The sequence below is a fragment of the Xiphophorus maculatus genome, chromosome 17 (assembly GCF_002775205.1).
Source record: "Xiphophorus maculatus strain JP 163 A chromosome 17, X_maculatus-5.0-male, whole genome shotgun sequence".
Lineage (NCBI taxonomy): Eukaryota > Metazoa > Chordata > Actinopteri > Cyprinodontiformes > Poeciliidae > Xiphophorus > Xiphophorus maculatus.
The window spans coordinates 9001565-9208108 of record NC_036459.1 but is presented as its reverse complement, the minus strand read 5'-3'; the positions used below and the strand labels follow the sequence as shown (position 1 = coordinate 9208108).

The following is a 206544-nucleotide window of genomic DNA, read 5'->3' as shown; positions in this document are numbered from 1 at the left end:
CCCCAAACAACAAGGTGAAAATTAAGCAGTCATTCAGTGATTACATTGTGTCACCTTGCTGGACTTTTAACACCTGTCTAACAGATGGTGGGAAAAGGTCGAACACAGGCCGACTGCTGACAGTTCAATTATAGCGCTCTGTTGCCCGTTTCTTTGATTGCTGTCTGTTGCAGCTCTGCATAAAATTCTGTCAACAAATCATTAGAACAATAAACTTTTCTGGAGAGGAAAGCCAGCTGTATTGTCAGCAGATTGGAGTGCTTTTCACTAGAGAGAAAAATATCTTTTCTCTTCTCTCTCCACAAAATTTGATTCAGAATAAACATTTTCTCTGCTCTTTGCAAAATTTCTTCTCTTATTATTCTTTAAAGGTGAACACATTAATTTGGACCCTAGTTTGCCACAAACCACAAATACTTTAAAATCTCTTATAATAACGTTTATAACTTCACATTTTGATACTTCATTGATCAAATAGATGTCAATAAGCATTAAAATACAAAATGGAGACCGCATTAATGCAGAAGCTAACATCCACTGTCTTCCTTATTTCTGCTTTTTTAATTCAGCCAATAAGCACCAAGGAAAATAAACGCTGCTCCCTGATTGGCTGCTTTGTAAATGCCAGCCAATGGCTTGTCAAGTAGCATTAAATCCAAATGTTTAATCTTCCAAAGCTGTATTTTCTTTCAAGTATTTCAGACTTTTAGATGGATAAGTAATTTGTTGTTACTTTCTGAGTGGCTTCATTGTAATGGTAAATGTATTCTTGATTCTTTTAGTCATTCTAATCTTTTCATTTTATTTAAAATGTTTGTTTATCCTTGCCTGACTCTTCAAATACAGAAATTTTCTGATTCTTCCTCTTATGATGCTTAACAGAAAAGTAAAGATCTAATCTTTCAGATTTATTTTGATGGACTGTGAAGCTGAGTATAAGTTTGCATATCAGTATAATGTTAAAATTTCAAATAATCCCTCGTTTTCCAGTTTGCATTTCATTTAAGTCATGATTAGGGAACATTTTTTTTTGCCTTCTCCAGCTCACCTTCTGTGTTGACCATCTGTCCTCTTATCTGCGCTGTCGTAGCCATCGTCCTCATCTCTGAAGTTTACCGAGGTCACGCTGCGTCCTTGAACCTCTGCTAACAGCCAGAAAATGATAAATATTAGAACCACTCTGGGTTTGGCCTTTGATCATCTTTTTGATGAAGAGATATTCAGAGGACATTTTGATCATTTGCTCCATAATTTCCTTTTGATCGATAGCACAAGATAAACAGAAAGAGGAGGGAATTGCATTAGTTTCCTTGGTGATGAAGGCTGCCCAGTTGTTGTGTGCTAAGCCCGTATTTAGAGTGGAGTTGTATCTTTAGTTAGAGTCTAATAGCTCCACATGGTGATGGGTGTAATTAAAGCTTTGCTGTTTCCTGACTGGTTATTTGTGTTTGGTATTTAAAGCTGTGGAAACACGGAGGGGGTAATCGTCCTTCTCGACATCAAACAAAAAAGTGGATTCTGGAGAAGAAGAGAAATTGATTCGTTGTTGTAGAAATTGATTTAGGTTCTGTGAGTTTGAAGATTTGCACACTGTGTTGGACAGAAAGGGTAAAGAGTCAATTCATAACCTGCAAACTAGATGAAACTGCTTTTAATATGAGAACAATTATATTTAAAGGGGGAAGATGCCAGACTATTACACAACGCCTCACAAACACTGCAGCCTCATGACTATTTTTATGGCTTCTGGCGCCTCAGTTTGTCGCTGCATGACATAAGCCCTCAAATCAAATTTAAATTCATGATTTAAAATATAAAAAGCTCCAAGAGATATGCAAATTTCCTATGGTTATGATAAAAGGCTTCATTTTGGGGATCCAAAACAAGAGCAGACATATAATCTACAGAACATCAGATGGAAATGGCACATATTAGGATTTTCTGTCGACACATTTCTCCGTCTGGTGGAAAATCAAAACCTCGCCCACATTTTTTTCACTCCTCTTTTGTCTAAGTTTCCATGAAAACTGTTTCAGAAAACACAATCAATAACAACTGAACACAATATTGCAAGATAATAGCATGGGGAATATGCAAACATTTTCCATGCAATAAATAAATACCACGAAGAAAGCACAAAAAAAAGGAATATACCAGAGATCTGCAAATTTTGCACAGTGGTATGAAGAAGTCTCTAGCATTTTCTTAATCAGCTCAAACAAAAAGCTATCTGAACCAGTCTGGAAATGGTTGAATGCCTTCATAAATGAATAAATAATTGGAATAAACCACGAAAGTTGAATTTCATAGCCACATTATGCCTTCAACACCATCCTAGCAACATGAAGTAAGCACTACAGACCATTTTTTCCTCAATGAAGGTCAGTTTTCAATATTTGGCAATAATAAATGAGTTACAAGGTCAAAACAAACCACTTTAATCACATTTACTAAAACGTTTCTTGAAGATTCAAAGACATTTGTGGATGTTGTGTGGATCCTGATGGAGAATGTCCATCTGCTTCCTGAGATTAAGCAGCAGGTTCACCTCTGAATGAGAGGGGTTTGGACTTTTTTGTGGCCTAGTCAAAGTCCTATTTAAGATGCTGTTTCATAACCTTTAACAGGTCATTTAATAATCAAAAATCATTCAACTTGGCTAAATCAAAAGAAGACAGGATGTAAATTAGTGACATAAAACACTCAAACGTTTGGATATGGGGTTAAATACTAAGCTAATGCGTCGGTTACTTTTCCACAATGAATGTAATAAATAAAATCATTTGCACTACTAATGTTGAAACAAATGCGTACAAGTTTTAAAACCAGGTAGTTACATAATCACACGTCTCATGTCAATTTATTTTGTTTATAATTTGAAATAAAATAACGTGATTAATAGTATGCAATTGCTTTGCATATAAGGCTTAATTTATTTCGAATGTAACTTGAACTAAGGTATAAAAATGCATCTTCTGGACCACCGGTTATCTGTATTACTGGCTTAGAGATAAACTGTTATGAAGCACGATTTATAAATTAGAAAGAGGAAACCCAGAGGGGATGTATGGATAAAAGTGGCTAGGAATAGACGTTTCCCCGTTGGGTGAAACCAAAGGAATCCTCTTTCACTCTTCAACTGATTCGTCTTGACAGAGAAACTCCGCTCCCTTCAAACATGATTTCAATTCATCCTGAAAGCAAGAATGGAAAAACTCGAATTACTACCGTTCATGTTTCTTTATTTTATGATGTGAGGTGGACGTAAACCAGAAGATGACATACAAAAAAACAAAAAGATGCAGTTTCTTTTTCTGCTTCACTGTCTGAAGTTAAATCAGACCAAATGTCTCTTTTAGGTCAGTCAGAAATATCAAAAATATTTCTATTTGCTAAATGGCACAATAATGAGAGAATATTATTTATTAATGTCTTAACAAACAGAAATTAACATAACTAGGGAAAAGCCCAGATGAAGATGTGTGTGTGTATTTTAAGGCCAAACCTGAAACTCTGCTTTCACTGCAAAAACACAATCTTATCAAGTATTTTTTGTTTAATATCTAGCACAAATATCTTAGTTCACTTGAATTAAGACAAAACTTAGCATGATGTGGGAGCTTGTTTTAAGTAAATAATTATTTAATATTGATAAAAAAAAGTTATAGTTCCACTGACAGATTATTTTACTTACAACATGGGGAAATTGTCTTATTTACTTAAAACATGCTCCTATATTTTGCTGTATCGATCACGGACTATAACTTGCAGAAGTCAATGTTTTTGACCAATTTTGAGAAAATATTGCAGTAAAATCAGAAAAAATGTGGGAATTTGTTGATTTTGTTTGACTTTTGAGAAAAACTGGAAGGACTTATTGATGTAACTTGGAGCCTAAAGGGCCACATGAAAAGCTACGGCGGGCCAGATTTGGCCCCCGGGCCTCTAGTTTGACACATGGTAATGCTACCAACTGAGGAAGTGTGCGCAAACCTCACATATTCTGTGTTTTATTATTGTGGCATTTAGAAAATTGAAATAATTTGAGTAATTCTGACTGATCTAAAAGAAGAGAAGTTTTGTCTGATTTAACTTCAAGCAGTGAGGAAAAAAACAAGTGCATCTTTTTACTCAGTGTAAGTAAATATCTGGTTTTAACTGTAAGTAAAAATATGAGAAATATAAACAATTTGCTTCCAATCAGTTCTTGGAGGTACAGATTAAAAGCAGAATCATTTGTTACTTTTGCTAATTGCCTAAAGATTTGTTCTCCAGCATCGTGATCCTTTTTGTTCTGCTTGTCTGCAATAAAAAACTGACACAGATTTTAATGTAGCTCAGTTTCACATTAAGTTTCAGGATATTTATAAACGGCATTGTGAGCTTTCTGGAGAAAGAAAGGCTCCTCTCTGGATCTAACAGGTGTGTGCAGCAGCCCTATCATCAGCGCCAGCGGTGACGAGAAGAACACGCTGTAATAACAGGTTAGCGGGAGAAGCGCCACTGAGATCAGGCCTCTCTCCAGCTGCTCTGCTGATTTACATGGCAAGCAGAGGTGGAGGAGTCGTCATGAATCAGCCGAGAGAGAGCGCCCAGCGGAGGACGTGTGCGTGAATGCAAATGCGGCCGTTTGGCCAAGGCTGCTCATTCCGACACAGGTATGGCTCATCCAGCGCTACAGTGATTCATAGCTGGAGACAAATCCAGAGTCCAAATGAAACAGGTGGGAACATTTGCCAGACCAGAGAGGAAGCATGAAAAAAAAGAAGATGCATATCTCCAACTGACTACGAGCACAGTAGTGCAAACAAATTTCCTGACATATTGTCCTCAAGCATGCAGTTTGGCATTGCCAATCAAGTAAACAGACACAAAACTTGGACCAGACACACTAGTTGACTCAAAGAAGGAGAAGAATGGATAAAAGTAAATTCAGAAAATAAATATGCTGCAGCATTCAACTAATCTGGTAGAGAGACAACTGGACAAACATTTCTTAAATTATATTTAAAAAAAGTTTTTTCAAGATGCACATCCTTAACATCTTTGTTAAATCTGTCACTATGCCAAAACCCTTTCTTCGCCATCACTAATTGCCAACAAAGCTACTTTATTAAGGTGGAAAGATCCAGTTCCCCCTTCACATTCATTGTAAGCAGGGTGTCTGTGTGTTAAATGTAGGTGAATAAACACCCAGTGGGTCTGCACCCTTTCTCTGCCTCAAGACTCCTATTTAATCCAGCTGCTAAAGGCCATTCTAACAATGAGCATCTTGTCATTCTTTTAATTCATTTAAATTTACTTAAAATGATCTGTTTCTCTGATTTTACGTTTTATAGGTTTATGTTTGAGTAAAATGAACATTGTTCTTTTATTTTATGAACTACTGACAACATGTCTCCAAATTCCAAGCAAAAATTTATCATTTATTTGGAGAAAATGAGAAGAAGCAATGAAGATGTCAGAAAAGTTTACTTTATTTCAAGCTAATCAGATTTATTGTAAATGACATCAGATGTGAACTTAAGAACATTAAATTATTTCAATAGATTTATTTTAAAAAAGGCATTTCAATAATGTTTTTTTTAGAGGTGTGCTCACTTATACAACCAGGCTGTTCAACCACTTTTTAGTTGAATTGTACAGGAAATGTTCCATTAAAAATGTTTTATGATTTATCATCTCAGTTGTAAGTCAGTGGAACTTTTCTTTTTATTCGTTGTGCGTACTCTTTTCACATCTACTATATAATCAAACCGGAGGAGGTTTTTCAGGTACTATTGAGTCCTGCTCCAGTCATAAAGAGAAAAATCTTTATTTCCACTCTGAATGTACGAACAGCAACCAGCTCCTGTTGGGCGTTTGTACTGCATCAGCGCTGGCTTTTGGTGAATGAAAAGCTCCCACACACCACAGAGTGAGTCACAGTTTAACCTGTTTAATGCCAAGTTTAATCTTTGCACTATTGTGGTGGGAACTGCCTATATTTGTCATGCAGCCCCACAACGTGTGACGACAAACAAACACGCAAGCCAGATATGACTCAGACAGTCCAATAAATATTAATGCTCCACTCTTTTTCTAATAATGGGTTTCAGACAACATGATCCCAGAAAATCAACTTTTCATTCTGGTTTACTTGGACAGAAATTATCTTTATATCATGAAGCTTAATGCTAGACAGCATGGTGCTTGTACGCAATAAGCAATAAATCCATTAACCGCATTAAACAAACTAAATTTCCGCTAAAATAATTTTTCTTTCTCTTTCCACCACAAATTGTATGAATAAAATCAAATATCTCACTTAAACATTCACAATTAAAAGTATTTTAATATTAGGACTGTGATGGCTGCAGTTACAGCCACACAAATGTGGTAATATTCACTCTCACCACACGCAATAAGTTCATCTCACTTATATTTGGATTTCTTTAAGTTTAGGATTTAATTTACAGAATAACTGGTTTTGTTTAGAAAGCAACACATCACAGTGTATTCTAGAATAAGTGCGCACATTTTAGTTTATATTGTTGTGTTTTGCTTGATTTAATCTTTGTTTTGTTTCTGAGTTTAAGTGCTGGCTGCCCAATCCTTAGGAGAGGTGGAGAAGGGGTGGAGCAAGCCAGCTGAGACTGCAAATTGGTTCACACCATTACTCATCATCCAGAGGGGGGGAATGGGATTTGCTATGTTAGTTTCAGTTAGGTTTCTGTGTATTTTCCCCTTTGTGTTTTGTATGTGGCCTGATCAGCCAGTATTTAAGTCCCCTTTTGTCTCTGTTTGGAAGGTCTGTTTTTTGAGTTAGTCTGAGTGGATGTCTGTTACTTTGACCTCTTTTATGGGCCCAAATTTTGTCATTTTTTCTATTATTTACCCAGGTTTTGTTTTGGGTTAAATAAAACAATTATTTTTGACTTTGAACCGGTGCCTGGCTGTTCCTTAACTGCTCGGTCCATCACAACGACATTTCAGGAATGAAGGTTGTTTTAAAACAACAGAAACTGATCTCAAACTCTGTACATTACAATCCCTCCTTGGGGTTTACAATACAGCACTGATAAGATACATGACAACATTAAATCTTTATATGGCCAGAGGGATTGTGGCTTGAACATTTGCCTAGATGGCATACAGAGATTAATGCCCTGCCGGATTGGCTAAATCTCCTTTATACCCCTCAGTGTTACCAACTCCCACCTCAATTTGAAGCAGACTGCAGATAAACCCAAACGGCTCCATCTCTGGGGAGAGATAATTTATCCTCAGGCCAAAGGTAGCAAGAGACACTGGGCTCAGGAATCCCAAAATGGTTTCCCTCAAAAGACGTTTTGTGTGATTGTGTGTTTAGAATAAGACGGCACAGAAATCTGCTCCAGAAACAAACAACTATAGATAGAAAAACTGCCAAATAACCAAAATCTCACCAGCATTACTGTTTCATTCTGATCCTTTATGTCAAAATTTTTTCCCCAAAGTGTCCAAAGGTGGGGGATGGGGAAATTGCAACAAAAAAGTTTTTTTAGGATTTTTTTCTAAGTGATCAGTTGTAATTTTCTCCAAGCACAAAGTTGTTATTTGTAAAATAAATTAGCAGTATTAGTCTTTAGAGGTTACTTGAGGTCACAATATTTTTTTTTTACCTGCAAAAGTCCTCTGTAGTAGAAGGAGAGACTGGATATTCCTGAGTAGCTTTTTCGTCTGTCGGCCATATTGGATTTAACAAAAAATTTCTTGCACTTGCAGTGAATGACCAGTAGTTGGCAGTGTATTGGATGACACACTAATGTCCACTTCAGTGGTCTGTGTGCATTTAAAGCATAAAAATCCACAAGAAACCCAAGAAAATGGCTTTTAGATAGTTATATAGATGTCCACTAGTATAGTATTTTTACTCCCAATAGAACCAAAATAATTTGGAAAAGTGTAATACAGACGGCATAAAAATCTAAAAACAAGGCCAAATCGACAGGGAGAAAAAGAAAAAACATGTTCAATCTCAGTCCTAAAAATAAATCGCATAGAAATACATCCACTTGATTGTCCAAAGAGAAATAGTCGAGGATTATTCTCTCAGTGCTCCTACCTTGTTAGACATTACATGGAGAAGACTAGCTACATTTCTTCTGTAAACAGAGTGACTTATGTTTTTGTCACCTCTAAGTTAATGTATTCAAAATAAAGCTAAACTTTTGAAAAAAAAAACAAAAAACAACAACAAACAAAAAAACAAAAAAACCTACATATACTTTGGGAGTTTTGCACATCTTAATGATGTAAACACGATATATTTTCCAGAACCGTGTGGAATAAATCAAATTATCTCAACACACGAAACCTCATAAGTAATCAGAGTGCATCTCTTCCTCCTAATTAAAACAGAAATCCAGTCTGAACTGAACCAGACAACAAGAGTCTTGTCAGAGTAGAAAGTCTGGCTCAAGAAGTGTCAATCATACAGCAAACGCATTATCTGCCAGTCTGTGCTGAGTGCTTAATTAAACAACAGCCTTCCTCATCCATCCCCTGATGACCCTACACACACACAGGGTGTGTAGGGTGGGCAAACACAAAACCCACTTCACATGTTTTATAATAAACCCCATCCTTCACATCCAGAAACGAGAAGTTCTGGGAACATCTTGTTCTTCAGCGAGACATGAGGAAGCTGCTCATGTTCTGCTCTTCAGTTTTAACCTAGCATGAGAGAAACCTGGATGCAAACGCAGCCTCTCCCCTTCTCCATGGCAACCGGTGGGCATACCGTCACATCTGGCAGAGTTTAATGGCTCGTTACAGCCATGAGGGCACAGCAACAGCTAGGAGAACAGAAACTGCAGGCATGGAGAGATGTCCACTCATTTATCTGAGCTGGGCTTCGCTGCAGCTACTTCTGGTGGAAAGAGTGCATTTTCCTAAAAAATCTGCAAAAATATATATATTTTTAAGAACTTCTTACACAGAGTTGCTGTGTTATTTGTTTACAAATGTTGCTATTCTGGACAGTTTTGATTAAATTTATGTTAACTGAAAAAACATAAAAATGGCTTCATGCGCTATATTTTAAGGTTATTTCTACATAAATGTAAATTACTTAATACGTATTGAATTGTATAGTTTACAATTTAAATGCTCACAAAGTGGGTTTGTAGTGCCATCTAGTGGACAAAACATTTAGTTACTGTAATGGAGAGATGACGTAGAGATTATTGTTCTGTGGTCCAAAATGCTTCGATATTCAGTTTCTAAAATTTCACCTCTACCTTTAGAAGCACTGGTTCATCGTTGGACACCATTTTGCCTTAAAAGTGACCAAAGTTCATCATGGCAACAATCTAACAAGGATCAGAACCGTTCCTCAGACTTTGGTCCATGTTGCTGCAGTTTAAATGTACTGTTAAACTAAAATTTATGTAATGTTTAAAACATATATATTTGATCCAGAAAAAAAATATATACTTGTAATAAATGGTTGGTTTTTTGTCAATGACTTGTGAAAGCAAAATGAAATGAAAAGCTGTTCAATCCTTTTGTTTAAACTGATTTTTGCTGTAATGTTCTATTATAAAGATAGAAACTATTTTTACTTTTAGGTACAGAACACTCAATTTCAAAAATATAACTTCTGTTGAGAAAAACCATTTACTTGCTCGGTTTAGTACTAAAGTGATCCAAAATTGTTTTTAATAAGATGGTAAATCTAAATTCTATTGTTTTATCATATTAACATTATGTTTTAAATTGTTGTCATGGTATTAGAAATCAGTGTTTGACAAAACAGCAAAGAAAGATGAACAACTAGGATAAACATTTGTGAAAAGCAGCTTGAAGAAAACAATACTGAAAGCCAAGAGACTAAGAAAATCTGGCTGCTTGGAGCAAAAGATGAGGAAGCCAAAGGTGTTTTTGAAATGTTTAAGTGTGTGATAAAAGATGGAGTAATACTTGGTGTATTAGGTAAATAATGCTTGAAAGATTTGAGGTCATGAAATCAAATGATTCAATTTGTGTGGACTTTCAGAACGTTTTTGTTGCTCTGATTAAATATGAGTAAACACAACTTTCCCATATTAAAACTTTGACTATACAACTTAGAACAATGTGCAGAAACATTGACGTTTGCATCTAATAAAGTTGACATTTCTTCTTGTTTCACAGAGGAATAATGAGGAGACATTGAATGCTGCTCCTCGGTCTGTAAACCAAAATTAGCTTGTAAAAATAAAAATAAAAAAAGCCAGCCAACTCGCAGCTGTTTGACTTTTTGGACTTTTAACTTGACCTGTCCCAAATTTGGGGAAATGTTTCAACGGGTTTCCAAGACCAAGAACCAGTCAGTCAGTCATAAATTAAAAATAGACAGAAAAGCTTTAATGAGAAGTATACAAGTCTTAGCGCATCAACAATAAACAGAAATATTCTTTAGGAAGGTTTGTAGAAAAATGTAAAGCTTTACCAAAACATTTTATAGTTGTATTGTTTATTTAAAGACTGAATTTATACTAAACTTAGTTAATTAATTCTTATGACTCCCTTCAGTCCTCTGAGCGTTAAGTAGGAAGGAATCTGCACCAAAAAGTCCAAACGGACCTCTGTTTCTCAGTTGTTGTGGACCCTGAGCTTTACTTCCTGGAACCAGCTTTCCCTTTGGCCCCGCGGGAGCTCTTGGATGTTTTGGAGCCTCTCTGGTGGTCGCTGACTCGGTTCCGGAGAACGTGGATTTCATATTTTTGCAACTTCAACTTCTCAGCCAGCTCAAACTTCTCGGCATGCAGCTGGTGGAGCCACTGCCACAGGTCCTGTGCCTTCTCCACCAGCTTCTCCTGGCTCAGGTGGTCGATGTTGAGCGGCTTCCTGCGCTCCATCAGGGCTTTCTTCTTCTCCTCGCGGGCTGTTAGTTTCTTGCCCTTCTTCTGGTCTACCTTCTGCAGGTAACCCCCGAAGGACTTGTTGGAGAATATCTTCTTCTTCTTGGCTTCCTCCTCAGCCCGCAGCTTGGCGGCCTCCTCTTCGCGCCTCGACCTCTCCTCTACCACCCGAGCTTGGCGCTCTCGCTCCTGTTCTGCTCGGACTCGCTGCTGCTCGGCCCGATCAGCGCGGCGCTGTTCAATGCGGCTGCGCAGGGCAATCAGCTCTTCCTCCTCCTTCTGGCGGCTGGAGAAATGCTGCTCGATGAGAGTTTGGAGGTCGTTGTAATCCTTTTCCACTCTCTTCCGGTGGAGATCATCAAAGTTGACCTTCTCTCCATCAGGGAGCTTTGGAGGAGCCATGTTTGGTATATAGGTGGTTTTAAACCATGGTTTGGACCCTTTGTCGTGCATGTTCTCATCTTCTTCCTTCTCTTCATATTCCTCCACAATCTCCTCAGTGTCTGACATGTTGGATCCTCTGAGCAGAACAGACCAACAGGAGTGGTGAGCACAGGAAATAACTGGAAGTCCAGGCCTGCAGGTTGGAGGTTTTAAAGGTTTCCTTCATCATGTGACCCTACGCAACAGTCTCCAGGGATCAGGTCAGCAACAGGGTTGATTTGGAGACAGATGGAGGGGTCTATTTTCTCCTCCACCAAGTCGTGTCATAAACACTCCCATACTTTATCCTCTGAAGAGCCTCCTGCTGCCTACACTGACCCCAAGAGCCTCCTCATTCCTTTGTAAGGACAAAATGAGGGACTATTTCAGAGACGCAACAGATGCACGCATACTTGTGTTCTCAGATCTCCCACAAAGCAGCGCTGAGATTATTCCAGCACAAATAGCATGCATACTCTGAAAGATGTAGAAAAGCAGCTGGTAATGAGCAAAGGAAAAGTAGCAAAACAAACTTTTGCAGTGATTCTCTTACAAAAATCACTAATCCTCCACTTAAGGTGAAAAGTCAGTGTTAATCCAAGCAGTGCTTAAAACCTCCTTAACCAGAGTGTGCTGCAAGGGTTTTAGTAAGCCGCAACGTAGCAGGATTTTAATAATAGGGAAATTAAACAATTCGCAATTTCCAACATCAACATTTCCCTCTAATTACATTTTCACCATAATTTAGTTAGAAAAATATAGCTAAAATGTGATTTTTGAGTGTTTTGATCAGTTTTTATCCCTAAGACATGCTGAATGTGCAGCTGAGTGCATATTTGGACATATGGATATTTGACATCATGTAAGAAAGAAAAAAATTCAAGACCTTTTGAAATTCTGGTGAGGAATAAATTAAGAGTTTGCTTTGTTTAAAACTCAGTTTGTTGGGATTGAAAGTGGGATAGAAAGATGTCTCTGAGACCCTCAGGGAGCTGACTGTAGATTTCCATGAGTCTGGTAAAGGGTTTACAAAGGACAACTGTCCAAAAGATTATTTGTAATGGGCATTCAAAACAACTGTCAACCTGTAAGAAGCCCACAAGATGCTAAAACAAGTTTTCAAAACCCTCCAGGAGGTTCTTATCATTGATATGAAGGCACCAGTTTAACGTTGACGGCAGGTTTAAAAGAAGTAAACATTTGCTTCTTAAGACCTTAATGACCATAGAGAACATAGACAAGGACTTCTGGAATATTGTTGTTTAAAGGGATATGTCTAAAAGTACACTATTTGTGCATTTAAACAAGCAAAATGTCAGCATTATCCAAAAATAGCATTTCATGAAATTAACATCATACCAGCTGTGAAGCATGGAGGTGAAGGAGTCATGATTTGGGAATGCTTTCCAGCTCACCGTCACGCTAACGTGAAACCATCGGGTGTAAACGTGAGACCATCTGTGAAAAAAATAAATGAAATTGATTAAAATATAACTCTATCCTGCAACATGACAATGAGCCCCAACAAACTAATAAATCCACCAATGACTGGCTGAGTTTTAACCTTTTAAGGTCGACGCCCGCCCTGTGGCGGGCATGACGTCATGTTTCTGTGTGTGTTTTTTGCTCCAATGTGATAATAAATTTTGTCAAAATGAAACAAACACTGTAAAATCACAAAGTTTAGGATGTTCTGAAAATAATGATACCAAACAAGGTAAGGTAAATAGTTTTTATGGTGAAAATATAAGGGTAAATTCAAAATTAGACCAAAACGGCCATTTAGACCCAAGACTCCAAAGGGTTAAGAAATCAAAAGTCTTGGGTTGAGACAATGGTTGATCTTGATCTGACCTATGATCTCGCTGCAGGACCAAAAAGCAGAGAAAAGAGACGGTCCAAATAAATCTGGGGAAGGATCATAACCCTAACTCCATCTCTCTTAAGCAGCAAAAGCCAATGAGGTGCATTAGCAGACAGCTAGATAACACCATCCATTGTATAAAGATGCAGGTTTCTGTAAGAACAATATGATGCAGTTTGGGCTTCACTTTTAGGGGTTTAATTAAAGGCATTCAATACACAGAGGATTAAAGCATAATTACTTGCATTCTGACATCTAAAAACGTCAACAATTTAGTGTTCCCAAGTCTTGAGTTATCCCTGGAAAAGGACAGAGCTGAGTGCCAGCAACAGGTGCTCCTCCGCGTCTGGGAAACCTAATTAACTCTATCTGTGTGCCTCCTTGGGATAAAGCTCTTGATGTTATTCTACTGTAAATGTCAACGATAGACACGCTTTTATCTTCGGGGGATAACATTTCAGGCTCAGTAAAACTTGTGAGGCTCTGTCTGAGTGAAGACAGGCTAATTACAGCCTGAGAGGATAACAAAGAAAATTTTTAATGTCTTTCCAGTCTCGTCCCAGAGAGGACTGGTAAAACATGACGACAACAGGTGGTCAACTATATTCTAGGCCCTGCTTGCTGCTGGCAAGGGACAACTGTGTCTATCACTAGAAACAGGCAGCAAATGATCAGAGCTATGTATATCCACAACTGTTCTGCTTTTACTCATTTGTAGCCAGGTCTTTGAAGAATAGGAAACGTTAAAATGTCACTTATTTAGCTTAAAATCCGTACGTTCAGAGTAATATTATTATTATTGTTATTAATTACCGCCATTGTATGTGCTTGGTAATACAGCGACCTCATGTGGTTCAGGGATGCAGAGTAGCTTGTTGAATTTTTAGCTAAATTTTGACACTACAAGGTTCACTTTGAAATAAATGTTCTGTTGTTGCTTAACGGTAAAAATATGAAGTATTAAAGCACTTGAGATTTAGATTAAATACATATTAAATGAATCGTGTTTACTATAACCACGTTTTCTGATGAATATCAACTTATCACACAAAGAACTACGATTTCAAATTGGAAGCGATAATTAGCTTCGAACAAAATGGAGGAGCCTGGCATGATTACCGTTGTTAACTTCCGAGGGCCTTTCAAATGACGCAGGCTAACTTTTAGCTAGCTTGCAAACATCTCCACGTTAAAGCCTGGGAAAGAAAACAATGTCTCTGGTTAACGTTACATTTGTTCTGATAAATAATCTAAAACTGAGCCACAAAGGCAGAAAGAGGTTTGTTCGTTTGTTTCCTAACAACCAGCTAACAAACCTAGCTAGTTCTAGCTAGCTTACGCTAGCCGAAACCTAGCGAACAATTAAAGAAAAATAAGAATTGAGTGTTTGTTTATTTATTTATATAAGGTGTGTTATTCTACCTTCCTGTAAGCCAGGTGTCTCCATTTGGTTGACAGGAAGTTGCCAAAGGAGATGGGAAGAGTTCCTTCAATGAAGGAATGCACGTTTATTTAAACGCATGAAATCAATAAAAAATAAACTGAAGACAAGAGCACAAATGTCATCATTGGAGGTCTAAAAGGCATAAATTCAAGCTTTTTTATATAATGTCATGCCTTTTCAAAATTATTCTATGACCACAAACTTCAGCTGACTTTACTAATTCCTGGTTTTTGCAGCTATTTCATTGGTGCCTCGTATATTATTTATTATAATAAATAATATATTTATTTATTATAGCCCGCTCACACAGTTTAGCAAATTTATATGCACATATCAAACCTTCCATTCTATGTAATCACATTTCTAATGGTGCAACTACAAATACTCACAGTAACAAGCCATCCAATCCATACATTTAGAAAAATCCAATAATTAATTATCCATAAATTATGTGTAATAATAATGATATGGGGAAACAAGTATTGGACACGTGAAGAAAAAACTACGCAGAAAGACAGGCACCAGGTGAAATCGATTAGTAATTAGACAGCATTCCTGCCAGTTCCAATTAATACCAGCTGGTACAGTTCTTGATGAAACCTGGAAAATGTTCTGTTCAGTAAAGAAACACAAACGAGGGGGTTATGTATGGAAAATGACACTTTCAACCATTTTATTGTCTTGCTACGCTTTCAAAATTTTTTCTGTAAAATAGAAAACATAGATGATCATTTTCTGTTTTAATGGTATAATCAATAAAGTATCCAGGGTAACTTTGCTAATTGAAAACTATTCAATGTGTCCTATGTTGCTTTTAGGTCGTTTTCTTTATTATTTATGAAATCGAGTATTATTTTTCTTCCCACGCATCCCTATAATTTATTTTAATATATTTCTTCTCTACTTCAGCTGCTCTCCTATTTACCAGCCGGATCATTTATGTAAACCCTGCAAAAAGATTCGCCTCTTTTGGCTTTAAAATAACTCTTCACTTACTCCTCCTACCTTCTAGCTTATGTGATTATTCTCAGCATACATATTGATCAAAGTAATCTCTAAAATTTATTATTTTTTGTTGTATACAGCCTCATCTCAAACGGGAACCCGCTCCCATAGGTCACCTAAAAGAACCGGCACATTAAATCGGCTCGACCGCGAACGACCAAACGCGAGTGTGCTTCCCGGTCACGTACCTTTCACTTGCCTCACTAGCTCCGCCCACAAGGTTGTGTAGCGTTATGAAAGCAGAGCGGTGGGAATGACAACGGAGTCACAGCAAAGAACCCCCCTTAAAACCGGTAAAATAATCCACATTATTGTTCATTTTATGTCAAATAAACTGTAGCGATGAATGTTTTTGGCTGCTGTCGTTACAATCACTCCCTTCCGCGTCGTGGCTTTGCAGCTGTGGCCTGACGCAGTCATTGGTTTATAATACATACATAACAGGCACATGCAGCATCACATGTGAAAGACTGCAGTCATAACTGTAATCAGTGGAAATCATTTTCTCTATATCCTTTTAGATAAAACAATAATAAGTGTCCCCCCCCCCCTCCCTAAATTATACACAATCCTTGATTTGTTCCCACATTTGGTTGTTTTTATAATACCCAAAGTATTCCACAATTATAAAGTGGAAAGAAAATAATGTCAAGTTTTCTCCATTTTTTAAACTAATAAAAATCTGTTGATCCCCAACAAAATAGAAAACAACTGAAATTTAAACAAGCAACAAAATAGAACCACAAAAATGTGTATATTTTTTTGTTTTTGTTTTTTAAAAGAAGCAACAGTCTGAAATATTTTTTTAATGCTTTGGATCTTTACATATTAATAGATTCCATATAAATTTTGTTTATTATTGAGCAGGTAAAAGTAAAAAAAATAAAAATTATGATGTAATAATTTTTGCATTTTAAATTCAACAACATTTGAGGCCCGTGGATAGTTTTAATTTGCTAGTTTTGGCCTAGAGGGCAAAAAGTTTTGATAGCACTGAATTAAGAGAATCATCTTCCCATCAATTCTTGCTGTTATCTGGTAGAAATAGGGAATAAATACAAGAGCAATATATAAAAAATGCTGAAAAAATACCCCCACAGCATGATGCTCCCACCACCACGTTTCTCCATGGAGATAGTGGTTTTTGCATGTAGGCCTAAATATTCAGTGATTATGAGACTTGTGGAAATAGTTGCAGTAATTCAAGGACTAGCTGAATGCTAGCTGTCACAACTCTTTACAGATTGAGGGAATGAATGCTGTTCTTCTTCTTCAGAGATCCGCTGCGATGCTTCGTGTCACCACTACGTCTCTGTGTGCCTCCTGCCAGAAGATGAGGCTGTTCCTGCCTCCCTTCGCCTCCCTCACATCCCACAGCAAACGGGAGGAGAATCAACGCACGGTTGACTCTCTGTACGAATTGTCAGTGGACATCAGAAAAGTCCGCAAACTCAAGGGTTGGGTTTTGTCTGAGAAGACCGCATATGTGGCTGAGACAGCCGGTCTTCTGAGAGACATGGGCGCTGACACGGTGGTGATCGCCTACATCCTTGAGACCCACCCCGAGGCCATCTTGTGCCCGCCAGAGAACGTGGATGCCCAGCGGGACCTCTGGGGGTCGGTATGTTCCGGCCAACGCTCCCTTCTGAGCATCATCAAAAAGTTCCCAGCTTCCTTTTTCACCGTAAGCCACCACAGCAACCAGCGGGCCAACATCCTCTACCTCCAGAGACTTCGCCTCAACAAGAAGATCATCAGCAAGCTGATGGCCAGCGCGCCGCAGAGCTTCAGTCGACCCGTGGAGAGCAACCAGGAGGTGATCCACACCCTCAGAGAGACCTACTTGGACCTGGGTGGGGATGAGGGTAATCTCCGGGTTTGGCTGCAGAAGCTCCTCAGCCAGAACCCGTACATCCTCCTGCGTCCAGCGGAGACCTGGAGGGACAGTTTGGGCTACCTGAGGGAGTGGGGCTTCACCACGGAGGAGCTGCTCAGCCTGGTGTTCAGCCTCCGAACCTCCATCTCCGAGCTGCAGCCTGAAGCCATGCAGCAGGCGCTGGCCTACGTCCAGGATGCTCTCAGCTGCTCTGAGGACGAACTGAAGCAGGTCGTGATCTGCTGCCCGGCCGTTTTGTACTACTCACTGGCCACGTTGGCGGGACGCTTTCAGGGACTGATGGACGCCGGGGTGAGCGTCGAGCAGGTGAAGGAATCCCCGAACGTCCTGGAGCTCACCACTCAGATAGTGCTGTATCGGATCCAGAAGCTAGCATCCTACGGGTACGACGTTCACTCCGGCAGCTTGGACGTAATCGTAGGAACCAAGAAGGACTTTGAGATGAGCTACGCCAAGCTGAACCTCCGGCAGCAGAGGCCGCTCTTTAACCCTGTGGCTCCACTCAGGACTGCTGAGGAGTGAAGAAAGAAACTCTAATGCTAATAAACTGGAGTTTGGTAGATGTTGACGTAGTACAGCACATTACTTTAAAAATCTTTCAAATGTGGATACTGGCTTAAAAATGTATATGCTCAACCCTCAATGTATGGTTCTGATATTTCTCATTGGCCTCTTGAATTTTGGGACAACAGACATTTTTCAAAATGGCCACTGTTTTTAAGTTTTAAATTTTTCAGTGGCTAATTTTTGATTCATTTATTTTTCTAAAATGCAAGCCCCTTGGAACATTGTGCCAAGTTAGGGTCTTGTATCCGTATTTGAAAGATTTTGATGAAATATTCAATTATCTGCAGCACCAATCTGTAAGTTATTCAAATCTTACAAACATCGGGAAATACCCAACATAAGAGCTTCTTCTTGTTGCCTTAATGACTGTTTATACTTTTGCCTGACAGCTGATTATGTTTGTGGGAATCTACTCACTTTGCTGTGACCTTACTTTATTAATTTGTTTAAAAATATAGCTTTTGTGGGAAGAGAAGCAGCCTTTAGTTTTAATACTCCTCTAATCTGGAATAAACGTTGTTTAAATCAAGGTTAAAACCATATTTGGTTAGGATTGCCTTCAATTAATAACTGGGACATCATTAGTTTTAGTCTAGATTGCAACTCTTTATTATTTTCCTTTAATTTGCCACTGCAATGTTCTATTATCTCGATCTTATAAAGCTTTATGAGCTACCTTGTTGCTGAAATATGACCAGGTGCAGAAGCAACATAATGATCAAATGGTAAACTATATAAACTCCTCATATGTTCAAGATAAAACCCACAATTTGATTCAAATGAATACACTACAGTCTTGTTTGTGGTACACTTCTTTATTAAGGATTTTACAGGGAAGTCACTGTGATGCAAAGACTCTTTAGTCCTTTTTTATTCTCCAAAACTACTAAAAAAGGGCAACATCAAGATGGTTAATGTTATTTTGCCTCCACACTGGAAAGGAATGAGACACGTCTACAATTACCGAGATCAACCAAAACACTTCGTCTTTGTCAGTTTACGATAGATGGATCAAGAAAGAACAAAGTTTGGGGAAAACAATGGTTAGCAAACACAGAAGCTCTCTCAGTGTTTTTTTTTTTTTTTGTCAAAAAGTCTTTAAATGTTTTTATTTATTGAGAACTATCAAAACAAAAAAAGATCTATGCATGATCTCATATCAAAAATATATCAGTGGGTTTATGGCTACACAAGAAGAGAAAACATACATAAAATATCCAAATATATACAAGTTGTGTGAGCTGCAGTTAGCAAATTCATTATATACACAAGGATGTTTGTCAATATTAAGCCAAAGAAGCGCTCAGTGAGAGAGCCGCCGTGGCCTCACTGGCGCTGATATGCAGTCCTCATCAGAGTCCACAGTCTGTTCAATCGGGGGACGTGTGTGTGTGCATTTTATCATCCCTAAGGTGCGTTCATGCAACACCGTGGTGATGGAGGTAAACCTTTAGTCCTTTAGTGTCTGCTTTGATTTGGCTGATAATATGAAGGACGATGTGCAGAAACACCTGGAAGAAAGGAAAGAAAAATAAGATTGTTTTCTGTTGTGTTTGTGTGAACCAATGAAAATTTGTACCTTCAGTGTTTATTTCATATATTATGGATGACAGGGTTAGGTGTTAGTGAGAAATCATCATCATTGATAGAAATTAATCTATAAAATGTGATTCACTGGGTGAATCGTATTAACCCTTTCAGACTGAACATGTTGGCGACGATTCAGTCAAATTTGCAGTACCGTAACTCCACCACACTTTGCGCTATCTGAAAAATCCCAACGGTTTCTAGAAGGGGAGACGTTGAGCTTTCCAGCCAATATTGGGTTATTACTGTAATTTCACTCTCTCTGTAGCAAGGAGTGAAATTAATCTGATGAAACACTCTTAATAGATGGTAAATTGTGAGAATAACCTACTAGATAATGAAAGTTCCAGTTGTTATGGATAAATGGGCAAATATATTTACTCACAGGACATTTAAAGAACTTTGTACAATTAAAATAAACAAAAATATCCAGGTGAATATTTGAAAGTTAGGCTTAAAAGGGTTAAATACATAAAGTTTTAAATAAAATATTAGATTCTTGCTATAGACGCACTCGTTTACACAAAAGACTAGATAGTATAACATGTTTGGAGTTCATAATAAGAAACCTGAAGCTGATTTTTGTCATAAAACATCAAATTTCATCCCAGTACAGCCAGTTAGTCTGAGTGTGTAAAATAAATGTGTCACTAACTCTTCAGTGGTTGCTCTGCCTCTGGACTTTAGAGCCTCTGCCGTGGCCAGAATCCTCATGGGGTCGTTTTCCGCTGGTCTGTGTGACGGGATGATGCTCGAATCCTTGAAACAAACACAAAAAAAAGACAAAGTGATATTTAGAAAGTTTTCACAGAAACTACTCCACATCATGGATTTAAATAGATTTATTTTGCACCTTTTTGCAGTGCAGGACCTGGAATCTGTGGGCTGCTTTGAGTGTAGCGCATCATGCTGGTAGCTGGAGTGTAACTGGGAACTTCAGGAAGATGAAACAATCATCAGAGTTGATTAAAACAAACAGATTAACATGAAAATATGAATAATTCATAAGTGATAAATGTGCTATGTAATCCCTACCCTGCTTGTGTGTGCTGGTGCTGTTCTGTGGATCCCCCTGCAGGTAAGCCATCATACCACTGCGCCAGTCTGTCTCTGAATGAACTGGCATCTGATAGGCTGAAAAATCAAAGAAAGACAAAACACATTTACACTGGATTTTAATGAGAAATGTAAAAATAAGGAGGTGCAGCTGTGCAATTTTATTTAAGCAGAATAACATTTGTTTTGTTTTTCTTACCTGCTGGAGCAGAAGCCTGGGGTGAAGCCTCGACGGGGAACGCCATAGCATCTGAGGATGTCTCATTGTTTCCGTTAGTGTTGGATGGAACTGTAGCCAAAAGGCCTGAGGATGTAAACAATAAAGAGTCAATCAATGTGGAAAGATACCTTACATATGAACAAGAGAGAAATAAAGTAACGGGTCAGTATACCAAGGCCTCTGTAGCAGGAAAGCTGCTGGTAGATCTGCTTCATTCGCTCGATGTTAATGCAGCTGGCCTCAGCGTGGTTCACCATGGGCTTGGGGTAATGCACGCCGATGATGCATTTGGCAGCCTTCTGCACAGACTCCGGAGCGTTCCAGGGATCGTAGATGTACTTCGCTGGAAATCCTCTCAGAATGGGCAGGTAGCGCCTGAGCAGAGGGATGGAAACAGAGAGGGAATGTGGCGGATTATTCAACTATCCAAGGAGGTAAGACAGTGTTCCTGCAAGTTTCACCAACTCAAATTTAAGAAAATCATATATTTTGCAATGCTCTCCACAGCTTTAACTCTGGCAGTGCAAAGGTTTTTGCACAGAAAGCATCTAGCCTCACATCTTTGGCTACAGAAGTGAGCCAATGGCGAAGACAAACATCGTCAAGTCAACTGGCGATACATTTGAACTTAACCAGGACAGATGCAAAAAAACTTATCAAGTTAGCTAGCTAGCAAGGCTAGAACACAGTTAAGACAAAGACCACATAGAATATGAAAGGACAACATTTTAGACCTGTGATTACACTGGGTTACAAAAAAATATTTTTTTAGAAGTTGTTTATTTTTTCAACTGAATTAGGTCTATTTTGCACCACTGAATCCAAAAATGACATTAATTTTTCTCAATCAAGTCAGGTTTTTATTAGAAATCCGATCTACTGACTAAACGGATTATATTTCTGTGACATTATCAGTTCATTTCCGTTAATATTTCTCAACCAAAAAAGGTTTTAGGAGGAAAAAATTGTTAACGTCTTCATTCTGTAAAATTCTCCAACTCTTTTCTGTTCTGATGGAATCGCTCCTCCTGCTCATCACTCATTGATCCCAGATTCTCAGGAAAACGATCCAGATGTGAGAACAAGAAACACATTTCAATGCTCATGTTGCACCCATAGTTCAGAACGTTGACCTGATTGAGCAAAACCAATGTGATTTTTGGATTCAGCACATTAAAATGACCCTAAAACGGTTGAAAAACCCCAGACAATTTTATGGCTGTTGACCTTCTAAAGATACACAGCCACCAGAATCGACCTAAAAGTAAAACGTTAAATTCAGAGTGAGACTCAGTGACGGTACCGTATGTAATCTCCGTTGGGGTCGGTGCGTCGGCCGAAACCGACTGGGCAGTAGCAGTGGAAGAACTGCTGGAAGAAAGAGCTGCACGAGAGCCACATCCAGCTGCCGGCGTTGACACTCCAGTCTGCGTCCAGCAGCAGCTCCTCGAATACCTGAAGACAAAACCAAAACGGTTTGATGCGTCCTGCAAAACCTGACAGTAACTCAAGAGTCGGCGTCCTCTACCTTCATGCCCTCCTCCCAGCTGATCCACAGGTCTCCCCGGGTGAGGAAGCAGGCCACGGCATGCCGGGCCAGGTGGTGGATCCAGCCCTCCTGCCTCAGCTGCGTCATGATGGCATCGATCCAGGGGAAGCCCGTCCGGCCCTCGGCCCACTTCGCCAGCGCCTCGGGGTTGCGATCCCAGGGGATCTGGACGCAGATTGGGTTGCTCTCCATCTTGTCGAAACAGGGGTTGTTGGTGGCCGCTGTGTAGAAGAATTCGCGCCACAACAGCTGGCCGTACAGCGACAGAGGAGGGGAGCTGTTCTTCTTTACCTGGAATCAGACGTTAGAGAAGATTTAAATGGGCGGTCGCTTTATGTTATCACGGGGTAGACAGCAAAATAGAAATGTTGTGTTTTCTACATTTCTTAACATCAAGCAACATTCAGAGTCTGAATCCTGGATGGAGTCACGGGCAAAACTTCTGCTGTCTCTTACTTTAAATCTACTCCAAGCTCAGTTATTCTGTGTTTATCCGGAAAAAGAAGATTGATGGACATGTTTCTGAAATTTACTACGTACTCTACTGGACACAATTGCTGGTCCAGTGACTCGGTGTTTAGCTGTCACTTTTATGATTTGTGATTTGGTTCCACACAAAGATGTAGATGGAGCTATTTCCCAGCATTTTTCCTAATTAAAGTTAATGCTACTCTTCCTGCAGCTGACTTTGTCTTCTCTTCTGTATTTTTGTTGTTTCTTTCAAGGATGAGCTCGTTAATGGAGATTTTGCTTGGTGCTATTTTTGTTTTGTATTTCTTTTCCATGGATCCTATGCTCAGCTGTTTTTTTCTTCTTTTTTTTGACGACTGAACCACTTTTTTCTTTGGTTTTATTTTCATATAAGGTCCTTGTGTTTAGCTGCATTTCCCAAGATGAAGATGGAAATAGTTTATTTCTTTTTTATAGAAAGTACTCCAAGTCCAAGTTGACCGCTCAAACTAAACCTGATTTTCTTCAGCGTTTATTCCTGCTAAAAATAAGTCCTCCCTTCCCACTGTCGCCACATGCTTGCTCAGGATGAGGGATTCATATAAAAGTCAGCTGAACTGTCTGAGACCAATAACCTTTTATCATTTGGCTTTAATTATTCAATTTAATGTCAAACTGGACTACATATAAAGCTAATGGAAATGAAAATAACTCCTAAACTTGCACCATCAGAGCAAAAAGCATCATGGTGTTGGTAAAAACACTCACCTTCCTGAAGAGGTCAGTGAGTTTGAAGTAGAAGAGGCGGCAGGAGAGGCAGCCGAAGCGCAGGTAGGGGCTGAGGCCGGTCGGACTCGCCAGCAGCGAGTTGGCGTTCATTCTGGGACGCTCGAAGTTCGCCACCCACGCCTGATGGCAAAACCAGTCGCATTATCAAAACTGCAAGATAATGAGGCGATTTACGGAAAAAAAATTGGACTGACCTTCCTCTCCAGGTGCCTCTCCAGTCGAGTGAGCGCTTCGGTTTCTCCTCCAGGCCACACAGCCGAAGACAAACCTTCGGTGTCAAAACCTGCAAGTTCATGATAAAAGCACACAATTTAAAGCCAGCTTCATATCTCAGAACATCATCAGATTTCCTTCTATGCTGTTTCAGAATGGCTGAACTAGGAATTCAAGTTAATCTGAAGTTGGTATAAGTTATTGATCGACAAATGATTAATTGATAAGTGGCCACTTTCTTAAAAACTGGAGTTTTGTCTTTCCATAAAGGGCAAATTTCTTCTCACATTATTAAACTCAGACAGCCCTCAAAATCAACTGTGGTTACTGACATGTCTTTTTCCATCATGTTACAATTTTCTGCGCTTTTCCCTCCGCCTTTCTCTCATTACATCCTCGCCTTCATAGCAAATCAGTAATTTTTGGTTGAGAAGTGAATGCTGCTCCATCATTGTCAATGTTAATGTGAAATTTCAGGAGTTTGTCGAGTGTTTATATTTCAAAACAAATCCACATAAAGACTCAGTTTGGACTGTTTCTCTTTCCTGTTCTGTTATAGCTCCCCCATTTTTAATTCTGCATCAGCTTGCTCTGCTTACGGATGACCAGTGGCGCCCTCTGCTAGATGGAGGCCAAACTACAACACCAAAATAATGTCTAAGCGGGTGTTATATTAACCTAATAAACCATTACTTGAATATTAACCGTAATTTGATTAATTGTTTGCATCTTTAGGCTGAACTCACCCAGTTCCTCCAGAGAGGGAACCCCAAACTTATCATCATGGTCTTCAGACAGTGGCGTAGTGCATTTTCCCATGATCTCAGCCGTTATGGACTCTGCAGGCAGCTCCACTGCGTCCATCCGGCTGATGAGAGTCTGGAACCGCTTATAGGTGAGGGGAGACTGGCCCCCGTTTAGCTCTATGATCCTGATAAACACAAAAAACAAACATTTGGTTTTAAATCGACACAGTTAATAATAGCAGCAGGACTGTTTGGTGTGTGATAACTCACTTGTCCAGGTCATAGAGCGTGTGGGAGATGCGAACTGTCACCTCCACTCCGGCCTCAGAGGCAAGCTTCTTAATGGCAGCATCTCGCTCTTTCCCAAAAGGCTCAGAGTCGTACTCGTAAGAGAGCCGAGTGATCTTCCATTCCTGCAAAACAGATTTAAAACGATTATTCAGGACTTCCACCAGAGTCCCACAGCAACCCGAGTTTGCAGAATATAGTGGGTCAAATCACCTTGAAGAGTCTGGGAAAGACATCTGTGGGTTGGCCCCGGATCACGAACAGACGGGAGTTGAGCTTCCTTAGGCTGGAGTCCAAATCCTCGAGACTCTGCAACAGGAACCTGCAGAGAGGCAGGAAGAGGAGCTGCATCAAACTTTTAAACTTTTATTTATTCAAACTGGTGTAAAACAAGAACACTCTGTTTGAGGAAATGGAGAAAATAAAAAAATAAACAGAATAGAAGAAACAATTTAAGATCAGTAATCAAATTAAACTCATTTTCATTAGATATTTTATGATACTAATGCAGGACGGAGAGTAGGATCAATTTAGTTTTATTTTCAAAGTTCAAACATCAATTTAATATAAACCAGTTTTCCTTCTGAAGCAGCATGTGGCGCTCTAGTAACTGCTTCCTGGATGCCCTGAAGACCTCCAAATAATTCAGATGTCATCCACAAAATTTACAACAATAAGAGTGTTTGTCTACGTTTGAATGTCCAAAACAGGACCTTTTCTTTGAGATGACCTACATTTGAACAATGTCTCCCATCTGAGGTGAACCAGATCTAAAAGCCGTGATTTTGAGAAGTGAAAGAAGTAATTTGATCTAATGTTGCTGCAACTCAGACGGCTGAAAAGATGAGTAATCAGAAACATCAGTAAGCCAGGACAAAACTGACAAACCTCGACGGTGAAGCAGAGGTAAGTGTGTCACAGGTGATAATGGGAGTAGGCAGAAGAAGCTGGTGTTTGTACACAAAGAACTGGGCAAGAAATAGAAGATAAATCAAAAAAAGTTCAATGAACGTGATTTTAATCAAGAAACAGGCTCAGATATTTTCAACTTGAATGTTCTTTCCTTTTAAACAACTTCTCAGCTATAAGTTGTTCTTTTCAGCACTTTTTGTTTACAACACAGCAGGGCGTTTTACATCACACCTACACACAGGTAAAAACAAGCAGAGCAGCAGTAATGTGGAGCTTCCCATGCTGTTGCTATGGATACAGGAAGCAGTAGGCGGAGGCATCCTGCAGCAAACCCACCAAACAGTTTTTACACCAACATAACAACAATGTGGACATCATAATTAGTTCACTAGTGTGTAAGTTAATCTCAGTTTTAGTTTTTCTGTTTCAGTCAACAGCAAGCATCGCAAAAAATAAGAAACATAGCAGCCATGTTCATTTTTAAGCTGCTAAAACACAGGGAAAAAATTTGATTTTTTAATAGATATATGTTTGAGTAAAATTAACATTGTTCTTTTATTCTGTGAACTACTGACAACATTCAGTGTATTATGAGCCTGGCAGGCCACCAGGCTTTACTTGTGCCCTAACCAGGCTAAGTATTGCTTATTTTTAAAGTCTTTTTAAAATGTTAAAAGTCAGAAAAGTTTATATTTGTTGTTCAGGTATTAATCTTTCAATCTTTTAATAACACATAATTATCAAGTGATAATTTCAAATTTCTTGTCAACTTTAAACATTTTTTAACTCAAAAACACAATGGCCGCTGGATGAATGACTGCCAAGCCCAACCACCAGACTTAATGAGTTTTCTGGGGGAAACCTTGACATGTCTCTGAAATCCCAAATAAATTTTGTATTTATTTGCAGAAAATGAGACATGGTCAAAATCACAAAAAAGATGCAGAGCTTTCAGACCTCAAATAATGCAAAGAAAACAAGTTAATATTTATTTAGAAACAATAATACTAATGGTTTAACTCAGGAAGAGTTCAGAAATTAATATCTGGTGGAAAAACCATGTGGTTTCAGTGGGGTTCAGTGCAGTGGGCTCTTCATTTTTTCCAGAGTTGGACATTTCATAAAACATTTTAGAGAATACATGGAGAGAGGATATCTATTATTATTTTTTAGCTTTTCTATAAAAATAAAGTGTTTTTTTAGCTTTAGAGTTAAGCTTTTATTTAAAGAGTATCTCATGTTAAAATGGTAGTTTTTCCTGCCTGTCAACAACACTGAGCAACAAACCAAATGACTCCCCTTTAATTTGGGTATTTTTTGTTATTCACCATAAACAATCTTCCATGACCTGAGGATGGAAAGTTTTCATGTTGAAACTTTTCACCTTCTCCTTTTGGCTAAATTAGTTGAGATTTATTGAGTCCCCATCAGACGTCCTTACCCGAAATCTACGCACCTCTTCAGGGACAAAGATGGAGGTTTAAGCTGACAGTTGTTCTGATCCAATGTCAGCTTAACAACGTGAGACTGACCCAGAAAGAAAACCACTACACAGGTCAATTATAATCCCATCTGTATCCAACTTTTACTGTTTCTCCCTCTTATCTTTAACTACTTCATAGAACCATTCTACACCAACATGATCACTAAGAAGGAGTCTGTAATCATGATGTGAAAATAGATATCAGACGACATTAGCTTTTGTGGGGATTAGAGCTCATTGTGGACCAAGCTGGGGTCTTTTAGTCTGGCAGGACAGCAGAAATAGGTCAGAAAAACCACAGAGTTGAATGGTTTGCTGTTGACACACTGACCTACTTGTTCCACACCAGGGAATGTCAGCAAGAAGCGAGAAGTTACCGTGATTAAGTTATCTGGAGCGACCATATTCGAGGAAAGTCTCAGAGTGATGTGATTTTAATAGTGTTTTGACGCAAAAACTGCATGGAAATGTTCAATATGTGCACAGTAAACGGAACGAAGGAAGGAATCAGGGCATTGTGCATTTGCGCTGCGTCACAGCCAACTGCTGTTGCGTAACACCGAAAGAAAAACATGGATGCTCATCAGAACTGAAACTCCAATCTCAGAGATGACATTAGACTGTGGACTGATGAATGAACAACGCGCGGAGGTTTGCACATGCAGCAGCAGCTGGAGTAGAGACTGACATGGAGAAATGATTGGGTCAGAGGGAATCCATGTTTTGGCTGGCCAAAGCATCAATGCAACACCGAAGGGCAACTCTGCAGGGACAAACTTTCCCCCAAAATCAGAACCTGGGAAAAGTATTCAAACCCCTACAACTGCAAACGTCAATGTGCTACATCAACATTTTATGCGGTTAGAGCAACACGACGAGGTTCTACAATAATTTGTACAACCACATTTTACTGGATCTGCTGCAAATGTTTGACAATGATTTTCTCAGCGGCAAAAGCAAATGAGGTGGATTGGCAGTGCTGGTTAACAACTGATGGTGTAATTTAAAATGTTACTGTGTAATATCGCTTCTGCTGCCTGGAAACTGAGCTATTAGCATGTCAGGATAGTCTTGAGTCAGAGGCATTTTTAGACTGAATGCATGACTGACTGCTACAGGATATCCTTTCTGCACACAGCATCACAATTCCCGATGACTCTCTGAAAATACGTGGATTATACAAGTTACAACAACATTTAAAAATACTTTCAAAAATGTATTTTTGAAATGAATTAGCTTTAGCATAAGCTTTAATCTGCTAGCTTTACACAAATACAGACTGATTTTTTTTTCAGCCATTCAAAAATATCTCAAACATAATCAGTGGGTGATGATCTACACTGCTTGTGGTACTAACTGTAAACAAGACTTCTTGCTCTTCCAAAACAGCTAAAATTTGCCGAATGCATGACAGCAGTCGACATATTCTGAATGTTAAGAAGTGAGTCTTTCCAGCTGCTGGAAACTTCTCCACAATGTTGTCCCTGGCCTCCCTGCTGTGTTCCTTGGACTTCATGGTACTGGATGTTCACTGATGCTCTCCAACAAATGTCTGAGGCCTTCACAGAACAGCTGGATTAATATAATGAGGTCACTTCTGATGGCAATCACTTGGAATATACTTAGAAGAATGTAGGATCTGATTCTAAATTAATCCTACATTTATGGGTGTTTTTTAAGAATAAAAACATGAGTCTGTTATTCCACTTCAGGGTTATATGCTACTTTGTGTATGCTATTTTGAGTAAGTTTGTCTCATAAAACTTCAATGATACAAATATTAATTCAAAAATAACATCCTACAAACCCTAAAAAACATACAAGAGACTTCTCAGATGTCCTGGAAATTGTCAACAGTTAGAAGATCAGTTGAAACAACAACAGAGTAAAGTCATCGCTTCTATGAGTAATCAGGCTTATATATCAGTCCGATTATTGAAACTTTGACCTTTGCTTATTTATATAATAATGAACTAGCTGTATTTTTTTTATTTGTAAGCCACTCTTTAGTAGACATAAACTAACTTTACAAATAATAATCTATATGCTTGAAAAGGAAAACAATGTGGGTGAAACTTGTTTGATTCTGCAGGGTCAAGCCATGTTTTCTACGTGCGAAAGTTTTTTTTAATCTGGGACTCATTTCTTCATACAAAAACCTCTAAGTTTAATTGAACTAAGTATTCTGGGTGAAACCTTGAAAATACTACATCATTTTTAACATTTCTGATAAGAAAAGATGGAAATCGTCTGCAGACAATTTTTTTTAGCTCTTTACAATTCCAGCGGAACAATTGGATCAACCATTATGTAGCTCCATCCATCACACTTGTCCATGCTGAAGAAAAGCAACCCAGCATCATGCTGCCACCATTGTGTTCTGTGCAGTGATAGCTTTCTGCCGTTTTAGCATCTTTTTAGCGCTCTGTTCTATATGTCTCACATGTCCCCTACATATTGCGTTACAAACAGGATGTCTTGTGGTTTTCCATTATCAATCCTCTGTAAAGGTCATGTTTGCTGGTAGGTGGCATATGAATTTAACTGTTTGCACAGGATTTTCTTTAAGGGCATCAAAGTAATGAACGTTAAGTTTTCTTGCTGTATAATAACTGTTCTAGGTTTAAGATGAGAAACGTTTTCTTGCATCACCACACACTGAATTTCTCCACAGCAGCTCCTAATTTGATTTGCATCACCTGATGTTCACTTATTCCCCTAGTAGATGCTGCTCAATTCATAAGGCAGAATCCTGCATTTTACTTCATTTTGTCCCAAATATTGATATAATCTGATGTTGTATTAACCTAATTTTAATCCTGGTAAAAACGTGTAGATATGAATGCATTATGAGGTGTGTGTTAATGGGTTGGTGTTCTCACCTCCACCTGTTGATCCCGACGTTGGAAGACCCAGCGAACCAGGGGTCGAGGATGTAAACGCAGCGGACGGTATCAGCCCCCAGCAGAGAGTCCTTCAGCGACGGGTTGTCGTGGAGCCGCAAGCCCTTCCGGAACCAGTGGACCGTATTAATGACCATTACTCAACTGGACGAGCCCTTTTGTTATTCCTTTCGTGAATGATATCAGCAGTCTTCTTCTTTTCCTTTTTAACGGAGCTCACTTGATTATTATTCCAATTTGCAGGTAGTTATTAGTCCAAGGAGAAAAATATAGAAGAAAAAAATAGAACGTCACTTCAGATAAAAAAAAAAAAAAACTTAAGCCCGGATTTTTTTTGATTAGCCTTGCTCTAACAGAACTTTTTCCATAATGTGGAAGAATTGATAAACAGCTGATTCCTGAAGCATTTGGGCGCAGAAAAGTGAGTTTTTCCAAGGAACTGTAACGACGTGAACCCGGCGAGCTTTAGGACCCTGGTCGCTGCAGCGCTCTAGCCTGGTTTGTTGTATAACTTGTTTTTGTGAATAATGAAAAACCCGTAAATATTGAAAAAACACTCAACTTTTCGACTTGTCTCTTACTCCAATGACACAATAGGACTGTTAAAGACGGAATATTTAACTAGCCTGTTATTTTAGGAGGTGAATGACCAGAACACTCCGTAGCAGGACCGGTGAACACCAGGAAAGCCTGTTATGTAAACTCGAAACCACGAAATTCGTCGCTTTAATGTCGTCCAAAGAAATATCCAGTTGTCAAAATACCTCCTCGAGCTCTTCCAAACGGGTCTCCACGCTAGAAAGCAGACGTCTGAGTGGGGATATGTGGTGATTTTTTCCCCTTATCGCCAGAAGACCGCCGATTCTCCTCTATAGCCGCACCTACTGCCGTTCCTCCGCCAACTGGCGACGTCGTCTGGCTCAGAGCTGCGCTGTGATTGGTCCAAACCGATTCGTGCGTGTTACAGCGTGGTCACGTTTTAGCAGCGTGCTCTCTCCTAAGAGGCGAGGCAGCCAGCGTGTGCAGTGGACTCTTGTTTTAGTATCAAGTTATGACCTCTTATGGTGGCTTGGTTACCATGTTACCAGGTTAATTTACTTATCTCTGGTAAACCAAGGAAAACGAATGATTATACAACTGGTTCTTTTTGAGGACCTAAAGCAAACAATAAATATAATTCAATGAATGGTAAATAAACCCCATTGTTTGCATAACACTATACAATATATAGTATACATGAATTGTACATGTATACTATAATTTTGGGGGTGTAAATGGGATCGACCCATAAATATTAAAACAGCGTTGTCAGAAAAAGACCCGGATCAGCACACGAGGTCGTACGTGTGTTACGTGTGGATGTTTACAGCCGTTCCGGTGCAACTTTACCATATTTAATCCCTTTTTGTTATTAGTCAAACCGTTTCTCTACAGTGCTTCACATTTACAGACACAAATCTTTCGACTTACTCGATTAGGTAGTTTAAAATTGCATTTTTAACTATTCATATCATATACCGCCACTCTGCATGTGAATCTGCACACATTTTCCTCTACAAATACATTACTTTACTCTTCCATGACAAATAAAGATGATTTAGTTTTATCCAAAATAGTCTGTTTATTGTCTGCATGTTTGGTTTCTTTTTAAAGATCAAAATAGAAAAATGCGTCATACACCTATTACAAAATGGCTTAGCAATTATGCAAGTTTAAAAGATTTCTGCATTGGGAGGATGTTGTAATAAACCATTTTCACCAGAGAGGGGCGGTATAAAATCCTGCCTTCAAACTAACTTTCTTGGAAAGGGAAAGTTTGTAACAGACATGGATTTCAAAATCAAACAAACAAAAAAAAAGAGAAAAAAAACATCCAATCATATATAAAATGATCAAACATTAAGACTTTTTGGTTATATTTTGCTGCTTTTTTCACAGAAACCTCCTAAAAGTAAAGGCTAAGTAAAAACTAAGCATATTTTCTATTTAATTTTTTACCAACATAAAAACTGCACACTGTAAAGATGCACTCTGACCCAATTTATATTTCTGTCAACTCTCATTAGAGTTAGGTCTGGACTTTAACTAGGCTTTTCTGAAACAATAACAATATTTCCTTTGTATGTTTAGAGTCATAATCCTGGAAGAAGGTGAACCTCTGACCAGACTCAAGTCTTTTGCAGACCTCAAATAGGTGTAGTAATAAACATTTTAGTTTATGCACCATGACAAGATGTTTGCCATTCTTTTATTCCGTTCGTCCCCATGGCTTGGTGTTGTTCCTCTTTTAGTTGACTGCTTAGTAAGAACGCCTAAACACAGAACTGGATTGTACCAGGATTAGCAACTTGCGGTCACAAAGTCAGACCAGATCAGATCCACTTGTGCACAGATTCAGTTTTTGTTTTCCTTCTGCAAAAGCCTTAATAAACTTGTGTTTGATCTTCTCATGGAGACTCCTTCATAATATCAGTTTCCTTATTTAGCCGCTTCCATCTTTCCCTTAACTTCTTTGACCAACTTCTTTGTTTCTCCTGTAAAAAAGAATCCTCACTGCCCAGAGTTTGGTGAATATAATGTTATTTTACTAGGGAAATTTCAAATGAACCGTGGATCTCTGCTACTCCTCCAGAGTTAATGCTCTTCTTGACAGATAGTTGAGGTGGACGGCCATTTAGATTTGCGGTATTTTCCCATTTTCACTGTTTAGAGGTGACAAACTGAACGATGGACCTCATTTGGCCACTAAATGACTCCTGTAGCTTTCTGGCTGGACCAGATTTTATTTGGGATAATCAGAGCAAAGGGGCAACATCTTTCAGATTTTTGTTTATAAAGAGATATACTTTTTCATGGAGGTGGTTGGATTTTTTTTTCCAGTAGATGGCAGTGTTGGTCTTTTTAATACACTGCGTGGAGTTTGGTGGATGTAAGACTTCCATCCATCGTCTATGCCTGCTTGTTCTTGTGAGGTCACTGGGGGTTAGTGGCTATCTTCAGTGGTCATTGGAAAAGGAAGAACCTGGAAAGAACCCATGCATGCAGAGAGGACAAGCAAATTCCACGCAAGATTCGAACCCTGGACCTTCCTGCTGCAAGGCAATACTTCTAAAAATTTGGCCAACATGCACCACACATATAACAAAGAAAAAACATTTTTGCTTTTCAGTTGTGGAGCACTGCAATAAAAACACGCCATGAGACGCATCAACAGGAAATAAAACATTTTTATTGATCATTTGTGTATATGAAGTTATATAACAACAGTCAGAAAACTCCACAGAGTGAATCACTACACAAAGTGAAACGAAACTGTAAAACACCTCATCAGAAAATGAAGGTATACACAGCAAATATAACCGTCAGCGGCCCGCTCTGGCTGCGAGCAACATGGCAGGAAAAAACACCCCAAACAGTTCTACGAGATTACAGAGAAAACTTCCACACACAAAATACTCAAGCAGGCAGTTGATATACACAAAGGCAACTAGGATCTTTCTACAGCATCAGATTCTAATACTTTACACAGCTTTGCTTCTGAAAGGTCAGTGTGGCTTTGTCGCTGGAGAGAATCTTGTCACACAGAGAGCTTGATCAGCTTTTTCCAGGGGAGATTTTTTTATTGTGTTGATTATACTTGCACGCTTTGGTAGGAAACCGTATTACGGGGGCGGGGGAGGGCGTGGCGCTGCAGTGCAGGTAATAATGGCTTTTTGTTTAGTGGGTTTCTTTTTTTTCCACCTCACGATCTGATGGGTTCTGCAACGCTGCCCTCCGTTACTGAATTCCCTGATGTGTCTCTGTTTGATCGGATAATTTCTTCAGCATGGCCTGAATTCGCCGAGGCCTCGGAGTTTAATCCTTTTATAGTTTTTGTTGAAATCTGAAGCTGTTGTTGGTTTAATGGATCTAACGTGAAAAGTGTCAAAAAAAATTTTTCTCTCAAGTCCAAGAGAGGAGATGTATTGATGGCCAAAAGTGAGACAATTCAATATTAATTTGTTCATTGTTGTGTGATTATTAAAGTAAAATTAGAAGCACAAGTTAAGAAATAAAAGTACTTTCTTACATGTAATTTATTCAACTTGTGTTGATTTTCTTTAATCTTATGAATTACATAAAATTTTAATCAAATTATCTCATGATGGACTGTGGCACAGGAAATATGAAATAATTAAAGAGTAATATAATACATAATTTTAAGAGAAGATAATTGAAAGTTTTACTTAATAATTTCCATATTTAGAAATTTAATTGTGTATTTAACAAATTGACATGTTTTTGCTGTTTTATTTCTCAAAAAATAAACATTGTTGCAGTTTTCAACTTGGTCAAAAATAACTAACCGATGCGTGTGATAATTCAAATAAAATAGAAAATACATGTATTAAAAAATATTAAACGGTTTCAGTAATTCAATAAATACACAACATTTAATGTATCACTAAAATTTCAGTTGTATGCTGAAGATCTATTTTGATTAATGTCATTCCAATCGGTGGGCGGGGCTAATACAGCTATACACAATGTGATTGGGTAAGAGTTGAGTTGCGGCGAAGATTATTCATTTCATGATTGATTGTTGCTCAGAATATAAATTAATACTCACATTGATTTTATTGTGTATTTAGTCATGCATTTAAATAACATTTTTGATTTTTTTTAAATCTATTAATCACAAATGTAAATTATTTTGGTTTTAATGAATTGTGACACTTTTAGCCCTCAACATGGGTGAAGCTGTGTGGATGTTTATAGACAGGAAAGTTACACAAATTATGAATGTAGAGTTTAAAAATCTTTTAAGTTACTATGTTTACTTTTTTTTATTACAACAAAAAGTGCAAAGTACATCTAATAATCTCACGATTAAAGAAATCTACACCAACACAGTTTGTACTGTACATTCAGAGTTTCTTCTCAAATATAAAAAAGGGATTTTGACTCAATAAGGCAGAAAATTAATAATGATGAGATTTAAAATGTTGAATGACACTAGTTGCTAAATGGATATATTTATATCACTGTTTTATTTACTTCTGACATGATGTGGATATATACATGGCATTTTTAGGGATATTTATCTTGTTTGGTTTTGAACTGAGACTCCCTGAAGCGTCTGATGCTGGAATTGTGTGCAAGAGGAGAAAAACAAACCTGCGAAAAAAAAAAGAAGAAAAGAGGGAGGAAAACCCTAAAAGGAGGTGAACAAGCTGGATCTACGGTCCGTACCGCCTCGCCGGGAAGGACAAACGCCATCCTTGCTGATTTTTACACTATGGGATGAACATACAAGTATTGCACAGTGCTCAACAAAATGCTGTGTGAAAGCGACCCGCTCAGATAAAAACTCGTGACGTCAGGCGGCGTGCACGCTCACTCTGTCTCTCTGTTTGCGTGTAGAAGGGGAGGAGGGATGGCGTTAAACGCTACGACATCACTACAGAACGAACTCGCTACCTACTGATAAATCTACATCTCTAAGCACACACGGCAGTCACAGTGATACACAAAGCAGTCCTCAGAGACTCCTATGGAATGACAAGTAGCTTTTTCATAATAGTGCTATCAACTACACAATAACATTGAAAACATTTAGAAAGTCCTCCTGAAATATAAGCATTGAGTATATGCAAGAGGTTCCTCCAAGATAAGAGACTTCATGGTTTTTATGGATTATTCTGCTCCTAATTGGACCCGTAAGTAAAGGACACGATGGACAACAGCAGACCATTAACTTTTACGGTTGTTTACCTGCTCTCCAGGTTAGCGACAAAAGTAATCTGAAGCTGTTGGCCTAATGGTGCGGAGCCCAACACAGGCAAGGAGGTGGAATAAAAAAATGTAGGTGGGGGAAATACGTTTTGTTGGTTCAGGAAACTGTACGAAGTTTGAAATCTGTTCCCTCAGTTTATAAAAGTTATGCATGGACTGCAAATGTGTGCTCTAGGTTAGGAAACCTACGCAACTCATCTCCTCTGTGCATAATTATTGTACCTTTCTTTAGTTTATAAAAAATATACACAGATTACCATGTGTTCCTTCAGTTTAGAAAACTGTACAGAGGAATTTGCAGTCAGTTTCTTCACAGTTTAGAAAACCAGATGCACTGAATGTAATCAGATTTCAAACCTACTCAGAAACTACAATTTGAAATTCAAACATTCACTTTGGAAAACTAAACACATACAACAATCTACTCATTAAAATAAAATTGGGAAACTATATGTGTGGATTACAGTCAGTTTCATCAGTATAAGAGACTCCATAAACAACTGCTATCTGTTCCTGCACTTTTGAAAGTGGTACGATTGCAATCAGTTGTGTTTAGTTGAGGAAACCTAACCATGGAATGCAAATATTCTCCACAGCTTAGGAAGCACAGATTGGAATCTATTCCAGCAGTTTGAAAACCAAACAGTAGGGTTGAAATTCATTCCTTCAGATTAGATGGGAATGAAACCTGTCAGCTTGGGAACTTGTATGCATGGATTAGAATCTGCAGGTTTGAAAACCATTTGTACCGGCTGCGGTCTGTTCCCCAGTTTAGGGAATTTTCTGTACAAATTGCAACCTGTTACTGTAGTTATACAAACTGTATGCACACAATCTGCTGTCTCAGCTTAGGAAACTGTATGCATACACTAGATTCTTATCCTTCATACTAAGGAATTAATGAATCTTTTCTTCAAATTGTACCCTTGGAATATGGATTAAAGCCCATTGTTTCTATTTTGAGCACTCTTGGAGTGGTTTACACTCCATTGTGAGAGCAGTTTAGGAGAAAAGTATAATTTCTTGTTTTAGAACAAGCAAAACAGCATAATTTTTTGAAAACTGGAGTTGAAATGTTCACTTAAACCTTTCAGCAGCATAAAACTGAAAAAAACAAAACAAACATAATCTGAAATTATATTCTGTGCATAAAAAGTCTACAAATGTCTCCTAAAAACAAACCAATACTACTAATGTACAGTTTACTAAATTGATGGGCCAATTTCCCCACACCTCTATTTTTAATTCCTTGCCTGCTTAAAAAGAAAACGCAATTTTTGTCCTTGTGAGGATCTCTGGCTCCCTCTGCAGGTGTCCCAACACAAAGCAAACACGCTCTCTGGAGAAGTCAACGAGCGAGTTTCAAAGACGTCCAGTGCAAAAACAGCAGCCACATAAAAGTTAAAATTGGCAGTAAAACATGGCTAGCTCTATTGTCACTGTGAGAAGGCAACGCAAAGCAAAGTCTGCGATTTAGGGCACCACTGCAGAGACATTGTTCCCAAAAAACCGAAGCTACGACCACTAACGAGTGGGAGTGTGCATGAAGAGAGGGTCTTAAGTCAAGCCGCCTCCCTGAATGGCAGTGTTTAGAAGCTCAACATCCTGTTGAGGAAAAGATTGATTTTTTTGTCTTTATTTTAGGCCACTCCACTGTTAGAAGGCAAGGGAATCATAACAGGAGAGCTCCCCCTGGTGTTTGCCGGCCTTAAGTAAAAGATCGTAAAAATAAAAAGTATCATGCACTTTACTAAAAATAGTCAACACGCTGATTTGCGCTAAAAAATAGTCCTCTTAAGTCCAGATCTGCTTTTTTCTTTTTTAATCTTCTTAAAAGGTGACACTTCCAAGTACAACAAGGCTGTTCAAACAAAATATTGTCAAACAAGATTAAGGGCACAATGGCTACAGCTTGGTGCTTTTTTTCTACCCCCCCCCAAACATCAGGTCTGTTTCTCAACAAATTTTGACAAAAAACAAAAATATCTGGCCAAATATGAAAAGAAGACAGACTGAACTGTGATCTGTTCAACCCAAACAAATACTGCAGATCCTGGTAGAGAACTAAGTACGTCATTTGGAGTCATGTGCTTGTAAAATATCCAGCATAATTTCCCCAACAGAACCATAGCAGATAATGGCCTTGTATTGGTTTATATTCATCTGTTTTTCTATGCTTGATGCTGAACTTAAAACCAGACGCCGTCCTTTACAATCTGAACATTTTCCTCACTCGTAGGTTGGAGTTAATTGTCTTTTTACTCTGGAATGCAATAAAGCAATAAGGTAGCATTTTTAAATCCTGGGATATATAATATTAGCTTTCCTCTATATCTGCATTTACATAATTTAAAATAGAACATCTTATTAAAAACATCGAGATATACACAGATTAGGAAACGGGTAACAACATACAAACACAGAAACTAGAAATCATTTTTGTCTGCATACTTATATATACAACTGTGGTACAATAAACTCTTTCAGTCATGCGCTATCTATACAGATCATATTGCTTAAAAGAAGGGGACTTTTGGTCGTGGTGGTTAAGGGCTCAGAGGAGGAAACCAATCAAATCAGAGAAACAGAGAACCTAACAGAAAAAGAAAAGCGGGACGTTTGATTGATTTACTCTGTAATCAGAAGGTAAAGGGAGGGCTTAGATGGATGGACCCATATATCACTGAGGTATTTACACATACTGGCTAAAGAGTACTACAAGGCAAGGAGCTGAAAGTGGCCCTGCCTATTTCTTGGTGGCGAGCTGCGCGTCCACCTCCTCCTCGGGCTTCAGCACGTGCCACTGGGCGATTGGTCTCCGCGGGTTGGCCAGCATGTCGGACCAGTGGCGCAACTCTGTGCCCGTGCTGTTCAGGCCCACGAACACCTTGCCAATGGCGTCGTTCTTGCCGATCTTGTCATAGTCCAGAACAGTTATAACAACTTGGACTTTCTGCAGTGGGAGGAAGAGATGGGAGGCGGGGAAGACAGCAGACGTACAGTTTGTTTTAGAAACGCTCAAGTTTCTGTTTCAGCTGCTTTAGGAATCCCTAACAGCACATTTTTGTTGCAGGACCACTAACTATGACACCTTGGTTTTAAAGGGGCATGATTATGTATTTTCCAGCTACTGTATCATTTTATACCACAATCAAGTAACTATGCTACCCCCTGTTGTCATAGAAATGCTGTATATATCAAATATGACAAAAGGAATTTGATTTTCTAATTTAATGCCTTGATATTAGGCCTCTCTCTCCTTAAGAAAGTCAAGCTCTTTCTAAATCTCTGCCTTCAGGAACTCAACACAACATCACTCCTCTATTAACTCTAAACATTTTTACCAGTGTTGCACTGAGAAGTAGCTTGTATAATGAGCTCAGCACATGCAGAGTTTCACCAGGTGTTTGCTAATTCCTGCTGGCTAGTCTGAAGGAGTCATGAGGGAGGGGTTTTCTCACACTCATAAAACATGCATGAAAGAATCAAGGCAACACTTCAGGTATGTTTTGGATGAGGGAACAACAACATAAATGGATGTAAGATCAAAAAAGTAAATTTTACATAATAATGCCCATTTAAAGATAAATTAAAAACACCAACGTCATTGAAATGTCTTTCTTCACACAATCCCTGCTGCTGTTTTTCCACTTTGCATGCATCATTCTGGTTTGTAGAACAAGTTTACAGTGTTTACTACATATGCTTCTCTTTATTCCACAGAAACCATAAAGTTTCCTCTGAGAGAAGCAGAGGCGTTTTATTGACTGCTATTTGATTGTTTGATTCCTCGGACTCCAGCCCTCAGCTTCAGTGTGTGTTTATTCAAAATGAAGCTGCAAAGAACAGTGACCTGAGCATCAATCCACAGCTCAGAATATGAATTAGTGCATGAAGCAGCCTGATTAAGTTTCGATCCACCGGCACACTGAGATGGAGCCGCTGCTGTGCGATCCAAGCCACTGCTTTAAAAGAGTGTGGCTAATACAGCATGTAATGAAACACTGAATAAGGTTCCCTCAAGGCCAGTTGGGGTTAGCTTGGCTTTATAGCTGCAGTTCACCTCCAGTTTGCTTATTGAAATAAGGCTTCCTTTGATTCTGAATCAGCAGACACCTTGATTCATTAATATGGAAAATCAGCAGGTTTCTTCCTCAGACTAAATCTATGTAGTGGTTTCATCTGGAAAGTCAAAATCTTCTGCTTTGACTCTTCATCTCAATCAGAGATAAACTAGCTACTCTCATTAGAAGGGTTCTTATATGTTTGCTCTATGATTTGTAAATCTGTATTATTTCCCGTTTAGATTAACCAAGTGTTCCTTAGGGGCTGTTGAGTTCAGGAGACAGGTTCCTGTCTTAAAAGTAAATTTTAAGCAAGAAAATTAAATATGTGGGGCTTAATAAAATCAAACTGTTTGTTGTATTTACTGTGGTTAATCATAGGAACCATTTAGGTGTAAATAAAATAAAAAAATAAAAAAGAAGAAATACATAACAAAACAGAAACATTTCTCAGAGTTAAACCAGAACTAAAATGAATTCAACACTTTTTATTAAGTGTAACTTGATGGAAAAGTAAACAAGTTGAAGTAAAAAAGAGAGAGAGAGATCGATCAAAAGTTTAAACTGTCTTCCTCAAAGACATCGATAATATGTGGGTGTGAGAACGTAATTAAAGTCAGCAGATTTCATAGTGTTCAGGAGCCATCGGTGATGGAGAAGATATTTAAACAGCTCATTAGTTTAACGTTTACAGCCAGCTCAGAGTGTTTGACTGATTTGTCCAAGACAAATTAGGTCTTTAAAGTCTGCTTAGTGCCATCCGAAAAGTGTTCAATAAATTCAATCAATGACACGCTTCTGATTCAATCGATTCAATCCACCTTGGTGATAAACAGGTAGCCGGCACACAAGTACTGATTGGGATCAGATCTGATTACATTGATTGTGGGGTATCAAACTCGTAATTGGTGAGCTGTGACAGGTTTAATTAATTTCACTCAATTACCACCCTGCCAGAGAAGATCATCTTGTTTGTTTTTTCATACTTTCCGAGTCAATGGATTTACCTATTTTGAATAAAAGACTCAATTTTTTCCTTCCTCCTGTAGCCCAAAGAACATCATCGCTGCTGTAACAATTGGTTAAAATCAGCTTGATGTTGATAGGTTTGATGATCATTACGCTGTAAGAAATTCTACAAACAGATAAATGAGATAAATGCCGCACACAATAACAGACTGCAGAGAATCACAACCACTCAGCAACTGGCTCATCTAATTGGAGAACCGAGGCCGATTTAAACTGAATTGCCTTTGATTAAACTGTTGTGATGAAAAAGATGCTAAATTAATTATTTGCTAAATGAAGTCCTATTTATTACAGCTAATATACAAAGATTATTTTTCCCTCTAACTTGTTGGCAACTTGCCGATTAGAAGACAGGATTTTTAAGACAGAAGAAACGTACCTGGATTTGTTCAAACGGAACTTCAAAGCTAAAGGACTCGTTGTAGTAAGGGTTGAGGGTGTTCTTCTTGATTGTCGTTTTCTTCTTCTTCAGCCTCTTTCCATTTTGCATGAGGTGGATCTTCACGTATGGATCTAGAAAACAGGAGCAAACAAATTTGATATTTAAAATGAAACCTTCTGCAAAACAATTTCAGTGTGCAATTGAAACCATACTTATACATACACAGGATGTCACTTTTCACAAGACACTTTCTGTCCTCATTGTCTGAAGTTAAATCAAACCAAACTTCTCTTGTTTAAGGTCTGAGGCAAGTGTGGATGTATTTTAAAGCAACACCTAAATCACACTACTTTCTTGTTCGATTCGATGGAAAAGTCAAAAGAATAAGAGAACAGAGAACTAAACTCTGAGGAACACCGCAAAAACAAGGGTCAGGTCAGGTGGACAGAAAATTTATAATATTAACATTTATCTTTTCTGCCAATTTCTTTTTAAAAATAATACATGTAAATAAAGCATCACCCACTGACTTTGAAAGTAGTGGTTTATAGGTGAACCAGTTTGATAACTGCTACTTTTCTAACTTCCTGTACCAACCAGCTGTGTTGTTTTACAGAAGGCTAATATTGCACAGTTAGAATGGCTTCCAAAAGCCATTAAATATATAAGCTAAAAGGAGCAAAATCCTTAGAAATTATATGCTACAATAGATCGACAGCTCTGTATGAGGTTACAAATGATGGCTATCAGCCTCTTGTGTTTGCATCAGTCAGTTAACCTTCTTTTCTCAAGAGCCTCATTGTCATCTGTCCGAACGCCACCTGAAGTGGCGCCCAATTGGTCTGCTTTGTTCGTCCTCTCCCGCTCTCTGGCAATCATGCTGAGTGTCCTCCTGAAAACCGCAAGCCACCTATTGCTTTCATTTATCCATCCAATTTGTTTATATTCTCCAAACTGTAACCAAAATTGTACTTAAGAGGGGAGCTCGGCAAATGAGATTGAATTCCTAAAGACGGGAACAATCATCTTTTCAAATTATGAAATAAAGGCTTTTTATTTTATATTTTGGCTTTAATCGAGCCATTAAGAGGGACAAGGTGAGGTAGTTAATTTGCACATTCATAGGGAGCCTAATGAGACTAAACTATGGGCAGGAGAAGAATGTAACAAGGTCCACTGCAATTTCTACAGACACACAAAGGGATAAAAAGATGAAAAAGGATTCAGTATTGGGTATAATATGCACCGCTCCTGTCAATTTATATTCCTCTCCATCTCAAACACAGCATAGCTGCTAGTCTCTTTTATAAAAATTAGGAAAATGAAGGAATATTTATTCTTCGGAGAGAAAATTATCCCAAAAGTTGTTTGATTATCCAACAAATATAATCTCAGAATGTCAGTATTATACTTATTATGGATCAAATTTCTTTATTTACTTCAAATCTATTCCCTGTAATCACTAATATACCCCCATAAGTTCTTTTAACACTAGAAATACTGTAAACATTATTACAGTAATGTTTACTGTTAGCATTGCTGTCAGTCTAATGGTGTTTGAATTAGGAGGATTTATGGATTTACAGTGTAATTAATGAGTTTTGAACTCCTGCGGTCATTTCAGCATTTGCTAAAGCTGTTACTGGTTTAATCTCAGATTATAATATTAAACTTGAACTACTGAAAACGTTTCTAGTTGACTCATATGTTTCATTCTGGATAATTCTAACATGTCTTCTTTTTTATTGGTCTAAGAGTTTGTAAAAAAAAACTTTGCTACTCATTTTCTTCTCAACATTTAGGAAAGGGAAAATATACTTTATCAAATTTGAAGTTCTTCTAACTGTAAGGAAGAAACAGGGAAAAAATAAGCAAAATGCTTCAGAAAAGCTGGGTATTTACTGCTAAAATCACTTTAAAAAGATTAAAACAAACTCAGACTACTTTGAAAAACAGGTTTGTAAAATTCCCCAATCCAACAGAAACTCTGGTTTTTAACTTAAAGGAAAAGCAGAACTTCTCAGATAGTTTTAAATTATTTTCATAAAAAAAAGTTTTTTTCTCCCCCAGTAAATTTTAAGTTTGACATAAGCTTGATGGAACTGTCTGACATATTAAACATTTTATATTTTTCAGTTCAAACAATTTTGTATCCAACATAGCAGGCAACTCCAACCAAACGTTTAATAAGTTTAAAAAAAAACAAAAAAACCCAAAGTAGGCGAGGACTTCGTGAGCTTTTGCCCCTCACATTTGTGGATCTGGTTTCAAAACATTTATTTATTCAAATGAATGTCCTTAAATGTCCCAACAGAAAAAAACCGAAAAAGCAAAAACAAAAAAAAAGTTTTTCTCTGAATTATGGCAATATTTTCTTTGTAATTCACTAATTAGTAAAACTTGAAGCATGTGAGGAAGGAACAAATACTCACAATGATATTAGTGATCAAATAAGATCTAGAGCTAACAATATCCTCCACCAAGGCTCAGAACGTCAGAATGGATAAGCACCAAAACTGAATCAGATCTCATAATTAGTCGATGACACACCACTGACTTGGATAATCTGGATTTATCTCTGGATTCAATATGCACAAAGTCTTTATAAAGTTTGAGAGAGGCCATGTTTGGATGGTAGAGAAAATATTCTTAGAAGAGAACGCATGATTTCCAGTAGCAGCAACAACTGAATGAGCTTAGCTCCTTTAATCTTTCATCCAATTTAGAGGGATAAGGGCCTGACTGCAGAGTGGCGGACTGGAGCAAGGCATCTGACATGAAAATAGAGAGAAAACGGCGTAAACAGAATTGGGGATGGAGAAAAGCAGCAGAATAAATAGATGACAGAGAGTGAAAAGGTAACAGGCCTCTAATGGAGTGGGTGTCCATTATTACTCTCCTGCTGAGAGGAGCTGAAGCGCTGGGAAGATGAAAACAGTGAAGGAGGGCTGAGTGCATGGGAGTGGAAGTGACTGTTATTGTCGCAGGAAACGAATGCATCCAAAAGTATTCACATGTACAGCTTATCCAACACAAACACGTACTATATTAAACAGCAACATGGAGCCTGGACAGTGGATTTAACAAATTAAACACTGAACTATGGTGGAGGTTTATAAAATGTGTTATACAGCAACAAGCATAGTTGAAATAAATATTTAACTTACAAAATTCTAATATTTTTGTTATTATCAGAAACTAAGATAAAGTATGCAAAATACATAAAACAAACAGTGTAGTCTAATCCTCATCCCAAAATATAACAAGACCTGATATCACCAACACAGTTTTTAATAACAAACAGTATTTTTGGCCTAATTGTTCCAAGAGACAAAAACAAACATTATAAAGCAATAAAAGCACAATTAAGGTTGCCAGGATAGTTTATGTTCACTGTTTTAAAATGGAAAACAGTGTTAATTTAGATATTTAAGGCTTACATAATATAAAGGAGAAATCATCTTGGTTCTTTCTTTTACTGCGCTCCCTCTAATAACATTTTAAACATTTGGCAAGAATGGATTATGATGGTTTTGTTTAAATAGTTTTTTTTTTTTTTGCTGTCATCAAGTTTTGCACCTGGTTTTTTCCTTAGTTGCATAAAAGAAAGTAAAGAATGGTATTCTATTGTTTTTATTTTGAAAGCCTGATTCCCTGATTCACACTTTTAAATCTAAAAATAAAGCAAAGCTACAATAGTCATTTCTACCGTTTCTTTATGCCCAAAAAATACAATGAAGCAGCTGAATGGGATTACACATGATAACACATGTGATGCCACATCAGGGCCATCCAGATGCTCTTATCTTTGCAGCCAGCAGATGACTGTTTGGCATTATTGGGTTTCGGGAGGCTCGTTGTACCTCATATCCGGCCCATTTTTCCGTCTCCTCCCAGACGAATGTAATCGCTCCTATTTTATGGTTGAATGGGAGCTCTTGTGATGCAAGAGTGCTTCCTCACATATGCTTACAGCGGGGACTTGTCTTCTCTGCCCAGAGGGTTACTCATCTGCGCCCTGGATCTGGGCCCAGGTCTTTTTTTTTGGGAGGGGAGTGCATCATTAGTGATCCATACATCTTCCTCTGTAAGCTAGACACAGGACTGTGGATAAGCTCCGACCCAAATCCATGACAGAGTGGAGTCAAGTTCCTAAAACTGTCTAATTTTTTGAATTTCAAGCTGGGAAGTGCTTAAAGTGGTGACTCCTTTTCTCCCTCATCGGAGTGGAGATGCCTGAAATCGATTCTGCAGTACAGGTTTTGTACAGATACAGAACATCTTCAGATATTTCCTGGAGTGTGGCCACTGTGGGCGCCTGCAGAGTTGTGCCAAATGAACACCAATACTGCTCAGTTAAATATAGCTCGCCTGTCATCTTAGCTTTCCTCCCATCATTTAGGATTTGCCATGGTGGGTGCACCCAGGGGTGGCTGTCGGTTCAGTTTTACACACTCAGCTCAGTGGTGAGTCCTATGTCTTCAACAGACACACAAGCATTTACAGTAAAAACTCTTCTCTGTGGTCCACATCCACATTAACAAGCTCTTTCCTATCTAGTAGAGGCCTTTAGTGTCATAGTGTACATGACTGGAACAAGCCTCACCCAGAGTAGAAGCTTTTAAAGTGTTTAGCTCACCTGATTTAATCACAGCCTTCATACCAAATGTTTTAAAAACATTTGATCTATTAACTTTTATTAGCGTATGCAAGAGGAGGAAACACAAACATTACTCTTCACACCAGCATTCCCTGGCTCATTCAGGGAGATCCTGCGGTTTCTTTTTGACTGAGGTAGCCTGGGAAATCTTAGGCACCCAGGAGGCATCTTGATCAGAAGCCTGAGCAACTCAGCAAACTTCTTTTGATGGCTTTACTTCATTGATGGAGCTTCTTATTTCTAAAGCAGAGCCTTTCCAACCAACAGGAAAAGCTAATTTCAGCTGCTGTGATCTCTTTCTTTCAGTCATGAGACACATTATGAGGGTCTGAATGTAGACAAACCTGTGAATCCAAAGCTTCACTTTTTTGGTCAGATCTTCCCTCACAGCACACTGGAGCATTACCCACATCTCCAGCTCAGTCCTTTTATTTTAACAAATTTCCACTAACGGGAGAGACTGAAGAAGAAGAACCACCACCTTTTTTCCTGTTGAGAACTTTCTGTTACTTTAAAAATGGGTTAGAAATTGACCAGAAATCTTAAAATCTGCGTGTTTTCTAAGCATTTAGGTCAAAATAAGGGGAGGTAGAGGGAAAATTGAAGCATGAGAATCAAACCTCGAAGAACCCCTCATGTAATCTTTGTTCAGTAAGATTTAGAAATGTTAAACAACCCAATGACATCTGCCAAGTAAGATTTGAACCAATAATGTCAGAAAAGAAAGTACACACACATTAAAATTACATTAAAAGTATGTCCAGAAGGTGAAAGTCAACAGGCATGTAAAGCAAAAAACTCCCAGCTGATGATCTATAACTCAATAAACAACTTTTCCAATACATTTGAATGTTGATCAGCAGTGAAATGTATAATTTGCCATAAGGGTTCAAACTATTTTGTCAATAAGAGATCATAGCCTAATTATATACCCCAAAAGCTTCAATGGTAAAACATTGCTTTAATTGAAATCAGCATAGTTCATCAGAGCCAAAGATAAGTAGTCAGACAAATTACTCAGATCTATTAATGGCAGCTTTAAAGTTAGAAGCTTGAGTTCAACCTGGTAATTAAGCTTTTAGGTAAACATTCAAGTGTCACAGTTTGAAGCTTAAATAATTCTCAGAAATAAAAAGACATTTAAATTTAAAAGTGTTCTCTAATCACTTCTAAATTGCTTTTACATCAACCTAATGATCCCTTAAACTCGCTGGCTTACATAGAAACTTGGAGGAAGCCTCCATGTGGGACCAGTCAGACGCACAAGACAAATAAACCTTCCAGCAGAAAGACGTGATGTGGAGATAGCGCCTCGGGTTCAGGGCAGTGCAGCTTCATTACCGTCCAAACAGCACCTGTGTGCTTTGATAACCCCACTTTTTGCAGGCCATTACTTGGTTTTATGCTGCCTCTCCGAGACACTTCGAGAAGTACAAAACGAGGCAAAGAAAACACTTTCTTAGTCTTAACATCATCATACTGAGTTAGTCTCAGGAAGTTAGCCCTTCACTAAACCTCTGAATCATTTCTGATGTCGCTAATACCAGTATTACAGTGCATTAGCTTGAAAAATGTAGATGTTCCATTTTGCACTGCAATTAGATAAACTGCACAAAATAGAATGACACATCCGTGGGAGACTGAAAGAGTTTTAGAGGTTATGAGGGTGAATAAGTCATTTTCCTGGCTGTTGGACAAAAAATGCCCCCTGGAGTTAAGCAATTCAGTGATATCTGATTGCCTACAAGTCCACATAATGGCTTTGTATTGTCGCTATAAACTGTGCAGCCTGCAAAGTGCAGAAAGGAGTAAGTTGTCTGTAATGAGGGTGGGATTATTTTAAGACGACAGCTAAAGAACATGGTGCTTTGAACATCACGGCGGTTAAGAAGCACAAACAGGAAAAGTAACCGAGAACTTTTAAAAACAAAATTTTGCAGCCTTCTTTTTAAGTAACCCAGTAGGCCAGTCGGCTCACAGTCTGCTTCATGAGGAGCAAATCAAAAGAATAATGTCTGATTATACATTGGTTAATGATAATTCCCACATCTTCCACTGTGAGCCATAATTAGGCATGGTAAACAGGATGACAAAAGCGGAGAAGGCTGATCCCAGGCCATCAATTACATGTCCTCCTTCTTAAGCTCTGGCTGTGCATCGAAGTTAATTATTGTTGTTGAAGACCTGCCCGTTATTTCATCCCTCTGCTACACGCTGTTTTGTTTTGTTTTTTTAACAGAGAAAAAGCACTATAGGCAGCAAAAACCTTAAGAATTAAAGTGAAATTTGACCGTAAGAAACAAGCTGTACAGAGGCAAAGCTAAATGTGACAAACAAACCGGTTCTCAAGCTATTTGGTCAAAAAATGGCGGCATTTTTCCTTAGCTTATTGATGTGCTGAAAGTTCAAAATGTTCACAATCTCAGGATGCAAAAAAGGCAGTGGTGAGAGCTAATGCTGCTGTCATAAAATGGCAGCAGGGGATGGTTTCCCTCACCCATTGTGGCCAAATGGCTGCTCACATTGGTGTCGAAGATGAAAGAGAACCCTGAGCTTTTAATGTGCACTGTGTTACTGTCCTGCATGTTGTTTAGGCACATAGTGAGACTGGCCTGTCAAGCATAAGGCAAGTGGACCCAGGTGTGTGGTAATTGTGCCGGAAAGAGTCGAGGCAAGAGGGAAATGCACAATGGGGAATGTGCAGGGAAAAAAATCCAAGGAGGAACAGACAAATTACAGTGTGATTTTGTGCTTTTAGAGTATGTGCATGGAGGGATCTTTAAATATATCTGACCAAAAAGATGCTCGAATCAAACATTAGAAATAGACCTAATTTGATTAGAGAACATGCCGATTCCTAAAAGTGAATTCAAATGATGAATATGAGAGCAGATGTCTTGATTTTCTGAACGACTGCACATTAAACTGCACAATCCATCAATAAGAAGGAGAAATATCCAAACAGGAAAATAGATACCCACGCTATTTTTGAGAGGATGTATCTAAAATTCAATACAAACATTTTATGCTACCTCCAATGTAGTCCTTATTACTTACTTGTAATCTAGCACTCTACATAAAACATGCAGTAGCATACAGGGGTAACCAGGTGATTTATTATTCTACTCCAGTGCAGTTAAGTGTCGCAAAACCAGTGAAATTTACGAATCATTTTTTTCCAAGTCTCAAATCCAACGTATGAAACAGTCCATGACATCTATGAACATCCTCACTTTCTTAGAACCAGGAAAAGGTTTTCAGAGCTTAAAAGCTTTAAAGGCTCCAGGTAATAACTAGTAATTTTAAAATATATCACCTTATTCTAGTGATGAATCATGTAAAAACGGAAATATGTTTCACTTAATTTTCAAAATGTAAATAAATAACCATTACAAGCTAGACTTGCATCCCATGGACATTATCGAAAACCAGAAGACAAATTTATTCATGTGAAATTCAAGCAGAGTTTGTGTGAAGATGGAGAAACAATAGTGTTGTGGAAAAGGCAAAGAGAATACTGCTGTGCCCATATAATTACAGACAAAAGACCTGTTACTGAAATAGTCACTGGGTTCATATTAACATCATTTAAGCTCCTCACCTGACAAGCCGCCCACGTCCATTTTTTTCAGGTTTTTGGCCTCCAGGATGACCACGGTCAGCTTGCCCGCAGTGGGAACGTATCGGAGAGAGAAGCAGATATCGCCCAGCTTCTCTTGCTGTTGGAGAGCACAAATAGTGATACACTTGATCCATTTTATGTCATAATCCCATGCTTTTCCAATTGAGTCCATTTTTTAATCATAAATACAAACCATTCTAAATTTGTGTCAGATGTTACAACAGCTATCAGGTTTTGAATATGGAACCTGAGAAAAACCAGAGAATGGATGGCATATTTTGACATAAAACCATTAAACAGGATTCCAAACTTTTACAGAATGATTACAAAAACAGAACAACTAAATCGAAATGTACTATCTCAGTGGATTGTCGATAGGCGAGATTACAAAGAAACAATTCAGATGAGCAAACACAAAGCTGTCACTTCCCTTTACACTTCGCAATACAGCAGACATGTTTATGCCTGTTTATTTCAGCTCCTCACCAGCCGAAGAAATGAGATTGGATGCTCAGAAGCATCAGTGCATCTGTATCAAAGATTAATGTACCGAACACTGGCAGAGTTATTAAACAATGCTCAACTCAAATCAGCACGAATGAAGGCATAAAAGTCTACAGACATTTTCTATTTTTGCTTTAAAAGCATCAAGGGGGATTTTTACAGAAATTGTTTTAGATCAGATTGATTTTTCTTCCATATTTGGAAACTGTTAAAGAGAAATCTACAGCACAACTAATGAACACAATAACATATGAACACAAAAAACAATTATGTTTTAAATGTTTAATATATTTAAAATCGTTTGAAATCAAAAAAGTTGTGTCAATCACCATGTGTGAAAAGCTGTTAAAAGACAATATGTCAACAGTCAAGTAAAAATATGTGAAACAAAGCTATTTAGTTTGCTAAACTTAAGTCTATTCGAGATTAAACTGCAACTCTCAAGTGTTCTCTGCTTAATACGGCTTCTAAAATCAGCTTTTTTGCACTTACGTCTGGGGGAAAAGTGCTGCAGTCACTTCATCTCTTCTCACAAATCAGCATCATAACACTGCTTCGTTATGATGGGCTTAAAGAGTTAGTCATATTCTGGATTTCTCCTTCATCGAACTAAGAAATGCAGCACACACCTGTTTAATGTGTAGCAATTTTAAGAAAAGGTTTTCAAAATCAACAAACTTGTCCTGAATATTGACCTTTCAGAAGGTTTTCATCAGGATTTAAGATCAGATGCAAGATCAGATCGCTAAAATGTCCAAAATCCTCAACTTTTACTTTGTTCTACCCAGCAATCTTTGATTGTATCTGATATAAAAGCTTTAAAATAATAAATAATATTACTCTTATTTAACACAAGGCACCAGAGGCTGCAAAATGTAAAAACACATGTAATTGAAGCATTTGGGAATAGTGAAGACCTAGGTTCTCTATTCTTCCTTATAAACAACAAAAAAGACCAACTGATGATTCGATACTTGAAAAAAGTTTTGTTCAAATGCATGGACATTAAAAACCATGAATATCAAGCACAGGAACATGCAAGAAAGTATTGTTTAATGTGTAGGAAACCCCAGATAACTTGGCTTAGCTGGAAAATAGATGGTCAGCATGAGAAATATAAAGTTACACTCTGGTGCAGCATGTCAATATAAGTAGTAGTGCAGCCACACCAAAACACGGCCAAGTGATGCCCTTCAACTAAATAACTCCACCAACCACTCCATGGTGTGATAATTAACCTTCAAATCAACTCACTGTAATGCTAAAAATAAGGTTGCCAACATGTGCTATATGCCATGACATTTACCATGAAAATTGAATTTCCTGAGCTGGAGACTGGAAACTCACACTTCTATTAATTGAACGGAAAGTGTGGACATATGATTAAGTGACATTTCGAGGAGAAATGGATTTCATCAGCCACGCCAGCGTGTTTGAGGAACAAGCAGCAGCAAAGTAATGACTGCAATATCACTTATGCAATAAAAACACTTCTATTATGGAAACAACAGGTACAATGTCAAATTTGAGCCTTGTTGCGTGATATAACATAAGCGAGACAATGGCGGACATGTCTGCGTAATATTTTTCTATAATTGCGGCATGAATGTGAAGTTTTACCTCCTCCTTCTCAGCACTCTGTAGATCTCTCCACTCCTCTGTTACGCGGCTGAAGTCCACCTTGTTCATGGGCACCTTGATGTCGCCAATGGCATCGTGCTTGGAAAAGCGGTCAAAGTCGTACACCGTCATTACCAGCGTCTTGCCACCAAGCTCTACGTAGGGCACCTAGGGAGAAAACAGGGCCTTTAAAACAAACAGTTTAACCAAACTAACATTTAAATCAGATTTTGCCCCATTTTGAAGATATCATGGGTGCAGAAAAAGGCTAAAAATGGCTCCCTTCGCAATGGTTGAAGATGACCTTAATGTCTCAGGAACCTGGCTGCAAAATCAAATGTCAAATCAAACCTCAAAAATCCTGTTTCAGTGTAAAGCCAATCCCTACTTCTCCCTTTGTATTCACAAATTGTTGCGTACTTATTCTTTTTCACCATTTTTCCTTGCTATCCATTTCCATGTTTCTGCATGTCCACAGTCAGTTTCAGCCTCGCTTTGGAGGCGGAAACACCATCAGTAGGTTTCAGTACATCCTGCCTGATGTGTAGGTGCAAAAGCTATCAAGATTTTCACCACAGCAGTATGAGAAGATGTGGCTGAGATTGCTTTTCTGTATAAATACTGCACAATAGACAGTGTGCCCTCCATCCCAAACAAGAAACTTGTGCTGTGATCTGCATATATTTCAGAATAATAAGGCATTATGCATGCAAAGCCCAATCTTCCACCTTCTTGGCGAAATAAATTTGAAGTCTTCCATCTAATAACTCGCCAGGTATATCTGGCATTTGAAAGGTGGTTTGGAAAAACTCCCAATTTTCTGTTGTCTATCAGCTATTGGTCCATATGTGCAATTTCTTCTTAGAGACCATCCACATTTTTAAATTCATGGACTACGCACTTAAATAAATCTGTCAATGTTAAGCTGATTTCTAGGATAACTTGATAAACTGAAAAATGTTGTCAAATTGTAAGAAAGATGTAATGGAAAACAAGGACATTCATAATACATTCCTATTTAAATATGGTTTTATAAAGTTAGATTCATTCATGATTTCTAATTATAAAAAAAAAACAATGTATCAAAATCTGAATTTTCTGTCATTGTATGGCCGATTTCAGCTGCCAGGATTATTTTGAGACACGTGGAAGTGGTAAATCTCCAGTGTCTCAAAATAATCACAGCAGCTGTGATGGTTCAGACATTACTACCTCCTAGGATCTTTTTTGGACTTGTGGAAAGCCTGACAGATGCTGACGTTCCTCCTTTCATATGGGCAGCTTGATTTTTTCATGTTTCAGTTTTCTTATGCAAGTCACATCTTTGCCAAGAGCAAGGACAGTTTGAATGGTTGTCTTTCGTTTTAGGAGCTTTCTTGCCATCTGCTTTGATTTTATTCACATTAGTGTAGAATTGTTTGAAACTCATTAATTTTATTGAGATATTAAGTTTAAAAGGACTTGACATGCAGATCTAGGTTCAGGTAGACAAACAAGAATCTTTCTTTGTCTGTCATGTATTATTATTTCCAATATATATACATATATTGCTATATTTTGTAGTGGTCTATATTAATAACCATCCAGGCGTTCAGAGGGTTGTTTAAACATTTCCTTAGGATTATCTTCAGCTCAGCTGCTCTAGCTGATTATGACAAAGCCTAAATAGTGGACAAAAACAATCTCAAAAAGGATTGTTTCACAGATTTAATCAAAGAAAGAATCATCTTTGAATCAATATATAATAAAATCCTGTCTAAGCAATGTGAAATCTAAAATCAGAAGCAGATAATGTATCTTTGGAGACAACTACATTATGCCTAAATGTGGTCTAAAGGTGACTGATTTAGGTCAAATAAGCAACAAGCCAGACTTTCAAGGTCTTTGTTTAGGCTAAAAATTAAACAGGACTGAATGGGTTAAAAAAGTCCCATTTTAAACATTTTCTGGATTGAATAAAGACAAGGACCTGGCTACATTTAAAAAAAGCTATAATAAGGATGCCCAATCAGATTCTGTATTTGAATGAAAAGTGGCCAAAAGTCAAATTTAAATGGGCTCCTTGCAATTTGTCTCATGTCCTGACGCCTCAAGCCTTGAGTTTAGGAGCCGTTTTACGCCTGAATAATTTCATAAATTGTCAGAACTGGACTTTTTCTTCTTTGTGTTTCCTAACGGAAGTTTCTTAATGAGATTTAGGTGCTTTTGGATTTAACTTTCTGATCTAAGTCTAGATATTACCCCGTTAAAAGTAAAAACTTGCTCATAGAAAGTTACATGAATATCTCATTGCATTATGCTCAACGTACATCAAACGCCTGAGCCACTGTCAAACAAATGACAAAACTTTCTCCACTGCTAAGCAGCAGCCATTCATCCATTACGGCTGTGTGGAGGCCTGGGTGCACATTGCATCTGCCTGTGTTAATCCCAATCATACTGAGCCTGAGTGTTAGTGTGTGTGAGAGATATTCTGTCAGGAGCTTGTTAATGCACCAGCTGGTTGCTGTCTGCACACCTTCCCAGATTTCAAGGCTGCATGCAAATCAGATTGTCAACAGAAGTGAAAGATTTCCAGCTACAAAACTGTGCAAATGTGTTGGAGCACTGAGCCAAAGCTCAAACCACTAATGCAAGACGTACCTTGAAGGTGAACTGTTCATTAAAGACTGGGTTTAGGGTCTTCCTGTGGACCTTGGTCTCAAATTTCTTCTTCTTGTCAGGCAGAAGGTAGACCTTCACATAAGGGTCAGATGTGCCTCCCATATCCATGGCAGGCAGCTCTGCAGCCTGGATGATCCCCACTATGAGCTGAAAGAGGAAGGAAGAGAGTACACAAATTATAACTCTGCCTGTCGACTGACACAAATCATATGTTAGATAAAGAAATACCACCAAAGTATGGCTCTGGACCTAAAGGAAACTTTCTGCAAATGTCAGCATCAATTATTAGGTAATAATGGTATCCTAAAGATAATTTGGTGTCATTTTAACTGGGAGATGGCTCCAATATTAGAAGGTTACAAAGGCAGAACATGACGGCTCCTGAAGAGTCGGTAAAGGTCACGGCGTGTCACACCAGGAATGAGACGTGTGTTTTTTTTTCCTCATACGGTTGACAATTGATAACCACAGCAGGGGTCCTGGGTGGCTGATTGACCCGTCAGTCAGAGGCTCGACTCAAAGGCCTCTCAGGAGGTCCTGCTAGTCAGTCAATCAACTTCCTATCAGGCAGCCATCAAGCCGCAATCTGGAGGCTGACCAGGGCGCTCAGCCATTTAGCTCCGCAGCTGACAGGAGCTGCATCAGCTTCCTGTGTGGAGCTCCACCAGTGATGATGCAGCAAATAAAAAAGTGGAGAACAAAAACAACCACCAAGACATGTAAAGGAAAAGTTGATGGACTATTTCTGTGGCTTTGCATATTTATTTTTTTTGGAAATAACCCATCTACTAAAACTTCTTTACAGTATATATAATAACTTATAATTCATTATATAAAAATTTTATACTATAATCAGTTGAAATTTCAGTTGGAAAGGAGCTACCTGAACTAACTTATGCTGTCATGATTAATTATAAATACTGCAAGTTTTTCATTTCCTGCTGACCAGGTTTAGGAAAATGTTTCCATCGTAGACAGATAAATACATTTGAGTTCTTAAAGTTTGATGACTTAACATATCAGAAACCTCCTTGAGGAAATATTTGCATATCTTATAAGACAAAAAGGAGCCAATCTAGCTGTCATTTACTTTAACCTTCACCGAAGTACGTTTAGCACTGGAGACAGGAAGTGGCACTTAGACTTTATGTGTAACAATTGCTCAATGCATGATGCTGTCCTCCTGATTTTCATCCATCCGTCCATCCATCAGCACCGTCAGCAGGAGACACATCATGTCACACCTTCTTTACTGTGGAAGGCATTGATGCCTGAGGAAATATTGGAGCAGGAAAGGCTGATTTCCAGTTTGCTGCTTCTGCTAATTGGCTTTGTTGTGTTTCATCATTTAAAATGGCAAAAAACTGCATTTAACCATCTGGCTGACACCAGACCTCAGAGTCAGAACTGGAACAACAGTGGCTCTGTGTTTGCACATCTGTGGGGATTTTCCTGTTTAGCTACTTACAGCAGAGGACTGCTGGTGTAACCTTTGTTTGCGAGTTGAGCTGCAGTCCTATGTACAGCCTGCTGACCAGAATGAGCACACACACACCAGGGCATCTTACACTGAGGACTTTCTCTCCCTAATGCATCGATAAACATTTCCACAGAATAAAAACTGGCCGTCCGGGGTAATATTATCACAATGGCTTTGAGAGTTAGTATGGAAATTAGCTGACTGTTTGATAATAAAACGAATATGATTGTTTTTTTAAATTAATTTCTTATAAATATTGAGTTTCCATTCCACTTGTTCTGACTGGACACAATGCTGTATGTCTGTGCCTGACCTGCGATAAGAACAATGAATACGGTAATGATGTTGAAAGTGGTTCTTCCTGCTGTGCTGAGATGACCCTTTGTGGTTCATTTGCTGTCTTTGCCTCATGTAGCCTCCTCGCTGCTCCCCGAACGATTTGGATCTTTTACAGAACCTTTTTTCCTCTCAGTGTATAAATCCAGCATCGGGCAGCAGCTATTTGCAGTGCTTAAACAATGCTTTGCTGTGTGGACCTGACATTAATCTCCAAGTGCTTCTGCAACCTGAACCCCCTGATTTAGTATTTGCACACAAGGAAACTGGTGTTTACAGCTTCTCCTCGGAAGGACTTGACATTTGCTAAGTTTGGGGCCTTCATGAGACAACAGTCCCATTAAACACACTGACATCAATTAGCGGGGAGATCTTAAAGTGAGGGTCTTAAAGGTGAAGCAAAGACAAAACAGTATGCTTGCATGGCATGTCTATGAAGCATAGTTGTGACATTTTGATTATTGATGGTATTTATTTTTTACAACAAAAAATACATTTCATGAGTAAAGACAGTTTTTAGAAGGATTTATAACTCACTCTTATTTGACACATCCAAGGCTACTTTTTCAGGAATGTTTTAACTATTTGAGCATATAGCAAATTATTACTGCAACATTTTACAGCATAGTTGTTTAGGTTTTATATTCATACCTTATTCTTGAAGGAATCAAGGTTTTAAAAGGCATCTAAATTAATCCAGTGTCTTCCTGAGTTTTTTGTTTGGCCTGTTTCTTAACTTCCAAGATCTCCACTGAGCTCAGCCTGTAGCTTCTTTGGGGTCCGTGTCACAAATGTGAAAACTGTCATCCATTCATTACACTTTAGAGCCATGGTGGAGCTCATTACCTTTGTAATCAAGAACCTCATAGAGACCTGTCACCGCCTTTCTGTACAAGACAGATCAGCACTGTGAAATGTAATATCGTCCATAAAATATCTCTTTTATGAAAGGCTGTCTCCTCCGAAAGAAATAAGGGTATGGGTGACTGATCAGCTACGATGTGTGCACTGTGTAATTTAATTAGCAGCATCACTGTCAGGAATAATTCACAGGTGAAGCTGTAAAACATTGATATTGACCAGGGAGAGGGTGTTGTTTGCATTATAGAGTGCAGGTAAAGGACTGTGTAGTATAGTTTAAAAATATACATACATTGTTTATTGGAGGGGCTGATTTTACAGATCTGAACTCTATCGTTCTCATACAAGGTGTCCAAATGCATTTAGTGCTTTGATTACATGTAAAACTGTAGTATGTGTTAGATCAAAGGAAAAAGAATGGCCACAGAAAATACAATTTGTGCCAAACTCCCTTCCCCCAGATATTTCAAGACTATTTCCTCATATTTACAAGAAAAACCTTGGAGATTCTTTGATGTCAGAAGTAAAATTATCCCCCAAAAATTTATAATTTTTCACAGATAAAAATATGATTTGACATTTTAACGTCAGCAATTCGCACAGAAAAGTATTTGAAGTTTAATGAGATTATAAAGTCAGACGTTTGTGACAAAATGCTAAAAGTCCTTTTTGAGATGCACATCTAGATTGAGAGAATTCACTGAGAAAATTATACAACTCAAAAAACTCAACAATAAAAACTTGTAATAAGATTTAAGCTCCTCCTGCTGTCTTCATATCCATTGCTATTCTTAAGAAAGTTCTGCCAGCCATTGCATCTGATCTGATTCAAATAGAAATTTCATCGTTCTTATCAAGTTTTTAACCCAAACACAGATAATAAAAGCACAATATGGAGAAGGTGATGTGCCAAAAATACAGGCCAACCTCCAACCTTCCACTCATCATCAAAGTGACTGAAAAATCTGTTTCAACTAGTAAATAACTTAAGAACGATCAATACAAATCAACACATGGGTGTCTTTCTACTTTTTAAAGCTATTTCAAGCTGATTATTGTGTAATTGTTTCACCTGGAAAAACAAGCAAACTGAAAATTGTCTTTGTAGGCTCTAAACAATCAGGCTTGAATTCATGTAAAGAGGCATGCTTGGTGCACAGACGCCTAATCACAAGCTGTCATATCTGTTTATAACAGGGAGTAAGGTATCCCAGCGAGGGACGGGGTGTTCATGCACCGCTTCCATTATCTGTCGCACAACATCTGGTAAAAGGAAGTTGATTTAATCCCTTATTCTGCTTTTTCAAAACTCACTCACTGGAAAAACTGTAAAGACGACAGATATCTGCAGGGGTCACAATTGATTAGGCAGAAATAAAATAGAGAAACAGATAAACCACAAACTAAATCCTGGCAGGGTAATGTGTCGCTCATTTAGAAGTTTCAGTTGGAAACATAGAAAGTTAACCATTAACTCCAGACAAGGGTTTACAGTGGAAGTATTTCAAAAAGAGCAAAAATGCTCTGCTGAGTTAAGATTCTTTACGGATCTTAAAGCAGGATTTCAATGCGACTCCTCACAGCGTGCCAACTTTTCAGTGCAACAAAATTGAAGGGCACAAGCTAACTGTTTATATTTAAAACAGAAACTATTCAAACTACTGACAAATAACTGTCACATTATGAAAAGCTTAAACTATTTTGAGACAGCATTTGTTAAATACAAACAGCTTGTATTTTATGCCTAATGTATCCATATTACATAAAATTTCCTTCATAGTAGGAGTTGAATAATTTTTCAATTGCATTAAAAAACCCTGATGAGAATAAAGGTTTTCAAGCTTTTATTGTGCAGAATGTTCTTTTTGTTGTTTTGCTATTTATAGAGTAAACCTGGGAATACAACAAGTTCATTTAAGTTAGCTATTTAGTGAGGGTATTATGTTAATTATTATAATATTAGTTATTAGGTTAACCCTAAGCCCTTAACAGATAAGATGCTCATAGCTTTCAAAATGTCGTTTTAGAACAGTGTTAGTTTAATGAGAGTGATGGCTGGAGCTCCTTTTCTTTCTATGCTACCACTGTCAATTATTTATTTTTTGCAAACAGAATTATTTCATACATTTTAATTTTGTCTGTCTTTTGAACATAAGTATGTGTAGTAGCCCCTTTTCAGTGCAAAGCAACAAGTAATGGAGGAGCCATGCTCCTATCGTTACACTAGCACTGTCTGTGTTTCTTTACTAATGGTGTAACGGAAACTTTTTAAAGTTTTTATAGCTTTTTAAAACCTTGGTATACAGTGATGCTGTCAAACAGCCAGCCTTAAAGTTATATGTGACAATACTTACGAGAAGAGGGTCTTTTGCAAAGTCTACACACACTGAGTGATTTGGAGAACGGATCCTTACCGTATTCTCTGTGAAATTGTAATCCAGGGAGTATTGTAATTTGCCCAGTTTCTCGTCCTCCTTTGGCTCGGGATCTTTCTGCGTTTCAGTCAGCCCTGTCTCCGCATCCTCCTCATCCTTCAAGGCCTGAAGGAGACACCCACCAAGAGTCAGTGCCGCCTGTTTGTAGCGGGGCGCTAGCACCCAGCCAGCCGTTCCCCCGCCCACCCAGGTCCTGCCTGCGAAAACCTACTCCTGCAAAAGCCCCCACTTGTTTCAAACTGTAAAAGGGGGAAAACGAGGAGGGGATAACGGGGAGCAAGCACTAAAACATGGCAGTTAACATCAGGACATGCTCTGTGATGCACTAAAGCCCCAGGCCTGGTCCCTTTTGGTGCTTTTATGTCAGTCTCTGAGTGTTTGAGTCTGGGGGTCGGAAAGATCAAATAATGGCACCAGAAATGAGAGCAATGAGAGGAAATAGAGATACATAGGGAGGACAGAAAGACTGAGAGAGAGATGCTTTCAGAAAATATAGCAGTAGGATAATTTCCTTTGATGGCAGATTAAGTCTTTGGTAAGAAAAAACTAAACTGGGAAATGTGAGAAGTGGCAGTGGATGAGAGGTGAACGTGGCCTTTCTTTAGGCTGGCACTGAGGTGAGGGTGGCAGGTGGTGGCACAGGTGGGGGGAGGAGAGGTAGGGTGGTAGGAGAGAGGGAGTTCCCCATAAGAAAAAAAACATGCGATTAAAGAGGCAAAGACTAGTTCTCAGTCATTCAGAGTCAAGAGTTGCCTTTCCGAGGTGCCTCTCATCGTTTGGCATGCAGAGCATTCTCTGTCATACAAACAGTGCTCTTCAGTGATTCCTCATTCCCATGTCTGGTTACAACCTCAGACATACAGTCACATTGTCATCATAGCCCTAAAGCTGTACCCCCTTCTATGCCGATGTAGCTAGAAGCATCATGCCAGCGGTGGGTGGAAGGTGTTGGTAAAAAAGGGGGGTTGTAATGTACTGTACATTGGGGCCTGCTTCTATTAGTTAAATTAATCATGTGAAAGCAGGAGGCTGAACAACACAGACTGGATCAGGAAGCTGCTGTTGGGATTGGTCTCTGCCTTCAGCAGAAAAATTGTCCAATTAGAGCGATTTGATATTATAGACAAAGAGAGAAAAATGCAGCAGGTAAAATGATTGAGGAAAAAATAATCTCTGAGAAAGGTGTGATCAGTTTTATCGGAGCTGACAGGAAAAAAAATTATGCTAAGCTACATCTAAACCAGCTTCAAAACGTGCACTGCAAAATACGAGTACAATCAAATGTGAGAAACAAAGTAGTACATAATTATGCAGAGGAAGTACAAAGAACTGTAGTTTTCTGAAGCAAAAATCTACAAAGTGTAGCATGAATGTTTTCCTCATTATTCTTTGCTGAACAGCTAGTGTCCACTTTCATGTCATGGCTTAGATTCTCAATTGGATTTTGGGCTGGACTTTGACTGCATCAACCTAAAACATAAATATATGCTTTGATCTACATTTTATTGTAGCTCTGTCTGTGTACTTAGGGCCATTGTGCTGCTGGAAGTCAAACCTCTGCCTCTGAGGACCGTATGTTAGAGCTGGACTCAAATGACGACTTAAACACGGCTCAGTAGTTCCGTTTCCATTACAAATGTGTGCAATGTTTTGTTGATATACTGCTAATGCAGAAAAAATAAAAATGTTGTAATTGCATTGTTTCCAAAAACCCACCTCATCCTGGTGCAAGAACTTTTCAAATTTGGCACGTTTCCAATAAGCACATTTATTTTCGTAATTCCAATTTGCGCAGTTTTAAGGTCAATGGACACTCAGCTTGTGAGATATTTTCTAACCAAACAACTTCTTTATGATTTCATCCATGACCTGTCTGCTGTGCTAGTTGTTCTTCCTGTCGTTTATTCAATATTAAACTTTAATGAAGCCCGGAGGCCTTTACAGAGTAGCAGGATTCATGCCAAATTAAACACAAGTGGACTCTATTTACTAAATCTAAAGGCAATCTGGGTTTAATTTTGGCATATCAAGGTGGGTGAATACAAATGCACACCATGCTTTTCACAATTTAATATTAAAAAAAATTGAATTTCTTTTCTTTCACCTCATAATTATGCACTGCTCCGTGTATGTCTATCACAAACAGTTTCATAAAGCTCTGTACTTGTAAAGCCTCTCAATCATTTTACTTTTGCTTTCATTTGAAATATAAATGATTCAAAAGGCTGGAGACCTTGGCAGCTTGGCACAAAAAAGTCTGTGTGGGTCAACCTCATCAATGCGCACCCAGTGTTTCTTTCATACATATATATGTGCATATGCAGGTTGTAGGCACATATATATAGTAGATATACATGTACAGTATGCATAGTTACATATATTTGGTTCTATGGGAGCAGTAGTTGTTGTCAAGAGGCTATTAAAAAAGAACCCAAACATCAGAGCAGCAGGCTTAAGAAGATCCAACAGCAATTGGGAACCTACCGCCAGTGACCATCCCGAACAGTCATCAGACACAACACAGATAAGGAGGACATAGAAGGAAGAAACACAAATTAAAACAACCACACACAGGAGTTAACACACTAGAGTCTGGGCACACCATGAGAAATGACTGCTTGCCTCTGAAGAAGCAGAGATATGCTCTTTAAAAAAAGAGAGTTCACATCTATTTATTGTAAATAATTGCAGTTTAAATATGAATTCTTGGTTGTGGAAGGGCAGCGGGGATATCAGGAAAACAGTCGATGAGCAATGCAATCACAATACTACTACTTCCACGCTTTTTACTCAACCATTGCATCAAGACACTTCCTCACAATCTATAGTATTTCTTTCTTTAAGCTGGAATTTTTACACATCTACCATCAGTTTCAACCTTACTAAAAAGGCAGAAACACCAATAGTGCCCTCAGCTTGCTTGAAATGTGTTTTGAACCCATGTTTCTAAACCAAGTGTAATTTCATGTCCAGCAGGAGATCATTTTGTACTCAAATCCAGTCCTGAAGCGGTATTATTCTACAATATTTAGCTGCATAAACCCTGCAACACACCTGAATCAAATGAATGGCTGCTTACAAGTCATCTGCAGAGCTCAATGACATGCAGATGAGGGAATTTAGCTATTTAACAGAGGTGTGTCAAATCAGGGATGCATCTAAAAATTGCAGAATAGTAACTCTGACTTACAGGGACAAACTGGAAATAAGTTTATTGATTTTAAAGTTGTGGTACAGTTCTCAGTCGACTGATATTTCTAAAAACATATTTGTTACTTTCTGCCTGTGACTCTGAGCCACCTCTGATGGCAGAGGTGTTGTTGCCGCTTATTAAACACATTTTCATTTGGGAACCGCTGAAGATGGCACCTTTAATGAAGCCATATAGGCATAATTCATTGTCTGCACATCACAACTTCCCCTTCTGCACTGCTAAAAAATTGTTTCAAGTTCGGTAATGTCATTTCTCTGGGTGGATACCACTTCATTACACAGCTACTCACACTCTTCAACAAGTGAGCAGGTCCACATATGACAAAAAAGAAGCAATCACAGCAGGAGATGACAGAGATTTAAGTCAAGTCATCTAAGTAACCAAAACTTTAATGTTTTATCTATATTCAGGGAATTGTTAAGTTAATTTGGGGGTAATAATTAAGGAGTGAATTCACACAAAATAAAGCAGTGTAAGTATTTGATTATTAAATTCACTATTCTAGTGCAACTTTGTCATCATGTGCAAAAGAAAACAAGCATGAAATAATGCCAAACAGAAGCAAAAACAACATATCAAGACTCATTTCAAGAGAAATACCTTCAATGTCTTGTATGTGGTCACATGAACAAGTTTTAGCATAATCTTAGCCTCTTCAAATGATTCAGAGTTAATTTATAAGAGATAAAAGCGGATTAAAGTTTGTACCTCGGTTTTGGTTCCATCCATGACGTCCTTCATGTTGATGGCATTTTTGCCCTTGTCTTTGCCCTTCTTTTTGTTTTTCTTTTTGAAAATCCACTTTTTGCAGACGCAAAAGCAGCAAGCTAACGCCAGAATGATGGCCACAAAGGCAATCGAGACGATGGCCCATGACGGCACTGCGGAAAAAAAAAAAAAGAACTCGGGTTAGACGTTGCACATGAAGGGACGTTTTTGAAAAGTGGTGATTACGCACACAAAGAGGTGAGATAAAAGCAAGAAATTGTGTGGATCTTCACTTCAGCTCTCGCCTGGGCCCATCAAGAAGTGGCAGACTCCAAGCGACGGGGAGAAAACCTGACCGAACACCTTCAGCCAATTTAGTGGAAGTAACAGATGTTGGCATTTTCCACTTGCCATTTAAACAAAAGACTCCGAGTCAAGCTGACACTTTCATGGCAATCAGCGTCAGCACAGAGTGCACAGGGAGTCAAGGTGGTGGTGATTTTGCGGGTGTGTCTGATGGGCATTAATTCAGGTGTGACCATGACAATCCAATGATGCACTCAACCTGGACGGGTTTAAATGGGGTTTTCTTTCTTCCTGACACCTGCCACAGCCTCTATTATATACTGGGTTTCTGTGCAGTGTTGAAAACCTTTGAACTAGATTTCAGTTTCTTATCACCTTTTTGCTTTTTTGTCACATCTAAATGTTAATTTAATTAATTAAAATGACAGAGAGGCAGCCAGACTAAACATAAAAAGCAGTTTATGCATGTAGTTTTTATCTGTCTATTTCTTTAGGATTCCAGAAATATGGGGAAAACATGGAACAGGAGCTCACCAAAATTACTCCAAGAATGCAGTGATGAGTACCAGGAAGTTGCAAAACACCTCAGTAATTGAAGTCGGGACAAAAGTCACATGGAAACAACAAGCAAAAATAAAAAAATACAAAAAAATCCAACATGGCTGATCTAAAAGAATTCAGCAAAGAAAAGTGGATAAAATTTCCTCCACGAGTATAAGTTATCAGAGCCTTGATGTTACATGTTGCTGCTAATGAGTGTCACAAGTAATTATTAAGTTTAGGAGGCAAATAATTATTCAAATGAGAAAATAAATTATCGTCTATGTCTTTTTCCCCCCTTAATCTTCACAAACCAATGTAAATCACAATAAAGTGAATCAGAGAAAACATTTCCATTTGCTAGTCTTATGTTTGAAAAAAATAATGCATGAACAGCTTAAAAATACGTCCAAAGGTTAAAATCTGGTCTGAAACCTTTCTTAGCATTTCTGGATTTCACAACAATCAAAAAATACACCACTGGCTGGCATATTTAAATATCTTTATAAAAAGACATAACTATGTCCAACATTTAAAACTAACGTCACCTACTCATTTATATTCATGTCTTTTCATTATTAACCTGAACTATTTTTTAATTTAAATTTTTATGTTAAATCTTTAAAAACTACAACACATTCAATGTCATCAGAATGCTTTTCTGTTCTGAAAAAGGTTGATTCGCTGTTTGTTCCCTCTAGCATATGCTGTTGGCCTCCTTCGTGGCCTTGACTGGAAAAACTGGGACAAGCAGCAGTCAGCCTCCTGTCACATATGAACTGTCAGAGCCGCAGCTCAACCAACACAATGACAGCCAGCTGCAAACACAGTGACACCTATCTGTGCTGCAGTCAGCCGTCAGCCTGAGCTTCCTGCTTCCTGTTGACACATAGGAACACCATGTCTCCAACACAACAACGTGAGGGTTGGAGGAAAATCGGGAGGTTGAAAATAGTAAGAGACATCACGAGATGGCTTCTTCCAGCAGCCAAGGTCGTCCAACAAACCATCAAAATGCCTAGAAAAACGAAGGTATTCACACCACAAAATGTGTGATAGAACAACATAAAGTAGAAAATAATTAGGAAGCAAAAATAAAAAAGACAACTTTATCACAATGATTGTAATTACTTTTTAAAGTAGGGGTTTGTCCTGTGACCAGTGGGTTCCTGCTCCATTTGTCTTAGTCATTGTGAGAGTAAAATGGGGTGAAATATAAATCCACACCCCAATTTTTTGATTAAAAGTTAAGTGAAACAGTTTATTATCTAAAAGCCCAATAATATACTTACAAGTTTATGTTTAGATTGTGGCAAAATGTGGAAACACTGAAAAGGTGAATACTTTTATAATACGTTGTATGAGAAGCAAAAAACAATATGAAGCGAATATCTACTAAAAAAATTTAACTGGTTGGTATTTTTTAAGGGATATAGTCATTCTGATAAATAAAACAGTCAGAGAAAATGAAAATAGCTTGAATTTAGCTGATATATTTCCTTAGAGACAAATAAATCAACTCTAACAAAGCCCATATAAAACTCGACACAATCCATACTTCAGAAAATAATCCAAACATCCTCATAAACTCAACATGCCAATTGAAAACACGAGCCAGGTTAAGCTCCAGTCCTCTGAAGACTATCTTGTAAAAACCCCAGAAGTTTCCATCAGATCAGAAAGAAAATCTTTTAAATTACAGCAGTTCACTCTGCGGCTGTGCCTTCAGTTGTGGTTCTTTTGCTGAGGTGAGAGAGAAAGAAGACAAATCGATTCCCTGTTGACAAAATCAATAAGCACTCTCCTCCAAGGAAAAACAGTGAGTGATGCTCTGAAATAACTTTAGGACCTACAGCTCCGGCCTTGCCTCGGAGCGCCACGGTAATGGAGGTGACACTGGATAGGCCTCGTTCGCCATCAGCCTCCTAAAACTTTATATGGAACAAACTGCAGCTCAGGCATTGTTCATAATTTCCGATTTATACTCTTGATACTGGAATTTCTACTGGGGATATTTCTCTTCTTATTACAGTGATAAAACATTAGCAACTCAGGCAAACTTTAGATTTTATATGCATGAATATATGTTTTCATATTTTATCTTGTAGTCACAAAATGCAAACACAAGTGAAAGGGAGGAGACAGGCTTTGAAGCAAAGTGTCACAGATCTGACAGGTCTTGAGTTGGCAAAGCGCTCTGAAAAAGCAATCAGCTTTCTTTGGAAACTGTAGAATAGTGATTTTATTTTTTTTCCCAAATGAAAGCATTCATTAACAGGAATCTCATAAATACTTATGTCACTGTTGGAATCTTTCATCAATGCTCAAAGAGCCTGATGAAATGCAATTTAAACTGAAATCCATGCAAAAACTCCCTGGCTTTTTCTTATTCATCAAGCCCACATCTTCCAGTGAAAGGCACTTCTGTGTTCCTTAATTAAAGGAACCTGAGTCCCAGAAAGCAATAAAAGCATTCCCTAATTAACTACATTGTCTGAGTCTTTTCTCGTGACAGAAATGGAGCGAGAAAGTGAAAAAGGGGGTGAGCGGGAGCGCACACTGAACTCTAACTCCCGACGCTTATCTCTTGTTCCACTGGGAGACGTGGCATGGAAAATAGAGTTTCTCTGATGGGCTGGACATGCATGGTGGAATCCAAGTCTGCTGTCCCTTGGGGCTCAAGACACTTTTTGGGTTTCAAAATGATGAAAGAAGAAAACTCCAACTACCTACAGATGTCTTCATATAAGTCAATGTGAAAAATTAATTTGTAGTTTCTTCGCATTTTGTTTGCATTCATGTAGTTTGCTACCAAATTTATTAATTTCTGTCCTTGAACATTTCCAAAGAAATGAGTTGCTTTGTGTGATTAAAGCACTTTACTGTTCTGATATATTGATTACAACCCAACTATTTTGACATCACTTAAAGGAAAAATGTATGATAACTGCATATTGAACAAGTTTTCTATCACCTTCAAGTCCAAACAATCTTGTGCTTTAATTTTAAAGCACATAAAAATGAGATTGCAGAAATTATGCACTGATCAGGATCACTTTAAAATATTACAACAAAGTCTGACTACTACAAAGGAAAGTATAAAGAAATGAGAAGAAATCAGCTTTATATCCATTTTTCATACTTTTCATTATATTCTTAGTGCAAAAGAAATGCTATATTTAAAGGGTTGAAGAATTGCAAAATTATTTTCTGCTCTTAAAAATTACAGTAAAATGAATTACACTTGCCAATGCCATTAAAGTCTTTAAATGTCAGCTGTGTACATAAAGTTTATTTGAGGAGGACACTGTTAGCTTCACAATATCAAAGCCAGTTAGCCTCGGTTGTTACCGTGACAACAGAACTGGGTTTGGTTTTTGCTGGTTGGTTATCAGTGTTCAGCAGCGAACAGAGGCGAAACACTATTACCTTCAAATACAGTAAATGTCAGCTTTCACTCAGGGACATTTTTGGTCTCTTAAGGTGCTGTGGGCGATTCTATAGGGACTTTATTCAGACTGGGAGAAAAAATAGTGACTCATGAAATACTGAGCAGTGACTGAAACCATTCTGAGCTTGTTTCTTAGGAAACATCCACTTACTACGTGTATATTATTTCCTCTTAATAAATTAAATTTTAATTCCTTGGGTTACTTACATTCAAATTTACTTGATTACTTGGAATATTTCAGTGTGAAAGAGTATATTAGATAAATAGATTTCACACATGCTCTGTGTAAAACTGTGAATATTTTGCAACTGATTTTGTAATCTGTCATTTCATGTGTTTTGTAATTTTTACAAGCAGTATTGGAGCTGTATGCTCTGTCTCAATGTAATCACCGTAAGGAGTCACATTCTTATTCATCCTCTCTCTTGTAATACTGAGCACTTTACATCAGAAGGAGAGGTTCATGCTGGACACATTAACAAGTGTCTGGGTATATTTGTGTGCTTATTTATGTGCTATATTGCATCTGGGTTATATCCACTTTCCAGAGCGCACTAATTCAGTGTGACAGGACTTTGTTGGTCAATTAACCTTCACATTATATCTTGTTATGTCTATGAGATCAACACTGCCCATGGCTTTACCCCACTGTGGTTTGGCTAAGCTGGCAATATAGCAGCAGCAGACTCAGCAATGAGGGCTGAAAGCAGATGATAATGAGATTTTGCTCTGTAAATCTTATGTTTACACCAAACATTGAGCTGCAGCGGAAGCACCATGAAGTAATATTATTTCCTGTTTAGCTGAAAAAAGTTAATTGAAAATGAAAATTGAGGTGTCCATGTTTCATTTATTTTTAGAGATACAGTCAGAGTGCAAAGGTCACTATGTGAACATTGTTAGGCTACTCCTGCTTTCACCAATCCCTGAGGGTCTCAGAGCTTTACATTAGTTCCTAAAATGACAGTGGATGATGAGGCCTGCCACCAGCAGGCAGGAAGACCCAACGGGTCCTGCTGATCCTCCACCATAATCCTCTTTAATAAACCCTGCTGTCTGTTGACTGGGAGTAGTCACAGTGTAAAATCAGTCCAGACACTTTCAAAAACAAAAACAACTTTGTGCTGGGATTTTTTTTTTTAGCTCTGCAGGATAATATTTTTTCTCCTCTAACAGATTATAGTTTTATATTTCAACTGGAGAAAGATTTTCTCTTTATGTACCATTTATTCTTCCAGTACTCTCTCTGTTATTTGGAGAAATGGTTTGTATGTTTGTAGTTATAACTCAAACAGTTTGCGTTTATTGATTAATTCTTATCTGCAATGGATTTTTAGAAATAAGAAGTTTAGCAATCTGGTTTTCTTAGCAGCAGCTGCTGTGTTTCAGTAACTGCATGTTTTAGTGTGATTACAGCTGGACTTCAGGTCTGGCTGTCAAAGTGTTTATAATTATGGAGAAGAAAACAATCTGAGCATTAAATAATTGATAATAGAGAAAGTTGTTGCTGGATACTAAATTTTAACAGCAGAAACAAGTAAAGTTTTCAACTAATTTTCAATTTTGTTATTTGATCATGTTTATGAAAAGGATCTGTTTGTTTCTTATTTTACAAATCTTTGTAGTGATTTAGTGTAAATAAATAATGCTGGGATAAAGAAAACATCGCAAATTCAGATGCATAACTGTCATTAATTTGTCTATTAAATTTTTTAATCTGTTCTGTTTTTCAGGCAGAGCAATATACATCATACAACTTCAGTGAAGTTGCTGCACAAATTAGAATGTATTATTTTTTTTAAAATTCTAAATTAATGATATAAACTCTCATAGAGAATATATTTGTAACCTCTGCCAGAAGTAGGAGCGTCTCACCAATTGTCAAATGGAAAAAGGTAATTTTGTCATGATTTATATAGGTTTAGTTTTTGCTGTGCAGGAGGTGAGGGCTGACAAAAATCCCCGGCTCAGAAGCGTGATGACTGACAGAAATTGAGTAGCGAGTTAGGCCTTTGTGACAGCTTCATGCCACCACAGATTCAAAGCCTGTGGAGCTTAAATTGGGTTATAAGCCTGAAAGAAGATCTTCTGCAGCTGCGGTGGAAAGGCGGTGCCGAGCATGCAGCTTCACCTCTTCACATTTCCTTGTTAAATTTGCTGCATAACTTTCCCCCAAACCCCATCGATATTCCACAAGGTAAACAAGTCTTTTGGGTATTCATCATCCGCTTGGCAGCACTGCAGAGCAAAGTCCCCTGCTTTTGATAGAGGGGATGGAGTGATAGAAAACAGTAATATGTATGACCCAGCAGTGACAACCTGCATAATGGTCAGTAGGTTTTTTTGGATGATTTTAGAAAACTTTTTCTGCCAGAGGTGTGGTAAAGATAAGTTAAAAAATGATAGAAAATAAAATAAATTGAAAACTCAACCTGCCACCAAAAGGGACGTGAAACATATGTTGGATTTCTGTGGACTGTCTTTTGTGATAGAATTTTATTGTTAAGCCAGAGGGGAGATAAACTCGTCAGGTCTTGGTTGTAAATCCTCTGAAATCAAATATCCTCAAAGATATTCAAACATGTTTCTATTTTAAATGAATGCACACAGCTAAAGCTCTTCAGCTGCAGCCATGAGAGGTTTTTTCAATATAAATAATGGATTTTATTTAAGCTAAATTACTTCCTAGCATGGATAGCTGTGTATGAAACTCTGCAATGGTGACTTTCGTGGCATTGGGGAAAAAAGGAAGTCATTTTGTGAGATGATATTACTTACACACAAACCTGTTATATACAATTCTAATTTAGGATACTGATGAAAACAAAACCTTCAGACTTCCGTGGAGAGATTTGTACTGATAGGCAAAGAACGTCACACACTCATGCACAGATGAGGATGTGTTTTGTCAGGAGATTTGATCATAAAAGTGCAGAAGTTTTGATTTAAGAAAGATGTTCTTGATGTAAAAAAAATATGTACAAAGCCTTAAAATAACAGCATTTTACATTACAGAAGTCTCACAGTGAAAAATAAGAACATTCAGCCTTTAGTTTAAACAAAGAATTAAAAAAATAGATACAAGCTAGAAAAATACATTCAACCCTTCTGCTAAGAAATACTCCTAACCCTTACTTTTCTCCAGTAATTTTGACGAGGTAGGGCCATACAGAGAGGAAATTTTCAATAATTGTAGGACATGAATGCATTCATTTGAACACAATCGTGAGTTATAATCCTGTTTTGTTTTTAGACAATGAACTAGAAGACTTGATTTAAAGGAGCTCTACTTAGAGTTGTATTTATGTTTTTAACTGTGTTTTGGCTGCTAATTTGCCACCTGGTCGTGCAGAGTTGTTAGAACGGCGATAAGGGCAAAAAGTCTGCAACGCTCAGCATCCAAGAGCAGCAAAGGGCAGGAAGTCTGAGCAGGTAGACAGACACCATGCCCCCCCCCACAGAGCAGCCATATGTGCAGCACAGAGGTAGTTCGGCACAGAAGCAGCAGCCCTTCGGCACACAGAGACACTGAGATGCACTGCACCAAAATCTTGACCCCAACGTACAGCCACCTCAACCCACAGCAAGTCAGGCACTTGAACAAACCTGCTAGTGAGTTTGCAACAGTGATTTTTAAAAACATTTATTTCTCCAGAATTACTGAATTAATATGAAGGGTTGGATTTCCTTTTAAAACTGTTAGGTTTTCTATTCTGCTTTTGCACTAAACTAAACATGAAAAATAAAAATTACTTTTTACCTTTTTATCAAGTATAAACTGAGATATTCAGTGAAGAAAGCTTTTTTTTCTTCTATTGTTTCCTAAGAAACAGCTGAACAGAAGATGAGAAGTTGATGATTTTTCAGTTCGATTGTTTAACGTTTTCATCAAAGGTCAAGTCAGACCTTGACTGCTTATTGAGCTACAAAAAATAACGCGCATCTATGGCTGAATCATCCCTGACTCATGGGGTATACAATCAGGATCACATTGAAAGGTTTCAGATAAACAGCTTTAAAATCACAAGGAGTCAAATTACACACATTTTGCATCTGTGAAACCATTTGAAAGCCGAGTCAGTGACTCACACTCTTTTCAGAAACTTGGTTTCTGTGGAGAATGAAGAGAAATTCTTACAAGATTCTCAATGATTTGCTGTTTGAATCACAGACCCTGGAGAAAATCTGTCTTGGAGAGTCGTAGGTACGACTGAATGTTAGTAAAGATACTGCTTAAAAACATCTGCTTTATTCATTAGTAGATTTAAGCAAAGAAAGCAGAGAGGTTTGCATATCAGCCCATACAGTTATATGGTAACTAGCTGCTTAAATTCTAAGCTCTAATGTGGAAAAATACAAGGGATTTCCCACTATCATTTAGTAAAAAACATGATCACATGATGGAAGTTCAACAAAGGCATATTAATTGAAATCAGGTGTGCTGAAGCAGGTCAGTGTGAGGCTTAGGAAGTACTGTGATAGTCTGATAAAGTCAGACAGAAAACTCAGTTCTGGTAGTTTTTGCTGCCAAAAGAGATTTTAGTTTTTAGGAATCTTTTGATGTGGTCGTAAATACTTAGACCCAACAAAAAACACGCACGAGTTAATAAAGAAAAAAAAACTCACATGGGATTTTGTTCAGCTCATTCATGAACTTGTTCTTCAGCTTGGAGAAGGCTTCATCCTTCTCCCCTGTGCCCGGTCCGGCCATGCTGGTGGTGTTGGAGCCAGCTGTTGAGGAGGAGGCAGTGGTGAGCGAAGGGGCCGCAGCCGCCAGCGCTTCCCTTCGACTCTCATTCATGGTGGCAATGCTGGGCAGCCAGGCAGTAGCTGCAGAAGGAAAATAAATACAGTTCGGATAGATGAGATTGGATTCTTTCAGTTCCTCAGTCTCTGTGACAGATGCATGTCGGAGGCAGGGAGCCTGCCTCGTCAGATGACGGAGCTGACGGAGAATGTGTGAGCAGCTGTAGGCTCAGCCTTAGTAAACATCAGCTGGAGTCCACAGAAAACTGGCCAGCTCTAAAATCAGAATAAGGATCCTCACTCAATGTCAAAATGTAATATTAAGATCACAAGGTAGCAATAAAATGATGATGAAGTGCAACTCTACATCTGGTTTAACTATGATCCTGCGCTCCCAGTAGTGACATATGCTGCAGTGCACAACACAAAGCTCTTCACACACACCAGGTGTATTTACTTTATTTTAAGGTCTGGTTGCAGAGGAAACAGAGTGACTCATATGTTATCCACTGCTCTTTGTGCAGAGGCGCTCATGCGGTGACACATGTGGTCTGCTGCTTAATGTTCATTGTTTACCAGCTAAATCATCTCCAAGCACGTCATCACAATGGGCTGTCCCGTCTGTATGGGGTTTCTACATCGTCTCTGTTCTACTCCAGGGCAACAGAGCATGACTGTGATACTACAGTTTGACCAAATATTACACAACTTCCACTACAAACTTTATTTCAATAGTTGCGTAACACTAATATCTGAAGTATTTTACCAGAATTCAAATACTTTAACTGACTACTGCAGTCAAATTATTGGCTTCATTGGAGCACACGTTAGCAAATCAAGCAACCAAACAGGAGGAGGCCTCCATCATCAGCTACATCAGGTTGGTTGTAACTGCAAGTTAAAATATGGCAAGTTAAGAGAAATGGGTGAGAAAACTTAGGCAACCTTACAACAGGACAGCAATCTCAAACATATTTTTCATCCAACAAAGCCCAGTTTCGCAATAAGTCTTGGAAGATACTAGACTGGCCATCGAAGTCACACTACCTGACCTGAAAAAGGAACTGCGATGAGGAAGGGGCTAAAATTTCTCATTATGTTGCATAAATCTTATTCTGGCTATAAAATATGTTTGCACAGGTCATAGCAACAAAAGGATGCTCTATTAAGTGCAAAAGGGATGTTATAAATGTTGAAACTAGTCAACATTACAAATATATTTCATGTTTATATCACTTGTAGCTTTAAGTTATGAGCTGATAAAATTTTAGAATAATTGCCAGTGTTTTTTAACTAAATATGTGGTAGTCAGTGGTTCAGCATGTTGCTGTTGTAAAGATGTCTTCATTAAGAGTCAACATGTGTCTACTTTAAAAATAACAGCAGGACAGAAGGTGAGTGACAAGATATAGGGAAAATTAAGAGTGGCTTAAAATTTGTGTAGAGCAATGTATCTTACAATGGATGCATTTACTTCCCAGATAAAATGTTTTAATGTGTTTAAGTGAAATTCAATAATTATACAAAGCAGCTACATGCAGCAGTTCTGCAGCAGATAGGAACTATTTGTGTGCCGTTGGTGCGCAGGTTGTAATTTGCTCTGTCACCATAGCAATTCAAGAGGATAATGGCGTGCTAAAGAAAACCAGTACACAGCGAAGATTGATGGCCTAATTTTCCTTCCTTCCCACAGCTGGTGCTCACTAAACTCATATTTCCACATTTATTTCACTGTTAACATACCCAGGCATAACACTGGATGTGACTCTAAGATTCACCGAATGTTCCTCTGTAAAGTAATTTGAAAGCCTAAACGCAACCTCGAAAATTGACTCAAATTATATTTATTTTTGAGCTTCAGAGTGGAGAACAAGACGCCAGCATAATACTCCCCAACAGAAACCATGATAAAGAGAAACAGGTCAGAGTTGATGTGGAAAGTTTCCTTCATTGAATAAATTGAGGTTTTAAAACGTCAGTGAAGCAGATTGGATATCAGAGAAATGACAACACTGCTTTTATTTTCTACACTTTCATAACCTCACTGGCAGCACATTAAGATAATTTATTCTGTATATGAAGGGATGTTCAAACTAATTTGAACATTAATTTAAACTAAACTGAGTCACTGGTTATGCAGAAAAGCAATAACATTTTAAAATAAACCTGTAATATTTGAGGATTAATACTTTGAATCACTTATACTTCTTAAAAAAAAAGAGGGAAAACAGGCTGAAAAGCCAATTTGTGTTTGTAAACTTAGAATTTTGTCATTTAAATATTAGTATTATTGCTCATGTGATTCAGTTAGGACTTCCATTATGTAATCTATCCTTTCATTAGAAATAATTATAATTTTGCTTACCACTGTCTCAGATAATTAGCAAAATTTGATTGCCAGAAGATGTTGTTATATTTGAAAAATGATATTATTCTGAAAAGATATGGACTCACCTGCAAGAGTAATTTTGCCAAAAAGCAGCTAAATTGTTTTGAAAAAAAAAGAGGTTGGTTTAAAAAATGTTCCTGCATAAACCATGCCTTTTATGAAAGATACATGTCAAACTGACCCAGTAATGATCCAAATACATTTTAAGCTTGGAAGACTGTCAGGACATTCTGACCGAAAAGGAAAACATTTTTGACAACAAATGAACTTTTTTGGACTGGATTGCAACCAACATAAATGTATAGAAGAAATGACTTCTCCACTTTCTTGACCAGTGACAAATCATCACAACTAATAAGAACAAATTTTTCAGACACAAATGCACACAGTCTGAATTAAAATAGGGAAACAACAGCAAAATAAAGCATTTTCCAGTAATGATTAACTGCATTGACTTTAAATATTGTTTGCTATAAATTATATCAGTTGAGGGATCCTTTTAGATATTTAAATACGGAGTTGAGTTGCTTTTTCAGAAGAAACAGTGACTAAGACTAACTACTGAAGGTCTTATCTTCCTACCTTCAGTTGGTTCAAATATTTCATTGATTTCTTTCTTTTTCATTCACGGTTAAATAAGAAAGTCCTTGGAACAGAACTGTTTCCTAAAGGTTTTTAGCTGCACTTCTGTAAAAATGTCCCTTAAAATATACACAATTTAAGTCTCTACACACCTATTATTAGTTGGCTGCTGAGATAGGATTGATCCTCAACATGCTAAACATATTTCAGCAGGCATGAAAAACAAAGAATTGATTTGTAAGCAAAGGGATTCTCTTAATTTTAGCTGCATAATTTGTCTTCATCAGCCTTTTATTATCCATGAAAACACAAAATCTATTGAGCAAAACAGGTTTTCTTTCCAAGATACTTTGGTTCTAGCTTCACGACCACTGCTGCTCTTTCACAACTCGGAGAAAGTTTCATATCACGCTGTGATATTAACACTAAACTAACACTTCTTTCACAGCATCTTTCACCATCATCAACAGAGACTTTTTAAGACAAGGGTGTTGAAAATGTAAAAAAAAAAAAAAAGAAGCAACAAATAAAACAGCCTGTGATCAAACAACAAGATGATGCATCAGAAGTGATTTAGGTTTGAAAAATGAGCTTTAAGAAACCTTCTCTTCTTTTCTCATGGTTGCATGAACACCTACGCATGTACCTGTTAGCTCAGCCGCCCTTTGAATGCTGCAAGGTTAGTGTGGGGGCCGATTCATTCGGCAGTGACAGAGATACTTCAACATGGGGCGAGGACTTTAAGGGAGCACAATGATGCTCTGCAGAGTGCATGTGGGAGGCTTCTTACGTGGAAAAAAGAATCGATCATCCCCTCCGTGTGCGTGTAAACATGAAGTACAATTTTGAGTTATTTTCTGAATTAGTTCTGCACAATGTAAGAAAGAAAAGAGTATTTATGTAAATTAGTCTATTCCAGTGAATTAGCTACTTTTTAGATATACCAAATGAAGCAAGCATCTACAGTACATTCAAGGACATTACATTACTTTAAAAATAGACAACTGAATACTAAACTGTGCATAGAGGACCACCCATTGTGTCTGTTGTGCTTCTCGTGGAGGCCCTCATATTACTGACAAAAATTGAAACAATAATTCAGCTCACATTTGTGCCTTAATGACCACTTGCCCAGTCAAGCATAAGATGACAATTTCCATGTTGTCTTCATTGTCTACAGTGGCAGACAGCAGGCAGTCCACTTGAACCCCAGTGTCATTTACTGCTGGAGTGGATTGAGGCTTATTTATCTTCATGGAAGACCAGAGAGTATTGACCTTTTTCCCTCTCGTAGGACTGCCTTCACAGGATAATCACGCTGTATGTGTAATGCGACTCAATATTTACCCGGTCACTACCACATCCCCGCCACTTTAAATAATGCTTTCGCTCTATTTTTAAAGGTTTTTCCAATTTAATTTTGGTGGGTTTTTTAACCTGCGTCACTCACAGAAAGTGATTCAAGCCCAAATGAAACAAATCTGAAATGTGTGGACTGTCTTTATTTACCCCCCTTTGTTGTGAAATCCTTAACTGCATCTGTTCTGTGAAAGTTTCAGTGCTACATTAGACAACATCAATCAATAAATAGTACCGTGAATAGCACACAAAGTCGAGGAGAAGATAAAGGTGGGGTTAGGTTACAATATTTTTGTAACCTTTGCCCATTTTAAGAGTACAAATCTGAAAATAGCAAGAATGTGGCACAACTGTAAACCACCTAAACTGACATACTGGCATTAATCTGACAAGCAGAAGAAAAAGTAAAGACGAAAAAAGCCGCCATGGAATCAATGGTGACTCTGGATGAGCTGCAGAGATGCACAGCTCAAGTACTTCAATTCAGTTTATTTATGTAGCACCAATTCACAACAAGTTCACAGAGAAATTCATAAGAAGTCCTGTTTGTTTTGCCATAAACGAGGAACGCAATGTACATGTGGAAAAAGGTGGTTCAAAGTGAGTTTTTTGACATACAAACAAAATGCTTTGCGACAGACAACTAATCGTACATTACCCTAAATACATAACTCTAAAGATGGCGGTGGCAGTATCATGCTGTGGGTCAAACCTGATTAGAAAATAAATGGAGATAAATACAGGGCAATCCTGGAAGAAAGTCTGTTTGAAGCTACGTGTAACTTGGTGCTGGGGCAGAGGTTGGTCTTCCAGAAGCATAAATGCAACCAGAGCTACAATAGATTGGTACATTCAGGTGTTAGAGAGGGCTTAGTCAAAGTCCAGATAAAAATCCAAGTGAGAATCTGTTACAGCAGACCAACATTAATGTTCACAGATCTTCATCCAATCTGAGTAAGCTTTAGTTTTTTTCCTCCCAAAAGAAAATCACTAATAGAGACAGACACCAAAAAGGAAATTTCAGTAAATATTACAAGTTGACAATATAATTTATGCACTAATTAGAAACTATGAGTACTTTGCCATCTACTTCACAATTAGTTTTGTTGCTTTGCCACATCTAATCCAAAATTTGTGGCTAAAATGTAAGAAAGAAAAAAAAAACAACATATTACAAGACAAGAGGATCAGCTGATCTAACCCAGTCGACGCTTGCTGTCATTCTGGTTTTGCTTCACTGCAGGATGTGACACACTGCTGCTTCCAGCTTCCTTTTTTCTGCACCAGCCATCTTTTTGGAGGCGTGCCGCTCAGGTGTAAAATCCCAACCCAATTAAAGGGCCGCCAGATGGCCCAGCAGGTCCCCTATCACGGTGGAAAAGCTGGCTCACAGCTCCCACCCATCACCTCTCTCTTTCCTTCACAAACTGGGTCAGCTTGCTCGCTCTCCTCCTCCTCTCCCTCTATCATTCGTTCCATTTCCTTCATCATCCTTTCATGTTTATTTTTTTCCCCACCAGCTCCCTGGTTTCCCGCACCAACAGATTCCCATCTCACCAGTGTGGATCAGAATGCTGTTAACATCATTATTTTGATAATGGACCACATAATGGAATAAATCAAGAGCAAATGATGTGATTAAAACCATTTTTTAGCTCACATTTGGAGCACGAGTCGGTGTCACGTGGAATCCTCTGCTTTCTGACAAGTTCAGCTCCCAGTGGGGTTGGTTTTACACCTCAAGATTTTGGACAAGAATAGAGCAGGTCTTAATTTTGTTAAATAATATGATCACAACTGTGTGGTTTGCAAACAAAGGCTCTGCTTCGTTTAATTCCAGGGGTATTCATCTAATTAAAGCTATCTGAAACAACCTCGTGAAAAATTATCCGCTAAATTTCACTCGGTTATTTAGTACCAACATAATACAGTCCAACCTGGTTCAGTGGAGTTATAGAGCCAAAATAAGAGTTAGTTTTCTCTATTTGAGAGGATACAGTACGTATTTCAAGTGAACACTTTTAGCTGAAGCTGAAAATAGAAATACAGAAACAGATTTTAAAGTAATTTCATTGGATTTCAGGCATTAATGTCCTCTAGCCTTTAAAGGTTGCACAGTTTGAACCACAAAAAACATAAAATCTGCTTACTGAATTAGCTTCAGAAGTTTATTGTGATGGCTTCTGCAGCTTAAGAAGATAAAAAACAAAAACAATTTCCACCAGTCACTATATGACACATTTAGGACTGTCAAACACTTAATCCTGCAAAATTATCTGTGGACCCATTTTGAATGTGTTAGATCTGTTTAACAAGATTCACAATGCATTTGGAAGAAAAGCCCACACTATTACAGACTCTCTACTATTTTTAGCAGCGGAGGTGAACTGCTTTTTCCACATTATCAACCTTAGTTTCATGTCAGACCTGGAGAATTTGTTTTTTAAAAAGCTCAATCTTAGTCAAACTGAACTAAAGCACATTGTTCCAGAATGCATCTTCATCATTTTTATTTTAGGTTTGTGATGGCAGGAAAGAAGAAGCATGTCCCTTGCATCCATCCTAAACAAACTTATTCACTTGTTAACCCTGAGATGGGCTTTTGTGTTACATCATATGTAAGCCTTAGGGAAACAGAAAGTCAGGGACTACCAGACATGTAACCTAAAAAGGTGTAAAAGATACTAATTAGTGATATTTATTTCACAGAAATGACAGGGTTCCAAAATTTATTTCCCTCAACTCAACTTAAAGGGTGGATTTCTCAAAAAAATGTTTTAGTGAAAATCTTCCTGTAATGAAAGATCAATTTATTGAGACTTTTTACAAATCCATACCGAGGGTCCTAATAATCAGATAACCTTTATGTATCTGAAGGATACATAAATAGCATTTATGTTAACTAATATTTATGATAAACTAAAGAGTGCTTTTATGAAATGAACTCCACCAGTGAAGCATCTCAGTCAGATACAGTAGTTGTAAACAAAATGAGTGCCTTTAATTTGAATCTCGAGTCGTTAACTGAATTTTCTTTCAGAACAATTAAAATCTAATGAAGTCGTATTATGTGCCTTCCTGAGCGTAAGTGAGACCGTGTTGATTATTTAACAGTCAACAGTTGCTTGGAGGTTTAAAACCAGACTTGATTACACTTCAAAAGTGTGGGAGCTCCTGTGGTTTTTGCATAATCCTCTGACAGACACTCAGACGGCGCTTTGCAGATTTGGATAAACTAATAATCATTCCAAGGACACTTGCTTAAATCCAAAGGGAGTACTAACAGAGTAATGACAATGAATGACAAATTAAAAATATTAAGCAAATTAGACCTCATGTTGCATGCATAATAATACAATGATGCATCAAACAGATATCAACAGAATGCTTAACTGGGTTGTTAATGTGATTTCTTCCTCTATTTGTTCTGTTATTTTGTAGTCGGCTAGTTTTAAAGGTTATATGTAATCTCCTAAAATACTGATCGGATGGACAGACGGGCCAACTGACTTTTTGAACAATGGAGCAGAATATAATGTAGGAAAAACAGACATATTTCTGGACAATACTAGGGTAAATTTCCACCTTTAGGACATGATTGTATCAGCTCTACAACAAATGCTAGAAAAGTTTTCTCCAGGTTGGTTACTTAAAACAACTCCAAGTGGGACAATAACTACAAAATATTTTTTTTTAATTGGGGATTTCAAAATATATATGACTTTTTAACTAATTTATTGCATTAAAAAGACAAAAAAAAAACAACTGAATAAAATAAACAATCTGAGAAAAACAGCTCTGTGCCCTGGAAAAACTCTTTCTTTTATTTCTCTACGCAAAGAAAAACAGTTGGGATGTCAGTGCTGCTTCGCTGGAGCAGCTACGACATGCGTCAATATCAAAGCCATTCATTTGATAAACCACCATGGACTTCAAGGAGAAAAGCCCAAAACACCTCTGCACTCTGGTTTGAAAGTAGTAATCCCAGCAGTCCTTCGTAACTTGAGGAAAATGACAAACTGACACATTGATTACATCCCGTCAGTTAAGTGTCCACCAAAATTTGCCTGCTGCTCATTTGTTTAAAGACCTCTCACATGCATGCACACAAGGGGAGTCCTTTCTGTATATAATGTGTGACATAAATGATTGTTAGGTGAGCTGCTTGCAGTGAGCAGAGATAAGAGGAGGCTGAGAAGCCCTGAGGCCACTTCTCCTTGTCCAGTGAAGCCTCTTAACTCACCTGAAGCCAATCTCAGGGGGTAATAGAACTGCAAAAAGTTATTAACCCTGCTTTCCAGCGAGGCCAGAACAGCTCTATTAAGTCAAAGCACAAAGATTCCCCCATTTTCAATTACTGCTTCCAAAGCACTGAGGAAAGTTAGAAAAATCCGGCTTGTAGTCTGTCAGAGAAAACGACTCCAGAGCCCCCCATCTGAACAGCTCTTATCAGCTCCTCTTGTTCCTCGCAGTGCGCAGTTCTGATACTCCACCTGAGTTGTTGCAGGACGTGTTCAGTCTATTTATATGTCAAACATCACAAGGAGGAACTCAACGGAGTAAACAGGGCTGTCTGTATTAAAGGCCCAACACGTGAAACTGAAACAGATCCACCATTTAGATGCTGACCTGGATAATTTGCAAGGATTGAAATCTAAGCTTTGACTTTTATGAAGTTGATACAAAAGGTATTTTTTCACCACTGCTGAAGGAGTTTAAGCTTCTGTCATGAACTGGAAGTATTTTATCAGTAGGAAGTGATTTGGTATTGAACTCATACCAGCTTGTTTGGTTTCCTCTGGTTTACTGTGTCTCAGGCTGCTGATTTACTTGATCAAACATCCATTTGTTGCTCTTATCAGACTGACAGAATGATCTTCAAATCCCACCTCCTGCCTTTGGTGCCTCTCACCTTTGGCTTGTGCTTTGAGGGGGGTTAAAGCACAGAGGTGGGTGAGGGCCAGGGCTAATACAGCAGCGCCTGGGGAGTTATGTCTGCTGGAATCAGAATGATGTAGGAGACAAGGCCAGGGGCCGCAGTGCAAACACTGGCAGGTGAGTCATACAGATGAAAGGAGGCTGTTTGTGCAGCCAGTATGTACATTCAGGGTCACCCTGCAGGGAAAAACTGCCTGGCAACCACTGAGAGCACGACAGAGTGAGAGAGACAACAATTTAGCGACAAGGCTTTTATGTTAAAAAGGTAAGCTGAACCCGGAAGACTCCAGAAAGATAGTAGGTAAGCAGTACATAAAATCCACTAAGTTGTGACTGCTGGCTTTAAAAAATACAAAAGTGAATAAAGACATGGATTCTTAATCGTCTTAGTCATGTTTTTTTTCTTTTATCATTTTATCTTGGTGTCGTAAAAATAGTTTAAAAAACTGTTCAATTATTTTCTCACTTGTGATTAATTGGCACTGCTGATGTCATGTAAAAAAAAACCCACTTTTTTTGTTACTCTAGTTGCATAATCTTGTAATTAAAATTCTAAATGTCCCAACTTAATATTTGAGCACATTCATTTACCATTTGTAAAACGTTTGAATAGAAGAAAATGAGAAAGACAAGAAAATACATAATTCAATAAGAAGATATAGCCAGGAGAAAGTAGCTGCTCGCCTGGTGTTACCCACATCTCCAATCACTAATTAAAAACGTTAAAACAACTGGGACTGTGACAAACAAGGCTGGATGAGAACCAAAAACTAACATGCCACTTTGCACAGCAAGGATGATCGTGAAAACAGTTTCCAGAGGGAGCTGGTGTAAAAAGTAGCATCTTGTAGTCACCAAGTCTTCATTACAACTGTTAGATGTGGTGTACATGTCAACTCATTTGGGAAGCATGCCAGAAAAACACACTCTAGTTGGTTCTGGAATGAAATGAAGATGCGGAAATTAGCAGAGGTATTCCTGGAATGGTGGAGGATCTGTGATACTGTGAGGAACTCTTTTAAATATAAATATTAGGAAAACTTAAAATGGTTACCAGGTCTTTCGACAAGATTAGCATCCAAAACTTGCAGCTAAATCAACACAGAATCCTGTGGAAAACTTGGAAGTTAAACAGAAAAAGCAGGAGAGAAAAAAAAGAATGATCTCTTTCTCTTCATGCTCTAAGCCTTCTGAAATGTTAGGAGAAGGCTAACTGCTGTCCTACTGGCAAACAGGATTGTGAAAAGCAATAACCACAGGGATGCCAGTAATAGCAGAGGGTGCTGTATTAATGCAAGATTATAAAAGTAATGTGATTAATGGATGACTCTCCTGTCAGTCCGACCTACTGTGAAGCTCTATTAGTGTCTGTCTCTGAGAAATTGATCCATTGAGTTGATGTAGTTTGCTGTCAGTCAGCCAACAGTAACGATTTATCTCTTTACAGCTGTAAAAATTCGGAAGAATATGCTCACAAATTTATATTTTCAGTAGAAAATATTTTTTACCAGCTGTAGAGTTATCATTAACCATCTGCTAATCCTGCAGGAATAAAATTAAAACAACTTCAGGAGTTTGGGCAGCTGGTGGATGTTGATTTAAGATTTCTAATATCACAAACAACAATTTTCCTTGTTCTATTTTCTATGCAGGTGCATCCCAATACATTAGACATGATAAAAGAAAGCCATTTTCAGTAACTTAATTCCAGAATTATAATAAATAAAACATCTGCATACATAGTGATATGTTTAAAGTTATAAGTAGACAGCAAAAAACACAATAAACCAACTAACTGACAACATGGCTCTCCAAATCGTCACCAAAAAAAATAAAAATAAAATAAAATCATTCAACTCAGTTTTAAGCATTATTCCTTTAGACTCTGGGATTTTTAGTTTTGTCTCAAAATGCAAAATATACTTTCATCTGAGCAACAGTCCAGTATTTTTTTCTCCTTTTTCTTCCAAGCTCAGATAAAATGTTCAAGACATCTTTGGTTTAAATGTAGCTTAACTCAAAGAACAAGACAGTTGTAACATAACCTGGAGAGATCTGTTTTCCTTCCACTTAACTTTCCATTTATATTCTAAAGTGCAGCATTCTGAACAACCAGGTTCCTAAGCCTTAGCGTTTTTTTATGTCTTGCCGTTGTTGTGGATGTTATTAGTGAATTTCTGCTGACCAGATGTCCAAACATGTTTTCTATTCAAAATCTTCCTAGATTACCTAATATTCACATTTTTTAAAGGAAAACTGAATTTTTGTTTAAAAATGTTACTAAAAAAACTAGCTTTTAAACATGATAGTTGAGAAAACTGTTTAAAAGTATTTCACCTTGGCGAAAGGATGCATAATGAGAAACCGCATTTAACTTTGACTTTATTTAGCCCTGCCCCCTCTAGGTTTGTTTCTTCCTCCACCCACTCTTTCTCACCTCCCTCTGCTACATCCTGCTCTCCGCAGGGTTCAGTCACAGATATCCCAACTGACATGGTCTAATCAAAGTATAACATCTCCACAGAGACGAGTTCACCAAAAAGCAGCATATTCCACATTTTAAAATATTCATTAGGATGAATTAGAACTGACTTGTCTTCCCCGATTGTTCGGTAGCAGACAATGTTTTTCCGTCTCTTTATTTGTCTTTATTTGCCGCCTTCCATCATCTTGAGAACAAGAAAACATTCCCGGAGCTCTTAATATTCTCTTCAAGCAGACGGTGTTTCAAGTGCTCTCTCCAGGCTCTTGGCAGCTGACCTTTTAGCTGTGTTTAGAGTGTGTGGTTTGCTGATGTGGATTAGCTCAAACAAGAAAATGGCTAAACACTCAGTGACTAAGAGATGAGCAGGAGCTAGATCATCTAAGACATCTTAAAAAAAAGTTTTAAGTAGGGGGGATGAGGTACTTTAGTGGTGGTATTTTCTGCGACAGCAAACCCTTTTTTGCTCAGCAACAGTGCGTGTCCACAACAAATTCTAACATGAGATGACATTTTTGGAGGGAATACGAGCCCTGCCTTATCAGATTTGCTCTCCAATGAAGATGAGAGACGAGTGACTTTTCGACTTTGAAAGTTTATGCCGACAGGCTAAATTACACAGTTTGAAAACCTCCCGCATGCTTGCTGACTGGGGTGAACTCTGGGTCACTAAACATCAGCCGACGTCTAAGTGATGGAATAACTCGGCTTCGTTTTGGGACATCTTCACCACATGCACCCACATCTTGAATCTAATTGACACTTCCAACAGATCGGTGGTTTGATTTCGCATTTCAGTCGCTGAGATTCCACACGCAGCTCAAAATACGCACACCCACACGAAGCTGACAGGTTTCTAATCTGATGAAGGTGCCGCAGAGTGGATGTGAAAGTGTGATTAGAGGCAACAAATACTTCACCAGAAATAACGGTCCAACCGTCATCAATCTGCCGTTGCAAACAGATGTGAATGAATTATGGCAGAGCACTGGAGGAAAAATGAAACTGGTAAAGGATGATTATCATATTAACTCTTTGTAGCCACCTTATCATCTTAATTGGATACAGAATTAATAAAGTGACCAGTTCTGTTAAAAGTATATGCATTTCCTCTGATTTGTTTATTTATGTTTGGCCTCTGTAACCCATCCTGCTTTCATCTTTTTGAGTCAGAGGGGATCTTCACAGTGTGCTTTGGATCATTGTCCAACTGCATAACCTAAAGGCCACAAACTGATGGATAAAAAATTAAAAAATTAATTATCATTAGAAAACTACTTATAGTATTTACACTCATTATCTTTGTTAGCTATAAAAGTACGTGCAATGAGTTGAAAATTGCAGCAAGACAAAAAGCTAACAGAATAAATATGTAAGGGAACAAATACTTTATCACAACACTGTGGTTAGCTAGTCCCACATAGCTAACTACTAGCTAGCCCTCTTGTAGCATGCCACTCAAACTATGTAGGAATCACTTCAGTTTGAGAAATATTGTAGGAGAATCTTTTCACTAACTAGGTCAAACATATTTTCTGACATTATGACCGTCTGCAAAATAGGTTGTTCATTCCTGATTTGCTATGCTAGTTATGAACTCAGTTAGATGCCGGAAGATGTGATGTGTTTCTTAGCACCAAGATGGCAGTAGTAGATCTGTAAGTTGTTAAATTTCTAACTAATTTAGAGTTTTGTCTTAACTCCATATCTTAAGGTCTTGTTATAAAATTACCACATAATCATTTTATTATTTCAGATAGAAAACTGTCTCAGAAGTCCTTCATAATCCACTAAATTGTAATTCAAAGCATTTAAAGGTGTAGAAAATAACTAACTAGAAAATGTCATTTTACATAATCTATTCAATTGAACTTGTCCTCAAGTGTCAGACTGATTCATTAACACAACCTCCTTCCCAAAGCAGGCTGTCTCGAGGTGAGAGAATTTATTGACGGTGCTGATAGCCAATGCAGATAACACTGTGGATGATACATTGGAAAAAAGCCCCTCCAGTGTTCAGAGCTCTTTAGGCTTATCGTTTGTCATCAGGCATGGCTGACAATGCATTCGCATGAGTTTTGATTTTCTCATTTAGAGGAGGCTCACTCATTTGCAAGCTCGTCGTAATCAGCCTGACCGCAGGTGGAGCAAAAGCTCCAGAGATACAGAGCATCGGGTAGAAAAAACATAACACTGAAGTATTTGTTGCAGATATAATTCTCTGCACTGCTTTGATATACAATCTTCATAACTGGGAGGTAAATAAAACACATGGGTTATTAGGTTTTGGCAATAGACTCTTACATGTGGCAGACAGTTTACATGCCATTAAAGAGATTTGTGCTCAGTATGGACAGTAGGACGAGATGGAGCAATATCAGGAGGTAAAAATTGAACTGAAAATTGCTCTGGAACGATGCAGACTAAAATCACAACAATTCATGCATAGATGAAACCCAGAGATGGGGTTCGCAGGGCAAACAGTGGATGAAGATGGGGTATAATGCCTTTGTATGAGGATTCTGCAAGATGCCCTCACCAGATAGGAGATTCTGGTTCACTCCAATGATCAATAAATAAAAAGGCAAATTATTACACTGCACATCTACAATAGAAAATCGTCCCTTAAAATTTAAACTTGGATCTCTAGCAGTGAATATGTGGCTTCAAACACATTACTAAGCAGCAAACCAAATTACCGTTAATCAATTAAGTGATTAATGACTCTATTTAGCACCAGCTGTGATTTTTCCCTGTTCTCTTCCTTCCATCTTCTTCAATCCGCAGACACAAGCTTCACATTATTTGCACACAAAATTTAAATGCACAAAGATTAATCACTGCACAACGGCGAGCTGCTAACCTCTAACCCTTAGCAGCTCCACGACAACAGGCTCACTGGTTTGGACAATTAGAGACACCATCATAATTACGATGAGCCCAGTATAACCATAACATAAACAGCCGTTGTAACGGTACCTCCAGGCAACAGCAGACACCTCCCCTCTTGAAGCCCTCCTGTGATAATAATTGTTGCTTGTTGAAGCCAAGCCAGCGGTGCAGCTTCCATGTTACCATGTTCAAGTTATGCATCACTGGAGCTTGGGTACTGTGTGGACCTGTGATTAAAATAAATGAGGTCTGTAGGGTGTATCTGAAAGCAAGCATGTCCCTATTACTAATAATTTAGTTGCTGCAGTTTCAACTAAACTCATAATTGAAATCACTATGAGTGATTAGTGTGATCCCACTACAGACAAATCCCACTAGCCTGTAGTGGGATTTGTCAAAAGGGACAAGATGTATAAAATGTCTTGGTTGTGCAAAGAAAGAAGACTATTGAGAAAGAAGATCCTTGGATGATTCAACACCAAATAATCAGCAACGATCTGATTTTTATTTCTGGAAATTAGTGAGAAGTCAGAGCCAAGGTACAAAACAGTGAAGTTTGTAGCTTTTTAGGAAGCAGATTAAAACTTTTTTTTAAATTAACACTAGTTGATACCTTCTTTTTTCCAAACATTACTGATTATTTATGAGTTTTTATTAAAACTAACTTAATCAAAGAAAATTATACCTTTGAAAAAGGAAATGCTGCTCTGTGATTGTTCCCCTGTTTTACAATCAACACACAATTTTCAGTAAGGTTCCTCTTTTAATATTTTTTATAAAAAGCTGTGTGTACATCTTTGGCACAAAGTCAAGTTTGTGGCCATGTTCCTTTTGTTTTGCCAGCTCGGTTTCACAACAATTGAAGTTATTTTGGCCTCCTAAAAAGCTTAGTGACAGAATTTGTCTGAGTAAACTTCAATCTGTGTACTTTTCAGAGAACCACATCTGACACACCAATCTGTCAGAGTAGATCACTCCAATTCCACACACCAAAAACATCCAGTTTCACCACAAAGTGTTAATTCCACGTGGGCTGATGAAATTTCCACCTGAATAAACCTCTACTTCAGAGTCAGAGTCTACCACCTTCACCAGATTCTCATCCACAGCTGCGTCTTCTCAGGAGAGCAAACATGGAGAGTCCACATGGACTCTGCCTGTTCAGATGCAGAACAAAAGCGTTCATAGATGACTGGCTGAAGCAGAGAGATGACAAACAGACACTGAAAACTCTCAAGTCTTTTGTCTATGTTGTTATTTATTTTACCCGACAATCAGCATGGGACTTATGAATCCTAGGATTACCTACATTTCTATTTCAGTCGTGTTTGGTGCATTTACTGCATATGCAATAACTGACATTGACTTTAACAGAGTCTAATATCCTAGTTAAAAACCTATGCTGTGGAGATATAGCTGATAAAACTAACTAAGTGACAAAGTAAATAAAAACAAAACATCAGTTAGAATGGATAAAGGTGTGCCTGAACTGTGCAAAGGTTGCCATGAACTCATCGGGGTGTTGTGTTTATAGCTCATCAAATAAAACATTTTCTATCTTCAGCCGGTATTTTCTCTGTAATTACATGCCAGGCTGGCTAAGAGGCACCAAGAGGAGGCCAGGAGGTTATCACCATCAAGACTGTTCACTGAGAAGATTACCAAGCTCATTTTTGTATTTGTGTGTGAAAGTCTGAACTCCAAGTCTTCCCATTATGTCTTTATAATTCATAATTTGGACAAATCGAGCAAAACAGCATCTAAAAGTTCAAGTAATAAAACAACTGCTGCTTTCTGGGGGATGAACAAATGTTCCTGGATGACAGTCAGTTGCTGGACATACCCAGCTCCTCTGGGTACCAGATCAATCAGCAAACAAAGCAAACACATGCGGCCCAGAAGCCACGTCTGATATGAGAGGCCTAGGAGTTACGTTTGAGTCCTTATGAGGCTTTGGAACATAAGTCATCTCTATCTCATTTCTGTTTCTTTCATTTGTGAAACTACAAATATCCACAGCTCAGGTGTTAGAATCTCACGAAACAACTGATAAACATGAACCCAACAAATATTGCATTTGGAAGAAAGTAAGATTATTGTTATGCTGGAAGAAAACCATAAGAAGTATTGTTTTTTAAAATTCCACATAGAAGGAAATGCAAGGAGGTGATCTGATCAGATGGGACCAAAACCTAATTTTTAAAAGATGAGGAAAATTTAATTAATCCCACAACACAGCTGTGCACCATGTAGCATTGGTCTATTACAAAAAATATAAATAAATTGAAACTTGTGGTTGTAACATGACAAAAAATGACAAAAACATTTTGCAATGCTTTCTAAGTAATCAAAGAAAGTGTGTTATTCTATGTGACATGTCATGTTGTTGGGATCAGTGTAATAACAGCTCATCAAATGGGATAGTTGGCTGGGGAAGCAAGCGCCCCCCTGAGGCCAATAAACAGAGCTGCTCCCCCCGTCAGGAGAAGAAAGAGATCCTTTTCGCCTCTCGTCTTTCTTGGGTTCAGGGCAGATCACACAGTCTGACACCGGACTTGTACCAAGGCTTAAGCCAGGGCCGAGAACTAGCTGGGGCAGTGATACATGCCTCTGAGAGCAATTAGGGAGCCAATTATGTTCTTTTTATGGAGCGTAGTATGTCAGGAGCTCGCCTGTTCCTATTGTGGAATCTTTTCTGACATCCATCCCCAGTAACAACCCTGATGCCTTTCATTTCTCCTGACAGAGCAGTTCAGCCAGCCAGCAAAACAAACACGAGTAAGAAGCCTTAACGGCGCTGAAGGAGACGTCGCTGTTTAGAAGTGAGAAAGCATGAGGAGTAAATAAATTAAATGAAAGGCAGAACAAACTGTAGTTGGCTGATGCACCAAATTAGCTAATTTTGGCTTGATTTCTTGAATATTCCTACTGAGATTACTGCTAATTTAAATGAGCTTTTAAAATTAACTTTGCGTGGATCCAATTTGGTAATTTGGATAATGAAAGGTAGCAATCTGGAGAATGGGTTGGTGTGATAATTCTTGGTTTTTGTAAACAGCAGGAGATTTGGGAGGTGGAGTTGGACTGGTGGGACATCTTAGCAGAGGGCCAGTTTGGCACGAGCAGAATGCCAGTCGGTCCCCACTGGGCACCGATGAACAGTTGTGTCTCTCTAAAGCGGCCCAATCCGATCAGACAGAGAAGAGGCCGACTGACTGGCTCCGTCCAGAGCCAAACTCTGGAGTCCGGTTGAGGTCAAAGCACACAACAGCCTGCTGTCCAAATCCTCATGACTGCTCCCTATCTACGGCACTCAGGAAGCCGCTACACGGAGCTGACAGGTGCCACTTTTAAAGGAAATTTTAATAAATATAACTATGTAATTTTTTGAGAGCTTCATCGTTTTTTTTTTTTTTTAAGTTTAATGTGGAAGAGATGAAGACAATTTAAGACGGGCTCCCGTTTTCCTGAGTTTTGTGCTTTGCCAAATTCTCACAGATGCACTTAAAAAGAAAAAAAAGTTTCTATAATCCATTTTTGTCATTTTCAAGCTCTCTGATCAATGATAATTCACGCCACCTAACTGATTTTTAGTAGATGAGCCAGATAAGTGAATTTTTAATAGCTAAAATTAAGAACCCTTCTCAATTGCTATATTTTTTATCCAAAGTCAAAAGTAGAAACTGGGGACCCCAACTGTTATAAGTAGTAAATACATGTTACTACCTGTCAGTGTTGTAGTACTCGAAAACGGTCTTGGTCTCGAGACCGGTCTTAAGACCATTTTTTGATAGTCTCGGTCTTGTCTCGGACTCGACCACATTTGGTCTCGGTCTTGTCTCGGTCTCGGACATTGAGGACTCGGTATTTTATTTCAAGACCGGTCAAGACCACAACTGTGAAAATAACGCTAAATCATCAGTATCAATTTCTTTAAGATCCTTCTTTTTATTGGATGCACTCCTGATTCAAATTAAAGCAATAACCCGTCTCATTGGTAAAAGCATGTTGTTGTTTTTTTAACTGCTGTCGCCCCACCCCCTTTCACCTTGAGCGCGGACTGCAGCACTTCGATTGAAAGTTACAAGTGGTTGTCTGAGAAGGGGATAAGATGTCGGCCAAATCATCGGTTATAAAATTTGGCTATTTAAATCACAAACAATACATTTGTAAAGCAACATTGAGAAAAAAGCATACAGCGCAATGTAAGTTCTGCAGTGCTTCACTATCAGAGACGGTGGGGACTACGTCCAACTTTTATCGACACCTTGAAAGAAAGCACAAAGAAAGGTAAGCTGTGTGTAAAAGTGATATTAGGAAAGCTAGCAAGTTAACGTAAGCAATTTCCTCGGTATCAAAATTATTCTACCCGGCCATCACACAGTTTTTATTTCAATATTAGCTACACATATTAAGTTAGCTAAAGTTATATATGTATGCTTTATCTTTTAGGGTGAATGTTCTCCTTTCTTATCCGCTATTTGCCACCTAGCTTGATGCACAAGTTGTCACCTAGTAGTGTTTGTGAAAACATGTCGGACATTACTGATTTAATTTAAAGAAGTGTTTGGACAACGCTGTTTCAATTACAGCTTTCCTGAACATGTCTCCGTATTTCTGTCGGCTTCATGAGTGGATTGCAGCACATAGGTGGAAGCAGAGCAAAAATAAAAGTCTGAATAGATAATCGTAATATATTTTGGTTCTTGTTCAATACTTCTCATGAAGGAGAAGACTGATGTGGAAGTCTCTACCTATGTTTATTAATAACCATAATAAGGTGACGTACGTAACCATGACAGAACAATGGTTCGTAATGGTTCTGTCAATAAGTAACCATGACAGAACGTAATGGTTCGTAATGGTTACGTTCTGTAACGTAACCATGACAGAACGTAATGGTTCTGTCAGCATGTGCTGGCTTGTGCTGGTGGGTAACCCCAATGTCTCCAAAGCCATCATATATAATTTATTAATGTGCCAAACCTGATATGCTTAACCTTAAATAAGTTGTATTTTCTTGCATTGGTCCTACAATTAACATTATTAAGGGAAGTAAGCAAATGCAGTTAACCTTGAGAGACTGAGTCGACTGGACATATAATAACATCCTGTTCCTAAGTTAGATTTTTTCTTTCTCATGAAAAACAATTATGAGACAGTGAATGAATTCATTCACTGTCTCATAATTATGAACTAAGGTCAATGTAAGTTACATTGACCTTAGGAGCTGGATATAGCTCCTGACATTGAAGATAAGACGTGGAGGTGATGCTCTGTTGTTTGGCTGTGGGAACTAGTCTATAGATATAAGCAGAGAATGAAGAGACTAATATGCCTCACCTTATGAAAAATTAATAAATTAGTTGCTTTGTATGGATATAGGCAAATTACTTTTAGAAACCACATTGTTATGTTGCCATTTACAATTTCAGGTCAATAAGTAACTTTTTACCAGTTCACTCTCTATGGTTCATACCATATCAGTCATTTAACTTACTTGTTTATCCATTTCAAAAATGTGATGGCCAAAATACCATTGATTTGCATTTTGTTTATCTACATGCGTTTCTAGTAACATTACATTACACATATTTGACATGTATTTGTAAACAAACCATCTGATCCAGCAAAAGGGTCTTAGAACTGATAAAAGTCAGTCATGTTTTTGTGCACGTATTTCAATGGGGTTTGTATTTCTGCAGATGGCAGTAGTCGCTCAGGGAGGAAGTGAAGGAGATCAATCTTTTTTTCAACAAATTATCTGTCTCATAACATATTGTCACAACTTGGTGATAGATATAGATTTATTTAAGAAAAGTTATATAATGTAGCTATAATCTGTATACGAGAGAGAAACGAGAGAAATGATTGGCATTTTTTCAGTTTTACATATTTGCACATGGTTTTGAAATAGCACATTTAAAAACAACATAAATGTATGTACTGTTCATGAAAGGCAGAGAAAATACTATTTTGATCGACTTTGATTGTTTGAAATTCTGTGATTACAACATAGAAGTACTAAATAAAGATGTTTATGTTTATTCCAGTTCTCTGTGTAAAATATCTAGGTGGTTTTACGTGAATGTGGGTCTTTTAGATCAATTTTAGTGATTTTGATCATGTTTCACATTTTATTGTCACATACTGGCGCTGGTCTTGGTCTTGACTCGGTCTCGACTTCCCTCGGTCTTGGTCTTGACTTGGTATCGGACCCTAAAAGTCTTGGTCTTGTCTCGGTCTCGATACACTCTGGTCTTGGTCTTGTCTTGGTCTCGGGTTAGGTGGTCTTGAACACAACACTGCTACCTGTCATTTTTGTTTTGTTTTGTCAGATTTTTAAATATATTATTATTATATTATTTTAACATCCTGTCTTTGCCACCACTGGTTTATGCCGATTAATGTCAGACGCTGCCTGACTTTGCTATAGTTACTTTGCTCCACTCGCCGATGGCATCTCTGGCCATGTGGCTTTTGCGTATGTCATATCTCATACAGCAGATGTGCCTCTGCTGCCTTCTGCTACGTGCAGCCCCTTTGGGCTTTATTGTGCTTTATGCTGACTCCCTCATATCTGATTTAAATCAAACAGGAGCAGCGTCAGAGGGCGATCTGTTTCTTAATATAAGCTAAAATCTTACTCAACGTATGCCTTATAGACGGAAACATGTTAGCCTAGAGCTTCAACTGCCTCTGGCAGTATGCAAGAGCTGTAACATTAATCCAATGCCTCAAATTATTCCTATAGGCACATAAGCACAAAACCGTGACAGACTTGGTTTTATAGAGCCATGACAGCAATAACAAGACCAGTAAAACTGTTAATAACTAGGCTGAATGTGTGCCAGAGGGTTGTGAAATCACTGACTCAAAACAACTGTTCTAAAAAAAAAAAAAAGACCTATTCTATGTAAAAAATTTCCTGTAGTTCAAGGAAAAGGAATTGGGGAAAAATAGATGATATCAACATGCCCCGAAGCCCAAAATATAGTCAGTTTGGTTGTTCTCAGTGTGCAGCTGGATGAGTTTAGCTACATTGTGATTGGACCTCGAGTACTCCACCAGGGGGACCCATATACTGTAAGTGTGTGCCAGGTCTTTCTTCAGCAAAGCCACTGTCACCTTGGAGCACAAGGTCCAGCACCTTGGGAGCCCGCAGAACGAACAATACATATAAATGCAGCAGTAACGTCCTTAATGTGGGCTCTGTTTCTGTCCCTGCTGTGCCTCCCTGTATGGCTTACAGCTCAACCACCCTCTTCCATTTTATAGGGGGTGAGGGGTGGAGGGGCTGGGGGCAATCTAGCCAAAGAGGAAGAGACCAGAGAATGTGAATAAAGGGACTAGTTTGCTCCAGGCAGAGCTGAAATTGCTCTATTACACCGCTCCATTTGAGATCAGTGTGGAAGGGGGTGGCTTTTTCTTTTTTTTCTGCTTTTCTTCCATCTCCTCCATCTCTTCCATTTCTAGTCCACTATTAGAAGCGCTGTGATCTTCAGGTATTAAGTAAAAGTGGAGGGAAACTTTAAAGCAAGATGAGTTTCCCCTGTTGCAACAAACTCTACAAGAGCTCATAAAATTTTCACATTCAACCATGTAGAACATAATCAACTTTACTCGCTCAAATTGAGTACGTGGGACTGCTGGTGGTATTACACCCAGCTCTAACAAAGATAAAGAGATGTATCACCTCCCATACCGAGCTAAAATTTATTTCATTACTGCTTGATAAGTGTTGCAGCCACAGAATTATCTGCAATCCATTTTCATTTGTTTTTGCACTCACTACATCCAGAGAAACGTTTATCCAACCGAGCTAAACAGCACCAGAGAGCACAGATTTGTTTCAGCCATTTATCTACCTGTGAGAAAAAGGCTATTAGTAGTAAAACGACAAAGTGAACACAAAATGAGGCATCATATATGACCTGATGGGGGGGACGGTAAGCCCACTGCAAATGCTATCTCTGCTAATGCTGAGGACCATACAATCAGGCAGCATTGTAGCTGGAGTGGGACCCTCTCCTGCATGATCATTAGGGAAATAGAGACGCAAAGATGGAGAGCAGGCAGAGCCATTTGCCATGATTTTTATTCATGTCTCAGACTTAGGGGAAAGTGGCATGCTGTGTCATCTTTGCTGTAATCAGCATGTTAAAAGAAATCTTCCTCCTCAAATTATAACGGCACATCGCAACTAAAATCCACCTGGTAACATACAGTAATTTATACTGTATTGTAAAAGAAACTGATCAATACAAAGCTGAACATATCTTTAAAGTGGAAGGAAAATTATGATGTTCAAAATCTCTAAAGTGTGGTGTGCAACTGTATTTGGTCCCTTGGAGTCAATGCTGCGTAAAATCACTTTTCACTGCAATCACAGCTGTGACTACTAGCTTTTTACACAACAGGCTGAAATTTTTGTCCATTTTCAGCTCAAGCTGTGTCAGATTGGAGAAAAAATGTCTATGAATTTATTTTTTCAAGTCCAGCCATAGATCTAATCTTTTCCAATAAAGGTTTAGGGTTGTTGTGCTTCTAGAAGGTGAACCCTAAGCTCCTCCCAAAGACTGCTGTTTTTTCATTTTCATCCATTTTCCTATCAATTGTAATCAGCTTCAAATTCTCTTCTGAAGAAAGACCAATCGAACAATTAATAATTGCGATAGTTTTTGGCTGTCCTGTTTGTACTTAGTTCAAGCTTGTCTGTCTCTGCTGAATAAAAAGCATTCCCACAGTGTCAAACGGCTGCTATGTTTCACCATAGGAATGCTGTGTTTATTTTCTGTCTCACAAAATGTTCTGGACACAAGCCAAACTGTTGAAGTTACAGAAACACAGGTTACTGCCTACTTTTACGCTGGATATAGTGTTGATTTAATAAAGTCAATCAAGCAATTAAGATGCATCTTTCTTCTTGTAGATATGCATGTAAGCAACCATCTTCTCTACATACCTAAAATGCCAAGATGCAAACTTGCAACCTCCAAATAGTTTTTTTTCCCAACAATGTCTTTCTTCTTGCTCCATTTCCACAATGATCACATATATAAAAACAGTTAACATTTATGCTACCAAAAGATTATTCTACCAGAGCTGCAAGTCTCTGCAGTTCCTCCAAAGTTACCGGTGATGATGAAGGTTATTAAAATTCAAAAATAATTTACTAATCCCAAAGGGAAATAAGCCAAATATACGAATGCAGCCACTATTTCTCCTTTGACACCTTTGCTAACCATGCAAACTGCTTTTTTTCAGTTTGCATGGTTTTGCTAACATTGTGGTCATACCATATAGAATTGCTCTCTTTTAGGAGTTCAAAGCTTGGGATATTGTTTTATAACTAAATCCTACTGTCCAAACCCTTCATTTATTACTTGTCTGATGTATTTCTTGATATTCATGACGCTTATTCACCAGTGTTCCTCAACAAACATCTCAGATCTTCACAGAACAGCTGGATTTAGATAGATAAGACAAAAAAGTACCTTGATCATCAACTGTGCAACATCTGAAGGCAAAATGGTTGCTCTGGATTTTATTCAGGGGCTAAATATAAACAAAGGAAATACTTATATGATGTAACTGTCGTGCCAAAATGTTAAAAAGAGGCACTGTATGCAACGCTGTTTGTGGTGCAGATGAGAATCCAACAAATGCACAGAAAGCCAATGTTTTTACTCCGTTTCAAATCGACAAAAGCCTGTAACCTTGGGGGAAAATGAGGAGCCAAACAACGTCGAGGTCAACTTCCAACCTACAAAACAAGAAGTCTGCTGAAATCATAGGAGCCATTCTCTATAATGACTGCTCCAAGGTAAACAGAATTAATCAAGATTACAGGACGGGATGGCTTGAAGGTGGCTCGCTGCTGGGAGAGGGAAGTGCTGAGACTCAGCACCACTCGTCAGCTCAGATAAATAGGTGATTTATTGAAGCCATTAATATTGAGGGGCAGCCCACACATCCCATTACACAACTTAGATTGTTTATGGTTGGAAAGGAAGTTATGAATCAGGACATTTAATCATACGCTGAAATGAAAGGTCACATTGATGTAAAAGTTTTGAAGATCCTTTTGGGAAGAATATAAGAAAATAGAGCAAAAAAAAAGAGCCAGATTACATTATCTTTAAGCAATAGGCCTCAAAATACCAGCCTCCATGTTTGATCATGTTTATTGTCTTCAGCCATCTGCAGCTGATAGCCCTTGACTGAACAAGCTGCTTATTTTTCCATGTGGGAATGTGAAGAAACATCCCTACTTATTCAGGGGAGACATTTTTTCCACAGCACAAGCAGTTCAGAAAGTGAGAAATGTCAGCTCAGATGTAAAAATTGGAAACTGGAAACTTTTCAAAATTAGACATAGCAGCTGTTTCACAAAGAGTTTGCTGCTGAGGCTCAGGAAGCTTCAGGAAAATAAGTTTTCCATGACATTTTACAAGCACTGGTTAAATTTTCCAAAGTTATTTGCTTCAACTACTCACTTTTTGTAGCCATCAAGAAGCTTCAGTCATTGTTCTAACAGGATATTTATGACAGAATTGCTTAAGCTCATTTAAATTGGCATAAAGGTTCAAATTGTTGGAGTCTTTGGGAAGAATCCAGAAGTTTTATGTTGAATCTTATCTGTTACTTTCCAATTATTCTCTTTGTTGTTCTATTCTGTAGTTTTTATGCAAGCATAGGGAAACTCCTTGCAGTTTTCAATCATGATTATCAAAAGAAAGTCAACAGGCCTTGTAAAGTTAACAGATGTTTAAAACATTTAGCACCACAAATATTTAGATGAATCTTTGCATATATTTGAGAATTTAAGTTAAATTCAAATTTTCAGAAGCATCTCAATTAAACTACTATAAAACCACTTCAGCTCCTTGAAATTCCTTCAGTTTCTACTTTGTCACACTGAAATGTTTCAAATAAAATATATTTTAATATTAGATAACGATACTTGAAGATTTTGTTTCTTAAGGAAAAAAAGAGTAATTTCCCCTAAAACTTTAATAACTGGCCGTGTCACTCTTTGCAGCAGCAGTCAGCAGATCATTAAACATAAACTCTCTCAAATGAGCTTTGACTTCAAGCTTAAAGTCATGATTTGGATCAGGCCCTGGGTGTGTTGAAGTGAAATGAAACAAAATAAAATGTGGTTAATCACAGTTAGAAATACTTTCACATGAAGATAGTTTAGTTTTGATATGATCTGAAAAAAGATTTTTATATTTTTGGGGTAATGGAAAAAAGCAAATGCAAACATTTAAATGGGTAAAAATCTTTTTTGTGAAACTGGATGATTTAATGAAACTGAAGCTGAAACTGCAGCTTTCTAAAAAGACACCACTCATTACTGCGTTTGATTGCGTCAGAAAAAATAGTGAATTTTTGACCTTGGATAGACAAACTTGGCCTTCTGGTTTTATCTTCTGGAAAAAATCTACAGAAGCAATGTGGAGATATTGATTTTCAAAAGGAGAATAGCCGGGAGGAAAGCAGAATCACAACATTTGACAGTGTTTGCTCTCCGTTTAGCTCCAGATGAATGCATTTCCGTGGCATTTAAAGAAAATATGAGTTGTTAGTGGGAAATGACAACCATTTGGTCCTTGATCAAGAGATAAAACAGCTGTGTAGTCTGTGAGCTGAGAAAAGAACTGATGTGGGGAAAATCCTTCAAAGAATTTCCTGCAGCCCATCAAAAACAACCTAAAATGGCAGATTTCTAGGAAAAAGACTAGAAAAAGTTCAATTTTATATTAATATTATTATATAAAAACTTAAAACAAAAAATGAAAGCTAATAAAAAATCCTTATACTTCTTATTCAGTGATAAATTTTGCTCTCAAATGGACAATGTTTCATGCATCTCAGGGTGCTGCGGTGTTTGTGTGTGCCCTATTCTGACCTTCAGCTGTGGGCCAACGGTCCACACTGATCAGGCGAAGGGGAAACCAACTGCCAGCCCTGTTTCGTCCGCTGTCAAATGTTGACAACCTGCATAAACATCGAGTGAGGAACGCAGCTCACCTGAGGGGCAAAGAGCCAGGATGAATGATTCGACAAGTCACTCAGGCGGGAACAAGTTCAGTTAGGCTAAACCTGTGGTATCAACAACCTGTGCTGAAGATGCTTGCATGCACAGAGTTTCCATTTTGCTTGTTCTTTACAGAATTTGCACTTTGCACCCAGAATAGCACAGGCAGTGCCAAGATGGAAAAAACATAAAGGCGGTTCTGGGAAAAAGTGCAACATTTTCTCTGCACCGTTATTTTACTTTCATATTTTTCAGCCACTTTCGAGCATTCAGTCTTCAATGTTGGCTCAAAAATTGCAGCAATCATCACAAGAGTTTCACTTTTAAATCAGAAGTGTTGAAAAGAAATGTGCCAAGAAAATCAAGTTCTGACTGAGGTAATTAAAGAGAGGCACGTTGAACGCTGTAGACAAATTGTACATCTGAAATTTCAGAAATTCGTGGCAGGTTTTCTAAATCATTTTAGCATCAGTTTTCTTTACAATTCAGCAAAGAGTTGATGTAGCTATTACAAGTAATCTGAATTTTTGTCCTCCAAAAATGTAAAAAAGAAAAGCTTAAAATTTCTTGTTTGGGTCCAAATAAAATTATCAGCATCTGTAGGAAATACAGATTATTGCCCAAAACTATAAACCATTGTCTAGCTGGTACACCAATTAGAATGCACTCTAATCAAATAAAACCACAAAAACCAGTTGGAGTGGAAAATGAACACTGAACAAATTATCTCTATGGTATCACACATGATGCCAGTTCCCAATCAGTAGAGATTAGGAACTGGCATAAAGGGCATTTCTAAACAAAAAAAAACAAAAACTGTTAGTGGCTGCAAAGAGTTTGGTGGTGGCAGCATCATGCTGTGGGAATGCTTCTCTTCACCTGAGAGGGATAAGCTCATTATAGTTGATGGAAAGTTTCTTACAGCCTAATCATACAGTCAGAGCTACAGTGAAATGGTTTAGATCAAACCATGATGAGTTAGAATGGCCCAGTCAAAGTTCAAACTGACATCCAAATGAGAAAAAATATGAAAACAGATCCATCTAATCTGACTGATCTCGAGCTGTTTTGTAAAGAATGAGCAAAGATGTATTTCAATCTCTAAATGTAAAAGGCTAGTAAAGAAATGCCTTTAGGATCTTTAGAAACCATTTTAAAATTCCTTTTTTGTTGTTTAATGAAAGCCATCTTTCTAATTTTCTAATAAGGGGTAAATTGATTAGGTTTACAGAAACTAGTAAATATCTAAAATGTGTTTGGTAATAGGTGATCTGTGTGGGAATACTGAATTTATGCAAATCCTGTGAAGCCTACACTGACCACTTTGAGGACAGGGAGCCCATTCTGTATGACTGACACAAATGTGATAGATTTATTAGCCCATCCGTCATGCTTTTAATATCTGCCATCATGGTTTAGCCTTGATGGTTTGTGATTGGACACTTACACACAGTGGCCTTGTTTATCTCCCGCTCATCTCTAAAGAAAAAAAAACAATCATACGGGAACAGCTCTGGAATGATAGCATGGCGTCTTTTGTTTGACTTGCTTGAACTCACCTGGTTTCTAACTGTTGCACAAACAGCTGTGAGCATGAATTATTCAGCAAAGAAAGTTCCTCACAGTGATGTGTAGATAATGTATCAGAGCTTCAGGGCTATATGTACACAACTGAGGAAAATGCATCCTGCCTCTGCTATCTTATCCTGCAATTATGCATGAGGACGCTAATTTCCCACAAGGGAGAACATTGCGTGCCTGGCCTATCTTTCTGGCCCTCAGTGCTATGACAACATATGGAGGGGGAAGAGTGCATGCAAACACATTGAAAACTACACACAAAGTGAAGGGCAAGGCAAGTACCTATGTTTGTCAGTAAACCAAAAACTTCATTATGGTAAAACAATTGTGTTCTGCTGAAGGTAGTCTTTTAGAAATGTCTGGACAGTATTGGATTATATAGAGAAAGAGCCTGCTGTCTACTTTAGTGCTGGTTCTGGATGAGCCTCTTGATGCGAGCTGAAAGCCCAAACAAGCTCTAAAAACTCGTTTGGTCTGTAAAACGGCCTTTTGATGGTTTCCCAGAGAAACAGCGCACGGAGCTGCTCTGTACGTTCTCAAAAGCATTTCGCCATGCCTGACATGATCCTATTTTGAATGGTCCTCCTTGGTAATAAGGTCATTTGTCTTGTGCAAAGGAGAGAGGATCTATAGTTGTCATACGCTGAGCTGGAGATAAATGTGAAAGGCGAAAACTGTGCCAGTGAAAAGAATTAATGGAGTCAGCCCCTTTGCTCTCAGATATAATGCAAGACAGAAAAAATGACAAAACAAAACCCAGAGACTGGAGATGGAGAATGCAATTAAACCTGGGTGGATGTCTCTTACAGAGTCTCTTCTTCACACTCTGAAGGATGCCCTATTTTCATTATCTGCAATATATTTACTGTCATGACACTATTCCTCTACAAATGTGTTCAGGTGCTTTCATATTTAATATCCTAGGTTAAAAACAACTCAAGTAAGCACCATTACCCTGAGGCACAACAGGGAGGTACAGCTGGATGTGAACACAATATGCAGAACAAGTCACGTATTTCTGTCAAATTTCAAATCATATTTAAAAGAAACATGTAAAAAAAAAAAAAAAAACTGATGCAGCCCAAGGATTTAGGCAGGAATTTCATTTGGTGCCCCGTTTCCAGCAATACCCATTACAGGGAGGAGGAGCAACGTTTTATGTTTTGTTCATAAAAATATTTAAAAAGGTTATTTCTTATTTTTTTATCCATTTACTTATTAACAGCTACAGTTTGTGTAAAAAACCAGAATATTAATAACAACAATGACATGCTGGTGGGAAATGTAAAATTTCCACTTGTTCCAATTAGTAAATACTGATACTTAACAACTCTCCTCAGTGTGGAAGTTTTCACTGATAGAAAATTTCTCAAAATTAACTATTTTTAGCATTAGTTGCATGTTACAAAAAGTCAGAGAAGGCACAAAAGACTCATTGTGTTATTTCAAACTAAACTACTTTCCACTGGATTGTGTTGGTTTTTCATTCAGGCTGTTGCTTTTAAACACACTATCCAGCAAAATTATGCTGCTGCCTCTTTTTGACATTAGCAGAGGATTAGCAGTGCTTGGCAACAACTTACAGTGTCACTTATGGAATATTGTCTCTGTTGCCCTTCCTTATAATTATGAAGCTATTATGTGACAGTCTTCAGTCAGAGGTCTCTTCAGATTTACTGCAAGACTGACTGCTACCACAGATCCTTTCTGTCCACAGAATCACCATGCACAACAAATCATTGATACGATGATGATATGACTTACAACTTGTGATAAAGTATTTTTGAATTTGAATTGAAAGAAAAAAGGAGCTGAATCCAGGGATAAATAAATGTCAAAAATTACGCTTTAAATGTTTTAAATGTAAATTTGCTAAATGCCGTCTTCATTTTCTCCCTCTGTTCCTCTTAAATATAAATGCACATCTGAAATCTTTCTTTTTATTCAAAACCATAGCCTTGCTGTGGTTATGAATAGATGTGTTGAGGTCTGACCCGTCACGCTGGCCCCAACATCCAAAAATAAGCAGATCTTCACAGGATTGTTTACCAGAACAGTCAAGATTCCTCATCACAGTTTTTCTTGTTGTAATTTGCCTAGATTGAGCAGGAATGAGTGTTTTCACAGCTATGGTGGGAATCCGATTATTATACAGGGATCACGGTCGTCATGGAAACCGAAGATGGTGCACGGTGTTAAGCCGTCTCTTACACATTTCAGAACATTGGGAATTAGTGAGAAAATTTAGCCACCCTTAAAATAGAGATGTGACAGGATCCATTCTTAAGACGGAGCTTGTTCTTCTGCAAAGAGAAGCACATTTAGTTTTGATTGACTATCTGAGCAGCAGGAACACAACCTGTGCTCTGTTTTAGCTCACTTTTGAATAGTTTGTATATTTAAATACTTGCAGCCTTACACAATTTCTCCTCATATACAGTTACCCTAATCTCTTTTCCCATGTTGAACTGAACTTATAGGCGCCTGTTTAGAGTAACGGGCCATAACAGATGTTCCAGCCCACAAACACTGCAGGGACAGATTTCTAAACAGATTTGTGTCAGGATACCTTTTTCTTAGCTTGTCACATATTTAAGCCACATGTTAGGTTAATAAATAAAAACAGGAAAAATAAACTGCTTCCAACTGAGCAGATTTTGCTCAAATTAGAGAAAAAAATAAACAGCTGCAAACACAGGATGGCTTATATTAGTCATACAGCCACACAGGTTTTTTTTTAATGGGCCATTTCTATTACAATGTCTCAACGGAGAACATATCATGAACAGAGATTGTGTGGAGTGGCAAGGTTAAGTATTAAAAAAAAAATTCTCTTCTTGTATGACGCCAGTCCTTTTTAGAGAAAAAAATGTCTGTAAAATGCTCAAAAATGATAATTTAAAGTGAAGTATGTTGTTTTTATGACATAAGTACCAATCAGATGTTTGGGAGGCATGCCAGAGAGATGCTTTTTCTGTCCTACCATCACAAACATTAATGAAAAATGCTTGCCAAATGTTACTGAGATCTTAAGTGAAACCAAATACTTTGGTCAGGTGAGAATGAACCTTTTAATACCAGACCAATTATATATAAAAATCTGGTGGTACCTCCTGGGAAACATAACCAACATGGTAATGGTTCATAAGAAACGCATCCTGCCTCAAGTCGAAATGTTAATTTTAAACTCTTAATACAAACACCCATAAAAGTATCCCATATATCCAATAAGCCAGGTCAAGTTTTGGTCCAGTTGGTGTTCTTGTTTGCTTAACTTTATGTTAAACCTAAGTAAACCACAGTAGTCCTGACTTTTGACTTGCTTTTTGCTATAGTTGTAGCAAAAAAACAAAATGTAGTAAAATGTTGGTATCATGATGCAAATGGTCAGAGAGATAACACCAAATCTAAAAAGCTGCTTGGTAGCAGAATGTATAACAGCAAACATGGATCCAATTCTCTTGAAGGTAGTCCTGATAGATCCAGCAAAAGCTGTAGAAAATGTAGAACCAGATTTGTTATAAACAAGAACCTATTCTGTAAGAATTAAGAGGAAAGATAGAGGCCAGGTGCCTCTAATCAAATCCACTTGGTTAATTAGTCATCATAAAGTCTGAGATGCTCTTAAAAGCCTAAGTTTTTTTGTCAGATTGCTGTACTAAAGCCTGTAAGGGTGCTTGAAGGAATTACCAAAAAGCAGAGACATCAGCAGTGATTTAGAAAATCAGCAGCTGTCCATCAATATGAGGAGGCTTAGAAGGCCACTTCCAAAGTTACTCAGTCTATAATTCTTTCAGCAAAGTGGAAATTATTGCATCTGAAAAAGTATGGCACTACAACTTAAATTTGCCAAGGCAATATATTAAAGCAGCATATTGGCAGTGCTGTCCAGCACGGTGGTGGAGGGGTGATTATTTTTGCTTCTTCTGCAGACAAGAGGAATAGGAAATTAAGTATGGAAATGTTCCTTTTTCTATCATCATCCTGACCTGGAAAACAAATCAAATCGAATTCTGTACCTTTCCACACTGTGTAGGGAGCCTGTTAGTGGAAAGGTGCTTGATGTCTTGAAATTACTCTCTGTGAGGCACAAGCAGGCGAACCGGAGTGCAGGTGGGTGGGGAGTCATCCAGAAAGACTGAACAAACTCTGTGAAAGCAGGATAAAAGAAGCCAAAGCATCTTTCTTGGCCAGAACAGGAGCAGATGGGCCATCTGCTCCCTCTGTAAAAAACCTTCATCCTATTCCCACCTCCTCTGAAGAATGAAAACTTTAAATTTCAACCTCCCTGCTGAACTTTGTCTTCATCCTGTCGTGTGTCACTCCAATTACATCTCCTTATTTCTGTCCTTGCCTTCCGCATTTCCATGACAAAACAGCAAAATAATCATTGCCTCTGACTTGAGACTTAATTAGAGGCTGTCACAGCTCTAATTTACTCTGGTTTATAAATGTGGACGGCCATGCTGTTCATTACCCTCTCAAGACATTCCTGGCTCATAAATTAAAATTAACAGTCTAGGCCTGAAATGATCTAGTTTGGATTTCCACAACATTTTAATTATCATTTTAGTTAAAAAACATCCATTACTGCCTCGTTATCAATCAGCCATGAGCAGGAAGGAGAAAATGCACGATGCGTTTAATGATTTTAGAGGGAGTGTGCCTTTCTGGGTCATTGATTCAAAGAAAAAAAAAAGTGTGCCATGTGGTGTGAGGAAGAAGGAGAAGAAAAAAAACATTGGGTCAGCACTCAACCTTGGACCTAACTCGGCTTTACAGCTCAGCTTTTGGTTCGCAAACAGCTCCCAGTTCATTCCAGTAAACACAACAAAAGGACATGACTCGGAGTGCTGTCACTGCTCATCGTGCTGACACAAAGAAGGACGCCGCTCAGATGCTGTAATGAGCAGAGCGACATGATGGGATGTTTTCCGAGTCTGAGATGCACATTCAGGCCTGCCTGAAAGGGATCAGCGCTGGAATCAATAAACGGATACGGAGTGAGCACTAAAGCCACAAAGGAGACGGGCAGTTTATACACCAAATGACCTGACAAGGACGGTCCTTGACCAGCTGATGTGACCAGCCTCTTGGCCTTTATAAGGAGCAAGAGCAGATAAAGATCAGGATAGGAGGACGAGATAAATCTACAAGAATCAAAGAGCTGCTCTGATCTACAATTTTAAAGTAATCCTGAGTAGTTTGCTTCCTTTCAGAACATCTCCGGGAGGAAAACAGAAATATGAGGATGTAAACAGCCCCACACATCCAGCGTCGGCAAAGCCAGATTCACTCCTTAGTGCCAGTCAAGCTTACTAGAGCGTGATGCAGGCCGGCGTGATTGATGGGCCAAAAGGGAGAAGCTGGGTGGGGTAAGGGACGGGTGCAGTGGAGAGCCTGAGGTTAGACGCTGTCACAGATCTGACTGGTGTGTTTGGATAAAAAAAAAAGAAAAAAAGAAGTGCCCCGAAGGTGCAATTCAGCTCACTGAAAAAGCTCTTAACCCTCAAGCTCCAGCAACAAACTCCAGCTTCATTTCCAGTGAAAATCAGACAAAGTACAGCGAGAATAATGTGACTGACATGAGATTGTGTCCAATTACAGAGGTGTTGTGAACACGGATCTCTGGTTGTTTCTCTTGTGATAATTTTTTCCTCATCTCAAATCTTTACTGACTGTTTGCAAGACAAATTTGCAGAATGTGATTAATTAGATGTCATCTGGTTGAGAAAGCTTGAAGACATTTTTATCAAGTGAGCTGGATTCAATTCTGCCTGTCACACACAAAACATTTTTATATTATAATTCATCACATAAAATAATCTAATAAGTAAAGTCATTTTAAACAGTGACTTCAAGTTATGATAGCAAGGATGACAATATTCAACTGAGAATTTAAAGATCTGAGAACATAACTTTGCTAGCCGACCCTTCATCAGGGTCGTTGGGACCACAAGTCAAAAATACGACACACTAATCTGGTTGGATTCTCAAATAAGAGACATTGTTGGAGTCTTCTGTCATCAGCTTTGTGTTCCCTCTCTTTGCACGATGGAAGTAGCTGAAGTAGTGCCAGAAAAAAACACTGCAAACACCCTAAATGCAGAATCCTCAATATCCTCCATCCTGAATTATGTTGGCAGAAGGATCATCCAGTGGAGATGATTAAATGCCGGGACAGGGAACCTGGTCAGAGTTGAGGGGGAAACGGATACAAATACAAAGCAGGCCAGACAGAGGCTGCAAAAAACTAATCTCAAGGTTTAACTTTAATAAAATTCTGGTTAAATTAGTTTTCTATTTGGAAAATGTTTTGTCTTTATGTCATTTTCTCTGAGCAAATTTCATATTTTGTTAAATTTTTGTGTCAATGGGAAGACTTGTTCCTTTTGATGTTCCTTTAGATGTACTGAATACAAAAATCTAAATGACAAAGATATTCCAGAAACAAAATTTTGGGATTCGGTCGCCAATTCTGTTTATTACAAGCGGCTTTGGGCTTGTTTTGTTCTTTCTAAAGTCGCTTGCAAATTTAATGAGTTGCAGGATGCACTTTTTGGGCTTGGGAATAAGCAGACAAGAACCCCAGAATCTGTCTGACATCCAGTTAGTTTTAGTCCACCATTTCCCGGATGATCCGTCCCGCTGTGTCTTTGTTAATGTCAAGTCAATATATTACCTGTGACTGACGTCGAGCTTCGCGTTGCGCTCCAGAAAACTGCAAACATCGAGACTAATATTGTTAGAGATTTTTTGGTATTATCATTTTATTCTTACTTTAGTTCACATTCAGCCTGTAGATCATTGTGATTTTCTGTTTAAAGTGTTCTCTTCCGTATGTGTGTATGGAGGTCACTACTGTCTGTTCAACTTTACGAGAAATAGATAACACTAAGTTTCTCAGACCTTAAATCCTTTTGCAAGAACACCTCCTAATTTAGTAACTACCTGTGAGCAGTCGTATTTTGTTTTATTGACGGTACTGACCGAGATTTGAACCGGGCTCAGACCTTTGACCAGATATCACATCTGGAACTGGGTTGTTAGATGCTTTACGACCTCTGTTGTTTTTCCTGACTGCCCCCTTGCCTGTTCTTCTTTGACAATAAAGACAGGAGCTCATGTGAGAGCAGATCAGAATGCTCTGTGGATTGTTCGGAGGAAAAGTTGGCAGAGCGTTCTCCTTTTGCAAAAGCTCAATGTAAAATTCATATACGTTGTCTGTGGTTCTTTCTTTTATTTAGGTTCGAAAGGAAAATACCTATCAAATATGAACAGTGCAATAAACGTGAAAACAGCTACGAATGAACGAGTCCGTAAAGTTGTGCAACTAAACGCTATTATAGTCATTAATATTAAGATAAGTGTCACAAATCTGTGTAGCGGGACATCTGAGTTGTGGAGCGGCAGGAGGAGCTCTGTGCGCTGCGCTGACTGCAAACGAGGAGGAAGGGTATAAAATCCTATTTATAGTTTTCCAGACAACACTGGAACACCAAAACATGCACAAACTACTAAAGTTTTTTTTGTACTGTTGTAACCATTAAACAATCTCCCCTTCAGGTTAACCTTATACGTGGATATATAAGTGGCCATAATAATAATAATGTTACCTTTATAAAATAACTTGCAATTAAGTATTGGCAAAGATCAGTGTAATTTTCACAGGTGGCAGAGTGTTGTTGGTTAGCAGCTGCTGAAAGTAACTAAAAAAGTTATTTTTAATGTAACTTAGTTACTTTCCAAATCAAGTAATCGGTAATCTAACTAAGTTACTTTTTCAAGGAGTAATCAGTAATCCGATTAAAGTTACTTTTTCAAAGTAACTATGCCATTACGGCTTACTAATGTTTTTCCAGTTTTCCAAAGGAGTGAAATAGGTCAGTTCTGGCTGAATTCCCACCCTGGAGACGTTTTAGTGCAGAGAACGAACTGTGACCATGCAGCTCATTCTCCTCCTGAACTCCGCTCTCTCTATGTGTGCATCCTGGATCATTTTTATCTCTGGGGGATTTATCATATCAGGACCCAGAGAGGTTATTTATGCTGACAGTTATGGCTCAGAGAGAGACTGGCGAGGGTTTGAGTGGAGGGAGCTTCTCGATTTTTTATAAATTTTAAAGATTATGGTCCTAATTACATAGTTTGTGTTGAAACTTGGCTGGATTAGTCTGCAAAAATTCTGTCAATTAGCTTCATGTGATGTTTGCTTCACACTGCAGATAAGCAGACTAGAAGTAAGAAGCTGTTTATCACAATGTGTCACCATTTTTCACACACAGGTGGTCTCAGGTAATTGATTTAAATGCAGAAGGGCAAATCTGGTTCACATGGCTTCAGATTTTCTCATCCCTTTCCAAAAGTCAGTCACGACTTTTGGCAGGAGGTGAAGGTGGAGGGAATGAATAATGCATGAGCTCGACGTGTTGCAGTTAACGACAGGGGTGGGGAGTGTTTCTGTGAACGCAGACACTTTCACCTTCTTTAGCTGATCTAAGAACAGGTGAGGAGAAGTCAGATGCAGCTAAATGAATAAAAAAGTGAGAACTATTCTGCACTAGTTCCATATTTCACTTTCATCTTCTCACTTCATCTCAACACACAGACATGCATTAAATCAGAGGTGGGGGGAGAAGGGGAGCGGGAGGATTGTCATGAGAAAAAGCAAAAGCACTGATTGCATTTTACCTGACTAGTTTGCAGATTTTCACCCCCAAAAAATTATTTATTCTTCCTCATTGCCTTGTCTATGACCCACTTATGCGTTTGTGGTAAAAACCCAAGAACCTTGAACTCCATCTGCATAAAAATCCAAACTTTGCACACAAATACAATGTTTACTCATGTAATCCTGTAGTTGTGTGTGTGTGCTTTAAGCCTCATCTGTAATGGGATCTGTTTCTCCTACAGTGAGCCTCCTCGATGGGGCAGCTGGGGAAAAAAAAACATCTACAATCAGTGATCATCCTCCATTTAACAGCCTGCTCTGCTTCAGGGTGCGTCAGTGCATTAAAGGGCCGAGGTGGGAGAACATGTCTGATTTGTAGATAACCCTGTGACTTTCTTCTTTCTGTGATTTGGCCTCCTAACAGAACACATCTTCTCAATGACGAAAAGCAGACCCTATTGTAAGGTCGCAGATAGAAGATGAGACCAGTAACCCCAATGAACGTACAGAAAACAATGCTACTGAAACAAAGACGTCTGTTTGTTGCTTAAATGCTGAGTAGGACTTGGGAGAAAACATTTCTGTTTGCAGGATGAACAGGACAAATTTCAGCTTTTTTTAGGATGCAAGTTCTGTGTAGCTGCTGATCTTTTAGCCTCCCAGGCCATTTAAATAACAGACTGAAAGTAAAAACAACATGATTGAAAACCTGAATATGACAAAATACATGAAGCATGGATGTCCTATTTACTAGCTACATCCACAACACTCTAAGGGTTTCTTCAGATTTTACTACAATAAATGATACAGTGGACCCCAGTGGACATGGCGGTTAGGGACCACAGCTACTTAGAAATAGCTAAAATCCAAAGAAACTTGAGATCCTCTTTAAATCTCAAGGGGGATCTCTTGAGAGATTCCCCACACCAAATCCCAAGAAAAAAAACAACCACATTATAGCAAAATCTTTCATGTGACTGAGGTCAAACTGTTAAACTATTAAAACTGCTTATTTTAATAGGTCAAACACCAAATATATCTTACTATCCTCAGTGGAAACCATCTCAGCACAACACAAGCCAATATCTACAGCAGGGGTCTCAAACTCCAGTCCTTGAGGGCTGCAGTCCTGCAACTTTTAGATGTGTCTGTTCTGCACCACACCTGTATAGAATAATTATGTCATTAGCAAGGTTCTGGAGAACTGATCTACACAAGGAGGAGGTAATTAAGGCATTTTATTCCAGTGTTTTGTACCTGTCGCACATCTAAAAACTGCAGGACAACGGTAGCAATTTGCCAAACTATTTCAGATTCCGAAGCTCATTTTCTTTTGAGTATTTGAGATATGCTCCATGGAAAAATGTGCCTCCTAAGATTATAATGCAGCCAATACCTCTACCTTGCTCTTGATTTATTTTAGTCTACTCTTTTTTTAATGTTTTTATGGCATTGGTAGCCTGGAATCAAACCAGGGACAAATGCATTGAGGACTAACTCTGTATACGATGCGCCTGCTCCACTACTGAGCCATGTGGCACCGCAATATTTGTTCTAATGTCAGCAACCTTCAAAGGTTTACAGGCCTGACTGGTCTGTCAAACTTACTTTGTTTTTTTAACATTCAGGTTAAAAAAACAACCTGAATGTTGTTTTTTTAAACAACATTCAGGTTGTTGAATGTTGTACTTTGGATTATTTTTCTGCTGCACAGCTCAAGGGCACTTGACCTTAAGACCACAAACTAATTGCTGGACATTCTCCTCCAGAATTTTCTGGTACAGAGCATAATTCCTCAATCCATCAATGAGGCAAGTCATCCAGAGGTTGAAGAAGCAAAGCTACCCCAGAACACCACACCACATTTCTTTGTCTGGAATGTTAATTTTATGTCTGATGTAACAGAATGTAAACTTATAAACAACTCAGATTTTGTCTGGCAGATTTTAAAACAATATTAACCACTTGTGTACTGATCAATTTACAGCACACATCTCTAGACTTGCTATCGGCAGACAGAAGATCTGTAGAGACGCATTTTTCCCTTCACATCCATGACTAACATCAGTGATCTTCTTTCTACCATCGATGTGGTAGAAAACAGACCAAAAATGTTGCTTTTCGGCCTCAAAATTATATTTGCATTATTTCTAATCGATCAGGCACAAATGAAAATCATTGAGTGAAATATATTTATATTCCAACAAGCTTTTTATGTTTATGTCAGAGAAATGGTCCAGTAGTATTCCCCCCATTGGATCCTGCTGTTCTGCACCTGGCTGCAGGGAGCTTTCCTTTCTAATTAAACAGCATACCAAATGAGGATAAAGATAATAAATGCAGTTAAAGTAGATGTCTTCCTGCACAGCTTTTTTCCCGCTTTTCATTACCCATTATTCCACATTCTGTCAAACACAAAACAAGCTTTGCTTGGTGCTATATCTGCTGAAAAGCTCAGAGTTGTTGCTATGCAACTATTAAATACATCTGAGGTGAGCTTCTCTCGAGTTTACTTCTACCTTTCAGTAACCTGTGCACTCAATGCTGCAGAAACTGCACTTTTGCTGATGCTGTCAGCTTTGCCCTCTTCCCTCTCTGTAAACAGGGGTCTCTGGTGAATACTTTGCATACCGTGGAGTCAGAGATATGTGATAAAACGTACCTCTCAGATCACATTTGTAGCAGACAGCACATAGATTTAAGCAGTGGAGCGACAGAGACAGTCCCAGCAGACCAAGTCGGGAAAAATATCCAGTTTCTTCTTCAAAAACAAAACTCAATCAACTATATTTCATATGCTCAACTCCTGCCATCACTCTTTTTACTGTTCTCTTGCAGTCAGCATGTCCAGTCTAGTCTGTTTGACACATGAAAATTACCTGCAGCCCAGAAGCTGTCTAACCTGCCACACATGAGATCTCAACATTAGATCCACAGATACACATCCTAGAGAAACAAGAACAGAACAAGACTGGCATTATTTATGGCACAAATGGAAAAAAAGAAAAAGAAAATTATCTCAGGTAGAAAGGTACAGATAGACAAATCTGACGACAGCAATGAGCCATGAAACACACCGCACACGTTAGCAGACAGTATTATTAACACACTAGTGGAAAACATTTAACTCATGCCTATTCGATTATGCAAATGGGTACATATACAAATGGCCCTGGTTGGTTATTAGCCCTCTCAATTACAGTACATGCTGAATGGCTGGTTCGCTGTCCACTGTTGAAAACAAAAGCTCAGGGGCCAGACTGGTTTCACTTTCCTGTTGTGCAAATGTGTGCAGAGTCCTGTGGATGTGGGCAAATAGAAATGATCAAGTTTAAGAGCCCCTTTCAGTTGTAAGATGTATGATAATATTTAACCAAATAGTGATTAACAGAAATTATTTTATTTTTGCACTTAGTTAAATTGATTCTTTGTGATGTATCATTACACTAATAAAGATTCTCCAACACTAGAGCTAATGGTTCAACAAAGCAGTAAACAAATTCAGTAATTTAGCAATAGTGATTTAGGAGAGAATAGAGTTAACATTTCTTTTTTACACAAGACAACTTGCACTATATTCCAAAGTATTTTCGAAAAAAATTATCTGAAATAGATAACATTTGTATCCAACTTAGCATTTAAGATGAAAACGCACTAACTTTTAACTTCTTCACATTGTGTTATTTAACATATTCTATTGAAATTTATGACAAAGTTCCATTTACCATTATCCTCTTTTTAGGATTTGACAATGATGTTATGTCAAGTTCTCAACACACAAGTGTAAACATTTTGAGAACCATATAAAAAAAATAAATAAATAAAAAATGCCACAAATAGTCAACCGTCTGCTTTCAATTTTGATTGATTATCTAAAAGAGAATATTTTAGTTCTTGGCAACCTGAAATTTATTTTAATTTAACTATTAGTGCATTTTAAATAATACTTCTATGTGAACCGCCATATTATAACTAGATTGCCACATTTTGCATAAACGTATGCTATTATTCTGCTGGGGTTTAATGGCACCTGAGTGGTCTTTTTACTGACAACATAATTAAACGCTATAGTCAAACACACACTCACCCAAAACATTGCTAAGAGCACAAAGTGGTTTTGATTCAAGGAAAATGCAACCAAATATCTCACAGGAAGCAAGTAGTTGATTTTGCAGCGTAAGGATTAGCGACAATGGAAACAAGCGCATCTAAAAATAACATTAAGATTTTTTTTGTATACAAAGTTATCACTAACTTTACACAGTTAGTTTAGCATTCAATGATTAAAAACATAACAGAAAATTTAATCAAAATAACTACAAAAAACAAGAAAGAAAGGACAAAAATGTCTAATTTAAGCCGTTTCCTTTGTTCTTTAACGGTATGTGTTAAAATAAATTAAGCACAGAGCAACTACAATGTAATGCTCCAATGAACTACACGAAATGCTCTAAGGATTCAGCTGCACTACAGTAGTAGGCCAGCCAACCTGGTCAAAAGCACTTTTTCTATTTTCCCAGGATATAATCTGCACTTTAGAAACAAACTGCTCCCTACGTAACCAAATGGTGAACCTGCCACCTCTGCACATTACGTAATCCAATCACCACATCACTGCTTTTTAAAAAAAGAAATATTTTGCATCCCATTCATGTCATTTTATGTGGTGTTCTTTATAAAAGGAGGTGCTGATTCCCAGCATCGTCTCTCCTGCTCTGCTGTGCAGCAGCGCTGTCCGTGGTTCTGAACCAGCGCTCCAGAAGCTCTTCTCACTGATATGAGACGATCATTTTGTCGGCTGCCTGGCTGGGTGGAGCGGCCCGGACCTCGGCTCAGCTGGGTCCGTCTGAAAGTGCCAACCAAGCTAGAGTCTCAGCAGGCGGGAAGCTCCACGCCCTGTTTGCTCTCTGAGCTGCCACACGTGTCACAGCGTCTTGCACTGATGGAGAGGAGTTCAGTGGGAGGAGGGGTGCACGTCGTGAAAGGATGCAAAACCTCCTAACCCTTACTTTGTTGTGCTTTCTCATGTTTTAATGAACTGTAAAAGAAAAGGCTGATCCCACCTCATCCTGTCTTTCCTTGGAGTAGAAAGGACAGCCAATCATAGCGGATGAGGCAATGAGTCACGGAGAGAGTGGTCTGCATCCAGTGGACCGAGAGAAGCCGTATGCCGCTCTGGGCAGAGATGCTTTCACCTCCAGGGAAGCTTTAATGTCCTGAACTGATCTGGAGGTCCACACATAGGTCTGCTCAGCAAAAAAGGCAGCATCTCTGCATCTCATTGCTTGCTGCTGCTTACCTTTAAACTTCTCATGAGAAAATATGTGATTTGTAAAAGATGCCATCCTTTATTTAGTGTCTAAACACCCACTGTTGCTCTGCAAGGTTAGGTGAAGGTCAGCATGTTGCTGCACGCTGCTGTAGTACAGTGTATCATTCAAACAGCTGTTCAATAAAAACACTCTGTTCTTTAACTATTAATGCTGCTGGATACACACCGCACAGACTAAGGAGACATGGAGATATTCTAATGTGTGCAACTGTAGTTAAAGATGAAAGGAAAAAGAAAGAATGATCGTACCGACTTCAGTTTCACAATGAATGCTGAAAACGCAATCAGGTATTTCTAAGGACCTGCAAAGCACAGAAGTAAGGATTTAGACGATGTAAGAAAAGTGGACTTGACACCAAACTAGTTTGAAGTCTGAAAACTTCACAGTGGATTTTACCTCACTTGTGTTTCTAAGTGAGCGAAAGTGCAAACAATAACAGAGGCTGGGAAGCTTTGTTCAGCTCCAGACACTTTGATAAAACATCTATGGCACCTCAGCATGCATGGATGGAGGAAGGCAGAGAGACTGACTCGTTCATTTCAGGCGAATCAGGGATAATGAGGCCAAAGAGAGAGGGGGAAGCGATAAGGGATGACAGAGGGGGGAAATGACAAACAGCGGGGAAGTCAGTGCAGTGATTCGATTACACTGTTAACTTCTCATTACATGACAAAGAAAGCAAACACAGGCAAACGGGAAGCAGCAACACCAGATCCAAACTGGATACAAGTGGTAAATATGTCACATCTGTTGGCTTCTCTAGAGCTCAGTTATTGTCTCCGCTGAGGAGCTGAGCCCAACCCTCATCCTAACCACCATGTAGAGCCAAATTCAGCCAGGTCCCACTCAGAATGGAAACCAAAAACTAATTATTAATGAAGTAACTACAAAATAAAAAACGTGTGCAGAAATGTGGACATGTAAAGGGGAGAGACAAGAAAAAACCTTCAATGTTTTTCCTAAGTTAACCTTGTCTTAGGAAATTTTTTAAGCACTTTTCAGGAATAAATGGGAAACCCTTTGACATCCGTCACCTATGATCAGAGCCTCCTTTTTCCTACAAAATCCAACCTGACTTCTCTAGACACAGTTACAATACAGTGTCCAGTGAGCCATGTTTAAGGACGCGCTCACACATATGAGAAAAAAAATCTCCATTTCAAGCAGCCAGCCATGGCATGCATTCATTTCAAAGCAGCAACACAAACAAAAGCTCTGCCTTCATGTAAATGTTTGCCTGAATGATTTTTGGTTTGATCTCCTACCTGGCAGCTCGCTGTGTTTCTTTGGGTTCTCTTCAAAATACCAGGAAGGGCTTCAGACAAGTTCTGCTTGATGTTGCACTTTGAGAAGAAGGAAAAAGGGGAAAAACAAACATCAGTGGCTTGAAAAGAAACGTCCTTTTATTCACACGACGGCTCAGGAAGCACTCACGATCACACACTTGAACACCCAGTCAGCAGCTCCAGCAAGCGAGCGAGCGGCTCGCTGTTCCTTCCCTCTCTTACTGTCCGTGACACTTGCCTCCTCTCTTCCCGCCCACCTACTCCAGCCCCCTCCCCCTTCTGACGCTCCGACTCCTTTCTCTTCCCTACCGCTCCCTCTCTTGCTCCTCTGCTGTCAGACAAAATGCACATAGCCCCTCGATCTCTCAGCTCACTATTTTCTGACATTTTTCCCCCACCCACTCACAACTTCTGCTCTATGAAAACAAATATCAGTCGGTGGTACTATTAGATGTGCATTTCCACACATCATTTACAAACTTGTTCTTGGTTTATGGACCATTTCTGTGGATATTATGTGAAACAAAGCCCTTGTGTAAGCTCAATAACACTAGATGGTGGGATTAATGAATACTCTTAATGAGGCATTCACAGTGTATATGATTACTGTTTGAGGTTGCTCGCTCCCGCTTATTCTTCTTGATTTCTCCCCCCTCCGTACCTCATTCTATTTATTTCTGTCTCTCCTAGGAAGTCGCTGGTGTATCTGATGCTGCTCACGTCCCATTCTACAGACAGCTAGTCAAGGGCATTCCCAGAGTAAGTGTATGCTAATGGTCTGCCTCGAGGAGCTGCCTAGCATCCTCCAGACACTCAGCCTGACCGGATGTGGCACTCGGATCTCCCAAAGAGGGGACGGCAATGACGAAGGAGGTCCAGCAGTGAAAACCTGACAAACCGTCGTTCTTTCACTTCATCTGACAAAGCTAGGCCAACGATACCAGCAGTGTTTTCAAGCATAATTCTTACACGATTTTCTGAACTAGACAGGTAAATATGATCAAAATAAAAACAGTAAACTTAGGGATGACATAAAAAATTACTTCAAATACAAAAACCTCATATTTGATATTCATGCACAAACTGAAGTAGCTATTTCTTTCAGTCTTGCTGAAAAGGAACCACGTTTTTCTGCACATCTCAGACTTTCAGAAAGTTTGTGAGAGTTTGTTTCAGAGCAGAGGAGCATAAAAAAATAAATGCTGGTTCACCTTTTTCAGTTCAGGTCCTGGAAACACTGACTGAGTGGCTGAGTGGCCCTCTGATGACCTAAGAGGTCAAGATGGAAACCTAATGAAAAACTCTAAAAAGTATTTGAGCCCAGATCTATAACATGGATATAGAATTGGTCATTTTACAAACTGGGAGCCAGTTTAGTGACTTTAGCACCAGTGTAATATGGTTCATCTTCTTTAGGTTTAGCAACAGCATTTCGGATGAGCTGCAGCCGACTAATTTGAAAACGATACCCATCAGTAATAAAAGCACACTAGGTACATTTTAAAGAAAATAATAAGTTAATGTGGTAGTATGGATTATGTTGGTGATAAAATGTATATTGTTAGGTATTTGCACTCTGTGATCTTTGACCTCATCTGGTGTTTTGTTGCATTTATCAATCCAAAAATTATGACTTATATCTTCTCCAAATTAATCTGGAGAAAATTCATACTGTCTTATTGTTTTGTGTACAACTCTTTGACTGAACTGGACTGTGGTCAAGTGTTAAAGCAATGCCAAGTACTGGGAGTGATAGATATCCATAATGGAGTGTTGAGTGTGCTTCATGTGTAAATTTTGCCTGCTCAGAATTTTTACTGTTAATTGATAAATTATCAATGTTGATCAAGAAATATCTAAACCAGCACTGTACCAGACGATCCTATTATCAATCATTGCTAATTTTAGATGCATTAATGCTGATATGATATGATATAAGAATATAAATAAAGTGTCCAGGTTGTTATTGCATACTGAGCCACAGGGTCATTTTGACTACGGAAACACACACACAGAGACAAACACTAACAGACACACAGAGAGTCAGAACAGAGGCAAAACAAACAGCGAGTCTCTGTTAATGATTGCCAACCAGCACTTTGCCTGGACTCCACACAGCTTGCTCTTCTTTAAATAAGCCTTGCCTCCCTGCTGCTGTGTGTGGTATAGGTGCTGTGCTCTGTAGATGTTTGGGATAGCTCCATTACTCAGTCAAGTGATGCGCCCACTGCAAATTTGTGGCTCTGTAGTCTTATAGCTAGACCCTAAGGAGAGCAGGAAGGAGTGCAACCATGTAAAGAAAATATCTGAGTCAGTTCAACACATATCCCAGCGCTTTACTGCTGTAACTAGGGCTCAATATAGTGAGTCGTATATTTGGTCCTCCTGACTAAGAGTAACTTTTGGTATGGGAATCTGAGCAAGTGTGATGCTTTAGCAATTCAGTAACACAGAATTGAGCTTTAAAATTAATGTAAGAGGAATTTTAATAGTCAGTGCTATGATGGTAACATAGGAGTGATGCAAGCTCCTTTAATAAGGTTCAATCAAAAACTATCAACAAAATAAGCAACATTTTCGGTTTTGCTGCTAAATAAAGGAATAAATAGACAGAACCTTGTCTACCACTGGTCATTTTTTACAACCTTCTTGAAGCATTATTACGCACAATATTCAAAAGTAGAGGAGGCTTCTAAAATAAGACCATGTCATTTTAGTCAACAAATGCTAACAGCAACTGGCCAGTGCTTCTCAGGAACAGGAAATGTTTTCAATGCTGAATTTATTTTAATCCCTTCAAGTATGGCTTTATGTTTCATAGTTTTATGGTTCCATAAATATGCAGAACTTATTATTGTACAAGTAACTAAACCAGTGCAATGTGGCCTTTGTGAAAATATTTTCTACCCCTCAAAAGTACTGCATCAGGGGCCACATTTCTTTATGTTATGAAAACTGAAAACTTTCTAAGAGTGTTTTTGCCATGTGATGGGAGACACACTTAGTTTCGAAAGAAATGGACAGGAAATGTGAACCCAACAAAGGTTGGAAACCTGTCAATGGTCGACTTCCATTGAAGAAGAAAGGAAGATGAAAATGGATAGATTAACAGAGTAGAACGGGACTGAACAGGTTGAAATGGCATTTAGAAGGAAAAAAACACCAGCAGAATAAAAGGAGAAAGGTGAACAAAAGGACAATTTTCCAAATGTCAGGAGCATTGCAGAGGTCACCTTTGGACACAGCAAATTACTGGTCTTATTCAACCTATAATAGAAAACATTCAACAGTCAGCAGTAATCTTTTCAAGCAGTTTCACAGAATAAGTTAACTGATTACTAATTTTTTAAAACTGTACATGCTAAATGGCTGAAAAATGAAATATGATGCATTATATATCAAATTTGTCTTAATATTTTAAAAGAGCACAAGTACAGTTTAATGTGCATGATTATGTGTACAATGAATAAGATTTCTTGCTATATTATTTTTGTGGAAGGAACATCTTCTCACACTGGTAAACTTCTCACATGTCCATTTCAAGACTTGATTAATAGCAAGTTAAATTGTGTACAGAAAAGTCTCCTTAGTTAGAAAGAAGTTGCAATTATTTGTAAGTCTGCTTCTCCACTTTTCTATTCTGGCTCGATTAGTTAAGGTGACAAAATCCACCTTAAATCACATGGCGTACCTATTCATAAGAGGAAGCCAAAAAGAACAGCCAAATCAGTGATCAGCATGTCTTGACAAGATGACCTGTGATGCATTAAATGAGAGACTGGTCTAATGATACAAAATGAAGGGTTGGTGCAATCTGCTCAATTGCCAAGACAGACTCTTTAAAACAGATATTGTAGATGTGATTGTGGCACCTTTAGTCATAAATAATATATAAATGTTGTACTTCTTTAGAAGCAACACTGTTCTTGATTCATGGCACAATAACGCTGCTTTGACCCACCCAGAGTATCCAGAACTAATTCTCTTGGAAACAGAGAAATGCACTTTCAAATGGAAAAAAGAAGCAGTAATTACAGCTAATGCTCTCATTTCATCTCTTTTTTCTCAGTCTTTTTCTGATTCCCTCCTTCACATGGCCCCCGCACCCCCAACCGCAGGCAGGAAGCTGTCACGAATCACTTACAGCTTTATCTGTAGACAAGTGGCTGTTCAAATATGGAGCTATTCAGAGAACTCTTCTCAATCCATGCAGGTGCAGCTTTTCACCACCAGCCGGCTTCTCTCACTCGCATGCATGTGGTTTAAACTGCACACAAAGTCCCCACCCCCACACACACAAACAAACAGGCTGCAACGATGCACGCAGAACACCTGCTGGGGTCAGTGATACTTTCCAATGACACGGACGTCTCACAGATGTTTGGGTAAAATCCAAAATTCATTCTGAAGTGGCAAATAGGAAGCCCAGGGGAGGGTTGTTTTCCACCCATTTTTATCTTTTTTAGCAGCTGACTTTTTAGAGACTCAATGCTTATTATATTAACCTTTGTCAGAAGATTTCACCTGCAAACACTGTAAATGCTACCATTTGTCTTTCTAAGAACCTCCAGCAACCATTGTTCTTCATATATTGGAAGATTTTTCTTTGGTTTAATGACATTCAAAGGATATTACAAACCTTTACACATTTCTGAATATTTTCTAGGTGAAATGAGCAACTAAATAATCTAAATGATCTTTTATGGTACCAAGAGGAGTACATACACTCACAGTACACCCTTCTTGAGCTGCTTGGACACCCTTTTGTTTTCAATCCTACCTTAAGTTGTAATAGATTCAACAAGATGTCCAAAACAATTCTCAGAATTTGGTTCATATTGACATACCAGCATCATACAGTTGCATTAGATTTCTCCACTCCACATCCATTAAGCAAATCTTCCACTTAATATCTCAAATTAACTGTTTTTGATTTAGCAATGATGACTGGAAAGTCGATTGGAGTGCAGCAAGTGAACTTATTTTCATGTTTGAGATTATGTCAGAGGATAGGTGCACCTTTCTACTCACAAAGACTTCTTGGCTAAAGAAAATTAAAAAAACACGACTGATACAAAAAGTTCCAAAGTGTGCCAAGAAATAAATTCAGCAGAGGAGAGGGATCAAACTAACTGCAAAATGTTGTCTACTATTTGATGTTTTTTCATCGCTTAGAACAGGGATGTCAAACTCATTTTCATTTTGGGCCAAATCAAGATCATGAATGCTATTAAAGGGCCGGTTGTGCCAGAATGTATTGATAAACTTTTAAAGTATCAATCAATTCTTAAAATTAAATAATATTGTTGAACATCTTTTCAGTCCCTCCAGGATTTTGTGATTGTTTTTGTGATTTTTTTGCACTAAAAATCAAAGATTTTACAAAGTAGCGTGGGAACTTTGTGACGGAGGAGCCGTCACGAGCTGGGACTTAGAGTCCGTGTCAGCATGCCCGCACAACCGTGCACACACGCCGACAAACACATACATAATCACTAACTTACTTTTGTTGCAGCTTGGACTGGGGCGGTTCATCGTGGGTGCACACGCGGTGTTCCTGCTTCAGTTAAACATTCATTCTAACCTATTTTTAGCTGTAATACGTTTTCCCGGTTCTTCTTTTCAAGTAGGGTGTTTCCGGATTGTGGCGTGCCGGGAGGGAGTCACATGAGGAGGTGATGTCATCAGAGCACACTGGGTGTTGTCTATTAAATTGAGTATTGTATTTTGTTTACAAGTTTATTTTATTTATTTATTTTTTCTATTATTATTATTTTGTATACTTTACAAACTTCAAACTGATTTGAAGTTTGATTCAAATCAGAATCAAGCTTCTGATTTGAGTTAGAAGTAATTAGTATTTTTGCTAGTTTGGATTGTCTGTGGGCGGAGCCTGTGGCTTTAAAAGCAGGGCTCTGCTCCACAGGAGGCAGTCTGTGGTTAGACTCCTGAAGAAGTGATGGACTATTGCAAGTGAAGGTACTAATGATTATTTAACCTGCTCTGGATGTCCTTTTTGTGTGATCTGCACCTGCCATCTTTGTGAGAGCTGAATAAATCCTCTTAAACGATCTCCGACTTGGAACAGTCATTTTTTTTTGACTAAATCATAATAGAACCCCGTCACAAACTTCAAAAACAAAATTTAATTGAATGAGGTAGCTTCAGTACTTTCAGACATACTTTAATAAATCCAGGTGTTTTTGGTGGAAGGTCCAATTAACGTAATCTTCTCTCTTCTTATCCTCCTCCTCATTTTCTAACTTCAGTCACTCACAGGTCACATCCGAGTCATGTCTGCAGGGATAATTATGACCTCCTTATGGAGAGAAGAGAAGCACCTTTGACCTTAGATCCCCATTGATTCACACACATAAGAGTGAGGGGAAATTACCAGAACTGATGACTGTTGAGATTTGGACAACAAATATATGAGGCAGGGTGGAAACAAAAGCACATACACACCTGATGGATTTGGAGATTTGTGTGCAGATAGAAACTGCGTGTCTTCTGGATGGCTCCTGTTTGGGACAGAGTTGAGGAGTCAGCGTTGCATGTTAGAGTGCCTTGGGTTGAGTGTTTGAAAGGAGCTTCAGAGGGGAGATTAGTGTGGATTTAGTGAGTAGTAATTACCATTGCCCATTGAGGGTTTGTTAATTGAATTACCTTAGCAACCCTGTTACTGTCCAGCCATAAAGAACATCCAAGGTCAGATAGATGGAAATGCCAGATTATGCAAAATTTGTTTTGCACCATCATCACAAAACAAGAAAGAAGTTCTGCTTCACTCTTGACTGACCCCAACACTTTTTATAACTCTGCAAACCACATTCATCATACTATCTGTTTGGTGGGGTATCATTTTATGTGTTGTATTATAGTTTAAACATTCTGAGTAAACTTTAAGTATGCGACTTTGAAACAAACTTTTGTTTCTGCATATGGAAAAGAGTCACAATATTTCCTCTTAAAGATGGACTGTAGTATGTAGACTGTATGGTCATGATTTTTGTGACACACTACTATCCCTTGCAGCAAACCTAATAATAAAAACTAATGTCTGATCCCTCAGCTAAGGCTGTTTTCACACCTGATAGTGTGGTAGACTCAGTTGGATTGGGGACCAAAATTGCAACATCTGTTATATTTTCAGCTGGTGTGGTTCATATTCACACTGCACTGTCAGTGGTTCTCAAACTTTCTAGTTTCTGATTTAAAAAAAATAAAAATATGAGAGAGCCATGACTAACTCTTGGTTGAGGACACAAGAATTGTCACTGAGAAACATAAAAGGTGATACAATGGCAACAAAATCAGAATCAATGTTGCTTTTATTTTTATCTGGTCTAGTCCTACTTTGTTTTTTTTCCACTTTTACTTTATTTTTTAAAAACATACATGCTTCTATTTCACTTTTTTTCTTATTTAAGATGTTTTTACTTTATCAAAAAGATCTTGAGAACCCACTCTTACATGTCGGGTCCTCACCCCAACTTCAGAAGGTGGACCATCTCACTCATTAACCTACTTTTTTATCAAACAATTGCTGATGAAGTATCACACAGTTTTTCTTAAAAAAAAAACAAAACAAACTCTAATGGCCTTCTGCTAAGCTGTTATTCAAGCAAAGCTCTTCAAGAGGGACATTCAGGATTGTGTCATTCTTTGACAATCTCATACAGAATTAGGCATTGGCCTCGACGAGACTCAATGAGCCAGTCATAGCATAACTCTATCACAGTAATTACAAAAAATTACATAAAGCTTTTTTTTTTAACTAAAACAGTAAAGAGACTGATAGCCAGCCTCAAGTTATGGCATTTTAGTTTCTAACTAACAGCGATTAAATGTAACATATTTATTCTAGTTTTGGTATGTTATGCAAGTGAAATTATTCCTGTCAACTTTGATTTCCTTGGAAGCGATGGAAAGTGTAGCAGACTTCTTTCAGCCAGCTGACCAGCAGTAAATAAAACATTTTATACCTTAGTAAAATTGATATCAATAACTGATGCAAGTCTATTAATCACTGCACTATATCCACTGAATAAAGTCGTATGCATTCACACAAGCATGACAGAGAAAAGCTGAAAGAGGAAACACGTTGATATAATGCTTGATTACTATGATCTTATAACCCAATGATCTCCATCTCATTCAGCATCCACTCAAACAATAAGACTGTTTAATGCTCAACCAAGTGTTCAACCAAAGATCTTTAATTTACATGTTATAGTTGAGACAGCAGGTTAAGAGAGAAATGAGGTGAAGTTAAAGAGAATTTGGAGTGAGATAAAAGAGCGACAGGAAGGGAGGAGGTTGAGTGGGAGTAGCAGCATCTCCCACACAGGATTGAAAGTCACGATCCACCGCTGAGCTGCTCTCATGTTTCTGCCTAAACTGACATATAGCCAATAACAAATCCCATGCAAAAATGCAATCATGTGCTCACTAAACACAATATGAACTCTGTAACCACTATTTTAACACACAATTTATTTCTTTACGGCTTTGGTAGATCCATAAGCTGCAGCAGGAAGATAAAATCCCAAACCCACTATCCTGTATAAGCTGCACAAGCATGTGTGCATCACCCTGACATTTCAATGTTGCCTCAAACATGTGGAAACAACATGTAGACACTAAGCAAAATCAAAACATGCAAAACAAGACGTTGACTCCCCAAAGAAAATAGCATAATGTCTGAAAAGTAATAATCTGCTTTTCCCAAACACACTAGAAGATTTCTATTTTTATCAGACTCTTTCACACAATGTCACAGTTTGCTGCTTGAACCTTTATGATAAATTTCTGCTTGTTCTTATCAAAACACCTGCCATTGTTTTAGTAAACCTTATGAGAGTTGACCATAACCAATTATCCAGTCACCCTGCCAAGAAAAGCCACTAAATCAAAGTGAATGAATTTATTCGCTCGGGGAAAAGCTTCTGGTGAAAACAAAGTATAATCCCTCTGTGGATCACGACTGTGCAGATGCAATTCTGTTTTTGTTGCAGCAAATTACATTATAATACTAAGATTTTTTTTTTTTTAAATACCATACCTGCCTCGGTTTCAGTTACAGTGAAAGAGTGATTTGATTATGAAACAGTGTGAATAGGAGGCACCAGATTTGATTTATGAAACTAATCATAATTTCATCTGAGATAAATACAAATTCATGAAGTTTGTGGTTCCTAGACCAGAAATAAGGTTGCCTGTCCACTGGTACAAGAGATTATATGCTATATTCCACTTCTATCTCCAGTTTCTGCTGCCAATTCAAACAAAATTTCCCCTGACACTCTGCAGGTTATTATAATATTCAAAAAAAGTGGCTAAAGAATTGAAATGCAGACAGTTGTGCATTTTTTTAATGTGTCCATTGTAAGCATAGGTTTTTGTGCATAACTGCAATATCAGATTAAGACAATCATTTGTGATAGTTTTTGTCTTGAATAGATCAAAAATGATTGATATCAACAAACAGACGAGACTTTTGAAAACGTTTTCCTTTGCGCTGCCCGAAAAGTTTTGTTATTAATTTGATTAATTACTGGAAGAAATATTGAATCACACTGTGAGTGCATATGTCATTTAAACTACTGAATATTACAGCTTATTGATGCATAGAAAACACGTCTTGCCGTGTAATGTTACATTTTAAGCTATGGAGTTCTCCAAGGCTCACTGTTTAGGTCCCACACTTTGTGACACCAAGCCCTACATCTTTATGTTTAGTGATGACCCAACACCAGTTCTTTGTTTTTCAAATTGAATTTTAGATATTAAGTAATGGATGGAAAAGAGTATTTCTTATTTTAATTCTTAGAAAACACTAATTTAGGTTACTGGCAGTTAAAGAACAGGTAATGAACACTTCAGTAATAGATGAAACCCATATTTCTAAAACAAATACTTTAAGTCAAGAAAGTGTACAGGGTTTAAATGTTAGCAAATCCATCCTTTATATGTAAAAAATCTATAAAAAAATTTATCAGTATAATATTCATTAAAGTTCATTAACCTAACACGGATGATTAGATGTGAATACATGATTTGGTCAATTACCTTGAATACATTACTGATTGCAGTCTGAAATACTAAAAATGCCATTTTAGGCTGAAACCAGGTTATACCTTCCAGGCTTTACTGACAGCCCCTCGAGTAGAGCATGTTTGTGTGCTAATGGACACAGTCTGCTTATTTCCACACTTTGCTATGCGGTACATAACAATTGCTCATTAAGCAGAATTGACTGTCTGTCAAGCACCTGTGTTTGGGGAGGCTGACAGCCATATGTTTCTTGGGACTGCAAAGGTTCAATGATGCCCTTATTGTACAGCTGGAGCTGTAAAAATCCCCAATACCCAAGGGGATTACTTTTGTTTTTCTTTTGCTCAGTTTTGATTTTCTTTTTTTTCCCTTCACTCCCAGGGGAGGGGCTGGGGCAAAGGAAAAAGTGAAGGCGCTGGCAGTTTTCCAGGAACTAGTCGATCATCGAGCACATATCACATAACCGTGCCTTTCACTGCTGCCCACTAAAACATGCAAAGGACATGAACAGCTGGTGGCAGAAACCCTCCGCCGCACCTGATCGTGTGATACCATCATGTTGGCAGAATTAGGCTGCTTCACAAAGCAATAATTACAACAAGAGATCCTAATCTTAGCTACGTGAATGAAAGTGAAAGAAAAGTGAGAGGGGAAATCTCTCTGTGAGGAAAATTTCCCAGCTGTGTGATGTCCCAGCTATTCAAGGAAAGCACATCCCCCACAGGTAACCTTGATGATGCCCTTGGCGACTATAACTGTTCTGCCTGCATGTGTCAGTCTGAAAGGTTGTTATTAAGATAGCAAAACATGTCAGATAGGGATTTTATAATTGCAAATTGCCACCCAACAACAACTGAATCACATATAATTAAAATAACAAATGGTTTTGACATAGATGACATGAATTAATGGAGCTCAACGCTGCACACCTACACAACAAGCCCAGAGGCAGTGTACGTTACGGAATAGCAGCACTAACTTCATCTCCCCTAATAGACACAGGTGAGCTGCATTGTTCTTAGCCAAGGCAATTGGAGCCCTGCTCAGAAGTGTAGAGACGGAAATGGAAATCCACTCCCCTCAATCCATCTGAGCTGCACACTTCCACGTTTTCCTCCCTTTTGCCCATCTTTTGTATCTCCGTGGACGGCACTCTGCCACTTTGGATATGTCACGGGCAATAAGGATGAAAAATTGGACTGCTCTCTGGCTCACGCAGTCAGTGTGCCGGCCTCAGCCTACACCTTCACATGCCTGGAGGAGGCCAACCTCCACACTGCACAAAACAAAATGGGATTTAACAAGGCCAGAATCACTCACAATACCCCAGTAAATAGGCACTGAACCCTTCCTGAACCAGAACTGGTGGCTGAATACAGATTTGACTACAGGAGGGTGGAGTCAATGGATTTACTTTAAAAGCACAATGTGTCAAGCTGAGGTTGGCGTACATAATGATATATTAATGTAGGAGTGTGTTAAAATCTTTACATACAAATTTTGTATAAAACAAGATAAATTACAAGGCAACAATGTGTATTTTACAGATCTAAGGATATTCTTCAGAGCAGTACACATAAGTCTTCACTCATTTGCTTTACATTCTCTCCAATGGTGGTATAATTTTAAATCAACCTAGTAGAGCTACTAGATCTATCCAACAGCAGGAATGGGCATTTATCATAAAAAATGCATTAGATTTACCATACTAAAACTTCTTAAAATCTTAATGATGTACATGTAGGAACAGACTTTCAAGCAAATAGTTCATATAATCTTCCTCTTTAGGTAGAATGGTTCATACAATCACAGGCAGATCTATTCTGCAGTAAAAGATGATCCCATTCCCCTTAGAGAAAATGCGGATCAGTTTTCCAGGCACATATTGTATGAATAAACAATCTATCTATAGATCTGCATACATTTTCCAGACACTGCGTCTAAAAATTGTGTTTCTATAAGTTCAAGCAGAGGAGCACCTTCAAAAGTCAAAGCAGAATTTCACATTTCCATTTGTATATTTGTGTTCGAAATGTTTTTGTTTGAGTTTTGTGACTGTTCTTTTCAAACAATATTTTACATCTTAATTTGGCAAGCAACAAATATTTCTGTTTAACTAGGCTTTTCTAAACAGGTTTCTATTTACTACTAACATTTAAAATTACAAATGAGATTTTAAGACAGATTATTTACCTTGCAAAATATAGTGCTTTAACAAACAGCAGTTATCTTCAAGTCTTTAAAAGAAAACAAAATATCTCTTATACTTTTCTTCACCATCTCAGCACCAGAACAAAGCATTAAAAAGACCTAAACGACTACATATTAACTATTGTCGAGATACTGTCATTGTACATCAAAAGGAGGAAGAAATGCTAATAGGTAATCTCCTTTTTATTATCAGCTCTAGTGCAGCTTTGCTTCCCAGCAAACTGAGGCAATTTTTTTGTGTCAGTGGCAGGTATTCGTTGTACGTAGGGTTCGTTCAGGCTGCTAAATCTGCACAGACTTTCACAGCCTTTGCAGCTGTCCTCACTTGTAAATCACATCTCGAGTTTGCAGCCTGTGGTGACAGCAAGTGCCATCACAATCATGTGCACAAATGAACGATGCATCATCGTTTGAAAATGCACTGCGAAATATGAATGTTTAAACAAATAACATGATCAGAACTCAATGTGCAAGTCATCGTGATATTAGCCGCTTGAAGACGAGCATTTGCCTTTGTGGGTCTTGGCAGCCATCTGCGCAAGTTCCTTTGTGAAGCTTCAAAGAACTAGGCACTGGTTTCCTGCTGTGTTTTCACATTTTCTCCTCCAATACTTCTGCTCATCAGCTTTCACCGCAAAATACTGTGATTCATAGTAACTATTTTCCTTCATTCCTCTCTTTTTGTGTGGAGATTTTTCTCTTTCTCTTTGTCCAACAATCATTTTCCATGCGGCTGTCTGCATAGATAGTTTCCATCTTCATCATTCACACTTAAAGTGGAGATTTGTGGAGACATTTACAACCCAGGAAGCATCTTTCATTTTACGCAAAAATAAATCTAGTCCGAAGCCCAACATAAAAACAGTTCACATGAAGAAAGTCTGTCTATATCACCAGGAACACTTCTCTTTACCCCTTGATAAACATACAGGGAAACAATCATGATGCTCAACAAATTATGCAGGCGCTTATTTAGGAACCAGACGACAAGGCAAGGACACAATCTTTTGATCTGAGAATCAGTCAAGAGGAGGACGGAGACACACAACAGGAGATATTACCACAGTAATCTATAGTGAGAGGCAGAGGAAGAGAGCGAATTGACCTTGAAGAGTTTAACCTGCCAATCAAGAAAAGAGTGGTTTCTCTTGTTTTTGAAAGGAGATGAGGCTAAAAGCAGAGCCAAAGATATGGCAGCCGGAAGCAGATGCTCCAATGATGAAGTCCCACAAAAGCATGCACACATGTACCTCCTTTCATATGCAACCTGGATGACACTGCGTTTTTTACGTACACGCTATGTTGCCAGGAATTTTCAATTAGCTATTGAATTTCCACCGTTACAGATTGGTTCAAAAAACCAAGCAGGTTTCTCTCTGGAGTTCGGGTAGGATGTCATCTGTACAATAAGTCCAGTCTTGAAACATCTCTGCTATAAAATAGTCCACAACTGTTGGTGGTATTATGACAAAATGGAAATGACAGCAAATCAGCCACACATGAGGCACATATGTGGCTGATTTGCTGTCATTTCCATTTTGTCATACATACAGGTACATGTGTACCTATATGTGTACCTATATGACCTGAGCGAGGTCAGTGGATGCTATGGAGAATAAGTGCACAGAATTCACCGGCTGGACTTTAGAGAAGTGCAGATGAATCATGACTGTTTCCGATAATCCAGTGTCTGGGTTTGACTGACACCAAGGGGATGCAACTTGTGCATAAGGTTATATGTTAGACAAGTTGAAGCCTTGATATCTAACTTAGTGATACGGAGGGAGAATGACAAAACTAGAGGAACATCAATAAGGTAGGTGTTCAAAAACGTTTTAAGCCATGTCCCTCTTTAGGTGAGTTTCTTGTTTTTCTTTTTTCTGTTTTCATGAAAACAATTTTTTTTTATTTTGTCCTATCAAAAATAAATAAAATAGGATGTGGAGCTTCATAAAAACCATTAAACTATTTCTTTGTTTTGTTAAAAATGTGAACTATGTCTTTTGTCTCGTTTTTTATCTTCATATTTTTATAAAGAAGTAAATCAATATTTGCTATGTTTTAAAAACTATGAACATAAATACAGTTAATTTAGTGAAACACCACTTCTCTACAAAAAAACAAACAAAAAAACCCTGTTTCAATTCTTTGACAGAAACACTGGGTCCCTGTGTATTTCTAGCTATTCATTAAAACAGCAAGTGTCCATTCTTATGTCTCACTTATCCGTCTGTTTTTTCAGTGTGTTTACAACATTTATACTGTGTCAAACAGAGAAACACCATTATCATTATTCAAACAGGTTCTCTACCTCTTTCTTTTCTGAGGAAAAGCATTTTTTGCTCCAAAACTACTCAAATAAACTTCTCCAGATAGCCTACTCACTTAGATTATATTTGCCTGGCTTTAGGAGTCCAAACCTCAGCTCATAGTGAATATCTATGTGTGTGTGCATGAAGAAATGGTGCAAGGTCAAAATAAGACACAAAATGGCATGCTTTGCATTGTGCTTCATTTGCATAAAAATGTCCCATATCCACAGAAAGCAGCTACAGAGAACTAAAAGTAAGTTCACACTTGGCCATCAAAGTTTCCCCCAATTTGGAAAGGTTGGATCTTTCGTAGAGTTTGTTTGGGAAACGCAGGTGGCTTAGTTTATTTACAGCTGATACCTACAGAAAATCAGTTCATAGTTGGTTATAATTCACTTGAGAGCTTTTTCTTTCTTTAGCTGAACAAGATGAGGTGTCAGTGCTCTCTTGTATGTCTCTTTTCATCTTTCAAATCCTCAAAGTAACATTCTTTAGTCACAGGTGTGCTTAGAGACCTAGATATGAAGCGCCCAATTATATCAATCTATAAATAGATAAGTCAGAGCTCTTTGCTCTCATCCTCTATTTACTGCCTGACTGATCAAGATGGTAGAAATTTTGAATCGGCAGTAGAGTAATGATGCATTCAAAGATTATTGCTGTTGTGTATTTGCAAGTTAAAAAAATGAAGCCCTCCTTGGAAGCCAGCTTGTTGCCTCTTTCTAACGCTATACCTGCTATAGTTCTACATAAGGCAGATCTCTATGTGCATAGGTCTCCACTACGAACACCATCTGCCTCCCACTAGTCCAACAGTGAAGATATTTTAAGCTTCCCATTTCACTGTAAATGTGCAGTATGTTTCTCTGCATCATTACTTCAATTCCTCTGCTGTTTTTGCTCAACAAATTGCAACAAAAATGGTGTAGGATGCTATTGACTGGCCACTGAGCTTTTAAAAAACCTCACTGGATTTATTCAGGATTGTGAAATAAGATGTCTGACACTTGTATGATCTCGAAACACTTCACACTGTTCCATTTCTACCCAATTCCATCTAGTTGCCATATTCTGTCTTTCACCCTTTGCTGTCACCCCGAAGCATTGTTCTGTTGTACATAATAAGGTTTTACTCCTCACTGCACTCAGTTGCTCAAAATATTGACTGACGGTGAACTTTGAATCATATAAGGCACAAAAACTGCCATGCAAGAATGGAACAAATATAAACTAAAAAGCAGGCAGCACTTGGAAAAGCTGAAACTTGAAACTGAGGATTGTTTCATATTTTTTGTCAGTTCTGTTTTGTGACAACAGCTCAATAATTTTCATATTCCTTCCTACCTTACCGTCTACTGCAACAGTCTGTCTATTGTTCATCACAATAAAAGGTTTAAATCAAATTCTGAGGGGGTAAAACAGACTTCAGCAACTGTGGTGATGGTGGATATGGTACCATGTTTTGACACAAATGAAAATCTCACCCCCTGCATTTCATGGCTGCTCACTGTGAGAGTAATTATGAATCACAGAGATGACTGCGAATGGTAATCTCCCCTCATGAGGAGGCAGTCATTTACAAATTACAACAGTGAGGGGGTAGTTTCTACAGAGTGCTAAAGTAATTAGAACACATATATTTTTCTCTAAGTATCACCAAGCAAGAGGAAATTTACTAAATCATGTTCACCATACAGGCATGCACAATGTTGTAGGATCAAATGTTGAGTTTCTAAATCAATATGTCGCCACTAGTTGCTCCTGAAGAACCTTTTCTACAAGTTCAACATTTAGAAGGCAATGTCAGGTTTTAATACATTCAGAAATGTTTAGGTTTTAGTGAAAGAGACTCTTAAAATATGTCATTAAATTTCTTCAGAGATTTTACTAGATGTCCTGGAATCACAGTTTGATGATTGATTTATTGGTTTAAATGTTGTTCTTGGTTATTTTATGTCTTCCTGGATCAGTCAGCAGGCCAGCTACTTCTGAGTACAATCACTGCTTCATGTATTTCTAATTAATGCAAAGAAGCTCTTAAAGGTTTTATAATCCCAAAACATTAGATTTTGTTTTTTCAAAACGCTCAAAACATATCAGTGTAAAAATGTATCTTGTTTCTGAATTTCTTTAGATCAGAATGTGAGGTGTTGCTGTTTGACATTTTGTCAGAGATGTTCAATTTAAGTTATTTCTTTATTCTGCAGGTTTAGCAGTAACCAGGCTTGGGTGAAGGTAGGAGAAAATAAACTTAGTTTTCACAAAACATTAGGTAATCAAAAACGTATTATTTCATTTGCAGCCAGGTTGGTTTGGACAGCTTTTCTCCCTTAACAAAATGATCATTTATTTAATAATAAATTACCTTCAAGATCTGCAACAGTTCAATGTGGCAAAAAAGCAGAAACTGAAGAAGTCTATAAGTGGGAAAAATAATTTAAAACAGCACTAGCATCTTGTATTGAAAGAATGTCCTCAAAAGTTTTCTGTCCAGCTATTTGACACTAAAAGGTCTTTTTGCACTGCAAAGCCGGGCCCAGTCTGGGTTCTGGGTCCTTTAAAGTCTAAAAGGAGTCAATGTACAGTAAATGATTTTACAATTTAAATACAGAATAAATAAATGTATGCATCAGAGTTTTAAGATCATACTTGATTAAAATGAGATACTTGATATTTAATACCTCCATGTTCAATGAGATGATAAACTGCCATTCAAAATGACAGAAAATAATAACAAGCTTGTTATATCTACTTTAAAGAGATGAGAGCAGGGATCACAGTATCTGGCTCATAGGCCTTTATCCCTGTGGTAGTATGCTGTCCAACAAGCAAACAAGATTACCTTGATGAACAGAGGCAGGCTTGTTTACTCCCTCTGTCAAGGTACTTTAGGGGTGACTCAGCTCGAGGCCCGAAGAATTTTTAGAGATGCAAATATCACTAGCAGTGACTAAAGCAAAACAACAAAAACAGGAATCTATAAGCTCTCTATTTAAACGAGAGCTTCTTGGAGTATTTTGGGGAAATTATGTTATTTACCTGGCTTTGGAAATGATCACAATCTAATTTCCTCTCTTTAAACCATGTTACGATAGAACTTTGCCTTCTGCTTTAAGTTAATCTAAATCTGGTGAATTTTCAGCTTTAAAAACAGTTTTGAAATGCTTCTTTTATGTCTGCACAGATGCATACGAGTGTTTTTTAAATGCATGCTGTCTGACTTCTCCATCCAATCTGTCTTAATGTTAATGCAAAATAAGTTAATTTAAGATGTGGGACATAAAATTTTCCTAGCAATATAAAATTTGGCAATATTCAGCATTGTACCAAGGTGTGCCTATATGCAGAAGAACTGCTAATATAGCAGTCATATGTGAATCTGTAGTTTATCTAGTTTAACTGATAATTACCTTCCTTTAAAACCTTTCACAATAAGAACTACAAACATAAATATTGCATCCTGAGCTAAGATTCAAGGCTTATTGTGTGCTTAACAGTGTGTTTGTGCTACAGACTCCAAACAATCTATAACTTAATTTGTGTTTGATTGATTAATTTTCTAATTCACAAATAAAGTCACTGATATAATTGAGATTTATAATGAAAAACTAATTTCAGAGTGCGATCTGTTTGGTTCAATGAAGCTACATTTTAACAGGTTTCATTTTGCTCTCACAGCACCTGTGTAAAAGGTTTTTAATGGTAAAAACAAACTCCTGTTTAAAAATTGCATGCATTGATTTTCATTTTGAGTTTGCTAAGGCAACAAAAACATGTTTTTTAATTATTATTGATAGGGAGTAAAGGTGTGACAGTGAAAAAAGTTTTAAATATATTAATCCAAATGAGAAAAACCTTGTGGAAAGAAAAAAACATATTAAAATAATTTGTCCCTTTGGTTACATTACTATAAAACTGGACTACTAACACTGGTGTATTAGGTCTGATCTCAAGCATATGATGAACCTTTATCCATTAGTGTGTGTGTGACCCTGAGTGACTGCATGGATTAGCAGCATCTGTTTAATGCTTTTAGGATATCAGTGAAGCTCACTAGCAAGGATAAAACTACATCATCATCAGTTCAATCAGTTCATGTTATTTTGTTCCATTGTAACATCTCGATGTGCACAGTTCATAGGACAGAACGGATTTTGTGATAAGATGATGTGTGTTTGGTCTTCTGTGTAATTTCCAAAGTAAAAAAATAAGTGATGCAGCTGTATGCTCGGTTGGCAGACTTCCATTTGAGAGTGGCCTGTATCTCAACTAAGGATGACTGATTCCCAGCTCATCCTCCGTCACTGCCACAATGTTGTATCCATCTACTAGAGGTAAAACTCTTAGAGCCAGCTTAGCTGATGATATGGTTATTTATATGCATGTCTGAGGATTTTTTAACAGTCTGAGCAGTCCTTTAACAGTCCTTTTTCTGTTCTGAAAAAGGACTGTTTTCATGTTGAGATATCGGGAAAACCAGTAAAAAATAGAAAACCAGTAAAAAATAAACTTGGCCAAATGAGTGTTGGGTATTCATCCTCCACCCCCATAAATTTATCTAATTACTAAAAGAAACCTTTAGTGTTTGTGCTATTCTAGTGTTTTCAAGACAAATAAGGAAAACAGAGAACTCATGCTAGCTGCAATTGAAACAACAAAACTTTGCAAACAGAAACAAGCCCAGCATTTAAATCCTATCTCCCATTTCCATGCGTCAGCAATCGAAAAGTATTATCGCATTGCACAGGCTTGTGGTTCCTGTAATCAACCTCAGCAAGCTTATATGACACAATAAAAGCTATAATAGAATGTCCTTTCTTGCAACAGAGAAAATGATCCCAGACAACAATCCATTTCCATAAGACTTTTTTTTAGAAAGAAAAAGGTCACAAGTTAACTTTTTTTGTAAAATGTAAAATTCAAAGGTTATTTGAAAAACATGCAAGATAGTTGACATTCGATTACAAAATCCTCCAGAATTATTTGTTCCCTTTTAAAAAGTTTAGAAAAAGCATTAAAACAAATTTATCCTTGACTGCAGTAATTTAATCTGTTGCTTCAGAAAATTGTAGAAAAATAACACCTTTAAGTTGAGTATATTATTCAGAAGGTAAAATAACTTCATGTTCAAGTATTTTAACACAAATTCTGGAAATGAGAGAAAGAACAGGAAAAACTGTGCAAGTAATGCACATGAATATTCATCTTTAAGTCAAAATATGGCTGCAAGAAATTAGCTACTTCTGTAAAGTTGTTTCTATGTGTAGTCAGAACGACAACAAAATAAGACAGCTTAATCTTTGGCATACAAGACTGGACCAAGATCAAAAATCATCTTGACAACACCTAAAGAAGGACAGACCTCACAAGAACTCACAAGACTCAGTCCAAACTCTAGGAGGTTGTTTGATAGAAATGTGCAAAGTAGCTTTTTGGTAACAGAAGTTAATGTTTGGTGAAGTCTACTCAGACCTGAACTGGAATCATTTGGTTAGATGGCAAAATAATTAAGATTTTCATCAAACACTCCAGTTGTGTTTATTATTTTTACTCAAAAAAGTTAGGGATATTCAGCTTACTGAATATATTCAGGATGTATATACACTATGATCAAACCTAACATGGTTTTTTCTATATTTTTGAATGTAAATGTCCAATGTCCTTTTTATCTTTTGCACAACCAGGTGTTCTCCAAGGAGAGATCTGACCAAAATAAGTGTTTGATCGAACAGCAAATCTTTAATTGACCAATATATTTCCTGGTTTAATTCCTGAAGGCTTTCAGCAAGACAATGAGCCAAAATATGGTCAAATCATCATAGAAATGGTTCAGAAAACAGAAGTAGAGTCAAATCAAAATAACAAACATGAAATTGGATCTAATTTAGAGGTTTCTTATCTAGTGTGCTTTTTGTGCTCTTCAATTTCTTTTTAAGAGATGTGAGACTCCCAAATTTGTAATTGAGAAAGAGCTTTTAATTAATTTGAAGGGTGTCGATAATTATCAATGGAATATTATCCATGCCCTTTTTTATTTGTTGCTTCCTGTCAACTTCAAAACAGGTTCATTTGTATATCTGAAAACATGCTTACTTCTGCTCTGACAATGCACAAATGCAAATAAGTCAGACTTTTCATCTTCAGCCTCAAAATAAAGCCTAATAAATTAAAATGACAAAATAGAGTGGTCTTAATGCACCTCTCCAGCTTGGTCCTGATGATCAAAGCTGCTCCAGGCCTACAAAAAAGCTTGACTCCAGGACTGAAATCGCCCGTTGACTCCAGCTTGCCTTTAAGAGGGGAAACGGTTCTTTTAATCACTTTCCTGGTTCAAAGCAGTAACAGAGAGTGGTTACTTTGAAAGAAGCTTCGGTAATAGATATGTGAATCTCAGCAAGATAACAGTTAAAATGAAACAAAAAATAAAAAGACTAAAAACACTTGTGATGCTGTCCATTTCAAAATGTCTGCCAAAAAGAGTAGAAATAACTTAATTCTCATGCTGACCACTGTTGCTGCAATTACAGCTGTGATGTTTTTATGCTTTAAAGGTAAAAGCACTCTGCAGTTTATATAAACTATTGCTCAGATGTTTATGATAAATAATTGTTGCAATCTGAAACCTCTGTTTTACAGTTTAGTTTTCAATATTTTATGTTTGTTCTCAAAATTAGATATTTTGAGAACAAACATAAAATATTGAAAATATGAGATATTTCCCTGTATTTATGGATGCTTTGTTTATTTCATGATGACAACAAAACTCTTTTAAGCTCAAAGTGGGATTTAAAGAATTTATTTTCTTATTTTTCACTAAAATGTATAAAGTGAATTATTTTACTGCTTGTTGGTCTAACGAAGCAGCCTCAGAGCAGAGAACATATTCTTGGAAGTGTGAAAATCTTGACGTAGTTTTCAGAAATAACAGCAATCTTAGGAGGTGTTTTGTTGCTTAGAAACACACCAAGTTTGACGCAGTGCACATGACCAGTTTGCACACTAGCTAAACAGAAATTGTAAATGTGCTGAGCTGAGGGTGGAGCAAACATCCCTTCACCTCAATTGCTATGAAAGAAAAGTGGCAGGACAACTTGCTGCCATTCTTTGAACGCAGACGAATAAAATCAGAGAAATAGAGCAACTATTGATGAGAAAATGCAATCAGAAGGCTTAATTGTAATAAACAAAACAAACAGATTCTGAAAATAACATTTTTAATCATGACATAAAAGAAGCCACATTCCAAAAATAAATTAAAACTATTTTTTTCTTTTGGTCCTAGGATCAAGCAAACATTGGCCAGTTATTTTATTACATACTGTAGGTCTACGAGTCAAAATCAAAACAACTCTGAATATCATTGATCCAACTGATGAATATGTTAATTTAGCTACAGTAGGAATAATTTCGCTTTATGCATTAACTTTGGATTTTATACTAAATATTATTTTAATATACAGAAACAACATTCCTACCAATTACCAAGTCAAAAGCAATCATTAAGCATTGTGTAATTCAGAATATTTTAAATAATTAACATCTTAGACTTTAAGTGCCACAAAGAATTTAAGCTTGTATAAGTTCTATTTTTTAAATGGTTACATTTTCTCAGTAAAAATGTATCATACAGCAACAGAAAGATTAGTTTGTACCTTTATTCAACTTTTTATTCAGGGTATGTCGATTCCTACACAACAAGGATGTTGTTTTGTGTTCTACAATTTCTTTTTTCTTGATTAGCAAATAATTGATTCCTTAGAAACTAATAGGGACAAGGTCCAAATCACTGTCTCAGAATCCAGGACTAAAACTGCCAGCAGGACCATTTAGCAAAAGAACACAGTAATTAAGCAATTATGCATCTTTAACAAATCAATGCACAATAAGAAGAACCAGAGCATTAAAGGACCATGTGCAGCCTGAACAGAAGAGAATATCCTTTAAGGACTGTGGGATGAAATTACAGTTGAAATTGCAAATCCATGCCAGATTCTGACAGCCAGTCAATGACAACTTCACCTTCGTCTCACTAATCGTTCTGAGTATTTTCAACCACAACCTATGCTGAGCCTTGTCATGAGCTGAGCAACCATCATCAGCGTGACTGAGTTCACCCCCACGGTTTGTTTAAATATTACTCTGCCAGATTAAGTTTGCTAAATACACAGTTTACCACAATTAGGTTACCCTTTGCGCTTCTCATTACAGAGCTGCAGTACAAAAACGGGCATGGACGATGAGAAGCATCTAAAAAAAGGCCCATAAATCTGTTCACAGTTCAATTCAAAGCTCATTGAAGACAGAAAAAAGAGAAGGACAAATCTCTGCAGCAATTAAATTTTGGTTGTCGTTCTTTGTAAAAACAGGAAGATACCAATATTTTCTAAGCTTTAGGTTTAGCATTAAAAACAATGACTTTTCTTTGGACACATTACTGTGTTTTTCGTACGTAAATCTGCACAAGATGTACTGTAACTCCCCATAGAGGAATCTCAAACTCTGTTCAAATGTTCAGTCATTTATTCCTATAATCTTTATAGAGAGGACTATGGAGCACCAAAGTGTTTTTTGCAATTCTAAAACTATGTGAGTACAAGAGTACTTTGTTATGAACCAAATATTTCCAGTGACATGTCACATAAAAACTAGTAAAATATAACATGTTCCAGGCCCAAGTTAGGGCTGATGGACATCATAATTGTACTGTTTCTAGAAGACATTGTAGTTAAATCTGCCTCCATAACTCTGACTACAAACGAACATTTTTGTTCACATTGCTTTATATTTCTAAAGTGCTGGTATGAAATATTCTTATACCTTCTACTAAAAATTATTAATATGCACAGGTCACTTGACTCCACTGATGCCCTTTAAATGTTGATGATTTATGAAGTGTTTGCGGGATTATTAACTAGTTCCTGGACTGCTTATTAGTTATTCATAAGGGGAGTTTTATTACTCAGTGATACAAAAACCTCTGAAATATCTCTTATCAAACGTGTTTTGAATTGTAACATTTTTAAAGTGAGCATCCTGTTAAAAAGTCCTGACTTTTTAGATAGCTTACAACTTGTTATTTGGCTAATATTGTCCTTGGGCATCTTTATGTGGTGAGTAAATCTACATTTATATAAGTTAGCTTTGTGTATTAGTTCCTGCTGCAAACAGGCACTGACAGGCCAATGCTTTCCTCCTTTTTTGCCATAATTTGTATTGGCTTGATTAGCTAAATAATGTTATTCTTTTACTCAAGCTAAAGACATTTATTTATGTCTGTGAGAAAAAACAATGTGTTAGGTCAATGTCTCACAAAAATTTGCACTTTTTAATGGGTTCACCAACTCCTACTGCATGTGTTTCATGAATAACAAACACCTATATGTTAGACTCGGCGTGCTTGGTTTGGATCTAGATTGGTCAGTATGACTTGTAGAAGAGAAACTCAAGGCGCAACACAACCAGCTTTCAATTTAACGCACACTAGGAGTTTTTAGCACATAGCCATGCTGACACTTCACTGCTCCTGTCTACACTTGAAAAGAAAGTGAAGAAAAAAATCTGAAGGTGAATACTGAGAAGGACGTGTTTGAGCCAGAACAAATCCACAAAATACACACAGATTCATTTTTGTGACATTGAAACAGATGTTTAGAAAATTGAGGCGGATGATCCAAAAAGAAAGATATGACTTAAAATTCAAAACAATGTCTTCTGTTTAAAACACGTAATATGTTTATTTCTGGCTCAAAACCCATTTAGAATTGCATAAAGTGAAGTGCATAAAATATATTCTGGGAAATTTCATCTACTCTAAAATGTCTCTTTGTCCTGAAACACAATAGCTTGAAAATATCCTCAGATTAACTGTATTAACTTCAAATGTTCCTACTTGTGGTATTTAAAATAATCAGAGTAACACTTACTGCACTCCAAAGACAGCAGATGTTTAAAATGGATTTCAATTCATAAGCATGAAGCCTTTTATGACCACAGATATAAAACTTAAGTGGCAAACTTGACAGCCCTTCAAGGAGACCAGAAGAGTCTTCGACAGCTAAGCTCCTGCCGTATCAATGAGTCGCACGTTCTTCTCTCGTGGGAAGAAGCAAACAGGGTCTGGCTTTTGTATTTGTCATATCTCCTCCAGCCCATGGTGACCGCAATGTGTCTCAGTCACTTTGGCTCACAAAGGACAGGCTGGCACTGCGGAGCCAGGGGAATTGGAGCTCTGTGGGAAATGGCGTCCCTGTGGCCATTTTGAACATAGCAGACCTTCCTCCCTCATGTGTTGTCTTCTCTTAAGCTTTTCCAGGAGGGACTTTATGCTCTCACTATGTGAGGATCATGAAATTTCACCCACAGAGAAAAGAACTGCTCTCTGATGGCTACTGAACAGTATGTGTCAGCTTTAAGCACACACTATGACATAAATGGAACATAAAGGGCACTCGCTTGCAAATGTAGGCTCTTTATGCATTTATTAGTATGGATTTTGTTACTTTATATTTGGAAATAGTATAATAAAAAACATGTTATAATGCAAATGATCTCCCTGCTTTGGCGTACTGATTACTTTTACACAATTATGCATATTTTATACAAAAACTACACACTGATATGAGGATTCTTTCCAGTGAGTCTCAGGAGAATGTATTTTAAGCATGGCTACCCAGGAACTCTGGTTTCTTTCTACTTTAAAAACTGAGAAGAAACATTAGTTTTAAGCAAAGAGGTTCCTCTACATTGATCATAAGTACAAGTCTGGGTGTTTGCATCGTTTTTAGTTCTGTGTCACCCTGTGATGGAAAGGTAAGCGGTTCAGGGTGTTTCCCATCTCTTGTCCTTCCCTCCCTGCAAAGATAAGCTGAAATAAGGAATGGACAAATGGATGTTTTTGAGCAATTTTCTGGTTATGTTTAGGATATCTAGGTGGGAGAAATATACTGATAATAATATACAACAAACAGAGTCATGTTGAGTGCTTGAACATTGAACCTGTAACATTCTGGTTCTTGTACTTAAATGCATAGAAATGATTCATATTACTTTCATAGAAGCCTAAAATACAAAATATAGTTTTTGTTGTTGTTTAAATTAACAAATTTTGATGTTTAAAAGTATACAAATATTTTCCAGAAAGTAAATTAATATGTATCAATTAAGGAACAGTGTTTTTCATTACCACATGAAATTGTTAGAGTAACACAAAATTGTCTCTGCCTGATGTCACTGCACTATTATCAAATGACAGGCGCCGATTTGATTTAATGAACAAGGCAGGAAATGAAATAGCAGCTCAGTGAGAATGAAATGGGGAAAGAGTAATTCTGTCTGCTCCTCCTGAAACGGAAACATTGCTGAATACGAAGCTTAATTTTGCACCAACAATGAAAAGGTGACCACTGAAAGAGAATGTGGCTGAGAGGTCCAAAACGGAGCAGAGAATATTAGACTGAAGAATATGGACTGAAAATATTCTTTTTGCATCCAATTGTGTTAAGATATAATTATGCTTAATTTTACAACAGATTTTTAAGATTTACTTTTATAAAATTTAACCTAAGCAAGACTGCGCCAGTAAAGAGTTTTCTAATTAACATGACAGAATTTAGTGTGTGGAATAATTCATTAGATGAGATCAAAAGGCACATGGCTGCAAATGTATGTAAAACCCACATATTATAAATAGTTAAAGTGTGGGGTCAAATCATTACTGTGGGTCAAACTCCTTCAAAGAAGATAGAAATGATGCAATGTGGTTTCCCTCTGATTGCAAATATGACTCCCCTTGTCATCACATCACAGATACAGTGATCTGACAATGAAGTATGTGAAACAAAAGCAAACAGAACAATAAAATTATTTAATCTTGATTAAGTACAGGCAAAGTTTGCAGTTTACATATTTTTTTGTGTCATGAAACATTCATTAATTTAAAGGAAGAATCTCTGCTGAAAAGGTTGTAAGCATTTTGTTGAAGGTTGGACACAACCTCATGCACCTCAAAGCAGAAAAAGCCAAAAGCATTAACACACATGACCGGGTTTGGGTTCTGTCATCATCATCAGGGGAAATTACAGACGCCTGGTTGCTCATATGCTGAAGAGCTGGAGGAGATCTTGCAACCTCAGGTCTGGCATTTTTCATGCTTTTAAATCTTTTGGGCCCACATTGTGTATTTCACTATTTTGGAACTATTTGGAGGTTTGTTTAGAAATATAAAGATGCCATGCACTGTTCACAAAAATGTCACAAAAGAATATCATTACTTATGTCATAAACCTAAAAATGCTCTGTGAATCTTTTTCAAAAGTGAATGCTTTTTGTTCTGGTTGTTGGTCGCAGTCCAACCACAATGTGGAATAAATATTTTCAACTCTGGATTTCTGTTGATCAAGTCAAAGCATCCAGCATATATAATTTTTACATATAAATTACCCACCAAAAGAAATCCCTTCATGATAACGTCCACTATTAGGTAATCGGCTGATAAGGCTGGATGGTTCCACAACTTTATTTTCTCGTTGTAATACTTAATTTTCTTAAAAATATTTAACTGAATCATTTTGGATATAGTGAAAGTTGTTTTCTTTAACATGACAATTGCTTTTATGTGACCAATAAATTAATTTAAAATATTAACCTGCTTCTGCAGGGACTACGTTGTGCAGTAAATTAATCACACAGCCCTGCCTGGAAGTAAAATGTAATTGAGAATGAAATTATGATTGCTGAAGTTGTACATATTATTGTATTTTGTGGAACTGTTTTCTAAAGAGAAAAAGAGCAAAGAATGCAGCAGCCAAACAACAGCAGTGTTTACAACCCATCTGAGTTTAGAAAACGTTTTCACCAGTAAACAGCACTGTGGTAAAACTGGATGCATTAACAGCCGTAAAACACAAATCAGAGAGCTGCAAAACCACTACAACCAATTATACAACTTTCCATGGAACATCTTAATGGCTTAGAAAAGTAATGTACATTTGCAAAATGGGTCAGCTATTTGTCAAAGCCCTGTTTTCAGCATTTTAAGAGGGTTTGATGAAAACTGCATTAGCAGGTTTATGAGGTAATATGAATTTCACAACAAATCCCGGAAATCTCTAACTACCACAACATCAAATTACTAAATAGAGGTGTTAAGAAAAAGGAAACAGACCATGTTTATGAATGCCTCCCTGTCAGTAAAGAACAAGTCGAAGAAAATGTATATTTTAATAATTTAGTACATGCATCAGTACAACCACAGGAACCTTTCAAATGAAATGATCCTTTAATAAAAGGGAAAGCTATCTAAATCAACCCGGCCTGATTCTAAAAGAAATAAAACAATGTACTGCCCCGTTTTCTAACTCATACTTTAGATATTACCCACATTTTTGGTTCAGTTTCATCAGAAAAACCTGGTCCTGATCACTGCCTAACATGGAGTATCAAGAAATCACCTAAACAGAACCTGACTGCCAACATGAAGTGGGCTAAAAGAGCTCCAAATGCAACACACAGCACCTCGATCTAAAAAAATCAGAAGAGCAGTGACATCTATAAATCTGAAGCATTACAAAGCCATGTTTTAAGACTTCAAGCCTTAAACATGGCCTTGAGAGCCATTACCCACAAAGAGAGAAAACATGCAGCGTTAGAAAACATTCCCTGTAGTTGGCAGATTTCTAAAATTTTACAAAGAGCACATCAATGACTCATCGAGGAGGTTACAAAAGAACCAAGAACAATATCTAAAGCACTGAAGACATCACTTGCCTTTGTTAAGGTCAAAGTTCATGAATCAACAAAAATAAAGAAAGACTGGGCAAATATGGCATACAGGGGAGTGTATTGAGGCAGTAAATGCTGCTGACCAAAAAAGCAGAAAAACTAATCTACAATTTGCCCCCCAAAATTTGTATGATTATCTGGAAAATAATCATACATACTAGAAAATACTTTGTGGACTGTTGAGACAAAAGTTGAAAGCTTTGAGAGGTTTATGTGAAAATACATCTGGTGCAAAACAAACAGCATTTCAGATAATCATTTAAGCAATCATACATGGTGGTGATGGTGTTATGCTCTGGGACTCCTTGCTTCTTCAGAACCAGCGCTCCAAAGATATTGTCATTTATCGCATGTGCTTGATGGCAGTTGCTGTTGCAGAGGTGTAACCAGTTCTTAAATAGATAACTTTTTCACTCAGTTTAACAGATTTTGATCCTGCTTAGTAAATTATTCACCATGTAAAGACTGATTTTTTCTAATGGATGCTAGTTAGCTTTGATAAATTTTACATGATGATCTGAAAAACTGAAGTGTGACAAAAAATCAAAACCAGAAGGAATTTATTAGGGAATAAGAATTTTTCATGACACTATTTCTGAATACCGTACCAGCAGAAGGGCTTTAACTCAATCATATACCATGAAGGATGATTAATAAGCCTGCTAATGGAAGGAGGCTGAGAGATCTCTGGAAGCAAGATAAGGTATGAGGTGTAAACAGAAGAAAACACAGTCGAGTGGAGGTGGGAAGTGCAAACTCCATCAATCACTGCTGACAGCTGAGACAGATTTAAGGATCATCAACAGCATAAAAGGAATTGATGTTTCGCTGCTAAATATCACAGAAATAATTAGTAATATTGGCACCTATCAAAAGTGGTCCAAGAAGTCTAAAATATGTCCCTCTTATTAGTTCATCCCTATAATTGAGTAGAAACCAAGACTTCATAAAATTATTATTGTTTCTTCTTGTAGTCATTTTGATACTTTTGAAGATATTTAAACTTAAAGACTGGAGAATAACAGAAGAATTTTTTTAAACAACTTAGATTGAGGACTTTAAATTGAGATAACGTCATTAGCAAAGCCCTTTATCTTGGTAATGCCACAATAGGCTTATCTTCACACATATGAGAAAGCCCCACTGACAGCCTCAGCAGGACTTTATCCTGCATTCCAACACACTAAAAGTGGACTGATTATCACCCCGGACATATAATACATTTTCAGTACTGCTTTTTGATTGAACAAATTGTTAAAGTTTTCTGTTTGATTACTTATCACAAGGGTTTACCAATATTTCAGTTGGAGTTCTGATAATAGAAGCAGCTTTAGTAATGAGCAAGCTTTTAATGTGAGGTGAAGGACACGGCAGAATATGCATGCACGCAATTCCAATAAAAACCTTCACATTTATGGATATGACTTAATGAAAAAGCTTAAAAGAAAACCAAGCGGCATGCACACTTTTGCAATTACTTTCAAAGAACAATAAAACAATGAAAATAATAGCTTCCATATCACAATATTTCACAAAAACTGGTATTTGAGTCAGTTCAAGGGAAGCTCTCGCTCATGAAAATGTTTGTATTTGTTATTCACAGCCAGACTTGCCGTACCTTTGATCCCACACCTGCGCTTGTTCAGACCCAAAGCAGCTCTTTGTGAATAATATTTACTGAAATATTTATGCAAAAGTCCAACCTACTAAGCGAGGCATAAACAAAGCCGCAGAGTATTTGTGCATCGTGTTTCAAACAAAGTCAGTGCCTCTCAGCCTCTGGAGTGAATGGCCACTTCAGTCGCTCTGATCACAGCTGACTTCACTCCATTGAATTAACACACAGTTTTCTTGGCTACAGGCTCAGGGGCCATGTTGGAGCCTCACTGGTGAATATTAGATTGCACGCCTCCAGATCTCATTAAAGGAAGCAACAGGACAATGTCTGCATCCCAAATGAGACCAGAGGCCATCAAGCATCCTGACTCCCTGTAGGATCTACCGATTTGATTGATTTTGTGTGCATGCGTCATGGGGAAACAGAGGGTAAGATGTCATAATGTGCAAATAAAATAATTATCCCTTTTCTATCCTTTTTTTATATGATACACAATTTAAATAAATGCCATTTGGGGTTGTTTAACAAATGGACTATAATGAGATTTGATGAAGAGTTATCTGAGAGCATACTCACAGGTTCTTGAGTCTGAGCAATTTTTTTCAGTCTTCCTTTTCCAGATGGATGTCCACTGAAAAACAAACACAGGCGTCATCATCACAAACACCCAGAAACCCTGACAGCAGAAAAACCAGGCTCCACTGAGTCTAACAGAGAAGACGATACACATGTGGCTCAAGAAATGTTTTTAGCAATGTGTCAAATGAGTCCATGCAGACAGCAGGCTTTACTGGAAATCAAATTACCACTGTCACTGTATGTTCCTAACTAAGATGTGCAACATTAGCTACGCACAATTAGCTAGAGTTTTAAATAAAATCACCTTGTGCCTGGAGCTGTTATTTTTTAACAGTAGTTTACCAGTAATAATCACTAATTAAACCCTTCAGTGCCGGTGAAAATGCAGAATATCTACAACTAACAGAAAAGTCAGCAATGAGATATTTCTTTTGTAGCTTCAAAACTCTGAAATACTGTTCCTCAAATACTGAAATCAACAGATCTTTAAAAGGCAGCTAAAAACTCATCTTGCATAAGCATACATATGTACTTTCACACAATTTAGCACTTTCTTGTAAGTCTCAGTAAAGTTTCAGATAATCAGAGAAAATTAGTAATTCACTTTGAATGAAACATCAAGGAAAACTTTTTTGCAATCCCTAATTTCAGAGGGCGAAAGATCAGTTGGAGCATTTTCCCCCGCACAATTTTAGTGGGTTGATTAATAAATTAAAGAGTCAAGTGGGGTAAAATGTATGTGCCTCATAAAAACACTCAAAGCACAAAAAGAGAAAACCCACAAATTTTATCCCACAAATGTTATCCTAAAATTCTCACCAGAAAATGAAAATTTAACCCTGTAATGTCCAGCATCATCTGTCCTTTGATAGAAACCCTCAGATGGAGAAGAGAGAGACAGCAGCAGTGCTGTCCATCGATTGGTAAAAGGCAGAAAAATCAGTACCAGAATGGGCCGGCTATCTTCCAAAAGATGAAGCCGTGAAAGATATAAACAGGCACTAATTAGCAGCTGATATTTACCAGCAGACAGCAGGAGGGCTTTCAAAGCCAACTCTGTGCTTTTACTGAAAAGGTGTTTCATGAATGTGTAACAGTCATGTGGGCCTGAAAAACAAACAACTCTCTGTCTACCTCCAGGGACACATACTCTTAAAATAGACTTCAAATGCCTGGGGATACCAGTCAGGCTCACTGGCAGTCATTGACACCCAATAAGCCGGGCGACGAAGGCCTCAAGACATGTTTGTTTTCCTGGAAAAGGGTTGAGAAAAAACTCTTAACCACAAGTGACAATAACTAAGGGTCCTACAGATGAGTATAGCTTAAAACAAGTTTCCTGAAACCCACAAAAGTCTAATAACACAGGTGACCATTAAGGAAAAACACATTTTCAGGGTTAGTTTCAAATCTAATTAGATCTATAGCACTTCACTAAACCAATAACAAGGTGCAGACCAACACCCCATTTAACAACCAACCATTCAGCTCCATTTATGACTATTTTTCTGAGTTTCTTAAGAAGTTGTTTTAACAATTTAGCTGTTGTTCTATAAGTTCAGCCATCTTGCTGTAATATCCACAGCAAACATTCACCCTCTCAACCTTGAGAAGAAGAGCACAGACATTTTTACCATGGCACTGTCAGCGCTCGTCTTCAGATTAACGTCAAGAATGTTGTCAAGACGCTGTTAAGCAGGTCTAGAGTAATATGTAAAATAGTAATGTTTCTACATGCACATATTCTGTGTTTGCTCCAAACGCTGCATGAAGAAGAAAAGATCAGACATTTCAAGTCTGGTGAGTTACATAAGCAGAGGAGCTAGAGATTTACCAGTAGTGACATTTTGAGGCCAATGACAGAATCAGCAAACTGATTTTTCATCCACTACCACATTTAAAGCAATTTAAAGTTTTTTGAGTAAAATTGGTTGTTTTGAACAAGATTCAAAAATCTGTAAAATGTATTGATCAAGATGAAGCCATCCTTTCCAACAGAGCAAGCTGGAGTTGGCTATTCAATTCAATTCTTGTTTACATAGGGCCAATTCACATCACAAGGCAACTCAAGGCACTTCACAGAAAAAAAGATAAATTCACTCCAACCACACATAAAATTTGGTCCATTAATTCTTTGTTGTAGCAATGCATCTTTGTAATAAGAAGCTGAAAAGCCTGTCTATTTTCTTGTAAAAGATGCCATGTTTGCAAGAGAAATTAATTAAGGAAGCACTGACACTTGCTTTTTGTAAATCAAGGGAAGCAAACCATGTTCTCAACACAGCAAATCAACAGTTCCATTTCAAATGACAACAAACTTCCTAACTATGAGAACTAATTATGTTGAAAAAATGCTACAGCTCAGGAAACGCTGCATACAAAGCCAAGCACAGCAGATGCAGCATCATTAACTCATCACTTGGATATTCAAAGGGTTAGCCAGTTAATGAGCAGAGCATGGTCTTTTGACATTGCACACTGGTTCTGGAGAGCTCTGTCTCATCAGACCAGAGGAAACTCTGCAAGACTTCAATGAAACTTCCTACTTAGCCCCCTTATTATGAAACCACTCTGTCTTAAATCACTAAGGGAGTGTGTGAAGTTGACCCAGTCTTCCTAAAAGTTCTTCCAACATCTGCAAATAACTTCTGGGAGTCTCTAAAAGAGTATCACTGCTTCCACAATTAGGAAAAAGCTACTATTAATATTAGCTGAAACTACAAATTTTTAAAGCAAGATTTGACAAAATCCTAAAAATCCAAAAGAATCCAAAAGGTATTTGTTTGAGCTGATGAACAAATTATGAAGATGATATCTCAAAAGCAATATAGGCCATGCTATGTAATCTGTTCTACTGAGACTTTATTTAAAACATCAACTCATAGAAGTATATGAATTAAAGCGAAAGGTAATTGATTTAATATTTTAAACATTTTAATTTCTTCAATTACAGTCTTGAAAATGACACAAATGTTAACCTTCCAGCTAGAAAATTGACATCTAATGCGCAGAGTTATAATCAAATGGTTTAGATCAAAGTCTATTCAGATGTTACAGTTTAGTTAAAAAAAAGAGGCCAAGTTAAAAAAAGAGAATTTGTGAACAGCTTTTATATTCATGGATGCTTTTTATCCAGCTTCAGCTGTTTTACAAAAAATTAGCCAACATTTTGTTTTCAACTACACACACCCCACACTTTTCAGATGTTCATTTTGTAATAAATGTAAAAAATATTCCATTTCAGAGTTGTGTAGAAATTTTAAAATGCATCAAAAAGTTTTGTAATTATGATATTATTATTATTATTATTATTATATTATCCAACTGTTTAATATTTTTAAATTTGACTTTATTTCTAACACTTTTTTAATGGTAAATGGACTGAACTTATATAGCGCTTTTCCAGGCATTTTGACCACTGAGAGTCACATTCACCCAGTCACACTCACAAACACACACACATATACACCGATACGCAGATCGGTAGGCAATTTGGGGTTAAGTGCCTTGCCCAGAGGCACATCGACATGTGGCAGGAGGAAGCTGGAATCGAACCTACAACCTTCCAATCGCAAGACGACTACTCTACCATAGAGCCATAGTCGCCTGTGGTAAAACTGCTCTCTAAAAGGTTACAGTATATTAAAAAACACTGAAAAAACTAAAACTAAAAAACTCCATGGCAACATTCCTTTGCATTTTATCCAACTCCATTTTATACTTATGCAAAATGGATACTGTCAAAGAAAGTTTGTTTGGGTTAAAAAAAAAGTCATAGTAACTTGATTTACAAGTCTGCATCAATGATTTCTGAATACGTCTGGCATTAGTTATTCTACAATCATACTGTAGAGACCTAAGGAACTTAATATTCTCCTGTGTAGTGATGAGGAACATTGCAATGCCACTATACAGAAGGGTTTGCAGTCTCATAAGAAACAAACACACATTATTAGTTTCAGACTCATATTGACAATCAAATTGCCACATCTATTTAATAAGAAGCCAGGGAGGACCAGTGTTTAGGGAACAATAGTGACTTTTTTGTTTGGCAGCAGGGACACAAAGCCAATATCCTGCATGGAGATATTACTCCTAAGAAGTCTTGATCATTTTCCCAGTCTCATATCTACCTTTATGCAGCATGAAGACTGGATGGACCCTCTTTTATGCTCGTCCTGCCTTCCAGACGGCCAGCCTCGACTACAGCCAGATTTGAGGCCCACTTGAATTCGGCTCAGAAGAATTTGGCAGGAGTGCAGCAACAAGGCTGTTAGCAAATAGCAGAAAGATGAATAGTCTTCCTGCCTGCCAAACCTTTGCACAGGGGCACTTGTATTTTGTGGGATGTAATGAGTCTGTAGTGTGACTCTGTCTTGTATACCCCTGTTTCTCAGTTGTTTACACTATTTCATATTTAGGACAGCAATGCAAGTTTGTACTTGTTAGATTCAGGCTAGAATAATAAGTTTCTTTGTGATGGAGAAAATGAAGTGCAATTTGATTTCACTCCAAATTGCATCAAGGCATTGCATCTAATAGCCAAACTTTATATTGCACACAGTAAACTGAGTTCACCAATCTGAATAAGCTAAATACTGATATTCTGTGAAGGTAGAAGGGATGTTTTTGGTTTTAGACTGAAAATGCTGAGAAGCCTGCCCCCTAGAGGCAACTGTGTACATAATTTCTCCTGCTGAAAAATTTGTCTTCATCATCTGATTATTAAATTTACAAAATTTGAATGATCTCTGCACCAGGTTTTAGCATTCAAGCTCTATTTAAACATTAACAATAAGATAATTGAGAAATGGACCAGCAAAATCCTCTCCTGCAAGTCAGTTCTACTCTGCCGAGACGAAAAGAATAATTAAATTCTTTGTTTGCCTTGTTTACTCTGTGCAGAGGATAAAGAATGGGTCTCTGCTGTCAGTTACCATATGATCTGGTGCTCCAGTCTGGCCGGGCCTGTCAGTCAACATTTCTCTGTTGACATCAAAACATTCGATAATCTTGCTGCTGCAGATGCTAAAGTCAAATGGGGAAAAAAAAATAATATAAAAAGTGAGCGAGAAAGCCTGTAATGCTGTGCCTGCTAATTATGCTGCCTGAGATGTCTCTTTGTCATCAGATTGAACTGCATGACAGATAGTAATAAACTGCATTTTTGCCTGTTTACTTAGCTGAAAATACAAGAGTCAAAAACTGAAAGTGTAAAAATTTAAATGATTATGTGACAGGAATACATGAAACAGGCGTAACCAAAGCAGCACATTCACCGATTTGGCCTAATTGTTTGTAGAAAGAACAGAAGAAGGTCAGAAAACAGTCGTACCATTGATTTTTGAACATGCATTTACTCTTTAGACAAACAAAAGGTTTTTCCAGTTATCTACTCTGTTCGTGGGTGGAACAGTCAATTAACAAAACTTTAAAGCCAGATGTAGGCAACCTCAGATTACATTCAACTATCTTTGATTGGTCAGAAGGGGCTAGATTTACTTGGAAGCACTGAAGTGCCTCCTTTTAAAGATGCTTCTCTGTAAAGGAGCAAGCAAATAGCTGTTACCTTGGAGCCACAGCCTGCCTAATCATGACCGTAATACAACCTGGATGAATGGAACAAATGCGAGCACACAATATTGACTAAATGAGGTAAACCTATTAAGGTTTCAGTAAATGAATTGAAATGTCTTTTTCTTGCATAAATGAAATGTTTGGGTTCAGCTTGGAGCCCCAAACTACCTCAATAATTGCCTGGGTAAAGCAGAACGCCCTTGAAACTGGCACTCAAATCAGACGGCAGAATAACATTCAGATGGTCTCTCTGCATGATGATGACACAGCGTTTGCTAAGCCTGCCCTCTCCTGTGCTTTGCCCTTGAATTTTAATGAGTTTACAGAGTTTGTTCAACTTCAATCCCAGGCTTTGTTTAATCAACGTCTAATAATAAATAATAATTAAAAAAACTGTTGCATTTTGCTGAGGCTTCTGGCTCACTCCTTAAGTGGACGTTGAAATATGGAAAAACTTTATTTCATTCCATAAAACATAAAAAAATATTGTGTAAAATACTGCCTACAATCCAAAACCTTACTTGTTAAAAAAAAAAAAGATTAAAAACTATAGTTTATTGGAGTGACAAGATGTCACACTGAAAAATCCTCAACTTTAATTTAACTAAACATATTCAGTCAGAAAAGTCCAACATCATTGAGCTCTCCAAAGCTCTGGTAACGAGTTATTTGATCCCCCTCCCCTCAACATAGACAAGTTTTATCGCTGAGATTATGCTACTGCAATAACATTTAACAACTTATACACATCTTTATTAAAGGTTTTTGTACAGTATACATCTTTCCACATATCAAGTTTAACAACTACTGAGAAATACGTTCACAGAAGATGAGCCAATCTGAAAAGTAAATCTAAATCTCTTACAGTTTCCCCTCATCTCTGATTTTGTCTGCTCAAGACTCAATTCTCTCATTGTAACACAATCACACTGAATGATAGCACTCAGATGCTGCACTCTGGATAATGATGCAATCAAACTACATTATTTGGCTTCAACAGGTGCAAAACGAATGTGGATTATTTGCTGCTGATGCTAATTTGAGTTGTATTTGGCTCACTTGCCACAACAAGTCTCTCTGGAAACCATTTAATCCATCATGGGATTGTTTTCAACAATTGCAAATGTTTAATTTTGCCGATAATTTGGACTTGGCAGCATTACATGGCCAACATATTCAAATATTTGCTTCAATGTATAATGGGAATACCAAACCACCTGAGAGGAGCAAAGATTTAACATCAAAGTTTTGTAATGTTACAGATGTGTTTCACTGCTCTACACTTTCAATGGAAAGTTCATTTATTTTAGTAAGTCAATTCAAAAAGTTAATTCTCAAAAAAGTGGAATACAGAAATGCTGGATTGCTGACCTTACACCCCCCCTTCCCCCCACCACCAGAAGGTTAATTCACATGTGTAAAGTTTAGTGGAAGAAAAAACTGGTAGAGAAAACCGCAGTATTGAGTGGAATCAATGCTAATCAGTACTTTAAGAGCTACTACACACAGATGCATTGTGCACAAATGCTACAATCCCAGAACCAGAGGTGTCATAATTGTATTACCTGCGAAAAATGTTTGTCTCTTTGGTGTGTAACCTTGGCAACAAGGTATTATTTTTACAACATGCAGTAGTTGATTAAATGGATGCAGTGTAGGACTAAAGAGCAAATAATTAGAATGAGGAAGTTCAAGCGATCTCTTCCATCAATCATAATGAACAAGGATCATGTTCCTGACTCCAGCATCTCAAGGATTAACTTTGTATCCATATGGCCAAATTAATAAACTTTCAATACATTTTAAACCTATTGAGATGCACCTGTACATCAGCACATATTATTAAAATAACTGGGCCTAGAGATAAAACTAAAAAAAGAAATTCTCCTGCTTCCTCCCCATTAGCCATGTTACTGAAGACATGGCTTCAAGATGGTGGCTAATTAAGAGCACAACTTAATTAAATCTTGGCAGAAGAGAGCCACCTCTATGATGTTAATGTGAAAACAGGCACTGTTGTTGCACACAGATGGCACATGAATAGCAAGTTGGGAAGAAAAGAAAAAGATCTCACTAAGCAGAAGTGGGTTTTTTTTCTTCTTTTTTTGTGTTGCCAGCACTGATTTTACCAGCTCAGTTTTAATGGTTGCCTGGAAACACTCGTTAGCGCAAACCACTGAGTCACGGAGAGTCGGGACGTGGGAACCCAAAGTTAAGACTTCAGCTCAGAGGCAATTATACCAATCGCAGGACATTTGAGGACTAAGCATCTGCAATGTTGCATGTAACAATCTGATATTAAATTATACAATTTTAAAGATTTTCAATATAAAATATCCTTCATATCCAATTAATTTTAAAACAGTAGTGGTGAATAGTTTAGGTGCTTAGTATTGCAAACACATAAACAAAACATTTCTGTCAGCACTTTTTATCTGTAATTACAACCATTTTACAAAAGTCGTCATACAACATTTTGCAAATATTACCATCTATTTAGAAATAATATTTTGCCAGCTGTAAAAAAAAAGCTTAAAATCTTGCTTTTTACTGTTGGTCTAAAAAGCAACAGTAAAAATAAAGTCATATTATCCTTTCATGCATTTTTGGAACTAGCATCAAGCTGAAAGCCTCTTATTGTGCCTTTTCATGAATTTCCTCCATTGTGTTGCAGAAAATCAGGGGGTTTTAATAAAAAGAGCCATCACTCACTGGATTTAAAATATGTCCATCGTTTTACAGCTAGAGTTTTAGTTTTTTAAAAATATTTTCTGACATCAGACTCCATTATAGCTGCCGGATGTGTCAAGATACGATGTGACAAGTCCAAAGCAAGATAAGTCAACAGACAAAAAATGTGCACAGGGAGTGGGAATAATAAGAATAAAGAGGGTATTACCTTGAACAAGAATTGCTTTATTGGTCATTTAGATAACTGCAACTGTCTCGCTCTCTCAGCCATTTCATTACGGACAAACGGAAACAGACAATTGTGAGCTTATAATAAGCAAAAATTGCTCCATGCACACTAAATCCATGCACACTAGGCCTTATTTAAATAAACTGCCCTTCCAGAGAGGCTTTGTTATTGTAATTTTCAAGCAAAAGAAAAAGAAAAACTGTACTTGTTTAAACATTACCTCTGCCCTTTTCTACTATGAGATCTCAGACACATGTACTACATCACATCCAGATCCTGTTCATTAGTTTCTGATTTAGTGGTGGGTAGGTTCAGTCGTGAACATGGGGAATGAGGAGAAAACAGCTAATTTTGTTTTCATCCTACACAGTTCCTGTTTTGGGGAATCGTTGAGGTGGCCCACATGATGAGCCCAAATTATATTTGGTTCCCATGTCATTTCACAGCCAACAATGATTTCCTATTTCCTACTTATATTTAGTACATGCAATTAGAGAACCAAAAGCTGGTTAAACATTTTCTGAAAATGTATCGTTACATTCCTTAAGAACGACTTACAAAGCTATGTAAATACAGGATGTCGATGACCTGCTAAGATTTAAACTCCTTATAGAATGGGATTTTCTATTTTACAGATATAAGAAAATAAGTCCATATTTTCCAAAATTTTAAGTTAGTAACACATTTGAATATGATAATAATGAATAATTTTAACAATGTCCAGATGCCTAGTTTTAACTCTCATCTTACTTTTCCACAGATGTCCGTTGTCTGTTGCTAATCTGTTATCAAATGTCAATTTGGAGGTTAATTCAACTCGAGACAGAATGTTATGTTTACGTTTCATGCAAATTTGGTATCGAATGTGATATTTCTAGCAGAAGACGACTTTCAGACTTTCGACGACTGGCGAAATCACTGTGGGGCAAAAGTGACAGCAAATTGAAGCAGATTTCTACTTTTACTTTGAAAATGTCTATATTTTCTGTCTGTGTAATCACCTTACATGTCAATATTTTAACTGCCAACTGTCTTCTCTGCCTGCTTCAAACTGGTAGACATACCAGAAGAAAATTCAGTCATACTATCCTTAAACTCCACAGTCCTGTGATTTTGTTTTGTAAATGAACATTACTCCAAATTTCTGAGGAGTTGAAGCAGAGCCTTTGGGGATGCATGAATATTTTTAGTAATTGGAGCACTCCCCCACAAAAAAATGTAACTTGGAGATTTTAATTTTAACTTTGTAAAAATGTAGCTTTTCACTCTGAGTGTTTTATAAATAAAAATCGACTCTTGGATCATTTTCAACCTAGTGACTAGTAGGCTGTACATCTTTCAGAAGCATACAAGTTGTACCAGCATGAACACTAAAGAAGAAACATGTTTTTTAAGCTGATACTAAGAGTGTGGTTCTGTCACTGAGGTCAATGTCTGTGGCCCTGAGAGACCTACAAGAATGTTTGTGGCCTGCTGTCAGTACCTAACTGGATAAACAAAAGTCCTCTTTTATATCTGGACACACTAACGCACTGACATGAACATGCAATCTGCGTCATCTTTTGGCCACGTAGATTAGACTGTTTTAATCAAGTTTGTTTGCTGAGAGCATGGTTTGACTGGGACATGCAGCTGGCAGCAAAGGACGGATGAATTGAATTAGACTTACAGTAGACAATACAGTAAACCTCTGAAGAGATTTGCTCCCAACTACAAGCACTGACCATTTTCCACAGACAAAAAAGGTAAATACGCTTTTCAGATGAGGATTAAAAACATAATTCACCACTGCAGCCAGCATAAGGCATACAACCTTTTGTTTTTATGGCATAAACAAAAAGAGAAAGAATGAGGAAAAACAGATCCAGGATCCTAAATATGAGATTAGACGTCTCTATTAGATGTTGCTGCCATAATAGTTTTCACAGTAGACAGGATGTTCTGGTCTGCAGTGTTCTGTAAGACTACTCAAAAATAGACTTGAGTTATAAAGATTTTGGCACTATGGTTAAAATGTTCCATCATCCAACAGTACATTATTTTAATTAATTTAAGAACTAGGTGAAAAAAAAGGTAGAGAAAAAGGTAATTTAGTAGAAAGGTCATTTCTCCTACATAGCTCACAGCAACCACAGCTCTACTTGGAGAGGAATGATGACTACAGTTTGATGTACATACTGATATTGACGAGTTAAAAAGTTATGATGGTGTCAATTTGTTAAAAATAATAAGAAGTTGCATGTAAATAGGCAACCCTAGGCATCCTATAAAGCCAGTGAAAAGAACCAAGCGCCTGGCTGCAGTGTGAGTAAGAATATTCAGTTTCAAATAACGAGAGCCATAAAATCACGTACACCTGGAGAGCAGACTGCAAGGTACAAGCATCATGCAGCCGTCACACAGCGATGAATTTGGAGTAGAGCTCCTGCTCTACTGCTCTGCTTACATAGAAATGAATCTACTGAGGTAGTTCAAGCATCTGATCAGGATGCCTCTGAGGCATTTTCTTTCTGAGGAGTTCTGGGCATATTCCACTGTGAGGTGACCCTGGGACAAAGGAAAACATAGATTTCCTTACCAGCCTGGGAATGCTCAGAATGAGCTGGTGAGGAAAATTATTTCTGTTTCTTCCTGAGCAATTCAACCTCAGATAACACAGGACAAAAAGGAAAAATGTAAAACAAAAAGTCACTTTTCAGAGCTTATTTTAAAAAATTAACTTCTAGAAACAACATACAGTGGACCTCCAGTATTTTTAAGGTTGGGGATACTTGAGATTCCCTCAAAAAATGTTTACAACTGCTAATTTAAATAGTTGAAGCACCAAGTAAACCTTAAAATGCATCAAAACAAACAGTGATAACCATGTAAGCACTACAGCAGAAGCTAACATCTATGGTTTTACTTATCTCAGGTTAATCAGCTCCAAGGAAAATGAATGGTGCTCCTTGGCTGCTTTGTAAGCACCACCCAATAGTTTGTCAAGCAGCACTGCACCTAGGTATTTCAGCTCCCCATGCTGTTTTTATCTTTAATATTTAATATATGGTTGACAAAAATACTCCAAGAATAGGCAACTTTGAGTTACCTATCTGAAAATACAGATTTTTGCCACAAGTTGGCAGGGGTTCACAGTAATTGGTTCTTCAAGAATTAATGCCTGCAAATGTGGCTTTTTTCCCCAAAAGAAAGACAGTCCTCCTAAAAATACATCCAATCCACAAGTCAAGCTAAACACCAACAGAAGGATTTTTGCAGACTGAACAGGTTGTTCTTTTGACTAAGAGTGTAGCACCAACATGTGGGGATGCTGATTGGCACAGCAGGAACACAGGAATGGTGCTTACATGAGTGCGATTACAAGAAAAGTTCAGTCGGGTTTACCGCATTCATTGAAGCACAACAACAGTTCAAAGTGACAGACTATTTCCACTTCCAATTGAGGAGGCTGTGAAGCCAGCAGGGTGCATCCAGACTCTGCCAGTGGCCCATCACAATGGAAAACTCAGTATCCCGAATCTCCAGCTATTTTAGCCTTTTAAAACCCTTCTTGTTTCATGAAGGAGTCAAAGCACATCGTCTGGCAGTTCAAACTGAACAAAAAGCTCTTGAATTTCTGACAGTTTTAAGCGCGTAATACTTTTGTAAGTTCTCTTTGAAAAGAACCAAAACGATGAAGCTGGGGAGCTGGATGCAGTTACAGATTAATGGGGCACAATACAAGCTAGTGCAGTCTTAGTGAATGCATAATGTATGAACAGAACAAGTCTGTGGGGACCCATCAAATGATCAGCGTCAGTCTGAATGAAAAATCGGATTTTCAACCATTGGCGTTCATGGGATAGGTTAGTTTTGGGCAGTAAACTAATGTAAGCTCTGTGGTTGTTTCTGATGGACTGAAGTAATACTCTAGAGAGAAAAGAGCTCAGTCTGAAAACATTCTGTTTGTGTGACGTAGCCGGCTCTACCTAATCAGTTGTCTTTTTGTTCTGCCAGAAGGGACTCTCCCTCCCTTGCTCATGTCCATTATTCATAATTAACAGAGCAGAGGGCTGCAGACAAGGCAGCGAGACTCTGTTCAGTAATGTCAGTCGTCATAGGGGAGGTTCTCCATCTTGATTTCAGAAGAATAAAATTCATATATATATATATATATATATATATATATATATATATATATATATATATATATATTTAAAAGAGGTTTATGCATAATACCCATCCTGGTGTTTTCTTCAAGAAATAATGTGCTAATTTGACCTATGGATTTGTTGAGCAATTTTAGAAATAAACATATCTTGAAAAATGGTATGATAGAGCGGTGGCTCTGTCATAATTGTAATCAGCTGCCTATTCAGTATGGAAAAGTGTTTTTAAACAGCTCTTATAGTCATTACTCAGAGCAGCTCAGAGCTTTAAATCAATACCATTCCCTCTTTACACCATGTCAGAAAATATGAACCGTTTCAATTTTTGACTCCTTTAAGGCACCAAAAAATATCAAATGAAGGTGTGTTTGTTTCATTTACTGAAACTATATGATAATGCACCAATTCTAGAAAGTGATATAAGGGAATCTCTGTTCATTTAGTGAATACATTATTTAAGACCTTACAAATTCCACAGTTATTTGTGTTAGTATTCAAAGTATTTTTTATTCTGATTGGGACTCCAACAAGTTATTTAGCAGGGAAATATTGAATTGGAGCAGGTTTTGCATTATGTTGTGCTTTTAATCAAAATTAGTCTGTTAATTCATTTCTGGATACCTTATTTCCCCTTTAAATTGGACCTTGATGTCCATAGGAAATGCCAAAATGAGGACTGTTATTTCCCAGTGCCACACAGCATTCATTTTCAACGCCAGGTAAACAAAGAGCTCTTATTGCTGCCGCCGTGCTCAGCTTCAGTCTACAATTCAAGAACTGATCCTATTCCATTTGCATTTCGGCACATCAAAGGAAGCAATTACCTGTGCTATAACAGACCCCTCTCAGAAAATCATGTATTGATTGCTAATTAGTGCTTAATGAAATTGCAACCAACCAACATAAGGAAGCATAATTATGTTTTGTGATTAAGTTTTCTGCAAATGTACATGCAGAATTTTTATTTCAAGCGTTTAGGTGAGGAGGCCTCACCGGAAGGATAAAGAGGGGATTCAGTTATTGGTCTGTGTGGTTTTCTGCTCCAGTTCCACCAGATATGTGTTACATAAGGTGGCCCATTGCATCACATCAGCTCGTCCTCACTGGATTGAGCTGCTTTTTTCTGCTGGAGTATGTCTATGGATGTATGTGACAAAGGTGGCATGAATCGATAAAAGAAGTATTATACAATGAATTAAAAAAAGATAATACAGACTGAATTTGCAACAGATTTTATACCACACTGTTTTAAGTATGTCACTGAAGGCTGGATATTTCCTCACCTACGTCCACTGTCAAAAGCATAAACCTTAACAGGCCATGACAATATTGCTTTGTTCCTGTCATTGCAAAACTGTTGTTAAATTTGACATTGGTGTCATGGTTTTTGTGTACTTCCTATGAAGTATCTGCTCCCTTTTTTGTTGTGCAGCTGTATTTTTGCTGCATTTTCAACAGAATGACAGTTTAGTTAAACTCAAGCATTCAAGACGGAAAGTGGGACTTTATCCAACAGAATCTTGCTAAAAGAAGTAAAAGCTCTGAATACGTTTGAACAGATAAACAGAAACAATAGGGGATAACAGCTGCTCACCAGCTCGCTAACAGGATTGCCTAAGTCCTCCACTGCTTTGCTCCCAGTGGGTTGTGGGCAGGTCTACAGAGGTGACCTCCACTGTCTGAGCCTGTTGGTTCCCCAATCAATAACTCTATGCCTTGCTGGTGAAATATGGGACCAGCTTGGAGCTGGTAGCTTTCCAAAGTAGAAGCGGTGAAAAAAATAAAACTTGCTACAGACGGATGACATTTCTCCAAGCATATACAGGGTGTCATCTGAGAGAAAGAGAACGATGGTGGGATACATATCTGGTAGTTGCCTTAAAAAATATAAAAAGTCAAAGCCTGACCAAGCTGCACACTGATGTATTTGTTTACATAACTCTGTTTTTTATGTAGGCTTCAAGTAAAATAATTGTATGATTATAATAATAACCTGAACCTGACTACACTTTTTGATATCTAGGTACAACTAGAATATAAGTATGATTGGACTGTGTTGTATTTACTCAAGTTACATTTGTCTGAGTAGTACTTTTTTGTACTATTTTAAGATAAATGTATACAGTGACTAGGTAGTAGATTAAAATATTACCAGGTTCAAAAGTTGGTGGTCAACGTCATGAACCCAGTTGTATATTCTGGTATTTCTGCTGTAAATAGCAGAAAATGTTATATTTTGTTCCTTGTTCTACACCGCGCAATGTTAATAAAAGACTGGAAATGTAAAGTGACAGGGAACATCTTAAGGCTTGGTTCCTTCAGGCAGCTGAATTTTAGTGTCCAGTCCTGGAAAGCCTGGCTAAAAAAAAGAAATGCATGGCAGCCATAATATTAGGACATATTATGCCAATGTAACTGATTTTGATCTGAAACAGATCCTGCAACACTGAAAAGATTAAATTCATATGTCTTTTTCTACTTTTAAGGTTTAAGATTTATTACACTAAATAATGACAGATGATGTCAATAGAGAAGCAACAACTCAGAAAAATAATCTTCAAAGTCAAAATGATAAGCAGTGATACCTTGCAGGTGGTTGAGATGATCAATACTGTGACAAAGCTGGTAGTCAGACCAACAAGCTTCAATAAAGTTCAAAGAAAGTTGAGATCAATAGAACAAACAGATGACTAGTCACAGGAAACCAGTGCAGGTGGTAAGATGCTTAAGCTCTAAAAAAAACTTTACTGAATCACATCAAGTTAGTTTAAGAGCTCAACTGAATGTTTGGTATTTGAAATTTTTTAAGTCAAAGTGGTGAATTAGGTGGCTTTAATAATGGGCTCCAGCTTTAATGTACGGTGTACAATTGGTAATGGTTAGGAATGGCCATTGCTTCTGTTCATTAACAACATTAGGTTTGTTTACTATTGTTTGAAAAAGTACCAAAGAAATCAAATGATATGTAGGGAATTAAAAAACCAAGTTGGTCTCCTTATGAAGAGAAAGGTTGTTGTTTACTCCAAAGGGTCTAGATAAGTGACCGTTATCTAGGGTCTTCTTTCCCCCAAGAAAGAAGTTGAAGGATTAGAAAATAGTCCACAAATAAGTTTGCTAATATTTTATGTGAGGTATGCCTACAGCTAGGAACTTAAAACAAGCATGTTTACTGCCCAGCTTTCAAAGGTTCGAAAGCTGGGCAGTAAATCGGATTATGACATTGTGTAAATTAACAAACTGGACATTTAATGTCCTTCAAGAATTTTAAGTAGAAAAATGTTATTATTAGTGAGGATATCTAAAGGTATCTGTATCTCCAACTCCTCAAGTAATCCTTAACACTAAAACATTAAAGTGAGTAATTTATGTGGTAATTCATACCTGCAGTTCAGAAAATTTAAGCCAAATATTAAAAGATGCATTGTCATCTACAGTTAACTGTCAATGTACAAAGATTCATTAAAATGGGCTGATTTATTGTGCTTACCAATTCAGAATGTTTATAACAAAGTTCAGTTACTTAGATATCATTGGGTATTTTGTTGCAACATTAAACATTTGAGCAGAAAATATTGAATGAGGCAAAGATACAATGGGGTAACACCAAGATTCATCCTGCTTCTGCAGCTGCCAGATGAGCACTAGCCTGATCGCCTCCCTAGGGGTCATTGAACAGCACATAACAGCTGGCGGTGGCACTTTTATTACCTATAAATTATTCCCAAGCAATGTCAGCGATCATCCGTTCATTGACGGGCAGTAAAGTGCTGTTAAGCTTAGGATTCTCTCTGAGCTGCTGGATGAATAAGTAAATGACAGAGGGAGAAGAAAAACTATCTTGGTGATGGGAGCAAGAGGACCTGTCAGACCTCTTGAAGAACCACCAAAGGTATGTCGCCATCTTGAGTCACTGTTAAGAGCCATTGCTTGCTGTGAGTCATGTTTATATTTGGATTGGGGAGGAAGAGGAGCAACCAGGCGAATAATGCACATCACCTTCCCCAGTGGAAGCATTTGGCTGTGTGTGGGAGAGAGAAAGAGAATATTTGTGTTTGAGCATGCCTGTGATCCACTGCCTGACCTAGAAAAGCAGCAGCACCAATCAGAAGATTCATGGCAGTTGGGCAACACACTCCATGGTATAAATAACTTGAAGTGTGCCAGTTGCATGCATAATTACAAAGCACTGAAGCAGAAGCGTGGAACCTCCATTTCGCCTCACTCTGACTTAAACATAGCTTGGACATTGTAAGCTCCTGTACAGCAGGTGGGGCTACAGTATCTCAGAGATATTGCAATACAAACTGAACAAGGGATGCATCCAGATTAAGGCCAATAAAGAGTCTGCCTAAAAAATAAAAAAGATCTTTGATTTTTCAAATACTGCAAAAAGCTGTTAATGTAGAGTATTTAGATGCAACTCATCAGCATGTCATCAAAGAGGCATTTAATACAGATTATTGCACACTATATGAGTACTAAATGTATATAAAGCAAATCTTGCAATTGTATGTATTTATACAACAATAGTACTGCTACAAATAATAAAAAACTGAAAAAGCACAGGCACACTATTTTAACAGAGAACATGCTTGTGCCCCAAACTGAAACTATTATATTGTCAGGAACATAAACTTATATTAGTTTCTCATTAAGGTATTTGTGCGCATTTAAAATCAAAGTTATTAGGGTAATGGAACAGATACCATGACAAAAAAAACCCCCAAACACTCACCTATTAAAAAGATGACTTCAATGTACAAAAAGGTGTAGAGACAAACTTAAAAGATGCGTTTTACTTTGCAGAAGTACAAACAATCATCAGCACCAAACTGGGGCAAAATCTGACCACGTCATTAGAAAATGTAATGACCTGCAGGAAACAAAGGATGCTCTGACCTTTTACCGCTTCATTTGGAGCAAAAGAACAGCAGGGCGGCCGGGAGGAGGAATAACAGCATGCACCTTAAATTTGTCATTATTCTCCTGCTATTCCAAAAATCCTGCTTATTCTTTAAAGAGTTATGTGGATGTTGCATGAGAATGCAAAACTATTCTGATGTGTATTGATAACAAAACGTGTACAGACACTAAATTTCTCAAAAATTCTCTTGGAACTGAACCATGCATGTGCATTTGCACTCTTATTTAAAAAAAAAAGCTTATATTAAAAATCATTTTAAAAAATGTGTGTAATATTAATCCATGCTTACATATTTACTGCTCTTTTGTTCTGATAAATATTTTTGTTTGAATATTTTCTACAACTTACATAGAAAACCAAACAAGTGAGCAAAGCTTGAGGACGACTGTCCAAGTGGACTGTAAAATAAGAAGGTACTAACACAGTGTCAGCCACACCAGACTTAATAATAAAGTCAAGGTATTTTTAAAAAAAAAATCAACATAAAATCATGTTGTTACCAAGAAAGACAAATTTATTTTAGGGTATTCACACATTGTTAACAGGGGTGCAAATTATATGGACGGAACTGCAGATTCGAAGCGTTTGTTCATAGTTTGACTCATCACAGCTTAATTCTCCCTCCACATGTGTGTCTGTGATTCAGGTTGTGCAAATAGTATCAATCCATATCCACTTTAGTAGCATATGAGTCCATTGGTTTCAATTCTTATAAATCTATGAGGAAAGGATGAGCTGTGCACTCTGACGTTCATCAAGGCTGATGAGCCCAACAGTTTCAGACATTCTGGAAGCACTGATTCCCATTTTAGAAATACTAGGCTATATTAGACATGCTTATTTGGATCTGGACTCTGTTTGGAGCACGCATGCTTGTTGTTCAATACAATGTATTAACGCTAAGTGAAGGAAATGGATGTCGGCAGACTGCACTCACAAACAAGCATACACACGAGGTGGAGTGCAGCTCTGCCATCAAGCTGCATTTCCAAAACCACATGTTACTCTGTGTTTTATGGTTTTAGCTTTTTGAATACAAATATAAAGAAAACAAAGGCACAACAATTCTGGTCAGCAACAACAGCAGCATCCCCCTCATCTCACCCACTTGTCCTTATGCTTCCAGAGGCCACATGTAAAGTTATATGAAATACACTGCACAGAGAAGTGAGCCAAATTTATTCTGCTCATCAAATATAGAAACATTTGTGTCTGCTAGATGAATGACGGCTTTTGAAAGCTGTTGCTATATTATCTCAGAGAGATTTGCCTGACAGAGTGAGGATAATTACCACATTCAGCTCTATAATCAGAGATTTTTTGTGCATATTTCAGAAAATAAAACAGGCATTTTAAAGAATGTCAGTTTACCAAAAACTATTCTTATGCATACTGTCATTGTTGATTTATTTGAGCAATTTTTCCATGTTAAAGCAGCTAATGTGGGCAAAGTAAAAGTTTCTATAACGACCTTCTTTAAGGTTTATCATAATACATTAGAGAATAACAAACAAAAAAAATAGAGATTTCAGCCTTTCTACTCATACGTTTTCAGCTCAACCATTCTGTTTCTAAGGCATGATAAACACTGTTTTCAGTAAAAGTGAAAACAAGGTCCAGGCTTCGTTAATCAGGGGAGATTCCTGGTCATTTAAAAAATGGCACATCGAAAGTAATCTAAGCACTTCTCATCAATAAAAAAACCTATTGGCATTAGAGCAGTCAAACCATTTCTGTAATTCCTGACCATTTTTGTATCACATTTTCATTGATATTTTGTCAATGTCACCTTGGTGATGAACTCTAAGTCTTTAAGGATGGAGGAGTTCCTTGTCATCACCAATCTTTCCTTCAGATCCATTTATTTACGCTGGAGGCATAAGTAGCATGAATTATTTGGGGTTTACGTCATGACAAGACAATGTTAATGTGTCTTCAGCCAGTACAATTTGCTTGATAAAAGGTGCTTAAGTTTCCACATTGTGACTTTTTTGTCAGGGCTGTGTGTGGTGTTGTCTCCCCCACGCAGCTGCACATTTCCCCTGGAGGATGTGGCTCAGCAGTGTACTCATGTACACCTGCTTCTGATCAGCCCATCAGCCGGAGCTTAAGGGGAGCTGGCTATCTCTTGCATGTGTCAGATGTTTGACTCAAAACATAACATATCCACATTTTTTAGGAAAATATTTCAGAAATGAAGAATTTGTCTTTCATGGAAGCAACTTGATTAGCTTTCTTTCAGCCTCCTGAATACCAGTGTGCAGGAACAAGTGGAGAGAGGACAGGATATTACAACACCATATTCAAAACTTCTGGAGAGAAGTCTTTCCAAAATGGCACAGTCTTTGGAATCTGATAAAACAATGTAATGGCTTTGAAACATTTACTTTTAAAATATTGGCACAGTTTAAAACTTCATCCTAGCATGTTTTTCAAACTAGTAAAAATATCTCAGACAGTTCAAGAGGGGACCCAAAATGGAGAACTGAGCTTGTGATCTATAAATACTTTTTGGCTTACCCATTTACACCAACACAAGAGCAGCTCTTTTTAAATAAAAGGTTAAAGCTGACTCAGCGAAACAAACTTCTCTCTTCTGTACTGTCAGCCACATGAATAGCATCCTTTCCACCAGTTTCCAGAGCGATGCAAAGTTTCTTATTCAGACTTATAAGCTTCATTCCTTCACTATTGCTAAGCAACCAGAATATAATTTTCTCTTGATCTACTTCTTTTAATTTTGGTAATTCATTTTCTAATTATTAACAGCTATTTTAATTTTCCCCTAAACAAAATAATTTAATTAAAGTTTAAGCTTGACTAGACATTGTGTACCTGAGACCATTTATATACAAAGAACGTTGTTTTACATAAAAGAAAATCAACATCTGATTTTCTGTTATTGCACAAAAGGTGAAAAACCCCAGGAACAGAGTCTGTATTTACTCTGCTAAAGGCTTTTGGCTGCTGGAAGGAAACTTTTGATCAATTTCTCTCATCCTGCTGTCCAATTTGAATTATTTGCCATTATTTCAATTGTTAATTTTACATTTTTTCTCTATAGACGCTACATCTCTATGGTTCTATTTGGCTGTGAAACTTTCCTAGAGGTTGAGGTAAGGCTGTCAATAACTAAACACTCTCCCAGTCCTGCTTTTAACTTGTAACAATAACAAAATATACTCCTACATCAGTTCTTCTTCTGTTTGTGTATCTACTCTGTTTTTTTCAAACCCCTGTGCTTAATCCATCTATCACAGTTTCAACTGAATGGTAATAAAAAGTTACTGTTACATTACTTTTTGAAGTAACTTAAATAATCATTCTTACATTTTAAATAAACTATTGTGTTTACTGTAACCAGTTATGTTTTTAAAGTAACCCAATCCTGCCAAACAGCAGTCATAATTTCAAATGGCATTTATATAAATAATACATCATTAATCAAGACTGAAATTTTTATTCCAAAGGGATCTCCTTGCCAAGATTCCTCCTTTAATCTTGTTATTAAATTGTGATTATATTTGACTTATTTTCAACATGCTGTAAATAAGATGTAGGTGTTCCAAGACTACCCAGTTATATCCACTACAACCTGCTTTCAATAGTGATCTCATTATCTCCAAGATGGTATTTCCCATGACGGTACTTCACATCATTGCAGTCTATAGCTTATCTTCTGTAGTAGCAAACTCAATGTTTCATATTGTCAAACTTCATTCAGAAAATCAATAATTGTTCTCGTTTGCTGGTTTTAAAAACCCAATGTGATTGTGCACCAGGAATACAGCTGGTGTCCCGAACAATTTCCAGGTTAGGTCGGGACACATTTGAAATCTCAAAAAATGATATAAAGCCGTATTTAACTTCACATTAGTGATGGTGTGCCTGCAGAGGTCCAGGTTCAGATGACTGCCTTTGCTGTTCATCTTCCTGCTCCATTCTGCACTCCAGCCAAGTATTCTCCGTCCAAATAAACAACACCATGTCAGATTACTGCAGCCCATCAATCTCCGCTCATCCCCCCCCCCAGAGTCCCGTAAGCAGATAAAAAGCTAATCAAACCCTTCACTGTGTAATTCATCACTGGCTTCTCCTGAATCCTCCATCTTCTGCTCCTTCCCTTGTCCCTGGCAACATGACTATTACTTTGACAACTGATGCAATACACCACTCACAATCTGACACAACATTTTTAATGTTTATATTTATTCCTGGTGCTATAATGTGTCATTTTATTTTTAAACTTTGGTAGTCTGGATTTAATAGTTTGAGTTGATGCTTTAAAAAAACTGCAACCTGCTTTATAATAACTGATTCATTTGAAAAAATAAACTTCTTTCAATAATTTTCTTCTAACATTATTTTATTCTTATCATACTCAGCACTATATAAAACAGATAAAAAATAATCTTCCACATTTAATACAATCTTTCTTCAGTCAATCTGTCAATAATTGATAAATGTATCCCTTTTGCACAACTTCTGCAATTAATATAAGAGTGTATATATTTCAGGATTCTAAATGATTTATTTATAAGTTAATACATGGTTTTGTGAATAAAATCACATATTAATCATGTATTATCTTTTGGGAAAAAATTGGAAACTAACCATCTCAAACCTTGTCAGGTTTCCTGGATATTAAGCATTAACAGCTTTTTTCAAGTCCAGCTAATGAATCTCAATTTGACTCAGAGCTGGGCTTTGATTTGCCCGCTTCAGAATATTCACCCTGTTGTCTTCAAACCATTTGTGTTTAAGTTTTCCTGTATGCTCAGTTCACTGACTTGATGGGGAATTACAGTACTTTTCTACCATGTAGGAGGAGAAATCATTACTATTGATGGAGGTGTAGGCCATGCTGAGGATAAAAAGGGCCCAGTTCATTATAGCAGTTGCCATTATTGAAGGTGTCCACTACAACAGTGGTGCAATCCTATTATGGCAACTGAATAAATTACAGATACATGCATTCAAATTGACAGGGTAAAAGGTGGCTGATGCCAGTGAATCACTCTGATTTTGTATTTATGCTTAATGAATGTTTACAGAAACATTTGGCCGCTAACCTCAATGGACGCTCCGTCAAGCGGGAGGTGAGAAAAAAAATAATTTTATGGTGAATTAAAAAGAAGACAGAGCATTTTATGTTTTGGCCATTACAGAGCATTCGAGTGATTCAACGGCATTTCATGGTGTGTTGTGTATGCTCAATTTTCAAATCCACTCCAAAGAGCTTGTTGCTGAAGCAGCAAAATCTCTTGTTACTATGTTAGAACCACCTCGTGGATTTTATGACTTATCTATCGGCCTGTTAGAGAAATGCAATTTATTAAATGGAACAAGGAGCAGCTCTCTCTTTGGTCCATTAGCTGATTTCTATTTGGGAATTTAATTAATTTCAAAACAGTAGGGCATCATTTTGTTGAAAGTGTAATTCATTACATGTGGTTATAGCAGCTATAACCACATGTAATGAAAAATTTTAAAACTTTTTTGAAAGAAAGCATTATACTAGTTTGGAACCAGAAGTAAAACAAAATCTTGAAAGTGTATTTCGGAAATAAAGTACAAAAAGAATTTTCTTGAAATAACTTGACAGCTCATTACTGTAATGTAGTTACAGATGCTATAGGTGACTTTATAAAAGATTACTTTTTACATATTTATTAAAACTATCAAAATGTTCTGAGTTCATTTGTGAAAAGCAAAATCAAACTCTTTGGCTTCTCATAGTGGTCCAATAGCCATTTGAAGAAATACATCATTTCCACTAACAACCAATCAAAGCCAGGAGGAATGTCTTAGCAGTGTCTATCATGCTTGTGTACTCACTGCTAACACCCTCCAACACACAGCGAATAAAAGATTATATTATAATGAATATCTCACGTTATATTATATTATATTATATTTAATGTTCTTGGGATTTGTAAGATGTGATTGTTCAAATTTCCAGACTAAGTCCACAGTTTCCTAAAAACTCCTAACTGCTGCCTTAAAGCATCATGAAGCAAAAAAGTAAGACTTGATGCTGCTTCCATTCACTACTGCTATTTATTAGAAAACCATTCCATGGTTGGATGTTCCTGGATATAGTTGTGAGCTTAAAGCCCAGACACAATTAAAAATGTAAAGTTTAATGATAATTTTTTTTTAAATACCACATACTGTATGTAAAAGTATTTCTTTTTTCAAATGCAGATGAATTAATGCCAGCTACATAAAACTGCTGTGAGATAATCCAGAATGTATATCATTTCTGTTTTACTGGCTTCTGCTCATTTCATTTATATCTGCAGAAAGAGAAAAAAGCAAAGGGAGCATAAAGGGACAAAGGACTTTCTCTGGAGAGATATACTTCAAACACGTGCCCCTGAAATTCTGCCTGTGTCTGTCTCTCTTTGTGTGCAAAAATGGAAATTTTGACATTTCAGCATTTAAAATTCAGCACGGGGCAAAAGGACTTTGAAACTGGTTTGTGTGGTCTGTTTGTTTTTTTTTTATCTCTTCATAAAAATAAAAAAAAACCTCCCAGAACATTTATAACACAATCTATTATCGAAAAAATGCCATATGCATGGCCACAGAAAATGTATTATTCCAACTGCTAAATTTAGAATTACAGAAGACACGGCTACTGGAAACTTGTTTTACTTGAATGTAATAAGTTATTTAAGGATTGACTTGTGCAAAGACAAAGAACAAAGCTGTTAGATATTATCCCACTATCTGTACAAGACATGTTAACACTCATTTATTTTCCTTCACCTGAGGACTTTAAACAATTCTAATTTGTGTTATAAAAAACTGCTTGGTATCTCTGTCCAGAGCTGTAGCAGTTATCAATCACCTCAGGACTCACACCCACAAGAAACTGTCAAGTCTTAATACAGTCTGGCCTGCCATTTTAAATTTGTACACACCAACATATTGACCTCAGGTGAAATGAATAAAAAGTATGTTTTATATACAGTTTGACAATAAGTTTTGACAATTTGTGTCTCTGTATTGAGGTAGCATTTTCCTCACTTTGTAGATACAAATGGTTGTGGTGCATCAAGGTTTAAAACATCACAAACTCAACTGTGTGACTTTGGCTTAGTCTGAACATCATGCAGACCCTCAAAACATTCATCAGCTGAGAATCGTTCTGTTCCGCCATTTAAAAAAACGTCACGACTTTGATCTCGGAGCAATTTCCCTCTGGTCTCAAACTATCCGGGTCCTTTCATCTGAGCAGCGGCTGTACAAGGAACTCCGTCTGGAAACAGGTGCTCCAGCTCTTTGATGTTAGCCTATATTGGTCCACTAGGTTTGGAAGCACGACGTAATCGTGACCCCATTCTGGAAGGCCCAGAACTCGCTCATCTCCATCCCTTCCCTCCTTCCTCTCAAATGAAGCAGCCAGGTGCCAAAAATACTCACAGCTGTGTTGAATAAAACATCTGACACACTGACTCCCTGACTGACGGTGGGATAGAAGGAGCTGCCCATGAGACGGATACGTCTGGGACTCGCTGTGCCCCCACACTCAGCTCATTACACAAGTTAATGACCAAGTTTAGGTGATTTTGGCTGCACATAAACTGCTTCCACAGCTCGGGGACAGAACTGTCCTGCTGGATGTGGATTTTACCTGGTTCTCCACAACAACATTGGGGATGCATCAATTCCTCAGCGAGTGAGAAAAATACACACACTGTGACCTTAAATGATCATAAAAAAGCTTTTTTCTTTCCAAGTACCTGAACTTGGAAAGTTCAGGGACAACAGTTAGGCTTGTTGCCTGAATTGTTGCCTGAGCTTTACAGTGAGAAGTTCTAACAGATGACTATATCTGAAGAAAAATATATGTAATTAAACATGTTGAAATATTACTTTCATGTAAAAAAAACTTGGGTTTCTTTAGTAATAAAGGTGACGACTACTGCAAGTAGGTAAGATACTGTTAAAAAACAGCATCAGTGAAAAGTAATAATTTAGCCACAAAACTGTAATAAATGCCAGAACTAATGAAGATTTTATATCTATACACATATATTTTGTTCTTGACAGAAGCCTGTGATGTTTGGCAAATTTTTTATGAAAATATAGATTCATGCAATTTAGTTTTTTTTTTTTTCTTTGGCAGGAATCTGGGTTACCAATATACCCAATTAATTGCACTAAGAGTGAAGTGAATCTTTTTTCCCTCAAGAAAAATTAACTATTTTGGACAGTAATACTGTGAAATATTGAATATGAAAGGAACACATTAATATCGTCATGAGATAAATAAAGGAATTTCAAAAAAAATAGCTCTACTGGATACATTTTAATTATGTAAAGGTTAATTAGTTATTCTTTAATTAAAACTAAGCTTAACCCATTAATTTTTAGTGGATATTTTTAAAAAGTCTCGGCTACCTGAAGAGAAGAATCTTATATCAAATACATTCCTTATAAATTGCATATGTTAAACTGAAGCACATATAATTTTAATATATAAATTACCAACAGTCCTTATGAGTTTTCAGCTACACTGTGTTCTCGTTGATTTGCACATTGGTTGGACCTGCAACCAATATGCAAATAATGTGGTTTTGAAGCAGCACTGTGTTGCATCATCTCAATGTGTCATTTCCAAGAGACAACACATTTATTTAAAATAGACGTAAACTAAGAAAGATTTAATCTGTGGAAGACTCTTTTAGTCTTCCAGAGATGAATCGAGAGTCAGTTATTTGGATCCAGTCATTGGCACACCACCAAAGCCCCAGCGTATTTAGCGACATATTGATTCAACATTTAAAAGACTGGTCCACTGGCTGTATCAGATTACACGAGCCGCTGCCCCTTTAAGCCTCTAAACAACACCAAATCCTCTTTTAAATAACATCGCAGGAGAAATGTCAGTCTCAGAAACAAGAGTTGGGGAAATCATTATGATCAACTCGATCTTTACTAATTCACAATCCCAAGTTGATCCTAATTCTACAGCAGTCAACAAAAAGGGGTCTGCAGTTATGTTTGTCCTGTAGATTCAAGTCAAGGATTAAAGGTTGACTGGTGAAGCAGATCGATCAAGAAAACCATAAATTAGCCTCAGTTGGACAATTTGAAATGCTGGAATTTTGTGATGCTTTCAAAGCTCTAAAACGTTCATTTAAAGACCATCCATCAAATTCAGTGAACCAGAATCTGCTCAGCATTTTCATGTTTTCCAACCAAATCTCTCCAAGTGTGCCCAGTGAAAAATTCCAGAGAGAGGCTGATGGACAGAGCAGCAGAAAGAGATGACAGAGGAAAGATCGAATGTAGAGGGAGGGTAAACAGAGAGCCATCTAGTGGGTAGTGACCCCAAAAGCTGGATGATGGAGTCACGAGTCACTGACTGTTTACTGTACGCAACGTAGGGGGACATCATTTACAGGTGCAGCACTGATGCAGGGTCAATCAGCAGCTGGTGGTTTGCAGTAGGGAGAGTCTGCTCTCCTGGGAGCACAGCAAAGAACTTTCTGTAATCAATGAGATACTGAGAGGACAAAAAGGCTGGGATTAAGTCTTTCCAAAATAAGACTCCTAATGTTTTCAATTAATTTTTCCTCACTTGACTAGTCAGGAGTGAACTGCTGATCCAACTACAGTATTGTATTTTTGTTTTTTCAAATTAGATTGCAATTTGTGTTAGCAAAATTGAAAACCATGTGCACCAAAGTGGAACTAAAGCCAATTAAGAGATGTAAACAGGTCTTCAGAAGTGAAGTGTTTTAATAGTTATGCCCTTTATGCCACTCAGTTTATTATTCACAAAGCTATTCAAGAGTGAACGTTTCTCGCAACTTGTGCAGCATTTTGAAAAATAAGAGATTTTGATGTTTCTACAGTGCTTTACAAAAAATATCAATGTCTCTTGATATATTTTTTTAAATTTAGTAACATTTGGACCACAAACTATAATTCATTATGGATTTTAATGTGTTGATTTATGTACCACACAAAGTGGTACATAAATCATAAGTGCAATAAAAAGATAAATAGTTTTATTATGGTGTTCTTATGTGTTTCAAGCAATAATTCATAGACTCATATTCACTACAACCTTAGACAAGTCTTGTGAGATGTGACTCTAACATGACTGCAGCATCTTTAAAAGTACTCAGTTACTCTAACAACCTCAAATCTGACGCATTCACACATTGCATTTGCTGTTTAAAATACACAGAAACACTTTTAAATCTCTTACTGAAGGTTTACATGACCATTTATTAGAAATTTGCAACACATAGTTTGACCTGTGAATTAATAATATCTGGAGCTTTTCAGTCCAAAATCTCAACTAAAATATAAAAAAACCTCCACAGATTCAGTTCTTATTTACAACACTTGAAGTTTTTGGCAGAAGGCTTGCATGATGCCTTCTGCAAGACACAATTTAAGCCTGATGCATATTTGTAAGTGACTGCCTCTTCATTAACAACATTTAGGAAATGAATGTGAGGAATCCACCATAATCATAACTAACAATCAGCAAACCCTACAGTGGCTGCAAAGTCATAATCTCTGGGAATTTGCATATGCAATTAGTGTAAGCTTCAAGCACAATATGTGATTGACAGAATTTGAATGTTTCAGTCCAGATGGAGGAATCTTTCACAATTAAATGATGCTAAACTTTCAGCAAGTTCTTCTCTGCTTTGTAACTTTCTGACCACACTCTGCTCCTTCAGGGGTTGACCTTTCTTTAACAGAGGTGCCCAAAATGCTGAATAAGATCAACCCTTTTTGTGTCTGCCTCAAAACATCAATCAATTCTTTGACTGTACAGCCGAGGTTTGGAGATTTTACTGTGATAAATGAAAAGCGAAGCTGCCAGTCTGACAGAATCTAATCTCTGAGGATGCATTCCAGTTTTGCCCTCGCTCACATCCTCCTTTTTTGACATCCTTCAAGGTCACCTATCTGACTGTGGAGTCAAAAATCAATGGTGGAACAGGGTTAGCAGTTAAAGGTCTTTAGTGATATCTCACTATAAATGCTGAACATGATGGGACTGCTAAATTTCATCATAAATTCAGGTCCGAGCTGTTTCCAGGGAAAGGAACATGTCTAGGTAATGAGTTAATTTAGGAGATAAGGAACAGCAAATGTAATCTCCAGAAATTTCACCTGCAGCTAAATGGCTCATTGGGCTTGCAGCTGCAAAGTTGCTGCTTATCGTGACAGTTTTAGCTGAAGGTTCTTTACAGAGCCGTAAACAAGGATAATCATCCTCTCAAAATATAGTAAAGTTTCACTGTAGAGACCCCATTAAACCCTCTTGTGTGAATAATAAAGAGAGCCTGTTTCAATGGCCTCAGCTTGAGCAGCAAGGAGCACGAGTCAAACAGCTTAAGAGAGTGCAACCATTTCTGCCTCTATCACAGAGGCCAGGCTAGCCATTAAAACAGCATTATATCAGATTTAAGCAGATGCCTAGTTATTATCCTCTAGAGGGCAGGACTGGCCCCATGGTGCTGTAGTAATGAGTGTTTTTTTCGTCTGACGGGGTGGACATGTTTGTCCTGAAAAAAAGGGGGTTTGGTGCTCACAATGAACAAAATGGACCTCTAAGCCTCCACATTTGCATTCATCTTCACAGGATCTCTTAGAAAGCAGAGAGATTATTGCGCACAAGGGTAAATAAAAAGTAAACAAAAAACAGATGGTGGTAAATCCAGACCACTTCCTGTTTTATCTTTCAAGCTTTTAAGCAGTAGAATTTGATGGTTTTATTCTTCCTTAGATAAAATCATTTGATAAGCTTTAAATTAGTACAACTTTCTGTGGCACCACTACGAAAAAAAAAGATACTACCACAGACTAACCTTTATTTCAATAACATATAATGAAAGCTTTGTAAGGGACTGGATGCAGTGTCACACCAGCCATCTGCATGCTTTTGGGAAGTTTTGCAAAGGGTGCAAAATATATATTTGAGGTACTATCTTCAAATACCTTCAAATAGGTTTGTCTCATTTAACTTAAATGTTGTAAATTAATGTATGATAAGTTTATAAAGCAATAACATCATCATCTGTGCTTCTTCACATGGTTTATGGACATAGTGATCTTATTCATTCCAGTTTTGGAATAATTGGGTGTTTTCACAGGTCAATGATTCCAAATACACATCAATAGTTTTGTAAATAAATAACACGGGTTATTATCGAGTTTCTAGAATTTTTTCCTGAAAGTCCTGACCTCAACCCAATCAATAAAACGAGAGTTCAAATATCCACCCAGAATAATAGAAGCTTGCTGGTGGCTATAAAAAGCCTGTGGTCAGATGCATCATGTTAAGGAACATTCATTCAAATGATAGTGGGTGTTTATGAAAATATTTGGGCCTATATTTAAGCTTGGCCAAGTCTGGACTAGAGAAACTCCAAAATAAAATTCTCATTTTTGAATTTACTTGAAGCTGTATAATCACTCCACCCTGGAATAAGAACAACAATATAATGTATGGAGGCGGAACAGTACATATAAAGTGACAAATACTGGTTGGTGTTTTATATATGAATAGTTTCAATAAACTAGTCTGGGGATGTTAAGTCAAAATTCTGCAACTAGTGTATTTTAAAGTAAACTCTCTGCATTGCTATACTCTGCAGAAGCTAGAGACACTGAAATAAATATAGAATCAAACATTTATTGAAACAGATGTGTAACGTGGATTAAAAAAAAAAGTCTTTCCTGGTTTTTAAGGGGCCATTCATGAACCGAGTCAAGCACGTCTTACTTTAGCTGTAGAATCCCTTAGGTAAAGACAACATGCTTGTTTTTTAATTTTCTAGCATCTCAAGAAGAATCTTACAGGGACAACCTGACAAAGAACGATGTTCAACACTTGCATGTGTCAGCTACAGTAAAGCCCTAATGGGTGAGGAAGAGCGTGATGGTGGGGGGTGGGGGGGTGGCTGGCATGACAACGTACAGCAGGCAGAGGACGTGGTTGCCATGGTGACAAACAAGGATGTTTGCATCAGAGGAAAATCTCAGCAGTCCGCAGCGGAGGGCACACATTCCACTCCACTGACAGTGACGAAGAACAGTCAGGGCTAAAGATGGTTAAAAATAAGGTGTGTTGGACAAGATGCATCACTCCTTATTCATTTCTTATTGCTTCCAACAAAAGGTTGTGAGCCACACTATAGAGCTCCTGGGGGACTCCAGTCTAAACCAGGGATAACAACATTAATGACAAACCCTACCTCACTGTGTTGGATTGAAAAATAAAATCATCATCACAGTGGGGTCACTTAGTGATATTAAATCTGCAACACTGATTATGTGCATTTTCATTTTTGGTGTTTAATCCTGCAGTAAATTTAATGAGCATGCATGACCTTGATTGGTTGCAAAACAATAGAGAAATGCAATGCACTCAAACATGCTGCTGTCTTTTGACAAACATCCACTCAACTGACAGGATAAAGGGAACCAGAATGCTCTGTATGTCTCAGGCAGCTACACTTCATGCTTCTCAAATCTTGCTGAAATTATCCTGACACATTTTTAATCCATCAAGGTCATTTATATCTTGGACCGGGTGGTGCGAGGGCAACGCTGATTTTAATTGCTTTCTTACTCCATCCCATCACGGTCATTTATTTTGCACAAACACTGCTGAGTGTCATGTTGTTTCATGACTAACATCCTCCAAGGGTGCCCGAAAGCTGCAAGTTAAGTGAAGCGGAGCCAAGAGGCAACTTAGGACGTCGTTGAATCGGAGTCTCCTTGTGGAGCTGACATATTCTGGAGACACTGAATACTGACAGTAAAACAGAAATTACCCTTTGCTGCCTTGGGTGACATTCAGTTTCTGGGGATGACAGATTGGTAAATGTGTAATTTTGCTCAAAGTGTGCATTTGTTCACCCTTTGTGATATTCAGCACAGATTATCTAATTCCCCTAAAATTGGAGCCATTATCATTCTTATAAACTCTTGAATAAAAGCCTGAAGATTGCACAGAAGTTTCTTATATCCCAGGCTCATTTCCTGGTTGACAGGTGCCTTACTGACACAAAAAGAGCAAATCAAATACAGACGAATTATAATCAGAACCGTTTTCAGTCCGTAAAAACAGTTTGTTGGTATTATTTCAAAGAATCATTGCGTGTGTATTGGTTTGATTGCACAGGAGAGAGAGAAAAATAGCATTCTGAGGGGCAAAATCAGACAAAAGACAAAGTATAAAAAAACTATATTTTGTAGCATCTAAAATGTAGAAAAAGGAAGCAAAAATACTGGACAGTGCCTTGGAAAAAAAAAAAAAGCTCCCACAACCAGTGTAATGTCTCTGGTGGCATTGCAGAAAAGATATTTTAGGCAGACTTTCTGCAAGTAATTAGAAAAATCATTCAACAGAATAATCTACAAATAAGTGAATCTGTGAAAAGCAGAGGGTCTACTACATTGAGTTTTAATTTTAAATATACAGACGTAGTACAATTTCTAGAGTAGGCTGCGACAGAAACAAACTTTAAAATAATCTGTATCGGATTTGGTTTGGTAAACCCTACTCTTACCCTAATCCTACTAAATATGTTGTGAATTTTCTCATCAGGATTTTGAAAATAAAAAGCACAGTGTAATTTAGTGAGGATGGGGAAAAAATGGTGATGTCTATGCATTGCTGTACATTCACTATGGGAAGTGAAGGTTATTAGTGGATCGCCAACGTTATGCTCATTGTAGTAATTTTGGTCCATGCAATTTACAAAAGTTGTGATTACAAGTTTTCAATGAAGGTTTGAAAGTGAAGCTATTACCATTTTCAGATAAGCTACTGTATATTACCACTCACACCTAATTACTGCTACGACTACCAGCTGATGTTTGTGTAATTCAATAGCTTAATTTTGTGTTTACAATTACAGAGAAACTATTCAATAAAGCAGAGTGTAATGTGTGATTACCCTAGTGTTAAGTAAATGCATCTGTAAAATGCTTGCAGGCTTAATATTTGATGGCTGTATCTGGCAGTTGGTTGGGTTCTTACTGAAATTACACTCCAGAGCTAAGGTGACACAACCTGCTTGATTTATAAATTCACTGAGTAGTTTAAGCAGGTGAATTATGCGATACCCCTTCATATCTCCATAGCAGTGTGAGGATGAGGAAGAGACAGAGAGCATTTTTAAGGAGCCTTATTACATTGGTGAGACACTCAAACGTGCTCCAGGGCTGATTTTTTTATACTGCATGCCCTTCAGCAATAATTAATCCACTCTTTCACGGGCAAAGGGGACAGTTCACCCATTATGTACAGGCAAAACTGGAGGCTCTATGGGACCAACATGGAGAAAAGAGGCCAAGTTATTGTCCCTTAGCAGCCTCCATACCCCCAGATGGTATTTATCTCCAATAACTTCCTCAGGGAGCACCGTCAGGCAGCAGTGGGAGAAATACTATGCATTTTACCGGGACCGAGTGTGAATCAGGATATTAAAAAGTTGTAGGAGGGCAAAAGCAATTTCCTGCTAAAGGAGATTTTGAAATTACAGCTCTCATATTGGCAGTCTTACCATTAAAATTATTTTCTCATTCGTACCTATCACAAAACACCTACCTCCCTGCCACCACCATTACCGTACATACTGTATATACCCAAGATAACGTCTGTCAAGCAAAGTCTGTGACAGTCACAAGGAAACCTGGACTACCTTGACAGAAGTCTATTTAATAAAGATGTCTCTTTGCATGACAGGTCTGAGTCATATCATTGTAAAATTAATCTGGCTAAACTCAGGGCCCACTGACTGAGAGAAACTAATTAAGCATGTAATTAGTCAGTAATTTTGTAAACTATTTCTGAATCTTCAATTAAGATATAAACCAGTTTATAAGAGGCCTTTCAGAAAGTCTAGGTTGTGGTTTCCTGACTGTTTTCCTCCAGATGATGCATAAATTAAATTGCAATCACATGCAACTGGAAGACTCAGCTTTTGTTGCTGATAAAACAATGAGTTTGTGGGTTCTGTGCAAATGAGAGAACCACAACCTTTGTTCTTTTGTGAGGAGAGGGCCATTCACGGAGGGCTACATTGAGAAGCTTTACACCATGAGACTGCACACTGTCACATAAGCAGTATGATGAAGTTAGCTTAGAACCAAAGCTGTCCTCATTGCTAATGAAAAAACAATATAAGAATTTGGTTCTTTTGCAATTGTTGCGGTAAGTGGCATTACTACTAATCCCATTTGTAGGGACAACATACCTCTTCACCGAGCATTTTCTAGTCTGTACAGTATTTATTTTGTTGTTATTTTTAACAAGAACAAAGGTTAGTCAATACAAAGTGTAACCAGTGTGTCAGCCTTTAATTGTCAGACCTTTTGAAATAACCCAGACATCAATTAGTCAAGTAACATAAACCTTAATGTAATAAACATGCAAAAATGTCTCAATCAGACAAGTCAAAGATAAAGGTGTTTGGCAACAATGTCAATTAGAGGAGCAGCAAAAGTTAAGCATTCAAACCTAGAAACACCGTCAAGCATGGTGGTGACAACATCATGTTGTGGGGCTTTTTCACTGCAGATTGTAATGTCAGAATAAATTTAGCTTCCAATAAATTCCTCAACTTTATCTTAAACTAACAGGTAAATGAGTCAAATGTTGATAAAGTGGGTATTAAAACAATTATTCCAAACATCAAACCTAGTTTTGGAATGAAAAAAGCCATCACCAGCCTGACCACCACTGAAAATGAGACACTGCACTAGAAAGTCAGCTATTCCATCAGAGTAGCAAAATATCTAACAATAACTACAGCAGAACTTTGTTAAATGCTGCATAAAAGTGTGTGTGGTCAATATGCAACTTGCTTAGTTTAGTGTCAAATAAGCAAATATTACTATAATAGTGACTCTGCGGGGATTTATGAAAATACATAATAAAGTCAAAGTAGGATATCCAGTTAATGTTGGGATTTTCTTCATCTTGTTTAAGAACGTGGGGCAGATGAAAATACTTCAAATGAACCTGAAAGTCTTATTTCTATTTTGCAAGCTAAATTAGACTTATTGAACCAGTTCAAGAGTTGGAAAAAAAATCATATTGTAATTAATAATATATTGATCACAACAAAAGGACACACTCCGTAATCCTTTGATGCTGTATCATTCATTGATTTTCTACTTCAGCGTTAATGATGATGTTGATCAAAGTAAAATCAACCTGATGTTACATGAATGTACATCCTTATGGAGGACAATCCTAGAGATGCAGTGCAAATCATGATTCATGAACCAGCGTGACTCGCTCTCAGTGACGGCAGTGTTACTGTCCGAGCTCACAGACACCCACTACCAAATGGCCACACAAGGTCACACCATAACACACATTCTATTTATATCCTCCATTTTATATTGCTCTCCAGTAGAGAGAAACACACCACTCTGTCTTACAATACCGATGCTTCTTCACTCTTCAATCCTCTGATAGAGTCATCATAATTGAGGGTCTCCAGATAAATGCAAAGTAAATCTGGCAGATGCCCTTTCATCTTGACGGCCTTTGGCTTCTCATGAAAAGTTCACCCTCGATGCCTCATCCAATACAAAAGGTTAGCGCTGTTTAAACATCAGGCTTGAGACTTTGGGTTCTGAAATCCTCATTAATAGCTCACTAACAACATCACAGCTCCCCAGGCAACAGCTGAGTGACCACTTGATTGGAAGTCAACATCTGCTTCTATGAATTAAATACAGCACCATGCTAAGGAATTACGAGCTCTTCAGATTTTTTCATGTTTTGTCACACTGGATCTACAAATTTGTATTTAGAATAAATTTCCTTTTCAGATGCCATGTTTCAAAACAACACAAAGCAGTACATAATTAAGAAAAGGATGCCAGGTTTTTACCATTTTTTACAACTACAACTCTAAAATTTGGGGTGTGAATTTGTTTTCAGCTCTCCTGAGTTGATACTTTGTAGAATTACTCATAAAACTTTATTAGGCTCCATCTCCACCAGGATGTCCATCAAAAGTATAAAATTATAGCCCATTCTCCTTTGCAAAATAGTTCAAGCTCAGACAGACTGGATAGGAGGGCCAGTGAATAATTTTATTATTCATTTGTCACGTTTTTAGAGTATTGGAAAATGTTTTGCTTTATTTTTATTGTTTGTTGTGGAAAGACATGCTTGGGACAGGAAAATAAGCGATTTAGATTGAGACCTAATCCTAGGAACCACCCCTTATGTGAGGGAGGGGTATTTTGTAAAATACCCCTAAAATATGGTATTTCAACCATATTTTATATAAACCTAGTTTCTTCTTTCAATCTCGGATCATGCAATTGAATACAAGGTGGCGTCTGATTTTTCTTCTCTGCAGAGATCCACGCAGTACAGAACTATGATCATTAACTCAGTTAATCTGGTCCACAACCACCAGATAACTTTTTTAAATTGTTTTTAAATTGACGATTTTTAATTGGATTGAGAACAAAAAACAATTTACTCATCATAATGATGCCAACATTGTGTTTAAAGACACAGTTCTAACTTTCTTTCAACTGCAGCGTTCTTGTTGTCAAAGCCAAATTGTTTTCCTGTCTACAGGTACAACAAGTACAACAAAGTAATACGGTCACACTAAGAGAAATATATGAGAATAAAGTCATAAAATTACTTGAATAAAGTTATAGTATTGAAAGAACAAATTCTGAGAATTAAGTCATAACATTATGAGAATAAAGTTGTAATATTATGACAAGTTAATCTTGAAATATGACTTTATTCTTGTAATTTCATAATACCATTCTTGTAATTTTATTTTTTTATTTTATTAGAATGACTCTAGCGTCAAATAAGTTCTGACTGTGATTTCTCCTGGTACTCCAAGCTTTCTATTTTAGCTTTGTTTAGTCCATTCAGTTAACAAAATGGTGTGTTTCTTGATATAAAATTATTGCACAAGTTTATTCTTCATCTTTATGATGTTTGTTCACCAACATTCTTTAAAAACCTATTACAGCTTAAACACACATAATTTAGTAAAACTGAACATTGTGAAAAACATCCAAGTGTGTACAGCAGTAATGCAGCATCTATCTGAACACAGACTGTTGGATTATGAAACAGAGCATCTGTAGAAGATCCAGTGAGTATGTAAACATACGCTCTACCTGGGGAAACAAGCTGTGGGGTCATTTAGATTTAGGTGATGGAAGCACAAAGTGCTGCCTTGCTCTCACTGTCTTCGTCACCTGGTAACAAACTGATTCACTGGAGCCTCCTGCCTTAAAGTAGTCAAAGCAGCAGGTAATACTGCAACCCAAGCCCCCTCCCCTAACACCGGCTGATCATGCTTTCAGAGTTATTAGGTAATCTGGGAGAAGAGGGTGATAGGCCATCTGCCTTTTAATGACTCCTAGTTGAACATGCATGGCAGTCACCATGGATTTGCTTGACGTTGTTTGCACAGACTCTGGAGAGACTCGTTCCATGTGCACTGTGCAGTAGCCAATCGGTACTCCATCAGTAAAACCTGTGGGAGGTGATAAGCCTCCTTTACAGCAAGGGGGGGTTCCCACCAATCACAACAATAGCAGAGATCCTGGATAACCAGCTGAACCAAAGTGGTATTTCAATCTTATCAGTTCACAGAACAAATGGAAGAAAATAAAGTGAGATATATAATTAGGCACAAATTGTTGCAGGAGAAAAATCAGTATTCCTTTTCATATAAGATAACAACTCATTTCAGAATCAACAAATTGCTACTTCCCTCCGTGCTCAAGACAAACCCATCACAAGTGAAATAAAAATGCCAGAGATGTAAACTCAGATTTTGTCTGATGGAGCGAGAATAACAGAGGGATACGCTTCTATAGGATGAAAGCAGCTGCTCATCTACCTTCTGATTTCCCCTCCCCTCTTCTTATTGTCTTTCCATCTGCCCACACATCCTCAACGTAGAGTCCCTTTGCAACTAGAGACACAGCCTATATGAAGCAGCGTTATGATCAGCTGTTGCGCTCCACCCTGCACCTAAAGCAGGTTCTGAGCACATACGGGGACAAAAAACAAACTGCACATGACAAAAGGCGCGGCAAAAACAGGCGCCAAATATGGAGTCCAGGGAAACGGTGGGGAGTTGGAGTGAAGAGTAGCACTAGTGTTACTACTAGGACTGACAGTCATCAAATACATCGCATATTTTTTTTTTTACAAAAACAAATACTTTCATCAATAACTTACTGAGTGAGCTGTGAATAAAATGTACTTTCCTACCTGGCAACAGCTGCACACCTTCAGCTCCAAAGCTGTCAACCCTGACGAGAAGGCTCGTATGGAGTGGGGAGTCTGAGAAAGAGGATGTGTGTATCTGAGTGTGTGTATGCATGTGTTATATGTGTGTGGGTGTGTGTATGATGCTGAGAGAAAGATGGAGAGAGAGCTGGGAGGGAAAGTGAGAGGTGGAGCCTAGCTCAGACACGAGAAGGAGGGCTGGTTGATGGCTGTCTGCTGCCTGTACACCCAGTCTGGAGGAAGCGGTGAGGATGGCACTACATTTTCATCTGCTCAAACATGCACACACACACACACACACACACACCCACAGCTGATGCTCCTCATACACAGCTTGGAAAATAGAAACCTGAAGGCAAGGGGGGGAGCAGGAGGTGTGAGAGTCAGGAGAGGCTGAGCTGTTAAAGCCCAAGCATCGTCACGCGGCAGTTCCTCGGAATCCCTCCAGTAAGAGGTGAACTGCATCACCGAGTCCTTGTCTGTGATTGGCTGGATAGCAGGGAGACGCCAAATTGTGGTGGGCAATGCTGTGTAACCTAAAATGACCCTTCAACATATTAAATGCCTGGTTCATCTTTCTCTTGTGGGTACATGTCACTATCAAGGACAATTTCATAAAAAAACCTTCCTTGTTAGGACCCTTAAGCATGATGGGGTGTGTAATTGTGTGTATATATCAGGGCACAGTAAGACATGACCTGCCCTTGCACATGAATGAGTATAAAACACACATCCATGCACATAACCTCTTAAAACATCTTCTTAAAGAAGGGAAACCGATTTTTATAAAGACAACACCTGATGGACGCTCACTGTGCAAACGCTGCATCAAGTCATGCTGACCACACTACTAAGAAAGACCAACAGATTACCTCCACTATTTAGTTCAGTATTTTAAAACAAAATTATTCAACATTTGCATTTAATCTTGAATCACAGCTCTTTGTTTTTGGGTGCAAGGCATAGTCATCGTCCGGAACTTGTGCAAAATGTAGCCAGTCATTTTAAAGCGAGACAAAAATGTGCAAGAAGCCACACTTCCTTAAAAAGAATTAGTACTTTCAAAAAGGACAGTATTCGATTATAAATCTTATTATTATGGCAGTACCACAAAGCTATATATGTTCATTTTTTTTCTACAAATAAAAACTAAGGTGCAAACTAAGGTATCCATATCTGAAATGTAGATTATTTTACATTTAAATTGCTAGTAAATATTGAATAAATTACACATCAGAATCACTCAACAGGACAAAAGTTACTCTTATCTACATCTACATGCTCCCACTAGCTAAGATTATAATTATATCGCAAATGTAACTATGAATAAGCTATGTTACCATAACAACGCAGATTCACCAGGTAACATTCAAGCACTGAACAGATGCAAAGAATAAATCAATGCATTGACGTGCCATACCTTTCTTCAGCTGAATAGAAACACTACTGAAGTAATTATTTTTGGACCAAAATCTGAACACTCAGTCGGCACTCAGCTTCAACTATTACATCTAGAAACGAGACTCATTTTTTGAGTAGACTCATTTCTTCTGATGCACAACAACTCCACACAAGCATCGTACAAGAACCTGTTATTTCAGGACTGCAGAACCAATATATTTTATTTTTCTCTGATACATAGCTTGTTGTATTAGGTATACCAAAGAACACAAAAGTATGGTAAGTTGAAATGAATATAAGAGTAGATTTAATCAATTTTTAAATTACAGAAACATTCCATCTAGCAATTAAAAATTTTATTTGTCATGGCAAAAATAAAGTAAGTGTTTAAAGTCTCAGGGGCCTTCAGGATCACACTGTAATGTTAATGAGACTGTTGGCCTTTTTATTAACAAACTGAGACAATTCACAGATTAACTGGTAATGAAAATAATCATTTTATGCAAGTTAAGCTTTCAGCCAAATTACCTGAGCTTCATCAGAAGGTAGTAACAGTGGGGTTTATTATGTTAGCATATGCAAATAAAACAGCACACTTTACTAATGAAGATCACATTCACTGAACTGCTTTGAAGCCAGTGACGTGCGGTCAGGGGAGGCAGGTGAGGCAGTGCCTCACCAGCCATCATGGAAAGAAAGAAAATATATAATCATAAAGTAATTTAAATTGTTATATTCATCCGGTGGTTTGTACTAAAAAATATTTATTTTTCATGTAGCTTCACCAATTTCGATTTTTATTTGTTCAAAATCGCTGAATTTTCTTATTTTCCCATTCAAATGCTTGGAAGCGATGCCGGTGAGGCAGCAGCGAGCTCTGCCTCACCTTGGATTGCGCAACCCCTGGCTCTGCGCTGGCTGCTAAGCGGAGAGAGCATGTTGCTGTACGGCGTCAATAAAATGGTTTAAACAAATTTAATATGTGAACTTATTTCCAATAATTTAGCTTATGTATATAATGTACAGTGCTTTTTGCCACCAACTGTGTTTGTGTAACGTGTTTCGTGTAATGAGCGATTATAAACGGCAGAGAACAGGTTCGAGGTGAGGCAGGCAGTTCTCTTGCCTCATGGCAGGGGGCGCTCAAGATCCCAGACGTTCGTCTTGTTCACTCCTCAACTGCCGAGTAAGTGATAGCGAGCTAGGCTAAACGATTCGGGAAGCAAGTCAAGTGCAGCGATAGATTTTGTGAGCTACAGTTTGTATGTGTAAGGATGCAGAAGTGAAACATAACCTGTAAACTGCTGTCAATCTATGCATCTATTTGCAAATCTGATTCTGATGACGTCAGTGCCTCACCAGCTATGAACCTCACCGCACGTCACTGTTTGAAGCCATTTATCACCCTCAACATGCAGCTTGTTGATGTTTCAAAGGATAGAAACTTTAATCTTCAAATCATTTCTGCTGTAAAATGTTTTGAAATATTTCAGATGAACAAAATTCCAAAACGTCTTCGTAAAACTATATTTTTTCCTTCTCAATAAGAAAGCATAGTTGAGAAGGTTACCTCAAAATCCTCCAAAGAGACTTTTTCTCTTTGCACATCTTGACCCAAGTCTCAAGCTCTGAGCTGCATATTGATTATTTCCTTTTATGGTGGATCGTCTTGATAAAACAAAAAAAGAAAGAAAGAAAAACTGGCTTGTTGGTTCTGGAGGGGCTCCACTGGCACTCTGACAACAGCTTAAACACCAGCTGCATCCGACTAGTTTCTGCTCAGGAAAAACCTGGCCACAGTCACGGCCCTGGCCCTTCCCCAGCCAGCAGGCCGCGCTCCAGCATCCTGACTCAAAGCCTTCTCGCTCTAGAGGATGGAGGTGCCTCACAGGCCCAGAAACGATCAGGCAGGAAACATCCCCGACCTATTGCTGTACAAGCAGTATCCTCTGTCACAGAGTCTTTTATCTAATGAGCTCAGAACAAAATCAAAGTGACATTAGTAATCATGTGACGTGAGAAATAATTAGAGGGCCAATAAAGGGCTGCATAAGTCCCCTTCCTCATAGTCCAACATGCGGATAGCTGATTGCACCTTTCTAAGTCAGTGATAAAAGGCTCTGGTAGTAGCGCTCATCATTACTTCGCAGGAAAATTATATGAAGCAATGATCATAATTGAAAGTAAAAATAAAAGTTTTCTTAAATTTTGACATCTATATAAAGAATTAGCAAATTAAATGAGATAGCTTTTGAAATAATACAAGCAAAAATAATATTTCAAACTTTAAGCATCATGGTTCCAACTAGTTCATCATCAAAAACCAAACACTGTTAAGCTTTAATTTATACCCGACTACTCATTAATGATACACGAGAGGTAAAAACAAAATACAAGAACAAGCTATTGTTTGATTTCTTTCAATTTCATTTTTTTTCTTTATCAACACGGGTATTATGTATTTCCAAGGAAATTAGTGGCATATGTTACTATCAACTGTATCAAAAATAGCTTGATATAAGCATGAAAGTTGTTTTTGTGGACTCTGCCTTAGTCATCCACATTTAGCTGAGTGGCTCAAGTCCCTCTTTAGTAAAATCTGCCATCCTCCACTGTGTGATTCACAGAGGAGAGGTTTATCTGGCCCTTACTCTCTGCCCCGGGAAGCCTGGGGTTTCTCTCTCTTGTTTACAGATCGACAGCATCTCTGGGAGAAGGTGGGTGACAGCATACGACAGACTGATGGATGACTTGACACTCATGTGCCTCTGTGTCATTCCTGCATCCACCTTCCCTCTCCCACTCACACTCTAAGCTTAAAGGGAAGGATTGCTAATGCTCATGCATGTTGATGAAGCTCAAACATGCACCTCTTGTTCAAAGCATGCATCCTCTTAGGGAGAAAAGCCTGATGGGTAAACAGTGGGTGGCTGTCAGCATGCCTGACTGTTAACAGTTGAATGAAAAGGCAAGATCCACCGCAGATGACAATGCTCAGCAGCAGAGAAGGGCAGCATTGGGTGACAGGAAGAGGTGACAGGACAGAAGGGCAGCAACTGAATCGGCATAGAAATGAGAAAGATTCCCCAAGAAATTATACATCAATGTCATTTTAAAAGAGGAAAAGAAAAAAGACTGACACTGCTTAACAGGGCAAAGTTGAAAAAAACGCCCTCAGTTGTCGCTTTACTGTTGAAATCAAAACAATGGCACAAATTAGATGCTACTTCAAACTTTAATCAGTTTGGGTAAACAAAAAGTTTCAAAGTGTAGTTTTTGGCAGGAACTAGTGTATAATTAGAATTTGGCTTGTTTTACTGAGTGACATGGCTTAAAATGGACTTAATTAAAAACTTTATAAGACAGGCAAACAAATAGGCTGGCCAAATTTATTTAAATTATGAGCCTAAAACTCCCTCAAACATTCCTTTCCAAGCTCTGATGACGAGCAAACAAGTGTCATGTAATTATTTTAACACCCTCTTAAGTCAGAACTTGACTCAACAGGCTTTGAATAGTCTAGCACATATTTTCCCTCCATTTCAAAGAAAAACTAAAAAAAGAAACACAACTGATGACGCCTTTTCAGTTTTCTAATACTTGCTCTAAAACTTGTCTTCCCTGGGTTTCTTTTCTCATTTTCTCATCCAAAAAGAGTCTATGGTGCTGGCTGACAGTTTTGCTATTGCTATCTCAGTTTGAGATATAATTTGCTTTTTCAGAACGATTTTTGGAAACAAAGATGTCAGATTTCAGTGCAAAATTAAATGTTTTAAATATATTGGATAGATAAACTGTAACATTATTCAAATACACTTTGTTGAAGAACTGACAGTTCCAACACAAACCTAAAATCATAGGTATTGTTGCAAAGACACTTTTTACTTCACTTCTATGAAGTGAAGTGATATTATGTACACATTTTTAATCATTAAAGTCAAATTAACGTGTATTAAAATACATTACCAGACTATAAGCAATTCTTGTTTCAATCATTTTTGCATTGCTACATGAAGTCCAAAAGAAGTAAGCCTTACTAATGTAATAAATAATCAAGATGTGGGTTTACATTTTTGCACAGTTATCTAGTAAACATATTAAGGCGACGTTCAACACCAAAACCCAAAACTAATCACATTCTCTCATGTGTTATCAACATAGGAACATATCTAAAACATCCCTGTGGCAATTTCTCTTATCGGTGCATCCAAAGCGCCAACCAGCCCTATTGCTCTTCTTCTCCAAGCATTAACATCTCCACACAACCTGTGATACAATCTGGCCATGATCAAACCTTGGCCATTTTGGTCGAGGTTTGATCATGTGATCACTCACTATATGTGACCACCTGACTTTCAGATGATTCTGAAATGGAAATTACATTTGAGTGACAGGAGATTTTTTTTAAGCCAAAACTGAAATTCTACTTTTGCTCCAAGTCAGAAACAGCAACAGTACCTGTAAATAGATTATCATTTATTCTACAGAATTTCATAAATATGCTATGTTAAGGTCTTACAAAGACTCTGAATTGATCTGAAAATTGACTTAAGGACCTCATCCCTGTCTTGTACAATCCGTCTCATCTCTGAGTGTATTAAAACCTCTAAATGACCCAAACCAGATATAAAATGCTGTGATCTAAGCAACAAGATTAAAAGAAAATTTAAGAGTAGATTAATCATTCATTTCTCTCTCTGATCCAACATCCAGCAAATCTATTTTTAATAACCTCTCCCTCATTTTTCCAAGTGACTGCACTCCCACACTTTAGAGATGAATTCGCAGCATGGCAGTAGGCATTGAAGTGGAAATACAATGCAACAAATGGCTTCCTCACTTCTGGTCAAGGCCTTGACCTGCACATTTTAGCATTTGCCCTCTGTCTTCCCCTCAAAAATCCTCAGAATAAAAATGTGATCTATGCATCTTATTCTTATGTTGTTCCAGCACTGAAGCTATCTCCAGAATACCAAACAAAACTGGAATAAAACAAGCGATTCCCCCCATCATCACTGATATTTTACTGTTTCAGTGTGAATTCTTGATCTCTTCCTCTTTATTTCACTAGTGATTTACTATCACATCACTTCCCTTCAGTCAGTCTATTCTTAGTCTTGGTATCATCTTGGAGAAAAGGGTTATTTTTAGTCAGCCAGTCATGTGACTGTAGTGCAAATGGAGTCTTGCAGCTGTAGGTTACAGGTCTGACACTTCATCAACAGCTCCCAAACCAGAGGAGGGGGAAAAAAATCCTCCAAATCCTGGAAAGTTTTAATGTCACCTCATAGGTGCTCTGGTTAATAATTTTCTTCAGCAGCATGATTGCCCCAGCCTTAAATCACTACATTCACCCGACTTAAATCTACCCAGCACTTTTAAACACAGGAACAACCCACAAGCTTGATTGAGAATAACTTGGAAACATTTCAACATAAAAATGTTAATGTAATTATCAACTCTTCAAAGATATGGTAACTATTAGTCCTTATTTAAATTACAGAGTTGTAGTTTGACTTTGAATCACTTGAAGTTGTTTGAATAATTCATATATGCATATAAACAAAATATCCACAGAAAAATAAGCGTCTACTTTTTAGCTAATGTGCTGAAACTACAAATGTTTTTTAATTTAGTAAATAAAATGGCATTTCACAATGTGGGCTTTGGAGGGACAATGTGATGCAGTTTACAAATTATTCTGTTCTTTTTTCATATAAATTGAACAGCTATATAAAACCATGAGCGATGTGTCCCTAAAGAGCATTAACCACATACATTTGGCAGCAGTGCCTTGTTTCCTCAGGGTCTTTAACAATCCACAGGGTTGTGTTTACTTTTTCAATCAAAATATAAAAGGTTTTACGCTCTAAAATATTCCTTCAAGTGAAGGATTTACTCCCATTTGCGCCACAGATGGCTATAAATGGACATTTGCAATTTAAACTGTTACGGTTAAAGTAAGTCAGGAAATATAAGCACTTTACAGTGAAATCACTGAATTGTAATGATGAAAATATGTAACCAATTTGTAATGCTTATCATTCTACCCACAAAACTCCATTCAAAGTTCCAGGTAATGCACAATAATGAAGGAGACGAGAAAACTAGCCGTGTTCCTGGAAATGTCTAATTTAGTTAGAAATGCGCACATTGTTTTCACTGGCTGAGCGACAGCAGCATGATGCGATTTGCTCCCAGATTTCTGTCATGTTTTACATTGTTCTGTGTGTGAATTTATCTTTTTCTTGTGAAGCACTGTGCTTTTTATTTTTTGGTAGGTACTATATAAATAAAATTGATTTGCTAAAATCTATTTTATTCTTTGCTTTAACATCGGTTTTAGTAAATCTGTCATTTACAGATTTATGGATCTTTCCTTTTAAAGATGTCTCCACTACCCTGTTCCTCTAAAATGATTATACTCTCAGTTGATATTTACATAAAACAGATATCTTGCAGTGTTGGATTTAGAAAATCCTGTCAATCAAAATGTTGGACAATCTGGTAGATGAAAAGTTGAAGACTGTGTCCTCCCACACAAGAAGACACCTAATTAGTTTACATTAATATCACAAAGTAATATATTTTGTACATTTCAAAGCAATACGCACAATCAAAATGAGAAGGCTAACTACAAAATGGGGCATGCAAATTAACATAGCCCAAAACTGTCGTGACAAAAAGACTTCTTACAAAGCAGATTCATCCACACCTGAAGGGGTCAAAAAAAGATCTCAGAGCCAGAACAATTATACACAGGATGGTTAAGGAGAACTGATGGGAGCTACTGGCACCTTGTAATTTTCCTGCACTCTGTTATCTATAATTTAGCTCTTTAGAAAAACACAAAGACTTCGATTACCACTGAAGCATTCTCATTTAGACATTTTGTTGCAACCTTTAGAAGGAGCAAAGGTTTGTTATGCCGTTGCGGCCGACGCAGCTGCTGGATCTGCACTGTAATTTTCATCTGTGATCATCCACAGTTATCAGTCAAGTTCAACAGACTAGCACATCCCACCTCCCACTCGGTGGAGGAAATAGTTTGGTGCAACTGTTTCAAGAGCAAGTCAAAATAAAAGGAGGCCAATCTGCCAGTAGTAACTTTGCAAGTAGTTCACAATGCATTTTTTTACTGAAAAACGTTAAGGCAGTAGGAGCAAAGCAAATGTCAAGCCTGGTCTCATCTGGGCAATTTACAGTCTTCTCTATTCCAAATAAGGGTTGCAATGAACTTAAAATCCCCTCACCATCATAATAATCAGAATACAATTGTGTAATATTTATATCACAAAGCGCTGCAATGACTGTTGGGGTAAAAACAAAATTATATTTGTCCAGTTTTCTTACCTCTAACTTTGGCGGCAGAAACGGAGAGGTTAATGATGCCAGTGACAGAGCAGATGAAGAATACAGCAACATCATCGTTCAAATACCGAAGTCTTATCAAGTTCATATCAGAAAAGTTTTTATTTTACATTTTTATAGTTTCAAATAAGACATGTACTACTTTACAAAAAGGTCAGACAGTATCTCATGCACGACATCTGGTGTGCACCAGAAAATGCTGTATTTGTTGTACTTTATTTCCAGCAAAAACTATAAATGTAAATCAATCTTTGTAATAATAATTTTTTAAAAATCCCATCAGGCACGCTGTACTGTATATTTATCCTCACATAATCTGTTTACTTTCACTTGCAATTTTCTTTAAAAACTGTAATTCAAAGTTGCTAGTACATAAAAATAACAAGTCAATGGCTATTCAACATAAAGCTGCTTTGGGATACAAAATTTGAGCTTTTACAGCTGAAAATGTTCCCCATCATCCATATATAGGTACTACCCATCGCTGCTGAAAGGCCTACATGTGTAAAGCTTTTAGGATAAAAGCAGCCACAGCTCTGGAAGTCCATTTGGAACAATTTCAGCCTATTTTCAAAAGAATCAGGCCCAAGTATTATTTAAAGAAAGATAGAATAATACAGAAAGGAAATGAGAATTTAATAAAAGCTACAAGGGGAACAGAAATCCTATTGAAAATGGACGCTGAAGCACTCAGATTCTGAAATGTCAATGGCAACCAGGATGTGTTATTTAGACAGCTATTTAGATAAGTGTAAATGACAGCCTTTCAAGTCACCATGCCAGCATTACGTCTATCAGATCTCCTTATTTGACAAGAGAGAATAGGTTTCAATGAGCCTAACACAGTTGTTTTTACCATAGCAACCAAAGGTAAGTTTGGACTTTTCTTTGGCGGCAGTGCCTGTATGCTGAGATCAGAATATTAATGTGAATGCAGAGCAACTGAAAACTTTCTATCAATTCATCAGTGACAGCATCTTGACCACGTGTTTTTTTAATTGCCTTCCAAAGATTTCCAGATATCATTCTGCATACATATTAGTCCATGCAAGACAGAAATGCTGAAGTTTAAATTGCTTGGTCTCCATGGAAACCTGTCCAAGTTTAGATTGTATAACTATTCCACTTTGTGCACCGGTTCCACCGACAGTGAAACAATCCCCCACCATGTTGCCACAACCATCTGCCCTGACGTTTTGTACTTTGCCATTTGGCTTGATGGTCTCCCAATGACTATTGTAAATGCACATGTACTTATTTGGCCAAATAATTCAATCAATTCAATTCATCAGACTAAACCCTTTTAGCTAAAGACATTTGCAGATGCAAATTTCAGTTAAAACACTTTTGCAACAGGCTTCTGTCTTGATTACAACCCTCTGTTAATATAAAATCCTATTCATTTCATCTGGGGATGACAGTTTGAGACAGATAGTTAAAACTTCAGACAAAATTAATTATTGAGTTTCATCTTATCTGACCATGCACTGGTCACATGAAAAATGTTTGAAAGAGTCCAAATGAGGATTTTAAATCAGAGAACAGAGTACCAACTGTCAAGCATGGTGGTGGTAGAATCATGCTGAGTGTTTTAACTGGTTTTTGAATAGATAAAGCAAGATAAACCTGAGCTTCTGTAATGGCCTCGACCTCACTGGAAATGTATGGACTGAGCCAAAAAGTAATTTCAGTGACAGGCAATCAACTAATTTAACGGATGTCTCAAATTTCTTATAACTAGTTTAAATATTCAGCCAAAATTACACCAAAAGTTTGTTGATGGCTGCAGAAGTTGCATTGATTGTTAAATAATCACTCCTCTGAAAATAAAGAATGCTTCAAATAAGACATAAAAAACCCCAGAATGCCTACAGGAACTGCATTTTTCACATTTACCTGACATTAATATTTTAACATATTAGAACAAAAGATTATTAAATTGAGCCTTTATCAGCCCAGTCTTAGGATTCCTACAAATCCAGTCACCAGTTATTACCACAGCAGGCCCCAGCCAGAGCAGGAGGGCTGATTGCAGCTCATCAGCCTGTCAGCTGGAAGCGCATGCTGAATGGAGCCCAGGGTCGAGTGGCTTTCCCGGCTGCCGCATTTTCTTCACTTCACTGCAAATCAAACGGCTGTTGTTTTTAGGCCTGAGAACAGTTAATTTGTGGAAAAGACGAGAGAAGGTGGATTACTCAGCATGCCTTGGCCTGGTTATATCTCTCTATTCAGATGCAGGGAGAGGGGCTCGTCATTTAAAAGGCAGATGAAGCCTCGCTGTGGCACATCACGTGACCAGCCGCTCTCGCTGCTCTCCGCCTGCAGCTTGGTGCCATTGTTCAACACTGTTCAAGCTGAGTCCTCATCCATATAAACTCAGGGGAGATCTTATCCTATGTATTTAACCTCTTCCCGTTACTATAGGCTCTTTCACAGAATGCACTGTTGGGAAATCTTCTGGCTGCTTAAAAAAGATTGAAAGTAAAGTTTGCTCTTATGGTGTGAATTAAATACGTATAATTCAATGTTTGTCGCTGATGCAGGCAGTACAAACTGTAAGTAATGAGAACATTCTTATGCAACACAAACTACCCCTCAAAAAGGCTTGCTCTGTCACTCTGCTTTTATCCATAGCTCAGGGTTAGCTTTCTAATTTCATGTGCCTCATAGTATTAACTGTTCTACATTCCAAACAGCAAACACAATTTCTTATTATATTTTTGGAGTTCCCAAGGCAGCTCAGAGAGAGCCAGAAGATCATTTTCTCACAACAATTACTCCAGTTGCAAATAAAGAAACAAGTTAGCAGCAAATATCAAATTAAGTCTCTCGATTACATTTTAATTAAGGGACAGTAATGTGTTTTGAGAAGCCACAGATGCACATAATTTCCAAGTATAACTGGCAAGAGAAACCATTTCTTGATCATTTGAAATGCACTAGTAAAACACTCATTTCAGGAGTCTGGTGAGAAGCAGGTGGGGAGATTTACTTGAGGGAGAATAATACCTATATCTGGTTTGAGACAGAAAATTGAAGATAGGAAAGTGAAGGCACACAGTAAACAGTGCGCACTGTTTCAAAGCAGCTATTGCACTATGGGTAAAAAGAAAAACTACAGTTTCAAATCAGCAGATCAGTACTGGTCTTTGAAGCATATAATCAGTGAGGCAATTCTTCTTGAATGCATATAATCAGTGCAGCATTTTCCATCCAGCAGGGTTCAGATAAAGAAATAATACAAAACAACATCCAACATATGAAAACCGTTACTTGTGTACAACTCAGGCTTTGATTCTTATCAGGACTGATTGGCAAACACCTTCTAAGATACAATCTACTCCTAAAACAACAGATGTTGATTTTCACTTTGAAACAATTTGATCCTAAAGTGGTGAACCTACCCAGTGAAACAACTGTGTTTTATCACATAGTAGCTCCAGACTTGAGAAATAAACGTTTTGCCTTCTGCTGCTGCCAGAGAAAACTTAAACCCCCCTCATCCAAGCCTTAGTTTAGCATAAGTCTATCCAACATTGTCCCGACTGCCCGTCATTTGCTGCATGTTGTGCTGACAGTTTACTACATATAAATGTGTCAAAACATAAGGTACTTATAATTAACTTTAGGCAAAACTAAACCAAGGCAAAAACCAGTATCATATATAGAGATGAAGTAGAATTATGACTAATAATTGGAAACAGTATTCATCTGAAATTTGATAAAAACAATCCAAAATTTTTTAAAGTATTTCTGGCATTGAAGGCAGAATTTTACAGGGTTTTTTTTGTTGTTGTTGAAAATCATTGTTTTCTCTCATCAGCTGACTAAAAAGAAATATGTTCTCATTTCTAACTTTCAGGCAATACATCAAAGTTGAAATAACTTTCTTTTTTTTTTTACTTTTTTGGAATTACAAAGAAGCCTTCTCCCTGTTGAGTAAAACAGCAGTGATACTTTTTCTGCCATTGCTCCAAATATTTTCATGGTCTTTAGGTTGTTGAGTTATGCATTTGCAGAGGCAAATGCTAGTTATTTGCAAGTCATGCATACATACTAGTTATGCATAAATACATACTGCCATGTATGCAAAGATATATACATGAATGTATGTTTACTTACTCCCATATAAATAGACATGGCAGTATGTTTACGGCAATGTTTATAATGGCAGCAATACTGCCATAAACAAAAAATATCAATATTGTTTATACTAAACCTGCAAAAAAATCTTATATGCAAAGGTTGAACACTGTCCACCTTCAACGACTCAGACTTACCTTGTGAGTGTTTGAGAAATCTTCAGTACAGTCTTTATATGGTGGCAGGTGAACCTTTGCTCCAGAACTAGTGATCTTCCAGTTGGTGCACTAAAAAAATAAAATAAAATATTCAAAACACAGATAATGCTGAATGTATTGAAACCCTGAAATGTAAAGTTATAAAGCAATATGAGTCCAGACTGACTGGAATTTGTGCAAGTGCTGCACGTCCACTGTGAATATCTACTGTTAACTGTATTTCCACTTCTCCTTAAAGAATCACAGCAGGTTCAGCAAATAGAAAAAAAACATTAGATCTGAAATGTTTATGCAAAACGAACCAAAGGTCTCATGATAACGTAAACTTTAGATGTGTGTCTGGTGCATTTTTGCTTACAACAAGCATGTTCTTTATTTAGTGAAGCTACATACAGCAGATTATTCAGAAATTTTACTGAGGTAAGAGTAGTGATGCTTCATAATACTACCCAAGCAGAAGTGGAAAGTACAGTATAACTACTCCTAAGTAGTTATTAAAAGAAAATACCCAAACAAATGTATTTAGTTCCTACCCATCTCTGCATATGACTAAATATTTGTGCAAATAGCTCATGAAGTGCAAATAACTGCTGCCCTTGTTTTAAGAAAAGAAATATGTAAATAATTTCTATATCAAAGTGTCAGTGTTTACCCTTCTTGATATTTAATTTATTTGGTCTAGGTGCACACACATTTCTAAAATAACTTGCATCTTGATATGGACAGAAATTAGCTGGAACTTCCACTTACAGCTTTTTATCATATTGAAAAATATATATTTAACATATTCCTTTCATTGTTTTTTGCAACAGCGTCCCTTCTCCGTTCTTCTTCAATGTTAGTACAGCGATTTGTGGATCGGTTTATTATGTCTTTTGAAAAATAACTGTCTTTTATCCTATTAAACCACTGGAACAGTTTATAAATAATTGCTTCTAATATATAGTCATTATAGAAACGATGAAAAATCATATGCATTTGACAAATAACATCAGATGCCAATGTGTGTAAGAAGTATAAATTCTATGCATATGAATACATTGACAATACTTATTTAAATGAAGGATTTTATTTGCCGCTCGTTTCCATTTCTGCACTCTTGTAAGACATTTCTTTTCATAAAGAGTTTATTTTCTGTTAAATCCCCTGTATTTTTGAGGGGAAAAATGGAGGACATTAAATATTCTAAAATTGGGACTAACTAAATAATAATAATAATAATAATAAATAAAAATTACATAGGTAAACAAATTTTATAGGTGAACAAATTTTACACTTTAACAGATTAAACCAGGTCATGATGTGGACCCCATGAAAGAGTAGCCATTGTTACGGTAATGGCTAATGGAGATTCAAATAAACAAACAAACAAGCTTTGCCATCGTCACCAAATTAATATCAGCCAATAAATAACAGAAAACCTAAGCAGACGCAGTTATTTCGAAGAAAAAAGTTCAGAGACGCTGTCCATGTCTTACCTGGACGCCGGGTATGTCCTTTTTAACTCCAAGACAGACCAGGAACTCACCTGCTGCAGACCGGAAGTGTAATTAGCTAATGAACAGGTGCAGCTCACGCGACAGGTGTCTTGATCGCGACAGCAGCAATTAAAACGGGGGATCAATGTTGCTCCTTTACAAATCCTCGTGTAGCTGTAAAACATGTGCCAAACTTTTGCGTTTATTGTCCTTTCCAGCTGCTCATTAAAGTCATTTTAAGTGTCTTAAAGTTAATTTAAGATCGTTTTCCTTTCTTTAAATGTCTGTACAGCCAGAAAGAAATCCTTTAAACAAAATACTGTTCAAATACAATTTTCAATTTAGTTCAGTTTATTTATATAGCGCCAACTCACAAACGTTGTCTTTACAAAAAAGACAGTCTGATGCAATCCTACAGGTCAATTACACTCATTAAGTCCTGGTTATTAAGCAACACAGGATAATATATTATTCAAATTGGTAAAAAAAAAAAAAAAATTTAAATCCGCATTATCAAAATTAAAAGATCAAGGTGTAACATGACTTAGATTAATTGGTCTCATTAAAGTGACCTCTATGTGCATGTGTGGTTGGTTGTGTTTGCAGGCTTAAGTCATGCTGCCATGATTATAAAACATGTGAAAAACAACAAAATTATCTAAAAACACTCAAACTGAAAAGTATTTTACCTAAGCTGACCAGCTGTTTGGGTGAATTTAAGCCTCTGAATGATTGCATTCATGTCCGTCAACAACATGTCAATGATGGTGACGTCTAAAATACGTTAATGCATCATCATATTGTAACCCGTGTTACTCAGCTTCATTTTTCTTACCAATAATCAGTGTTCAAAGCAGACAGGTGGTTCAGCAGGTGGTGGAGTAGCCATACAGCGGCCATAACGGTGAAATAACATTCACAACAAAGGCTGTGTGGGCCCCCTGCTGCCTTTTATCTACTGTAGCCGAGGCAAGAGATAAAGCCAGAGAACATGGGAGAGAGCATCATTACAAATCCATCTACACTCTTTATCTAATCACTAATGGCTTTGGAGGGGAGTTTCAAACCATCAACACCGCTGTTTTTTCACATTTTCTGCTATATCCCCCCTCACAACCAGCCATTATGTAAATTAAAAAAACTAAATATTCCGCTCCTGTTTCCTTGCTCCATCTGAGTGTTCTTCCCTCCAGCCAAGATGACCTTTCTTTTGAGAAGCAAGCCAAGTGATCTCTTGTAAAAACGTCTAATTTCAACATCAGATTTCTAATGTTATCCAGGACACTTAAAGGTTAAAACAATCTTCATATGCAAACTGCCATTAGAAAAAACATGAAAGAATTAATCCTGTCGATCCAAGCACTGAGCCTGTTTCTTTCTAAGTTAAAGGTCAAAATCTCACAAATTCCTGAAGGCCACTTCCCACCAGCTGGTTACAGCTTTTGCCTGTATCCATACTATCATTCAAGCGTCCAGCGGATGACTCCTGGTAGTGTAGTGTCACGAGTATCACAACGTGGAGAACGACCTTTTCAACCGTGTGTCAGCGGCCCGAGATGCTACAGGGAGGCCCTCTCACAGTGTCTGAATGTCAGCGTCTGATGATCCAGTGAAGCAACAAGATCTTGGAAAACCAGAAAAAACAAGGAGGATATCAGAGAAAGGTTGGGCTTTTAATATATATATATGTTTCATATTTTTATTTATTTAAAAATAAAACAGAAATTAAACAAAGAGAAGAATTTGTATGAACTGGTATTGAATATCAACAAGCTTCAGTTTTTATTTTTGAGTTCATCGAAAGGTGAACAGACTATTTTCATTTTGCAGAATGAAATTTTGAAATATTTATGTACTCCTTTTGCAGGTACATATTTTTTATTTAATAAAGAAACTCACAAAACTATTTGTACCTTAAAAATATTCCTGTTATTGTAGCTTTTCTGCAACTTTCCTGAGGCCATGAGACTGTTGACACATCCCAGAGGCTGAGCTCCCTAGTTGCACCCAAGGCGGTGAACGACACCCTGTTGTGATTTAGAAGGTGTGCACATGTCATTCTTCAACAGCGAGACTGTCAAAATGTCAAATTCCTCTGCAAGCAAAGAGGTCAGACACTTTTATTTCAAGACTAATAGAAAACTTCACCATCTTCACAAAATCCCTTTGAGCTGCAAATCTGAACTGTTGACAAAAAAGGAGAAGTTTAGGCATTTTTAAACAGAACCATTTATTGATATTACAGTCTTATAGTCATCGCTCACTTAAGGAGCAGCAGGAACTGCTGAGCCACATCCCAGCTCATCCCAGTTAATTACTTGTTTTGATATTATGAAGAGTCATCCTTATTAAACATATCAGCTTTCATGAATATTTCCTCTGAATCAACGTCTCATGGTGATATTTGGCTAAACCGGCTGCAGATTTTCGGTTCATGTCCAGCAAGCTCATTCTTGATTATTCTGTTTCTTTTGATTCAGAAAGGCTCAGTCCGGAATATTTTAACACATTAAAATAGTCTTGAAAAGTTTATATCAGTAACTCAAGATTTCAAGTGTTTCTTTTTTCCTGGTAGCTCACATTTAATTGCTTCCTCATCTGTAATATAGCAGCTATTTCAGAGGTTACTTACCTTTTACTAATTCTCCTTGCCCTCTATTGTACAAATATATACAATTAAATCTCCATTCAGCCACCCTTCTTTCTATTTCTTCTTCCTGCTGTCCACTGCTTTGCTAGATGCTTCATTTTATTTAATTAAATCATCAGATGTATTTTAAAATACTTTCTGACGAGAAGCACAGAATATATAACAGTCTGAGATTCTGCAGTCTTTGATTTACTGAGCATAAAGCTTTGGGTTATTTATAGACTGGCGAAAAATCAAACTGCAGTCAGTGTGATGAAAATCCTATACATATAAATTGAAACGTAAACGACAACAATCAAACAGTTCACTGAGTTGTTGAGCAGCAACCTCCGTTTACTGGCTCACTGCTGGGAGCTTGTGCTGAACACTTTGTTTTGACGTCACGGCTGTGTCTCTGAATTCTCTCTTTGGATTTCCAAGAGATGCTTCCAGCTCGTGCAGATTCTTGGTTCTCTTCAGATGAGACTGAATCCACTCCACAAAGTTTTCTATTAGTTTATGGTATCTCCAGACCTCAAACCCATGCTGCTGGGTGACCTATAGAGAGCTGTGCATTAGGGCGAGTCTGCTAACCTCATTAAACTAAAGTTATTTTATGAAAGAAAGGGGTAAATGTAACTTGACATAACGTGGAAGATGGACGAGACAACATTTACATTTTTTCAAGATTCCATTAATTACCTAATGAATAGTATTTTTTGAGTTCAAGTTATTTCTAACCAGGTGGTCATTTCCAGGTATTCATAGCCCAATTCCTCCAGGACATTTCCTAAACCTATCAGGGATAATTACCTTGTTAAGGCTTCCTGTGAACTCCCAACAGGGACTGCCATGGGACTGGACCTGCATATATGGATGACCAGCCCCCTGCACTCCTCCCACCTGCTAATGCACAAACTCCATAGATAGATCTGTAGGCGGTGTATGGCTGACGGATGAATGGAGGGACAAAGAGTGTGGCTGAATTTTTAAAGTCTAGAGTAAAGTGTGGATGACAGATGGGTAATTAGTACAAGTGTCTGTCTAATCCATCTGCACCGAGTCGATTCACACACAGGAAGCCACAGAGGTGAAACTTCGGCCACTGCTTGCCGCTAAATGCTCTGGATTAGTTGGGAGGATTTTCCCTCAGAGTGAGATGCTGCTCTGGGCCTAAACATGCATGTCTGCCTCCCTCCTGCTGGTTTTGTGTTGCTGATGAGGAGCGAGGCGTTTGCGTGTGCATATGTGTTGCTTCTGCACACAGCCCTACGCGAGCCCTCTCTTAAATCACGCCACAAAACACAAACAGCAACAACTTCTCAGAGGGAGGCCCGCGCTGTCATGGTAACAACGTAGAGTGACCTTCAGAGGCTGGGGATGCTCCCCAGAGCCGCCTCCTATTCTGCCTGGCTTGGACTTTGTGAATCATCAGCAGCATTGAAATTCACATGGCTCCCTCTCTGGAGGTTTGGGCTTATTAAAATGGATGAGCAAATGTGGAAAAATGATGGACATAGCAACAACGAGGCCAAATTTTTCTGTAATAATAATAAGAATAATAAAACCATTCAGGTGTAAAATATCATGTACAATATTATGGGGGCTGCAGGTTGTTATGTAATGTGTGTCCTTTTCAACAGGAGACACATGAGGAAGGGACTCCAACTAACCACAGGTGGGATATGAAATTACATCTTTCATGACAAGGATTCGGCTCCAGATTCCCAGACTGGATAATATTTTATGAGGGTGTTCAACCAGGGGAGATTGTCTCCAAGGATCACTGAACACAAAAGCCTTTTATGATGGGCTGAGTCTCCACTGCACGCTGGGGACGCTGCCACCCGCTGGTGAAGAGCAGGAATTGGGCACCGATGCAACTCCTGGAGCTCCACAATTGAACCAACGGCAGCATCTTAGTCTTAGAAATAATGCAAAAGTCTGTGACAGTCAAAACAGTGCAGGAGTGGGGGGTTCCATTAGTTTTGTGGCAATGTTTCTGAATAGGGGAGTATTGATGATTGTGACTGAACAAGACAATTACACATTGATGGGGAAATGCTCTTCCAGTTGCCTTGGAAGCCACTCTTGGTCCGTAATTCGGCGGCTCTGGATTAGATCATTTCTTTACCAATAGACAAACTCTTACAACCCACCAAACTCGACCTTTGACACAGCGATGAGTAACAGAGTAACAACATCCATGTGAGGCAATAACTAAATTTGTTGTGCATTTCAACAGTGTGTAAAACCTGCATGTTAATGCACCTGGAACGCCTCTAATTTAAGATACAATATTTATAAAACTGCTGATTTAATCACTTTTAGGCATAAAAGACGAAATATAAGAAATAACTAAATTAAAAAATCTTTTCAAAACATTATTATTGATTATTTACCCAACAAGATGTCATTGTCTTAGAAAGACTAAACAGTTTAGCGCATATTTTATTTTCAAACTTAATTTTAATAAAATAATTAGGTTGTAGGAATTACAAGTGTCCCAGGGTTAATAAGGACTGATTAAATTAAACCCCATGTCTTATTGGAAATAGAATAAGGACAGACATTTTCAATTAATATGAAAACGCTGCAAAATTAGTGTGAAGTTATAAATTAAATGCAAGTCATAGGACATTTTACAGTACATTAAACGCCATATTTGAACCAAATGTGTAAAGAAGACTCAAAATAAATGATACTTTTACTGAAATAGCATAACCAAAATTAATTCCTTTATTTTGGGAATGTCATCAGTGTAGGTAAAAATCCTATTTTAGGAGATAATAGTTTAATTTTTTCCCTTTTGGACTTTGTAAAACCTCCTCTGCTGTCACGATGCCACTCTTTGCATCTTAGCATATAACTTTTCACAGTTTGTAACCAGCCAATATTCCAGCCATTGTAGTTGTTGCTCTCACTGCAGATACAAGCAAATTTAGGAAAGTAGCAAAGTGCCTGTAGCCATTTGCTGAGTTGTAAAGATCAACATATTTCTGAGTGACTCAAATGTTATGTTTTCTTTGCTTTTCCATTTTGCAAAATGGCCATGGAAAATGTGTCTGTTATACACATATTCATAAACAGTAAGTTGAGACTTAAAACTTTCTAGACCCACCAAATAATTTCTTTGCTGGTTACTAAATTGCAAAGGACATATTTTATTAAAATTAAGACATCATTTCACTTAAATGTGCACAATTGTGCCTACTCTTGTTTTTCAGAATTTGAAAATGTTAGGAGGAAACGTTAGTGAACCACATTGCTGCAAGAAAATTTAAAGTAATTTGCTTTTCAAAGCAACCCAAGAATAGAGCTTTTTATCTACATACATTCCTGGCTAAAAACAAACATCAACATCATAATTTTGGCGGTAAATATTTCCACATCCCAGTCCTTGAACATTTAGAGACTAAAATAAATCATTAAAAACTACATTTTGCATTCTAGCCTGATGAGCTAAGTTATGCCATTTGGTAAATGTCAGGCAATTGGATTATCATCAGTTGATTTTCTCTTCCGTTTGTGAACGTTTAGTATCATGTTGACTTTTACAGAAAATTTCAGCAAAGGGCAGCTCCACATGTGGCTGAAGTTATTCAGGAAAAAGCTTTCACAAAGTGAAGCCTCATTATTGCAGTTTTCCACCTCCGGTGTGATGCCGGTTCTAACAGAACAAATGGTGAGACAACTTCAACAAAAAAAAAAAAAAGCAGCACTTTCATGTTGAAAGACTGAAATAACTTCTAACATTCAAAGATCGCTGCTTATATTGGAAGCATAAGGAGACATTTAATAAAGCCTACTTTCGTCACCAGCTCTAAATCATCCTTCTGGTTCGAGGTTTAAAAGCTTGGTGGTCATTCTCCCAGTGCAGTTGGAGAGGCGTCCTGACCCCTGCAGTGTCCTGTGCGGATGAGCGCCTTCCTGCACCGAGGGACCCTGGAGATGGAGAAGATTGGCCAGAGAACCGAGAACATGAAGCTAACAGATAATAAAATGTTTCCAGGTATCTTCAAGAACAAGATAAGGCTTGCTGCTCATCGGTCTCTCAAGCATCAATGTGGTCTGTGGAAGAGAGAAGATGGAGAAAGATACTATATACATGCACAGTCTTACATCCCAGATAATGATTACTGAACTTAAATGTGGCAATTAGATGTTTTATTAGATGGAAAGACCAAAAAAGGAGAAATAATTCATACACCTTAAACATTTCCACATGTTATCACATGTAGCAGTTATAAAGCTACTAAAACTGTTTCTAAAATCTATCAATTTAATTATGCAGGGGTGACATTTTTTATTACTCCAAGAGCCATCTTGTTGCATAAATCAAGGAAGAAATTTGTTATTGTGAGGAACAGTTTAAACGTTTTGTCACAGATTCAAATGGAAATTTATACCTGGGCTTTGACTAGGCACTTCTAATACATATAGTATAATCTAAAGTAGTCAGTTGTAGGTCCAACTGTACGTTAAGTATATTTGTCCTGCTGGATGGTAAACCTTTGACAAAGTGTGAAATCTTTTACAACCAGTCCTGAGTTTTCAGCAGTCCTAGGCTTTTCAAGAAAAAATAGATGCACTGGTCTCAAAATGAAAAATCTATTTGTCAACATTTGGCAACGGCAGAGCTAAATTGCGACTAATGGGAATTTTCTCTATTATGAATAAGTTGGTTCAGTAAGAAAACATTTAGCATTCAGAAGGTCGAG

The 206544-nt window shown here is 37.7% G+C and overlaps 3 protein-coding genes and 1 pseudogene across 7 annotated transcripts; 1 reads left to right on the top strand and 3 right to left on the bottom strand.

Annotated features, from left to right (window-relative positions):
* Window positions 1-10349: 10349 nt before the first annotated feature.
* On the bottom strand, window positions 10350-11459 carry LOC102235809 (annotated as a pseudogene).
* A 4367-nt stretch (window positions 11460-15826) lies between these two features.
* LOC102236063 (transcription termination factor 2, mitochondrial-like) lies at window positions 15827-18824 on the top strand. Its single transcript, XM_005800010.3, has 2 exons — window positions 15827-15897; window positions 16881-18824. Exon 2 carries the CDS (start codon window positions 16893-16895, stop codon window positions 18021-18023), a length of 1131 nt encoding a protein of 376 aa, XP_005800067.3. The 5' UTR covers window positions 15827-15897; window positions 16881-16892; the 3' UTR covers window positions 18024-18824.
* A 43-nt stretch (window positions 18825-18867) lies between these two features.
* Window positions 18868-31169, bottom strand: LOC102223115 (cryptochrome-1-like). Its single transcript, XM_005799961.2, has 14 exons — window positions 30244-31169; window positions 25180-25288; window positions 24949-25091; window positions 24679-24863; window positions 23914-24002; window positions 23699-23839; window positions 22460-22771; window positions 22235-22386; window positions 21104-21306; window positions 20911-21015; window positions 20691-20789; window positions 20509-20589; window positions 20311-20414; window positions 18868-19579 (listed from the first exon to the last, which is right to left on the bottom strand). The coding sequence occupies exons 1-13, from the start codon at window positions 30399-30401 to the stop codon at window positions 20314-20316; spliced, it is 1878 nt and encodes a 625-aa protein (XP_005800018.1). The 5' UTR covers window positions 30402-31169; the 3' UTR covers window positions 18868-19579; window positions 20311-20313.
* Window positions 31170-33473: 2304 nt separating this feature from the next.
* syt1 (synaptotagmin 1) lies at window positions 33474-184972 on the bottom strand. Of its 5 annotated transcripts, none has more exons than XM_005799962.2 (11): window positions 184626-184972; window positions 146773-146827; window positions 116200-116277; window positions 72542-72745; window positions 63619-63791; window positions 59676-59792; window positions 54564-54731; window positions 51921-52088; window positions 49776-49893; window positions 41512-41645; window positions 33474-38992 (listed from the first exon to the last, which is right to left on the bottom strand). In XM_005799962.2, exons 4-11 carry the CDS (start codon window positions 72714-72716, stop codon window positions 38786-38788), a joined length of 1260 nt encoding a protein of 419 aa, XP_005800019.1. In that variant the 5' UTR covers window positions 72717-72745; window positions 116200-116277; window positions 146773-146827; window positions 184626-184972; the 3' UTR covers window positions 33474-38785. The 5 variants fall into 5 exon arrangements, with proteins under 5 accessions (XP_005800019.1, XP_005800021.1, XP_014324594.1 ...); XM_005799964.2 differs by having other exon boundaries at window positions 59676-59801; window positions 184626-184971; XM_014469108.2 differs by lacking the exon at window positions 116200-116277 and having other exon boundaries at window positions 59676-59801.
* Window positions 184973-206544: the final 21572 nt, after the last annotated feature.

What these genes read in the sequence shown, in the direction of transcription:
- LOC102236063 (XM_005800010.3), top strand. Translation starts at nt 16,893, where the DNA reads ATGCTTCGTGTCACCACTACGTCTCTGTGTGCCTCCTGCCAGAAGATG.
- LOC102223115 (XM_005799961.2), bottom strand. Translation starts at nt 30,401, where the DNA reads ATGGTCATTAATACGGTCCACTGGTTCCGGAAGGGCTTGCGGCTCCAC. An exon ending in GTCGGGATCAACAGGTGGAG is followed by an intron (nt 25,289 to 30,243) that starts GTGAGAACACCA and finishes GCCTCTCTGCAG; the next exon opens with GTTCCTGTTGCAGAGTCTCG. An exon ending in TCACTGACCTCTTCAGGAAG is followed by an intron (nt 22,772 to 23,698) that starts GTGAGTGTTTTT and finishes GTCTGATTCCAG; the next exon opens with GTAAAGAAGAACAGCTCCCC.
- syt1 (XM_014469108.2), bottom strand. Translation starts at nt 72,716, where the DNA reads ATGAATGAGAGTCGAAGGGAAGCGCTGGCGGCTGCGGCCCCTTCGCTC. An exon ending in TGGATGGAACCAAAACCGAG is followed by an intron (nt 59,802 to 63,618) that starts GTACAAACTTTA and finishes TGTCTCCTTCAG; the next exon opens with GCCTTGAAGGATGAGGAGGA. An exon ending in ACAATTTCACAGAGAATACG is followed by an intron (nt 54,732 to 59,675) that starts GTAAGGATCCGT and finishes TTCCTCTTTCAG; the next exon opens with CTCATAGTGGGGATCATCCA.